This window comes from Tachypleus tridentatus, chromosome 4, assembly GCF_004210375.1.
Source record: "Tachypleus tridentatus isolate NWPU-2018 chromosome 4, ASM421037v1, whole genome shotgun sequence".
Lineage (NCBI taxonomy): Eukaryota > Metazoa > Arthropoda > Merostomata > Xiphosura > Limulidae > Tachypleus > Tachypleus tridentatus.
Window position 1 is genome coordinate 92,284,730 of NC_134828.1, and position 288,358 is coordinate 92,573,087.

The 288,358-nt window shown below is 33.9% G+C and overlaps 1 protein-coding gene across 3 annotated transcripts; it reads right to left on the reverse strand.

The window, feature by feature from the left end:
• Window positions 1-4,838: 4,838 nt before the first annotated feature.
• LOC143249696 (atrial natriuretic peptide receptor 1-like) lies at window positions 4,839-212,924 on the reverse strand. Of its 3 annotated transcripts, none has more exons than XM_076500003.1 (22): window positions 211,640-212,924; window positions 168,795-168,909; window positions 137,124-137,316; window positions 136,187-136,322; window positions 134,512-134,603; window positions 133,421-133,553; window positions 127,888-127,969; window positions 126,727-126,853; window positions 123,967-124,041; window positions 123,337-123,414; window positions 114,694-114,798; window positions 103,412-103,483; window positions 81,272-81,431; window positions 75,055-75,210; window positions 44,635-44,803; window positions 40,186-40,335; window positions 37,105-37,228; window positions 35,757-35,825; window positions 35,251-35,425; window positions 27,590-27,688; window positions 11,731-11,822; window positions 4,839-8,752 (listed from the first exon to the last, which is right to left on the reverse strand). In XM_076500003.1, the coding sequence occupies exons 1-22, from the start codon at window positions 212,421-212,423 to the stop codon at window positions 8,639-8,641; spliced, it is 3,300 nt and encodes a 1,099-aa protein (XP_076356118.1). In that variant the 5' UTR covers window positions 212,424-212,924; the 3' UTR covers window positions 4,839-8,638. The 3 variants fall into 3 exon arrangements, with proteins under 3 accessions (XP_076356118.1, XP_076356120.1, XP_076356119.1); XM_076500005.1 differs by having other exon boundaries at window positions 212,745-212,904; XM_076500004.1 differs by lacking the exon at window positions 35,757-35,825.
• Between the last annotated feature and the right edge of the window lie 75,434 nt (window positions 212,925-288,358).

A 288,358-nucleotide genomic window follows, 5' to 3' on the forward strand; every position in this document is an offset into this window, starting at 1 on the left:
AGAATATCATGATGATGTTTATTCAGCTAGTTTTACTAGACAAGAAACTACTAACATATGTGCTGATGTAACTTGTTTCTCTCTCAGACGTAGCGTAGCTTATAAGATTACTGTTTGCTAAATTAATACTCGATTGCTGTTAAAAAGTTTTATTTACGATCAAGTTAATGGAGTCAGTATGGGATCTAAGCTTCAGCTTCCATGGTTACTATGTTTTAAATAACTTGTTTACAAACACTGCGTTGACGGATATATTTGAAATGTTAGGTTCACCATCGAGTAAGAACACGGTTAAAATGATCATTTTTTACATATATAATGAACAAAATAGTTTCAGAATAAATTATCATCATAAATCACTATTTAATTCATAGTTTCGTGTTTATGACTTTCTAAATTATGATTCATAAGGCTTGTAGAATTACAAGCAACGTTGCTATGTTACACGCAGATAGGAAAGATTCGGGAAGTTTGAAAACTGAATAAATTATTTGTGAACTTTATTGATAAAAAGTGTTTCTCCTTTGTTTGCAGTTTACTTTTGAAAAGAAAAGTTTCTTTAACTTATGCGAGAAAATGTCTTGTGTTTATAAAGAAATGGCTAACTACTATTACTCAGGCAGAACGTATAGGATTTTATTTAGATTTAAAAGTACCTTCCGAACAGTAAGCAATCGTTTGCAGTGTGTCATCTTTTCGTGCTGAGGAATATGTCAGATCCATCACCAGGTTTCTGTCAACGTAATAAGAAACACCCTCCAGTATAGCAGTAAAACATGTAGATTAGTGCACAATGAATGGAACGGTCTTTATTAACAATCTTGCTATACTGTTTGTAACGTGTAGTTTACGTTTCGTGATAGCCTGGAGCTTGTAAATCTGAAATTGGTCTAAAATGTGCAGCATTCGGAGTTCCCTCTGTTTGAGAATTTCAGAACTGAATTTTATTTTTTTTATTTTTTTAAATTATTGATAATTATATTAATTGGGGAACATCGAACAAGATACTTAGGTTCGAGCATCTTGCGATATCTATACTAATAAAGAACAGGCTATTTTCTTACAAAAAGATGGTCTAGTTTGACGCTAGATGGAGCTCTAGTAAAATTGTTAGACGTTGAAAAAGAATTTAGGAACAATACGATACGTACTTTTAATTCAACAATATATTAGTTTGAACTGTCTTAAAAGTTTTAGTGAGTATTAAAATAGCGATGCATTTTGTAATATACTGCTGACTAGAAATAATAATAATATCTTTAGTGGCTCAAACACACGAAATACTGAAACATACATTCTGAACATCTGGTTTTGGATTGAATTCTAAAGTCTTTAAAAATGTAAACTTCTTTTATTTCGGCGTGTTAAAAGTTTTTAAATGCAACAACCTCACCAAATTTAGATTCTGAAGAATTGATGTATTTATAAAACAAATTAGTGATAGTCACCGCGATCAAGACGGATTAAGTTTGGTACTTTTTTGTTACAAAAAAGCGATGGACTAGCGGTAAGCTTAAGAACTACAATGCTAAAATCTGGGATTCGATTATTCGCAGTGGACACAGCAGATTTTAAGCGTGGCTTTGCTCTAAAACGAAATAAATAAACAACAACAAAATCGTCATATTGATACCTGCATAATTAATATTTCAAATTTTAAAAATTAGTTATCCAATATAATATTTTTCACTAATTAAGAAGTATGAAGACGCTTTTATCGGCAGTTATGTTATTCACTCTTCACACAGTAGTATTAGTTGAGACATTTACTTTCAGACATTGTTAATGAAATACATATGGTATATTTATATATATCCTTACTGAAACTTTATAGGCAAAATAGTAACAGCAAAGGATTTTTGAAATTTCTGATTAAGCTACTCCATTCTGGGCAGTCTACCAGCATGATTTTATAGAGTAAACTAAAATTTGTTGTTTAGTGGCAGTATTACTGAGTGTTGTATATTACTGTATATTTTGGGTGTTGTAGTAGTGTTATTTTAGCTAAGTCAATGAGAACAAACGTTTGTGGTATGAATAATCAGAACTTTCATTTTGACGGGTTTCGATGTGCCTTTAATAACTGGATTCTTCCTGTTATGTCTACAAAGCCTTACCATGTCGTAAAGTCCATGTTACGATGTTCGTGCATTTTGACAGTAGTCCTTCAGCATTATTTCTATTGTTGCGAAATATTCTGGCGTAAGACTAATGTCACAAACACACAACTCCTTGTTTGTTTTCCAAATCCATCTAGTGTGCAAGGACGATGGTTCGGTGGTCAGAAATTCATAAACTAAATAAACCAATATGTCTTCGTAGAGAATAGCATGGATGCTTGTTTGATTCTATATTTGTCTGAGATATGCGACAGTTGAACGGGTATTTCGTGGAAACAACTAACGTACACGTGACTTGTGTCGTTTTTCCAGATTCCTTTTGATTATGTTGACTGGAAATACGTGTATGACTTTTCCTTTTTACTTTTGTGTTCACAGATTTTTACTTGTTACAAGACGTCTCACATTCCCTTTCAGGTTTAGGAAACGACTTCTTGCAGGCCTCTTTCTGGATTGCCCTGATTCCTCAAGCTAATCCACTTTCCTTTGTTTTCCAATGCCATGAAATGCAAAGGATATCATCAATATGAACACATCTTTATGATTTAAATGTATGGATGCTTTCCATTAGAAGGGCACTTACGGACCCTTCCAAAAAGCGATCAGTTTTCGGCAGCATCACATTAACTACAAATCACCAAAGAATTTTGAAAAGTAGTTTCTATACAATCTGTTTCAGCTATTCTAAAAATGTAAGAATGAATTTGATATTAACGACTAATGATCCTAATAATAATAATATCCTAATAAGAATAATTCGTTTAAATATTTACACATTTAAATTATTCGCATATTTTTTGCACATAATTACATTTTCATATTGGGTTTTAAATGATCTCTCAAGAAGCTTTGGATCATAACATATCTTTTGTTTGCATTATTGTCTGGTCGATGTTTGTTTTAGGCTTAGGAGTTTGTGGAGAGACTATGGCCTATTTAGGAAGTACTTCCGCTTAGAAAAATTTTCAATAAAAAAAGAATCTATCATTATTTCATACCTTCTCCCCTTCAGTGGCTCAGTCGTTAAATCTGAAGACTTATAGTGCTAAAAATCGGTTTTCTATACCCGTGGTTTGCAGAGCACAGATAAACTATTGTGTAGCTTTATGTTACACAACAAACAAAAATCTATATTAGAAGCAAAGAAGTTGAAACAAAAATCTACTAAGTAAAGTTTGAAGACATTAGACTATTACTAAAATGAGTTTATGAAGTGGTTAGAAACTTTGCCCGTAAATTTAATAGTAGATAGTGTTCAGTTTTAGTAATAAAATATTTTTAGTGTGTCTGGTACCAGCGATAAGTTTGAGGGCTTCTGGTGGGTGAACTACAGATATTTTGTATTTGTAGCTTTAAGGACAGTGTGCCTCTGGATGTATAAAGTGACAGAAAGTACAACACAAGATACTAAAAGTTTAAACGAAAGGTTGTTGTTTGTTTGTTTATTGTTAACCAAAAAAACTACACAATGGGTTATTTGTTCTGACTCCACCGCCAATATCGAAAACCGATTTTTAGAGTTATACGTCTTCAGACTTGCTGCTTAACCACTATTTTTTGTTTTTGAATTTTGCGCAAAGCTACATGAGGGCTATCTGCGTCAGCCGTCCCTAATTTTGTAGTGTAAGACTAGAGGGAAGGCAGCTAGTCATCATCACCCACCGCCAACTCTTTTACCAACGAATAGTGGGATTGACCGTAATATTATGACAGCCCCACGGCTAAAAGGGCAAGCATGTTTGGTGTGACGGGGATTCCAACCCACGACCCTCGGATTGCGAGTCGAGTGCCTTAACCACTTGGTCATGCCAGGGCCTCTTAGCCTCTGAGGGAGGTGGGGAGAGATTAAAAGTTGTCGTTCAATAAAAATACATCAATAAAAAAGCCACTGTTAATTCTAATTACGATGATGTGAAATATTTTGTTGTTAAATTTTTATGTCAGGTAAAAGCAGCTTAATCAATAAGAAATAAGTATTTTTCTTTATGTTGTACAAATAAAACTGCAGGGACTTCTAATGTTTCAGTTTTTACTTGTTTTAAATTGTCTCTTGTATAATAATCTTATTAATGAAGTTTGGAATGATGTTACAAAATTCGTTATGCATTATAACTGAAAATTATAGTTATTCATTATAATTGAAAGTAACAAGCACAAACAAAGAATTATATTTTTTAAAAATATATTTAAGCTGTAACGTAAGTGGGTTGTAAGTTAAGTAAGTAATGGCTTTAGGGAAAATTAGGGATTTCACTTTCTCTTCCGCTACACTTGTGTTCATTTAATCATTATATATTTGTGAACCTTTGAAAAGTGTGCCCTGATAACTAAGAATATTTCACTTACTGGCGCCCTCTAGTGGCACAGCGGCATATATGCGGACGTGCAACGCTAAAAATCGTGTTTCAATACCCATGGAGGTCAGAGCACAGATAGCCCATTGTGTAGCTTTGTGTTTAACTTGAAAACGAACAAACCGCTAAGTATTTAGTATCGTATGTAGCGATTACTGTTGGTAACGTTTAACCCTTACTTGGTCACTTCTTTAAAACTGTACTATATTAAGTAAGATTAAGTTTAATATATTTGATTTATTAAACTAATTAAATTGTGTTTATTCATGATACTTTAAGTTTTGTTAGTTTTAAATAAGTTGTGTTCAAAATTAATTAGTAATATGGATTGAAAGCGTTTCCAATAATATAAAAAATAATATACGTCACAACAATGAGTCGTTTTATTTTGGCAATACCTTGATGTCAACAATACACAAAGCTCTAACGGTTGAAACGTTAAGTCAACAACTTAAGAGATTGAGTGATCAAGGAACATTTAAGGAAACTGTCTTCAAAATAAACTGAACATAAATTAGATTGCATATAACATATACTTTACAAAAATATTAAGACAATTCAAAATTTGCGAATATTTTAAACATTGAGGCAATTTAATATCATACTCAAGGAAAATATATACAAAATTCTGGGTTGACTTCTGTTTATGAATGTAAGTAAACGTGAAAATGCAGTTTTTATGTTGCATATGTTTTTAACAGTTTCGCTTTACATCACGAAGACTATGTGTATGGTGTGAACATAAGTGTATATGTGTGTTTTAATATGCACACGTGCACAAACACTTTGAAGAAAATAAATGTTGGTTTTCAATGAGGAAACTGTAATTTGGGAAGACTGAAAAATAGCTTCCGTTCTATAGATTCAAAGAATTTATTACAATTATTAATTTACATTTATCTAGCTCTCAGAATTATCTCTATAAGAAGCGCAGTTCAAACATGTGTGACATATTTCAATATTTTTTTTTCCATTCAAAATTGTTTAACAATAGCATAATCTCCTGTCCTGAATTTGTGGATAATTCTAAAGTTCGCTCATCTACAATTCTATAAACAATAACTAAGGGAAAATTAATTATTAGAATATGACCAATATCAAATAACAGAGGTATCTGTGTTCAGAATTTCGGTTCTGTAAAAATACCGTTAATAACAAACGTTAACGTGGAGCTTAAAGCATTTCGTAATTGTGTTTGTGCTTTCTTATAGTAAAGCCACATCGGGCTATCTGCTGAGCCCACCGAGGGGAATCGAACCTCTGATTTTGGCGTTATAAATCCGTGGACATACCACTGTACTAGCGGGGGGGGCGTGTCGTACCTACACAAGAAGGTAAGTTGTAGTATCGTTAATATTTACCTACATATAATACGCTCTTCCTTTTTTAAAGTTAACATTTTATAGCTGATTCAGTTATAGTTTCTGGTATATATAAACAGGTTTTTCTTATACCGTTTAATTTCGCCTATCAGCATTGTATATTTAAGAACTAATGCCACAGGAAATAAATTCAATATCTAATTATCTACTTATCGACTCAATAGAACATATATGGAAGGAAAACTGATATACTATATATAATTATCTTCGTTTAGGTCCCCCAGCTAACCAGCAGTACGTTAGATTCGCCGTGTAGACAGATTGCAGGTAACCCATTTTGTAACGTTGCAGAATGTACACACAGACACATTCTTTGTTTTAAGAAAGTACATACGATTGTTCTTCAAATGTGACATTTTCAATAATTAGTTTTGTATTCACTGAGAAGCACTATATGTGAAATAAAGTGTAAATACATTTTCCCACCTATCTTGAATGTTGAAATTAAGATGTCGCATGGACTTGTTTGAATGAGTATATGATCTGAGGTATTTTAAAACAGGATTTTTTTTTTTAATTTGTCTGTTTGATGTACAAAGTTACATAATGGGCTACTGTACTGTCTTACCACAGGAATCGAAACCCGGTTTCTAGAAGTATAAGTCCGCATATTTTCCCATGGCTCGGCATGGCCAAGTTCGACTCGAAATCTGCCCGCCGTCTCAGCCGTAGGGGTGTTATAATGGTACAATCAATCCCACTATTCGTTGGTAAAAGAGTAGCCCAAGAGTAGGCGGTGGGTGGTGATGACTAAGTACATTCCCTCTAGTCTTACACTACTAAATTAGGGACGGCTAGCGCAGATAGCCCTCGAGTAGCTTTGCGCGAAATTAAAAAAACAAACAAACCCGCCACCTTTCCCATTCGACATATTTTATGGACTCCGAATAGCAATACACGATTTATTATAAGATTATATATATGTATCAAAGTCATGAAACTTTAATGAATTTTCGGAAATGATAAGAACATCTTAGACTGCTTTATCAAAATCGTAAAACATATCAATACATTTTCTCTTCAAAATAAAACAAATGCTTTCCTGAACGTTAATTTAAATACTGTAAACTCTATAATTGCAGTAATTACATTGATGCCACGTGTTCCCGAAAGAAATTTGAAAGTTAGTTTTATAGAAATAGATCTTTACAAAAAAAAAAAAGGTCGAATATTTGAATTTTGACGAAAAATGAATTTTATCATGTGTGATTGATATTAGTAAATCCTACAGAAAATAATACCATATGTTGTCATCTTATTTATGTATATGTGTGTGTGTGTATAACAGTTTATGATGAAGATGAACTATTTTATTTGTTGTGGAGTTCCTCACTGGTACTGGGGGGTAAGTTTAGGAGTTTATAATTCTAAGAATAAGGCTTGATCTCCCTCGGTAGAGGCGTAATTAGGTAGGATCTAGAGGGGGCTCAGCCCCAGGTCCCATGGTCTTACTGGGGGTCCATTGATAATTTTATTCTATATATATGTAGAATTACATTGGATGCAGAGCCCAGAAACACTATTAGCCCCTGGGCCCATACAACCTTAAATCCGCCACTGCCCCTCGGTGAAGACAGCGCACAAACTGAACGTATAGCTTTGCGTTTAACAACAAACAAACATTTCAATAATACTTTATATTTATCATTGAAGTAAAATATGATATTATTTGAATATTAATTGTAACGTAAGGGTGTCTTAAAGAGAAAAACATTTCGAATTTATACTTGAGAAATAATACATTTCCTTTAATGTACTAGGCACGCGCATAAAATAGACGATGTTTGAAACATGAAATATTTCTAGATTTTATTTGAATTTTATTACTTAAAAACATGAAAGAACGTCGAGAATATTGACGACATTTTGTTTACTTAAAAATATAACATTCTATAAAGTAAACCAGCTTCTCTGATTTATAACACTATACAGGATAACTTAAGATTTAGTAATCTTCACTAACCACTAACACATACAATTATAAATCAACGAGTTTTAATAAGTACACAGCTTGAAGAAATACCATAATGAATGTATTTCTAGGATCAAATTTAGTAAGATTGTGGTTAATATAATTCTCTGTATCGTTACTTGTACATTATATCATCGAAACAGAAAATATTGATCATTTATACGAAAGCACTTGTAACCTAGTTTCTGAACAATTTGTTTCTACTAACGACTGCATGAAGAAATTGACTGATTCAGTGCCCAGTTAGCACTAACTCGCTGTTAAATAACATGCTGGGTTACTGTTAATCAATAAGATGTCTTTGGTATTAATTTATATTGTTTAGTTCACGCGCAGGTTAACAGCAGACTTGTAGAATCATTGTTTTTTAAAGAAATTATGTATCCGAAACAATTACGTAAACAAAACCTCAGACAAAAAGTCTTACTTTTGTTAAATTGTATTACCGTTATCGAAACAAACAAAAATAAATTAATAATATTATTTTACCAAAACAACTTATTTAGGTAAAAGACGAACATCGCATGTAAATTAATACAACGCTAGTGTTCTTCTGTTTTACCGAAATGTAGTTTTATCGGGCTTTATATGACTACACATGAATGGTATATAAGTTTCCCTTAAAAGTTATTTGATCACACATTTATTAATAATTTAATATTTAACCATAAATAACTAGTTTACGATGTTGTTGTTTTTTTTCTTGTAACTCACTAACGGAATAAAGCTTGTTCAAACGAAGTTTTAAACGTCTGGTTACATATTCAAGTTTAAGTAAAAATATTAAGTTTTAAGTGTGATTTATGAGACTTAAGTTTTAGAATATTGTTTGTTGTCTTTACTGTTTGGCACTGTTGTTTGTTCAGCAGAATTAGCTGTATTTTCTTCTTCTAAAAGCCAGTAAGTGGTAACCTTTCCTTTTCCCTGTTGAGACACGAAATACGTATTACTTAAAACCTAATATATATTAAATAGAATTCAGTGCTTATTTTAAAAAATACATATGACATTGTTCAATATTCACCTTTTCTGAAAATAACTTTAATAATTTGCTAGCCAATTAAAACATTAAGAAAATATAATTTCTTTTAATTGCAAAGTACCTGTAACCAGATCTGTAAAATTAATAGCAAGAAATCATATTGTTTAAGAAACTATGTAATGTGGTTTAACCATTTTAAATCTCTTATCTTTCGAACACAGCGTATTATTAAATAATTAATAATTTTTTTATTTAAAACACGAATTTTTAGCTATTTACATAGTACTTGTTGAAAAATAATTGATTTTGAGGAGTTATTACTCTAGTGATTCTCAACTTCCAATCTTTCGGAGCGAAACCATTAAAAGTTAACCTTACCAAACTCTTATGAAACACAACAACAACAAAAGACACACACAAAGTCTATTCACTTCAAACATTTTATAATAAACGTTATGTTGATGATACTTGTTCTGTTTGTAATTTATTTGTTAATTACACTAATAAAGGACACAAAAGAATTGCATTGCATTGATTGTAGAAAAAAAAATTACCTCAAGATGCATTTTTTAATATTATAATTAACCAAGAACACATAAATATTATAACCACTATATAGAGTAAACCTGAATAAACAATGTTTTATGTAGAGTAAACCTGAATAAACAATGTTTTATACACAGTAAACCTGAATAAACAATGTTTTATACACAGTAAACCTGAATAAACAATGTTTTATACACAGTAAACCTGAATAAACAATGTTTTATGTAGAGTAAACCTGAATAAACAATGTTTTATACACAGTAAACTTGAATAAACAATGTTTTATGTAGAGTAAACCTAAATAAACAATGTTTTATAGACAGTAAACCTGAATAAACAATGTTTTATACACAGTAAGCCTGAATAAACAATGTTTTATACACAGTAAACCTGAATAAACGATATTTTATATGTAGTAAATCTGAATAAACAATGTTTTATGTAGAGTCAATCTGAATAAACGATGTTTTATATGTACTAAACCTGAATAAACAATGTTTTATGTAGAGTCAATCTGGATAAAGAATGTTTTATGTAGAGTCAATCTGAATAAACGATGTTTTATATATAGTAAACCTGAATAAACAATGTTTTATGTGGAGTCAATCTGAATAAACAATGCTTTATGTAGATTCAATCTGAATAAACGATGTTTTATATGTAGTAATCCTGAATAAACAATGCTTTATGTAGAGTCAATCTGAATAAACAATGTTTTATATGTAGTAAACCTGAATAAACAATGGTTTATGTAGAGTCAATCTGAATAAACGATATTTTATGTGTAGTAAACCTGAATAAACAATGTTTTATATGTAGTAATCCTGAATAAACAATGTTTTATGTAGAGTCAATCTGAATAAACGATATTTTATATGTAGTAAACCTGAATAAACAATGTTTTATGTGGAGTCAATCTGAATAAACAATGTTTTATGTAGCGTCAATCTGAATAAACGATGTTTTATGTAGATTCAATCTGAATAAACAATGTTTTATATACACAGTAATCTTGAATAAACAATGCTTTATGTAGAGTCAATCTTAATGAACAATGTTTTATGTAGGGTCAATCTGTAAACAATCTGAATAAACAAAAGTCAATGAATAAACGATGTTTTATATGTAGTAATCCTGAATAAACAATGCTTTATGTAGAGTCAATCTGAATAAACGATGTTTTAAATGTAGTAAACCTGAATAAACAATGCTTTATGTAGAGTCAATCTGAATAAACAATGTTTTATGTAGATTCAATCTGAATAAACGATGTTTTATATGTAGTAAACCTGAATAAACAATGTTTTATATACACAGTATACCTGAATAAACAGTATTTTATATGTTTCAGTGAACTTACAGAAATAAGGTTGTATTGTGAAGGCTGAGTTTTATTATGCAAGCACAAAGAAAAATTTTGACAAGCTGTAGTGTACTTAAAAACTGTCGCAAAATTTTGATAAATTCTAAGCTGAGTTGAAATATATTAAAGGAGTGGTGATGTTCAATGTTTATCCATTGAATGAACTTAACAAACCTACAAGTACAAAATTTGTCACGCAAACATTACTATTTACTGTGATGCTTTAGCGTTCAGAACGTCAATGTTTTCTATCGGGGGTTAAAATGGTAAACCGTGAACGTCTCCAATTCATAAATTCATTATATAATATGTTAAAATTCAAACTTTGAATGAAAAACTGTTTTAAAGTGAAAAATTATATTAATGTGCTACAGGCATCGCATGTAATGTATGAATGCAAGCCTGTTGACATCGTAACAAATCCAAAATCCGTTCAAAAAACTTTGCTTTGAAAACCCTTGATACAAATCAAAATCTAGGATTTCATAGCAAGTAAAAATTTAAGACGAAAAAGAAACTATATTGGATGTGAAAAATTAATAAATTACAGAACTTGTAGATCGCGCTGTGATATAGTAAGTTCAGGAACTGGCAGTAAAAAAGTGAAGCTACGTCATTCGCATCACTCAGTGTCTTCTAACTTTTACAGCACAAACATTTCGACACGAAATTTTTGTCATCTTAAAATAGTGTAAGAAGCTTGTGATATCCAATTAAAATACGATGTTTTTGAAAAACAAAAAATGTTTTAATTAAATATATAAGTCATTAAAATATTATCACGCCAAAATAGCTTCGAAGATAATCGGCTCATAACACAATCCAAAAACTATTATAATGGACAGATCCAAAAAAGCAAAATACTCTAAGCAAGGTTAATTAATTGATGAATGTTAAAAACAAACGAATTAACAAACAAAATATTATAATCGTAGTTTTTTTTTAAAACAATAGAAATAAATATTTGATGTTAATCGACACACCAGGTGGCTCACTATATGCTTAGCATACCTTCATTTCCACTTCTCCACGAAGTTCCAAGCGAAACGATCCAAAGTTATTCAGTATTTCTTTAGTCTGAGAACTCACGTGAATCTTCAAAGCTGAAATGGAGTTTGATACTATATTTTTTTAAAAAAAGAACGTGGTCGTAAAAGCGAAAAGTTATATTTATCTTTTCGTCCAATAGCCTTAACACCTCTTTACAAACAAATTTATACGTTTATAATTTGGGATCCATGGAGCTCAATGATACATTGTAAAATTATCTGAGCACCTTCTAACGGTTCCCTGCTGGTACAGCGGTAAGTTTACGGATATACGACGCTAAAATCAGGGGTTCGATTCCCCACAGTGGACTCAGCAGAAAGCCCAATGTGGCTTTGCTATAAGATTATACACACACACCTTCTAATGCCATTAGCTTTAACTTTCTATTCTCAATACTGATGACAAAAATTACGCTTCACAAACGTAATACAGTTCCAACCACAACAGGTATTCTTCATGCAAATTGACAATAGAAATCGATTCTCAATTTCTAATAAACATATAACATACTAGCTAGCCAGATGTGCCATGGGATTAGGTGGAAAGCCTTGTCAGCTCTGGATATGGTGTGGATGATTCTTCTCTTTCGCTCTTAAATTCTTGGAATATACTATCAAATCAACCATCTTTATACAAAACTCGAGTACATCATATTCAAACAGATTTGTCCATTTTGACAATAATCCTGTAGCATAGTTTTTATTATAAAAGGTTCCGTCGTAAAGATATTATATCCAAAGCACATCACTCTTCCATGCACACTTTCTATGAGACATTTGAGTATTGGAGCACCAGAGATGTATTCGTATGAAAAGAATGAATATCTGTTTTACTGTCTATCTTGTTGAGGTATACAGAAGCTTAACTGATGTGTTATGGAAATTATTTGTGTACATGTGAATTTTGATCACGTTGTATACTGTTGGTGGGACATTTGGATGGATTATATCACTAATTTTTGTGTTCGTAGATCATGTTGTATACTGTTGGTGAGACATTTGAACGAATTACGTCACAAAGTTTTGTGTTCGTAGATTGTCACCTGCAACAAGATTTAAGTGTGATCTACTTCAAGTTTCTTTCTGGATGAACATGGCGTTCCATGTGGATCCATATCCCCTTATTTACTAATGCTACTGAGTATAGGAGATACTCGTGTTTTGGAAATTATAAATTACTAATCTGAACACAGTTTTATCATTTAAGTGTTTGAATATTTTGCGTCAGAAATGTATGTTTCCATTTCCAAAAGCGATCAATGTCTCATAGTATTATAACACTTAAGTTAAGTCAAGTAATATCCAAATGTAGCTTTAATACAAGGACTGTCTTTCGTTTTTGTCACATCAACTGTTATTTTGCATTTGGAAAAAAAAAAAACGTTTTAACCTAACGTACTCTACATGAGTATGTAAAGGATTGTACGGCAGTAACATTATTCAGTGGAAATGTAATAAGTATTTGAGATATGACGATTACATTTTAAAGTTTCCATATCGGAAAAATATCGAACATACGTTACACCTTGAAAAAGTTCCATCAAAACCGTATAAACCCCGGACGTTTTTACGTCCAATCCTTTCGTCTTTTGTTGTGTAACTGGCGGGTCCATTAGGTGAGTGTTGTTCTATGTCTCCTCTCGTTGCTTCTGCTGTTCAATATCTTCAGTAGATACCTCCGGCTGACCGTGAATGAATCTTTGTTACTCTTTGCTATTGTTCTCTCGATTACTTTCATGTGCAAAGTTCCGAGACATTCGAATTGAAACCTGTGCAGCTGCTATATATGACATCGCGATGGAAGTTTTGACAGTTATTTTTTTCAGACAAGTCCATCTGTCAAACTCAAAGATGCACTCAATAATAGGTTTAGTGTTGACAAAAACAGTAGCTTTAGTATGAGTATCCTTCTACCAGATCAGAAAAAAAAATTATGAAAAAGTCTCTAACCTAAAGCACACAATGAAGAAAAATTGCATAGCTTTGTCTGAGAAGAGATAACGAATATGAACCTTCTACTAAGGTGTGAGACACTCTGAGAGTTCACATATCTTGAATAAAATAAGTTATCATTGCATAAACTGCATATTTGAATAGAGCAGGTTTCATAATTTCGTGTAGTTTATGTAAAATATCCACAACGGAATTTCTTATTTCTTGTCCTTCTGCCTCAAAATTAACTTCTCTTTTGATTGAGGAAGAGATTTTCTATTCAAGTCTATATAAATAATGTACTTATGTTTGTCTGTCTGGAACTTTACTTGCAAATTTCTCGATCAAATGCTAAAAATCTCATAACGTTAGAAATGCCTTTGTCCGAACAGTTCGGATTCCATATTGGTTTTTAATATTCAGTATCATCTTAACTGCGACTATGATACATGATGGCACATTGTCGTTGTAATCACTTGACGACTTGCGCCGATTTCAACTTAACCAGCATATTGTTTCCTTAAAAAAAAATTAAAGTTCCTGTATATAGAATTGTTTTGGGCTTCCTCGAGTTATTTGTGTCCAAAATGAGCACGTGCAATTCATTCAAAACCATATGCTTTTCACTTTGTAAACACGCATTTAGACGTTTCCTTATGTACTGCTAAAAATTACAGGAACAAGTACATATTTCAGTATATGTTTGTCATAACTAAATTTATGTATGAAAACACATTCATTCGCCTACAAGTGTATATTTTAAGGTTGCGAGTGAAGTTTGAAGCAACTTAAACGAAACTCACCTCACTCAAGGAGAATACAACTCAAGGTACCCCATATAAGATTGTTACGTGAGAATACAACTCAAGGTACCTATATAAGGTTGTTACGTGAGAATACAACTCAAGGCCCCCTATATAAGGTTGTTACGTGAGAATACAACTCAAGGTACCCTATATAAGGTTGTTACGTGAGAATACAACTCAAGGCCACCTATATAAGGTTGTTACGTGAGAATACAACTCAAGGTACCCTATATAAGGTTGTTACGTAAAACTATGCATTCCTCATTAATTCTCCAAACAAGCACCAACATGGATCTTTTTGTCAGTGTGTACCTTCATCTTGTGTACCCAAGCAGTCAGGCGCCATCTGACAGAGAACGAGGTGGCCAGTGCAGTCCAGATGCTGGAGGATGGTTATATCCAAAGGAGGAAGCACAGCGCGTCGGTGTGTCACCAAACGTCATTAATCGACTTTGGCGATGCTACCAGGAGTCCAGGTCAACAACAGCCAGAGAGGACCGCTATAACATGACTACCGCTCTGTGGGACAGGTTAGCTACGGCTCGGTCACTGCGAAATGACCTTCAGCATTCCACTAGAACCCATGTGTCGACCCAAACAATTCACAATCGTCTACACGAAGGATGCCTTAGGGCCAGACGGCCTGCAAGAGGTGTTACCCTGAGAGAGCAAACTGTGCAGTCAGGTTGAAGTTTGCTCGTCAGTACCTGGACTGGGAATTTCGTCAATGGACCACCATGCTGTAGACAGACGAAAGTAGGTTCACTGTGTCTCGTGATGATAGAAGTATGAAAGTGTGGAGACGCCGAAAAGAGCGATTTTTAGCCTGTAACATTGTGCAACTCGATGCTTATGGAGGAGGTTCTGTAATGCTTGGGTGGCCGCACGGATTTACACATACTCGACAGGGGTGCTCTGAACGCGCGACGATATAGAGACAAAATTCTGAAACCCGTTGTGAGGCGTTTTGCCGGTGCTGTCGGAGATGGGTTCATTCTCATGCAGGTTAATGCGCAAGCCCACGTCGTTAGACTGTGTATGGACTTCCTTGACGAGGAAGGAATAGAGACTTTTGAGTAGCCCGCCAGATCTCCAAATTTAAATCCGATTGAACATTGTTGGGATATGTTGACGCATCGTGTTTGTGAACACCAGCACCCTCCTCAGAATGTACAGGAACTCCGACAAGCCCTGGTAGACGAGTGGGCTGCCATACCCCAAGATAACATCGATAGATTGATTTGAAGTGTGCCAAATAGGTGTGAAGAGAGTGTCAGACCATGGAGGTTACAGTAGATATTGATTGTTTCAAACATTTCTTGAATAAATGCATGTAAGCTGTTTAAAGTATTGTTTCATATGGGATATCAATTTTGGTGATATTGGTCATTTTTAAAAATTTTATTTCTCCAAGTTTTACCGTTCATCAGACATTAAAAAATGGATACAGATGGAACTGAAATGAGGCAAATTACCTAAACAATAAAAATATTATCATATTTGAAACACTGAGGTAAATTATATAAGAAAACGTATTTGTTTCTTTAATTTGTTTGAGCAGTTTATTTAGCTACATTTGTCGTCATTAGAACTTTACAACAACGTAGCTTTGATTCATTTCATAAACTGCTATAGACACTGTTTAGCTATTTTTTTACTACTGCTTTTACTCTTCGGTTTTTTTGTGAGTTTATGTCAACCAGTAAAAACATGTCACACACTGAACACTCATAAATGTTTGATATTCTTTAAATGATTATAAATATCATTACTACGCTTTATTGTTTATATTAAGCGCAATTTTATTGAATAAAGTTACGTCTACGTGAGGTTTTTTTCACACAGACCATGATATATTAATCTAATACATAATGCCTCAACAAAGTGTAGCTTAAATGCCGTGCGTGGAAATGACAGAATAAGGAAACTTGAAGTCAAGAGCATGAAAGCTACCGTGAATGTTTAGCAATTCGCGGTTACTGTTATTACTACAAAGTTAAAATTAGCATTGGAATCCCATTACCATTTTGTTACATATGAACCTAGGCCCGGCATGGTTAAGAGTGTTAAGGCGTGCGATTCGTAATCTGAGGGTCGCGGGTTCGCATCCCCATCACGCCAAACATGCTCACTCTCCCAGCCATGGGGGCGTTATAATGTGACGGTCAATCCCACTATTCGTTGGCAAAAGAGTAGCCCAAGAGTTGGCAGTGGGTGGTGATGACTAGCTGCCTTCCCTCTAGTAGCTTTGTGCGAAATTCAAAACAAACAAACAATTCATATGAACCAGATAAAATTCTGCAAGGATAAAAACAGGTTAGGATTTTACTGAAATTTTCTGAAAGTGATTTTTATTTTAGTTTCAAATGCGAAAGGAACTGAAAAGAGGGACAAGTAATTTCATAAGTTAATTGGAAATAAATCAATAGTTTGTGTTTGGGATATTTAACTACAAGACCTGTTCAATGTTTATAGAAACAACTTAGTTTTGTGCAATTAAAAACCCATTTAAAGACGTTGTGGGCTTCTATAAGATATCAGGAAATGTTTTACGATATTGTGTTTTGGAAATGTGGAATAAATGTATTTCGATTCGACATTCTACAAAGAAGTAAATTATAAGGTTATTTATCGAAAGGTTACAAACAGTTTATCTTTTAAAGATTCTTATAAGTATGAGAGATTATGTGTATCATCGTTTTATGATACGATAGTCGTAAGTTACATAGAAATGATAGCTTAGTTACTTTGATCTCGGTACAATTGAATGAAAATCGTACAGTCTGTTCTCATAATGTTTACAGAACACGAGGAACTGTTTATATGAGCTGTTTATATGATTTGTAGAGCCTGTGCTAAGAAAACACTTTCTGTCTGATCATTAACTTCACGAATAGACTGAAAAGAGTTACTGTGGTGTAGAATTAGTTCAGAAGGGAACTATGTTTTATAGTGAAATAAAGTCAAGGTAAAACGAAATATAAGGAAGAACTAATACGCGTTTTGATGCAGAGTATGCAGAAGTTAACATTAAAGTGTTTGAAAGAAAAAAATACACATGCTCTGTCGTTTAAGATGTAGTGTTTTTGTACACCACTCATTATTTTTACTTTAGTTTTTGTTTGTTTTTGAATTTCGCGCAAAGCTACTCAAGGGCTATCTGCGCTAGCTGTCCTTAATTTAGTAATGTAAAACTAGAGGGAAGGTACGTAGTCATCACCACCAACCGCCAACTCTTGGGCTACTCTTTTACCAACGAATAGTGGGATTGACCGTCACATTATAACGCCTCCACGGAGGGCGAGCACTTTTGGTGTGACGGGGATTTGAACCAGCGACCCTTAGATTGCGAGTCGAACGCCCTAACCCACCTAGCCATGCCGGGCTTTTACCCTAGTAGGCTACTGAATTCTTAAGTACGAATACAACATTAGCTATGAAATAGAATTATCTGTACGTAGAAATAAAACAACACCGAGATTAAACTACATTACATTTTTTTAGAAAGTAAAATGGTAAATATGATAGTACTCTGTTGAATTCAGTTCTCATAAATGTATGAACCACAAACCCAAGCAATATTTGAATTGTGTTTAGGTTCTATGAAGTAATTCAGTTTGACGACTCTTTCACCAACACTTCTGTTAGACCTGTAGAAACTGAAATCGTACATTCAACTTGTAATAGGCTTATCTCACACACATTCTGTTGGTGAAAGGTGTGCTAAATCAGTTAAAATTGTTACTATATTTAGCATTTTCTCCTGCATATTACTTTTAGATAAATGTAAAATTTGACTGAAAGAAATGTAATATATGTATAAAGCACATAAAAATTATTTGTATAACAATCAAAATCAAATAACCTCCTTCCTATTCATCACATAATATCTATTCCTTCTATTTATCACATCATGTCTATCTTCCCTATTCATCACATCATCTCTGTCCTTTCTCTTCATCATATCTATTCCTTATATTCTTCTTATCATGTCTATTTTTTCTCTTCATCATATCTATTACTTCTATTCATCACATCATCTCTGCCCTTTTTTTTCATCATAAGATATCTATCCTCCCTATTCATCACATCATCTCTATCCTTTCTCTTCATCATAACATATCTGTCCTCCCTATTCATCACATCATCTCTATCCTTTTTCTTTTTCATCATATCATTATAATATATTTGTATCCTTTCATTTCATTCTATTATCCTTTTCTTTCATCATTTATTCTTTTTTTTCATTGCATATTTATTTTCATTTAATATATTTGTCTTTTATTTTCATTATAATATATTCTTGTCATCATTCTTTATTTTAATATATCTTATTATTCTTTTCTTTTCATTATAATATATTTGTTCATTATCTTTATTCTTTTCATCTTATTCTTCCTTTCTTTATTATTTTATTTTTCATTATAATATATTTGTTCCTTTCATTACATTTTCTTTTCTTTCATTATAATATATTTGTTCTTTATCTCATATACATTATTTATTCTTTTTCATTATTTATTATATTTGTTTCTTCCTTCATTATTTCATTATGATCATCTTTATTCTTTTCATAATATATTTGTTCTTTTATTTCATTATTACATTATTGTGTTTATTCTTTTTTTTCATTATAATATATTTGTTATTTTATAAGCATTATCTTTATTCTATTCTTTCATTATAATATATTTTTTCTTATTTACATTATTTTATTTCATTATCATTATCCTCTTATTTCATATACATTATTTTATTCTTTTTTTTTCATTATAATATATTTGTATATTTGTTTCTTATTTCATACATTATCTTTATTCTTTTCATTATAATATATTTTCATCCACATTATCATTTTATTTTTTTCATTATAATATATTTGTTCCTTCCTACGATTATCTTTATTCTTTTTAATATTATCCTATTTCATTACATTATTTTATTCTTTTCATTATAATATATTTGTTCCTTCTTATTCATTACATTATTCTTTCTTCTATTCTTTTCATTATAATATATTTGTTCTTCCCTTATTTCCATTACATTATATATTTTTATTTTTTCTTTCATTATAATATATTTGTTCTTCCTTTCTCCTACATTTATCTTTCTTTTCATTATAATATATTTGTTCCTCTTTACATTATTCATGGTATTTTATTCTTTGTTTTTTCATTATAATATATATTGTTCTCTTATTTTATTTTCATTATCATTATATTCCTTCTTTTCATCATAATATATTTGTCTTCTTCCTTTATTTATCATATCTTTATTCATTTTTTTCATTATAATATATTTGTCTTTGTTTCATTACATTATATCTTCTTTTCATTATAATATATTTTATCTTTATTTTCATTTCATTATTTCTTTTTCATTTCTTATTTCACATCATTCTATTCTTTTCTTTCATATTATAATATATTTGTTCTTATTCATCATTATTCTATTTTTCTTTCATTTATAATATATTTGTTCCTTCCTTATTCATCACATCATCTCTATCCTTTCTCTTCATCATAACATATCTGTCCTCCCTATTCATCACATCATCTCTATCCTTTCTCTTCATCATAACATATCTGTCCTCCCTATTCATCACATCATCTCTATCCTTTCTCTTCATCATAACATCTCTATCCTTTCTCTTCATCATAACTGTATGTGTTTTACTTTAGTAGAACTATACTTACTTTCTCTTCATATGTAGTTTTTTTTTAAGACCACATTTCATTCGTACAAGTTTTTACATTTCTAAGAAATGAAAATTTTAAAATATTTGGTGTAAACTATTTATCGTAAACACTTTACTATGTTTACAGGCTTTGTGGAACGTGGTGCGATGTTAATAGTAACACTTTAGTATGTTTACAGGTTATAGTAAACATTTAGAGTGTTTACAGGTACACTGGGAGATGATACGATGTTAATAGTAACACTTTAATATGCTTACAGGTTATAGTAAACATTTAGAGTGTTTACAGGTACACTGGGAGATGATACGATGTTAATAGTAACACTTTAGTATGCTTACAGGTTATAGTAAACATTTAGAGTGTTTACAGGTACACTGGGAGATGATACGATGTTAATAGTAACACTTTAGTATGCTTACAGGTTATAGTAAACATTTAAAATGTTTACAGCTATACTGGGAGATGATACGATGTTAATAGTAACACTTTAGTATGCTTACAGGTTATAGTAAACATTTAGAGTGTTTACAGGTACACTGGGAGATGATACGATGTTAATAGTAACACTTTAGTATGCTTACAGGTTATAGTAAACATTTAGAGTGTTTACAGGTACACTGGGAGATGATACGATGTTAATAGTAACACTTTAGTATGCTTACAGGTTATAGTAAACATTTAGAGTGTTTACAGGTACACTGGGAGATGATACGATGTTAATAGTAACACTTTAGTATGCTTACAGGTTATAGTAAACACTAGGGTTTACAGGTACATGGGAGATGATACGATGTTAATAGTAACATTTTAGTATGCTTACAGGTTATAGTAAACATTTAGAGTGTTTACAGGTACACTGGGAGATGATACGATGTTAATAGTAACACTTTAGTATGCTTACAGGTTATAGTAAACATTTAGAGTGTTTACAGGTATACTCGGGGATGACGATGTTAATAGTAACATTTTAGTATACAGGTTATTACATTTATAGTAACTGGGAGATGATACTTTAGTATGCTTACAGGTTATAGTAAACATTTAGAGTGTTTACAGGTATACTGGGAGATGATACGATGTTAATAGTAACACTTTAGTATGTTTACAGGTTATAGTAAACATTTAGAATGTTTACAGGTATACTGGGAGATGATACGATGTTAATAGTAACACTTTAGTATGCTTTCAGGTTATAGTAAACATTTAGAGTGTTTACAGGTATACTGGGAGATGATACGATGTTAATAGTAACACTTTAGTATGCTTACAGGTTATAGTAAACATTTATAGTGTTTACAGGTATACTGGGAGATGATACGATGTTAATAGTAACACTTTAGTATGCTTTCAGGTTATAGTAAACATTTAGTGTTTACAGGTACACTGGGAGATGATACGATGTTAATAGTAACACTTTAGTATGCTTTCAGGTTATAGTAAACATTTATAATGTTTACAGGTATACTGAGAGATGATACGATGTTAATAGTGGCACATCAATATGTTTAAAGGTTATAGTATGCACTTATATTTAAAGATTTTTCTGAAATATGATCCAATGTTTAAAAGTTTCGTGATTTATTCTGTACTACGGTGCTTTTGTGTTGGCAAATTTTATATGTTGTTTTTAACACTATTTTGGCTTCTAGAGTAGAAGGAAATTTGGCCTAATGTCTTCTTAATGTAGTCTTTATCTGTGATGCATTGTACGCAGTAAATAATGTAAAACGCGTGAATATTGTCTGATATGGAATACGTAATTAATATCCGATATCGTATTGATGTTATAATGTTTACATATTTACAACAAGCTGATATGGAATGTGTAGGTGGTATCAGATATAATATTGATGTTTGAATAATGTTTACGTAAGTGTAACAGTTTTTATCACACGGACGTTCCCGTTAGTCTCGTGAGAAATGTTGTCTTATTGTGCGCCATCTGGCACAATTGAGCCACATTTTAATTTTGGATTGAACTTTGCTATTTTAATTTGTTTAATCGAAGAGCAGTAAAACGATGAAAAACAATAGAATTGATGGCGTATTTTCATTTTTTTTTTATAAAGTTTCGGTCTTATATAGCCATCCTTAATAACAAAAAAGTAGCTTATAGCCAATTAATTTAAAAGTCTGAAATCTGACATACCAACTAAAATTAATCAGAATAGTAAATACTTTAGTTCACTAAGAAATTACATTCATATAATTAAGCGATTTTTTTTCTGATGAGAACTTAAGATAATTCCATTAGTTTAACCAATAGCACAGTTGATTTGTCAAAAATAAACGCAATACCCGTAAACCATAACTGGTAAACAGAAAAAAAAGTTAAATAAATGGAACTTTTCTATTACAAATTTAGAGCACGTATGTACGTGTACAGTTTTTTAATTTCCTGTATTAATACAAGATACTGATTAATAAAGGTATTTTTACTTCAATAATGTAACGATTATTAATTAGGTATTTGTAGCAGAATAAAGTTATCAAATATTTCATGCAATAGAGTATATATTTGAAATGTATTCTCAAGATGGCTAGTATGGGTATTAAAACTTTAATTAAAATTAAGTGGAGAACACCGTTTCGACCTTCTTAGGTCATCTTCAGGTTAATAGACAGAGATTGCAAACTCACTTTGCTAGCCTGAAGATGACCTAAGAAGGTCGAAACGTTGTTATCCATTTTATTTTAATTAAAGTTTTAATACCCATACCAGCCATCTTGAGAATACATTTCTCTTCAAGTGGGTTTGTCGTCATCACGAATATATTTGAAAATGTGTAATAAAACGTTTGTGTGTCACTATTTTACAATTATAACGCAATTAGATAACAGTTAGGGGGTTGTAATGGTGATTTCTTTCGCGGACAAACTCAAAAATAAATTGCACGTACGAGAAAAATGACAACATGTAAAAGGAAGTCTAGAACATGGAAAATGTGATTGAATTACAGTACAATACGAAACATTTTTTCTAATTTCAATTTATTTCACTTACATTTATTATAATTTGTACTTAAGATTTAGACTGTATCCATGGAGGTCCAAGATGGCGTATTGAATACATTGTTTATTTTAGTGCAAGGCTATTCCAAAGCTATCTGTGCTAAAAATCTATTATTTTGAAATGATTGAATAGAGGCAAAGCAGATGGTTAATAACAACACTCATTCGCAACTGGTGAGTTACTGTAATCGTGTAATGGTATTTGATCATCACTGAAGCAATGCGCCCAAGGTCCGAAAGTGCAGAGTACAACTTTTTGATTGTTGCTGGAGCCACGGAACTTTGGATACTCATTGGAGCACAATAAATATTGAATTGCGCTCGGCTCGTAATGAATGTGGCAATAATAACGTGATAATTGTTAATATATTATAATTTCTTAGTATCCTATCTATTACGGTCCTTTTCAAATTGGGAGATATTAATGTGACAAGAGTTCAGTTAGGTTTATTTTTTTTTCTTTTACAGAAAAGTAGGTGGGTAATGTTAATCGTGTCAAAGCTGCCATTTCATTAGCTATATTGTTCAGACCTTAGTCTGTTCTAGTGAGGTAGTGGTTTAAGAAATTCTCTCCTTTAGAGACGATGTTATTTATTTCCAAGGTGGTAAAAAGAATGGTAATCTAAGTAAGATAGCGACCCTGCAGTGCAGTGAGGTTTTACCAAAGTCCTCTATTTGTCGATGTTATTGTAAAGTAAAGAAGAAATATGTCTGAAACATTGTAAGTGTTGTTATTTTGAATTAAGCAAAAAGCCACACGATGGGCTATCTGTGCTCCGCCCATCACGGGTATCGAAACCCTGTTTTTAGCGTTGTAAGTCCGCAGACATACGCTGAGCAACTGGGGGGCCATTTGTAAGCGTATTTGGAAGCTGGGTGAAAATGCTGAATGCAGTCAGTGAGTGTTAAACTTAAAGTTTTGGGCAAAAGTAAAATAAACGCTTTCATCATCGGACATATTAGCAAAAGAAGAAACATTTTTTGTGTCCATTTACTGGCTGTTTATTAACCCAGCACTACTCTAAGGCACGCATAATGTCCACCTGAAACGCTTAAAAATAAAGTGTTTTAATTCAGTCGCGAGTTCCAACATTGATTAGTCATAAGACAAACATTACCTAATCTGAGGGTTGCGGATTCTAATCCCCACCATACCGAGTATACTCGCCATTTCAGCTGTGGAGGCGTTATAATGTGAGGGTTAATCCCACTATTCGTTGGTAAAAGAGTAGCCTAAGAGTTGGCGGTGGATGGTGATGACTAGCTGCCTTCCCTCTAGTCTTACACAACTAAAGTTGGAATGGCTAACGCAAATAACTCTTGTGTAGTTTTGCGCGAAATTCAAAACAAACATTATCTGGCAGGTGAGTAAGTTACTCGTATATATATGGTTAAAATGATAACCCAATTAATTCGGACTATGTAACGACAAATGAATATATTTCAATTACTGTCATTTTGTTTTTGAATTTCGCGCAAAGCTACATGAGGGCAATCTGTACTAGCCGTCCTTAATTTAGTAGTGTAAGACTAGAGGAAAGACAGCTAGCCATCACCACCCACCGCCAACTCTTTTACCAACGAATAGTGGAATTGACCGTGATATTATAACGCCCCAACGGCTGAAAGGGCTAGCATATTTGTGCGACGGGGATTCGAACCCGCGTCTCTCAGATCACGACTCGAACACCTTAACCAACATGGCCATGCCGGGCCACCCACATTTTATCTAACGACAGAAACGAAACAAAAAGATGACGTACTTATTTCATTCCAAATTTTTCACACGGTTTTTATAAGTCGCTTTGATTTCATGAACTGTTTAATAAAATTCACGAAATTTCACAAAACGTTCTTCAAACACTTGCATGAAACGAAAGATCGATTACGAACATCAAACTAAATCATTATTCGAAAGGATACAATATGTCAAAAAAGTAGTTATTAATTTCAATAAAAAAATAATATTATACATTTTGCAACAATAATGTTTACATACACAAAAATATGCCTTTTATTGTACTTTAATTTTGAAGCACGTGTTTTGTGCATTCTTTATTGTCAAATGTTTCACAGAATACTTATAGGTTGCATTTTTAACTCGTTCAGTTATTATTAACAAATAAATGTTCTAATAAAGTGACTATTAATAACAAAAATGTTCAACTAATGCATAAGATAAAAAAACAATGTATTATTATACCATGTATTATGATACGTTTATACACATATACAGCGCTGGCCAAAATCTTAAGGTTAATGAACATAAAGAAAAAATATGTATTTTGCGTTGTTAGACTCAACCACTTATTTGAGTAGAGCTTCGAAAGATGACAATAAGAAAAGGGAAAATAAAAATAAAAAACTTTTTTTAGCATTTAATAGGGAAAATGTGAACACTTTGAAATTAGCCTAAATACTAGCTGGTCAAAAGTTTAAGACCATACTGAAACGAAGCGTTAATCGGTAAACACGTAACGAAATTTTGTCATTTGTGTTCAAACATTAGCGTTGTCAACATCTCCCACTGACATCTCCTGTGTTATATTGGGTGAAAACATGGCAAAGGCTAAAAAGTTGATAGAGTTTGAACGTAGCAAAATTGTCGAGCTGCAAAAGCAAAGTCTCTCAACGTGCCATCGCTGGTGAGATTGGGCGTAGTAAAACTGCTGTTGAAAATTTCTTAAAAGACCATGAGGGGTACGGAACGAGAATTTCAAGTGGTTGGCCCAAGAAAATTTCGCCGGCGTTGAGCAGGAGGATTCGACAGGTCGTCCGGCAAGACACCAGCCGATCGTCGAACCAGGTTAAGACCCTTACGGATGCAGGATACAGCTCAAGAACAATAAGACGGCATCTACGAGAGAAAGGCTTTAAAAACCGTAAACGTCTTCAAAGGTCACGCCTCCTTTCACACCTCGGTTAAAACAGCTCGGTTAAACTTTGCTGAGAAGTACCAAACATGAGACGTAGAAAAGTGGATGAAGATTTTGCTCTCTGATGAGAAAAAATTTAACCTGGATGGTCCAGATGGCTTTCAACGTTACTGGCACGATAAGAATATCCCACCGGAGACATTTTCTACACGACACAGTGGAGGAGGTTCCATCATGATCTGAGGTGCTTTCTCTTTCCATGGAACAATGGCGCTTCAGGTTATACAGGGGAATCAAACAGCAGATGGCTACACTGACATGTTGGAGAGAGCATCTTTATTGACTGAAGTCCCTCGCTTGTGTGGAAATGACTGGATCTTTCAGCAGGACAACGCTGCAATCCACATTGCCTGTAGGACAGGAGTTTTTCATGGCGAATAACGTGATTCTTTTGGACCGTCCGGCGTGTTCGCCCGAACTGAACCCCACTGAAAATTTTGGGAGTGGATGGCAAGGGAAGTCTATAGAAATGGACGTCAGTTCCAAACAGTGCATAATCTTCGTGAAGCCATCTTCACCACTTGGAATAACATTCCAGCCAGCCTTCTGCAAACACTTATATCGACCATGCCAAAGCGAATATCTGAAGTTATTCGCAATGACGGCCGTGCAACTCACTACTGAGACTTCTTGTTGGACACTTCCTATCCTGTTTAGAACTTCTTTTTGGTATGGTATTAAACTTTTGACCAGCTAGTATTTAGGCTAATTTCATAGTGTTCACATTTTCCCTATTAAATGCTAAAAAAAAGTTTTTATTTTTATTTTCCCTTTTCTTATTTTCATCTTTCAAAGCTCTACTCAAATAAGTGGTTGAGTCTAACAACGCAAATGCATATTTTTTCTTTATGTTCATTAGCCTTAAGATTTTGGCAAGCAGTGTATGTAATATACAAAGCAATAGAAACACTATTACTAAAATATATATTAAAAGGGTTCCAAATTTGAAGGAAAACACCATTTTTTCATCTTGTTGAAAGTATCTTGGTCAGAATGTTTTTAAAATATCAATTTATGTGACTAAATAAAACTCTTATATATCTGTTTTGACGGACAGAAAGAACAGTATGAATATTAATAAACAGATGGAGTTTTTTCACAAAACTATTTAAATACTAGTAATAGGTAAATTCTAAATTTTCTAAAGTCTTATTTTAATCTGTTTGAATGTTTCTATTTTTAAGACTTACAGGTCTTATATAATTTCTTTACCTTTCACAGTGGTTCAGGGCAAGTCTGCAGGCTAACAGTACTATAACTTGGGTTTCGATACCCCAGGATAGATAGCCAATCGTGAAGCAGAAAGTTGTGCTTGACAAAAAACAAACCATACTCACAAAATTTTTAAACTATCATAAACAGGTAATTTTAATCAATTTCCACACAATGGGTTTAATGTATGTCTTTCAACATTAACTGATAAATAGTGTACATACGTAGGCCTGTTGATTCCATCCTAGAAGCTGTATTTACCGTGTCTCCAAACAAACAATACCTTGGCATTTTCAGTCCTACTACACCTGCGGCACACGGACCTATAATTGCAAATATTTTATATGCAGTATTTCACTATTATGATTTCTAATTTAATGAAAATTCATATTCAAATATATGTTTCACAGAGTATTATGTTACAAAGTCAAAGTTGTTCATCTGCGAGCTACAACGTGAAGAAGAGCACAGTCGGTTCTCTTAAATATATTTATAATAATTAAAATACAGGTATGCCAATGACATTTATGAAAAAAAGAGGAAAAGATAAAAAGCCTGGCGCCAGAGGCGCCACAGCGCGGCGCAATCGCGCCTGACTAGAGTGGTGCATGCTCCCCCGGGAAATTTTAAAAAATGGATGCTATTTGGTGTGATTTGGTGCAATCTGGGACATAATTTCTTTATGTTTTTGACATTGCAATGTTGGAAAAGTACACAATATATATCATATAAAATAACAAAAGGAAATTAAAAGACTAAATCAAACTAATAAAAACTATAACTTTCATTTACAGTTTTCAGCAGATTGATTTATTCTTTTAATTTGCATTCCATTTTTAGAAGATATATCAAAATATCTAAAATTAACAAATAAAATAAAAAGTAAATAAATGAAATTTAAGATTGTTTATTTGCTATTTATTCAGTTTAATTTTTTCTAAATCAAAATATATTAGTAATATGAGTTAATAAAGCCAAAATAACTCAGTAAATATTTCAAATACAAATCATTTCATTATTATCCTTTTTGTCATCAATAACATCATCATCATCAACTACTGGTATGCTGCCAATTAAATGTTTTACAGTCATTGCCAATAACTACTTCTCTGCTGCATATATTCCATACAATTTTCAAATCACATAAAATTACTCTTTTGACTAATCATGACTACCTACAGTTCAAGTTGTTCATCTATGCAATCTTGTCATTATACTACTGGTACCTTAATGTCAGTGAATTTTCCATTCTTTCACAAATTGACAATACAAACTAAAACAGCATATGAAGGAAAGCTATGACATTGCTTAAAAATTCAACTACTGATATGGTTCAATATTAAACTACTGATATCAGTGATATGCCTCAGAAATTAAATTTTGTACAGTCACTGACATCAACAACTACTGCTCTGCTGCATGTATTTCATTAAAATTTAAAATTACTTAAAATTACTCTACATGACTACCTACAGTAAAACTTGTTCATCTATACAATCTTGTCAGTAAATTACTGGTACCTCAATATCAGTATATTTTTCATTCTTTCACAATACAAACTGAAACAGCAAATCAAGGAAAGCTTTGACATTGCTTCAAAATAAAATTAATGATATTATTTAAAATAAACCACTGGCACTGTATGCTGCAGATAATAATAAAATGTTTTTCAGTCACTGATATCAACTTCTGCTCTGCTGCATAAATTACAGTCAAATTTCAAATTACTTAATTTCCTTTAATCAATCTTGGTTACTTTCCTCTTTTTCGAGACAAGGGTTTCCAGTGCTCTCTTCCGAGCTTTTTTTCTCTCCTTCTCTGAATGGGCAGCTCTCTGTGCCTCTGCGACTTTCTGGACTTTTTCTTTAGCCAAGGTGGCTGGGCCAGATTTCACAGAACCATAGGCCTCAAGCCTTTCTGCCCTTTTCTTCTGATTCTCCCTCAGCTTTGAGGTATACTTTGAAGCTGCTGATCTAATGTCCTTACACATTCTCTTGTCTACAGGATCAAAATGAACATCTTTCCTTTTAAACATTTCAATCGCTGTTGTTTCTTTGGAGCGTAGAGAATATTTTATCGTCTGGTATGCACACGATACCAGACCACGAGACCTGCAACGAGACGAAACGAGACTGCCTCCAAGATGGCGGTCAGATTTTTTTTTCTGCAATAAACATTGAAAAAATACGATATTTCCTCAAAAATCACCTACCCGGCCCCCAAATCGCTCATATTTTCTCCTCGAATTTACACGAATCTCGTGGGTGATCGTTGGCCGTTTGAAAACCGCGGAACTCCGAGTTTCAGCGGAAAAATGGCACGCATGAAAATACCAATGGAAATAATAAGTTGCTTTAACAAACATGTGTCTTTAACATTGTACTGGACCTAGATACGAGCGACTTTTACAAAATTCAGAAAGTGTATTAGGTTGTCCAGAAATAAATGTCGTTTTTGAACTGCGAAGTTTGGAAAAGTATAAACCAGTGTTGTAAAACATGCTTTAATTAAAGTAAGCACCATTTGCTTCAACACACTTCTGCCAACGTATAACAATGCTGTTTATACCCCTGCTGTAGAAATAAAGAGTTTCTGTGGTGAATGAACTCCTGGCTTTTAAAACGTTTATTGTTCAAAAAACTTGTCAAAGTGTTTGAAAAAAATAAAAATCTGTAGGGGAAAGATCTGGGGAATAAGATGGATGAGGTGGAATCTCTGTTCCTAAATATTTCAATTTTTGGAGCGTCATCCTTGACAGGTCTCATAACGCTGATTTTGTTCATCTTCAGTCAGTTCATGCGGAAATCACTTATCCACCTTTTTCGTTTTTCCAATCGCACTCAAATGGTTGGTAATGTTTGATTTGCTTCTGTCTCGCTTTTCTGCGAGCTCACGTACTGTTGTGCGAGGGTCTGTCTCAGCTGCTTCCCTTAATGTGTTTTCATCTAAGAATGGCTTCCTTCCACGACCTTCGTGGTCTCCAAGACTTTCATATCCATGTCAAAACCTTTGGAACCAACGCTGAACTGTACATTCTGCAACAGATCCATGGCCAAATTCCTGGTTGATGTTCCGTGTACTTTCGTTAGCTTTTCCTCCTAGTTTGAAGTCTTAGAGGAAAAGCAGACAAATGTCTTTCTTCTCCATGCTACCTTAGAGGTTGCGAAACTTACTCTGAATAGAGTTAAAACAGCAGACAATTAAGACATCCTGTAAGCGACAAACGTTGGATTAAACCAATTAACTAACGATAAGTTATTCAATTTCAGCTTCTAAATGTCATAGTGAGAATTCCGACATTTATTTCTGGACAACCTAATAGATGATACGAAAGAATTACAGATCTTGTGTTCGACCAGTAGATTAATTATGTTAGAGTAGCCCAAACTTCCACTCACAATCGCTTATGTAGGTCTGAACTGTTCTATTTATGCTTGTAAACATACCATACTGTTGTGTCTTAATCTCTAAACTAAAGTCTTAGACACTTTGTAGAGAAGACGTATATCTGCTCCGAAACTTAAAAGTGTGTAAAACAGATAAAAATAAATAGGGTTTTTAAAAGATGCAAGATGGTTATTGGGCGAAACCCTTAGCGTGCCTTTCGTGCAATTATACCAAATTCAATCTGGCAAACGATGCGATAGCGTACATTTGAATGTTGTGTGTGAAAAACAAAACGCAGTTCAAACTTTGCAATACATTTTCGCTAACAGTAAAACAACAACAACACCGTATAATATAACAACACTGTTAAAATAAGCAAGTTCATTAAGTATACAGAGTTGCGTAAAATATAAAAGTAACATGTTCAGGAAACAATCCTTTTTGATATAACAGAAATAGCAAAGTATGAAGATATGTTTACTCTCTAATGGATACAAACTGTTTTGGACCATCTTCTCCCCAGTGGCACAGCGGTATATTTGAAAACTTAAAATGCTAGAAACCGGGCTTTGATACCCGTGATGGGTAGAGTACAGATAACCCATTGTGTAGTTATTCACTACAAAGAAACAAACGGTTTTATAAAATAACAATAATAAATCATACAATAATTCAACATGCTCATGTAATATAAATTAGGGCATTCAGTCTACTGAAAACGTTGGATAAAGTGAATAATTATGTAACAACTCTGTAGCACATTTCTCTAGCTTATTCAAGTTTACTATTTTTTTGTCTTGATGCTCGAAATGAGCTTTGTGAATTAAAAAGCGAAAACTATCAGTAGAAGACTGGATGAAATTATTTGTTTTATTTCTTCTAGTAAATGAAGATGGGTGAATTTAGATACATGAGTTTTGTTGAATAGACGTCATTTCGAATTACATATCTATTTGAACCTTTATGGCATTTCGCGTCCTTGTTTCTCAGTGACCAATTAATGGTTTTAAATAGAGTGTGGTATCAGCTTTAAGACTTCACTAAGTATAAAATTAAGAAATGGTATACATTGTGCGATTGTAAGGTGACTTTATACGCAGAGGTAGCGGAAAAACTAGTGATGGTAGGCGTGCTTTCTGTTACCAAATTTCAACACCCAGCTCTTAATGTCCTTCCAAACTGTTTCACATTATTAATTAATTGAAGGTTATTAGAAGTGTCTTACAAGAGGTGTGAAGTCATCAAAGTAGGAAGTCCGTATATCTCATAAAACGACTCTTCACATCAGCGTTATGGTGGCTGTTGTAGTATAAACTTCATTTTAGTCTATATATTATTACAATATTGGCAGCCATATTTTTCATTCATTCCTGCATAGCGCTTACGCGTTCTCTAAAATGTATAAGACGTTTTTTTTGCCTTCTCCCTTCACTGTACTTATGTTTATTATAAAAAAATGTAACAGTTTTAGTGTGTAAGGACGTGACGTCATCTATGAACGTAGTTAACGTTAACTTACATCAAAGTTAATAAAAGCAAAATAACATCAATAATAAATGAGGAGAGGGTTGTGTATCTCTATTAACAAATTATCATACCAAAGACTTTGGTTTAGATTGGCAAAGTGATCTAGGAATCGTTAGTTTGTGGACAGACACACTGATGTTTATACTTTTTGCACAAGAATACTCGTTAGGATATTTTTAGATTCTTCAGTATTTCATTGAAAGAGTACATTAAGAGGTGGTAGTGGCTCTCTAAAATGATACAATTCATCTTTACCATAATGATGACACAGTTCTGGCTTTTCATTGGGAAACCTTTCGTGTCGTTCAGAAATTATATTCTATAAATCTTCTTCCAGCTATCCTTTTCTTATCTCGATCTTTTCTCGCAACAATTTCATAAGGAATCTATTGTGCTCTTCTTCCAACTATCCTTTTCTTATCTCGATCTTTTGTTGCAACAATTTCATCAGGAATCTCTTGTACTTCTCTTCCAACTATACTTTTTTTATCTCATTCTTTTCTTGCAACAATTTCATCAGGATTCTCTTGTGCCCTTCTTCTAGCTGTCCTTTTCTTATCTCGATCTCTTCTTGCAACAATTTCATTAGGATTCTCTTGTGCTCTTCTTCCAACTATCTATTCTTATCTCGATCTTTTGTTGCAACAATTTCATCAGGAATCTCTTGTACTTCTCTTCCAGCTATCCTTTTTATATCTCAATCTTTTCTTGCAACAATTTCATCAGAATTCTCTTGTGCCCTTCTTCTAGCTGTCCTTTTCTTATCTCGATCTCTTCTTGCAACAATTTCATCAGGATTCTCTTGTGCTCTTCTTCCAACTATCTATTCTTATCTCGATCTTTTGTTGCAACAATTTCATCAGGAATCTCTTGTACTTCTCTTCCAACTATACTTTTTATATCTCAATCTTTTCTTGCAACAATTTCATCAGGATTCTCTTGTGCTCTTCTTCCAGCTGTCCTTTTCTTATCTCGATCTCTTTTTGCAAAAATTTCATGAGGATTCTCTTGTGCTCTTCTTCCAACTATCTTTTCCTTATCTCGATCTTTTCTTGCAACAATTTCATCAGGATTCATTTGTGCTTTTCTTCCAACTATCCTTTTCTTATCTCGATATTTTTTGCAACAATTTCATCAGGAATCTCCTGTACTCTTTTTCTAACTATCCTTTTCTTATCTCGATATTTTTTGCAACAATTTCATCAGGAATCTCCTGTACTCTTTTTCCAACTATCCTTTTCTAATCTTGAGTTTGTCTTGCAGCAAATGTTTTGTCGTTTCTTTTGATTTACTTTCTTCCATTCTTTTGGCTATCTTTTATTTCTATGAAATTGGGCATTTTGACACATTATGTAGGGTTGTAGTTTTTGTGTGTGCACTTCACAAAGTTGACTGTTTTGGAAATTACAAAGTAACTACTCATATATACGCAGATATATATTATACTATTTACTCACAGTTACTGTTGACACGAGAAGAAACGTGCGACCTCTTAGAGGTTATGGTCAAACACTGTAGAATTAAGGGTACAAGTGCTCACTTTGTCTTTTCGTGATTAATTAATTGACGGTCATTGTTAGTGCTATAGAAAATGTAATAAAGTTTTTGATGTAGGTTCGTGACGCATTCTATGAAGGCAGTTAACGTTAACCTACGTCATGTATAATAAATGCTGAATAACAGTTATAATGGCGGCGTAAAAGTTGTGAACTCCATTAACATGCCACTTGCTTCAAAGTATCACCCAACAAAGTTTGACCGAGATTGGCACTGCGATCTAGCATTAGTTACATCATGGACAAACAGACAGACACGAAGACTTTTTGTGTTTTATATATCTAACTTTAAGTTAGAACACTAACTTAAAATAATTGATATTTTAAATGCTTTATGCCACTGAGTTCTGATTATATATAACGGCAAATAATAATAATAGTTTTATTTGACGTTTTATTCAGGAGCGAGTTTCACCTACAAGAAAGAAAGAAGTGTTATGAAACAGTATGTGCTTGGTATTTGGAAATTACTATCACAAAGTTTCATTTACACTGAAGCACTTTATAAAAGCTTGGTAATAAATCTGAAAAGTTAAAAAACATATAAAACAACGAACAAGAATTTTAAAGAAAACTGTAATACGTTTGAGACATTGTTAAAAGAAGGTTCGTGATACTTTTATTCAGTGGAATAATATCGTTCGTACGTCACGTTGGTTTTTGTGGTAACTTATGTCCAATAAGTCATGACTGAACAGAGGTGATGTTTATTTGATATGATCAGAGATGAAATTACATTTTTTCGTACCACGTATCTCAGGACGATTGGTATGGGTATTAACACTTTTACTAAAAAAACAGAGAACAACGTTTCGGACTTCTAGGTCATATTCAAATTAACAAGTGACCTAACTCTAAAACAACGTTGTATCTCAAACAGAAATATACTTGCTAACTAATATACGTAAGTAAAAATCGTGTTTCACCTCCAATGTGGTTTCTTTGAAATTTCGCACAAAGCTGTTCGAGGGCTATCTGCGCTAGCCGTCCCTAATTTTGCAGTGAAAGACTAGAATGAAGGCAGATAGTGACCACCACCCACCGCTACTCTTTTACCAACAAATAGTGGAATTGACCGTCACATTATAATGCCTCCACAGCTGAAAGGGCGAGCATGTTTGGTGTGAGGGGATTCGAACCCGCGACGCAAGGATTACGAGTCGAGTGCCTTAAACCACCTGGCCATGCCGGGCCTTCTTCAATGTGCACTCGTTTGTAATATTAGATGTATTAGGTTTAAACCATTACTTTACATGAAGTTAGACGACGATATATATAGTACTAGGAAATGACAAAAACATGATATTCAGAAACAACTTAGCAATATCCTCTGTATTATTATGCACTTTGCTTAATTTTCATTTGAAAGATATATACACTTATATTTAAAATTCGCACAAAATATGTCTACTGACCTGAATGAATTCCTATTCTCAGCTTTAGTTGTTCGTTTGTTCTGTGACGTATCGTAAATGACATCACAGTATTTAGCAAAGCTATCGACATCCGGGCTATTTCTCGCGCGTGAAAGGTTCCATTACGAACCGGTAATCCCGATACAACCATGTAGGCGTCTCCAATTGTTTCAACCTACTCATTTACAAGATATATAAGAACGATTTGACAAACAATTCATAAAAGTAAGAATTAAAACTATCCACTATTTAGTAAATACAATGTACAAATAAATAGAGAAAGATATGGCTAAGTATATTAATACTTCTGTAATACGATGTTCTATTAGATAAATAAAAACAGTTGCCTTCTTCACTACGTGCAGAACTATTAAACATTCGTTAAGATTTAACAGAGAATTTGTAGAATTTCCACAATATGTCTCTCTAAATCTATTTTCGTTTACAATACATTTTTATTTTACAAAGTACCTTTATAAACGTTTGATACTGAAAACATAACTTACCTTATACACATCAAAATGTTCTATGATGGAGTCAAAGCACGTGTACAGGTCATTCAGAAGATCTACAACCTATATTTTACCACAAAAAAACAAACAACAAAACAAAACAGAAAGCAAACAATAAAAGTAATTTAATTCCAATACGTCTTTACAGATGTCTTATTCCAAGACATTCGACTGTTTCGAAAATATAACAACAGTAAATCAACGTTGGTAATGTAATTTGTTTTGGTACTGTTTGTATATGAAGAACACAATCTCAGTGCATAAAAAATATTTTCAATACTTTCCTATTTCAGGTGAAAAATAACACAAATTATAAACTATTAAATTCCTTGGAATAACATAAAAAACATTTCAGTTTGTTTCGAAGGGAACGTTAAGTGCAGTGATAAAGTTTACGGTATAGTAAAATCAAATGAAAGGAGTTATTTACACTGAAATCTATTTAGTAAGTAGCTGATTTCAAATTGAATCTGTTTCATATCACAGTTAATAAAAAGTAACTCGCTGTCAAACAAAAGGTTTCTCACGCAAGATTATGAAATGTTGTTAAATGAGCGATAAAAGAAACACCGAACACATTACAAATTGGACGAGAACCTAAATCTGAAATTTTGTGGGATGTTCCTATTTATTCAGTCACCATTACTTTGAGGAAGACCATGTATTATACACACTTAAATTATGTAACGACTTCCATTATTAAAAACAACTAAATATTTATTGTGATGAAATACTCTAATATAATGGAGATTTTTATACCAAGTCAAGACTTTTCAGTGGGCAATCTCAAAGACGTCGAAGCTGAGCAAATATTAATAGAAGACAAGGTCATGTTAGTTTCTACTGACACCAAATCTGACTTTGAGATAACAAGCTTAGACACAGTTTGAGGATGTACTTTAAGTTAACAATATTTGAATGTGTTTTCAGTTGGAGAGTTAATGTAATTCACAGCGGAACGAACAAAGAAGTGTGATTTTTGTTAAGGCTTAGAATTTTAAGCATGTTCGAAGTTGTGAATTGCATTAACTATTATAAAACACAACGGTAGTACTTTGAAAGATCAAATTTTTCACTAGATTTGTCTTGCTTCTGCTAGAATGATATTAAATGATACCATTAGAGAGACTGTTAAATATTTATAACATATAAGACTGTATTTTCTTAGCAAGACTTCCTTTTTTAAAGTATATTTTTAACATTACGAACTTCAGAAATCTTAAGAATGAAGAAAATGTGGAAGTAATTGTGGCTTCCTTCGGTGAAGTACAAATAGATGAAGCTAGTTCTAAGTTGTATATAGGCTTCAAAACTTACATTCCTGATAAAAATGATTACATACCTGCATTGGCGTGCTTTCAGCCGAAAGTTCTGTAAAACCCACAATATCGCTGAAATAAATAGTGACGGTGTCGAAGGCTTCTGCTGTTACTGATTCTCCACGTATAAGTTGACTGGCGACAGATCTGTGGGTGTGAATTATTTGTGTGAAAACACGTGTATAAGTTGACTGGCGACAGATCTGTGGGTATGAATGACTTGTGTGAATATATATTTATCAGTTGACTAGCGACAGATCTATGGGTGTTAATACTTTTGTGAAAACACAAGTATCAGATGACTGACGACAGATCTGTGAGTGTGAATGATTTGTGAAAACACATGTATCAGTTGACTGACGACAGATCTGTGAGTGTGAATGACTTGTGTGAAAACACATGTATCAGTTGACTGGCGACAGATCTGTGAGTGTGAATGTGAAATGCTTTGAAATTTCCAATGTGGTAACTCTAAAGTTTAGCTAATGTTTATTTGATACACGTGTTCAACTGTTTTTAATACGTAAAGATTTCTACAGAACAATGTGTTTTGGGTTTGATCTGAAAACGAGTTGTACTATAATCATTTGTATGCTAACTATTAGAGATGGGAAGAAATAAAAATCCTAAATACCCATACAAACAGTCGCTTCTTTGCTGCCTTAAGTTCCTCATTGATTTATTTGCAGGAAACAAACATGTGGGTGAAAAATTGATCGCCTAAAGGAAGCAGTTCAGTTATTTCCCACTAAAGTCGCAATTTAATTACATTCATCTGAACAGAATAATAGAAAAAACCAACAAAACATAGCACGCAATGACCACAAATATAGTAGAGATGACAGCTTCCATCCAAACAAAGTATTTGTAACACACAAGAACTCGGTATCAACACAAAAGATTGATTAATCTAAAAGAATAAAGTATAAAGATTTAGAAGTTAACATTCTCTAAACACTGCTGAACAGCGCATGTCGAAGAAACTGATGTAATAAGTGAGACAAAACGAACAATTAAACTAACAACACATTCTCATGTTTAAATTCAAATAATCAAAGCAGTACGCAGCAAATATACCATGATTTAATAACATAAAGATTAAACTTTAGTTTCCTACGACAATAAAAAACATGTTCAAATCTATTTGAGGTACTTACAAAATTAGGCTGTTCAGGTTTTCCTCCATTGTTTAAGCGTATCCTTAAAATCTATCAACCATATAGTATCAGACAGTAATTTATAAGCTAGTTTTGTGAATGTCTTTGTGCAACACCCACTATGTGGAATTTCAGCTGTTTCAATGTTATAACCAGAATTCAACGTGAATATTTTAGTGGATATATCCAATTTCACCTGCCACACCTTTCTTACATCAACTAACTAGTGGCAACAATCTACATCTTTCCACAACATCAGGATTTTATAATCAACTATTGATAGTAATCTACATCTTTCTACAACATCAGGGTTTAACAACTAACTAGTGATAGTAATCTACATCTTTCTACAACATCAGGATTTGATAATCAGCTAGTGACAGTAATCTACATCTTTCTACAACATCAGGGTTTAATAACTAACTAGTAATAGTATTTACATCTTTCTAGAACATCAAGGTTTGATAACCAATTTATGATAGTAATATACATCTTTTTACAACATCAGGGTTTGATAACCAACTAGTGATGGTAATCTACATCTTTCTACAACATCAGGGTTTGATAACCAACTAGTGATAGTAATCTACATCTTTCTACAACATCAGGGTTTGATAACCAACTAGTGATAGTAATCTACATCTTTTTACAACATCAGAGTTTGATAACCAACTAGTGATGGTAATCTACATCTTTTTACAACATCAGGGTTTGATAACCAACTAGTGATAGTAATCTACATCTTTTAACAACATCAGGGTTTGATAACCAACTAGTGATAGTAATCTACATCTTTCTACTACATCAGGGTTTGATAACCAACTAGTGATAGTAATCTACATCTTTCCACAACATCAGGGTTTGATAACCAACTAGTGATAGTAATCTACATCTTTCCACAACATCAGGGTTTGATAACCAACTAGTGATAGTAATCTACATCTTTCTGAAACATCATATTATTACCAAGTAATAATAATAATCATATACTAATTATTTCTAAAACATTGATATTCATTAATATAAGTCTGTTTTTTTAACTGGTGTAAAAACACACAGCCTGAAACGGAGTAACAGGCACTGAGAATTCTAAATATAAAGACAATATCTCAAACATTAGAACTGATGTAATGCCCTTCGGACATACATATATACTGCAGTTTTATTACGTAGGATAATATCATACGCAATAAGTTGAAGTTTATCAAATTTATTGAGACTTCTATAAAACTGCTATAAGAAATGTAAAACTATCTATAAAGATAGATTTACATAACACTTTAAAGTGACGACATTAGTCAAGATCTCTTGAAACAGGTTATGTGGAAGCATAGAGTAATGAACCGTCAACATTTGCAAAGTGATACGTGAGGAGATAGTATCTTATACGTTAAAAAAACAACAGAACATTTATAAGAGACAGTCCTTATTTCGAGTTCATTGCTATTAGAGTATCATGAATGTCAAAAATACCCTTTCTATATCAGAATCTCTGTATGCCTTTGATAAGCGAACGTTAATTTAATACTGAATGGATATTAAAATTTGGTTATAAAGATGTTTCTGAGGTCCAAAGCATAATATAGCTATAAAAAGGAAAAATATCATGGATATTTGTTTTGTTTTTTAATTTGTAAATACACATTTTACATCATACGTGTTGTTCGATTACTCGGGTTGTTTTTTGACATCAACGGTTGCATGTCAACATGGTTCCCATTTGTAGTTATTGCTACAAATTTATTCTCTGTGTTCTCTATTGTTACAACTAAACTAGAGCTTAGGTAAAGTCATAAACGTAATGTAATAAGTGTTTTAAATCAGAAGTGTGAACTTACGTGGCGAAAATATTTGCTACTCTTAATATAAGAGATGTTTACATTAGCAGATGAGTATCTACTGTCCATTTAATCTCGAATACCTGACGAATTTACAATGTACACTTACCGAGGTAAAAGCTGATAGAGTAAATCTTCGGCTTTTCTTTTTTCTTCCAGGTAATCTGCTGTCCGCTCTTCGACCAGCGTCTCTAGGTTGTTGGCGTACTGTTCCATTCTCGACAACAAATTGTCCAGAATATTTCCACTTTCGTTGTCTCTTGGTGTTAAAAAGAAAGAGACGTTGAGCGTAGAATCAATAGTCTTGCCAGGAACCGAGTAATAGAGCCGTCTCTAAACATTACTTCTCTCAGCAAAAATATTTTTAAACTAAAACTGAGCAAAAGCAACTGTTATCACTATAATTCACTGGAGTATGGAAATTTACCACAATGGTAAGACTAATTACAATTAACTATTACCATTTAGAATTACTACTTTCAACCAGGTATCTTCAAAGATAAAATTTACTACAGTCGAGTGCTATTACTGAAAACGACCACACTATTCGTTAAAACATACTAGAATCAAAATATTAGTATTATCACTAAATTGAGACACACTACCATTACGTCTTATTGTTTTTATTAATACGCCTTATTTATCTAAGACTCGCCACAGTAAATAGAGATCACGAAACTTTGTAATAATTTGCGATTTCGATACATAACCACTATCAACAAAACTATAACTACAACCGTTATCAAGAAATTCACTAAAATGTTTAATTTACTCGACAAGTCAATGAGTTTAATGGATAGGTTTTTCATTTACAATTATTTCGACAAACAAATGTTACCGAGCTGCAAAGAATTTAATAGAACTAATACAAACATCTCATTATTTAACTCAGTTCGTTCATCATGAAGTCCATTCTCCTTAATAATGTTTGTCTAAGACAACAGAGAGTATCGGAAATTTTAGAGTCTAAAATTTAGACGAAGTATCAACAATTGAAAAATCCATCGGTTGTAATCACAGATATCTTTAAACTTATTTACTGTCGGCCTTTCGCTAAAATACACCTGATGATGACGAAAGCTTGTCCAAACATTATACATTTTTGTGATTATCCATTCAAGCCGTTTCCTAACTTTAAAATATCAAGCTCGCACTGTAAATGAAAACTACATGATTATTCTTAACCCTAACTATAGCGTGTAATACGCTAGTACTCAATATGTAATCATCACGCTTCCTATTAAGGCTTAGTAGAATTGACTCCAAATATTTGCTACAAAACAAATATTAACCATTACGACTCAATATCTGATGAAAAACCGTCTGTTAGATACAAAAGTGTGAAGTAGCCAAATTCTAGACGATCCCTCTCCTATTTATTTTAAAAATGAAACAAGTTAAGATAAAGTGAAATATGAATTAAGAGATGTGACCTTTTAGGCCTAATCAAAGTATACTACTATAGAAAAGGTATATAGGAATTCATTGCAAAAGCAATGTGAGCTCAGTACTTGAGCTTCCTATGTGAGAAGTGAGATGGTACGAGATTAACTAGATCGATCAAATTGCAGTTGAACAAACAACTTAATACAGAATGAGCTTACGGCTAAGGAAACGAATTAGATTAGCTACTGTTTTCGAGTCTTATTTTTCAGACTTAAGTAACTGAAAATTATTTAATTAGTTAGATGAGAGGCTACTTATTAAAAAATAAAGTAAATTTAAAAATCATTGTTTCCCAACAATATAATTATTCTCCAAAGTAAACAAATAAAAGTAATCTACGAATACATAAATCTCACTGACAAGACGTACTAAAATACAATTGGATGGTCATGTTCTAAAAATAAACTATATTATACAATTATAGTTACGATACTAAGGAAAACATATAAAATAAAATAAAAAAACAGCAACAACAGAGAAATCAGAAAAAAATCGCATGATAAACAACAGATTCATTTACGTAACTTTCTTATTTCAAGTAAATAAATTTTATTGGAATGTTAACCGTCAAGTAGTATTTATTTTTAATCTATGAATACCATAACTGTTTAAACATTTAATTAAAACTAAGTTATACCATGCTCGCTCACTTAACTTCAGGAATGAATATAATTATATCAAATACAATGAATTTTAGATGATTATTTAATCATGTTGATTCTCATTAGTGATGTTACTTTAATAATATTAATATTATTTACAGTTTTATGACAACGAATTTTAATAACAAATGTAATTTATTTTAGTCGCAAATTATCTGGTGCATCGGATTTCAGACATGACTGTAAGGCCTACAAAGTTTGTTTAATTTGAAAAAAAACCCTAAAGTGATTCATTAACGATGAACAGAGTTTTAAACTCTTTTAGTTATAATAAACTTGATTAAGAAGTTAAACATTGGGAATGACATTACCTAATAAAAAAAAAAACACTTTTGAAATCTCGCAGTTGATATTGCCTATAATTTATTGATTGGAAACTAGTTATTTACATTATTTTTGCATTGTAAGATAAAACGTTAGGCGTGGGGTAATTATTTGCCTTAGATGAACAGCGTGTTTTGTGTAAAATAACTCACCTCTATAATTATTTTGAGTGACATAATATGACGCTTTTAATTGTTGGTAATGGTCAAGATATGACATCTGACTTATTTATTTGTAATTATTAAGATAAAGCTCTCTGTGTACTTTCTGCCTCTAATTTTGGATGTTCTCGTCTGTAGTCAGTTACCCAAGACACTGGTACATGCATGGCTAATTTCATATTCAAAAGAAAGTAACTTTAGGAACTAAACAATTTCAGCCAGGATTTTAGATTTCAGGATCTAAACATTTTCAGTCAGACTGGTACTCCCCCAGAGCCATAAATAGTAAAATAAACTTTATAATTAATCAACCATAATTATATTATCTTAGCCTTCTCGACTAACTCTTGTTTGCTCAATATCTTAAAAATAAAAACATTTTTAGGGCTGAAAAGAAACTACAATTTCTGAGTCCCTCTGATTGTGTCGCAGGCCTCTTTCGGAACCAGTCAGACTTATAAGTCTAAAAGACTGCCACGCCAGTTAGATAGTTTAGGATCTAAACATTTAACTAAGCAATTCATTACTTTGTTATTTTTTTAATATGACTCTTTTTAACATATCATTAGTACATAAAATATTCATTACGTGATATTTTTATATATTCGGTTTAATAATTCACGCGACAGAACTACATGTGCTCTTCACATATGTGCTATGAATATTAAGCAATGTGTTAAGTTTCCAATTTCAACTTTGTATCTGTCTGTGACACATGCAACCCATCCTGAGCAAGTTGACTAATTCAGACCAAACTTGGCATGCTGAATAGTCCAAAAGTAAACCAAAATTTTATTAAACCTTCCCATATGTTGGAAAATAAACATATTTCATAAACGAACCACTATATTGTTCTTCCAGTAGCTATTGTAAGTAGCTGGTACTGAACAAAACTTACACAACAACAAAATTCTATAAGTCAAAGATTATAAACAAACATTTCATCACGTTAGCTCATTTCTCATAATAACCAAAATATATAGCAACAAAATATTCAGCTATGATGTGTAGAATGAATATATTACCGCTGTTTACAATTCCCGCTCTTTTCTGATTCACACCATTTAACTTCCAATTTATACTAGGGTTAGAATAAGTTCTTAAGCATAGATTAGAGAAAACTTTTATAATTAAAATATTTTTAATATTTTTTGATGTAGAATATAGTTGCCGCAGACGCAAAATTCAATATTAGTATTAAATACAATGTATAAATGTACCAAATTCAGACAGTATAAATCTCGACCACGTCTCTACTGTGAAATGGGTTGCTTTGAACAAAACGTGACGCAACTGCTTTGCTAAGTTCCTCGACTCCGTTTCACTTCCTATGTCTTACAACAATTGTATTGGAGAAGGTACGTTACTGAAAATCTTTTCAGAGATTTTGCTTATTTTTAGCTAATTTGGGAGTGTTTTTTTATATTTTCAAGAGAAAAAAAATATCAAGGTTGTTGTTGTTGTTCTGAATTAAGCACAAAGCTACACAATGGGCCATCTGTGCTCTGCCCACCACGGGTATCGAAACCCGGTTTTTAGCGAGTAAGTCTGCTGCAGATATACCGCTGAGCCACTGGGGGGCAAATACAAAGGAATACATTTATATGCAAAAACGGCTCGTTTGGGCTCTTGTTCGCTCTTCTGAGCCGTTTTGCATATAAATTTCTCAACAAGTGGGTTTCTCGTCATCACTGATTAAAGGAATACAGTCTCCTTAAAATAATCTACAAAGTTTTAAGGTAAGACCCTTAAAGTGCATTACAGGGATTTCAAGAGGAAAGACCATCATGGATCGAGAATTCAATTTTATTTGTAGACTTTTTATATACAATTTGTCACTCAAAACAGTTTGTGAAATTTCATATCTACTTAATTAATTATCTATGTTAAAATTCTAAATCCATAAAACTTTAAACGTTTTATCAAAAAAGTTTAATTTCTTTTGTAAAAATCAAATGCACCTACTTATTTAATTTTCTTATAACAGACTTTAATGCTTGAAAGTCAGGTCGTTCTGTTGGATCTTCTGCCCAACACCTTCGAATCATCTCTTCTATCTCCTTATTGCACATATCTTCTTCCAAGTAAGGGCGAAAAGGTGGCTTCTGTCCATGTTTTACATTTTCAACAATTTCTGAAAATGCGTTTAGATTAATGCAGATATAAAACAAAGTTTCTCTCTCTTCTGAAAACACAGTTTTTGTCAACATAAATTGTGTGTTTAGATTAATTCAAACACTCAATAAGTTTGCACTTTGAAAGTAATCCTAAACAATAACATTTATAAGAATGTGGCTCAAAATCTAGTTAAGTGCAAACATACACCAGCTATATATGTCACGCAATGAAACAAAGTTTACGAAAGAAGACAAATAAAAAAAACAGAAAAAATGAAACCGGAAATTGCAATCATTCTAATAATTGAGGAAGCCAGACAACCTATAATGCTTTGATGGTATCTTTCTTTGATTGACGGTCCTATATTACGAACTGAAATATCTATCAGTTCAAATATATCATATTGTGACAGCTACAGTTAACTATTTCACAGTATTAGTATCTAATGGCACAGTAAAAAGGCCCGGCATGGCCAGGTGGTTAAGTCACTCGACTCGTAATCCGAGAGTTCGAATTCCCGTCACACCAAACGTGATCGCCTTTACAGCTGTAGGAGCGTTATTATGTGACGGTCAATCCCACTATTCGTTTTGTGAAAGAGTAGCCCAAGAGTTGGCGGTGGGTGGCTATCTGCGCTAGCCGTCCATAATTTAACAGTGTGAGACTAGAAGGAAGGCAGTTAGTCGTCACCACCCACCGCCTACTCTTGGGCAACACTTTCGCAAAATGAATAGTGAGATTCAAACTCGCGACCCTCAGATTACGAGTCGAGTGCCTTAACCACCTGAATATGCCGGGCCGAAACAAAAAAGTAATAAAACTTTGGTGTCAAAGTGTTTTGATTGCTCGGAACTGCAGAGAAAGTATTTAGGAAACAAAAACTATACTCTGACACACACACACACACACACACACACACACACACACACACACACACACACATATATATATTTTAGTGAAATTAAATAATTACATCCAAATGAAGCTAAATGAATAAAAAAATTATGAGGAAGGACTGCGTTAAAAACAGCAAATCCTAACCTCTGATAAATTATACTATAACCATAAATTTTTAAGTCATAAACAAAACACATTAACATGAAATAAAATACGCTGCATGTTCTTAAAAAGGATCAGAGCGTGCAAGCTACAACGTATGGTTATAAAATTTATCCTAGGTTTTGGAGGTGACTGCGGAAGTTGGACTCACATTACGGTGGGGATACACTGTCTATCAGTCTTAATCTCTAATTCGCTGGTCTCATATGTGACTGATAGACGGTGTATCCCCACCGTAATGTGGGTCCAATGATTCTTTTTAAAAAATATGCAGCGTATTTTGTTTCATGTTAATATGTTTTGTTTATGGCTTAAAACTTATTATTATAATAATATATATATATATATACATAATATATATAAACACGTATAAGAAAAACTGCTAAAATGTACAAAACACGGAGATTTCAATGGAAACTGCGATAAAACTGTGATAACTAATGACGATGTCCTGTGGAGGTAAATAGTTCATGTGCCCGAATTATTTGAATAAACTAGTCCAATAGTCAACAGGTTCATTGATGGGAACAAAAGACATTTAGTATGCTGATAGATACTGGATATACATGTACGATTCTTTGGTTTGTAGTGGTAATAAAAGCTAGGAAACTGTCTCCAGAGATAAAGGACGAAGATAAACTAATGCAAACAGTGAGGGATAAGAAAGTTCCAATAATAATAAATTTAGAAGTTGTCCTCATTGTGGGATGCTACTTTACACGACATTTTAGAAGAATGTGTCATGGGAATAGACTTCACATGTAAACACGATTTAGGTTAGACTTTTTATCCTAATATTTTTATAAGTTAGTAGGAGAAAAGTCTCCGTACTACACAAAATCAAGATCTCGAAATTGAAGTCACTACAAAAAGTCTCTTTTTGGACAACAGAAACCGTTACGACAATATTTATGTAGTTTGAATAACTATTAAAAAACAGTTATTTTCTATGCTCCTACGTATTCTCAAGAGAGCTGGTATTGGTATTAAAACGTTAATTAAAGTAAAGTACAGAACAACGTTTCGACTTTCTTAGGCCATCTTCAACTGTTGTTTTTTGTTAACCTGAAGATAACTTGAGAAGGTCTAAACGTAGTTCTGTACTTTACTTTAATTAAAGTTTTAATACCAATTTCAGTCGTCTTGAGAATATATTTTTACTTCAAGTGCGTTTCTCGTCATCACGAATTTTTATATACTTGTTTACGAGGAACGATTTGGTTTATTTTGAATTTCGCGCAAAGCTACTCGAGGGCTATCTGCGCTAGCCGTTCATAATTTAGCAGTGTAAGACTATAAGGAGGACAGCTAGTCATTACCACCCACCACCAACTCTTGGGCCACTCTTTCACCAACGAATAGTGAGATTGACCGTGACGTAAAATAACATCCACACGTTATAATCCTTTCGGGCGAACATGTTTGGTGTGACGATTATCGAATATTTATTTTACGTATACTTGTAGCTCTTTTTTCCACTGTGCGTGAAAAGTTTAATAATGTTCATGAAACTACAGTCAAAACAGAGAAAATCTTCATAAAAAATTCCGTAATTAATTTATACATTATTTTGTACAAATCTGCCTTGAAAATCAGAGATCTCTTGTCAGTCGACGTTAACGCCGTCTTCAAGAAATATGTTTAGTAGAAATTAACACCGTTCCGTCACGAATTAAACAAAATTGTTCAAAAGAATGTTCTATAAATCACGGTATTGAGTTTACAATTGTATTTAAACACTTGACTTTAATGTAAATGGTAAGCTTGTGGACAGATCTTAAACTGGAATGCATGAACGAGTGTGTGTTTTTCTTATAGCAAAACCACATTGAAATATCTGCTGAGTCTACCGAGAGGAATCGAACCACTGATTTTAGCGTTGTAAATCCGTAGACTTACCGCTGTACTAGCTAACGGTTGCGTGAATGAACAGACAAATATGAAAACACGTGTACGGAAGAGATAAAACCTTGAAAGCAAAGTATGGATGAAATTATGAAATATCGGTTACGCAAATGAATTAGTGTTAATAGACTTCTAGGACAATTGGAAACAGGATAAACTGCCTTTACGTAAAAGTTACAAACTGTTTTGTAACAGTTGTTTACCAGGAAAATATGCAATTAATTATACAGTGATTCTATTATAGAAATAAAAATAAAGTTCGTTATACAACTATAAATAAACACTGCGTTCAATGATGAAGGTAATGAGGACTTATTCTTTGCTAAATTTGACAATCAGAGTTACGCCCCAGACATAGAACGATCTGATATTAAATTTGTTTCGCTTGACTTGGATCAGGCACCAATTATTAAAATAATTTGTTTGACTCAGGATATTTTATCGATTTTTCCATAAAACTATATGGAATAGTTTTATAAAACATTTGTACAGTTTGATTGTAAATATATTTTGTAACTTTCTCCAATAAAAGCCAAAAACATCGTTTGTATCTTTGTAATTTTAACACAAAGTTACAGAATGAGCTACTCTGTCCACTACGGAGAATCGAATCTAGGAATTTAGTGTCGCAAATTCGTAAACTGACCATCGATCTGCCTAGGGAGACCAAACAACAACAACAAATTCGGAATATATAATATACAGCAAAAGTGGATAGGAAATTTAAAATGTGACGTTGTTTTAGCTAATAGTAAACAAGTGACGTAAAGCCACTTCAGTAAATTTTATAAAGATCGAATAAAACGAGTGTTTTCTTTCTTAAGCCAATAAATCGCAGCTTCATTACGAATTTAAAGTAGTCAGAACTTGATATCACAAGTAAATACAAAGTAGAGATAATGCTTAAACACTGTATAACAAGATTTTACAAATCAAAATATTTTTTATCAAGTATACATGTATAGTGCAATATGTTTAAAGATCACTTGTTTGTTTGTTTTTTGGAATTTCGCACAAAGCTACTCGAGGGCTATCTGCGCTAGCCGTCCCTAATTTAGCAGTGTAAGACTAGAGGGAAGGCAGCTAGTCATCACCACCCACCGCCAACTCTTGGGCTACTCTTTTACCAACGAATAGTGGGATTGACCGTCACATTATAACGCCCCCACGGCTGAAAGGGGGAGCATGTTTAGCGCGACGGGGATGCGAACCCGCGACCCTTAGATTACGAGTCGCACGCCTTAACATGCTTGGCCATGCCGGGCCATAATGTGAAACAGACAAACGGTAATGTGAAATCCACGAATTTATTTAACGCTATACTCGAAATAACTCCCAAACCTTTAGGGCACACGAAATGCATTACAGGGAAGAGTCATATTTCAAAGCTCTGTAACATAAAACTAACGCTTTTATATTTTTCAGTTGTGTTTCTTTGAAATCCGCAAAAAAAAAGTAAACAAGCTTCTCTGGCTTAGCGTGTTTGATCTATATGAAGTACACATATAAAAAATACATTAGCTCAAAGCAGAACTTTATGGAATACCTCATGTCTCACGTAGTCGGCAAAGAGAAGAAAAAAATTTAAATCAATACCTTGGGTAGCGACATGCAAGTCGACAGGAATGGTTCTAACCTATGGATATTTTTGTCACTATACAAGTGATTACGTGCTGGTAATTAAAATCTCTGTAGAAAGACGAAATTATTCTTGTACAAGACGCTTCTCTGAACCTGGTAACAACAAAACTTTTTAGAGTTTTTTTTTAATGTACTAATTCAGAAACGCTACTATATCTGAGGCTTTCAGCAAACATGTAAACAGAAAATAACAAGGATCGTTAGAATGCTTAAAAGTAATGATTTATTACAGTCCTATATACCCCCGATAACCAAGTTTGACGTCGATATTTAGTACAGTTGTGATTTGATGTCAGATAACCAACCAATTTTTATGTAGATATTTAATGCAGTTTTGGTAATACTGTCAGGTGACCATGTTTGATGTAAATATTTAATACAGTCTTCATATGCTGTCACATAACCAAATTTGATGTATATGTTTAATAAAGTCTACAGATACTGTAAAATACTTAAGTTTAATGTTAATATAACGAACTACCATAATGTCTTTCTTTCGAAAAATATTTCCAAGAATACTTAAGCCTAAATTTTTAATTGCTATTAGGATATTTTCAGATTATAAGGAAACATAGCACATTATTAGGATTAAGAAACAATAGGCTGATATTAATATCTAACACAAACTTATATCCAACAGGTTTTATATTACGTATCTTTGTGTGTGTGTTTTTCTTAGAGCAAAACCACATCAGGCTATCTGCTGAGCCCACCAAAGGGAATCCAACCCCTGATTTTAACGTTGTAAATCCGTAGACTTACAGCTGTACTAGTAGGGGGGGGGCTGTATTTTACATTATTCACCCAGTTAGATTAAGCTGGGTTGAATATAAACCTTTCTGTAAGGTGTGATCTTATTCGTTCCAAGGCCCGGTATGGCCAGGTGGTTAAGGCGCTTGACTTGTAATCTGAGGGTCGTGGGTTTGAATCTCCGTCACACCAAACATGTCTGCCCTTTCAGCCGTGGGGGCGTTATAATGTAACTGTCAATCCCACTATTCATTTGTAAAAGAGTAGCCCAAGAGTTAGCGTGGATAGTGATGACTAGCTGCCTTCCTTCTAGCCTTACACTGCTAAATTAGAACGGCTGGCGCAGATAGCCCTCGTGTAGGTTTCCACGAAATTCAAAAAAACAAATATTCGTTCTCTATTTTGAATACACAAATGTTCAAGCTTTGAGTACTGGTCTGTATTACGTGGAGATAGAGAATTATGGGAAAAAAGTACAATTTTTTTAATAATAATTTATTACTCACCTTGGACTTCGTTTTCCAGGGTAGGATGTTTAGTAGAATAGTAGAAATGTTTTTTTGTACGTACCTTACCGTACTTATCTCTTATACGGAAGGGGAATCGTTGCATTAACGTTCTCAATTGGCCCGGCATGGCCAGTTTGTTAGAGCAGTCGACTCGTAATCTAAGGGTCTCGAGTTTGAATCCCCGTCATACCAAACATGAACGTCCTTTCAGCCGTGGGGACGTCGTATTATTACGGTCAATCCCACTATTCGTTGGTAAAAGAGCAGTCCAAGAGTTAGCGGTGGGGGGGATGATGACTAGCTGCCTTCCCTCTAGTCTTAGACTACTAAATTAGGGACGGCTTGCACAGATAGCCCTCGAATAGCTTTGTGTGAAATTGAAAAGAAATAAACCAAACGTTTTCAACAATAGGTGAAGTCATGAAAGAGGTTAAATTAAGGATACTGTATTGACTTGGTGACAATCTTAGTAATTGTTTGCACTTGTTGATACTAACATATGTCCATTTCACTTTGTCGTTTTAACAGTTTCTTAGTACCTTACCAATAAAACTCTTTGTGTGTGTGTTTCTTAGAACAAAGCCACATCGGGCTAGCTGCTGTGTCCACCGAGAGGAATCGAACCGCTGATTTTAGCGTTGTAAATCCGTAGGTTATCACTTTCCCAGCAGGGGACGAATTGTTTTTAACGAAATTGACATCGTTTCCCTGTTCCAAACGTTGATTGTACATTGCAAATTATATTAATTTTTATTTTTAATACTTATAAAGTGTTTGAGTAATTTAAGTTTATTAAGAGCCGTATATTGACCAGACAGATATATAAATTGTCAGTCAACTTCTGAAAAAAATATATTTTGTGGGCAGTTTGTAACAATCTTACTGTCAAACTCATGTTGTAGTGTAAAATATTAAAAAAAATATATATTTACACGAGCCGACTTATTTGTACACATTAAAACCCGAATCCTCTATGTCACTTTAAGGGAGATCCTAATGGCAAATGCCCGCTATGGTGACAATCGCTTCAGCGGCTCGTCGTGAAGAAAGCGAATGTTCGATAATTTAAATAACGATTCGTTTGTTTATGAAAAAAATTTAACCTTATGTTGAATAAATCAATAATTTAGTTTGAATTTGCGATATGTAAAGTGTTGGTTATGCTGGATATTTTAGTTATAAATTTTGAGAAATTCGCGTTTTTAAATAAGTTCAAATCCACAGTGAGGGAACAATAACAAATTTTTGTTTACTATAGGCTTAACTTTTATGTGGTTTTCTTATAGAAAAGCCACATCGGGCTATCTGGTGAGCCCACCGAGCGGAATCGAACTCCTGATATTAGCGTTGTAAATCCGTAGACTTACCGCTGTACTAGCGGAGGGCTTTAACTCCTATATGAGATACATTTACACCGTATGATGTATTTACCAAATGTAATCGCGTTTCTTTAGCGCATAACAATGGAAATCGGTAATATTAATTTGCTGATTTCACTTTTCGCAGTTCCTCGCTGGTACAGCGGTAAGTCTACGGATTTACAACGCTCAAATGAGCGGTTCGATTCCCGTCGGTGAACTCAGCAGATAGCCGATGTGGCTTTGTTAAAAGAAAAAACACACACACCTTTGCGAATTAATGAATTCGTTTGTTTGTTTAAGAGCAAAGCCACATCGAGCTATCGACTGTGTTTACCGCGTGTAATTCAACCTGGGATTTCAGCGTTGTAAGTCCGTAGACTTACCGTTGTCCCACCGGGCGACAACTTAATAAGAGAACGTTGACAAACATTTCAGATATTCAGGATCACTTGTCGAAATTATTATTTCTAATTTCATTTAAAAATATTAGCTTATAAGATTAAAAATAGAACATTTTCAGTTAGCTTAAGGTATTTTATTTTTAACAAATAAAAATGCAGTTGACCATTAAGAAACTCCATAATAGTCGATCTGCTGACCACGTGATCCCCCAGACTTAATACCACTGAGCCAGGGTTAGAAACAATGAGGAAGAAGAAATATGGTTATAGTCTAATCGTATGAGAAAGTATTTGCATCTTAAATAACCTAGTTAAGTGTATTGAATTTAACCAGGCCAGGGGACATCTATAGAGTGAAAACTCACACCCAAGATTCAACACGTTATACACAAGGTTAAAAATGTTACGGTTAAAGATGTCGCTAACGTCTACGGTACCCAAATGATGAACCAAATAATTTCTAAATTAATTATGTAAATAATTAGGTTACCAGTTACTACGTAGACAGCTTGCTTTAATTAGAAATTAATAGTGATAACATTAATCTCCCAAATTGAATTAAAATGGCTGCCCTTGTAGTTCAAACTATTAGCAACAACGTATGATAATACATTTAGTAGGAGATCTCACTTATATTAATAATGAGACTCGTAAAGCTTTCAGAGTGGAAAGTTACTAAAGCTTCCGAGCTTTTAATTAAAGCTCAAAATATTGTTATACATATATAAGGATAGAAGTGTCGGCAACATGATAATTCCTAATTTTGTTTTCTATTCATTATTGAAAGCTCTTTCACTTTACAGCTGAAAAATTTAGTTCACTTCTCGAATTTAAACCTGATTTCACGTCACAGTATTAGAATATTTAGTGTTAGAATTCCCTAGAAGTCTTGTTTTAATTTGTCTTACCAGAGAGAGAGAGAGTTTCTTAGAGCAGGTAAGCATTTTGTCAGTGTGACATATTCTGGTTGTTTTATAGTTTCTAAGCGCTATATTCGAAATCATTCTGTAAACAAAATTAACTGTAAAACATGGAAGCGGTAATGAAGTGTTTGCGTTTCGGCATTTTAAATTTGGAAGTTTAAAAATAGGGGTTTGTGTTCAGTATCGAAGAGCGCCTGATTTAATGACCCCTTAAAACCGATTTACTGAAAACACATTAAAAATTTTAGAAGAGTAAGTAACATTCATTTAGTATGATCCATTAGTCTTAAGTATTTCAGAAAATGAACTTAAGACCTGAGAAAAAAAAAAAAAAGCTGATGTAAGAAAGAAACTTCTAAAGATTTATTCTAAGGGGTAAGACTCATGAAAACTTATTTGTATCCAGAAACAAAGCAGGTAATATTTATAATAATATTTCAACAGAGTAACTCGCTAAAGGTTTTACCACAATTATTTTGTTGTTTAATATATATATATTATACAATTAGACAAGTCGATATAATTGATACAAATATCTTATCTTGTACCGCGCTTAAGGAATACTTAAATAGTTCTAGCTACAATTACAAAACATTTATGGCTTCCTAAACTGTTGAGGAAGTAAATCCTGAAATTAAACGAAGGTTATATGTGCATGTACATGAACATTACGTACATACTAGCTGTAATGTACACTTTAAGAAGTGTTCCTTCAGCCATTGATTTACTCAGATAACGCTTTAGTCATATATTCCATCTGATCCCTGCTGGAATCTAGAATAAAGGTATGTTTTCACCAATCAACATCACCTTTGCTGATGAATTTTAAAACAAGTTCAGCGTATCTACGGTATTCGTACACAATTTTAACATAAGTTACTTCTAAGATGAGATTCCTTTTAGTGAATTGAAAAAGATGTATCATACATGTCTTTGATGTTAAGGTATAAAATATCACTTAGCAAATAAGTCGCTTTTGAAGAAAAGATGAACATTACAAAATTCAGCAATATGTAGTTTAGCGGTATACCGTTTTACGTGCACTAGTAAAAGATTAAAATCTTTACAACGTAGAGATGGAAAAAGGTTAGAATCTAGACAGCATTTGAGATATGATAAAAATATGTATAACCCATTCCTGTATTACAGCATGCATACACTTCTAGAAGATAAAATCGTTTCTTTGATCTCAATAATATAACTAATAGGAGTAAGGCTACTTTTAATTCCAACTCACAAACATATTTTTACATATGTTTAACAGAAGTAACAAAGCTTGAAAAGTCTGATTACAGAAATTCAGTCTTAATAAATACCAATACATATAACTGTAACGGACCAATAGTATGTCTACAGTAAGTGAATAATACCTAAAGGAATCTTAGAATTATCGGGTTGAATGATACTAATCCTACTGGCCCGGCATGGCCAAGCATGCGACTCGTAATCTGAGGGTCGCGGGTTCGCATCCCGGTCGCGCCAAATACGCTCGCCCTTTCAGCCGTGGGGGCGTTATAATGTTACGGTCAATCCCACTATTCGTTGGTAAAAGAGTAGCCCAAGAGTTGGCGGTGGGTGGTGATGACTAGCTGCCTTCCCTCTAGTCTTACACTGCTAAATTAGGGATGGCTAGCTCAGATAGCCCTCGAGTAGCTTTGTGCGAAATTCCAAAACAAACAAACAAAAACTAATTCTATTAATTTTTAAGACATATTTTCTTACTGCTTTTTCTAATTAGATAGAACAATAAAATTCAATAATTCTTCTTAGAGTTATTGTAAAATTTACTTTTAATAACTCTTCATTCAACTAAAGTACAGGGTGTTCGGAAAGTCACTGTGCACTTATATATGTATAAGATTACAAAACTGTACAGTGACCTTCCGAACACCCTGTAGTACAATCTGGTACATATAGATACTTTTGATTATGGTAAACTTTCAAAATGGACAATAATATCCTATACGAACTGAAGTACAGAAGTATGGTAAATATCTCTTCTTTTGACAATAGTAGGGCATTTAGACTGGATAATATCCTCTATTCATTGAAGTACAGAACGTGGTTAATATCTCTTCTTTTGACTATAGTAGAACATTCAGACTGGATAATATCCTCTACTAACTGAAGTACAGAAACATGGTAAATATGTCTTCTTTTGACCACAGTAGAACATTCGGACTGGATAATATCCTCTACTAACTGAAGTACAGAAATATGATAAATATGTCTTCTTTTGACAATAGTAGGGTATCCAGACTGGATAATATCCTCTACTAACTGAAGTACAGAAATATGATAAATATGTCTTCTTTTGACAATAGTAGGGTATCCAGACTGGATAATATCCTCTTTTCATTGAGTTATAGAAATACTATAAATATCGCTATCTTTAATAGTAGTAGAACATTCAGACTAAGTAATACCCTCTTCATATTGAGTTATAGAAATACTATAAATATCGCTATCTTTAATAGCAGTAGAACATTCAGACTAGGTAATACCCTCTTCTTATTGAGTTATAGAAATACTATAAATGTCGCTATCTTTAATATTAGTAGAGCATTCGGACTACATATTACCCTCTTCTAAGTGTAGTAGAAAAATATTTTAGAATATCATTATTTTTAGTAGAGGCAGAACGATTTATTTGTATGTCACTGATTCTAACTGTTGTAGAACGAAGTAAATAGCATTACTTTTAGTTGTGGCTGTCTTAGACAATTTGATTATAACATGCCACTTATAAATGTAATGAAACTAAGTGTCGAAATCATACGATTTACGGCTTTGAATGAATAATCTGAAGTGTAAAATGAAACTAACTCTGAATTTCAGATGAAATTCAAAATTTTATTTGGTGAACTTTCATCAACTGATTTTCTAACTTTCAACTTGCACGTTTCAAAATTTTAGCGCAAAGCAACGCAAAGAGTTATATTCGAACAGTCGAGTATATTTTTTTTGGATAAGCCAGGTAAGATTTAGTGGTTAAAGTTCTAGGAATTGGAGCTGTGTTATTGTTCTTTGGGACTTTGAGAATGAGCGAGGTAAGATTAAGTGGTTAAAGTTGAACTGTGTTGTTATCCTTTGTGACTTTGAGAATCAGCCAGGTAAGATTAAGTGGTTAAAGTTCTAGGAAGTTGAACTCTGTTGTTGTTGTTTGTGACTTTGAAAATCAGTCAGGTAAGATTTATTGGCTAACATTCTAGGAATTTCAATTGTAGAGTCGATGATTTGCGTTCCGTTGTCGCAGTACATACTCCGAACTTTGGGGTCGTGGTTCACGGTAAAAGTAATGGTAAAATCTTACATTTCGGTCATTCAAAAGCACCTTAAGTTATGGCGGATGGTACTATTTACTAATTTTCGATTTTCTAGTGTATTAATCCAAAATTATGCTGTTCCCCTTCTAGTACAGCGGTATGTCTACGGATTTACAACACTAAAATCATGGGTTCTACTCCCATCGGTGGACTCAGCAGATAGCTCGGTGTGGCTTTGCCATAAGAAAACACACACACAAAACAACAGCAATAAAAGTACACCTTAACATAGTATTAATAGCCAACATGAGAACTGTTGGTTCATCTAGGCCGTTCACTAAATGAAACTAAATATTAGAAAAGCAAAACAACTTAAATTTCTCCCTTATCTTTAAAATATTTATTAAGCTTTCACGTTAAGTCACTTCAACTAATTGCATAAACCACTACAAGTCTTTTTTAACTGCTCAAGTAAAATATTGCTAAAAACGTCTAATTTAATTTAATTGAAATTTTGCAAGAGGAATCGCGAATACTTGAATTTAACGAAACAAACAAAGTCATTAAATGAACTCATTAAAATGTTATACACAGATTTAATTTAAGGGTTTTACGTTAACTGGAAAACAGAATAGTTAAAGATAACATTGGCTCTTTAAAAAATCTCAAAGAAGCTTTAATACCAAATTCAATAATATGGTTGAAGCACGAAACTATTTTTAATTATAAGTGTTTTTGCTTTTTACCGACTATTATTTTTGAAGGTAGGATAATATTTTCTTAAATACCATTTCTGTTGTAGAATAGCAAAAAGAGAGAACCAGATAAGTTTGGAAGTAAACTTTAATAAACTGCACAGCTTCCAAAATTATTTTGAAAAAGAGTTCTTAACTCTTGTAATATTGGTAACTCCAATTTTAAAAAGGCCAAAGGCTACGCGAGTAACTGAATCATAGCATAATGGAACTCTTACTTATATGATACCGGAAAAGTCTTTTCATAACACAATGCGAAATCGCGAAATTTGCAAACTTTTTATCCTGTGTGCATGTAGATTTGTAATAGTGGTCAAGATTTTCCCGTTTCGCTTCCGTTTTCCATCATGGAGAATTTTGTTTTTCTCCATTCTCAGGGTGCAACTATGACGTCATAGAAGGATATAATGCTCTGGCGTTATCTGTAAAAATATAATAGTACTGTCTCTTGTATGCCCATGTAAATACTTCACAGGGAGTGGATAATCTTCACCAAAATTGGTATGGAGGTTCGTTAGGTTCATTTTGCATCTTTTTTTACTTGGCTTTTTTTTTACTACTTCGTCCATGTTGATGGATATTTACCAAATTAGGCATGAAGGTATGTGGATCTATGAGGAGATACATTGAAATTTACGGTTTCAGATTTTGTATTTTGCTGTTTTATGAGTGTTTTAGGATTTTTAAAACATGTGTATAAAAGAAACAATTTTTCATGTCCTAAGACAACTTTTCATTAATCGTGAAGTTACATAACTTCCATCCAGGTTAGGGTATCCTCGCTGGTGCATATTAACCTAACTTCCATAGATTTCACACATTTGCAATAAGAAAACACAAGAATGTTTGAAAGGGTCGCATTTAACGGATTCTCTGTATGATTTTACAACTGTTTTATGGTAAAGCTTCGCTTTTGTGTTTTTGGATAAGAATATTTTGATTGATACTGATAATTTAGATTTTGAGAAATTCCTCGAAAATGTGGTTAAAATGCAATTAAATGATAAGTTGGTAGCTTATATAATTAGTGAAAATTGTCATAAAATTGGTCTAGAGGTTAAAAGCAAAATGGTGATAAATAAACATGTTTCTGATTAGTAGAAGTCTCTTTTCTGCCCTTTGTTATTTATTATTTGTCTTTAAAGCAGCAGATAAGTTATTTGATAGTTATAAGTTTGATGATTATTCTAAGATGGGTGATAAACTGGATTCTGTTAGAATTTAATACATGGGTCTGAAAGTAAAAATGTAAAGATGTAAGTGTAATTTAGCACACTTGGGTTAAAGAAATTTGAAAATTACTTACTTCTTTGCAAATAACACCGATATTGTGAGATGAAAATGATCTTTAAGCTTTCCTGTGGAATAAAAGGTTGATAATGTTTTTCATTTCAAGAATGAACGAGTTTTAAACTATCTTTCAAATTACAGTGACGATCACATGAAATAGTGTATGAGGTTTGATCTCCGAGAGTGCTATCAAAAAGGTTTAGACACTTCTGAATGAATACAGATGCACGTTACTTGCGTTATACCTAGTTAACTCAAGAAAAAACGCTGGGCTGTAGATGGTTCTATAGTTTGCGTCTCGCCGCCGCCAAAAACAATTGCACTCTGCAAGTTGAGGCCGTCGGTGAGTCATAAAAGTGACAGTAAATTTCTACCATTTGATGTAACAAGAGTGATTCAGAAGATGGCGGCGGGAGGTATAAGTCTCGCTGCCTTTTTTGTTTCTAGTCGGTCCCTTTATTTTTAAGGACGACTAGCTTATCTAATTGAGTTTATTTTGAATTTTGCGCAAAGCCACACGAAGGCTATCTGCACTAGTCCTCCTTAATTTAACAATTTAAGATTAGAGTGAAGGCAGCTAGTCATCATCAACCACAGCCAACTCTTGGGCTACTCTTTTAGCAACAAACGTAAATTATAACAAAACCTAGGAAGGGCAATGATTCGAACCCATGGCCCTCAGGTATTGAGTTGAGCACCCTAACCACCAGGCCAGTGGAAATATTTCTTCTGTAGTTTTGTATCAAAAAAGTAAACTAAAACTTTGATAAATTTAAGCTATGAGGAGAGGGTGAAATATCAGAATTTGTTCTCTCTCTTTTTGGAGCACATTAAAGGAGTGGATAGGAGTCAGAGTTACACAGTCACACAGTTGACAACCGATTTGTCTCCTTTAACCGAATGAACATCCGGAAGTTCATTTTTACAGAAGATTTTGAAAAACAAGTCAATCTGGGATGATGTAAGGAAACTTTGATGGCAGTAAGTTGAATTAGTCCACATTGAAATAGTTCATTATTAAACAAAATTTGCTCGATTTAAGTTAAGAGAGATCAGTTAAAACATTTATCATTCACAGACATAAGAGAGACATTTCATTGACACCAATAAATTATAAAAGATTGGTTAAATCATGCATCATTAACATCTACCAGCTATAAATGATCGACTCAAACATATTTGATGTACATCCATACAACCCATAAAGGTTGTCCAATAATTGCATAACAGAGGAGATACATATAGTTTTTCTTTTTATGCTAGCTTTGTTTGTTTGAAATCAGGCACAAAGTTATACAATGGGCTATCTGTGCTCTGCCCACCACGTATATTGAAAACCGGCTTCTAGCGTTTTAAGTCTGTAGACATACCGCTGTGCCACTGAGAGTTTTGTGTTTAGGATTAAAATAGAATGTATGGAAACAATATTTTACAATACATTGTTATTAGAACTATATAAACTATATTTTCTTTGTATATTTGCTTCCTGGTGGCTCAGCTCTGGTGGCTCTGAAAGTTTATAACGCAAAACACCGGTTCTGATACTCGTGGTGAGCAAAGCACAGATAGCTTACTGTCTTAGTGTTATATTTAAAAGCAAACAAACACATCTTTGTACATTATACAATGAATAATAAAGGAGACTTTTGTTTTGGCCGTCCTATATATAACCCACAAAGTATGAGTTAAAATACATGTAGTTCACATCAATAGGATACCAGTTTCATCACACAGAATTATTAACAGAAGTACAGCTACGGTATATAACATTCACAGCCAACACCCACAAGATGTTGACTAAGACATACATCATTATAGCTATCATCCAGAAGAGACAAGTTAGGAGATGCATTATGGAATGTTCATCCTTTGCATGAGATAAATTAAGTCGTGTGTTATTTACATCAATCATCCACAAGATATCGGTTAAACCATTATTAACTTGCATTCATCATCTAGTTAACCATCTAGTTATCATCATAATTACGAGCACCGTTTGAAAAATACCTTGTTTGAGTGAGTTAACATGTAACCCATGTATGTTAATACTAGGCCCAGCTAACAGATAGTTTGTTTTAGTAAGCTAACGTGTAAACTATGTATGTTAATTCTAGGCCCAGCTGACAGATAGTTTGTTTTAGTACGCTAACGTGTAAACCATGTATGTTAATACTAGGCCCAGCTGACAGATAGTTTGTTTTAGTAAGTTAACATGTAAACCATGTATGTTAATATTAGCACCATATGACAACTAGTTGCTTTTGTTAGTTAACAAGTAAACAGGATGTGTTAATACTAGACCCAGCTGACGAATACCTTGTTTGAGAGTTAACAAGTTAATACCAACATCGTCAGGAAGACAGCTTGTCAGAACGACGAACAAAACTTCTATCATTGGCAGAAGTCGCAGTAAATCAAGCAATATGTTAAGTCTATATATTAAATATTAAATTTTAAGGTTTACTTTTAATGAAAAAAATGTAAAATAATCATTGTGCAGTTGGTTCATTGGAAAATACTAAATAATATATTGTGTAAAATAATCATTACATTGTTGGTCCACTGTAAAATATTAAATAATAAATTAGGCGCACGATATAATACACAACAGGTATATAATATACATCTCTGACCACTTTCCTAACCATGCTCTCCGTCTAACATTACTATTTCGATCATACTCTGCATACAAATTACCTATTAACGCAATGTTCCCAGTAAGCGTAATTATGTATATTTAGTTACAGCGGTACAAATTCTAATAAGCTAATTTTGTTGATGTAGTAACCGTACTAAACTTTAGCTTCATATGTCTCAAAACTAAAATTAATTATAGTGTTGTTGTTATTGTAAGAGTAACTGTGAAAATTAAAGTTTGATTTATCTATGGTGAAGAATGATTTAAAACACTTGATATAATTGTACTTAGATTTTGTTGTTCTATAAAACAACATGCAATACAGTATTGTTCCAGTAAGCGCATTAAATTATTATTTAATTTAACCTAACGCCCGTTGATACAAAATAACAATGATTAGAAGTTTTTGTAATTATTTTTAAAGTACGTATGAAATATTCGGTTTCGTTTTAACAGCATGACTAGATACAAAACTTCTAAATTCTGCCAAGTGACATGTAATAATGTTATATTCTTTGTCACAGCTACTAAGGCAGTTGGATTATAGACGAACTACGTACTAATGTTATAAGTCTATTATGATATGAGTGTATAATAAAAAGGTGGCGTTTTTTTTGTCGCAGATAGACTGTATAATAACAATACTAGCAGTCGTGATGTTATAATTATTATTAACGCACTTGTGCTACAATATAACTGTATAATAATTCTTCTAGGATCTGTAAGTAGTATGATGTTATAATTATTTACTAGCACACTTGTGCTACAATATACCTGTATAATTATTCTTCTAGGACCTGTAAGTAATATGATGTTATAATTATTTACTAGCACACTTGTGCTACAATATACTTGTATAATAATTCTTCTAGGACCTGTAAGTAATATGATGTTATAATTATTTACTAGCACACTTGTGCTACAATATAACTGTATAATAATTCTTCTAGGATCTGTAAGTAGTATGATGTTATAATTATTTACTAGCACACTTGTGCTACAATATACCTGTATAATTATTCTTCTAGGACCTGTAAGTAATATGATGTTATAATTATTTACTAGCACACTTGTGCTACAATATACTTGTGCTACAGTATGTATAATAATTCTTCTAGGACCTGTAAGTAATATGATGTTATAATTATTTACTAACGCACTTGTGCTACAATATAACTGTATAATAATTCTTCTAGGATCTGTAAGTAGTATGATGTTATAATTATTTACTAGCACACTTGTGCTACAATATAACTGTATAATAATTCTTCTAGGACCTGTAAGTAGTATGATGTTATAATTATTTACTAGCACACTTGTGCTACAATATAACTGTATAATAATTCTTCTAGGACCTGTAAGTAGTATGATGTTATAATTATTTACTAGCACACTTGTGCTACAATATAACTGTATAATAATTCTTCTAGGATCTGTAAGTAGTATGATGTTATAATTATTTACTAGCACACTTGTGCTACAATATAACTGTATAATAATTCTTCTAGGATCTGTAAGTAATATGATGTTATAATTATTTACTAGCACACTTGTGCTACAATATAACTGTATAATAATTCTTCTAGGACCTGTAAGTAGTATGATGTTATAATTATTTACTAGCACACTTGTGCTACAATATAACTGTATAATAATTCTTCTAGGATCTGTAAGTAGTATGATGTTATAATTATTTACTAGCACACTTGTGCTACAATATAACTGTATAATAATTCTTCTAGGACCTGTAAGTAGTATGATGTTATAATTATTTACTAGCACACTTGTGCTACAATATAACTGTATAATAATTCTTCTAGGACCTGTAAGTAGTATGATGTTATAATTATTTACTAGCACACTTGTGCTACAATATAACTGTATAATAATTCTTCTAGGATCTGTAAGTAGTATGATGTTATAATTATTTACTAGCACACTTGTGCTACAATATAACTGTATAATAATTCTTCTAGGACCTGTAAGTAGTATGATGTTATAATTATTTACTAGCACACTTGTGCTACAATATAACTGTATAATAATTCTTCTAGGACCTGTAAGTAGTATGATGTTATAATTATTTACTAGCACACTTGTGCTACAATATAACTGTATAATAATTCTTCTAGGACCTGTAAGTAGTATGATGTTATAATTATTTACTAGCACACTTGTGCTACAATATAACTGTATAATAATTCTTCTAGGACCTGTAAGTAGTATGATGTTATAATTATTTACTAGCACACTTGTGCTACAATATAACTGTTAAATAATGTTTCTTCCACCTTTAGTGTTTCATAAGATAACTAACCGCAACATTTATATCATGGACAATATTGAAACATTCTGAAAGATCACAAAGATCTAGTGCTAACTAAGTTACTGCTTCATTAGTTTTGCTAAAAGAAATAAATCAAGTTTCATTTGATCTTTGTAAGAGTAATAGAAAAGTTGTTTCTAATGGTAACCATAGAATTTAGTTTGTTACAGGTAAAAATGTGGGGGAGTATAGAGTATTAGAGATTTCAAAAAGAATTGCTATAAAATAAAAATATGGCTACTATACGGATACAAAGTTTATCTTTAACAAAGCTTAATAGCTGAGCTACATAATAGTGCTTAGGGCCTATCAAAGCCTAATAAAATATGTAAGAACGTTCTATTCGATGAAAACAGTGAGTTATCGTTATCTAACACATGGGATATAAAATTAGAGTTAATTATCAGAGAATAATATTGTAATAAAAGTCTGAAACTGATTAGGTCATACCATTTTGATATTCGACGCATAACTTGTTTGTTTGTTTTTTGAATTTCGCACAAAGCTACTCGAGGGCTATCTGTGCTAGCCGTCTCTAATTTAGCAGTGTAAGACTAGAGGGAAGGCAGCTAGTCATCACCACCCACCGCCAACTCTTGGGCTACTCTTTTACCAACGAATAGTGGGGTGACCGTCACATTATAACGCCCCCACGGTTGAAAGGGCGAGCATGTTTGGCGCGCCCGGGATGCGAACCCGCGACCCTCAGATTACGAGTCGCACGCCTTAACACGCTTGGCCATGCCGGGCCACGACGCATAACACTGTTAATAGTACTTTGCAGGTATATCATTTCCATAAATACTGTGACTGTAAATAGAAAAATAGTTCGCTGCGTTAAAAGTGCTGGTAATAATGTACAACCAAGCTGTGAGTCCGAGATTTAGTGGTATTGTTATAGAGAAATGTTATAACAAAAGTGTTATCAATACCACACTCCAGTGGTTTGATATAAGTACTAGGAGTAATATTATACATTATTGCATATTTAAAAAGTATAAAGTGATGTTAATATTTAGCACTAAGTACTAGTACCAGTGTTATTAGTGTTGTACTAGTACCAGTGTTATTAGTGTTGTATTAGTACCAGTGTTGTACTAGTACCAGTGTTATTAGTGTTGTATTAGTACCAGTGTTATTAGTGTTGTACTAGTACCAGTGTTATTAGTGTTGTACTAGCATCAGGGTTATTAGTGTTGTACTAGTATCAGTGTTATTAGTGTTGTACTAGTATCAGTGTTATTAGTGTTGTACTAGTACCAGTGTTATTAGTGTTGTATTAGTACCAGTGTTATTAGTGTTGTACTAGTACCAGTGTTATTAGTGTTGTATTAGTACCAGTGTTATTAGTGTTGTACTAGTACCAGTGTTATTAGTGTTGTACTAGCATCAGGGTTATTAGTGTTGTACTAGTATCAGTGTTATTAGTGTTGTACTAGTATCAGTGTTATTAGTGTTGTACTAGTACCAGTGTTATTAGTGTTGTACTAGTATCAGTGTTATTAGTGTTGTACTGGTATCAGTGTCATTAGTGTTGTACTAGTACCAGTGTTATTAGTGTTGTACTAGTACCAGTGTTATCAGTGTTGTACTAGTATCAGTGTTATTAGTGTTGTACTAGTACCAGTGTTATTAGAGTTGTACTAGTACCAGCGTTATTAGCGTTGTACGGTTTAGAGATGAGTCATGACTGCGTTAAGAATGATTTAGTTTACGCATATTTCAAACTCACTCCAGATTCCTTCCTATGAATTATTTGTTCATACTGTTAACACAATAGCAGTAGAAGTTGTAGCTCAAAGGCAGACCCTCTTATGATTAATTTCTCTATTTATAAATGGGTCTTAGACACTTTTGGATATAAACAAAAATCAAGAAAGTATCAAGAGGATTTTAATTTATGTGGCCCCATGGTTATGGATGATGTAATCAAAGTGCAGAATTAGGTAAATCCACTCTGACTTTCCACAGACCTGAAAAGAATGTCTTTGTGGAGTGACGACTCTGGTTTATACTAGTGAGATTGGTTACAGCCTCAGTCAGACTACCAAGATATACTTTCTGAGACATATATATATGTCAATAAAGACTTAGTTATACATATGAATGACTTCTAAGAATAACACATATCAGTCAGTTGAGACTTCGCTTCGAAGAAAAGAAATGATTAGACATAAAAAGAAGTCACAAAGTGTGGGCGATCAGGAAGAAAAGCTTGGATAAAAACAGATGTTACAGAACGTGAGTGATAAGAAAATAAAATTTAAACAGAAACAGAAATTAGAAAATGGGATGATAACAAAGGAAAGCTTGGACAGAAACAGAATTTAGAAAGTGTGGATGATAACAGAAAGCTTGGACAGAAACAGAAATTAGAAAGTATGGATTGTAATGAAGGATAGCTTGGCTAGAAACAGAAGTTACAAAGTGTGGATGATAAGGAAGAATAGCTTGGACAGAAACAGAAGTTACAAAGTGTGGGTTGTAATGAAGGATAGCTTAGCTAGAAACAGAAGTTACAAAGTGTGGGATAAAATGAAGGATAGCTTGGCTAGAAACAGAAGTAACAAAGTGTGGATGATAAGGAAGAATAGCTTGGACAGAAACAGAAGTTACAAAGTTGGATTTAAGGAATGAAAGCTTAGCTATGAACAGAAGATACAAAGTATGGATGATAAGGAGGGAAAGCTTGGACAGAAACAGAAGTTACAAAGTGTGGGATAAAATGAAGGATAGCTTAGCTAGGAACAGAAGTTACAAAGTGTGGATGATAAGCAATGAAAGCTTTGATAGAAATAGAAGTTACAACATGCAGGAGATAAGAACAAAAGCTTGGACAGAAACAGAAGTTACAAAGTGTGGGTTATAATGAAGGATAGCTTAGCTAGGAACAGAAGTTACAAAGTGTGGATGATAAGGAAGAAAAGCTTGAACTGAAACAGAATTTATAACATGCGGGTGATAAGAAGGAAAGCTTAGACAGAAATAGATGATACGAAGTGTGGGCGATAAGGAATGAAAGTGTGGATAGAAATAGAAGTTACAACATGCAGGAGATAAGAACAAAAGCCTGGATAGAAACTGAAATTAAAAAGTGTGGGTGATAACAAAGGAAAGCTTGGACAGAAACAGCTGATACAAAGTGTGGGTGATAAAGAAAGAAAGCTTGGACAGAAACAGAAGTTACAAAGTGTGGGTTCTAATGAAGAATATCTTTGCTAGAAACAGAAGTTACAAAGTATGGATGATAAGGAAAGAAAGCTTGGACAGAAACAGAAGTTACAAAGTGTATGGATGATAAGGAAGGAATGCTTTGACAGAAACAGAAGTTACAAAGTGTGGGTTATAATGACGGACAGCTTAGCTAGGAACAGAAGTTACTAAGTGTGGATGAAAAGGAAAGAAAGCTTGGATAGAAACAGAATTTATAACATGCGGGTGATGAGAACGAATGCTTGGACAGAAACAGAAGTTACAAAGTACGGGTGATAAGAAGGAAAGCTGAGACAGAAACAGATGATACGAAGTGTGGGTGATAAGGAATGAAAGCTTGGATAGAAACTGAAATTAAAAAGTATGTGTGATAACAAAGTAAAGCTTGGACAGAAAGAAATTATACAAAGTGTGGGTGATAAAGAATGAAAGCTTCATTAGAAACAAAAGTTACAAAGTTGGATTTGAGGAATGAAATCTTGGCTAAGAACAGACGTTACAAAGTTGGATTTGAGGAATGAAATCTTGGCTAAGAACAGAAGTTACAAGATGTGGATAATTAGGAAGGACTGCTTGGACTGAAATAGAAGTTACAAAGTGTGGGTGATAAGGGAGGAAAGCTTGGATAGAAACAGAAGTTACAAAATGTGGATGAGAAAGAAAGAAAGATTGGATAGAAACAGAAGTTATAAAGTGTGGGGTGCAATGAAGGATAGGTTGGATAGAAACAGAAGTTACAAAGTGTGGATAATAATGAAGGATAGCTTAGCTAGGAACAGAAGTTATAAAGTGTGAATGATAAGGAATGAAAGCTTGGATAGAAATAGAAGTTACAACATGCAGGAGATAAGAACAAAAAACTTGGACAGAAACAGAAGTTACAAAGTGTGGCGTGTAATGAAGGATAGCTTGGACAGAAACAGAAGTTACAAAGTTGGGTTATAATGAAGGATAGCTTAGCTAGGAACAGAAGTTACAAAGTGTGGATTATAAGGAAGGAAAGCTTGGATAGAAACAGAAGTTACAAAGTGTGGCGTGTAATGAAGGATAGCTTGGACAGAAACAGAAGTTACAAAGTTGGGTTATAATGAAGGATAGCTTAGCTAGGAACAGAAGTTACAAAGTGTGGATTATAAGGAAGGAAAGCTTGGATAGAAACAATATTTATAACATGCGGATGATAAGAAGGAAAGCTTGGATAGAAAAAGAAGTTACAAAGTGTGGATGATAAGAAGGAAAGTTTAGATTGAATCAGAAGTTACAAAGTGTGGATTATAATGAAGGATAGCTTAGCTAGGAACAGAAGTTACAAAGTGTGGATGATAAGGAATGAAAGCTTGGATAGAAATAGAAGTTACAACGTGCAGGAGATAAGAACAAAAAACTTGGACAGAAACAGAAGTTACAAAGTGTGGCGTGTAATGAAGGATAGCTTGGACAGAAACAGAAGTTACAAAGTTGGGTTATAATGAAGGATAGCTTAGCTAGGAACAGAAGTTATAAAGTGTGAATGATAAGGAATGAAAGCTTGGATAGAAATAGAAGTTACAACGTGCAGGAGATAAGAACAAAAAACTTGGACAGAAACAGAAGTTACAAAGTGTGGCGTGTAATGAAGGATAGCTTGGACAGAAACAGAAGTTACAAAGTTGGGTTATAATGAAGGATAGCTTAGCTAGGAACAGAAGTTACAAAGTGTGGATTATAAGGAAGGAAAGCTTGGATAGAAACAGAAGTTACAAAGTGTGGCGTGTAATGAAGGATAGCTTGGACAGAAACAGAAGTTACAAAGTTGGGTTATAATGAAGGATAGCTTAGCTAGGAACAGAAGTTACAAAGTGTGGATTATAAGGAAGGAAAGCTTGGATAGAAACAATATTTATAACATGCGGATGATAAGAAGGAAAGCTTGGATAGAAAAAGAAGTTACAAAGTGTGGATGATAAGAAGGAAAGTTTAGATTGAATCAGAAGTTACAAAGTGTGGATTATAATGAAGGATAGCTTAGCTAGGAACAGAAGTTACAAAGTGTGGATGATAAGGAATGAAAACTTGGATAGAAACGGAAATTAAAAAATGTGGGTGATAACAAAGGAAAGCTTGTACAGAAACAGTTGACACAAAGTGTGGGTGATAAAGAATGAAAACTTGGTTAGAAACAGAAGTTGCAAAATGTGGGTTCTAATGAAGAATATCTTTGCTAGAAACAGAAGTTACAAAGTGTGGATGATAAGGAAGGAAAGCTTGGACAGAAACAGAAGTTACAAAGTGTATATGATAAGGAAGGAAAGCTTGGACAGAAACAGAAGTTACAAAGTGTGGGTTATAATGACGGACAGCTTAGCTAGGAACAGAAGTTACTAAGTGTGGATGATAAGGAAAGAAAGCTTGGACAGAAACAGAATTTATAACATGCGGGTGATGAGAACGAATGCTTGGACAGAAACAGAAGTTACAAAGTACGGATGATAAGGAGGAAAGCTGAGACAGAAACAGACGTTACAAAGTTGGATTTGAGGAATGAAATCTTGGCTAAGAACAGAAGTTACAAGATGTGGATGATTAAGAAGAACTGCTTGGACTGAAATAGAAGTTACAAAGTGTGGGTGATAAGGGAGGAAAGCTTGGATAGAAAAAGAAGTTACAAAATGTGGATGATAAAGAAAGAAAGATTGGATAGAAACAGAAGTTATAAAGTGTGAATTATAAAGAACGAAAACTTGGATAGAAATAGAAGTTACAACGTGCAGGAGATAAGAACAAAAGCTTGGACAGAAAAAGAAGTTACAAAGTGTGGATGATAAGAAGGAAAGTTTAGATTGAATCAGAAGTTACAAAGTGTGGATTATAATGAAGGTTAGCTTAGCTAGGAACAGAAGTTACAAAGTGTAGATGATAGGGAATGAAAGCTTGGATAGAAATAGAAGTTACAACGTGCAGGAGATTAGAACAAAAGCTTGGACAGAAACAGAAGTTACAAAGTGTGGCTTGTAATGAAGGATAGCTTGGACAGAAACAGAAGATACAAAGTGTGGGTTATAATGAAGGATAGCTTGCCTAGGAACAGAAGTTACAAAGTGTGGATGATAAAGAAGGAAAGCTTGGATTGAATCAGAAGTTACGAAGTGTGGGCTATAATGAAGGATAGCTCGGCAAGGAACAGTAGTTACAAAGTATGGATGAAAAGGAAGGAAAGTTTGGACAGAAAAATAATTTATAACATGCGGATGATAAGAACGAAAGCTTGGACAGAAACAGAAGTTACAAAGTACGGATGATAAGAAGGAAAGTTTAGACAGAAACAGATGGTGCGAAGTTTGGTTGATAAGGAATGAAAGCTTGGACAGAAACAGAAGTTACAAAGAGTGTGTTATAATGAAGGATAGCTTAGCTAAGAATACAAGTTACTAAGTGTGGATGATAAAGAAGGAAGGTTTGGACAGAAACAGACGTTAGAAAGTAGGATTTAAGGAATGAAAGATTGGCTAGGAACAGAAGTTACAAGATGTGGATGATCAGGAAGGACTATTTAAACTGAGATAGAAGTTACAAAGTGTGGGTGATAATGAAGAATAGCTTAGCTAGGAACAGAAGTTACAATGTATGGATGATAAGGAAGGAATGCTTTGACAGTAATAAAAGTTACAAAGTGTGGGTTGTAATGAAGGATAGCTTGGACAGAAACAGAAGTTAGAAAGTGTGGGTTATAATGAAGGATAGCTTAGCTAGGAACAGAAGTTACAAAGTGTGGATGATAAGGAATTAAAGCTTGAATAGAAACAGAATTTATAACATGCGGATGATAAGAACGAAAGCTTGGACAGAAACAGAAGTTACAAAGTACGGATGATAAGAAGGAAAGTTTAGACAGAAACAGATGATACGAAGTTTGGTTGATAAGAAATGAAAGCTTAGATAGAAATAGAAATTACAACGTGCAGGAGATAAGAACAAAAGCTTGGATAGAAACTGAAATTAAAAAGTGTGGGTGATAACAAAGAAATGCTTGGACAGAAACAGCTGATACGAAGTGTGGGAGATAAAGAATGAAAGATTGGTTAGAAACAGAAGTTGCATAATGTGGGTTCTAATGAAGAATATCTTTGCTAGAAACAGAAGTTACAAAGTGTGGATGATAAGGAAGGAAAGCTTGGACAGAAACAGAAGTTACAAAGTGTCTGTTATAATGACGGACAGCTTAGCTAGGAACAGAAGTTACTAAGTGTGGATGATAAGAAGGAAAGATTAGACAGAAACAGATGATACGAAGTGTGGGTAATAAGGAATGAAAGCTTGGATAGAAATAGAAGTTACAACATGCAGGAAATAAGATGAAAAGCTTGGATAGAAATTGAAGTTACAAAGTGTGGCTTGTAATGAAGGATAGCTTGGACAGAAACAGAAGATACAAAGTGTGGGTTATAATGAAGGATAGCTTAGCTAGGAACAGAAGTTACAAAGTGTGGATGATATGGAAGGAAAGCTTGGACAGAAACAGAAGTTACAAAGTGACGGGATGATTATAAGTGTGGATGATAAGGAAAGAAAGCTTGGACAGAAACAGAAGTTACAAAGTACGGATGATAAGAAGGAAAGATTAGACAGAAACAGATGATACGAAGTGTGGGTGATAAGGAATGAAAGCTTGGATAGAAATAGAAGTTACAACATGCAGGAAATAAGATGAAAAGCTTGAATAGAACCTGAAATTAAAAAGTGTGGGTCATAACGAAGGAAAGCTTGGACAGAAATAGCTGATAAAAAGTTTGGGTTGTAAAGAATGAAAGCTTGGTTAGAAACAAAAGTTAGAAAGTGTGGGTTCTAATGAAGAATAGCTTAGCTAGGAAGAGAAATTACAAGATGTGGATGATTAGGAAGGAAAGCTCGGATAGAAAGAGAAGTTACAAATTGTGGATAATAATGAAGGATAGCTTGGATAGAAATAAAATTTACAAAGTGTGGGTGATGAGGAAGGAAAGCTCGGATAGAAAGAGAAGTTACAAAGTGTGGGTTGTAATGAAGGATAACTTGGATAGAAACAGAAGTTATAAAGTTTAAATGATAAGGAAGGATAGCTTGGATAGAAACAGAAGTTACAAAGTGTGGATAATAATGAAGGATAGCTTGGATAGAAACAGAAGTTAAAAAGTGTGGGTTGCAATGAAGGATAGCTTGGATAGAAACAGATTTTACAAAGTGTAGATAATAATGAAGGATAGCTTGGATAGAAACAGAAGTTACAAATTGTGTATGATAAGGAAGGAAAGCTTGGACGGAAACAGAAATTACAAAGTTGGATTTAAGTAATGAAAGTTTGGCTAGGAACAGAATTTACAAAGTGTGGGGTTCAATGAAGGATAGCTTGGATAAAACAGAAGTTACAAAGTGTGGATGATATTGAAGGATAGCTTGGATAGAAAACAAGTTAAAAGTGTGGATGATAATGAAGGATAGCTTGGATAGAAACAGAAGTTAAAAAGTGTGGGTTGCAATGAAGGATAGCTTGGATAGAAACAGAATTTATAACATGCGGATGATAAGAACGAAAGCTTGGACAGAAACAGAAGTTACAAAGTACGGATGATAAGAAGGAAAGAGTAGACAGAAACAGATGATACGAAGTTTGGTTGATAAGGAATAAAAGCTTGGCTAGGAACAGAAGTTACTAAGTGTGGATGATAAAGAAGGAATGTTTGGACAGAAACAGATGATACGAAGTTTTGTTGATAAGGAATGAAAGCTTAGATAGAAATAGAAATTAGAACGTGCAGGAGATAAGAACAAAAGCTTGGATAGAAACTGAAATTAAAAAGTGTGGGTGATAACAAAGAAATGCTTGGTCAGAAACAGCTGATACGAAGTGTGGGAGATAAAAAATGTGGGAGATTAGAAAAAAGTTGCAAAAGCTTGGTAATTAGAAACAGAAGTGTGGATGATAAAGAAGGAATGTTTGGACAGAAACAGATGATCTAAGTTTTGTTGAAGGAATGAAAGCTTAGATAGAAATAGAAATTAGAACGTGCAGGAGATAAGAACAAAAGCTTGGATAGAAACTGAAATTAAAAAGTGTGGGTGATAACAAAGATATGCTTGGTCAGAAACAGCTGATACGAAGTGTGGGAGATAAAAAAATGAAAGCTTGATTAGAAACAGAAGTTGCAAAATGTGTGTTGTAATGAAGAATATCTTTGCTAGAAACAGAAGTTACAAAGTGTGGATGATAAGGAAGGAAAGCTTGGACAGAAACAGAAGTTACAAAGTACGGATGATAAGAAGGAAAGTTTAGACAGAAACAGATGATACGAAGTTTGGTTGATAAGGAATGAAAGCTTGGACAGAAACAGAAGTTACAAAGCGTGTGTTATAATGAAGGATAGCTTAGCTAGGAACAGAAGTTACAAAGTGTGGGTTGTTATGAAGGATAGTTTGGCTAGGAAGAGAAGTTACAAGATGTGGATGATTAGGAAGGACCGCTTTAACTGAAATAGAATTTACAAAGTGTGGGTGATAAGGAAGGAAAGTTCGGATAGAAAGAGAAGTTACAAAGTGTGGTTTGTAATGAAGGATAGCTTGGATAGAAACAGAAGTTACAAAGTGTGGATGATATTGAAGGATAGCTTGGCTTGGAACGGAAGGTAGTAAGTGTGGATGATAAAGAAGAAAAGCTTGGACGGAAACAGAAGTTACAAAGTTGGATTTAAGGAATGAAAGCTTGACTGGGAACAGAAGTTACAAAGTGTGGATGATAATGAAGGATAGCTTGGACAGAAAGAGGAGTTACAAAGTGTGGGTGGTAAGGAAGAAAAGATTGGATAGAAATAAAAGTTACAAACTATGGGTACTAAGGAAGTTATTGTGGGTTATAAAATCCAAATCTGTTTGCTGCATATGTTGCCACACACCCTGTCCTTGTTACTGGTGGGATGTTGGTCAATAGCTGGGTCCTGCTACCTTGAAGCAAGCCTACCACTAAGTAATTGATTCTCAAGTTGAAGCAATAAAAGAGTATTTGAGAAAATAAAAATATCCCTTCTTTTAGTCGTAACCATAGCCTGTGAAGTACCACAGTCGTAACCATAGTCTGTGAAGTACCACAGTCGTAACCATACCCTGTGAAGTACAACAGTCGTAACCATACCCTGTGAAGTACAACAGATCGTAACCATACCCTGTGAAGTACAACAGTCGTAACCATACCCTGTGAAGTACAACAGTCGTAACCATACCCTGTGAAGTACAACAGTCGTAACCATACCCTGTGAAGTTTAACAGTCGTAACCATACCCTGTGAAGTACAACAGTCCTAACCATACCCTGTGAAGGTTAACAGTCGTAACCATACCCTGTGAAGTACAACAGATCGTTACCATATCCTGTGAAGTACAACAGATCGTGCTTTGATAACTTTAACCATGAGAGAGCTATTTTATTTATGAATTGCATGTAGAAAGAAATATTACAGTATTGATAAAATGACACCTGACATGTGTCATGAACTGATTGTCAACACCTGTACATAAATAACCGCTGTCCTAGATTAGCAATTTATAAGGTACCACCTTACATAAATGCCACTTTTATCGCTTTCTGTTGATAAAGATAAGGATCTCTGAAGAAATTTCCTCAGAAAAGCTTTGAATTAATCACACAACATTCATTCAGGTTATTCTATGGAAACAATACACATTAGATTATGATTGATGTACAAAGATACTTAAAAATGTATAAATGCGCTTTATTATTTAACTCATCCAATTGTCATTTTATTCTACAGAAAAACAACTAAAGGCATTTTGTACAAAACACCGTTATTAATAGATCTGACTTACTTTGACAATAACTACATTCCAAGGAACATTGCACCATTGTCCATTTGTCATCCGGATTCCTGGACGTGGCCATAATTCCTCTAAACAGAGAGTTTTCTCCTCACCAGGCTTGTATCTCAGACACCAAACACACGCCCAACGGTGCTTCGATGGAAACGCACCACGTGTTTCTATTAGTGGTGTCCCACCTCATGAACTCGTATGCGAGTGTTTTACTTGATTATTTTATCTATCAGAATTCACTATAAAACTCCATTAAAGAAGTTTATTTGAAGTTTCGTATTTAAATAGACGATTCTCTACAAGAATCAGAGTTTCATCTTAATCTTGGTGGGACTATTTGTAATGTTCCATAAAACCCACGTCCATAATTAATCTTATATAAGAATACAGAGTCGTACCTTTCGGAGAGACGTCTGGAATCCCGAGATAAAAGGGGCCTTCTCGAACCACGATCTCATGTGCTATGATAGCAAATGCGTAGATGTCACCTTTCTGTGTTCCTTCATTGAGCTGGTTGGGCATGCGTAGAAGTTCGGGCGCGGTCCATAATTGTTCTGAAAGGTATATAAAGCCACAAAATGTATAAATAACTTACACATTTGAAAACGAATAAACACCAAAAAGATAAAAATTTACTAAGCCTTTATCATTAATATGAAACTTAAAAATGTTATGAAATAATAAACGGTTGTTTATCAAACACACGAAAGCGTTCACATTGAAGACAGTACAAATTGTTGGTTGTATATACTCGTCCAAATATATATTTTGTAATATTACAGTTTTAATATTTAATAGATTATAAGTTATATGGAAGGTGAAAAGTACTTTTTTTTTTTTTAAAGAAAATTGAAAACATCGTAAATATTAATAGGAGGATTGATATGAAGAAATAAGATCGTTAACTTTGCCCTCGCGCATTGCAATGACGTATGACAGTGAAGAATTATTTACAGTAAAAATAACGTTCTTTACTTTACTAGATACGAAAATAAATAATATATTTCAAAACATAAAGTGGTGTTTAATATTGTTTATTCTTCGGTATTATAGAGTGGACTAAGTATTCGATGTTTAACCTACACGTCTGATTTTTTCTCACCATAGGTAAAATTACGAATATAAAACTTTCATTTTTAATTATATCTTGTTATATGGTTTATTGATTATTGTAAAAATTGAATGTCTTAACTGTAAAAAATTAATTCACGCAAGCATAGATCACTAGATGCCAAACAAAACTTATTATTTTCAGCTGTTTTTAACGTATATATAATATTTTTACTAGATATAATACTGATATTTACAACATTACTAAAATCATATAAAGAAGTAAAATAAAAAAGCTTTATGAACTAACTAGCCAACAATTCTCTAAATTAAAGAAGTATTTTCTATTCCGATTATTCGAAGCACCTATAACAGCCTTCCAGGTCTAATTAATTGAAACGTAAATTTTTGTTCATAACGTTGAGTAAACTTTCAATATTCAGTGCTAGAACCAGGCCTACAATCCTAAATTTTATATTTATTAAAAGAGAATTACTCAATTACCAGGAGATAGTTTGTATGATTTGGTTAAAATTAAAGCGTTTAAATCATTCTCTTATAAGAAATGTACTTAAACTACTTGGTTGTAAATAGAGGATTTAGATTTTTAGGTAATAAGAAGATGGTTTACATCACTGGATTAAAAGATGGTCCTATAAATTATTATATTATAAGTAGAGAGTTTAAGTATCTGGTTACAAATAAATTATTTAAATTACTGGGTTCTAAAGGGACACTTTAACTTCCTGAGTTATAAATAGAGGGTTTAAGTTTACGTGTTACAAAAAGATTTAAATTACTTTGTTATAAGAAGAGGGTTTAAACTACTGGGTTAAAACTATTAGGCTTATGTACTGGGTTATAAATAAAGGGTTTAAACTACTGATTTGTAACTATAGGGTTTATATTACTGCGTTATAAATAGAGGCTTAAACTACTGGATTATAAATAAACAGTTTTAAATTTATGATTTATAAGCAGAGGGTTTAAACTACTGCGTTGTAAGTATATGCTACTGGTGGTATAAATAGAGAATTGAAATTACTAGATTATAAATAGCTCTAAATTTGCCTTTATTTCGTGCTAATAAAATATAAACTATTTTAGGTATATATATATACACACACATGTATGGTTTTATTTACTCTAATTGTGTTTCGTACAAACTCTTGTTTAGAGCTCAAACTTCCATAACCTAGTTTCTATTAAAACCGTATTATGAATAATCAATTATATACAATAATATTTTCCGGTAACAAATGAATTATGAAACAGAACATTCGTTGTCAAGCCAGTAGCAAAGTAATATTCCACATCTGGCCATGGCTGTGGAGATTTAAATATTTTTTTTATAATTTTTCCCATCTAAATTTCATATTAAGAGCACACAAGTTAAAAGTGGAAAAACCTAAATATGATAGAAGAAGAAAGCGCCGTATTTTCTTCATCAGTACATTTATTATTATATTCAACCTGTTTTATGAATGTATGTGAAGACAAAGCACCGTAAGCACGAACTAATCATCGAATCTTCAGATTGCTTCTGTTTAGGGCTGCTTATAATTATTGTTTATTTTAATAAAATAGTGAAACGTTGCATGTTTATCATAATAATGTACAGTTGATTAATTAGTGCATTTGAATTTGTGAAAAAACAAAACGATACGCGTGTGCAAAAAGAATTGTGTGAAATTTTCAAATTAGAAAAATTCTACTTTTTATACAAACAGTACTTATTTCTGTCTTTAATGTAGTTTTTAGTCTTAACTTATATTGTTTGTACAAGTTTGTTAATTAGTTTATATTATTATTTACACAAACTCTATCTGACAGTCTTTCGCCTTTTTACCTCATTGGTTTATAATATTATTGCAATACAAATAACATACGTCATAATGTATCCTAATGTTTTATTTTATGTTAATTGAGAGTACTGAAGAATGCACCTAATTAACTCATTGTTACTATGAGTTGTGAAGAATGAATGGAATATTTTAAATGTTAGTGGAAAAAAAAATTATAAGTCCGTTTGGTTCAATATCACAAGTTTAAGACACACGTATAAAAAAAATCATTTGTGTACCATAAAACAACAAATATATCAATTAACCGATTAAACTTTTTAAGTTAACCGCTAGATGAATAAAGAATTCATCATTTAGAACTCAGTCTACAAGATAAGAGAAAGAAACTGAGATAACTTCGACCTGTGTAATCTGAAGATTGTAACAGAAACTCACAGGGGAATTATGACTGACAGAAGAGACAATTGGGAGTAGTTTTAACTGGTTAACTCTTAGAACAAATAGTTTCCACTAACAAAAAAAGTACAGGTGCATTGTATTTCTTCTGAGTTTTTTTTCTTTTGTAAGTGGAAGATTGAATGTCATATTGCGATGGTTCATAAACTGCTACCTAATGATTTATATTTTGACATTACACTCTATATAGATTAGTGTCTCATGCCTGACTTATAAGAATAGCTATTCAGTTAATGTTTTGGGAAGAAATATGTTACTTACGGCGTCTTGTTCACAGAAACCTAAAACAAACTAAATAAAACTGAAATGTTACAGTATTTGTTAAAGAGGAGAGTGCTTCGAAATAATATATTTCCTTCTAATACTAAGGCTTCATAGTACTGATATCCGTATAAGAATATTAGGCTTTATTTCTTACTCTAATAAATAATAAAGGTACAGAAAGTTATATAACTTTAAAGTTCTGTATAGTCTTCATTAGAATAAAACAATTGTATATAAATAAAATTCTGGCGGACAAATGATTGTATATTTGTATTGTAGAGCTAGCTTTTATGGTCATAATTTATGAAGAATTATCTTTAAACACCTTAAACGTGTATTTACATGGATTCAATTGCAATCATTGAATTCACCCAAAGCTCAAAAAGCTATTAAAGAAGTTTGTTTGCTTGTTTTGAATTTCGCACAAAGCTACTCGAGAGCTATCTGTGCTAGCCGTCCCTAATTTAGCAGTGTAAGACTAGAGGGAAGGCAGCTAGTCATCACCACCCACCGCCAACTCTTGGGCTACTCTTTTACTAACGAATAGTGAGATTAACCGTCACATTATAACGCCCCCACGGCTGAAAGGGTGAGCACGTTTGGTGCGACGGGGATTCGAGTCCGCGACTCTCGGATTACCAGTCGAGCGCCTTAACTACTCGACCATGTTAGGCCTATTAAAGAAGTGATTAGAGTATTGGTGTTACTTTTACCCTGTCGCTGTTGTGTTTTGTAATTATTAAAATAGTCTTTTCTTCTTAAAATTGTACAAGCCAAGAATGTTGTTGTTTTAGTCCCGCCATATACAAACGTTTGTCATTATCAGAAATTGAAATCAGATCATGAATTTTTTTGCTCAAAATATAAATTAATTACAATGAGCCAATTCAATTATTTATCATTAAGACAAAATATAAGTGCTGTTTGTTTGTTTGTTTTTTTGAATTTCGCACAAAGCTACTCGAGGGCTATCTGTGCTAGCCGTTCCTAATTTAGCAGTGTAAGATTAGAGAGAAGGCAGCTATTCATCACCACCCACCGCCAACTTTTGGGCTACTCTTTTACTAACGAATAGTGGGATTAACCGTCACATTATAACGCCCCCAAAGCTGAAAGGGCGAGCATGTTTGGCGCGAAGGGGATTACGAGTCGCACGCCTTAACATGCTTGGCCATGCCGGACCCAAAATATAAGTGTCTCGTATAAACTGAAATAAAATAGGGAAATATTCTAATTAATAAACAATATCGGATTTTTGAAATACTAAAATCAGCCAAAAGAAGAATTACCGTCACAACTTCTGAATAAATCTGTATATATGTTCGATCATTCACAAGAATTCGAAAAAGAAAATGCATACGAGAAAATTATATTTCAAACAGATCAGTCTTGGACTTTTCCTCTCAAATAACACATGTAGAAAACTTCTTCAAGTTCTGATATATTTTCTTAAGAGAAGAAAAAAACTCATGATCCGACTAAATGTTTCTAAAATCTGACCTTTGTACGATTGCATTTTGAATTATGAGTTCAAAGTACAGTATTTACAACAAAAAGACAGAGGAGAATAGGTGGAAAAAAATTCTGTGGAACAAGAGGAAATACTATTTTATTACAGTTAACTATCTAAGACAGGATATGTGTGGAATACATTTTTTATAAGGTTACTATTGTGAGATATCAGAACGTATAAGAATTTTGAATCACGTAACAACGTCATTAATCTTATAACACTTCTATGACGTGTGGGAATTATTTGGTTCAGATGGAAGTGCACATTAAACGAGAAATCTTTATTTTCTTCACTTTTAGCAGCACCAATGGGGTCGGAAGGTTCTCAGGTTTTAAACATCATAAACTGAGGTTTCTTTTGTTTGTTAACAGAAGAGTGATGCTTGAAGAATAAATACCGTTTTGTACAGTAAAAGTATTGATACAATAACTGTGATGAATTTATCTTTTTCATTGGATACTTTGGTATTGTAACTTTATTGACAATAATTGAAATCAGTGTTATCACTTATTATATTCGTTAAATCAAAATTATTTCGTAAACATTGAAACTCGTAATTTTTCTTAAGTTCCCCGGTAGGACAACTGTAAGTTTACGAATTTAAGACACTAAAGCCTAGGGTTCGATTCCTCGCACTGAAAACAACAGTTAGGACAGTGTAGATGGCTCTAACACAAATATTACAGTTTAACATTTGTATTATGGTTAACTGTTTGTCACATAAAACCCGTATTATAGCTTTGTTTTTTTTTTTAATTTTGCGCAAAGTTACACTAGGGCTATCTGCGCTAGCCGTCCCTAATTTAGCAGTTTAAAACTAGAGAGAAGGCAGCTAGTCATCACCATCCACCGTCAACTCTTGGGCTACTCTTTTACCAACGAATAGTAGGATTGAACGTAACATTATAACGTCCCCACGGCTCAGAGGGCGAGCATGCTTGGTGTGACGGGGATTCGAACCCGTGACCCTCAGATTACGAGTCCAGTGTTTTAACCACCTGGCCATGCCGGGTCATATTAAAGCTAATAATGTTTTGTTTTCGTTGTATTTTTGTTAAAGTTTGTGTCGAAAAATAGGTAATTGAGTACGTAATTACAGAACAGGTTGTAATGAAGATCTAAGTGAGTTTGTTTGGTTCTAGATGAGTATAATTATGGAACAGGTCTAAGTGAGTTTGTTTGGTTCTAGATGAGTATAATTATGGAACAGGTCTAAGTGAGTTTGTTTGGTTCTAGATGAGTATAATTATGGAACAGGTCTAAGTGAGTTTGTTTGGTTGTAAATGAGTATAATTATGGAACAGGTCTAAGTGAGTTTGTTTGGTTGTAAGTGAGTATAATTATGGAACAGGTCTAAGTGAGTTTGTTTGGTTGTAAGTATAATTATGGAACAGGTCTAAGTGAGTTTGTTTGGTTGTAAGTGAGTATAATTATGGAACAGGTCTAAGTGAGTTTGTTTGGTTGTGAGTATAATTATGGAACAGGTTGTTATGCAGATCTAAGTGAGTTTATTTGGGTTTAACTTACTTCTCCAGTAGTCGTAGAAATCAACGTTTTCCTCATACACCCTTAGACTGTGAAGACCAAAGTCTGTGATTTTCAGTACAAACCTGCTGTCAACCACACAATTGGACGACTTTAGGTTTCCATGGCAACGAACCTCGCTACCATGGAGATAAGCCATACCCTGAATAAGAAAAAAAGAAAGAAAACGTACGTGGTGAGTTAAACGTTGTTCGTGACGTGAAATTGATTAGATTGTTCTTAATAGACATGCAATCAAAATGAATCTAACTAACGGAGTGTTCCAAGCTATCTATAGATACAATGGATAGTTAATCATAAAACGTTAAAGACTCTGCTTAGAACGTAATTCTACAAATATACACACGATAAGTTACACATTGTTTTCTCAACGTGTATTTGAGAGGCAAGCACACCTTCAAGTGACACTTGGAAATATAATATAATTTGCAAACAAATAAGTTAGTTATTCAAACATGAGCTTAAACAAAATATAACCACGAGCTTACATTACAGTAATCGAACTTAGTTGTCTTCGTTGACGTAAAACAGGCGCGTGCAAAGTTTTATCACGCACTCTTTTAATTAACACCAAAACGAATGGTTCAAGCTGAGTGCTTTTCAGGTTTGAACTTCCATAACATTGTTTTAGTAATGTTTTTGTGTGCTTTTTTCTTCTAAATAGATAAAACTAAACATACATATTTTGTATAGCTGTTTTTTAAAAAAAATATTCTCACCACTGGGTCACTACGAGCAAACCTATTATATCTGATAAATAAAGATACGGTTTCCATTCAGTTGTGTCTTGTGTTCGAGTTATTTGAGCGGTATTGGTATGCCTTTCTGGCAATAATTTTTAAAGTAACTGTAGTAGGTATAAACATTATTTGGAGTACAGTTTAAAGGGTGAATAAAATTTTGTCATTAATGCAAACGAATTGTCATTTTTAGTGGAACTAAAAATACTTTCTTATTCGCGATTCAAAAAAAAGAATTCCATCGATGTAAATTAACTGGATATGAAGCATTAGAGCTGGATGGAAGGATAAATTACATATAAAATATCGGTTTATCGTATCAATTAGATTTTCATTGTTTCCATAATTTTAGGCATCACGGCTCGTCATCAGAGTAGATTTATAAACACTTTCGATAAACGCATTTTACATTATAGTTTCCTAATCAGTTAAGATCAGTTAACTAAAGCACGTGACAAAATGAATTTAAATAAACCTACACTATGTGGGTTGAAGTATCAATCAAGAAAGAAAAATGTTGAGATGGAGATAAACAATAAGGTAGATAGAAAAATCCAAGTGTAGACAGATAACTAGAACTTTACATTCATTGAGCTAAACAAATAGGAAAACTCATTGAAAAGTGATGAGAAAACTGACAGACAGCTTCATTGATAAACAGACAGACAACGAAGTGGAATTGTTCATTGAAACAAATGACAGTAGAGAAATAGATTGAAACGTATGTGTAAGGATACAGAGTTTTTGATGAGTGTTGTGTAGCAGATAGAGAGACAAGTTATTTCAAAGTGGTGGCAGACAAATAGGGAGGCAGGTAATTGAAAGTGATGGGTAAAGTGATTCATTATGAAGTAGAGAGCAGGTAGACAGTTAGACAATCATTGAAAAGGGATTAACAGAAATATACGAAAATAGATTTATTTAGTAAGAATGGACAGATAGAAAGGAAAACAATGCCTCTGAAAAGTGGTAGGAAAGACGACAGATAGAGAGGTTTTTGAAAGATTGTTAGTAGACAGATAGTGAGATTTATTGAAACTATATGGACAAAAAGACAGTTAGAGTGATTGAACGGTGACAGGCAGATATATATTCAAAAGTAATAACAACATAATAAACAGTAGAGAGACAAGAAGTTAAAAAAAGATAGTAAGGCAAACTAGTAAAGAGAATCATTAAGACTTGGTTCTCAAGGAAATCTGTAGAACGATTAATTTGAAAGTCGAGAGAACAGAGATAACTAGACAGATTAATTTTAATATGATGAGAAAAAGTAAGTTGACAGATTCATTGTGGAGCGGTGGAGAAACAATTACCTAAATAGTCGCTCATTAGTGGTGATAGACAAATAAGTATAAATATTTATTAAACAATTGGAAATTGACATCTCGTAGCAAAATTCATTGGAGAATGTTAGGCAGGTAATTAGGTAGACATATCCTTTAAATAATGATAGTGAGTAAAAATATTCATGAAACAAGCGGGCAAACAGACACCTGTGGTAGACAGGTATGTAGACAAGTTCATCTAAAATTCAACGATGATGAATGTAAAAAAAAAAGGCATAATGCTAAAATAAATACTAGAGGACACCTGTGGAAGAAAAATATGTAAAAATATTGATTATAAGGTGTTGGTTAAACAGGTAAGTAGAGAGATGCATTGAAAAAAATCACTGGAAGGTAGAGAATCAGAGAAAGTGTTTGAACATTTGTAGACGTGTGCATCAAATACAGGGTAGAATATGTTTTAGTTACTTTCACCTGAAATAGATGAGAAGACAGATTTATGGAAGAGTGACAGGCACACAGATACATAGATAAAACTCACTGTAAAATAATTTCAAAAAACTGGAGCAGGCTGATAAGTAGATATCTTAGATAACAAGGTTTATTTAAAGGTGGGGTAAAATCCATGGTTAGCTAAAACTGCCTACCTACACAGATTTACCGAATAATATTGGACAAAGAGGTTGCTGAGAAATTCATTTAAGAGTATTGGACAGATTGATAGGTAGATAGATTCATCGAAAAGTGGAAGCATACTGATTCATTTAAAAGTCACAAACAGTTATATTTATTGGAACGTGATAGGTTCATTGACTGGTGAGTAACTAGATAAGTAGAGAAGTTGCATGAAAATTGTGGGAATACAAAATGGCAAAGACATTAATATTCAAACAGTTTGTTGGCATATTGGTAAACAAACTAACGTCGAGTTTTTCTAAAACGTGATGAACAGGCAGTTAGATAATTTGCTTGAAACCAAATTACAAACAGATTGGAAGATGGATTCTTTAATACGGTTAACATTTCAAAAGGAACATAACCTAACTGAAAGTGGTTTACATATAGACAGTTAAAGATATTCCTTTTAATCTAGTGAACAGACGAATAGTTTGAGAGATTCGTTTAAAAATGGTGGGTATACATATAACTAGATAGATTTAACGAAAAGTGATGGCAGATAGATTTTTAGTAAATCCACTAAAGAGTAACTAGAGAACAGATGGACAGGTAAATGAATTTGAAAGGGTTGAGCACGCAGATTGGTAGACAGATCCATTGAACAGTGGTGAGCAGACCGTGAAGTAAGAATAAATATTGAATTATAGTGGATAGTAAAGTAGATAATTATTTACATTATAGAGTTGTGGGTAGACAGATTATTGAAAACTGGTGAGCAGGTAGATATAGACATTCTCTTAAAAATCTGAATAGAGAAATGGTAACAGAATTATATACGTAAAAACGGCTGGTATGGTCAGAGAAAGCACTGTGTAGAGGAGCGAACAACGTTGTTGTTCTCTATATATATAATTTATATACATAGCATATATAATTTTCTCTACAAGTGGGTTTGCTTATCATCACGAGATGAAAACACAGCTTCAATAAATATCGAAAGGCTGGCGTTTAAATAAATAGGCTGGACTATTAAGTATGCAGGTGCTTTAGAAAGTGACTAATAGAAAGTTTATTGACAGATTAATTGAAAGCTGATGGATTGATGGAAATATAGCAGATGAATTGAACAGTGATAGTTAAACAGATTTTTTAAAATGAAAACTGATGGTCAAGTAGGTAGTGAGACATTTATTGTACAGATAAGTGAATAGAACCATTAAACAGTTGTTTCAAAATTGACAGGCAGATATATAGGTATATAAATTGCTTGAATAGTAAGTAATTGGTAAACAGATAAGACATAAAAATGTATTACCGCTGAATGTGATGGGAGGCTGTGCTTTAACCTATGTGTTATGTGTTTGACAGCAATATTTCTCAAAAATGGCTAAATAGATTTGGACAAAAAATGATGTATATTTGGACTATGATCCAACTTAGAAGTGATTAATTTCTGGATGGTCAATATCACAGTGAGGGCACGCAAATCCAAAAAAAAAAAAAAATCCTTATCTGTTACCATGAGGAGGGTTTTTTCACACTACGTTTTCTCAAAACAAAAGAATTGGATTTTAATGAAACTAGCTGGACAAATGTAGAATTCATTCCCTGTTGTCCTGCCAAAACTCATCAGTGTCTGTTACGGACGGACGGACAGATTCTCGTATTTGTTTGAGAGCCGGATGTGATCAACGCTGCGTCATAGAGGCATGTGCTTTACTGGGTGCCTGACTAGTTAAAATATGTGTTGGACAGATTGTCAGGTTCCTTGAAAGTAAGTAGCAATGCCCACGACACATGCGTGGTAGGGAGGTAGAGAAACAGTGTGATTAAAAATAATGGTTGGATGATGAATTTTTGCAACTTAGGGTAGATTCATTTGTTGGAAAGTGAGAAGAAATTGTAAGGGTTCGATAGATTAATTGAAGTGGGGAATTTACAGGTAGAATATTTCTTTAAAAATGAATGGGAGAAAGAGAAAGAGAATTTCAGTACAAAGATGTGGAAGATATAAATATTTATTGAAATTGTTTTGGAAGACCTGTGGTTTAAGTTTCATTGACATATTGCTAGACATATTAATAGGTAAGTAAGTATACTAAATGAACACAGATTGACAACTTGGTATAGAGTATTCAGTACAAAAACTAGACCAGACAAATATCTATTGAAATTCATAAAGATTGGCTGACTGATGAATCAGGATAAAGATTCATTGAAAAGAAATAGGCAGAACGAGGCTTGTAAAAGTAATGGGCAAAGAGATATAAATCAAACAGACTAATCCAAAAGATGTGAGCAGATAAAGTGATATAACAGTTTCACGGAGAATGCATAATTACATAAAGAGAGGTAAACTAATATCTAGGTAACGATATTCGATGGGTAGACTGAGATCTAGGTAAGGATATTCCATGGGTAGACTGACATCTAGGTAAGGATATTCAGTGGGTAGACTGACATCTAAGTAAGAATATTCAATGGGTAGACTGACATCTAGGTAATGATATACAATGGGTATACTGACATCTAAGTAATGATATTCAATGGGTAGACTGACATCTAGGTAACGATATTCCATGGGTAGACTAACACCTAGGTAAGGATATTCAGTGGGTAGACTGACATCTAGTTAGCGATATTCAGTGGGCAGACTGACATCTAGGTAACGATATTTAATGGGTAGACTGACATCTAGGTAACGATATTCAGTGGGCAGACTGACATCTAGGTAACGATATTCAGTAAGCAGACTGATATCTAGGTAACGATGTTTAGTGGGTAGACTGACATCTAGGTAATGATATTCAATGGGTAGACTGACATCTAGAAAATGATATTCAATGGCTAGACTGACATCTAGGTAATGATATTTAATGGGTAGACTGACATCTAGGTAACGATATTCAGTGGGCAGACTGACATCTAGGTAACGATATTCAGTAAGCAGACTGATATCTAGGTAATGATGTTTAGTGGGAAGATTGACATCTAGGTAATGATATTCAATGGGTAGACTGACATCTAGGAAATGATATTCAATGGGTAGACTCACATCTAGGTAATGATACTCAATGGGTAGACTGACATCTAGGTAATGATATTCAATGGGAAGACTGACATCTAGGTAAGGATATTCCGTGGGAAGATCTAGGCAACGATATTCAGTGGGCAGACTGATATCTAGGTAATGATGTTTAGTGGGTAGACTGACATCTAGGTAACGATATTCAGTGGGCAGACTGACATCTAGGTAATGATGTTTAGTGGGTAGACTGACATCTAGGTAACGATATTCAGTGGGTAGACTGAGATCTAAGTAACGATATTCAGTGAGCAGACTGATATCTAGGTAATGATGTTTAGTGGGTAGACTGACATCTAGGTAATGATATTCAATGGGTAGACTGACATCTAGGTAAGGATATTCAATGGGTACACTGACATCTAGGTAATGATATTCAATGGGTAGACTGACATCTAGGTAACGATATTCCATGGGTAGACTGACATCTAGGTAATGATATTCAATGGGTAGACCGACATCTAGGTAACGATATTCAGTGACTAGACTGACATCTAGGTAACGATATTCAGTGGGCAGACTGATATCTAGGTAATGATGTTTAGTGGGTACACTGACATCTAGGTAATGATATTCAATGGGTAGACTGACATCTAGGTAAGGATATTCAATGGGTAGACTGACATCTAGGAAATGATATTCAATGGGTAGACTGACATCTAGGTAAGGATATTCTGTGGGTAGATCTAGGTAACAATATTCAGTGGGCAGACTGATATCTAGGTAATGATGTTTAGTGGGTAGACTGACATCTAGGTAATGATGTTTAGTGGGTAGACTGACATCTAGGTAACGATATTCAGTGGGCAGACTGACATCTAGGTAATGATATTCAGTGGGTAGACTGAGATCTAGGTAACGATATCCAGTGGGCAGACTGATATCTAGGTAATGATGTTTAGTGGGTAGACTGACATCTAGGTAATGATATTCAATGGGTAGACTGACATCTAGGTAAGGATATTCAATGGGTAGACTGACATCTAGGTAATGATATTCAATGGGTAGACTGACATCTAGGTAACGATATTCCATGGGTAGACTGACATCTAGGTAATGATATTCAATGAGTAGACTGACATCTAGGTAATGATATTCAATGGGAAGACTGACATCTAGGTAAGGATATTCTGTGGGTAGATCTAGGTAACGATATTCAGTAGGCAGACTGACATCTAGGTAATGATATTCAATGGGTAGACTGACATCTAGGTAAGGATATTCAATGGGTAGACTGACATCTAGGTAATGATATTCAATAGGTAGACTGACATCTAGGTAAGGATATTCCATGGGTAGACTGACATCTAGGTAATGATATTCAATGAGTAGACTGACATCTAGGTAATGATATTCCATGGGAAGACTGACATCTAGGTAAGGATATTCTGTGGGTAGATCTAGGTAACGATATTCAGTGGGCAGACTGACATCTAGGTAATGATAATGAATGGGTAGACTGACATCTAGGTAAGGATATTCAATGGGTAGACTGACATCTAGGTAATGATATTCAATGGGTAGACTGACATCTAGGTAACGATATTCCATGGGTAGACTGACATCTAGGTAATGATATTCAATGAGTAGACTGACATCTAGGTAATGATATTCAATGGGAAGACTGACATCTAGGTAAGGATATTCTGTGGGTAGATCTAGGTAACGATATTCAGTGGGCAGACTGACATCTAGGTAATGATAATGAATGGGTAGACTGACATCTAGGTAAGGATATTCAATGGGTAGACTGACATCTAGGTAATGATATTCAATGGGTAGATTGACATCTAGGTAACGATATTCCATGGGTAGACTGACATCTAGGTAATGATATTCAATGAGTAGACTGACATCTAGGTAATGATATTCAATGGGAAGACTGACATCTAGGTAAGGATATTCTGTGGGTAGATCTAGGTAACGATATTCAGTGGGCAGACTGATATCTAGGTAATGATGTTTAGTGGGTAGACTGACATCTAGGTAATGATGTTTAGTGGGTAGACTGACATCTAGGTAACGATATTCAGTGGGCAGACTGACATCTAGGTAATGATGTTTAGTGGGTAGACTGATATCTAGGTAACGATATTCAGTGGGTAGACTGAGATCTAGGTAACGATATTCATTGTGCAGGCTGATATCTAGGTAATGATGTTTAATGGGTAGACTGACATCTAGGTAATGATATTCAATGGGTAGACTGACATCTAGGTAATGATATTCAATGGGTAGACTGATATCTAGGTAAGGATATTCAATGGATATACTGACATGTAGGTAATGATATTCAATGGGTAGACTGGCATCTAGGTAAGGATATTCAATGGGTTGACTGACATCTAGGTAATGATATTCAATGGGAGACTGACATCTAGGTAACGATATTCAGTTGGCAGACTGATATCATGGTAATGATATTTAGTGGGTACACTGACATCTAGGTAATGATATTCAATGGGTAGACTGACATCTAGGTAAGGATATTCTGTGGGTAGATCTAGGTAACAATATTCAGTGGGCAGACTGATATCTAGGTAATGATGTTTAGTGGGTAGACTGACATTTAGGTAATGATGTTTTGTGGGTAGACTGACATCTGGGTAACGATATTCAGTGGGCAGACTGACATCTAGGTAATGATGTTTAGTGGGTAGACTGAGATCTAGGTAACGATATTCAGTGGGCAGACTGACATCTAGGTAATGATGTTTAGTGGGTAGACTGACATCTAGGTAACGATATTCAGTGGGTAGACTGAGATCTAGGTAACGATATTCAGTGGGCAGACTGATATCTAGGTAATGATGTTTAGTGGGTAGACTGACATCTAGGTAATGATATTCAATGGGTAGACTGACATCTAGGTAAGGATATTCAATGGGTAGACTGACATCTAGGTAATGATATTCAATGGGTAGACTGACATCTAGGTAACGATATTCCATAGGTAGACTGACATCTAGGTAATGATATTCAATGAGTAGACTGACATCTAGGTAATGATATTCAATGGGAAGACTGACATCTAGGTAAGGATATTCTGTGGGTAGATCTAGGTAACGATATTCAGTGGGCAGACTGACATCTAGGTAATGATAATGAATGGGTAGACTGACATCTAGGTAATGAAAATGAATGGGTAGACTGACATCTAGGTAAGGATATTCAATGGGTAGACTGACATCTAGGTAATGATATTCAATGGGTAGATTGACATCTAGGTAACGATATTCCATGGGTAGACTGACATCTAGGTAATGATATTCAATGAGTAGACTGACATCTAGGTAATGATATTCAATGGGAAGACTGACATCTAGGTAAAGATATTTTGTGGGTAGATCTAGGTAACGATATTCAGTGGGCAGACTGATATCTAGGTAATGATGTTTAGTGGGTAGACTGACATCTAGGTAATGATGTTTAGTGGGTAGACTGACATCTAGGTAACGATATTCAGTGGGCAGACTGACATCTAGGTAATGATGTTTAGTGGGTAGACTGACATCTAGGTAACGATATTCAGTGGGTAGACTGAGATCTAGGTAACGATATTCATTGTGCAGGCTGATATCTAGGTAATGATGTTTAGTGGGTAGACTGACATGTAGGTAATGATATTCAATGGGTAGACTGGCATCTAGGTAAGGATATTCAATGGGTTGACTGACATCTAGGTAATGATATTCAATGGGAGACTGACATCTAGGTAACGATATTCAGTGACTAGACTGACATCTAGGTAACGATATTCAGTTGGCAGACTAATATCATGGTAATGATATTTAGTGGGTATACTGACATCTAGGTAATGATATTCAATGGGTAGACTGACATCTAGGTAAGGATATTCTGTGGGTAGATCTAGGTAACAATATTCAGTGGGCAGACTGATATCTAGGTAATGATGTTTAGTGGGTAGACTGACATTTAGGTAATGATGTTTTGTGGGTAGACTGACATCTGGGTAACGATATTCAGTGGGCAGACTGACATCTAGGTAATGATGTTTAGTGGGCAGACTGACATCTAGGTAACGATATTCAGTGGGTAGACTGAGATCTAGGTAACGATATTCAGTGGGCAGACTGATATCTAGGTAATGATGTTTAGTGGGTAGACTGACATCTAGGTAATGATATTCAATGGGTAGACTGACATCTAGGTAAGGATATTCAATGGGTAGACTGACATCTAGGTAATGATATTCAATGGGTAGACTGACATCTAGGTAACGATATTCCATGGGTAGACTGACATCTAGGTAATGATATTCAATGAGTAGACTGACATCTAGGTAATGATATTCAATGGGAAGACTGACATCTAGGTAAGGATATTCTGTGGGAAGATCTAGGTAACGATATTCAGTGGGCAGACTGATATCTAGGTAATGATGTTTAGTGGGTAGACTGACATCTAGGTAATGATGTTTAGTGGGTAGACTGACATCTAGGTAACGATATTCAATGGGCAGACTGACATCTAGGTAATGATGTTTAGTGGGTAGACTGACATCTAGGTAACGATATTCAGTTGGCAGACTGATATCATGGTAATGATGTTTAGTGGGTACACTGACATCTAGGTAATGATATTCAATGAGTAGACTGACATCTAGGTAATGATATTCAATGGGAAGACTGACATCTAGGTAAGGATATTCTGTGGGAAGATCTAGGTAACGATATTCAGTGGGCAGACTGATATCTAGGTAATGATGTTTAGTGGGTAGACTGACATCTAGGTAATGATGTTTAGTGGGTAGACTGACATCTAGGTAACGATATTCAATGGGCAGACTGACATCTAGGTAATGATGTTTAGTGGGTAGACTGACATCTAGGTAACGATATTCAGTTGGCAGACTGATATCATGGTAATGATGTTTAGTGGGTACACTGACATCTAGGTAATGATATTCAATGGGTAGACTGACATCTAGGTAAGGATATTCAATGGGTAGACTGACATCTAGGTAATGATATTCAATGGGTAGACTGACATCTAGGTAAGGATATTCTGTGGGTAGATCTAGGTAACAATATTCAGTGGGCAGACTGATATCTAGGTAATGATGTTTAGTGGGTAGACTGACATCTAGGTAATGATGTTTAGTGGGTAGACTGACATCTAGGTAACGATATTCCGTGGGCAGACTGACATCTAGGTAATGATGTTTAGTGGGTAGATTGACATCTAGGTAACGATATTCAGTGGGTAGACTGAGATCTAGGTAACGATATTCAGTGGGCAGACTGATATCTAGGTAATGATGTTTAGTGGGTAGACTGACATCTAGGTAACGATATTCAATTGGTAGACTGACATCTACGAAAGGGTATTCAATGAGTAAACTGACATCTAGGTAATGATATTCAATGGGTAGACTGACATCTAGGTAAGGGTATTCAACGGGTTGACTGACATCTAGTAAGAGTATTTAATGGGTAGACTGACATCTAGGTAACGATATTCAGTGGGCAGACTGATATCTAGGTAATGATGTTTAGTGGGTAGACTGACATCTAGGTAACGATATTCAATTGGTAGACTGACATCTACGAAAGGTATTCAATGAGTAAACTGACATCTAGGTAATGATATTCAATGGGTAGACTGACATCTAGGTAAGGGTATTCAACGGGTTGACTGACATCTAGTAAGAGTATTTAATGGGTAGACTGACATCTAGGTAAGAGTATTCAATAGGTAAACTGAAAAGTAGATAACGATATTCAATTTTTTGTTTTATTTATTTTTCTTCCATCCGCACGAGGCACAGTCATAAATATTTTAGCAAGTTTCTGGCCCCAAGAGAGCACAGCGGTAAGTCTTCAGATTTAAAACGCTAAAATCTATATGTATATGTACAATGACTAGATAAATTATATCCATTATTGTTATGTCTATAGAGGCTGTGTCTAGAAATATTTCAGCCATTTCTTTCCATCCATATGGTCTATGGCAGAGGCATATTACCCATATTTATTCAGTTATGTGAGTAACGGTCAGAAATACTGTTTTCAAGCTTTTTGATTTCTCAATATAGATTGTGACTAGAAATATTTTACCCATAGACTATAATCACACTGTTCTATCCACATTAGATACGGTCAGAAATATTTTTGTTTTCATCACTAAGTTACACTGACTTTATGATGATGAATAGCCAATGAAATAGCTGGAGTTATGGTTGCCTCTTTATCTCTTATTTCATCACGTATTTGATACATATATCTTGTTTGTACACAAGTTTACTAACGCAGAATAAAATTTGAGAAACTAATATCAAAGATTTTTGATTTATAGTAAGATTACTAAAACGTAAAAAAATAATTGGACTCTTTTATTTCCATCGAGAAAGAAAAATTATATAGTGTGATTTTCCTCAAAATTAGTTTATATTAGAACACATGGGTTACAACACAGCTTTACATGTTTATCCTTTGATATATTCACTTGGTTAAAAATAACAGAAACTTTCAATTTGATATTTTGTAATGGTAAAAATTAATTCTGAAAATTCCAAGAAAGAGAAGATACTAGACCATTGCGTCACAGCGTTTGCTAAAATTGTTCTAACTCCAAGCAACAGCTAGATATTTGACAAGGACAGTTTGAGAAATATTTAATGGAGGACAGGTTTTGTTTCCTACTCAATGAAGCGCAATATTTGACTTTACTTTTTCCAATGGAGTGTCTGATGCTCCACTGACGCGAACAAGAAGCTTGAAATTATTTTCAGTCAGCGAAAGTGAACTATAAAAGTCACATCTTCGTATGATAATTCTAATTTAGATCCTTTCTTACTAAGCATTTTGAAAATTATAATTCTATTTAAATAAGTTGATGATTTAAAACAGATTATGTTGATGGTACCAGCAACTATAGTACATTTAAACCGTAGCGGGTTGTAAATGTATTAACCAATTCGGTACAAAGTGAAATTTTGCAAAAAAAATGAATATAGAATGTAAAAATTACAAACACGTTTGAAAATCAATTTAGGCCCGGCATGGCCAGGTGGGTTAAGGCGTTCGACTCGTAATTGAAGGGTCGCGGGTTAGAATCTCGGTCGCACCAAACATGCTCGCTCTTTCAGCCGTGATGGCGATATAATGTAACGGTTAATCCCACTATTCGTTGGTAAAAGAGTAGCCCAAGAGTTGGCGGTGGGTGGTGATGACTAGCTGTCTTCTCTCTAGTCTTACACTGATAAATTAGGGATGGTTAGCTCAGATAGCCCTTGAGTAGTTTTGCGCGAAATTCAAAATAACAAATAAAATCAATTTCACGCAGATTATAATTTAGAAACACAGGAAAGCCAGGATACTAAACGTAATTATAAGTATACAAAAATATAGTGTTGAGAACTAAACTTGTGGAGAATTGAAAAAGGTTTGGTGTCACAATTGACTAGTAGATCCTAAACTCATTAAGTTAAAGTTACCAGGAATTGATTGCATGTTTAAGTACTTCGAATATAGATTACAACAAGTGTTGTACAATGATCCTTTTCTTGTAACGTAAGAAACTTGTTGGTAGCCGAGAACTAGCAAAGCAATCACAACAAGGTGCCCAATATTCGCAAAAAAAATTACCCAAGATTCCAGATATTTTGTTTGTTTTATTTCACAATCCTTTTAATTAATCCACTTATCCAGCTTTCTGGACTCAACACTGTTACACATATAGTAGCATGTTACACAGCTGAAGAGTATTGATATTGACCGAAAGGCCTCCCGGGTGGCGATAAAAGGTCGATAAAACATGAACTTGAAATGTTATTTTACACGCTTCTGACTTGGAATTCTCAAAGGAAGTATCCAACAGGAATAAGAAATTTTCCTTGTATAGCCTACACACACACACACACACTTACATATACATACAACTATTAGGATATATATATATATATCTAAGACTATTGGAATGTATATATACATAAAACATCTAATACTATTGGGACACATATACATCTATGTATATCCCACACCATTGGATGAAATATCAGCTGCTACTTTGATATAATTTAAATAAACGATCACAACATACAAGGTATGACAGTCGTTATTTTAGAACTACGGTGACAATAACATTAATCTACTAGAACTCGCTGGGAGAGTCTGACTAAACAAGATGTAAAAATCGTACAGTATAACTTACATTCAATTCACAGAAGACAGAAAGAGGCAAGCTATTGTAATATTTATAAATATTTAGTTTTTGAACAAGACATGCATCAAAGTGTGCTAAAGAAAACTTAACTGAAAACTAGAACGTTTTGTTGTTTCTGATCAGAAATGTATCATCCGATTCTTACTTAACTACAAATTTGTGAAAATAACACGAAAAATATATAGCCACCGGGAAAAACATCCACGGAAAATTTCAACTGTTTTTTTTTATTTAAACCAGACATGGGAAACCAGGTTTTTATTTCCAGTTTGCGACATTAGGGGATTCAACAATAGTAATTACATAAAAAGTGGTAAGGAAAATATAAAACTAAAAATAGTAGTGGCAACCTTTGTGGTGAATAACTCGTTGACAGCTGACTAGCACGAGAACCTCTTCGTAAACTAAATCAAAACCAAAACCAAGCTAGCAAACTGCACAGTTGTCAAAAGTTTTTATTCATTGCAATTACTTATCTGAGCAAAGAGTTTTTCGTGTTTAATTTTGTGATTAATATATTGCTAATTGTTAATTGTTTGAATTATCGGAATTATTACGAGTATTATAAATTTAAATGAAATTAGCTTGTGAAGTTGTCAGTTTTAATAATTACGAACAAGACGGTAATAATGAATGGTTATATTATGAAGTGTTAAAACGACAATACTTGCCCTCATGATATTTTGTTGTCATCACATTCTATTAATATTTTATATATTTTTCACGCTCATTTACAGCTATAAAAAAACAGTTTGCGAAACTTAATCGCACTATCTGCCAGCCCGGCATGGTCAGGTGGTTATTGTACTCGACTAGTAATCCGAGGGTCGCAGGTTCGAATCCCCGTCACACCAAACATACTTGCCCTTTCAGCCGCGAGGGTGTTATAATGTGTTTCGTTCATTCCCATTATCCGTTGGTAAAAGAGTAGCCCAAGAGTTGGCGGTGAGTGGTGATGACTAGCTGCCTTCCCTCTAGTCTTTCACTGCAAAATTAAGGACGGCTAGTGCAAATCCTTCTAGCGTAGATTTGCGCAAAATTCAAAAAGCAAAACAAACGAACAAACACTGTCTGCCATGCCCACAACGGGTAAACAAACACAGGATTTATCGATTGTAAATCCATATACCTATAGCTGTCCCCTCATGAGACTGCTGAAACAGTCTTTCAATCAATTAACTGAAACAATGAAAATAAATAGGATTGTTTGTTTGGAATTAAGCACAATGGGCTATTTGTGCTCTGATCACCACGGGTATCGAAACCCAGTTTCTAGCTTGGTGAATTCGCAGACATACTGCTGGGCCAATGGGGTGCAATAAATAGGAAAAGCTTGTTTGTTTTTATAGTTTCGTGCAAAGCTACACGAGGGCTATCTTCGCTAGCTGTCCCTAATTTAGCAGTGTAAGTCTAGAGGGAAGGCAACTAGTTATCAACACCCACCGCCAACTCTTGAGCTACTCTTTCACCAAAAAATAGTGGGATTGACCATCACTTTATAACACCCCCACCGCAGAAAGGGCGGGAATGTTTGTTGTGACGTGGATTCTAACCCGCGACCTTCAAATTAAAATAGGAAGAGAAACAAATTAAAATAGGAAGAGAAACAGATATGTTATGAAGTTACTAAGCATTATTTGAAACTTGTATATCGTTAGAATTTATGAAATGTTATAATTTTATTTATTTGTTATATTTTATTTTGAGAACTTTATAAAATAACGGGTAATTATTTGAAAACAAAAATAACCAGAAGATAAATTATTATGACATTTAACTTTAAATAATCTATAATAAAAATCACGCTTCAAAGAACGAAAAAACTGCTGTAGATAAAATATAGAAGTATATTATAGAGAACAAATTAAACGCATGTTTGACTACAGAAAATAAAAATAAAAATCAACCAAGAACAGTCTTAAAAAAAAGGTACGTATAACATACCAGTTAAGACGAGATAAACTTGCGCATCTCAGGAATACACGGAGATTTAGAGACAAATCTCAAGAAGTTTACATGAATTAAACAAAGAGCTGATGTACAATCAAAGAAGGAACAACAAAAAGAGGACAAGCAGTGGTAACACGTGACAGTCGGATAAGAATGTAAAGTAGACATTAAAAGAGATAACAGGACAAAGTAAGTTTGTTATTGAGCACAAAGCTTCACAATTAGCTATCTGTTCTATTTTCGCCACGGGTATCTAAACCCAGTTTCTAGCGTTGTAAGTCCGCAGACTTTGAATTTCGCGCAAAGCTACTCGAGGGCTATCTGCACTAGCCCTCCCTAATTTAGCGGTGTAAGACTAGAGGGAAGGCAGCTAGTCATCACCACCCACCGCTAACTCTTGGGCTACTCTTTTACCAACGAATAGTGGGATTGGCTGTAATATTATAACGCCCCCACAGCTGAAAAGGTGAGCATATTTGGGGGGAGAAAGAAAGATTATAAAAAGATTATTGTTAAAAAATTGTATAATTGTTTATAAGCTATGAATAAAACGAAATACGGAGTGAAAAAGGCAAAAGAGAAGGTGGAAAATATGAAAAAATAATTAATGTAATACGATGTTAGGAGAATAAAAGATGAGCAAAACATTGAAAATACCTGATTAAATATAAATTAAATGTTTCACACATATAATAGAAGTTCCAGATATATATATATATATATATTAGAAAATAAAAGACCATCCTAAGGACGTTAATTGAACACGACAAAGCTGCAGGAAGCCATTGTTATAGTAAAGAACATGTAGAGATCGAATTAATACCATTACTTCAACTACAAAAGAGGAAATCAACTAACATTATTGTTGTCTTATTAGGTAAGTAATCCAATGAATCTTTGTAACTACCATCCAAGACCCCCCAGCAATTACATACAACAGCAGTTTAGTATTTATTAACACTAACCAACTATTGATCAAATAAACAGCATAATTAGAATCACCTGCAGTTATAGATCAAAGACACAGTAGCTATTAAAAACTAACAAATTACACACTAATTCGAATAGTACATGTGGTTATAACTTGTATTCGGCGACAGTCAAAATCAAAATATATATTATTACACCACTTAACTGAAGATCAAATCAGACTTTAGTTATTACCTACATCTCCAAACGGAATAAATCAGATTGTAGTTACTGTTGTCATCCAACTTCGGAATAAATCAGATAGTAGATATTACTAAAAACTGGCTATCAACCACATTAAAATAGCAGTTATTACCCATGCTTGATTACATGAACGTAACAAATTGAGCTATTACCGCCAAAACATTGCAGACAAACTTGAATAGTCAGTATCTATATTACAAATGCAACATAAATCGATATAGAAATTATTACATCACCTACCAAAGATCATATCAGACTTCAGCTATTAGCAACAATCAACTATAGACTTATTGAATTGTAAGTATTACTACCACTCAACTATCTCTCAGATCACGATATTAATTACTAAAACCACTAAACTACAGAGCAAAATCAGCTAATGGTTATTACCATGAACTTACGATACTTCCAAATTAGAATAATAATTATTACCACCACTAAAACAAGAGATTTAAATAGACTGTAGATAGAATTTCCATTTAACTGCCTACCAGATCAGGGTAGTAGTTATTACAAACAACTAACTAGGTATGAAATTCATAGTAGTTATCATCATTGAATCACAAAATAAATCAGATTGTAGTTTTGTTATCATCCAACTACGGAATACAGCAGATTGTAGTTCTGTTATCATCCAACTACGGAATAAATCAGATTGTAGTTCTGTTATCATCCAAGTACGGAATAAATCAGATTGTAGTTACTGTTATCATCCAACTACGGAATAAATCAGATTGTAGTTCTGTTATCATCCAAGTACGGAATAAATCAGATTGTAGTTACTGTTATCATCCAACTACGGAATAAATCAGATTGTAGTTCTGTTATCATCCAAATACGGAATAAATCAGATTGTAGTTCTGTTACCATCCAAGTACGGAATAAATCAGATTGTAGTTCTGTTATCATTCAAATACGGAATAAATCAGATTGTAGTTACTGTTATCATCCAACTACGGAATAAATCAGATTGTAGTTCTGTTATCATCCAAATACGGAATAAATCAGATTGTAGTTACCGTTATCATCCAAGTACGGAATAAATCAGATTGTAGTTACTGTTATCATTCAAATACGGAATAAATCAGATTGTAGTTACTGTTATCATCCAAGTACGGAATAAATCAGATTGTAGTTCTGTTATCATTCAAATACTGAATAAATCAGATTGTAGTTACTGTTATCATCCAACTACGGAATAAATCAGATTGTAGTTCTGTTATCATCCAAATACGGAATAAATCAGATTGTAGTTCTGTTATCATCCAAGTACGGAATAAATCAGATTGTAGTTCTGTTATCATTCAAATACGGAATAAATCAGATTGTAGTTACTGTTATCATCCAACTACGGAATAAATCAGATTGTAGTTCTGTTATCATCCAAATACGGAATAAATCAGATTGTAGTTACTGTTATCATCCAAGTACGGAATAAATCAGATTGTAGTTACTGTTATCATCCAACTACAGAACAAATCAGATTGTAGTTACTGTTATCATTCAAATACGGAATAAATCAGATTGTAGTTACTGTTATCATCCAAGTACGGAATAAATCAGATTGTAGTTACTGTTATCATCCAAGTACGGAATAAATCAGATTGTAGTTACTGTTATCATTCAAATACGGAATAAATCAGATTGTAGTTACTGTTATCATCCAAGTACGGAATAAATCAGATTGTAGTTACTGTTATCATCCAACTACGGAATAAATCAGATTGTAGTTACTGTTATCATTCAAATACGGAATAAATCAGATTGTAGTTACTGTTATCATCCAACTACGGAATAAATCAGATTGTAGTTACTGTTATCATTCAAATACGGAATAAATCAGATTGTAGTTACTGTTATCATCCAACTACGGAATAAATCAGATTGTAGTTCTGTTATCATCCAAATACGGAATAAATCAGATTGTAGTTACTGTAATCATCCAACTACGGAATAAATTAGATTGTAGTTACTGTTATCATCCAAGTACGGAATAAATCAGATTGTAGTTACTGTTATCATTCAAATACGGAATAAATCAGATTGTAGTTACTGTTATCATCCAAGTACGGAATAAATCAGATTGTAGTTACTGTTATCATTCAAATACGGAATACAGCAGATTGTAGTTACTGTTGTCATCCAAATACGGAATAAATCAGAATGTAGTTACTGTTATTATTCAAATACGGAATAAATTAGATTGTAGTTACTGTTATCATCCAAGTACGGAATAAATCAGATTGTAGTTACTGTTATCATCCAAGTTCGGAATAAATCAGATTGTAGTTACTGTTATCATCCAAGTATGGAATAAATCAGATTGTAGTTACTGTTATCATTCAAATACGGAATAAATCAGATTGTAGGTACTGTTATCATCCAAGTACGGAATAAATCAGATTGTAGTTTCTGTTATCATCCAAATACGAAATAAATCAGATTGTAGTTACTGTTATCATTCAAATACGGAATAAATCAGATTGTAGTTACTGTTATCATCCAAGTACGGAATAAATCAGATTGTAGTTACTGTTATCATTCAAATACGGAATAAATCAGATTGTAGGTACTGTTATCATCCAAGTACGGAATAAATCAGATTGTAGTTTCTGTTATCATCCAAGTACGGAATAAATCAGATTATAGTTACTGTTATCATCCAACTACGGAATAAATCAGATTGTAGTTCTGTTATCATCCAAATACGGAATAAATCAGATTGTAGTTACCGTTATCATCCAAGTACGGAATAAATCAGATTGTAGTTACTATTATCATCCAAGTACGGAATAAATCAGATTGTAGTTACTGTTATCATCCAACTACGGAACAAGTCAGATTGTAGTTACTGTTATCATCCAGCTACGGAATAAATCATTTTATAGTTGGTTTAAACAGAGAACAGAGCAACAATAACAATCTGTGTTACTGTCACCACTTTCCAACCACGCATGAAATTTTGTGAACTGGTTTTAACAGTGTACAGAGTAAGATAAACAGTCAGTGTTACTGTTAAAACCTTCCAGACACATATGAAATCCTTTGAGTTAGTTTAAACAGTATATAGAGTAAGGATAATGATCTGTGCCTATTGTTACCACTTTCCAGCCACACATGAAATCGGGTGAGTTGGTTTAAACACAGATCAGAGTAAGGATAACAATTAGTGGTTATTATTATCACATTCCAGCCACACATGGAATCCTGTGAGTTGGTTTAAACACAGTTCAGAGTAAGGATAACAATTAGTGGATATTATTATCACTTTCCAGCCACACATGAAATCCTGTGAGTTGGTTTAAAGACAGTTCAGAGTAAGGATAACAATTAGTGGTTATTATTATTACTTTCCAGCCACACATGAAATCCTGTGAGTTGGTTTAAAGACTATTCAGAGTAAGGATAACAATTAGTGGTTATTATTATTATTTTCCAGCCACACATGAAATCCTGTGAGTTGGTTTAAGCACAGTTCAGAGTAAGGATAACATTAGTGGTTATTATTATCACATTCCAGCCACACATGAAATCGTGTGAGTTGGATTAACCAGCGTACAGAGAAGGACAACAATCTGTGTTACTATTTACACTTTCCAAACACAAATAACTTCAATGTGTTATTATTAAACAGATGAATTATTGTAAGCTGTCTTCTCTACTCCTTAGTTAAGTGTTATTCCACAATTCCTCATAATTATTCCAAACTACAGACGAAACTTAATTATGATTAGAATCGTTCAAATATAGATTACACTCATTTAATTGTACTGTTTTTGAGACCTTAGTAAGCTACGAAACTGCAAATAAAGTAAGGTAGTTTTATAATATCTTATTTCAAATTCAGAAGAAACTGAACACGTATTTATAATTACGTGTATATTACGTGTATTCTCGTTCGATATGCGATGTTGCTGTGAATTTAATAAAACAAGACAGTCAGTTGGATCTTTTCAATTACGGACTCGCGGGCAAAAGTATAAATGTTCATTTTACTGTCTGATTTATTGTCTTTGTCCAGTCAAATTTTGAGAAATTCCTTTCACAAACAGAAACTGAATACGAATATTATGTTTTATATAAACGAGAAGGAGAGAGATAACACGAACCAGGAACAGCTGAGATTCATTGCCTGAAGGACCGGTTGTGTGATTCTCTCGTGTAGGTGTCGTGATATTTGCATGTAGGAGTTATGTATGGCTTTGATATTCTTATGAAACGTGAAGAGGATGCGATCGTTGTTTACTTAGGAACTCATAACTACCTACAATGTACCGTGATTTATCAATGGAGAAATATGTTTATGTAATACTCGGGGGATCTAACTGTAGGTCTTGTGTGATCATAAGATATAAAAAAAATTGAGTAAGCTTTTATTAGGATATTCATCTCTTTAATGTTTTAAATCTAAAAAATACAATTAGGTATCCTTGAAATAAATGAAAGACTTATTGACAAGAAAAACTATGTAGCCTGCATGAATTCGTTTAATGTGAAACAATATTACAAATTTTATAGCTGTTTATAAATGATTATTCTTTATCTTCATAAACAGGAATACTGGTGCAAATGTTAATGTTTGGTTTGTGTTGAATTTCGCGAAAGCTACACAAGGACTATCTGCGCTAGCCGTCCATAATTTTACAGTGTAAGACTAGAGGGAAGGCAACTAGTCATCACCACCCACCACCAACTCTTGGGCTACTCTTTTACCAACGAATAGTGGGATTGACCGTCACATTATAACGCCCCCACGGCTGAAAGGGCGAGCATGTTTGGTGCGACCGGGATTCGAACCCGCGACCCTCTTATTACGAGTCGAGTGCCTTAAACATCTGGCCATGCCAGGCCTCATTTTAAAGAGTGCCAGTTTGAATTAATGAAAAATATTCTTATAAACCTCACGTGCAAGTTGACAGATCATTTGAAAATATCACAGTACATTATATTGCATTCTCACTCTGAAACTGTGTATTTATTATTGGTAAACTATAGATATACTTTGTATCGTAGCTTGTACTTGAACTTAAGATGAACTACTTGATGGGTCTACATCTATCTTGACTACATATAATCCTACCTTTATTATGTCGTGTGTTAAAGAGTACCGAAACATCCAGTCCAAAGCTATCTGGTCGTTCTCTAATATGTCCTGCGAAAATAAGACGTTTATCTTACGTACATCAATAACGGTTTAAATGTACAAAATAAAGTGACAGGAAAACAGAGAGCACAACCATTGTGTCTAAAATCAAGTACTTGTTAATAATATATATCGTATGACATATATAGTTTTATGTCATGTAAAAAAATCTAATAAAAAACAGATGAGGTTAATCTATCATATTGAAGCAACAAAATCTTATAAAATGAAGCAACCAGTGCGTCTGAAATTGAGTAATTGTTTGTTTTATAAAGTATTCACGTGAACAATGGTTATATATTATATAATATATATATATATATAGAACATTAATACTGGAGAGTTAAGTAGAATGAAACAAATAAAAAAGAACAACTGCATTAAAAACGTCAAATCCAAACCTCTGACTATTGACAGTTTGTTATGCACAAAAACAAGACGAAACAAAAATAAATTAAACAAAAACCGCTGCACTAATTGAAAATATCTCAGGTTACAGGTTGTAGTATGGGATTATAAAATATATTCTAGGTTTTGGAGGTGACTGTGGAAGTAGTACCAACATTACGGTGGGGGCACACTGTTTATAAGTCTTAACCTCCATTCGCCAGAATCACATGAGAAATAAAAGAGTGTATTGTGTATGTATAATTCACATAACTTACTATAAACAAGAACAAGCTGAAAAAAAAAAAAAAAACGCTGAACCAAATGAAAGAATCCCCAGGGTACAGGGTATATGTATAATGTAGGATATAAAATGAGCCCTAGGTTTTGGAGGTGACTGCGGAATTAGTTCCAACTTTGCGGCGGGGATACACCGTCTATAAGTCTTAACCTCCATTCGCTAGTCTCACATAAGAAATAGAAGAGTAGCAACTGATATAGAAATAGAAATTTGGAGAGTTGAATGTAGGTGTGTGTATATATATATATATACTTTTACGTAATATAAAACATCTCAAGGCCTAACAGATGGGGTTAACCTGTAATCTCAATCCATCCAGAGGGTTGTAACAACATTCTCGTTCACTTGTACCACAAAACAGGTTTTAAACACTGCTCTAACGTGTTGTTGGAATATGGAAAGTTTTTAACTGCAGGTTGATTATTAAGTCTTTAAGCAACTCCAGATTATCTCCAAAGGGTAGAAAATCTAATTCTGGAGTAGCGTAAATTAGTTATGAATATTTTATCATAAAGTGTTGTGGGAAAATCAGATAGAGGAAAGTTATTTAAGTTAACGTGGCTTGCGAGATTTTACTAACACTTCATTATGATCATAGTGAAACACATCTTGAGTTTCAATATATTTTATTACATTTAGAGTGCTTGTAATGGGATTTAGGCTAATAATACGATTTCGAGAAGAAGTAGTGAGAAGTATCATTAGTGTTACGTAAAGTTTCTTACAGTATTTGTATTTTCTGTTGATTAATAAAGACAAAACTGGGCCATCAGTAGGTAAGTGGCTTACAGTGAAATAAACGAAAACTGTTACTTGTGTAAGGAAGCACATCGTGCTATTATAATAATATGTAGGAAAACAACGAATAAGATATTTGTTTTAACATATCATATCACTTGTTTGAATCAGGTTACAAAATACTTTGGGTTGAAATTATTTCTCCTATACCAACCTAAGCCTAAAAAACAAAGATACAGTTTAGAAACTATAGAAATCATGAAAGCAAAGGGTCTCTCACAATCATGATAATGACCCTACTAGGTAAGGTCTATCCACAGTTCATACACTTAACTTTACTTGTAATACTATCACCTCCTCACGTCATTTCCACCACATTGAATGTCTGTCTTTTGTCTTTGTGACTATAAATAAACCCTATGTTGCTTATTAATGACCATAATTTACCTGAAGAGTACAGATCAACGTTCTTTCGAAGTTTAGCAAAGCTTGTTTAAAGTTAAGCACAAGGCTACACAATGGACTATCTGTGCTCTGCCAATCTCGTGTATCAAAACCCGGCTTCTAGTGTTGTAAGTCCGCAGACATACCGCTGTGCCACTGATGGAGGCGTTCGGTAGAAAGATGTATATGTTACACTATAAATAGGACTCTTCCTTGTGCTTATTAATTGTTTGTATGACTACCTGTTAATTAAAACTGTTCTCATAGGCATAAGCTGTTCTTCTATACTTTAGTGCCTATGTTTTGACGTACTAAAGTTGTCTTATTTCGAGTAGATTCAACTTAAAAACAACAAAAATATATTGATGTAGTTTGTATAATATTAACTTTAAAAGAAATAAGAGGGAATATTCTATGGCCGTGACATTTAAAATTGTTTTACGTAGGATTAAAAGTAAATTAATCTATGAACCTTGGGCGTAGTGAAATACAACAGCCAAAAGGATTTGGCCTCATAAGTCTACAAAACAAATCGGTTAAGAGATGACGAAGTTATGAGCTAATAGACTGTACTTGAAAAAACAAAACAAAAAACTCAGAGCCGTTTTACGAGCCTTTATGTCGCGGCTAAAAATAACGCTTTATAAAATATAAGAATTTTGTGATTATTTTCATAAACAATAAGACGTCATTGAAATAGATAAAACAGAAATTAATTTAATGTTATTTAGAGTAAAGTAAAATATAAAATACCTCTGAGGAGAAAAAATAGGGAAAGTGTTTGTATCGAGCGCTTCTTATTGGTTAATTTAAGAAACCCTGTCTTACAAAACGAAACAGATTTGCTATTTTCTATTTATTTATTTATATTTATAATCGTGAATGCAAAGAGTCATCTTACGTTTAGGCCGTTTTACAATGATACTAGTTAGTTATCTGGGTTTTGGGACTAAATAGTTTTTGATGTTACATTAACTTTAGATATCATTCTTTTTATATCAACAGCTGTGATTGGAACATGATGCTCTAAATGTGGGCGTGAGCCGCTCTTTCTCTGACAGTACTTTGAGCCGTACCATATGACACATTCATCTAATGGAAAGATATCAGTGCTAGGCATGTTATTAAATTTTGCTGTCACTTGGTGTCAGCTTCAAATATTTCGCTACTGACTTATTCGCTCAATTGAACTCACTTTCTTGCATTAAGACGATGAAATTAAATGAGTCTTAACCTCAAACCGTTCGCCGGGTTGCTATTCGACTTAAACCCAACCATTAACTGACATCCATGTGAGTGTATTTACCAAATTCAACACAATTTGTGATATTACACAGATAGACACGAAGAAAACTGTACTTCATATATACGTTTCTATATAATGAATAAAACTCCATAACAACCCGAGCGCTTTGGACAGGTATAATAGTGCTACTTTAGAAGCAATTACCACAGTTGTTTTTTTTTCTATTTTTAGTGTACTCAACGTTGTTACTGTCCTCAGGAGTTAACTGATTAGACTAACAAGGCTTCTCAAGCGAAGACGATAGAAACGAGTCATCAGAAAGGAGAAACAGCTTCTATCATGTTTCTGTCAGAATGTGACACGACAGTGCTGGGTTTTTGTGATAAAAGAAACTTAAATGTGGGCATAACTGTTTCTAGAAAATTTCTGTAACTTAAGATTTGAGTTTAACCCAATTAAAATAGAGGGCGATCGTTTTTCATTTTCTATTGATACCAGTTTAGAGTACAATATATTTGTTTGTTTGTTTGTTTGTTGTTAAACACAATCAGCTATAGCTGGGGTGCTCGCCAGGAATATTAAAACAATTTTTAGTGATTTATCACGGAGCCACTAGGGCGAGAGTATATTCTGTTTTATTCACGTTGTTTATAATCAATGACAAATTATATTTTAAAAATACAAAATGTAATAATTTAAGTACGTAGTTAAGGAAGCTAAAAACATTTACAATAAAGGAAACTGAAAATTTGTAAACTTATCACGTCAGTGTGAACTCTGTAAACACTGCACCGTTGTAAAGAAAGGTTTACATGAACCCACGTTCATAAGTACCGTCTTAATGCAAGGCCGAAAAATACAAAACCACACCTAGAATGCTGTTACGTTTAAACACTTTGTCATAAAACAGTCGAACGTTTTGAAATTTCTCAAAATTCTGGTAATAAAGCCGAATGTTTACTCACTTTACGGGATGATACTGATATTTCAGAAATCGAGGCGTGTTTGGTAACAATTTGTTGAAAGTTTTAAGACATATATTATTCTTTAATAACATTTATTAACACCCATTTTTTTATTTATACGACGTTAATACTTCACTGGATTAAAGAAAAAAATACTATTTCTAGATCTGATAATTTTATTCAGCTTTGTTATCTTTATACACAACAGATAAGAACTTTCATTTTAACTTAATACACTTATCAACCTTGTAGTGGCTAAGACGCAAGTGTGAAGCTTTAAAACGCTAAAACTTGGGATTTGATATCCGTGATTGTCACAGAACAAATAGCCCTATGTGTAGATTTGTGCTTAGGTACAGACAAATAAAGAAACAAAAACATAGTGCATCTGATATTCCGTTATCTGGATTATCGAAATTTCCCCTGGTGAAACAGCAGTAAGTCTTCAGATTTACAGCACAGAACATAACGATAAGAAACACACACACACATATCAGATTTACAGCACAGAACATAACGATAAGAACACACACACACACATATCAGATTTACAGCACAGAACATAGCGATAAGAACACACACATCAGATTTACAGCACAGAACATAGCGATAAGAACACAAGAATCAGATTTACAGCACAGAATATAGCGATAAGAACACACATATCAGATTTACAGCACAGAACATAGCGATAAGAACACACATATCAGATTTACAGCACAGAACATAGCGATAAGAACACACATATCAGATTTACAGCACAGAACATAGCGATAAGAACACACACACACACATATCAGATTTACAGCACAGAACATAGCGATAAGAACACACACACACATATCAGATTTACAGCACAGAATATAGCGATAAGAACACACATATCAGATTTACAGCACAGAACATAGCGATAAGAACACACATATCAGATTTACAGCACAGAACATAGCGATAAGAACACACACACACATATCAGATTTACAGCACGGAACATAGCGATAAGAACACACACACACACATATCAGATTTACAGCACAGAACATAGCGATAAGAACACACACACACATATCAGATTTACAGCACAGAACATAGCGATAAGAACACACACACACACATATATCAGATTTACAGCACAGAACATAACTATAAGAACACACACATACACATATATCAGAATTACAGCACAGAACCTAGCGATAAGAACACACACACACATATATCAGATTTACAGCACAGAACATAGCGATAAGAATACACACACACACATATTTCTCAAATTATTAAAGACAGAATATTTAAATAAAGCCCCTGAATCCGTCTATTTGTAATTATTTCTACACTTTCTCCATTCATCTCCATCCCTCTAGAACACATAATCCACTACCTTATCATCTACATCATCCAAAAATACCTGTCTTATTATATAAACCTTGACAGTTTGTCCATGTATAAACTATTACTATATCATCTACACCAACTAAAAGTACTGATACCTGTCTTATTATATAAACCTTGACAGTTTGTCCATGTATAAACTATTACTATATCATCTACACCAACTAAAAGTGCTGATACCTGTCTTATTATATAAACCTTGACACATGTATAAACTATTTGTCCTGATACCTGCTTATTATAAACAGTTTGTATATACTATACCATCTACACCAACTAAAAGTGCTGATACCTGTCATGTATAAACTATTACTATATCATCTAAACCTTGACAGTTTGTCCATGTATAAACTATTACTATACCATCTACACCAACTAAAAGTGCTGATGATACCTGTATAAACTATTACTATACCATCTACACCAACTTATTATATAAACCTTGACAGTTTGTCCATGTATAAACTATTACTATATCATCTACACCAACTAAAAGTGCTGATACCTGTCTTATTATATAAACCTTGACAGTTTGTCCATGTATAAACTATTACTATATCATCTACCTGGCTTATTATATAAACCAACTAAAAGTGCTGATACCTGTCTTATTATATAAACCTTGACAGTTTGTCCATGTATAAACTATTACTATATCATCTATACCAACTACACCAAAAAGTGCTGATACCTGTCTTATTATATAAACCTTGACAGTTTGTCCATGTATAAACTATTAGTATATCATCTACACCAACTAAAAGTGCTGATACCTGTCTTATTATATAAACCTTGACAGTTTGTCCATGTATAAACTATTACTATATCATCTACACCAACTAAAAGTGCTGATACCTGTCTTATTATATAAACCTTGACAGTTTGTCCATGTATAAACTATTACTATATCATCTACACCAACTAAAAAGTGCTGATACCTGTCTTATTATATAAACCTTGACAGTTTGTCCATGTATAAACTATTACTATATCATCTACACCAACTGAAAGTGCTGATACCTGTCTTATTATATAAACCTTGACAGTTTGTCCATGTATAAACTATTACTATATCATCTACACCAACTAAAAGTGCTGATACCTGTCTTATTATATAAACCTTGACAGTTTGTCCATGTATAAACTATTACTATATCATCTACACCAACTAAAAGTGCTGATACCTGTCTTATTATATAAACATTGACGGTTTGTCCATGTATAGACTATTACTATATCATCTACACCAACTAAAAGTACTGATACCTGTCTTATTATATAAACCTTGACAGTTTGTCCATGTATAAACTATTACTATACCATCTACACCAACTAAAAAAGTGCTGATACCTGTCTTATTATATAAACCTTGACAGTTTGTCCATGTATAAACTATTACTATACCATCTACACCAACTAAAAGTGCTGATACCTGTCTTATTATATAAACCTTGACAGTTTGTCCATGTATAAACTATTACTATATCATCTACACCAACTAAAAGTGCTGATACCTGTCTTATTATATAAACCTTGACAGTTTGTCCATGTATAAACTATTAGTATATCATCTACACCAACTAAAAGTGCTGATACCTGTCTTATTATATAAACCTTGACAGTTTGTCCATGTATAAACTATTACTATATCATCTACACCAACTAAAAGTGCTGATACCTGTCTTATTATATAAACCTTGACAGTTTGTCCATGTATAAACTATTACTATATCATCTACACCAACTAAAAAAGTGCTGATACCTGTCTTATTATATAAACCTTGACAGTTTGTCCATGTATAAACTATTACTATACCATCTACACCAACTAAAAGTGCTGATACCTGTCTTATTATATAAACCTTGACAGTTTGTCCATGTATAAACTATTACTATATCATCTACACCAACTAAAAGTGCTGATACCTGTCTTATTATATAAACCTTGACAGTTTGTCCATGTATAAACTATTACTATACCATCTACACCAACTAAAAGTGCTGATACCTGGCTTATTATATAAACCTTGACAGTTTGTCCATGTATAAACTATTACTATATCATCTACTGATACTTGTCTTATTATATAAACCTTGACAGTTTGTCCATGTATAAACTATTACTATATCATATACACCAACTAAAGTGCTGATATCTTATTATATAAATATTGACACCAACTACACCAACTAAAAGTGCTGATACCTGTCTTATTATATAAACCTTGACAGTTTGTCCATGTATAAACTATTACTATATCATCTACACCAACTAAAAGTGCTGATACCTGTCTTATTATATAAACCTTGACAGTTTGTCCATGTATAAACTATTACTATATCATCTACACCAACTAAAAGTGCTGATACCTAGCTTATTATATAAACATTGACAGTTTGTCCATGTATAAACTATTACTATACCATCTACACCAACTAAAAGTGCTGATACCTGTCTTATTATATAAACCTTGACAGTTTGTCCATGTATAAACTATTACTATATCATCTACACCAACTAAAAGTGCTGATACCTGTCTTATTATATAAACCTTGACAGTTTGTCCATGTATAAACTATTACTATACCATCTACACCAACTAAAAGTGCTGATACCTGTCTTATTATATAAACCTTGACAGTTTGTCCATGTATAAACTATTACTATATCATCTACACCAACTAAAAGTGCTGATACCTGTCTTATTATATAAACCTTGACAGTTTGTCCATGTATAAACTATTACTATATCATCTACACCAACTAAAAGTGCTGATACCTGTCTTATTATATAAACCTTGACAGTTTGTCCATGTATAAACTATTACTATATCATCTACACCAACTAAAAGTGCTGATACCTGTCTTATTATATAAACCTTGACAGTTTGTCCATGTATAAACTATTACTATACCATCTACACCAACTAAAAGTGCTGATACCTGTCTTATTATATAAACATTGACAGTTTGTCCATGTATAAACTATTACTGTATCACCTACCCCAAGTGAAAATGCTGATACCTGCTGGTTATTACATAAACCTTGACAGTTTTTAGATATATAAATTATTACTATATGATCTACACCAATTGAAAGTGCTGATACCTGGCTTATTGCTGTTCCAAGACTTCGTATCATACGATAAAAAAACAGAATTCGAGGGTGTAGTTGTTAAAGAAATGAAAAACAATTTTACTTTTAATATTTCGTCAAATTTAGTCACAAAAATACTTCTCTGCATAAATATTTTAAACTGAAGAACAAACTATACCTCGGTGTCACATGTCTATTTTCCGTAAAATTCGACATAGCTTTAGAACATTTTGAAAGATTGTTGAAAGCGACCAAAGATTCGTCTCTGGGAACGATCCAATTTCAGAAATTGTCTAATTTGAACCATTTGTCTGATGAGTATTTTATCTCATTCAATACGTTCTTTGGTATTTGCTAGTGTCTTTCAAAAGGCTACAAATTACAACAACCGTTTGGTGTTTTATCTGTCATTTATCAATGTTTAGTTTATTTTTCACAATATTTCCATTTTCTTTAATCTTTTATATTGATAAAGAAACGTGAAAATAATCGATAAATAAGACCTCAAACCGTTTTGAAAAACTGTTTTTTTTTTTTGTGGCAAAATCGCATTGAAAAATCAAATGGCACGAAAACTTTAAATGTGAGATCTGTTTGTTACGCGTACTCAGGCTGAACGACAAGTTATAAAGGCCTTTGCATTTTGGTATAGTCGTCAATAATATTGAACTACTGATCGCATGGAGACAAACAGCCAGCAGCATCGTTATCCACAATACTTTTGTTTGGCTCTTCCGATCGAATAATTGGCTTGACTGTTACTTTTATAACGCGTACATAGCTGAAATTGCAAAGCGTGTTCAGCGGCGTCACACACGCGACTCTCAGATTATGATTCGAGCGCTTTAACCACCAGGCCGTGGCAGGCCAGAACTAAAATGTTTATGTTTTGTTTATTGTCACTATCATATATTTCAATATGCAATTGTTAAAAAAAAGGCACATAAAAACTGCAAAACGTAAAACGTAAAACCGCAATTTTGTATGTGTTTTTGCATGAACTCAACAAACCCCCATACCAATACTGGTGAAGATCCGTCCATACCTTGCAAAGTAGTTACACGAACGTATGACAGACCGTACTATTGTATTTATATAGACTATTGTTCTTTTAGTATAAAAACTTTTACTTTGTTAATTTAATAAATGTATTTACTATTAATATAAAAAACTACTATCGGGTTTACGGCCGAAAACAACATTAACTACAAATATCTGATTACATTATGCATTCTAATATCTGTAAGGACAACAAAGAAGGTATATTTTATTAGATATAACTATTATCTGGTTGATTTTATCTACGTAGGTAGGTTTGTTTGTTTGTTATTAAATTTCACGCAAAGCTACACTTGCATATCTGCTCTAACCGTTCCTAATTTAGCAGTGTAAGATTAGAGGGAGGGCAGCTGGTCATCGCCACCCACCGCTAACTGTTGGAGTATTCTTCTACCAACAAATAGTGGGATTGACCGTCACAGCTGAAACCGCGAGCATGTTTGGTGCGATGGGTTAGAACCTGTGACTTTGAGATTAGGATTCGAGGGCCTTAACCACCTGGCCATGCCGAGCCAGTAGGTAGGTAACTCTGATGGGAAATTAATATTAAACATTAATTAATAAATTGCTTATGTTTATAAACGTGTCATTTGTTTAGATATGTATAAAAACAACCGTTGCTGAATCAAGCATTCAGATTTTGAAATAAAAAACATATAAAAAGGAAAGTAAAAACAAGATTTTGTATTTTTCATAACATATCGACATAAAGTTTATTATAAAAATTTTACCTTAAAAGTTGCTCTATATTAAAGTTAGTCAGAACAACAATCATATTGGTAGATTGTACCTAGAAAACAGCAATAAGCGATTACTATACATTTTTTCACTCTGCTTGGTCTCATTAGCTTGCACAGACTACCCAAGAATTTTTGTTTCACCTCACAATGTCACCAAGACGCTCGACACACGTTGAAGCCGAGCATGCGCCGTACAGACTTAATAAGGCTAATTCCTCTTTATCGATCAGAAAAATGTTGGCGGTAGGTGTTGTTGACTAGCTGCCTTACCTCTAATCAATGAGTTCAAAATTAAGGACAGCTGTGTGCACACAGCTTTGTAAGAAATTCTGAGGCAAGCCACTAATACTATTAATTTGAGAAAAAAGTGAAACAATAATGAAAACATTTAACATTTGGTTTTATAGTTAAAGTTGGTTATTTTCAACCATCGATTGTATTAATTATATTAGTTGTGAATTGTGAGATTAATTTGTTTCAATACTACGTAGAAGAGTTAAAGTGAATGAAATATTATAGGACATAGAATAATTTAGTTCAAACTAAAATTTTATTAGAAGGAACTTTCAAATCTACGTGAGTTTATCTACTCCGCTTAAAAGTACAACTGGAAGTCACTGGGTTTTGAAATATTGTTATGATAGATTACATGTTATAATTAAAATAGAATAATCTTTATTCATTATTTTTTTAACTACGATAACTGGATCTTCTTTTTTGATAAAAGATTTAGTTTTGAATAGGAAATATTAAAAAATAAAAACTCAAAAGAATATAATAAATATTCACTTATAATTTTTAATCACTGTTAAACTCATAACAAAACCACTAAATACGTGAACTTACTAGTAAACTTCCCTTTGGACAGTATTCAGTTATCAAAAAGGGGACAGGTGAATCAACGCATGCGCCAATAAATCTTGCAATGTGATGATGCTGTAAGCTTTTCACCTAAAAATAACAAAGATATATTATTAATGTAACTCTAGAAAAAAAAAACAGAAGATTAAAATATTCTGTTTCAACTTAACTTAGATTAAAAGCTCATAGAGTTAAAAATATTGCAGCTATTTTAAACTAGTAAACAGAAAGAAGAGATAGAGAGAAAAGATTTTTAATACAAACGAAATCTCTTTGAAGATAATTATCTTGTTATAGTACGCATATTTGCTGATGTAGCATATTATGGTAATCTAATTTACTTTGTATATGCTTACTTGGGAATTTTTTTCGCGTGATCTGACGTAAACAGCTTATGCATTTGAAATGTGTATTAGTTGTTGTTTGATGCAGAGTACCTAAGAAAAACATCAGTACGTTATGTTTTCCATTTATATAAGCTGTTTTATTTATATCTTTATTCTATATTATAAAATTAATCGTTTCTTACGAAGTGGTTTATTACTGGTTTTAGTTTATATGAATAAGTTCTTATCAGTGAAAAGACTTTTAATAAAAAAAGTAAGATGGGTTAAGTCGTTTGTCTCGTAATTTGAGGGTCGCAGGTTCGAATCCTCGTCGCACCAAACATGTTCGCCCTTTTACCCGTGGGGGCGTTATAATGTGACGGTCAATCCCACTATTCGTTGATAAAAGAGATGGCGGTGGGTGGTGATGACTAGCTGCCTTCCCTCTAGTCTTACAGTACTAGATTAGGGACAGCTAGCGCAGATAGCCCTCATGTAGCTTTGCGCGAAATTCCAAACATACTATAATTTTAAGATATTCATGATTTTCCTGCCATCTAGTGACAAGTATCTTGAAGTATCTAATCACGGTACTTAGTAAAAATAAATTACGTATCAATTCTTGAAATTTTGTCTGAAAAAGAAGAAAACATGAGAGAGAGAAGGAAAATCGAAATATAAATGTCTTAAGCTTTTTATTAGATAAATGTTATTATTAGAAAAAGCACGTATACTGTTCTTTGATTATCTTGTTTGGTATAGTGATAATAGAACTGAACACTTCAGAGTAAAATTACTAACAGTAATTCCTTTTAGTCTGTGAAATAAATTTTTGGTTAAGGTTATTGTATGTTTTTAGAACAAACATTTAATTATGTAATTTATAGTACTAATTAAATGTTAGAGGTGGAAAACCTTTTCAGCCTGCTTATTCATGTGAATCAATTTCGCTTCGTAACAATCGAATAAAGTGATTTGAAAGCCAACAATCGAATGAGGCATCCGTGAACAGTGCTAACCACATACATTTACGTGTCTGATGTCTTGATAATATAGATAATTAAAATAATTCTGTGATTCATTTTAAAGAGGAAAAAATGGTATCGAATGAATTATTTAATTCACAGACATATAATGAATATGTGATGAATTGTATAGTTCATCTGAACAATGCATTGTTCAGGAAAATCAGATTTTGTTTGGTAAAAAAAAGAACTTAGAGCTACAATGATTACGAGGTTTGATAAAAGACAACAACAAAAACTTTTAATGTGAATAAAAACCCAAACTGAACAAAAATGATCAACTCTCTTCCTATTGCTTTATTGAAATGAATATTCAAAGAACACAAAAAAAAACACACCTTCAAACGTTCCTGAACACTGTAAATCAAATAAATACCGCATAACCATAGAACACACTCAGATATTAAGTAGAGAAACAACTATAAACAAACACAAAATCAAAGAAGTCCAACTTATACAGCAACTAAAACCAAAACTAAACCAATATAAAGGAACACCTATGTACCCATACTAATTTTGTTTTGAATTCCGCGCAAAACTAAACAAGGGCTATCTACGCTAGCCGTCCCTAATTTAACAGTGTAAGACTAGGGGAAAAGCAGCTAGTCATCACCACCCACTGCCAACTCTTGGGCTACTTTTTACCAACGAATAGCAGGATTGACCGTAACATTATAACGCCCCCACGACTGAAAGGGCGAGCGTGTTTAGTGTGATGGGGGATTCGAACCCGCGCCACTCGGATTACTAGTCGAGTGCCTTAACAACCTGGCCATCACAGGTTAACAACTAGTTAACAGCTTATTTTATTACTGGTAGTTTCTGACAGTTAATGTGTTCCGGATCAACTTTTAAATGATCAGTTATGTGTTTTCGCTTTCTGTTTGCTTTTCAAACACAAAATCACACAATAGGCTATTTGTACCGTGCCTCCCACAGGTATCGAAATTCAATTTTTAATGTGATGAACTTTCAAATTCACCGCTGAGCCACTGGGAAAAGCGTGATATTTTTGTATTAATAACTTGAAGTAGTTTTACACCATTCCGTGTTTAACAGCCTTGTCAGCTGTTGTGAATTTTCACTTAATTAGTTTATTGTAACAGTGTATGTTAACCTAGAGGGAGCTGTAACAATTACTTGATTTATGTGTAAAATGAATAAATAAGTACGCACGATTTTTTACACGTGTTTATTGCTCGGAAGAGATAATGAAATGAGCGATACATGGTGTGAACAGTAGAATCTATTAGATACAAATAGTGAGTACGAAAGAAAAGCCTTCGAGAAGTAGTCTTTTAACTCACCGAATGACCCTGGAAAGTTACGTAACTACTGCAGTGTAAATTACATAAAATGTGTGTTTGTTTTGAATTTTGTGCAAAGCTACAGGAGGGCTATCTGCGCTAGCCGTCCCTAATTTAGCAGTGTAAGACTAGATTGAAGGCAGTTAGTCATCCCTACCCACCGCCACCTTTTGGGCTACACTTTTACCAACGAATAGTGGGATTGACTGTTACATTATAACGCCCCCACGACTGAAAGGGCGAACATGTTTGGTGTGACAAGGATTCGAGCCCGCGAACCTGGGATTACGAATCGAGTGCCCTAACCACCTGGCCATGCCGAGCCGTAAAATGAAAATCACGAGATTTCACACACAAGCAAATGTGTAATTTATGACATGTAAACTTACAGTATGAAACATTTGAATCATATTATGTTTCAAAGAAATCATATTATTCTGCAGGAACTGTTTGTATATGTCAATGGAGGAAAATATCGCCACAAATGCAAGCTATAGCATCACGTGCAACATGTTCAACACCTAGACGGTCGTGAGATGGTGAATTCTAGAATATTTGGAAGTACAATATTTCCAGGAGGGACTGGGAGAAGTAGGGAACTGCCACATATACTCATGTCTTGGTTTTCCTTGCTTTAAGTATACTACAACATTACTCATGTCTTGGTTTTCCTTGCTTTAAGTATAGTACAACATTACTCATGTCTTGGTTTTCCTTGCTTTAAGTATAGTGCAACATTACTCATGTCTTGGTTTCCTTGCTTTAAGTATAGTGCAACATTACTCATGTCTTGGTTTCCTTGCTTTAAGTATAGTACAACATTACTCATGTCTTGGTTTCCTTGCTTTAAGTATAGTACAACATTACTCATGTCTTGGTTTCCTTGCTTTAAGTATAGTACAACATTACTCATGTCTTGGTTTTCCTTGCTTTAAGTATAGTACAACATTACTCATGTCTTGGTTTCCTTGCTTTAAGTATAGTACAACATTACTCATGTCTTGGTTTCCTTGCTTTAAGTATAGTACAACATTACTCATGTCTTGGTTTTCTTCTCTTTAGGGACAGTATGATATTACGTGTTGTATGTCTCTACTCAGGTGGTGTATAATGTTACTCTTTTGGCATGAGGCATAATATAACTTCTCTTCACTTTAAGTATTGTATCACATTACTTATGTTTTGTCTCCTCTTTAAGTGTGATATTAGTGATGTCTTGTCTTTTTCACTTTATGTAATATATAACATTATTTGTGTTGTCTCTCTTCACTTTAAGTATTGTATCACATTACTTATGTTTTGTCTCCTCTTTAAGTATGATATTAGTGATGTCTTGTCTTTTTCATTTTATGTAAAATATAATATTATTCGTGTGTTGTCTCTCTTCACTTTAGGTACAGTCTAATCTAACGTGTTTTTTTTTTTTCTTCAAGTGCAGCATAACACAACTCACTTAATCTATTTTCTCTATGTATACTGTATAGAGAGTTAATAGCATTTTAGAAGGAAAATATATATGATTGTGGAATAATGTTTCATCGGAGATACGAGCCATGATATCGCTGGCGACATGTTTAACCGTCTATATACGGTATTTATTGAGACAGTGAATAAAGTGGGCTATAAATGAAAATATTATGGGATTGCGTCCCTTGTTTGTACGAAAATGAATGGCACAATATAATAGTAACGTGTTCAAGCCTATAATAGTACATAGAACCGTACTCTTTTTAGAAGCAGGATGGTAAATGTACTTTCCCAGATGAAAAATGTCATATAGTAAACGTGTACAAATGAAAGTTTTAGCCAAAGGCTGATTCATGAGAAACTAAAGCATAACTATGTATTTTAGTAGAAGTTGTATGGAAACAGTGATGATATAATACACGATAAACGGGAAGAGATCGTCCCAAAATAGATGTAAAGGTTACCGCCAGAACAATAAGATACGAAGTGACCTTAATGGATGCGTATGCTGCCCCAAAACATTGGTGAAAGAAATCAACGATGGTCTATTATACAGAGTACAAGAACCAACAAATATACACAATTGTGAGCGTCAGGATACACTTGTATCCTACATGTCAGTCATTGGTGTAAATCTGTACAAAATTTCTCGCACCTCGCCTGTTGACGGTTACAAAGAATTCCATTATGGCATCTGTCAATAACTACACTAGATGGCAGAGTTTCATCTTCTGGTAAGACAGTGGTCTCAAGCATGTAGCGAATGTTGAGGAAGACAAAAACGGAAAAGAAATAGAGAGAGAGGCCGATATAACAGTCATAACTGTGGCTTGGATTGCAAAGTCCTGATACGAATATTACTAAAAATGTTGAGGAATTTACACGGGAAATGAGGTCATCAAACGACAAACAAATACCTTGGCTAAATGATGCGAAGTATACAAAAAATTTACCATGATGTTTCACAAGCATACGTTGAAAAACATATTACAAAAATATGTATAGACGCTAGTACACTTTGTAAATTTTTAGCATAGAACATTTAGAAGAAAAAAGGCCTAGTTATTGTTCACAGAAGTGAAAATACAAGCACAGCAGAGCGTTTACGATAGTAGTAGTGTCGTCCTTGTCAGGATTAGAAGTTAAAAACTTTCGACCCAACTGGATATTTCAACAACTTTAAGAATTTCGTCTAGTATCATAAACAAGATAAGAAGCATCGATTTTCAGTTGACAAAACCCTATAAATAAAAACAAAATCACAAAGTTCCGGAATCATCTGCAACTCAACAAAAGATGGCCAACATCCTATTGAACCATTGTTAAGAAGCCCTCTAATGCATCTTCGATAGACTTTCAGCCTTGGTTTCTTTAAATATGATATTGATACCTAATGTCTACGTATAACGTAGGATGTATGAAAGGCTTATCACGATAAATCTAGTCTAAGAATAAACTCGCCGTGTATTTGTGAAGACTCCCTGGGAATTATGGAGTCAGGCAGTTAAGAATGGAGGTAGTAAGCCTAAAGAGAGCACGAGACGAGAAAAATTGTTTTTCATAAAATTCGATTAAACCTTAATAGGTTTATTCTTTTGTTCTCTCATTATTGAATACAGAATGTCAGCTAATAGGATTTGTTTAAATTTTATTATATATATTATAATTTACTACATTTACCCTCTATTTTTGGTTTGGTTTGTTTTGAATTTCGCTCAAAGCTACACGAGGGCTATCTGCGCTAGCCGTCCCTAATTTAGCAGTGCAAGACTAGAGGGAAGGAAGCTAGTCATCACCACCCATCTCCAACTGTTGGGCTACACTTTTACCAACGAATAGTGGAATTGATCGTAACGTTATAACGCCCCCACAACTGGTAGGGTGAGCATGTTTAGTGTGACGGGGATTCGAACCCGCGATCCCCAGATCACGAGTCTAGTGCCTTAACCACCTGGCCGTGCCAAGCCTTATTTTTGGTACATTATTGTGTACTTCAATATTTTCGTTTTGTACAGCATAATCTAACTTATTTATTTTTCTTCTATATTTCATTTGATTATAAATTGTAAATAAAAGATGTAGAACACCTTGCACAGATAGCATATAAGTTAACGAAAACTATTACATTCATCCATCTCATACTTTCTAGAAAATCCGTTTTTGTATTTATATAAGTAGAAATATATTTCCCTTTTCTTGACAACCCACTAGTTTCGTGCAGTGTAACGAAACAGACGTGCACGTATCCATCATTTCTACGTTTTCTCCCCTCATTTACGAAGAGGGAAATACTGGTCTATTTCACGCACATGGAAATGGAAACATATAGTAAAAATTTAGAAAAAAACGTAATTGCACCAGAAACATCCATAAAGACAGACTCAAACAGATGTGTGTAACGAAAAAAAAAATCTGAACTTCTTAAGCAATCTTTTGTATAAAAGAACATTTCTTGGACTTTTACAAACCGAGAACACGTGATTCATGTAGGTTTTGTTAGATGCAACTTTTTTACACGCAATAGTAGCACATTCATCATTCATCTCTACTTCAAGGTAAACAGTGATTTATTTTCACATCTTTAGTAAGTTTTTACTTTCCGAACATCATGTGTTGTACATACTAATATAAGTCATTTGCGACTAGAATTAAATTACCTTACAGCCATTGTAGTTTGTAGCATTTGAACCAAACTTTCCATTTTCGAATATTTATAGAACGAAGGTTTCACTTTTATAAATTTACCATAAAAAGTTGATAAACATTAATAAGTACATTTTGTCTGGATCAAGAGTAGTGTAAGATAATGCATTTTCATCATCACACCAAACATGCTCGGCTTTTCAGCCGTGGGGGCGTTATAATGCTTCGATCAATCCCACTGTTTGTTGGTGTGTGTTTACTTATAGCAAAGATACATTGAGCTATCTGCTAAGTCCATCAAAGGGAATCGAAGCCCTGATTTTAGCGTTATAAATTCGTGGACTTACCGCTGTATTAGCGGGGGGATATTCGTTGTTAAAAGAGTAGCCCAAGAGTTGGCAGTGGGTGGTGATGACTAGCTGCCTTCCCTCTAGTCTTACACTGCTAAATTAGGGACGGCTCGCGTATATAGCCCTCGTGTAGTTTTCAAACCAAATTCACCGAGTTCATTACATTTTGAAGTTTCCTCCTGTAGTTAAATATTTTATTCGTCAGTTTTCTTTGATTGCTAGAGTGCGTTTTTCTTATAGCAAAGCCACATCAAGCTATCTGCTGAGTTTACCGAGGGGAATTGAACCCTTGATTTTAGCATTGTAAATTCATAGACTTACAGGGTGGACGATTGTTAGAGACTTATCTATTAAAATATTTTCTCTCTCTTTTGTATTGATTTCGAAGGTACTTTTAAAATCGACCCGGCATGGCCAAGCGCGTTAAGGCGTGTGACTCGTAATTTTAGGATCGCGGGTTCGCATCCCCGTCGCGCCAAACACGCTCGCCCTTTCAGCCATGGGGGCGTTATATAGTGACGGTCAATCCCATTATTCGTTGGTAAAAGAGTAGCCCAGGAGTTGGCGGTGGGTGGTGATGACTAGTTGCCTTCCCTCTAGTCTTACACTCCCTAAATTAGGAACGGCTAGCACAGATAGCCCTCGAGTAGCTTTGTGCAAAATTCACAAAACAAACAAACAAACTTTTAAAATCTTTGATTCTTATTTTCTGTTTCTCTTGTCTCCGTATAAAGTTTCTCACAAGCTTTGGTCACTTCACTCGTTACCATAGGTGCCTAATTATGGGGAGATTTGGAGAGAGGTAGAAGATGTTCTGAAGACGGGAGGTATAGGTTTTAAAACTTTACTTAAAATAAAGTACACAACAACTTTTCGACTTTCTGAGGTCATCTTTAGGTGTATTTTTGTTGTTAACCTACAAACCGTCACGTTATAACATCCCCACGGCTGAAAGGACGAGCATGTTTGGTGTGATGGGGATTCGAACCCTCGACTCTCGGGTTACGAGTCGAGTCCCTTATCCACCTGGCCATGTTAGGCCAATATATATATATCTTATATATATCTTGATATATCTTATCAAAATACAAGGTTAATTTATGACTAGTCCTTACAGTTATATGTTTTAAAGATAAGGTTTATTATCAACTATAATGACTCGTGAATTTTGAGGTGATGTTTATCACATAATCTATTAAGAACTCGCGACCCTCAGATCAGGAGTCCAGTGCCTTAACGACCTGACCATGCTTGGCCTATTGTATTGATACTGAATATTAATATTTTGGCAACTGAACGATTTAAGTTGTATCGATTTAGGAAGAATCAGTTGTTTAACTTATTGCTCAGAATAAGAATTTCAATTTTAATTTACTAATAAATGTTACTATGGTAACTACTTTGTATTACAAAATGAAAAAATTACATATAGATGGGGTAATATACGATAATTAGTGCTATAACTTTATATAGAAATACGACAAAATAATGTTCGATAAGCTACACCTACCTTTTTGATTTCTAACATAAACTGCCTGTTAATTTCGATCTTGGATTTTTTCACTGGTTTAATCGCAACCAAAGTAGACTAAATAAAAATATAGTACATAACATTACATTGATTATATTACAAACATTATATTACAATTCCCAAACATTGTACTAAAAGTGAATTAAAAGCCGAAGTAAAAGACGCCCCCTGGAATAATTTTATTTCAGATATATTCACGAAAAATGTTTTTAATTTCAAGAGTTTATTTAAACACAACTTACATCATAATATCTTTGATATTGATATATCAATTGAATAATTGATTGCTTGAATAATTTTATTTCAGATATATTCACGAAAAATGTTTTTAATTTCAAGAGTTTATTTAAACACAACTTACATCATAATATCTTTGATCAGGTACACGCAGTACAATAAATGCTAGTTTATTCCAGTTATCTAAGCCATGATTTAAAATTTACGAAAAAGAATAAATAGTTAATAAAACAGTAAAAGTAATATTGCTAATTATTTTCACTGTAGAAAAGCAAACTTAAACCAATTGTAAACTGGATCGTGCTTTTACTTCCATGAAATCATTGTTGTTGAGTAATATATATCACTTAAAAACAATAAACTGTTTGTTACCTTGTAGTAAGCTGTTTTTGTGAAAATCTGTCGACTTTGGTCTCCTAAGGTTAAGGATCCACAGGAGAGAGAGTTCTGAAAAGTCATTAAAAGTTTAGTAGTCCTCAAATTGCCCTCCTGTTATCATACCATTCATTATCGACTAGGTCCATATCATGTATCGTATTGAGTAATTTTTATGTTCTATGCCTGTTAGAACATCAGTTTAAAATACTAACAAAATAAACCGCGTTGTTAATTTTGAGTTAAGCACAAAGCTACACAATGGACTATCTGTGCTCTGCCCACCACAGGTATCGAAACTCGGTTTTTAGAGTTGTAAGTCCGTAGACATACCGCTGAGCCACTGGGGGGCAAATAAACTGGGAAAAAATAATTCATTATCAAAGTTAAATACACAGACAGGGCCCAGCAGTAATTAACTGGAATAATTGCATTGTACTGGTAAAAATATTCATGAATCCATAAACAATTTATATAATTATTGTGTAAATAGTTCAGGCGAAAATGTGTTTATAAGAATGGTAAGGATATAGACCCTGATAAGTAATGCTAGGATAAAGGTACGTTTTAAAGGTATTAATATTTGTTGGATTTATTTTAAAACTTTTTATTGTTATAAGCAAACAAGGTATAATTAACAATAATGATTCTTCGTCTGTATAGGGCCCCGGCATGGCCAGGTGGGTTAAGGCATTCGACTCGTAATCTGGGGGTCGCGGGTTTGAATCCCCGTCGCGCCAAACATGCTCGCCCCTTTCAGCCTTGGGGGCGTTATAATGTGACGGTTAATCTCACTATTCGTTGGTAAAAGAGTAGTCCAAGAGTTGGCGGTGGTTGGTGATGACTAGCTGCCTTCCCTCCAGTCTTACACTGCTAAATTAGGGACGGTAGCACAGATAGCCCTCGAGTAGCTTTGTGCGAAATTAAAAAAAAAAAACAAAAATTATATGCGAAAACTATTGGCAAGATTTTGAAAAGAAAACGTAATACGTACGATTTTCTGCTTTTGCAATTTTATCGAAATCTATGCAGAAAATAATTCTTAAACCTTCCTTGTTTATTTCATTCCAAACATGAGAAGTTAGACGGACAGTATTTTACTGAGTTCATTCCAACACGTTCACATAAGGATATATTAGATTGCAATTTTATAGCAGTTTTAAGTATTAACTCAACGTATTGAAACGTTATTACAGTCAGTAACATGACGTCCATGGGAGGGCGAGGATGTTTGGCACGACCGAAATTCGAACCCGCGACCCTCAGATTAGGAGTCGAACGTCTTAACACACTTGGCCATGCCGGGCCCCTCGCATATAACTAAATGATTACTCAAATCTTTAAAATAATACTTTTCCAGTGACGTTTCTCTTGCTTGATTTTTAAGATTAATGTAAACGTTGATTCGTGTCTCATCGCCTGTTTTTCTCCGAAACCAGAAGTACAGGGAGTTAAAAGGATTGCTAATGGTATTGATAAACGAATATTTGCACCATATACTGTTAAGCGTATCTTGTAAACAACTACATGCATTTTTTATCATATTTATTTACGTGTATTACTTATCGTAATAACATAAGCATTTGCATTTTTGATATAATTTTTATGGACAAATATAGACGGCAAATTTACTCAAGGGCACAAGAAGTCTTATAATTGATTTCTCACTTGGCAAAGATAGGAAAAAACAATCCAAAACAAACCTGTAGTTTTAACAAGCTTTATAATAGAGTAGGAGATAAATTATACATTGTTTATTCCTCATAATAACCGTTTGATATCAGTCTTACGGTGAAAAGATTAGGGTGAGCATCTAGAAAAAAATATACTGTTTATATAAAGGAAACCACACAGAGAGTAGGTGTATATAATTGTTTGTTTGTTTGTTTTGGAATTTTGCACAAAGCTACTCGAGGGCTATCTGTGCTAGCCGTCCCTAATTTAGCAGTGTGAGACTAGAGGGAAGGCAGCTAGTCACCACCAACCACCACCAACTCTTGGGCTACTCTTTTACGAATAGTGGGATTGACCGTCACATTATAACGCCCCGACGGCTGAAAGGGCAATCATGTTTGGCGCGACAGGGATGCGAACCCGCGACCCTCAGATTACGAGTCGCACGCTTCAACACGCTTGGCCATGCCGGGCCAGGATGTATATAAACAGGAGAATGTTCACTCTCTTTGACCTACCCTCTAAAGAAATCCTTTGTTATAATTCGACATTCTACAGAAAGGTCGAAGTCTCAAGTGGGTAAAGAACAAAACTTTTCTTTCATGAAGTGCCCCGGCACGGCCAGGTGGTTAAGGCACTCGAGTCGTAATCTGAGGGATGCGGGTTTCAATCCCCCTCCCACCAAACATGCTCGATTTTTCAGCCATGGGGGCGTTATAATGTGACGGTTAATCCTACTATTTGTTGGTTAAAGAGTTTGGTGGTGATGACTAGCTGCCTTCAATCTAGTCTTACACTGCTAAATTATGGACGGCTAGCGCAAACAGCGCTTGTGTAGTTTTGCGCGAAATTCAAAACAAACTTTTATGAAGCCATTTAAAAAAAAATTCATTTGAAAAGTAGAAAAAAAAAGTAAAGTGCTCTTGAAAAACCTGTTAATAATAATAAAACAACCAAGTTTTAGCTAACCACAGCATTCAATATTTTCCCTAGATGTGGTCGTTTTGATTTAAACATAAATAAACTATCAAGTGCCACATTCTGAGAAATCCGTCTGTCACGAGAGAAATGGTATGTACTTACAGAGCCACTGATCTTTGTAAAGCTCATTTTAGAATCAAAATGGCGCTTGAAAGATGGGTTCAGGACAATCTCTTCCTGTTTTATTCTCCAACTCATTGAAGCAATCTCGGCTTCGAACTTGTAGTGTCTTTAGAAATAAAACAAACAAAAACAACGCATTTCTTACGTTATTGTTTCTTCAGATATAAGAATTGTAAAAGACAACAACAAATTGTTAAATAATTAGCCTAGTGTGTAAAAGGAATGAGCTAATTATTGTATTTTCTACTAAGATTGTTTCTTCTCCTAAACTCGAACAATATTAGTGTTAAAATACATGCAATTAAACTAACAATATTAATGTTAAAACATACTATTAAACAAACAATATTAATGTTAATATACAATGTACAATGAAACTAACAATATTAATGTTAATTTATGTACAATGAAACTAACAATATTAATGTTAAAATACATGCAATTAAACTAACAATATTAATGTTAAAACATACTATTAAACAAACAATATTAATGTTCATATATGTACAATGAAACTAACAATATTAATATTAAAATACATGCAATTAAACTAACAATATTAATGTTAATATATGTACAATGAAACTAACAATATTAATGTTAAAATACATGCAATTAAACTAACAATATTAATGTTGATATATGTACAATGAAATTAACAATATTAATGTTAAAATACATGCAATTAAACTAACTATATTAATGTTAAAACAAACTATTAAACAAACAATATTAATGTTAAAATACATACACTTAAATTCAGGTTTTTAAATGAATGACAATTTATTTATTTTAGGTAAGGTGTCACGATCTTTAAAAAATAACATTAATAAATCAAAACATTTATTCACAATTAAAACATCTTTAATGTATTGCTAAAGTTTTATTTATGTAACGTTGATGCTAAATGTTTAATTTTATATATAATTAAATATCTTAAAATACTATTATATCTTCTTAATACACAGTTGAAAAATATGAAGTTAGGGTAATTTTTCATGTCCAGACAAAATTATGTTAAAGTTAACATTAACTTACCTTTCATTATATAACATTAATATTTATACAGAGAAATCATGAATATGTAGTTATTATAAATAAGTAGGTAGAATAGCAGTTCTCGAGTTCTTTGTTTCTTACCTGTAGATGAATAAAGATATTATAGTAAGTACAATCAATAGAGCAGTCAGTATTCCAGTGAAAATGGCATACCTAGGAGTCTCTGAAAAAAACAACACAAAATCTGTAATATATTGCTTTACTGGTACATTTTGTTTGTCCCATTCGTTTGGATCATTTGGTATAAAGAAAAATGCGAATGACATTTCACTCCACAATAGATAAAAAAAAGGTTTTATTTCCTCACGTTCGAATTTCTCGCCCAGCTTAACCATTGTCCACTGACAGACCCAGCTTCACCAATAAAACACGTCTTACTGAAATTGCATTTCTTTGCTAATTTAGCATTCCTATCTATTCTTTAAAACACAAGCATAATATTCACAGCACTGAGTTAGCTAACTGACAAGAAGCAACAGACAACTTAATTAATCGTATTTTGGTTGTTCGTTAACTGACGCACAAACTCAGTTATCTAACAATCTTCTCTAACATGCTCATTAATTCAATAACTATCTCACTATATAACTGATTGTTTAACTTTAGCCTAACTCACTTTTCGGTATGGCGGAAAAATTTCTTAAACTTTCAAGAAAGTTTTAGACATGTGTGTGTGTTTTTGAGTTTCGCACAAAGCTACTCGAGGGCTATCTGTGCTAGCCGTCCCTAATTTAGCAGTGTAAGACTAGAGGGAAGGCAGCTAGTCATCACTACCCACCGCCAACTCTTGGGCTAATTCTTTTACCAACGAATAGTGGGATTGACCGTCAAATTATAACGCCCCCACGGCTGAAAGGGCGAGCATGTTTGGCGCAACGGGAATGTGAACCCGCGACCCTCAGATTACGAGTCGCACGCCTCAACACGCTTGGCCATACCGGGCCAGTTTTAGACATTTAACATTTGTTTGGTTTGGGCTGCTTCTTTGTTTTTATCTAAATTGTTATTCGCTTTGAGGCTCGGCATGGTAAGTTGGGTTAAGTGGTTCGACTCGTAATCTGAGGGTCGCGGATTCGAATTCCCGTCGCATCAAACATGCTCGCCCTTTCAGCCGTGAGGGCGTTATAATGTACGATGAATCCCACTCTTCATTGGTAAAACAGTAGCTTAAAAGCTGGTGGTGAATGGTGATGACTAGTTGCCTTCCCTCTAGTCTTACACTACTAAATTAGGGACGTCTAGCGCAGATAGCCTTCAGGTAGCTTTGCGCGAAATTCAAAAACAAACAAACAGTTATTTGCTTTACTTTAGGTCCTTCTAGCTAATAATCATTACAGATTTTCAGAAACTTACAGATTTCAAACGTAGGCTATAACACTGCCCCAAAGCCTTAGAAAATATCGTTTGTTGAAAAGTCTTACTAAACTCAGACTAATCTTCCATAGTTACAATAGTGCAAATTTTGGCCTTTAACAACATTAATATTTGTAAATATATAAATATGAGAGTCAATAAATGATTAATTAGTTATGTGAAACAAAATGTATTCAAAATGTCGATTAATAAGAACGCTTTTTTTCATTATTCATTCATCTTAAACGGATCAGTCATTCTGTCTCTTTAGTGGGTTTCTTTTCTTTTATCATCTCGTTTCTTGGAGAGAAGGTTCCTTACACTAGATGATGGAAGAAACTAGCTCGAGGATACATCTTCGATGATACAGTAGAATGATCTGTACAGGAAACCGGGGTTCCCTAATAGGTTGACTCACCAATGGCGAAGTCTTCTAGTTAACTAATTGACTGTCTCCAACCAACGTATTTTAAAAGGCGATCACGGTGGATAATTTTGGTTAAGACACCATAACTTGGGTTCTACTCTATTTCACTTCAGGTTCGTTGTCTTTATTATTTTGTGCTACCATTTTTGTTATTGTTAGAGTTCAACAACTACTCTTGTATTTTTTCACGCAGTGAACAGGAATTTCGTTTTCTTAAGCTGTGAAAATGTCAGCTATAAATTTTTAGGCAGAACAGTGCAGTTTTTATAAGAAAAAACAAGAATCATACTTACAAATTTGCCAAATGCTTATCAGACATAACACATACAAAAATGAATCTATCAAACCAGATTCGTAATCCTATCATTTTTCTTCAATAGATCTAATTAAGATCAACCTGTAGGATATGCCATCAACCTGCAACATATCCATCAACTTGAATCTTTAAGATTTGTTCAACTTATTTTATTTTCCATTCTCAGAATATATTTGTTCATAAAATACCAGGCCCGGCATGGCCAAGCGCGTAAGGCGCGCGACTCGTAATCCGAGGGTCGCGGGTTCGCGCCAAACATGCTCGCCCTCCCAGCTGTGGGGGCGTTATAATGTTACGGTCAATCCCACTATTCGTTGGTAAAAGAGTAGCCCAAGAGTTGGCGGTGGGTGGTGATGACTAGCTGCCTTCCCTCTAGTCTTACACTGCTAAATTAGGGACGGCTAGCACAGATAGCCCTCGAGTAGCTTTGTGCGAAATTCCAAAAAAACAAAACAAATCATAAAATACTATTGTATGGTGAATATTCTGAGAACTTGATTGTGACCTTAACTAGGATATTTCTGAAAAAAATATTTAAAACTCCAGTAAAAAAAAAACCCAAAAAGAAAAACAAATGTTTAGAGTTCATGAATACACAGTTTCGTAGACCATCACCTACTTAGGACAGTATATTATCATATTTTCTAGCCCCTAGTTGGACAGCAGTATATGTGCAGAGCTACAACTCTAAAAACTGGGTTGCGATACCCATGTAGGACAGAACATATACAACCCATTGCGTAGCTTTGGCTGAACTTTAAGCAAACTAACAACTTATACTTTCCAAATAACGTAGTTTTGACAAGAAAGTTTTCGAACAGAGCATCATTTTCAAAATGTCCTTTAAAACACAACTTTGTTTTTTCAAAATGAAGGATTATCGATCTATCTTTCTTAGATCTTTGGTTGCTCATAAATACACGTGCTGTGTATTGTTACTGCAAGACCAATTATAAAGAATCACTAAATGACATTTTTGTCTCTGCATCCACGAGCACACGGAAGCATCACTTTTGTCAGGTGAATAAAGATACGAAACTTGACAACCGATAATTCATTCAGGATACACCATTACACGTAATGGTAATTCTGACCTTAAACTCTTATTGAAAAAGATTCTATTGTTTGATTTCAGTTATACGTTTCATAATATATTAGTACTAAGCTATTTAAAGTTTCAAACAAGACAATCTCTAAAACGATCCTTATAGATTTTCAAAAGCTATAAGTTTATAACAAGAGTATTTCAACCACATTACATCTACTGTATTCATTACACACGACACATTTCGTTCAATCTGGAGTTTTTTTATACCTGTGAAATACAACAACTCAGCAGTGGTCGGAACATTATTTATATAATCCACTTGAAACAAAAGGAATAAGTCGAATATTAATGTCGTATGCCATGTGAAATTAGTATTATTCCTGATGCTGCTGCAGTTCATATAAGTAATGTTACGACCATTACTGTGTTTATTTTATCCTAGTCGGTTTGTTTGTTTTGAATTTCGCACAAAGCTACTCGAGGGCTATCTACGCTAGCCGTCCCTAATTTAGCAATGTAAGACTAGAGGGAAGGCAGCTAGTCATCACTACCCACCGCCAACTCTTGGGCTATTCTTTTTACCAACGAATAGTGGGATTGACCGTCACATTATAACGCCCACACGGCTGGGAGGGCGAGCATGTTTGGCGCGACGGGGATGCGAACCCGGGACCCTCAGATTACGAGTCGCACGCCTTAACACGCTTGGCCATGCCGGGCCCTATCCTAGTCGGCCTGAAGAACTTTGGATTGAGCGAAACACGCCGTCAGTAATGACATATAGTGTGATTGAAATACTGTTATTATATACTTCAAGCTTTTTAAAAACCTTTAAAGAACTGGATAGCGAATGTTGTGTTTAAACATGTAATAGGCCTAATACTATATTATAAAGCGTATAATTAGAATTATTTTCGGCCGACGTACAAATCATAAAATTCTTTTTTATTCTGAATTTTTATTGATTTTTATTATTATCGTCCTTGATGATAACTTAAATAAAGATTGTACGTTGTACGGCCGTATTTATACATGAGTAGTAGGGCCGTATTTATACATGTGTAGTACGGCCGTATTTATACATGTGTATATATATTTATTTATAATAAACAAACGAGTTGCAATGTTGCCCTAGCAATTACCATATTTCTCTTCTTATAAAACTGTGAGAACGTACTTGAGCACTTCTAATATCGCATCTTTGCTTCTTACATACAGTTTATTACCAGGATGTTCTCTTCCTTGATGCCAATTACCATATATCAGGCGACACAGACAAGTTTTCCAAAGAGAATATAACTTCCAGCTTTATGCCTACTTGCTGTTGGCATCAATACATCAGTGTTCTAGGAACAATTTATGAGCTTTCATTACAAGTTCAGGTCACACAATTGTAATTCAAGTCTACGACTTTAAGTTGAGTTCTAGTTCCATATGTTGCAGGCTTAGTAGTTATTGAGGATGCAATTCTTGGACAAACGCAGAAAGAAGTGTTGCTGTATGTTTGCTTTTTGAATTTCGCACAGAGTTACACGAAGATTCTAACATGACAAGAATAACATAAAATAATTATATGAAAAATATCACGATTTACATGTATAGCGGTAAGTCTACGGATTTACAACGCTAAAATCAGGGGTTCGATTCCCCACGGTGGGCTCAGCAGATAACCCTATGTGATTTTGCTATAAGAAAACACACATATACTTCATACAGAAAATAGATGATTTCATAGAATTCTTGTTGCTGTTCTAACACCAAGTCTTATAATAGGCAAAAACATAGCACTACTAAATATGACGCAATATACTGGCCAACCTGATAGTGAATGGTATTAAAAAAATCCTATTTTCAGTTTGTTAGTTTTTATTCTGCGCAAAGCTACACGAGGGCTATCTGCGCTAGCCGCCAATAATTTAGCAGTGTAAGACCAGAGGGAAGGCAGCTAGTCATCACTACCCACCAAAGCCAACTCTTTGGTTACTCTTTTACTAACGAATAGTTGGATTGAACGTCATATTATAACCCCCCACAGCTGAAAGGATGAACATATTTGGTGTGACAGGGATTCAAACTTCCGACCCTCAGATTATGAGTAGAGTGCCTTTACCTAGAACCAAAACATAATGACAAGAAACTTGTGGTAAACCAAATAATAATTTGATGTAAGTGAGTTTTCTTTCCTTCCCGATTTTTCAAACAATCTTTACGTGACATATTCTTTTCGAAAAGCTGAATTATGAAAAAGCTATTATTAAAATCAAAACAACTTTTATGAGGTTGAAATTTACATGTGCTTGTCTCAACAATAGCTATTTTCATATTATGATCTGGCATTTTAAAGTTTTTTTAACTCACCACATTGCAGTTATTAAAGCTCAATAAATATCTTGATTTATTAATCACCACAATTTGACATAAATGCTATTAGCTTAGAGAAGTTGTAGCTTACATTAATTTTAAAAAATACCTGGGCATTCTGATCCATCAAAACCACACGAAGGCGTATCTGGTGGCGGCCCCTGGTGGCCACCAGGCCAATGAATTTCCTTTCCTTCTATGTCTACAAATTGCTTTGTGGCCCCGTAATACATTGCAACAATCTACAAATTAACAGGATAAAGAATAATATTTTTTTAAACAATATTAACTTTCAAAATAGAAATTGTTTTAAGAGTTCCGAAACAAATAAATCAAAGTTATGAATTATTAGAAAAAATAATTGTTGCACCTATCTAAATGTTTATTTTTAACACAATCTTATTTAACAAAGCTCTTAATGTGGCTGTTTAAAAAATAACAATAATTGAAACAAAATACAAATAACAACGCGATATGTCGTCCGATCTCAAAGAAGTAAGAATGTAAACTGAAACAATGTTCTCAATTGATTCGTTTTTAGCTCTGCTATCAATGATACGTGATTTTATATTTCATTTGTAATGACCTTTCTCTTTAATTAAACAATGGATCTCCGGCTTTGCAGTTGAAAATGACTTGCGCAGTTTTAATAATAAAGAATTTCACACGCTCTGTTGGAAGTGGAAACTATACAAAGTTAACACCTCAGCTTTAAATACGAAAATTAAAAATAATCAAGACCAACTTTTAAATCGGGAATGAAACGGATTTTCTCGAATATATTTCTACAAGGAAAAAAAATAAAACACTGGTTACGTATACTTAATACTGTCAGAGCAAACAATCTGTGATGTTCGGATGTTTAATTTGTAAAAAAAAAAAAAAACGAAAGAAACTAAGAAACCAAACCAAAAACCAGATATTCTATAGGCTAAAGTAAGCTCTACAAGTTATACTGAAAAGTAACCTATTTGTTCTGTCTAGAAAATAAATAGACTGCGCGATTAATCCTTTCAAAAATTCGTAGCAATTTCTCAAATAACTTTGGGTATTACATTTACTAATATTTCTGACAGATGTTTATAAATCAGTTTCAAAACAACCTGGTGAATTACGGTTTCATTATATCTCTCTCTCGAACAGAGTTAACTGATGTCCTTCGCGTGTTATTTGTTATGGGTTTGCACCTTGATCTCTTACCTCAAAAATTCCTGTATCCGGATTCATATCCATTAGTGCATAATCAGCATCTCTGTCTCCATTACTGTTAATACTGACGTTTCCAGTTATCCCTGGCGGGTAAAAGTATAATGAATCATCTCTGTCTTAAAAACAACAACAACATCATATTATCACTTACTGTAGCTCTACTCTTACAGTGCTAAATTAGGGACGGCTAACGCAGACATCCCTTGTGTTTATGCGTGTAAAATAAAAAAAAACACCAAATAAATAAACAACTTAAATAAGTTTTTTTTATTTTTTAAATTTCGCGCAAAGCTACCCGAAGGCTATCTGCGCTAGCCGTCCCTAATTTAGCAGTGTAAGACAGCTAGTTATTACTACCCGCCGCCAACTTTTCGGGTACTCTTTCACCAACGAATAGTGAGATTGACCGTCACTTTATAAAGACCCCACGGCTGAAGTGACGAGCATGTTTGGTACGTCGGGGATTCTTATCCGTGACCTTCAAAATACGAGTCGAACGCCTTAACTCACCTGGCCAATGCAGGGCCCGAATAAGAAGTAATGAGGAAATAAAGAATATTTTGAAACTAAATTGAGACCGATGTCACCAGAGACAGCAGAACAGCTGTATGACGTTTGTCAGATGTGATCGTGCAAGATTCAAAATTTACGTCAGGTTTATTGGGACTGAGCATATCGAAGACATCAAAAAACCTTAGCTGTTTATTTGTCTATTATGAATGATATTACCCGGAATATCAGGAGTAGTATATTAAATTTACACTTTTAATACTATCCAAGACAATGAAGCTAGTATATTAGGTATAAAATATGTGTATAAAGTTTATTTAGAATGATATTATTGAATACATCGGGGATAATATTTTATGATTATTTGAACTAATGATTGGCAATATGTACGAAACGTTGGCTGGCTTGCTTGCAATTGTGTTACTCAGTAGATTTAAAATATCCGACACTTCTAGAACCACAAGAAGAGGAAGAACAGTACCCTCAGACTTCTGCTTCGTAACGACATTAATTCCAGCCTGTTTGATTTCATTCGGGAAGTTGTGAAAGCCAAGAATTCTTACACTCTAGTGGCCTGTCCAGTATGCAGCCACATAGGGTGTGCATGTTCGGCGACAGGGATTCGAACTTGCAACTCTCAGATTGCAAGACGAGAATCCTAACCGTTAGAGATACTATGTGATGTTAACTACAAGTGACATTACCTAGTCAACTTAGCCTATTGTATGTATTCTGATTAAAACTTCTTAAAACATAAGGGTTACTGTGTTATATATATACACTTGGCTCATACTATTAACAACTGGATAAGTAATGTGTTAGGTTTATAGAAACCAATATTAGTTGTAAGTTACGTTTATGTGGACCGATATTTCAAAATACATCAGGGATGCCACATCCAGCTGGTACTATAAAGACAACACAAGTGATATGTTATGTGTATTCGGCATTATAGAATACACAACTTCAAAAGTTATGTGTGTGGTTTCTTTCAGTTGATGCTATCGACAACATGAGTGAAGGCTCATCCAGACTGATTCGTCCTACAACATCATGGATCCTAAATCACACTTATTGAGACTGATCCAATCCGAAACTTATTCAATGATGTTATGTTAAACCTGCGATGAGTCCAGTTGTTAATTTGTAAACTCACCTTCAAATGTTCTGTTCCACATTTTGTGTGTGATGGCTGTACCGTTGGTAATATTTTTACCTTCTTTCAAGATTTCACTTGCAGCTAACACATAAAGAAGAACAGCTTCGTAGATGGACGTGACAAACGTGTTGACCTGTCAAAACAGAAAATAAAAAGTGTCGCTTTTGACAGTTAAAAAAAACAGGCTAAATCTTACTTATTTCGAGATACAAAATTTAAATTGGAGATTTTTCAGTTTCAAGTAAATGACTTTATTATTATTATTATATTATTATTATTATTATTATATTATTATTATTATATGATTATTATTATTGTTATTATTATATTATTATTATTATATGATTATTATTATTGTTATTATTATATTATTAATTATTATATTATTATTATTATTATTATTATATTATTATATTATTATTATTGTTATTGTATTATTATTATTATTATATATTATTATTATTATTATATTATTATTATTATTATTATATTATTATTATTATTATTGTATTATTATTATTATTATTATTATTATTATTATTATTATTATATTATTATTATTGTTATTATTATATTATCATTATCATTATTATATTATTGTATTATTATTATTATATTATTATTATTGTTATTATTATATTATCATTATCATTATTATATTATTGTATTATTATTATTATATTATTATTATTGTTATTATTATATTATCATTATCATTATTATATTATTGTATTATTATTATTATATTATTATTATTGTTATTATTATATTATCATTATCATTATTATATTATTGTATTATTATTATTATATTATTATTATTGTTATTATTATATTATCATTATCATTATTATATTATTGTATTATTATTATTATCATTATCATATTATTATGCATCTTGGTTTATTAGTTTCTATTTTCCAGAACTTCATTACCTCTTCCGTTCCGTAGTCAAAACCAAATTTTTTCTTGGCAATATTTTGTACTTGTTTGGAAAATTCAGAAAATTCTTGACTATTCGGAATGGGAGCTGTGACGGTCAGTAGGGAATCGAATGCTTTTCGAGCACGATCATTTATTTCTGGTAAATCTTCTTCACGAAACCAAGGCTTCTGAGTTTTGTTCTTACTGAAATACATAGAGTACTTCATCAGTGATGTCGAGAAACCCACTTGTTGAGAAATATATATGCAAAAACGGCTCGTTTGGGTTGAGAAAATATTTTACATAGAAGAGCGAACAACGTTTCGACCTTCTTCGGTCATCGTCAGGTTCACAACCCAAACGAGGCGTTTTAGCACATATAAAGTACTTCATGTTTATATCTTGGGTTTCTTTACACGGGGTTTTACCCCCTCATCCTCCCAAAATACACACACACACACATACAAAAAGTGTTGAAAACCACAGTTTGTCGTTGAATAACATATTCAAGTATAAACTGTAAAATAGCTTTCACATTCAAATATAAGGAAGAAAAGGCTTGTTTTGATAAGTGGAATTTCTCAACTTACTGAGAATAATTCTCATTTATCATTTCTTTCAGTTAAATAACGCATATATATAGATATAACAGTTCTGTCTGGTGTATATCAATGTGGATCTGGATCCAGAGCCCATATGGTTTGTTTTGTTTGTTTGAATTTCGCGCAAAGCTACAGAGGGCTATCTGCGCTAGCCGTCCCTAATTTAGCAGTGTAAGACTAGAGGGAAAGTTGCTCGTCATCATCACCCACCGCCAACTCTTGGGCTACTCTTTTACCAATGAATAGTTGGATTAACTATCACATTATAACGCTCCACGGCTAAAAATGGGGCAAATGAATGTTTGTTGTGATGGGATTCGACCCCGTGACCCTCGGATTACGAGTCAACTGTCCTAACCTCCTGGCCATGCCGGGCTCAAGAGTGTAGATGGATCTTCACTGGAATTGGTAAGGAGGTTCATTAGGTTCATGCAAGGATATATACAAAATTTCAGTTTTGCATTTTGCGTTTTACAGTTTTGATGGGTGATCTTGTGGTTTACATCGTTACTTCATCTGACTTAGCCCCTCTGGTATGGAGTTTTATTTCACCCACACGCATTTTCAGTTTTGCCTTTTGCGGTTTTTATTGTTGTTTTTCATCACTACTTCGCTACCTGTTGAATAGATCTTCACCAAATTTGCCATGAAAGTTTATTTTTTTCGGTCCATGAGGAAATACTTACCAACTTGGGGTTTCGTATTTTTGTTTTGCAGTTTTTATGAACGTTTTCGGAGAAATGTTAAATATAGGAACGTATAATTAATTTTTTAACAACAACGACAAACCCCAAAACTCGGGACTTTCGATTAGTTGAATGTTTTTTTTTTTCTTCAGAAGTTTGTTTGTTTGTTTTTGAATTTCGCACAAAGCTACTCGAGAGCTATCTGCGCTAGCCGTCCCTAATTTAGCAGTGTAAGACTAGAGGGAAGGCAGCTAGTCATCACCAGCCACCGCCAACTCTTGGGCTACACTTTTACCAACGAATAGTGGGATTGACCGTCACATTATAACACCCCCACGGTTGAAAGGGCGAGCATGTTTGATGCGACGGGGATTCGAACCCGCGACCCTTGGATTACGAGTCGAACGTCTTAACACGCTTGGTCATGCCGGGACCCAGAAGAATGTTAAACAGTTTGAGAGTGCTTGAGTCTTTGGGTCATTTTAAAGTCACTTCACATTGTGTGAGTGATCCAGCAATTTAACTCTTTTTATCAAAATTAAGTAGGTGTAACTCACTGCATAAGACACTTTGTACATATATATATATGCGTAGCTCTGTTTGTTTTTGGAATTAAGCACAAAGATGAACAGCAGGGAGAGTCGACAGACATGTCGTTGTTCTTCAAGAGGGGGGTCCTGGTTCTGCAGAAGTCGTCGTGCATAAGAGTTTGTTTGTTTGTTTTCTTTTAGCAAAGCCACAAAGGCTATCTGCTCAGCCCACTGAGGGGAGTCGAACCCCTGATTTTAGCGTTGTAAATCCGGAGACATACCGCTGTACTAGCGGGGGGCCGTGCATAAGACTCTTTTCACAACTGATTTTTGTATATATATATAATGCTTTATATATATTTACCCTCGGTGGACTCAGCAGATATGGCTTTGCTATAAGAAAACACATACACACAAACACACATACTTATAAATAAATTGCTGTATTTGATTTTGCACATTTTGCTGGAATCTAAAAATATTGTTTTGATGTGTTTGCACATATTTGTTTCTTTTTACTGTAAGAAAATGTAGGTAAGACATACATATTTTTTGAAGGCACTGGAGGAGATATCGTAAATAAAAGAATAATTCAGGAAATAAACGATTTCTATTTTGTAACAATATTTTCAGAAACAACTACTGAATGAAACCTGGCCATGCCGGGCCTGAATCTCATGTTGAACAGTGAGACTGACAGAAAGGCAAATAAAGATAAAGATAGGAAGACTAATAGCAAATAATAGAGAATAAAACTGTCAGAGATGGAAATAACTCGGTCCATGTAGAGACGAACAATTAGATCTATCGAGAGACAAATAAAATCGACAAAAAATAGTAGACATCAAACCTGACAGAAAGGATTAATCAGAAAGATAAATTCGATCTAATAAAAAATAGGAATATTGATCTCGAATACATAGATTCATGAAATAAAATATATATGTATATACATTTAAGGCTTTGGTGGTGTTTCGAAGGAGCGTCGATACAGTTCGTATATCTACAATGTAACGTAATTTACAGTGTGATAAGAGGAACATAGAGAGAATTACGCAGTCTGGGTAAGTTTGCTCATGTGCTGTTTCTACAATATTTCCTTATGAATAATGCATGAATACATTGTAGAATATAGATAAAGAACCATTACTATCGAAAATGGTTATGTTTTTCCGAGCCAAGGTATTGATTGAACAACGCGTCAGAAAAATCTGTTCTTAAAGTATTTTTTTTATGTAAATTAGTTAGAAGATATTCACGGCAAAAAATTACATGAATAATGAAAAGGCTTAAGATATCTTTCTATTCGAGCCCGGCATAGCCAGGTGGTTAAGGCACTCGACTCGTAATCTGAGGGTCGCAGGTTTGAATCCCCGTCACACCAAAAAATGCTCGCCCTTTCAGCCGTGGGGGCGCTATAATGTGACGGTCAGTTCCACTACTCGTTGGTAGAAGAGTAGCCCACGAGTTGGCGGTTGGTGGTGATGACTAGCTGCCTTCCCTCTAGTCTTACACTACAAAATTAGTGACGGCTAGCGCAGATAGCCCTCATGTAGCTTTGCATGAAATTCAAAACAAACAAACAAATGTACTTTCACTTCGACATATCCTAGCAACTGACAACATGAAAAAAGACAACTGGAGAATTATATGGTTAAGTGCTAGGTATTCACATCTTATCTTTAATATTTCTTAGGCCTATATTTATTCTGCCATGTTCGAATGAAAACGTTTTCCAGCTCAAACTACGAACTTAGAACTATTTGAATTTTTTTTCACAGTTATTAGACAAGGCCGTAGAACTGTGAGTGTATTTAGGAGTTTATGTTATTTACTAGTTTGTTTGATATTGGATCTGTAAAATTATGCAAAATTTTGCATAAAAAATGCGCGTAAACAAGAAATATAAGTGAAATAGCACGTTCAACTATAAGACACTGTATTCAGCTCACAAGTTTGGTTGGTTTTATTTTATATCTGTTTTTCATAATAAATAATTAAAGTTAACAGTCAGTATTATTCTTTTTATTATCCTAATTTTATAATATTCTACGATATGTGTTATCAAACTGTGGGTTGTGACCCCCAAGTTTAAGGACATCTGTTTACAGGTGTTATTGATAGTAGAGGATGACAAATCAGGTTTTTTTTTTAAAACCAAATTCACTTAATTAACTGAAACTGTTTATGTTAATGTAAGTTAACTACAATAATGTAGCATATTGAAACTAGGATAATATGCTACACAGTTAATTACTAAATGCTGTTATTTTAAAACCTTTACAAGAAAATAGCGATCAGTAACTGAAGTGTAAGTGTTCGTGTTTAGTATTCAATGTTTCAGCGATACTTGTCACAACCAAAATGTTCACTAAGGTGGAAACTGTTGCTTCACACTTACATCGTTTGAAGTGTTGTTTGTTTATTTATTTTGAATTTCGCGCAAAAGTACATGAGGGCTATCTGCGCTAGTTGTTCATAATGTATTAGTGAAAAACTAGAGGGAAGGCATCTAATCATCACCAACTACCGCCAACTCTTAGAATACTATTTTACCAACGATAGTGAAATTGACCATATCAATATAACACTTCCACAGCTGAAAGGGCGAACATGTTTGGTGTGACGGAGATTCGAACCCACGACTTTGAGATTGTAAGTTGAGTGCCCTAACCACCTGGGCTCTCGTGACATTAAGAGACGTCGAAACCCTGCAGCAGCGTTCTATTATAGTTCTTTTACACACTGACCAATAAGAAACAAAGCCAATGATGCTTCTGAAACTAAAAAATATCTAAGCTTTACGTTGGGATTCTGTATATCAAATCTACTAATAAGTAAAGGATTGTTTGTTTGTTTGTTTCTTTGGTTTTGAATTTTGCGCGAAACTACTCGAGGGCTATCTGCGCTAGCCGTCCCTAATTTAGCAGTGTAAGACTAGGGGAAGGCAGCTAGTCATCACCACACACCGCTAACTCTTGGGCGATTCTTTAACCAACGAATAGTGGGATTGACCGTCACATTATAATGCCCCCATGACTGAAAGGGCGAGCATGTTTTATGCGACGGGGATTCGAATCCGCAACCCTCAAGGGCCATTTCTGAAAAATAGTCGATTACTTGTATTCTGTGTTCTTTAGTTACGGGTTTTTCTGCAAGTTGAGTAATTGGAAAGGTTTGCTTTGTTCTCAAAGCTGTGTTTATTCACTTATTCGTATGCTGTGAAACTGTATGAGATTGTTATTCAGTTTTTATAAAAACATAAATCAGATCACGTGAAACACTGCCCCGTCCCATAACAACTCTGATTTAGAAAGTTTGTCATTCTTCAAGATTTCCTGGAATCTGCTTTTCAAAATATGATTGAGTTTTTAAAAATACTGCATACAAGTCTTGTGTTTTGTGTTTTCTCAAAGAACATGCCAAACTTTTGATTCATTTTTGTCAAAAAATAATTTCAAATATTTTGCGACTGGTTTAGTTAGATAAGGAATATTAGATTCATGGTTTAAAGAAACTTCGTGATTTGTTATATTTCGTTCAAACTTACTCTAGAACCAGATGTGCTTGTTGTCCATAATTTTGAACTGATGAACCAGAAGGAAGACAGCTAGACAAAAACATCCACAGCCAATTCTTGGATTACACCTTTTATATTAGTTAAATTTTAAAATTGTGTTTATATCAGTTATAATATCAAAACTTGATTCTGTACTGAAATAATGAAGTTGATAACATTATCAGGGTTATTTATCTGAGAAACAGACCTCAAACACTTTTACATGCAAAATAGGCTAACTATCCAACATACTAAGTAACTGTTTGTCTCTCAGCAATGCACCAAAGTCAGTCTGAAAGCCAATGGACAAGAGCATCGATTTGTCAGAATTAAAGAGAGTCATGATAGTGGGTGTTTACAAGGAAAAATGTCTTTATTAAATACCATTACTGTAAACGATTAATCAGTGATGACGAGAAACCCACTTGTTGAGAAATTTATATGCAAAAACGGCTCGTTTGGGCTGAGAAAACACTTTATATACGCATACAACGCAACATCAATCATCTCAATAGTAAAAACGACAAGAAAAAGAAGGTCCACCACAACAAGAAACTAGATAAACTAAGGTGTCAACAACAAGAAACTAGATAAACTAAGGTGTCAACAACAAGAAACTAGATAAACTAAGGTGTCAACAACAAGAAACTAGATAAACTAAGGTGTCAACAACAAGAAACTAGATAAACTAAGGTGTCAACAACAAGAAACTAGATAAACTAAGGTGTCAACAACAAGAAACTAGATAAACTAAGGTGTCAACAACAAGAAACTAGGTAAACTAAGGTGTCAACAACAAGAAACTAGATAAACTAAGGTGTCAACAACAAGAAACTAGATAAACTAAGGTGTCAACAACAAGAAACTAGATAAACTAAGGTGTCAACAAGAAACTAGATAAACTAAGGTGTCAACAACAAGAAACTAGATAAACTAAGGTGTCAACAACAAGAAACTAGATAAACTAAGGTGTCAACAACAAGAAACTAGATAAACTAAGGTGTCAACAACAAGAAACTAGATAAACTAAGGTGTCAACAACAAGAAACTAGATAAACTAAGGTGTCAACAACAAGAAACTAGATAAACTAAGGTGTCAACAAAGAAAAAAACGTCTACTCGATGAACCAACAACAAACCTCGTAATTAACAGATCCGACCGAAAATTAAGCAATGAATAAATAATTCTACTCAACAAATGACTGAACTTCACAGTAACACCTAGAAATATTCCATCCATCGATATGAAAGCCTGCCTGGAAGACCCAGCTAGAAGACTGATGGTCCACTCTACACAAACTGAAAACACCAACTAAACGGAAAACAACCATTAGAAAGAAGACAACTTCAACAACAATTCCACCGACAACCAACAACCTATCTTTCCAGGTGGAAATAAAACATCTATTTCTCTGAAACACCTCAAAACAGTTTCTAAAATAACTTTTTCAAAGAATTTTTACACAAAACTATCAACATACTTTCACAGGAAAGAAACTTAAAAAATAACCACACTAAAGAAGACATTAATTCTATAAACAACTTAAAATAAGACAACAACATCAAAAATCTAAAAAAAGCAGATAAAGGCAATGCTATAATTACAATGAACACAAATGAATACATTCAAAAAATGAACAAAATCTTATCAGATACAAACAAATTTTAACTACTACATAAATACTAATCCAACAAAATCACATGAAAACCAGTTAAACAAAATACTACTACAAATGAAAAAACACAACTTTAGAAAACATTTATTCTTACCTACGAAAGACCGACTCACGCATACCACAACTATATGGTACCCCAATCCTCAGAAACCTGATTGCCCACTAGGACCCATAATGTCGACCTAAGTATCAATTAACTACAAACTCGGTAAATATATAGCGTGGATATTTTCTAAATATGTAACATCATCCGGCTCCTTTTTCAAAGACTCTTTTAACTTTGAAAACGTCTGTTACAACATTTCATCAGTGAGGTTCTCTTAAATGGAAGGTTGAGCAAAAGATCACTATTACTCCTGTGTGGGAACGTGAAAATGTGTCTATATTGGCGGCTATGACAATGAACAACTGAAACTCTATGAAGTGGTCCAATGAAAAAATTTAAAGTTCCACATAACGATTCTATTAAGGTAAATTTCATGAAACACCTGATCATAATTGTGGTTTTCCAACAAGATATTTAGGGTGTTGTAGTAACCCAGAGTTGATCCCTTTTGAAACTTAATGTTAAGTAACATGCATAATACTTGTTTTAACATTGATGAAGAAGAAAACTGGTTCTACGAACGCTATATTATTGTAATCTATAAGATCTGATTCAATGTTTTCCGAACATGATATTGTTGCAGTCTAAAAGATCTGAATTGTTCAATGTTTCTCCAACATGATATTGTTGCAGTCTAAAAGATCTGAATTGTTCAATATTTCTCCAACATGATATTGTTGCAGTCTAACAGATCTGAACTGTTGAATGTTTTTCCAACATGATATTGTTGCAGTCTAACAGATCTGATTTGTTCAATGGTTTTTCTAAGAATACGTGGGTTACCCCAACCGTTTTATTTAGCCAATAGAGACAATAATATAAGTCCGATTGAGCAACAACTTCGCGATGAATTTGATCATATTCATTGATCTGTATTCCTTTTTTGGCATTTTCGGATCAATTTACGACCACGTTCTCGGACGAGTGGGCAACAGTCAAAAATGGTACCACCGAGCGTCTCGTTAATGTTAAGCCACGCTGAGTTCAGAATGTTATTGTGACGAAAGGTGGTTCATGTACAAATCATTTAGTAGTTCTAACAAAACGGTGAAGATTTTGAAATGTGATGTAACCGATATTTAGATTTTGAATAAGTCGCGTAACAGTAACTAACTTTCTTTTTCATATTCGTTTTGAAACCTATTTGATGTGAAAAATGTATTTCTGATTGATTTGCCTCTTAAGTGTTTGAGCCACAGTAAAGCCTATTCAATTTGGGCAAAATGAAGAGAAGGTGACGGATAAAGTGGTTTATTTATGGTGTGGAGATAACATTAAATTTTGTTGAATAATTAAGATAAACACATTTTGTTGCATTTAACAGTTTCTTTAACAAAAAGAAAGTTACATAATGTCATAAGCCTTTTTTAAACGTGTTTAAAAACATTATTATGTAGAAAGTTAAACTTGTTGTACAACATTAATGTAAACGTTTGCTGCTTATTCGTTAATTAATGTGTTTTTCAGAGCACATTGAACGAGAATTGTGTAGAAAAATGTTGGATATATATACGTGTATGTGTGTGTGTGTATTAGTGTGTAATTTGTAACATTGAAGATTCGACGGGGCAGGATTTAGCACCTCTTAACACAGTAAAATGTTTAGAAAATGAGATACTATTCAAACATTCTGAATTAGACTACTAATTAGGTCAGAGACCAAATCATCACTGTTACTTAAGGCATAACCTTAATACTGTTTATTAATCTAAAAACTTAATGAAAGGCCCCCAAATTGGTTAGCGGTAATTCTGAAGGGTTACGAAGCTGAAACCCTGGTTTTGATATCCGTGGTGAGAGCAGTACATGTAGCTGATTGTTAGTTTTGTGCTTAGCTACAAACAGATAAACAAATTTATAAAAAAAAACAACCAAATAAACTTCAAATAAGATACTTTAAGAAACTGTGGGAATTACTGTACATTAGTTGTTGCACTTTAGTTAAATGAATTACTCTAAGAATTTGACACCGCTTACTATTTCAAAAGGTCATCTATCAATTTCAAAGTAATAATGTTAAAAATGCAGATCAAAATAGTGTAAAAGTATCTATCTACGCATAATTGTCCCTAACTACAAACTGATAGGCTAGCAAAAACACTTTCCCACATCTTTCGAATTTCTGTAGTCGAATAGTTGGGTTTGATCATCCATCTTATAATACACCTGTGGCCACAAAGAACGTAACGAAGTTGTGAGCAACGGACTGAAAAACATGAACTCTAGGATTCACAGCCTAATACGCCAATGAAGGTCCTGGGCCCGGCATGGCCAAGCGCGTTAAGGCGTGTACTTCGTAATCCGAGGGTCGCGGGTTCGCGCCCGAGTCGCGCCAAACATGCTTGCCCTCCCAGCCGTGGGGGCGTTATAATGTGACGGTCAATCCCACTATTCGTTGGTAAAAGAGTAGCCCAAGAGTTGGCGGTGGGTGGTGATGACTAGCTGCCTTCCCTCTAGTCTTACACTGCTAAATTAGGGACGGCTAGCACAGATAGCCCTCGAGTAGCTTTGTGCGAAATTCAAAAACAAACAAACAAACAAATGAAGGTCCTGCCTAACGTCTGTTTATATGAAACAACATTAGCATGTTGATGTGACCAACACACAGATGGCGCCACAAAATAATAATGACAAAGACCGTAAACGATACTTGTTTGTCTTCGAGCTGCACAATGGCTATCTTCACTTTGGCTACTGTGGGTATTGAACAACAATTTCTACTATTGTAAACTCTTGAGCTTACCACTAGTCACCAGGGGGACCAAGGTGACATAGGTGGGGGTACTTAGCATCGTTATATACGGAAAATACAAAGGAACTGTTGCCTGGGCAATAGAGTAAAATAAAACTTGTAACAATTGTTTTTTTTTTACTTCCAAATATATGTAACGGGGGGGTGGAAGTGGATCAAAGACTAGAACATATTTTTGGTGGATGTAAAATCTGCAGTAATTACCCCTGTATACCACCTATCACTCCATACACTCACAGAGTGAATGCGTATATACCTTATGTGACGGAACATGCTGGAATGTGAACTGTAGATTTTCCTTTCATATTAAATGCCTTCAAGTTTCTGATCTGCTTTTCCACCCTTGCATCCCAAAAACTGAAATAAGATAAGTCATGGCTGTGATATTGCGTAGCGCTGGTGAAATATAAGGTAGATTATACATTCCCATATAACACACACAATGGTTACCGTCCGTGATTAGTACTTTGGGTTGTAATTAGTCTACTTCTACAGAGGGCTCGCTGCCGCTCTCCCTGATTAAAGTCTAATTACATTTAATAAAGTCTGTCTTAATAACATTGGTGGTGGGATGTAATATTACGAGAGTGTAAACGTATTTTATTACTTCATTCTCAGTTAGATTTTTTTATTTCATATCACAGTTAGGTTTTACTTCTAAATTGCTATTAGTTATTGTAGAGCGATTTTTGTTGTTTGTTTACCATTTGACTTCAATAGTTCTGTCTTATAATCAAAAATGGCTTTGCCTCTTTCTTTAATTGTGTTACGAACATGTGCAACATGCTTAGAAACTGAAGGCTTTAATTAGAGCCAGAGTGATAAAGCGCTATTAAGTACTTGTTAAATAAGTGAATTGTATTTGCTCTTTTAACACTTTGTCACGATCATATCTTAAAGACTGCTCTTTATTCTCTAGCATGTGATGGTCAACATTACATCTTAAGTGGTTGTTTGTTTTTGAATTTCGCGCAAATCTACACGAGGGCTGTCTAGGCTAGCCATCCCTAATGTAGCAGTGTAAGACTAGAGGGAAGGCAGCTAGTCATCACCACCCACCGCCAACTCTTGGGCTACTCTTTTACCCACGAATAGTGGGATTGACCGTAACTTTATAACGCTCCCACGGCTGAAAGGACGAGCGTGTTTGGCGCGACCGGGATGCGAACCCGCAACCCTCAGATTACAAGTCGCACGCCTTAACACGCTTGGCCATGCCGGACCGTGAAACATGGTACTGAGTGTGTAACTTACATACAAAACAGAAACAACTACTTGTTTTATTATACGTATTTTTCATCGATTCTTTCACTAGTATAATTTTGACACAGTTATTAGTTTTGTTTTTACACATCCATAAAACACCGATCAGTTCGAATAAGTAGAAATGTTTCTCACGGGAATAACAGGACACCGTTTCCTCGTCCTTTTGTAACCGATACTGTTTCACATTCACTATAAGAAAGCTGCTTTCCTGCTATAAAGAACAGAATAACAAGTAAGTTAATGGGTTTTTGTTTTCAAGAATTAGATTTCGATTCAAACGTAGGGCTGAATATTAACATTACCAACTGAGTATACAAGGGAATGACGGTAACTTTGCTTACGCAATGCCTGAAGCAAGAAATCAGTCTTGGAACACAAGTATCACAAAACGAATAATTAATATTTAAATCTCGAAATAATCTTTCAGCGTGCTTCACAAATCATAAAAAAGTTCCTTTCTTGAATTGCATTCTTGTTTTGCTTATATCAAATAGATATCTTTACTTTCGGGCTAAATAAGCGAATAAAATGTTAGCAGAAACCATTACATTAAATATACACGGTTTGAAAATAATATGAAGCGTGGGGCACACAAAGAACATTTTACTATTACTTTAAAACTAAAATGAAACAGAAGTATATGTTTTGTTTCTTACAAGGGTATTATATTTATAAAAACAACACAAATTCGTTATTCGTTCTTCCTACAGACGAATAGCTTTAGGACATGAAAATATATAGAGAGTGGAATTGAAATTGTGAGAAAAACAAAATTCAACATATTATATATAGCGTCTATGTTAGAAAAGCAGAACAGTTTTGAAAGAGACAATACGGTAGATATATTTTAGAAGTTCCGTCTTGATTTCTTTTTGTCAGGTTTGTGTCATAACAGGTAAAAATATATTTAAAACCATTTAGCGACTAGTTGGAATTTTTATGTTATTGGGTACCAAGAAATGTTTGGGTGACTTCAAATGTTATCTGTTTTTTCTTTTTATACTTATAGAAGAAGAGATGAAAAATGAAAAGGGCTTATTTTATCAAAGAAAAGTGGGATTGACCGTCACATTATAACGCCTTCACGGCTGAAAGGACGAGCAAGTTTGGTGTGACGGGGATTCGAACCCATAACTCTCGGATTACATTGTTTGTTTGTTTGTTTTTGAATTTCGCACAAAGCTACTCGAGGGCTATCTGTGCTATCAGTCCCTCATTTAGCAGTATAAGACTAGAGGGAAGGCAGCTAGTCATCACCACCCACCGCCAACTCTTGGGCTACTTTTTTACCAACGAATAGTGGGATTGACCGTCACATTATAACGCCCCCACGGCTGGGAGGGCGAGCATGTCGTACGCCTTAACTTCCCTAGCCATGTTGGGCCAGATACTGTTTAAAAAGCTATAACAAAATAACTATTGAAAATCGTTTTTTTTAATAGAGATGTAGACAATGAGTTTATGGAAAGAACAGTTGACTGATCACATGTCAACAACGTCAACATGAACAACGTCAAAATTTCCCATCATTATTCATAAAGTAACATTAAAAGCATAAATTGTTATTAAAGAAAAAACAGGTTCGTAAATTAACTTTGCTTGATATATTCAAATATAACTAATAAAAAGTTGAAATATTCCAATTAAGTATGATATATGTATAAGAAACAATATAATTTAAACCACATTTGAGGCTGCATTTCTTTAAAATTCAATACTTGCTGATAGAATAGTTAATAACTGGCCTATTTGAATGCATGTTTAAAATTTTTCTTCCTTAAAAAGTTTGTTCTAAATGCCACATTTGAGAACTCGTCAGAGGTTTCGCGTTCAGCCTTGGAAACAACCATCTAGAGGGCGCATTGAGCAGTGATTAAAATAATTCATGGCTTTATTTCAAATGTACAGCACTTATGACTTTGGTTATTAGCGCTAAATACTTAAAGATCTATTGTTCTAATCAGAATTTTTAAATCTTATTTAAATGTAATGACTCAACATGATCAGAACACCTTCCTCTGATTCAGCATTGTACTTCTATAAATGGCCTAGCATGGCCAGGTGGGTATGGCGCTCGACTCGTAATCTGAGGGTATCGTGTTTTAATCTCCATCACACTAAACATGCTCGCTCTTTCAGCCATGGGGACATTATAATGTGATAGGCAATCTTACTATTCGTCCCTAAAAGAGTCGTCCAAGAGTTGGCGGTATTGGTGATGACTAGCTTCCTTCCCTCTAGTTTTACACTGGTAAATTAGGAACGGCTAGCGCAGATAACCCACGTGTAGCTTTGCGAGAAATTCAAAAACAAACTTCTATAAAAGGTTATCACTACATTGCAAGAGTTAGTTCGTAAGATACAGGCTTAACGTTTTATCCATTTGTTTGCGTTGTGAGAGATTTTAGCTGCTTGTTTGTAAGGAAGCCACATTCTGCTACCTCCGGTGTAAACAACCTGGAATCGAACCCCGAATTTTGGTGTATAAGTCCGTAAACGTATCGCTATCCCACGGGGGCACTTTAAACTATTTCGTTTCAGATATACGAGTATATGTATACATATAGAGGTTGAATTCGTCAGGTTACAACGATTTTGGGACTTCGTTATAGACCATGTAGTCACGATCTATCATACTCTATCTGTCAACCATGAGTATTTAATACAACCCTGCAACGTACTTTCCATTTCATAAAGCACTTTGTTGGGTTGTCATGCCCGACTCACACCATTCTTCCCGTTTACTTGTCATAAGCTCGTACCTATAGTTTCCCAATATCCATTTCAATAGTTCTATCACACAAATATCCACAGGTGCTGCATACAATGACCCGACCAGTATGGGTTTGTATAAAAAAAGCTTGAAAAAATTCCTTTCCCCTTTGCTTAAGGTATGGAACAGTTGAATTGGAGCTATGACTAAAAGACTTTTCATGGTGAGGATCCCTGAGCTGTTAAGAGATTGAAATAGTTTTTAATTATGTTGCATATTATTGCCGGGGACATGTGGACAGTTTTTGTCTTTGAACTTTAAGTATGTTGATTATCACGTCTGAAGTATGGCTTGTTGCTAGTCTCTTTCTGAATGGTTCTTACTGTCTACACGAAGTATGGCTTGTTGCTACTCTCTTTCTGAATGGTTCTTACTGTCCAAATGAAGTATGGCTTGTTGCTACTCTCTTTTTGAATGGTTCTTACTGTCTACATGAAGTATGGCTTGTTGCTACTCTCTTTCTGAATGGTTCTTACTGTCCAAATGAAGTATGGCTTGTTGCTACTCTCTTTTTGAATGGTTCTGACTGTCCACATGAAGCATGGTTTGTTGCTACTCTCTTTCTGAATGGTTCTTACTGTCTACGTGAAGTATGGCTTGTTGCTACTCTCTTTCTGAATGGTTTTTACTGTCTACGTGAAGTATGGCTTGTTGCTACTCTCTTTCTGAATGGTTCTTACTGTCTACATGAAGTACGGCTTGTTGCTACTCTCTTTCTGAATGGTTCTTACTGTCTACATGAAGTATGGCTTGTTGCTACTCTCTTTCTGAATGGTTCTTACTGTCTACATGAAGTATGGCTTGTTGCTACTCTCTTTCTGAATGGTTCTTACTGTCTATATGAAGTATGGCTTGTTGCTACTCTCTTTCTGAATGGTTCTTACTGTCTGCACGAAGTGTGGCTTGTTGCTACTCTCTTTCTGAATGGTTCTTACTGTCCAAATGAGTATGGCTTGTTGCTACTCTCTTTTTGAATGGTTCTGACTGTCCACATGAAGCATGGTTTGTTGCTACTCTCTTTCTGAATGGTTCTTACTGTCTACATGAAGTACGGCTTGTTGCTACTCTCTTTCTGAATGGTTCTTACTGTCTACATGAAGTATGGCTTGTTGCTACTCTCTTTCTGAATGGTTCTTACTGTCTACATGAAGTATGGCTTGTTGCTACTCTCTTTCTGAATGGTTCTTACTGTCTACATGAAGTATGGCTTGTTGCTACTCTCTTTCTGAATGGTTCTTACAGTCTACATGAAGTATGGCTTGTTGCTACTCTCTTTCTGAATGGTTCTTACTGTCCAAATGAAGTATGGCTTGTTGCTACTCTCTTTTTGAATGGTTCTGACTGTCCACATGAAGCATGGTTTGTTGCTACTCTCTTTCTGAATGGTTCTTACTGTCTACATGAAGTATGGCTTGTTGCTACTCTCTTTCTGAATGGTTCTTACTGTCTACATGAAGTATGGCTTGTTGCTACTCTCTTTCTGAATGGTTCTTACTGTCTACATGAAGTATGGCTTGTTGCTACTCTCTTTCTGAATGGTTCTTACTGTCTGCATGAAGTATGGCTTGTTGCTACTCTCTTTCTGAATGGTTCTTACTGTCCAAATGAAGTATGGCTTGTTGCTACTCTCTTTCTGAATGGTTCTTACTGTCCAAATGAAGTATGGCTTGTTGCTACTCTCTTTTGAATGGTTCTGACTGTCCACATGAAGCATGGTTTGTTGCTACTCTCTTTCTGAATGGTTCTTACTGTCTACATGAAGTGGCTTGTTGCTACTCTCTTTCTGAATGGTTCTTACTGTCTACATGAAGTATGGCTTGTTGCTACTCTCTTTCTGAATGGTTCTTACTGTCTACATGAAGTATGGCTTGTTGCTACTCTCTTTCTGAATGGTTCTTACTGTCTACATGAAGTATGGCTTGTTGCTACTCTCTTTCTGAATGGTTCTTACTGTCTACATGAAGTATGGCTTGTTGCTACTCTCTTTCTGAATGGTTCTTACTGTCTACATGAAGTATGGCTTGTTGCTACTCTCTTTCTGAATGGTTCTTACTGTCCAAATGAAGTATGGCTTGTTGCTACTCTCTTTCTGAATGGTTCTTACTGTCCACATGAAGTATGGCTTGTTGCTACTCTCTTTTTGAATGGTTCTTACTGTCCACATGAAGCATGGTTTGTTGCTACTCTCTTTCTGAATGGTTCTTACTGTCCACATGAAGTATGGTTTGTTGCTACTCTCTTTCTGAATGGTTCTTACTGTCCAAATGAAGTATGGCTTGTTGCTACTCTCTTTCTGAATGGTTCTTACTGTCCACATGAAGCATGGTTTGTTGCTACTCTCTTTCTGAATGGTTCTTACTGTCCCAATTAATCATTATTCCTATTCCTTTGTTTTCCAATGCCAATCAGGACAAAGCACATCCTTGTTTTGACAATTCTAAGTCCTCGATCTGAACACATTTTTATGAGTCGAGCGTAAGCTTACGTCGTGGTCGCATCACAATATTAACAAACTCTTAGACTATGACAAAACGTAGTTCCTTCACATTCTGTTTCATCGCCATTTGGAATCGGTTGTGGTTGTCACATGACTTGCTGATTTGCATATACAAAATCGCTTCAATATAACGTACCCATTCTTGTGAATAAATGAACGTAAAGAGTTCGCTATTTTGTATAATTTGTCTCTTTTAATAATACTACATGTTTATATAACTTATCCCTTGTTTTGTAGTTTTATTGTATTCGAACAAGCAAAATGTTTTGATCAGATACAACACCAACCGACGAAACGAACTGATTTGGTCAGGAAGGATACTTACCAAGGGAAACAAAATGTTTTCATGAAACAGAATACTAACCAATGGAAATAAAATGTTTCATGAAAGAGAATACTAACCAATGGAAATAAAATGTTTCATGAAACAGAATACCAACCAATGGAAATAAAATGTTTTCATGAAACAGAATACCAACCAATGGAAATAAAATGTTTTCATGAAACAGAATACCAACCAATGGAAATAAAATGTTTTCATGAAACAGAATACTAACCAATGGAAATAAAATGTTTTCATGAAACAGAATACTAACCAATGGAAATAAAATGTTTCATGAAACAGAATACCAACCAATGGAAATAAAATGTTTTCATGAAACAGAATACCAACCAATGGAAATAAAATGTTTTCATGAAACAGAATACCAACCAATGGAAATAAAATGTTTTCATGAAACAGAATACCAACCAATGGAAATAAAATGTTTTCATGAAACAGAATACCAACCAATGGAAATAAAATGTTTTCATGAAACAGAATACTAACCAATGGAAATAAAATGTTTTCATGAAACAGAATACTAACCAATGGAAATAAAATGTTTTCATGAAACAGAATACTAACCAATGGAAATAAAATGTTTTCATGAAACAGAATACTAACCAATGGAAATAAAATGTTTTCATGAAACAGAATACTAACCAATAAAAATAAAATGTTTTCTCCAGATAGAATACTAACCAATGGAAATAAAATGTTTTCTCCAAATAGAATACAAACCAAGGAAAACAAAATTGTTTTGAACAGATATGATGCAAACCAGAGGAAATAAAATATTCCAGATTTAATGCTTGTTACTAGGTTGGAAAACACTTTCTACTGTCAGTTTCATAAAGGTTTATAATAATTCCTGCCAGTGGTGTATTTTCAGAAAAATATGTTCCTAGAAGCGCTGACTCACCGAGATAAAATGAGCTCAACTTGTCCACTCTGGCTGAGGAAGAAACGAGTGTATTTGTGTTGTCTAACTGTATCTTAACGGCGCAAACAAAGATGTGCAAGATTCACAAATCTGCAAATGGCCCAGATAAATATTTACTCTGTGCAGCATCCTCTGTAAGTTTACACAACACATTGAAGATCAGTATTTTATATTTTTTACTTATCAATTATTCATAAGAGAAACCTTAAAAAGTATCAAGTCGGGTTCAGTTTCACAAAAAGAAAACACGGACTGGACTTTATTTGTGGCTTTTCTATTATTTTGCCTCCTGAATGTTCGAAGCTGATGCAAGCGAAAAGAAAAACGAAAAAAAAAATACAAGCATTTGTAAGGTACCTGTAAGAGATCGCTGATCTGTTGCTAGCGCATGGCTAATACCTGTTATCGATACATAAAATGTTTTTGTTATTACGATACGTTTGAATTTAGAACGGACTATTGGGAAAAATGACGCCATTTTCACTTGTTTACTTACTTCCTACATTCAATATAGTGGTAAAACATTTGCACCTCTTAAAGCAACCAAAGTAAAAGAAAACTTTTACTAAGCCCAGTAATTTTATTTTGTTTGTTTGTTGCTAAGCTGCACAATGGGTTATTTAAGCTCTGCTCATTACGAGTATTAAAACCTAAATTTTAGCATTTACAACCTCCATACTTACTGTTTAGCCACTGGACGCAAACTAAAAAAAGTCTTGGAAACAAATATGCAGATATTACTAATACATGAATATAAGAACGTTATTCCTTTAAATAGAGCCCGGCATAGCCAGGTGGGTATAGCGCTCGACTCGTAATCTGGGGATCTCGGGTTCGAATCTCTATCACACAAAACATGCTCGCTCTTTCAGCCATGGGGACAATATAATGTGATAGGCAATCCCACTATTCGTTGCTAAAAGAGTCGTCCAAGAGTTGGCGGTATTGGTGATGACTAGCTGCCTTCTCTCTAGTTTTACACTGGTAAATTAGGGACTGCTAGCGCAGATAGCCCTCGTGTAAGTTTGCGCGAAATTCAAACCAATCAAAACAATTACATAGAAGGGAGCAGCTCATACCTGTAGATATATAATTCTTACTTTTATTTCATATCCCTCACAAAAATAACTTTTTAATATGTACAACCCTAATCTGCCTAACCGTTATCGAAATAAAATATTTTCATTCTTTCCTTTAACCTAAAAAGATAACTTTGGCATGCGTGTCCATTTGTTCTCGACACGGTTGATAGTTGATGCTAAAACAACGTTCAGTAGCAAAATAATCATAATGTTCACCACAGAGATTCGAACACTGAAATTTATCGCTTTGAGTTTGTAAATTCACCACTGACCCATTAGGAAGTTGGGAGAAAAGGATTATAATACTATGCATCTTGTAATAAAAAGATAAGTGTAATAAATTTTGTGGGCTATCTGTGCTCTGTCACCCCAGAAATCGAAACTCAGTTTTTAGCAGTAGAAGCCCGCAGACGTACCACTGTAGCATTGGTACACCTCTAGTAAAATGTTGACAGGTAACAGATATGGGGACAAATTATCACTGGTACATATATATATATGTTCAATACCGTGCAAAGGTGTTAGATCAAAGAAATTAAATTTCAGGCTACTTTCAAAGAACAATGGAAAGGTCACAGGTCAAACATCATAATATTCTTATTTAGTACAACAGAAACTCAGAGATAGTGTTCGAGTTCAGTTAACAGTTAATATTTTTAACATATTTAATCGAAACGTTCTTTAGAAATTTGCTCCAAGTGTCTCTAATACACTCCCATAAAGAATCTTCGGAAGTAACTTTTGGTTTCTCAAGTGTTTGATTTGTCAAATCCTTAACTAAGTAACTTCTGCATTAGTTGGAGCCATTATCCTCATGGTAGTAGAATCATTTACCAATAATACGCATATCCTTGGGTATCCATTGAAGGATCAGTATCTAATGATCCTTGTGCTGGTCTGTTATTTCATCTATTTTGCAAATTTCGCCTGTGGCTTAAGTATAAAATCCCCATCAAACCACCACACTGCCTCACCCATGTTTTATAGTAGGTGCTATGCGTTGATGTAAGTGCCTTTCACCTTTCTTCTTCCGGACATACACCCTACGCTTGGAACCAAACATTTCAAACTTGGACTCATCTGTTCATATCATCAACAGTACAGTTTTTGTACTTTGCAACAAACTACAGTCTTTAAACAATATTTGGAGATCGAAGCAGAGGTTTTTTTTTTATTGCTACTCGACCAAGTATTTCATTCTTATTGAGTACTCTTGTTACTATAGATTTAGAAACTTTTTATCATTTGGTACATGGTCGTTTATCTCATGCTTGAGATCAGTAGCAGTCTTTCTTTTGTTCTATATGCTACGTGAATACTTAACATCAGTATAATTAAGTTCAAATATTCTTTCATTTTTTGCTATTTTTAAATACACTTGTCTTCGTCTCACAATCTAGAGTGTACTTCACAGTGTTTGGGATGCATTTCAAGTCTACAATACTTTGTCAGAGAGCCTAACCAGCATGACGTAAAGTTTTACATGGGCTCTCTGTTCTACTGGTAATTCTGTACGTTTTTTGGGCCGTGACATAATAACAAAACTTAATATATAATGTTAAACACTGTTTTTATAAAGGTTTATTTGTGTAATGCTATTAGTTTTATTTTTCTGGCATATACCAGTTTCATATGCTAGCTCCTTTCTAAATAGTTAAGACACAGCATGGGGTACAATGATAGTTATTTCAGACCCCAAATTTCATTAGTGTTCATTCAAGCAGAGCGCTTACGACATGCCCTGGGTACAAGTGTATGGAATTTCTAAAGAAAAATAAGTACTGTTCAATTGGTTCATTCAGTTGTCAACGTGGATCAGTGAGGCTTTACCATAGTGTTGAAATTACATTCTGTGATGACAAGAAGAATTAAACCCATAATACGGAAAGAATGACGAAATATTTACTTGTCCTAAAACCTTTGAACAGTACTGTATGTGTGTGTGATTTGACAATTATTAGTGTTAAGCTAAAAAAAATGATTTATCCTTTTTTATAATTGGATGAGCGACCACACACAAGGAGTGCGTTATGATTCTCCTGAACCAAATGTAGAGAAAACCAAAGGGCAATTAGTGATCTGGTTATCATATAATAACCAACGCGAACACTGTTAGCCAATGACCATAAACTTACTGTAAGTATTAGTTTTTACATTAACTGTAAGTAGTTCTGGAACGAATTTTGCTTCTCGCTGTTTAATGTAAACATTTTGAAACATAATGAATGTAAACATTTGGAAACATAATGAAAATTTTGAACTGACGTAACCAATACATAAAACTGAAATATACACTGATAAGTCAATTTAACGTTTTAGAAGTTTTCTCCATCCTATCTCAGTATCTTGTTTGTAATAGCTGTTGTTAGACGTAGAGTAGTTAAAAAATTCTTTAAGTTTTTTTTTTATTTTCTATGTTTGTATGCTTTTCTTATATCAAAGCCACATGTGGCTATTGTTTTGTGTCCAGCGAGGGGAATCGAGCCCCTGATTTTAGGGTTGTGAATCTGTAGACTTTCCTCTATCCCAGAGAGGGACTTGGTAACTCAATTGTGTCTGGAACTGACGTCTGGAATTGATTCTTGAATGTAAACAGACTTTCAGTTTATTCTGAAGATGTTCAATAAGATTGAATATGATCGGTTGAGCTGTTGAAGAAGGGTGAATCAACTGACTACCAGTTCCTCAAACCAAATCTGAGAAACATGAGAGAGGCAGGTTGTAGCGTTGAAAACGTCCTTCTATATAAGGATGGTAAGAAACAATACTTACGCATGTTCTGAATGTTATTAGCCATTTAAAAAAAAACAAAAGGTTAGACTCTGCGTGACCTTCTCCACAACATTACATTATCTCCACTATTGTCCAATAAAGCAATACAAGCAGGTATAAGTGATTCGTGTAATTTTTTTTCTACAAAAATCTATTCTACCTTAACATAAAAATAGAGTAAAATACGATTCATCAGACAAAGCAATACGTTTCCAGTCTCTTAATACCAGCACTAAAACTAAGCTTTATTGCTTCATATGTGATAAATACGTTTGGGACTGACTGCTAGTCCTCCTATATAATGTTATGTAACGTATCAGGTCATCCCGTAAGTAATGTCCGAAAATTTAATACAGAAAGTGCATCATCATTTCTGTCTTTGTAGAAGGCTTTAATAACTAAAATATGTAGTAGTACGTGCATAAAAATGTTCAGACAAAGAAAATAAACTAACCAAACTCCACTTTGTCATATCATTAATCAAATAAACCCTTATGAAGATGGATGTGTCTGAGGAACACATTAGGAATATAATGTTTTATGAGTTTAAAAAAGGCAATAGTGTAGCAGAAACTACACTAAACATTCAAGGTGTTTATGATGTGGAGTCTCTCAGTGAAATAAAACGTCAAAGGTGGTTTCAGAAGTTTAGATCAGGTGACTACAGCTTGAGTGATGCGCCACGTTCAGGTCTTCTTGTTGAGTTTGATGATGACTTGCTGCTGGGTGCAATTGATGAAGTAACAATTTGTTACTTTGTGCTGTAACAATTGAAGAACTAGCACAGAAGCTTAATTCAACCCATTCAACAGTTCACCGTTCATCTGCAACAGCTTTGAAAGGTGTCAAAACTTAAAAAATGGGTTTCCCACTATATGACAGACGCTAACCTTAAAGCAAGAGTGGACATTTGCACTTCACTGTCCTCTCGTGAACGTAACTCATCTTACTTGGGCAGGTTAGTGACTGAAGATGAAAAGCGGATATATTATAAAAATGTTAAGCTCCGCAAATAATGGCTCAGTGCAAGTAAACTGGCTAAAGCACAGCCCAAAATGGATCTCAACCCTAGAAAAATCTCGCTAAGAGTTTGTTGGGATATTGTTGGTGTGATCCAATTTGAGTTGCTGCCACTCAATGTAACGATTACATCAGAGTTTTGTTGTCAACAGTTAGAGCGGTTGAATGTTGTACTTAAAGAAAAGAGGCCTGTTCTGATCAATCGTAAAGGTGTTGTGTTACACCAGGATAATACACATCCTCCTTATTCTCCAGACTTTGCCTCATCTGCAAAACTATCTTGATGGAAAAGAGCTTGGAACACATGAAGATGTCAAAACTACCCTCTACATTCTTATCATCCAAACTCCAAGAATTTTATAGAAGTGACATTCAGAAGCTTGTGAATTGTTGGCAGGAAGTAATTTTGTAATAAAGAAACATACATTATTGTTTAAATAACAATAAAAGCGTTTGAAATCCTTTCTCTTTTTCAGAACCTAAAATCAGACATTACTTAAGAGATGACCTGATATTTACTATAATATATTTAGATATGGTAAGGGTCTGACCCCTTTTTAAATAAAGTGTAAATGATTTGACCAACTGCTTCATCCATATGTCATCCAGTCATCAATGGTTGACTGCCACAGGATTTTTAGCGGTAGAAATACACCCAAATAAATTGAAGTGTTTTTAAATAAGGGGTTAAATAGTGACCATTCAATTTACTATCAACTTGCTGTGCGTTACAAAATAACACTCATATTTTAACTTCCAAACTACGAATGTTTTGGTACAAATGAGGTTCATATGTACCTTAGGAATCGTTAGTGGGATTATCATAACTTTCATGGTATATTAATTCATATTTCTTGTGCCACTCATGTTACCAGAGGAACCTATTAACAATCGAAACCCACAGTTTTAAGTACAAACCTTAAAAGAATATTAATGGCAGAAACTAATCACGTATACAATAATTATACGGAAGAATAATTGCAAGTGTGTACTTACAGAAGGATTAACAAAAAATGTGCAATTTGAAACTTGTTTATAAAAGATACATTTCAGCAGTCAAAACGCAGTATTAGTGATATCACAAAGAACCTCATAATATAACTTTTTGCATGAAACAAATAATAAGGAGTAATTTAAGTTGTAGAGATGTAATATTACAACTTTATATACCACACAAACTAGAAGACCTTTATATCTAGTTTAGGTTGTAAAGATGTAATATTACAACATTATATACCACACACGTGTGTGTACGTGTACGTCTATATATTATTAGTTTAAGTTGTAGAAATAATATTACAATAACGTGTATATATAATTAGTTTGTTATGTAATATATATATATATATATAATTAGTTTAGGTTGTAACGATGTAATATTACAACTTTAGATACCACACACGTACACGTGTGTGTGCATATATATCTATAATTAGTTACGTATTTATTGTTTTTATGAATTTCTTTCAGAGAACTGTTGAATGAACAAACCTAGCTTATAAGAGGACTATTATATATAATTACTTCCATAAATCTAATGTTTATACAGAGCCAGAAGAAAATAAAGACAGATAAACCTGCATCTTACTCAAGATGCTGAAATAATGTCACTATGGGAAGATAAATCATTTTGATGACCTACTATTTTGATAACTCTCTCTAGTAATGCTTGTAGTAAATAAAAGTTGAGATGAAAACATTAAATGTTTTTTTTTTTTTTCAAATGGAGAATGGAAAGAGACGTTATATATAGAAGTCTTTAGTTTATTTGGACATATATATACATCACTTATATTTTCTGTTTTACTTGAAACGGCATAAAAATCATAAACGTATCATAAATGTATTTATAATGAGTCGAAAGTTTTGGAATGCACTCGTTCCATTATCAGTAAAGTTTGAAAACAGTTTGTGTGTGTAAATTAGTAATACACCAATTATACTTTAAAAGATTAATAAAGCATTGAGGAGGAATGAAATGTATAATAAGTACATGTATATAGAGTGTGAGTACGCCATATTGAAATTAATTTCAAACCTGACCACATAGCCTTGTCGCCACGTCCGGTCGTGCTCTGTCTGACGACAGTGCATCTTGACAATAGTCATGCAGTGTAGTTTATGCTGAAAAAGAACAATTGTAATAATCATCTATTTAAACATTACGATCGCACATAAATCACATGCCTTTGTATACCATAGCATGTGTTATTGTTTCATTCTCTAACTGCTTATAAGTTTATAAAACTTTTGTACATGTATTACTTTTAATAAAGTTTCTTTCATGACCTGTTGAAGCTGTCTCCAAACTTTACATGCTAAACAAAGTTGGGTGAAGGACTTGTTGCAAGTCTCTTTGTAAATGGTCCTGGGTTTCCAAGTGGATCAGTATTTCTTTATTTAGTAATACAATAGAAAATAATGTATACTTCATCCTGGAAATTATAAATCCTCTAACTGAACTCGTCTTAAAGATCTTGATGAATATTTGACGTTAAAAAGGGCTGTTACTTGCCCTTACTAAAAGCAATCAACCATCAGTGACATCACACTACTTATTAAACGCTCAACAATATCAAAATATAGTTCTGATACAATCTGTTCCATCCCAACTTTATGCTAGTTACTTTTATTACGTGATTTGCTCATTTGCATATTAAACATCCTTTTTAATATAGGATACTCAACCTTATGCGTAAATACAATTTTTATTCGTAGTTTAAAGAAAAAGAAATTACAAGTTATACGAAACTTACAAATCTAATTTGAAAACAATAAACGAAAGAAAAATGTTTTTTTTACTGTAAAATATCGTGAAAACATAAGACTGTCGATTTTAAAGAAGAACAATCCTCTATTATATCGAAATTTATTTTATTGTTTGTTTGGTTTGTTTTAAATTTCACGTAAAGCTACACTCGAGCTATCTGCGCTAGCCGTCCGAATTTAGCAGTGTAACACTAGAGGGAAGACAGCTAGTCATCACCACCCACTGCTAACTATTGGGATACTCGTTAATCAACGAATAGTGAGATTGATCATTACATTATATCGCCCTCACGCCTAAAAGGGCGAGCATTTATTATATAAGAAACTCCTGAAAAAATAGTTATGGTGGAAATTGTTTTACCTCTCATAGAAATATTATAGGATATACACGTGTTTTATAATAATCTGGCTAAACTCCAGTATCCTTCTTTTTTCCATGTCTATTGAATCTTAGGTAGGTTTGGTTTAGCTTAAGGAAAATTTTAAAAACTTACATCAGTTTTTTTAACGCGAGCGTAATCTTCAAACAGTTTCAATGTCTTTTATGTTATTTATTATAATGAGATGTGATAAAAGCGACAGGATATGATATAATAAAACCAGTGACTTTGCTGAAGTGTTAAGATATATTTACCGCAATATTGGTAAATATAATTTCTACACTAACCTTAATTGTACCAAAATGGAAATCAATCAATCTTTCGGTAAGGAACCTATAATATTTTGCTTACTGAGTGGTTTTATAAGTGTGACAATGAAGTAAGGTTAACGAGTTATTCAGTCGTTATGATTTGATGTAAGCGTGGGACAGTTGGGATGGTGTGGACTTGGTAATGTGCTGCATTGGGCTTGTACATAAGTGGTGCGCTGAATTTCGACCAAAAAACTCAAAACCTTCTGCTACATGTCCGCAGTCATTTACATGCTTTCTCGTAACTCCATACGAGATTTAAAATGATTATCTTTCAGTAATGGCTTTTTTCTTAACATATCAGCTTTGTGTGAGGTCCGGGATATTGTCGCTGTATGGAGATTGACTCCAATCTCAGACGTGAAACTTCGCAAATCGTTTAAAGTAACTGTTTGATTCATTAGCCATTTCTGACCGGTTTTCTTCTTGCCCGGCTGCTTGGTTTGGAAGGATGGTCTGATGTACTCACAGGGATAATCAGCGACTTTTAAATTTTCTTGCAATCTTTTCCTGATATGTACTTCTTTATCACTTTATCAGTAACTTGTTTGGAAAACAACATGGTATTCCTAATTGTTTGTTGTGTCACTATGTGAGTTGTTGTTTTAACACATGTATTTACCCTGAAGTCAAGTTAAAACATTCATTACACTAATTTTGTTAAAACGTTGATTACACATAGACAGGGCCCATTACACTAATTGTTAAAACATTGATTGTCACTACATTACATTTGTTGTTTTAACACATGTATTTACCCTGAAGTCAAGTTAAAACATTAATTACACTAATTTTGTTAAAACATTGATTACACATAGACAGGGCCCATTACACTAATTTTGTTAAAACATTGATTACACATAGACAGGGCCCATTACACTAATTTTGTTAAAACATTGATTACACATAGACAGGGCCCATTACACTAATTTTGTTAAAACATTGATTACACATAGACAGGGCCCATTACACTAATTTTGTTAAAACATTGATTACACATAGATAGGGCCCATTACACTAATTTTGATAAACCATTGATTACACATAGACAGGGCCCATTACACTAATTTTCTTAAAACATTGATTACACATAGACAGGGCCCATTACACTAGTTCTGTGAACTTCCAACTAATCCTTTGAACCTGAATTGATTTATGATTGCCGTTGCAAAGGAGCTAAAAATTATGCGATTGAAAATATTCTAATTTTCTTCAAAATCTAATTTATGTAAAAATATATTAGCGTTTTTTCAGCTTTCTCAGTTTGGAATACATTGTATAGATTTTAAATATAAAGCCCCATTTGAAAGTTTCATGATTGCAAGCTCAGATGGTAAAAACTCATGGAAACTTTGCAGTGGGTGAGTACTTTTACAAAGCTCTGTAAATGTTTGTAAATACTTTAATCTGTTTGAACTGACTAGGTCTTCATTAGATTCTAAACAAGTAACATTACTGTAAAGCTGTTGGGATATTCTTGCTACGTTACTTATAAGTTTATCACATACATTTGTATTTACAACTCTAGGTATTAAACATTTTTCTTGTAATGAGATCAGTATGCAAGATTCGCTCTGCTTTGATGATTTATTTTGTTCACCTTTAATTTGGACTTGGGCATGTCAGCTATCGAGAATCGATACCTAGTTACACCTGTCTCTTGAGGAAGAAGGGAACATTACTCATGTTACCTTAGTTTTAGAAAGCATATAAAAGTAGATACATAAACGTACAAGTTACGTGTTTCAGAGGTGAAGTCATTTGTTAAACCAATGACAGCTGTATCTATTGAGGAATTACTTGTACTGGTCTGTGGTCCATATTTTGTTGATGCGCAAAACATTAATGCAAAACTTGGTTATCGCAACGAAATTATTTTTTTGAACAATCACTCCTGAATACAAACAACATACCATGTTGTATGTAGAAACAGTGAATGGTCTCATGTAATAATGGAAACTAAGTTATAAGCCATGTCGTTTAGTAAACTATAGATTCCTTTCATAAGTGGTAATGTGAAAATCCTCGTTGTTAATTACATATGATACCAGTTCTGTTTTCATACAAATAGCAGAAACTAATTCTACTTTGACTCTATGCGTGTTAATACTGTAGAAACAACTAGCACAGTTCACCAGATGATGTGATAATGGTTAAGGATGAAGCTTTAAACTTTACAACGTTGTCTGAAAAACGACTGTGACCTCTGATCCGCTATATATCAGTTGAAGCTTACTGGTATTATATACACAACAATATGGACTTTATGAAATGTGAGTCAGTAATGAAAATTCCGTTATTCTGACTGTGTAATCCTGTTACACAGTTGTATACTTGACACAAAAAGAGTCAGTAATTTACTTCCAGCAACTGAAATGTCACTTGAAATACTGACTTATAAAACCTCTTCAATATATGTAGGTTTGTTTGTTTGTTTTTGAATTTCGCACAAAGCTACTCGAGGGCTATATGTGCTAGCCGTCCCTAATTTAGCAGTGTACGGTTAGAGGGAAGGCAGCTAGATATCACCACCCACCGCCAACTCTTGGGCTACTCTTTTACCAACGAATAGTGGGATTGACCGTCACATTATAACGCCTCCACGGCTGAAAGGGCGAGCATGTTTGGCGCGATGGGGTTGCGAACCCGCGACACTCAGATTACGGGTCGCACGCCTTAAGACACTTGGCCATGCCGGGCCTAACGTTAGTTCAATAATGGTAATATGGACAGTTTGTTGATGGGCCGTGCCGGGCCCATTAAAAGGAAATTGAGTCCGACTATGTCGGATGGGCTGCTCCATGCTGCCTGTTCACAGGCGCGATCCCACTACCTCACGACGCGGGAACTTTTGCCTGCTGCGTTTCCGAACTGGGCCGGTTCGCTCCTCATTAGTCAACTTGGTGACCCTCGGCTTCCCGAAGATCACCATATCGACGCCGAGCTTAGTGAGGACGCCCGATCAACATAGGTCAGTATACAGCAGAACTCCCAACCTCAAACCGTGCACCAACTCCGGCCTCCAAGTAGTTGGATTACAGGAGAACGCCACAACTCCCAGCCACATATGCTGTAACAATCATCACTGACAATCCCAGTGAAATGAGAAAAAAGAATGAACGCAAATTTTGAATATTTAATATGCGCAGTATTTGAAATATATAAATATTTTACTGGTGAGCTGTTCTCAACACTGAAGTGAATATCTGTCCGATTTAATGCTTCTAAACGTTTATGGAATAAACTGAGTTTATTATATATATGCAACGACACAAAGTCGCGTTAGGAAAATTGTTCATTTTACAAATCGTATCCTTCTATGAATATGATAAGTTTGGCGCTTTTATAGCTAAGACAAACTGAGATATATTTAAGCAAAGACCGATAGTGATGAATGTAGTTTAACTTTAACGATCTTCGTGTTTTACGTGTTTGCCTCAAATTACGTTATTTAATAATTTTTTTAGCTGTTGCAAAAAATTCAAAATTTGTAAATTCGCGTAGATATAAGATCAAAACATAAAGAAACCGATACAGTTTTTAGAAATATACTGCTAATTGTTAGTATAAGAAAATTAAAATATTGTTTTGCTTTAGCGTTCGGTATGGATAATTGGATACCATGATGATTATTCGAACTGCGCATTTTCAGTTGTAAAAGTGTTATAGCCTTGACAGTTAAACCCTCTGTTCACTTAAGATTTCTCGTCTAGCTGTCAATTATAGATGACTTCGAAATTAGGGATGCCCAGTATAGATAGATCTGTCGTAGATTTGCTTTAAAATCCAACAGTCAATCAATTTCTTGAACTTGAAATTCAACAGCCTGAGTGACAAATGTTTAATGACAGGCCTCACATAACGAATAAATCTTGTCTAGCGGATATGTTCTCTTCTGGTTTAGCAATATGTTCTCTGATTCACAATGTTAAAATCCAAGCTTCAGTTCCTAACAAATAAACCAGTGTGGAATTGTTTTAAAACAAACATTTCACTTATTTGTTGATTTTGTATCACTATTTCTTTTTCAAGAATAAAGTCACTATTTATATTACTGAACTAATTAGTTCACAATAATAACCAAAAACTGGTTGAGAATAATAAACAAAACTGGTTGATATTAGTACAAACAATCTAGTTGATACGAGTAAACAAAACTCATTCAGATTGAAAAAAAGCAAACTAGTTGATGTTAATAACAGAAAATAGTGAAAATAAATAAACAAAAGCTGTTTGACATGAATACACAAAAACCGGTTAACAGTAATTTTGCATCAAATGCGACATAAATGGTTTGGTTTTATTTGTTCTGAATTTCGTACAAAACTACACAAGGGCTATCTGCGCTAACCTTTCCTAATTTAGCAGTGTAACACTAGAGGGAAGGCAGCTAGTCATCACCACCCACCGCCAACTCTTTGGCTACTCTTTTACCAACGAACAGTGAGACTGACCATGACATTATAACGTCCCCACGGCTGAAAGGGGAGCATGTTTGGTGTGACTGGGATTTGAACCCGCGACCCTCGGATTACGCCCTAAATGACAAACGTTGTCGCTTATTCAATAAACTATTAGTATATTAACTGTTTGGATAACTACTTCTGCAGTTGTTGATTATCATTGTTTTTATAAATGGCTAAAATTACTACCTGAAATGCCCCCTAGTGGCACAACGTAATTTTGACTGCTTAAAATGCTATAAAGCGGGTATTGGTATCCATGATGGGAACATTGGAGACAGTCTCTTGTATGGCTTTGTCTTTATCAAGAAACAAGCTTCCTGAAGCTTATAGAAAGTTCTAGAAATTAAAGCTACGTCCATTAGATTATTTAAAACATCCTTGGAGCTAAGCAAGAATGAAAGTCTTTATTAACAACTGGAAGATAAAACAGAGATTAAAATAATATATATATATATGTATGTGCCATTCATTGTCTAAAAACGAATCCACGTTAAAAGTAGAAAAATGCGATACTTTTTATATGCTATCTCAACATTTTCAGGTTAAGACAAGTTAAAACCATTTGTCCGAAAATGAAGAGGTAAATATAGTAGATGATAAATCTAAATTTATAGTTATGAATAAAAAAATACCTTCTAATTTCTGTACGTTATCTTGGGCTTATGTAAGTGTATAAATAAACAAAATTAAATCATAGGTTTCGCATAAATTATAAGGGCTCCTAACGTACAGGTTATAATAAGAGATATAAGATAGGCCCTAGCTGTGGAGGTGGCTTGTGTAGTACAAACATTGCGGTGGGAATACGCCGTGTATCAAACTTAATATCTTTTATTCGTGAGAGTGGCGAACGGAAGTAATAACTTATGTTGCGTATTTAATTTAATTCTGTTTTTTATTTGTTTGGGCATGTTGTTGTTCACTTAAAGATCTTTTATCACATGTTTGGATTTGCAGTTTTTAACGCATTATTTTACCGTGATTTTAATTTGTTAAGTATTAATTTTCTGTGTATAGATAATAGTAATTCTACATATTTAGCTATAGATACGAAAGGACTGAAATATTTATCCCAAGAAATATATCAAAACATGCAGCTTATAATTTGAGTGTCTAACTATTGTACAAGGTACAAAGAAAGATAATATATTAGATTTTGTAGTTGCTTACCTAGTAAAAAGCTCAATGCTGAAAAAAACATAATCTCCGTTCTGGACCATATGCAGATCTTCGGCTGCTAAGAGGATTTCTCGAACGGTATCCGGCGATCCGCACACCAGAATTACTGAAACATATATAGTAATAAATTCTATACAATACCGTGTAATATACATTTCTAAGTATATTTATAGGATATAGAACAATCTAATAACCTTATATATAATGGGAACTGTGGTGCCTGTCGGAGCGTTCATAGAGCTGCGTTTTAAAAACTGGTCACGCAGACATAACTCAACATTCACTTTAAAAATAACCGGAGAACATGCAGGAATCAAGTTAATGCCACGTTTTATTTTGTAAGCAGGATATTTTACACTAAGCTGTTAGGAATATATCTCATCATCATTCACATTTCAAAATATGATATAACGAATAAAATACAGATCTACCGTATGTGTAACTCTTAGCATGACTGAAATACTCAACACTTACTGTTCACGGTGTGACGGTATAAGTAGTTCAGATATTTGACTCTGACTGAAATACAGTCAACTTTTCCAAGTCCATGAAATAATTTAAATTGGTAGATTAACTTAAGCTTTTCTCGCGACTGGAGACGAGTACTTTTAGCGTTAGTTCGTTTTGAATTTGTTTTATGTTTTTGAATTTCGCGCAAAGCTACTCGAGGGCTATCTGCGCTAGCCGTCCCTAATTTAGCAGTGTAAGACTAGAGGGAAGGCAGCTAGTCATCACCACCCACAACCAACTCTTGGGCTACTCTGCTACCAACAAATAGTGGGATTGACCGTAACATTATAACGCCCCGACGGCTGAAAGGGCAAGTATGTTTGGTGCGACCGGGATTCGAACCTGCGACCCTCAGATTACGAGTCGCACGCCTTAAGACACTTGGCCATGCCGGGCCTAACGTTAGTTTAATAATGGTAATAAGGACAGTTTGTTGATGTTCATTCAAGTGGGCTGTTATCACTGATAGCTTGAGACGATTGGTCTGTTAATTGTTGGTGAGTTTCTTATAGATGAAGTTCTGTCTTTCAAACGATAGATTCGATTTTCTTTTATCGTCTTGTTTTGTCACAATGTCGTCATAACAACGAATATTATGTATAGCTGTTTCCTCGTTATACGCTCCCAGGTCACAAAAGCAAAGTTTGAAGAGACAAATATGTCTTTTCGATATACTTTACGCATAAGCAATTGGGAAATAACACTTTCTGTCCAGGAACAAGAAAAAGCAAAAATTTTGTTACACGGAGAATTATCGTGTAAATCGTTTAAATGAGATTATATTTGACAGATTAATCTAGAATCAATATGCTTGCGTTTAGTTTTCTTTGTTTGAAAAATGATTGATATGTGTGTTTGTATATCTAAGGAAAATAGTTTGTTGGACCTTGTTTAGTTGTTTATGCATAAATTGATTGTTGAACATTTTACAGAACGATGTTTACTGAATACGTCATAACAGTAATCATTATCGTACATACACTCTTGCTGAAAAAGGTTGTTACATGTTCGAAAAATGTGATTTTTGGTCACTTATATCATTTTAAAACTAAACTAAATTCACTTTCCGTGATGACGAGAAAACCCACTTGTAGCGAAAATTATTTATTAAATATATTTAAAAACTGCTGGTATGAGTAGAGAAAGCATTAATAGAGGAGCGAACAACTTGACCTTCTTCGGTCATCGTTAGGTTCACAAAGAAAGAAATGGTTACTGACCGGTTGCTTACCAATACAAAGGACAACCTTATTTCTATTTTAATAAATATATCCAACATCTACGCACGCCCTCTACGTTCCTATACTCGATTACACAACCGCCTTTAAACATTTGGTCAGCTACCGGTCAGTAACCCTTTCTTTCTTTTTAACTTGACGATGACCGAAGAAGGTCGAAACATTGTTCGCTCCTCTATTAGTGTTTTCTCTATCCATACCAGCCGTTTTTCAATGTATAAATTCATTTTGTGTGTTGCCCTTAAACTTTCAAGTTTTACTTCTCCACTCTGCATTACCTGAGTTCATTTTGAGTTGGTTTAATCCCTTGAACATGGAAGTGTTTTGAGACGTGTCCCAAACGCAGTGTCTGGGGTGAAGCATGAAAGCATGGGATTTTGGTGTTACTTTTGTACGTTACCCGTTGGCGACGCGTTTTCAACTCTGTAAATATTTTAGACATATGCCAGGTCCTACTAACGTAGGTTTGAGAAATCAGATGGTTGTCTACGACAACGCTGGGTTGAAACAAGGTGATATTGCAAGGCGACTTTGTGTATCCATGCAGGCCGTCAACAGAGTCCTCAGAAAAAGAGCTGCAACCGGACGTGTGAGTCCCAGAAGACCTTCGGGCTGTCCACGTGCCATACAGCACGCGATGATCGCCAGATCCTCATCATTGCTCGTCGAAACCGTACGATGTCTTCCAGGTCGATTACGTCTGAGGTACATGCGCAACAACTGATCCAGATTTCACGCGAGACGATTAATCGAAGGTTGGTGCAAGTCAAATACAGAACAGGACGGATGGTCAAGAATCGTAAACTGACAGCTAGACATCGCAACACCAGGCTGCAGTGGGCTAAGCAATACAGTAATATGACGATCGCACACTGGAATCATGTTGTTTTTGTTGACGAATCCAGATTTCTGCTGTGCCCTACTGATTGACGGATACGAGTGCGCAAGCTTCCTGGAGAACGGCTGAATGATGAAAATGTTCAACCCAAAGTCGCAAGAGGCGGAGATTCATTGCACGTCTGGGGTACATTCTGTTCTGCAGCTGTCAGCCAGTTGGTCATTCTGGATCAAAACGTCACTGGTGTTGTGTATTAGGATATCCTGGATCGCCACTTACTGCCATTTGCCCAGGGTATTTTCTAAGACAATTTCCGGCTGCAGCAGGACAATGCACTGGTTCATAATGCTCCCAATGTGCAACATTTCTTGCAACAACGTGATGTGCTGGTTCTTGAGCAGCCACCTGTAAGCCCAGATATCAACCAAACAGACCATCTCTGGGATGAACTTGGCTGTGCAGTCAGGAATAGAAACACTTCTCTACAACCTTACAGCAGTTACGCCAAGCACTGGCTGAAGTGTGGGGAAGAGTTCCAAATCAAAGACTCATAAAATTAGTGAAGAGTATGCCACGCCGCCTAACGGACATTATTGCAGCACGTGGGGGACATACACGTTATTGAGTTAACAATTATGAAGTGAATGTAATTGTTGCACATTTACTGAAGGTTTCAGGTTGATATCAAATATTCTCACAAAATGACGGTCTTATTTGTTTCGACTTAAAAGTGGAGAAAAAAGTCCATTTCTGGTGGTACAGATCTTAAGTTCAACATAAATTTTCATAAAAATGACATAATCATGAAATATTATACGAATATTCATGTTATAAACACACCAATAATTAACAAAGGAAAGACATTGGACACATTAAAAACGCAAGAAAAATAACAAGTAAGGGACCAACAAGTTCAAAATATCACATGGAACAACCTTTTTGAGCAAGAGTGTATAGGTTCTCAAATTAACCAATTAAATCCCCTTTAACTCGTACTAACCAATAGAAAATAGGTATAAACTGAAAATATGCTGTCATGTCCTTATGATAGTACAGGCAGCGTTAGAACACAACAGAAAGAAGAGAAAATATAGAATGACTCAGTAAATAACATAAGTCGAATATTCAAAAAAGTTAGACACTGTGCCTTATTCAATGACTTCATAGCGAGTGGGTGAGTGAGTGGTTTAAAAATAGCATCATGACACGCCAAAAATGAAATTCTTTTTTAGAAAGTTTGAAACTGAACTACATTTGTTGTTTCTTTTTAAATGTTTTATGAATTTATTTTGAACAAACTTCGCAACTATCTTTTGACATGTCGATTATGTTTGTCACAAGATTTCTGGAATTCTGTGCTACTAAAATCGAATACTTCAACTAATTTCGTATTCGAACAGTTGGAGAAGCTTTTTGAACAGTTGAGTCGACATTTTGTGTAAACTCACGTCTCAACGTTATGTGACTTTATCAAAGGAACATATCACAAAACATGGAGTATGTTACTTTATCCATCTCGTCTTTCTTAACATTTTTATGTTTTGACACGTTTGTGATCATTTATTCTCTGCAATGTTTTTTATTTTATTCAAGCAAGTACGATAGCAAATCATTTATGACATAATTTGTGTAATTTCTAACGTTCTACTGGGATAATAGCAAATGTTAGCAAAACTTAGGATGATTTTTTGCATCACGCGAGCAGTGCTGTGTTCAGTACTGGTATCAAGGTTTCTCAATTCTAAAGGCATCTTATGAGCTCAATGATTTGATTAATTGACAAAGGTAGAGACTCTTAGACTGACTGCCATTTCTATAATGCGGAAAGTGTGTAATGAAATACGTTCACAGCAGCTAATTATAATCAGTATGCTGGTATAGTCTATTTTCACTTTGGCAGGTTTAACATAAGATTAACAACAATGATATTGTATTACAATTGTTCTTGCCAAAACAAACGCCCTAACCCACGCTAACAGCTCTCAGTCAAAATTTTTTTTTAATATCTGAAGAGAAGTTTTTTATTTCGGAAAGTTAAGACTGGTTTCCCATGATGACGGCAAGTGTTATTTGATTCACTAGTTCATTCAAAAACAGTCTACTTATTTTTAAAAGAAGTTAGTAAAATGTATACAATTGAAATTCTTCAAAATGGTAGAAATAAAATCAGTTCATTGTTACTGATATCTAAAAACAAGGGTTTGATAAAAATATTTTGATTTATTCTATGAATTCCTTTATGCTGGAAGAGCCACAGCAGTGGGTTATATATGACTCAGCTGGAATAGCCACTGCTGTAGGTTACAAATGACTCAGCTGGAAGAGCCACTGTAGTGGGTTATATATGACTCAGCTGGAATAGCCACTGCTGTAGGTTACAAATGACTCAGCTGGAAGAGCCACTGTAGTGGGTTATATATGACTCAGCTGGAATAGCCACTGCTGTAGGTTACAAATGACTCAGCTGGAAGAGCCACCGTAGTGGGTTATATATGACTCAGCTGGAATAGCCACTGCTGTAGGTTACAAATGACTCAGCTGGAAGAGCCACCGTAGTGGTTATATATGACTCGGCTGGAAGAGCCATCGCAGTTGGTTATAAATGACTCAGCTGGAAGAGCCATCGCAGTAGGTTATATATGACTCAGCTGGAATAGACACTGCTGTAGGTTACAAATGACTCAGCTGGAAGAGCCACTGTAGTGGGTTATATATGACTCGGCTGGAAGAGCCATCGCAGTTGGTTATAAATGACTCAGCTGGAAGAGCCATCGCAGTAGGTTATATATGACTCAGCTGGAATAGACACTGCTGTAGGTTACATATGACTCAGCTGGAAGAGCCATCGCAGTAGGTTATAAATGACTCAACTGGAAGAGCCATGGCAGCAGGTTACAAATAACTCAGCTGGAAGAGCCACCGCAGTAGGTTACAAATGACTCAGCTGGAAGAGCCATCGCAGTAGTTTATAAATGATTCAGCTGGAAGAGCCATCGCAGTATGTTATAAATGACTCATGATTGCTAATTAATTTTTCCTAAGTCATTGTCAGAGTTGAAACAATTATACTGAGTGAGTTTCTTGGTTAAGGAACGATGGCACCTCCGGTTTATAAGAACTTCTCCATTAAAATAAGTCATTTAATTGCTCATTACAATTATATAATTGTCTTTGTGTGGCGACACCTGTGATATGATAACTTCATTACAATGTACCCAGGTTTTTGTTTTCACGGAGATCATGATATAATAATAACTCCAGTGTAATGTAGTCAGCCGTTAATAATGTTTTGTCACATTTTTAGTTATTACATTAGGTTAGAAGCCAGTACTGTGATATCAGTACAAAAGTCCATAATAGAAAGGAGAGGTAACAAAGAAGTATTCTTAAAAATCCAGTTTCTCAGAACAAGATAGTTGTATGCTATTTCAAATCACACAGGTATATTCTCGGTGTTTGTTTTCTATAAAAAATATTTAAGATCCGAGTCCTAAATGTCAACATACAACCATATGTCAACTCATAAAGGCATCTGAATACTTAGAAATTTTATATGATTCATAACACATAGACTTGGAAGCATGGCCTGTTGTTTGGCCCATTAGTAATTATGAATATGCGATAAACACAAAAGAGTGTATTTTGAAGTTGTGAATCTGTCTTGATATAAACACTCTCACACGATTTTTTCTAGATTAATTTAGTTGTTTGTTGACTCTTTGTTTTATATTTGGGCTGGCAACTCTTGTAGTTGTAAATCTTCTGATTATTGCTTTGGAAGACATCCAGATGCACGAGACTAAAGTAAACGTTGGCTACAATAGAACAAACATACTTAATGTAAGTCAACCATAAACGATAAAGAAGGCAAAGCTAGGAAGTGAAATCTCTTGTGAAGAAAAGATTGGAGTACTGAAGTAAACTGAACGTGTTTATTTTTGGATATTTCATAGTTAATCTAACTTTTATACGACACGTCTACACTATTTGACTACATAAATTTGCTACTAAAACTTTGCTGTCCGAGAAGATAAACCATAACAATTTTCTTATGATTTAGAAAGTTCCCTGGTGTTCAATATAAGACTGTTAAATTGTTTGTTTGTTTTGGAATTTCGCACAAAGCTACTCGAGGGCTATCTGTACTAGCCGTCCCTAATTTAGCAGTGTAAGACTAGAGGGAAGGCAGCTAGTCATCACCACCCACCCCCAACTCTTGGGCTACTCTTTTACCAACGAATAGTGGGATTGACCGTAAACATTATAACGCCCCCACGGCTGGGAGGGCGAGCATGTTTGGCGCGACTCGGGCGCGAACCCGCGACCCTCAGATTACGAAGCGCACGCCTTAACGCGCTAGACAATGCCAGGCCCAAGACTGTTAAAAATGTTATGAAGGTATATAAAAATCTAATATGAACCATACTTCTGGTGAAAGATAAATTTTAAAAATATTCTTAAAATATTTTGTCGAACTTATATACTAATACTGCGTTACGTTTTTAGTTGATTAGTTGTAAAAGAAATTTGAGAATTGTTTGTTACTGGTTAGAAATAGATTGGTCTACATTTCGCGCAATGTTAGTTGAGGGTTATTTGGGATAACCGTCCCTAATTTAGCAGTGATAGAGTTAACAGAGAGTCAACACCAGAAAATTTACCAAAGAATAAAGGTATTGAACTTTATATCATAACGCCTTCTACAGCTGAAAAGTAGAGCACGTTTAGTGAAAAGGATTTGAACCCCCTGACCCACATATTATGCGTCGAGCGCTCTAACCATCAGCCCATGTCACGTCGGGTTAGAAATATATTACTATTCATGTGATTACAAGGTGAAGAAAAAAACATGAAACTTCAGTTTGAAATAATAAAGGCACTAGTAGTAATTAATACCTTTTATTTTGCCTTAGTGACATTTCTGGTCCTTGTAATTTTGTTGGTTTAAAAAAATTTTGCACAATCCCAAACCAAGACTTTCTGTGCCTTTAAACTGGTATGAAAGGCAATTATGCGACAACAACCACTGAATATTCTTGGATCACTGTTATTTATACGATAGTGCAATATGGCCGCCATCCTTAAAGAACTTTCTGTATCAAATTGTGGAGGCCTAGCAGAACAAGGCGGTTAGGGCACTCGACTCACAATATATGGATTGAGTGTTCGAATTTCCGTCATATCAAATATGCTCTCCATTTCAGCCGTGGAGGCATTTATATATATATATAGTTTACAAGATATTTCGAGTTAACTATGAATTTATTTCGTTAAATGTACAAAGACTTATTTGCTGGAGATAGCTATTTTGTAGTAATATTTAACGGAGGTCCCCTCTGTGGGACATGGGTAAGTCTGTAGACTTACAAAGTTAAATTATGTTAATATGATTAGTAAATGTCACCAAATAATATTTATCAAATTCAAGTTTCAGTTCGGGTTCGAAATATTATTGAATATACTTTCCTCAGTAGAAAAATTAAAATATGAATAATAAAAAATTGGTTGTCTTTGAATGTCATAAGAAGAGTATTACAGGTGAACATAATGTGTATTTTTTATTGTTTTTCATCATTACTTTTAGGTTTCGTACGATATATATTTAGTTTAGTAGAAGACCAAATAGTTACTTTGACCTAGGAACACAGCTGCGAAAATCCTAATTCGGAATTATTTATCATCCGTGGTTTATGGAGCTTGACTCTAGTTGCTGCAAAAGTATTTGTTTCTCGTTTCCTACGTGAGTAAAACGTTGTTTCGAAGATAGTCTTTCGTGTGTATGTTAATATAGAATCAAGTACTGTGTATAAACTAATATAGAAATAAGAACTATGCATCAAGTTAAGGCAAACTATCTTCAAATAGCCAACGATTATTATATACATAATTTCAACAGGTTCATTTTACTACTTAACAAACTACAGTTACAATAAACAAACCGAGCAGTGAATATTACGCTTCCTTCCGTTTATCCTTTTCTAACGCAGTAGCTGATATAAAACCATTCTACCTTACAAAATCGACTTAAGCCTTGGACAAGTAGATGTTGGTCGTCTCTTGAACAAGAGGATCTCAGGGAAGTCAATAGTTAATAAGATTAGTTTGGGTTGTCATTGTAGACTTTATTTTATGAATAGGTTTTTTACAGTGTTTTTTTAATGAATTTACAGTTATGTAACTGTAGATAGGCGTGTAAGTTTACTGTAGAATGATTTTACAAGACTACTTTGGGCTGTCATTGTAAGCTTTATTTTATAAAGGTACTTAATTGTACACAGATTGTCCATTTCGGATTTTAAACTGGAATTGGGAAAAATATTATTTCAGATTGATCCTGTAAACATATAAATAGCATTTCAGGTTTATTGCTCATATATTTACATATAAACAGTATTTTACAATTATCTTGCTTATATTTATGAATAAATATTATTTTACTTTCATCCTACGTGTATATAAATACTATTTCAGCTTTATTCTGTTCATGTATATATAGTATTTCTGTTAACGTTTTGTCTTTAAATGTCTAAGCCAGCTGTCTTATTCTTATTTTAAACAAAAGCCTGTTTTCTCGTTCTGCTCACGTGTGTCATACAAAGGAGCAGAATCAAATAATATTAATATTTTACTACACTTCTAGTTTGAAATACGAAATCGACAAATTATAAGACATGAGAGAAAAAAACATATTGTACGTGATTTTTGTTACAAATGTTAGGCTTGCTAATTAACTTAATATGTTTGCAGTTAACATACACAGCGTGATGGAGTAGACATGTTAATTGAATTAAATGACTGCTGCTCATTATATTGAATACACTTTTCTATCTACCAAGCACTTCAAAGAAATAATAATTTGAAAACCTTAATATCGTAAACTCTTATTACTCTGTTAGGAATCCACGTGATGAAAAGTCTTGAATTTATTGAATTATGACAAGAACAGAACAACATCAAATACAATTACAACAAGGAAGAACGTGTTCACGTTCAGACTGTGCTGTGACCAGTTCAACAGTCCAACGTGTCACTTTGTGGTCAAGTTTGATTTGTTTTGATTTGGCGCAAAGCTGCACGAGGGCTATCTACGCTAACCGTTCTTAATTTAGTAATGTAAGACTAGACTGAAGGCAGCTGGTCATCACCATCCACCGCCAACTTTTGGGCTACTCTTTTATAAACGAACAGTGGGATTGACCGTGATATTATAACGCTAACACACATGTAAAGATTAGCTCGTTTGATGGGCCTGTGATTCGAACCCGCGAATTACCAGTCGAGTGCCTTAACCACCTGCCCATGCCAGGTCTTGTGGTTAAAAATAAACAAGTAATTTTAGCTTATGGCCTTGTGACTACTATATGTGTGCAAACATAAGATTTATTTAAATCTTTAGATACTATTGAAAGTGCCACTTTCTGTTTATGAGATTTTAAAGTGATTTTGAACTCGCTACTTATTAATTGGAGATAATTTACGTCTGTGAATCATATAATGTAGTTAACAACATAAAGTGCAACAAATCAAGGAATGCATTAAACTTTTACTTCACAAATTATATTTGTAATTTTAATTTTGGTGTAATGAAAACTGTAACGTTCTTTATACACTTACACCAGTTTAGGTTACTACTTGGAGAGACAAAAAAAATATTCTTATTCTGCCTATGTATTTAATTTCTTGGTGGTTCAGCTGTAAAACCAAGGGTTGAAAAAAAAAGTTAGATTAATGCTTCTACAAAACAAACATAGAAAAAATTTCTGTATCTGTCTGTTTACATCAGTATGCATACCCTTGTTTATAAGTCTAATAGATATGCTCTATTTTTTCCCTTACAAATTATTCAAATTATACTAATTTGGGTGAATGTTTGACTTTGGTTAACTTTTACCCCACTCCGAAGTTTACATCACAATGAAATAGAGGAAAAGCAGCCCAATCATCGTCACCCACCGCCAATTCATGGGCTACTCTTTTATCGGCCAATAGTGGGATTGACCGCACATTATGTTGGCCTCAGAGCGGAAAGTGCGAAGAAGCTTGATGCGACAGGGATTCGAACCCGTGACTCTCAGATTGCGAGTCGAATTCCCTAATCACCTGGCTGTGTCGGGCTGACTAAGAAATGGTGAGTACAATATTCTCCACAAACACGTGGGTGTCAGCTATCAAAAGGGTGATTAAATACAAAAATCTCCATTCGAGGTGCATGAAGGACAAATATAATATTGACCAAAATGGTTCCAGTTTCGCTGGTCATCGTATGCTTGAAAACAGTTGTAAATTTCGAAAGTGGCTGGGAAAAAAAGAGTTACTTCAAGTCCTTGTTTGTTATCTTGTTAAATGTATTAGGAGATATGTCTAGCCTCATTATGGGTCGTTGTTGTTCTCTTTTTAGTGATTACAGCTCTCACTTTGTTGATAAGAGATACCTCTTCTCATTGTCTTGGGGTGTAGTTTAAATACCTAGTGCTTTTCTAGATCCTCTGCTGCGTGAGTCTTCCTACTTAAAAAAAAAACTTTGAAGGCTTTTGTCTTCTTTTAAAGTATGTAGACTCCAAACTTTTACTTAGAGAAAGTCCCCGCACCCCGGAAAAAAACAAACAATTATTAGTATTATGAACGAATCGTGTAAGCTTAGTTTGTGTGAGTGACAAGAAAAAAACTAGAATGAGATATATTAATTATTTATATTTAAAACTGATCACTAACATAAAATTTGTTAAATTGAATATTCTATGAACTATTTAATATATTTTTTTTGATTTTTGTGCTTGCATCGTGATATATATGAATCTAACGTTGTTTACAAAACATTGAATAATATTCTAGTATTTTGTAAATACTGACGGTAAGCAACGTTATTCACCTCACATCTAATAAGCGTGTAGTTTAATTATCGATAGGTCTGTTTAAAACATCAAATAAGGTTATCACTATGACGTTCCATCAGTTAAGAATTTAACTAATATCATATAAACTTAAACATCCGGTGACGTTGTAGACGTTAGAGAACATTAGTAACTTAAAATTTCACGAATTAATGGACTTATTAATGACACTCATGTATTGCACATCAGATACAAATACCTATATTTGACATGCAATGAATCAAGAGCTTAATGAAAAACACTCAAATGTATGAGATAAGCTTTTTTTATTATTATTGGACAAGATTATTTTGAATAAATGAATAATGAAACACCTTAACTTGAACGGAGTGTTTAACTGTCTTATCCTTGTTGGTTTCTCAGTGGCTTTCCAGTTCTAAAGGGCCTGACATGGCCAGGTGGTTAAGGCACTGGACTCGTAATCCGAGGATTATGGGTTCGATCCCCGTGACACCAAACATGCTCGCTCTTCAGTCGTGGAGGCGTTATAATTTTACAGTCAATCCCACAACTAGTTATGAAAGAGTAGCCTAAGAGTTGGCGGTGGATGGTGATGACTAGCTGCCTTCTCTTTTGTCTTACACTGCTAAATTAGGGATGTCTAAGCGCAGGTAGCCCACATGTAACTTTGCGCGAATTTCGAAAACAAACAAATAAGTTCTAACGTGTTGAAGCACTCCAAGAAGCTTCAAATACTGTCTCATTGTTTCCTTTATTATTGAAACCTGCTCGACGTATAGTCAGTAACAAAAACGTATTTGCATCTTGCATAATTGTCACCAAACTGAACGAGTGTTAAAAGCAAGAAATTTAGTTGATAGAACATGGAACAAACATTTTCGAACGTCTGCAAAACTTAAATAATGCAAATAAATATTTGTGAATATTTCAAAGTCTGACGATAACCACTTTGCTGTTTATTTTTGATTTAATTATTATAGGTGAGAAAATGTATACGGAACTAAAATTGGTAGTGTAACTCTTTCCAAAATTGGAACCAGATAGAAAGAGGTTGTTATTTACTACAAAGGCAACTGGAAAGTAACGTTCATTACATAAAGTTTAGGCCATTCTACCTCTATCTCTCTGAAATTCTAAAATCTCTCTGTGAAAGAAAATATAAGCGACCGTATTTAATCCCATCAAACATAAATATCTTTGGCCACATATTAATTAATTTTTAGTGCTCAATTAAAAAGAGGAATTAGAAACATGCATTGTTTTTTACAAAGAAAGGAGAAAAAGGAAGAAAAGATTGCAAGATTCTGCAAACCAAAGAAAAAAACCAATGTATAGTAAATGTCAGAGAAATATATAACAATAGAAATGGTATTGCTAAAACGATCAAATTATGAAGCCTTTGTAAGTTAAGTGCCTTACGGAGATCTTCCATCAAATATATGGCATTGTAGTGGTAGATTTAGAGACGTAACCTGTTCGATCGAGGAGACTTCTTTAAGTGTAGAGTGAAAGCTAATAGAGACAAACAAATGCAGCTACTATCCTAACAACTTGTCCGCTTCCCTAAAATATTTCAATGATATTCGGGGGGTGGGGTTCTTTGATCTTTCTAGGAAATCTGAGCAAGAACTCAGAACGTTTAAAAGTTTCTTCACTTTAGGAGAAACGAATAAAACAGGCTATCTGCTCTCTGTCGGTCTCTGATATTCGAACACTGAATGTTAGCTTGAAAGTTCATAAAAGTGTCCATGAACCACCTAGTGACACGTTTGAAACATACTCTGTTTGAGTGTGTGTTTTCTTATCGCAAAGCCACATCGGGCTATCTGCTCAGCTCACAGAGGGGAATCAAACCCCTGATTGTAGCGTTGTAAATTCGAAGACATACCGCTGTACTAGCGGGAGGCTGCTCTGTTTGATAAACAATCACAATTTTCAGTTTTATGGAACAAAAAGCAACTTAAAAATTGAACAAGAAAATTAATCCTACTTTAGAAGAATTTCCTAATTTATCTTCCACAACTTTCTTCCAAACCCAAGTGTCAGTCCCTTTCGATCCCAGTTCAGAATCCTGGAGTTGCACTGCAACTGATCTATGAAGGGGGTGGGGTTCGCAGTCGTTAAATGATTTACTGGCTTTCTCGGACAGAGGTCACATGTTAAGGGCAAATAATGGGTTCACTGTCATATTATTCTGTATTGCGTCTTCAGTAAAAGAAACATTATTAAGAGTTGAAGTACAATAATGTATTAAATATTGAAGCAGACAGGAGAAGGGGGCACACAAGCAGGTTATGTTAAATTGATCAGTAAGTTTTTGGGCACAGAGATAGGTACAGTTTCAACAAATGCTATATTGAACTTTTAAATAAGATACGTCATTAACTGTTGTAGCAGGTTGGATAGTTTATATTGGGTTTTGATTTACATGTTCTCAGCATAAGTTAAAGAAATGTGCCTCTGTTTAAATTTGTTACTTTACGATAGAGATAGGATATTAAGATATAATCATGTTGCACATGGAATGCTGTATTAATCCTGCAGTTAACATAGAAAGACAGTTTCTAATGTTAGGCGTCTAATTTTTGGTTATGATAACTGGATGAACACGGGTAACTCGTTCAAAGTCTAACATGACTGTCGCTGAGGTTAGACACAGGTAAGTATACGTTTCGCTTGAAGTTATAAACGCCTTAAGAACGACTGCATATGGCAGTTAATCATCATACCAGAACTTAAGTTAGGCTTAGCGGAATCCGTTTTGGGGGATTTATTAGAGCATCCCAACAGGTTTTTATCTCGTTATCGGAGAAAACGTCATTCGCAGTCGAGAAGACTTACTTTCCTAGATAATATATGTTGTACTTGTGTCATTCGAAATGACTTTGTTGTTATTCGAGAAAAAAGCCTAAATGGGTGTAGCGAATAGAGAAGCTGTTTCTGACCATATTTATTTCTCGAAGTTTACACCAATGTACATATGAACTGTTCATCGACGTTAAACATGGCTTAAGAGATAGAACTAAAACTGAAAATAAACATTACGAAGTTTTATTTTACACAGGCAAGGCTTTAGCTTTTCTCCGTTAGTGGGCGATAACAGAGCTTTTGTTAATTCTGCTTAGTAATTTAAAAGAATTGTACTTAAAAAATAATTATTATATGATTTTCAAATAACTAGGAAGAATGATCTTCGGTGGGCTAGAGTAAAATTGAGGTGCAGGGCCTGCGCCAGCACCACCTAGCGTAGGCCTTGGATTGGTATGTACTAAAGTTTCATATGACAAAAGCATTTTACGTTAACAAGAACAAAAAAAACTGTTACAACTAAAGTTGTGGTTATGTGAAGGAAAAATGACAGAATAGAATAGAATTGTCAGCAGCGCAGATAGCCCTCTAGTAGCTTTTCGCGAAATTAAAAATAAAAGAATTATCGGTCATTCTTTCGTACTCTTTGTTAGCTGTATCTACTTTAAAGCACTTGAGGCTGAATAAACATATTAATTATTAATTTCGAGAAGAAGTAATTGAGGCTTTGTTTTTTACAGTGGTAATATGTCAATGTCTACTTATGTATTGGAGCTTACTTGATGTGTACGCACCACAATAGAAGAGACAGAAATATAATTCTCTGGCTATACACATTAATATATGTATATACATAGGGCTTACTAGTTATTTCAACGCAACTATGAATTTATTTCGACAAATGTACAAAGACATGTAGGCCGAAAATAGTCATTTTGCAATAATATTTAACGGAGGTCCCCTCTGTGGGACATCGGTAAGTCTGTAGGCTTACAAAGTTAAATTATGTTAATATGATTAGTAAATGTCATCAAATAATATTTATCAAATTCAAGTTTCAGTTCGGGTTCGAAATATTATTGAATATACTTTCCTCAGTAGAAAAATTAAAATATGAATAATAAAAGATTGGTTGTCTTTGAATGTCATAAGAAGAGTATTACAGGTGAACATAATGTGTATTTTTTATTGTTTTTCATCAATACTTTTAGGTTTCGTACGATATACATTTAGTTTAGTAGAAGACCAAATAGTTACTTTGACCTAGGAACACAGCTGCGAAAATCCTAATTCGGAATTATTTATCATCCGTGGTTTATGGAGCTTGACTCTAGTCGCTGCTAAAGTATTTGTTTCTCGTTTCCTACGTGAGTAAAACGTTGTTTCGAAGATAGTCGTTCGTATGTATGGTTAGTATAGAAATAAGTACTATGCATCAAGTTAAGGCAAACTATCTTCAAATAGCCAACGATTATTATATATATAATTTCAACAGGTTCATTTGATTACTTAACAAAATACAGTTACAATAAACAAACCGAGCAGTGAATGCTACATTTCCTTCCGTCTATCCTTTTCCAACGCAGTAGCTGATATAAAGCCATTCTACCTTACAAAATTGACTTAAGCCTTGTACAAGTAGAAGTTGGTCGTCTCTTTAACAAGAGGATCTCAGGGAAGTCAATAGTTAATAAGACTAGTTTGGGTTGTCATTGTAGACTTTATTTTATGAAGGTACATAACTGTAGATAGGCGTGTAAGTTTACTGTAGAATTATTTTACAAGACTTCTTTGGGATGTCATTGTAAGCTTTATTTTATGAAGGTACTTAATTGACAGACTGTTGTAAGTTTATTGTAGAATGATTTTACACGACTTTCAAAATCGAGTGCTCTCTTATAATGCACTGTTCTTCTCTTTAGAGTGGAGTATTCTTTTTTACATATAATAAAGTGCACAGTTTTATTATTCCTGGAGATGGATTGTTTGTGAGTTGTTTGAAATGCGTCTGATTTTTTTTGCGAAATTTTGTGTCTCTTCTATTACCACTAGAATCTACCATGATCATATATTATCTTTTTTCAACTTAAACTTTCATAATTGCCTGAGGATAAAAGAAACGAATGGTCATGGTCTGAAAATGAACTCACCGGAAACCTTTATGCCTGTTACTGTCTAACGTAACCACAGAAAGCATAATCAGATCGAAACGTTTTCATTACCATAGGAAGTGGTATAATAAAAACATGGAATTAACTGAAATTTTGTGGGCTTATTGTAATACAGTAGCAATACTTTTACGAAGAGCTAAAGGTAAGAAATTAAAGTTATAAATGCTGCTAGAAAAACAGTATAATTATTATATTGTATTGTTTTTCAGCATTCAGCGGCCTGTTCCACATCATTGTTGTTATGTCCAGGGTCAGTATAAATATGAAAAAAGAGAGAAACAAGCAGAGGGAAAGAGTGCTTTGTCTACGTTCTGATGTAAAGACAGAAAAAAGTAAACCTATACGGAAGAACTTGGTAATAAACATTTACCTTAACAGAGTTACTAGAGAAACACAAGTGCACACGGGTCGAATACATAAAATGCATTTTTCTTTTTATAAAGTCATTTATGTTTTTTCTCATCAGAAGGAGAAATCCATAAATATCCTCAATGAAAAAACAAAACAACGTATACCTTTGGACCCCCAATCCCAGTGGCACAGCGGTTTGTCTGCGAACCTAACAACGCTTTATAACCTGAAGATGACCTAAGAAGGTCAAACCTTTGTTTTCTACTTTATTTTAATTCACAATTTAATACCCATACCAGCCGTCTCGCGATACATTCTTACAACGCTTAAAACTTGGTTTCGATACCCTGATGAGCAGAGCATAAATATTCCATTATGTAAGTTTATGCTAAATTACAAACACCAATTATTCCTTAATTACATAATTACATTTTCTCCACATTCTTGTTAGGTTGTCGTTTTCGGATTTTAAACTATAGTCTTGTAAAATAGTATTTCAGGTTTTTCCTGCATATATTTATATATTATTTCAGGTTTATCGTGCATATCTATAAAAACAGTGCTTTACAATTATAATACATAAACACATAAATTGCATTTCAAGTTTAACCTACATATATATAAATACTATTTCAGCTTTATCCTGCACGTGTATATATAGCATTTCTGTTAACGTTTTGTCTTTAAATGTCTAAGCCAGCTGTCTTATTTTAATATTAAACAAAAGCCTGTTTCCTCGTTCCGCTCACGTGTGTGATACAAAGGAGCAGAATCAAATAATATTAATATTTTACTACACTTCTAGTTTGAAATACAAAATCGACAAATTATGAGACATGAGAGAAAAAAAAAACATATTGTACGTGATTTTTGTTACAAATGTTAGGCTTACTAATTAACTTAATATGTTTGCAGTTAACATACACAGCGTGATGGAGTAGACATGTTAATTGAATTAAATGACTGCTGCTCATTATATTGAATACACTTTTTATCTACCAAGCACTTCAAAGAAATAATAATTTAAAAACCTTAATATCGTAAACTCTTATCATTTTGTTTGGAATCCACATAATGAAAAGTCTTGAATTTATTGAATTATGACAAGAACAAAACAACATCAAATACAATTACAACAAGGAAGAACGTGTTCACGTTTAGACTGTGCTGTGTCCAGTTCAACAGTCCAACGTGTCACTTTGTGGTCAAGTTTGATTTGGCGCAAAGCTGCACGAGGGCTATCTACGCTAACCGTCCTTAATTTAGATGTGTAAGATAGAGGGAAGGCAACTAGTCATCATCACACACCGCTAACTCTTGGGCTACTCTTTTTACCAACGAATAGTGAGATTGACCGTTACATTATAACGCTCACACAGCTGAAAGGAATAGCTCATTTGATGGGACTGTTATTCGAACCCGCGAATTACCAGTCGAGTGCCTTAACCACCTGCTCATGCCAGGTCGTGTGGTTAAAAATAAACAAGTAATTTTAGCTTATGACCTTATGAGTACTATATGTGTGCAAACATAACATTTATTTAAATCTATTCTAGGCTTCCGCTAGTCATTAGCCACATTGCTATTGGCGAAAAGAAACAGCATGTTGCTAAAAAATCTAGTGTTGGTTTCATTACAGTGATGAAAGATAATAATTTTTCGGTCTTGGATGGTTTTCCTTGATTTATTCTGCTCAAGTTTCGGTCTTAACAGCTTTCGTGGTTTTTATTGCCATCCACGCCATTACTGATGACAAATGACCAGAGACGCCCCCTAGCGAGTTGAAAAAACAAGAAACGTCTTTAAAAACTACCACTGACTGACTGTAATCTATATTTTCTTTATATTTGTGTTTTTATAAATTCAGGGATATGACAACTAACAAATTAAATTTTAAAAGAATTATAACTCAGCTGTGCTAATGATTTCATTTATTTTCATTTCTTATTCTCATTTATTTTCATTTGATTCTGTCCGTGGTACACAAACAGTAATTAAAGAAAACCTGACTTTCGTCAAACCAACATATGGTCTGTATCAAAGTGGAAATCCCAAGTTTCGTTTGACATGTGTTTGATTTGAGATCATGACAACTCCTAGATCAGGTAAAAAGACGTCTAAACAGTTAGATATATCAAGTTTTTTTCAAAAGAAGGTCAAAGCAACAACATCAACTGATGGAGGAAAATCCATTTCCAAAAGAAAAGACAGCTCTGAAGAAACTGAAGCTTGCAGCAATGATCAGACTGTCGGTGCAAAAAAAAAATATACCCGCGATTTTCACATAGTTGTTAAAGAAACTTGGTTTTCACAGTTTCCTTGACTGGAACATGTTTCCCAACAAAATACATTTCATTGCTAATTATGCAGGGACAACAAGAAGACAAATATTTATGCACCCACTGGGAAAACTGCTACTAAGCCCAATAAAGACGACTTGGCGAAGCACGCACGGTCAGAAGGTCATCGCAGTGCAGTAGCATCACAAGTTTTGAAGAAGGACATGTCAACTGCTGCTGTGAATGTGTATGTGGGGGGTAAAGGTGGCATTCAGGCACAGATGGCCAAATTACTTGTACAAACAAAGGGAGTCATCCCAACTGTGAAGTTTCATTCCCTCCTTTCAATGTAAGAATATTCTTCATTCTAGTATTAATAAGACACTTTCTGTTTTCTACAGTATTTTCTTAAAACAAAAGGCAATTTGACAATTTTCTAAAAGTGAAACATTTTGAAAATATCTATCAAAAATTAAGCTTTGTCATGATGACACATTTTTTGGCTGATGCTGTTGGCATTCTTGGACCTTTGTCAAGATCTCTACAGAGAGCTGATTTATCTTATGATCAGGCTAAAGCAATTATTGATGGGTCAATTCTGTCAATTGAGTCGCTGGTACACATCCCTGGTCCTTATACACAGACTGCACTGAAGGAACTCCCACAAGCTCCTGATGTCAGTGGTTACACTTCTCACAGAGGCCATGACATCAAAGATATTGATAAACAACGTGAAAAGTACAGATCAGCTGCTGAGTCATTTGTTAAAGAGGTGGTCACAAGACTACAAGTGGCATTCCCAGACACTAACATCATGTCATTTTTTTCGATATTTAACCCATGTCACAGCAGAGCAGTATCTGATGAGAATGATCTGAAGAAACTCATCCAGCACTTCTCTCCTCCCGTCGGTGAGGATGAGGCACTGACTGAATGGCTGCTACTAAGAAACATAATGGAACAGGATGCTCACAAAAACAGAAATATGAAGAGCTTCTACAAGGAATAGATCAACTAGACCTGTCAAACCTTTCCAAATCTGTCTCTGCTTGCAGCAATTGGATTAATAATTCCAGTTACATCTGTTGACTGTGAGCAGGGAATTAGCAGGTACAACAGCATCAAAACAGGTGCCAGGAGCAGTCTGTCTGTGGCCAAGACAGAAATGTTACTAAACTTATCCATGGAGTCCAAACCTTTAGATCATTTTAACTTCGACTCTGCATTAAGATACTGGGTCACTCACAAAGACAGATGTGGGTACCATTCCCTGTTGAAGAAATGTGCTTCGGAACCTCAGGTGTCAACTTCTACCACATCTTCTGTTGAGAATGATTTGGCTGAAGAGCTGCCATTGGATTTATCTACTTATTAATCATGCTACCGTATTCTAGTTTTAAGTCATTTTCTTTTGTTTCTGTGTTATTTTGATAAATGTATCTCTTTATTTTCCTCTTTATCATGTTTATTTTGTTTTTTTTTACGGAAAGATTGCTGGGGAATAAAAAAATAGTACAAAACTTAATGTCTTGTAGGTTTTCACATAATTACAACTATTTTTTACTGGATGGAATTGATGCATATTTAAAGTCACGCACCACACTGTTTTTGGAGACCTAAAGTTGTGGCTAAACAACTGTCATTGTGGCTAAAAGAAAATTACTTTGTTTAGCCACAGTGGCTAAGAGAGTTTTTTTTTTTGAATTTCGCACAAAGCTACTCGAGGGTTATCTGTGCTAGTCGTCCCTAATTTAGCAGTGTAAGACCAGAGGTAAGGCAGCTAGTCATCACCACCCACCGCCAACTCTTGGGCTACTCTTTTACCAACGAATAGCGGGATTGACCATCACATTATAACGCCTCACGGCTTAAAGGGCAAGCATGTTTGGCGCGACCGGGATGCGAAACCGCGACCCTCAAATTACGAGTCACACGTCTTAACACGCTTGGCCATGCCTGGCTATGCGAGTTATTTTTCTAGTGGAAGCCCAGCTATAGATAATATTAAAAGCATCACTTTTTGTTTATGAGATTTTAAAGCGAATTTGAGCTCGCTACTTATTAATTGGAGATAATTTAAATCTGTGAATCATATAATGTAGTTCACAACAGAAAATGTAATAAATGAAGAAATGCATTAGACTTTTAATTATTCACAAGTTAATTTGTAATTTTATTTTTGGTGAAATTAAAACTGTAATATAACCAATAAACAGCTGGTACGCTTTGTAATGTCTAATATTAAATTAGACGCAGTTCCATAATATTCTCTATACACGTATACCAATTTAGAGGAAAATTACCAATTGAAGAGGAAAAAATGAAATAAATTTAGTCTTTCTATTTTTTTTTTTTTGGAGGCTCAGCAGTGAAATTGTTGGTTGAAACAACAACAACAAAAAATTCGTACCTCAATCCTACAGGGGTGTGTGTTGTGTTTCTTATAGCAAAGCCACATCGGGCCAACTGCTCAGCCCACCGAGGGGAATCGAACCCCTGAGTTTAGCATTGTAAATCCGGAGATATACCGCGTTAATAGCGGGGGGTTCTACAGGGGTAGACATCGCTTTTAGCCCATTAAGGAGCTTTAAGTTTAAACAAAACAAGCAGAGAAAAATTCTCTATCTGTCTATTTACGTCAATATGCATACACTTGTTCATAAGTTTAACAGATATGCTTGTTTGTTTTTGGAATTTCGCACAAAGCTACTCGAGGGCTATCTGTGCTAGCCGTCCCTAATTTAGCAGTGTAAGACTAGAGGGAAGGCAGCTAGTCATCACCACCCACCGCCAACTCTTGGGCTACTCTTTTACCAACGAATAGTGGGATTGACCGTAACATTATAACGCCCCCACGGCTGGGAGGGCGAGCATGTTTGGCGCAACTCGGGCGCGAACCCGCGACCCTCAGATTACGAAGTGCACGCCTTAACGCGCTAGGCCATGCCGGGCCTAACAGATATGCTACGTTTGTTTTCATTACAGTTTATTAAAATTATGCTCCGAAGTTTTCATCAAAACATCTAGATTTCCAATATTGTTCAGAAGTTTTCATTCTTGACTGAATTGCAAAAAAATAAGAAGAAAAAACTTACATTTTCTGAATGCATATTAAAACTTCATCGAAATCAATTCGTGACTTCCACAGACTCATCCACATTTCTGATCAAGAATTCACATTTTTTTTAAAATTTTAAATTAATCTTAAGGGGAAGTTAATCTTACGGGGAAGTAAATTTATGACTAAATCTAGTGAGTTCAAAATTACGTAAAAAGACTTAATATATGAAATCTGATTCACAGAGTTTTTATAATAATACGTTTTATTTATGAAGAAAGGATGTTATAAACAGTCAGGCACTGTCACAATTAATGGAATACAATGCAAGTTATTGTTTTATTTCGAATGGATGGTCTACTTAATAGTTTAGAGTCATTGTAAAACATTCTGGTTTCCTTACAATAAATACATTTATTTTTCTTCTTTAGAAATTGAAAATTTCGAGTTTTACCTGCTTTTCATTAAATCGAAACTGTTCACAATAGTTAAGGGTTATTCGATCATTTCTTGAATCTCCATCTCTTTGGAACATCCAGTTAAATGGTTTGCACAGTCAACCCCATGATACGCTCTTGAGACGTGGACGATCTCAGACAGGTTTTAATTTATTTAAACTTTGCAAAGCTTGTATCAGCACACGTGCTGACCACTGTAGAGATAAGTAGGAGTCTGAGAGCAGTGCACATATTGGGATGTATGGCTGCCAGATGACTTTTAAATTAAACCTTATCGTATTCCAAGGACGTTAAATGGCTGTGGAACAGTTGAAAACAGGCCTTGAAGTTTAATCATTATTGTGTCAACTGTTTTGGTAAACAAGTACTAACTTTGGCATCTGTATGAATACCATAAATCAATATTTCTTTAGATAAGTTGTTGATGTAAGTTTGTCAGAAATACTACTCTGTGAATCATTCTGTTTAAAAATAACAGCTTATTACTAAGACAACTCCTTTCAAATCAGTGATGTAACTCACCCAAACAGAAATATAATATTTATCAAATGTTTGATACTATAACAACAAGTCTCTTCAAGCTAGTTTTAGAAATCCTTTAAAACAGAATCATAATATAAAAGGCTAAACATTTTACAGTTAAAAATATTAAAAACTGATGATATATCTTTGATATTATGTAGACAGTTATACTGTTTCGAGTAAACGCACTTTTTGTACTGATATTTTAAATACACAAACGAATGCTGGTTATTATGTGATAACTGTGAAGAAAAGGTTACATTTGTAAGCCTTTATAATTTATCTCAATCGTAAACAACACACTTTTGTTTTTGTTGTTTAAGGTTGTATCTATATACTAAGAAAAATTCAAAATTATATTAAATACAAAAGTTGTTGTTATTAAGACTGCATTAATACATCAATAATAAAAACATTTATAAAAGAGACATGAATATATAAGTTAAATTTGTCTGTTTGTTTTGAATTTACACAAAGCAACACGAGGACTATCTGCGGTAGCCGTCCCTACTTTTGCAGTATAAGACTAGAGGGAAGGCAGCTAGTCATCACCGCCCATTGCCAACTCTTTGGTTACTCTTTTACGAACGAATAGTGGGAGTTACCGTCAAATTATAACGCCTTCACGACTGAAAGAGCGAGCATGTTTGTTGTCTCGGGGATCGAACCAATAACCCTAGGATTACGAGTCCAGTGCCTTAACGACCTGGCCATACCGAGCTCTACAGTTAAGTTATCATACGGTATCAATAACTCCGGTATCATCACAGGTGAAAAACCTATTGTGATGCAGGAAGACAATAGAAACAGAAGTTTTCGTATACCTTTGTGTTCAAGGTCATAAAAACCAAAACATTTTCCTTAAACTACAAAATGTTTTACCATTTAGTTCCAGTAATCATGAATAAATCTTTGTTGAGCTAACATACTTGTCAAACCAGAGATACGAAACAACACATATACAATATAGCAGAAGCTTCTCTTTACTACATCAGTGCCATAGTGGTCTCACTTTCGACCATTACAGTACTATTTCATGAAAACATTTCAACAACAAATGATAATTATTAAACAACCATGTTGACCAGCTAATTCTTCTTTTCTTTCAAGAGTATGTTTTGTTTGTTTGTTTTTTTTTAATTTCGCGCAAAGCTACTCCAGAACTATCTGCGTAGGTCGTCCCTAATTTACCAGTGTAAGATTAGAGGGAAGAAGAACAGTTGGAACAAAACGATCAGTTTTGTTTGTTTTGGAATTTCGCACAAAGCTACTCGAGAGCTATCTGCGCTAACCGTCCCTAATTTAACAGTGAAAGACTAGAGAAAAGGCAGCTAGTCATCACCACTCACCACCAACTTTTGGGCTACTCTTTTACCAACGAATAGTGGGATTGACCTTCACATTATTATGTCCCCACAACTGAAAGGGTGAGCATGTTTGGTGCGACCGGGATTCAAAACCGTGACCCTCGGATTACGAGTCGAACGCCTTAACACACTTGGCCATGCCGGGCCCCTTTCAAGAGTAGTTGCAATGTAGCTAAATATTAAGTTTAAAGATTAGAACGTCTGTTCTTATTTTGAGTTACCTTGGAAAAAATGTTTTATTTATATATTGTATTGTTTTCCAATTGTTCAATACCTCCCAGAACATTCACCTTTTATTGTCGTCTCTCTTTATATACAAAAATTTGGAAAAATACTGTGTTTGCAAACAGAGAAGAAAAATACTTTATTGATACGTACATGGAGTACCATTACTTAGTTTCTTGATATATGCAATTATATGTAACACTTTATTGTATATGCAGTATCACAAACACTTTCTTGATATTTCCAGTACCATTAAATACTTTTTATATATCCAGTATTACTAAAGACTTTCTTGATGTATCCAGTATCACTAAAGACTTTCTTTATATTTACAGTACCATTAAATACTTTATTTATATATCCAATATCATTAAAGATTCGTGACACATCCAGTACCATTAATTTGTTTTATATAAATCAGTGCCATTAAATACTTTCTTTATATATCCAATATCATTAAATACTTTCTTTATATATCCAGTATCATTAAAGACTTTCTTAATAGATACACTACCATTAATTATTTTATTTATATATCCAGTATCATTAAAGACTCTCTTGATGTATCCAGTATCATTAAAGACTCTCTTGATGTATCCAGTATCATTAAAGACTCTCTTGATGTATCCAGTATCACTAAAGACTCTCTTGATGTATCCAGTATCATTAAAGACTCTCTTGATGTATCCAGTATCATTAAAGACTCTCTTGATGTATCCAGTATCAGTAAAGACTTTCTTGACATATTTAGTACCACTAAAGACTTTCTCAATATTTCCAGTACCATTAAATATTTTGTTTATATATTAAGTATCATTAAATAAATTCTTGATATATCGAGTACAATTAAACACTATGGTGATAGATGCAGTATCATTACATTATTTTGTGATATATAAAGTTTAATTATGTAATTTGGTGATAGATGCAGTATCATTACATTATTTTGTGATATATAAAGTTTAATTATGTAATTTGGTGATAGATGCAGTATTATTACATTATTTTGTGATATATAAAGCTTAATTATATAATTTGCTGGTACATGTAGTACCAGCAATCATATGACCTTCTATATGAATTTTTCTACATATATAAATGTGGTCATGCGAACTTATCTTGTAGTGAAGAAAGAAAATACCTGTCAGCTCCGTATATATTACTGTTTGGGCTACATTTTCTATGGTTTTAACTTAGTATTGTATGTAATGTTTTGTTCTCTCCATTCTCATGTTATTGGTTCACCACAATAACTAGAGTTACATTGTATATTTCATGAAAATGCCATTTAAAAGCTTCATTTTCTGCTAAAACTAAAATTAGATGGAAATATAACTATAATTCATAAGCATAAACGATAACTGACTTCTTTTGTCGATTCCTTTTGACTCTGACATTTAAAGTTTATAACTGTTGAATGTCTAGCAATTTCATTAAGTTAATAGTCGCAGTCATAGTTACACGTCTGTAACTGTAACTTTAATTTCAGAGTTTCTGAGGATGCACATCGATCCCTGTTGAGCACAAGACAAGTGGTTGTAAGTTCTTGCTTGACTAACTGTAGTTAATGATGTAAGAGACAGCTAGTCGTAGGTTGACGACAGAATCGTGCAATGATTTACACTAGAGGTGGCTGCACCAAGCTATTGATTGCAGGAACACGTCTTTTCTGCTTTACCCGAAGATTCTCTGTCTCAGTGTGTAAAATCATCAACTCCAGAAGGAATTTAAGGCTAAGAATTCTACGAAGTAACAATGAGCATACAACACTAGGCTAAAATTAGAATGTTTTTAATATTATTATGTCAGTAGGACTACAGTAAACATGATAGCTTATGTTGTAAAATTCGGGATTATGTGATGGGCACAACATAAATAACCCATTATTTAACTTTACGCTTATAAAAAAAACACAGAAAGTCTTTAATATCATTTACGAATTGGTTCCTAAAACCTTAAAGTATTTCAGAGTAATTTAGAGACTATTAGCCATGTGCTATTATGTCTGAATTACTGTTTCACTATTGAGGAATGTATTTGTTAAACTAATTCACAATGAAACAGTTTTGATCTTTATTAGCAAGTTATTAACTGTTGGCTGACACAATGTTGACTGACGAACGCAATGCCAAATGTGACGCAGTTCTTCAAATAAAAACAAAACAGAGAGAAGAGAGACAATAAACTAACTTTAGCTAATAATGTGTACGATTTGGTTTCCTCTAACAAAAACAGAGAGAAGAGAGACAATAAACTAACTTTAGCTAATAATGTGTACGATTTGGTTTCCTCTAACAAAAACAGAGAGAAGAGAGACAATAAACTAACTTTAGCTAATAATGTGTATGATTTGGTTTCCTGTAACAAAAACAGAGAGAAGAGAGACAATAAACTAACTTTAGCTAACAATGTGTATGATTTGGATTCCTGTATATATATCCTTGTCTAGTTTTCACTTGTCTTTTTTGTTACCAGAATATTAAGGAGAGATATTTCAATTTTTTCATTCTTTTAGCTGTGAATTGAATGGACGGAAGCTGGTCGTTTAGCGTTTCCTAAAACACTCTTATAGTTACAAATCGTAGCCCTAAAGTGTGTTTCAGAAGGTCATTATTATAAATCTTTATCTATAGATACGTGGTCAAACAACAAAAGAAAGATAAGATCTCATTGGCTTGCTGTCCAACATGTTGTAAAACTGATATTTCCAAGAAAATAAAGAAGAAAACGGCCCAGCCGGGCCAAGCTTGTTACGGCGTTCGACTCGTAATCCGAGATTCGTGGGTTCGAATCCCGGTCGCACCAAACATGCTCACCCTTTCAGCCGTGGGGGCGTTATAATGTTACGGTCAACCCCACTATTCGTTGGTAAAAGAGTAGCCCAAGAGTTGGCGGTGGGTGGTGATGACTAGCTGCCTTCCCTCTAGCCTTACACTGCTAAGTTAAGGACGGCTAGCACAGATAGCCCTCGTGAAGCTTTGTGCAAACCTCAAAACAAACAAACAAAAGAAGAAAAAACATAAACATGTCTAGAAGTTTCAAATAGAACTTGTAGACAGGACTGTTCATGGTATAGTATTCTGTTAAATAACTGGGACAGTGTCACGGACTGAGATCTGGATAAGAAGTACTGGACATATGTAGCTGAAATATCACATCAATAATATTAATATGAAGAAGATTTGTATAAGATGAGAATAATAATTAAGATAGTAGTCCATAGGGTAAACCATTATAGTCAGAAAGTTGGCATTGTTAAGATAGTAGTCGGTGTTGTAAACCATTATAGTGAGTAAGTTGACATTGTTAAGATGACAGTATATATGGTAAATAATTGTAGTGAGTAAGTTGGCATTGTTAAGATAGTAGTTTATCTGGTAAACCATTATAGTGAGTAAGTCGGAATTGTTAAGTTAGTAGTCTGTGTGATAAACCACTGTACTGAGTAAGTTGGCATTCTTAAAATAGTAGGCTGTGAGGTAAACCATTATACTGAGTAAGTTGGCATTGTTAAGATAACAGTCTGTGTGGTAAATCATTGAAGTGAATAAGTAGACATTGTTAAGATATCAGTCTATATGGTAAACCTTTATAGTGAGTAAGTTGACATTGTTATGAAAGTAGTTTTGTGGTAAATCATTGTAGTGAGTAAGTTGACATTGTTAAAATAGTAGTCTATATGGTAAACCATTATAATGAGTAAGTTGTGATTGTTATGAAAGTAGTCTGGGTGGTAAACCATTATAGTGAGTATGTTACACTGTTAAGATACATGTCAGTGTGGTAAATTATTGTTGTCAGTAAGTTGGCATTGTTAAGATAGTAGTCTATATGGAAAACCACTGAAGTGAAAGGTTGGCATTGTTAAGATAGCAGTCTGTGTGGTAAATCATTATATTGAGTAAGTTGGCATTGTTAAGATAGCAGTCTATATGGTAAATCATTATATTGAGTACGTCGGAATTGTTAAGATAGAAGTTTATATGATAAACCATTATAGTGAGTAAGTTAACATTGTTAAGATATTAGTCTATATGGTATAGACTAACCATATGACTAACTATACTCAATTATAGTGAGTAAGTTAACATTGTAAAGATAGTAATCTGTGTAGTGAACCATTGTAGTGAATAAGTTGGCATTGTTAAGATAGTAGTCTGTGTGGAAAACCATTGTAGTGAGTATTTTGACATTGTGAAGATTGCAGTCTATATGGTAAACCATTATATTGAGTAATTTGACTTTGTTAAGATCGTAGTCTATATGGCAAATCATTGTTGTGAGTAAGTTCGCATTATTATGATAGTAGTCTGTGTGGTAAACCATTATAGTGAGTAAGTTGGCATTGTTAAGATTGTAGTATATATGGTAAACCATTGTAGTGAGTAAGTTGGCATTATTATGATAGTAGTCTATGTGGTAAACCACTGTAGTGAGTACGTTGGCATTGTTAAGATTGTAGACTATATGGCAAATCATTGTTGTGAGTAAGTTGGCATTATTATGATAGTTGTCTGTGTGGAAAACCATTATAGTGAGTAAGTTAGCTTTGTTAAGATAGTAGTCTATATTGTAAACGATTATAGTGTGTATGTTGAAATTTTTATGATTGTTGTTTTTGTGGTAAACCATTATAGTGAGTAAGTTGATATTGTTAAGATAGCAGTGTATATAGTAAACCATTATAATGAGTAATTTGAAATTGTTGAGAAAGTATTCTGTGTGGTAAACCATTGTAGTGAGTTAGTTGACATTGGTAAGATAGTAGTCTCTGTGATGAACCATTATAGTGATTAGCTGGCATTATTAAATAGGTAGTTATATTCAGGATTGTTGATAAAAGCTACCAGTTTGTCTAACTGGTACATTCAGGTTTCTATATACACACAGTTTAAGTGATATATCATTGTTAAAGCATAGCTTACAATGATTATTTTCAGTAAATTCTTTGTTTATGTTCATATGAACTCTCTTCATTTTTTTAATGGATTAATATTATCATCTGCTTCTAACAATAAACTAAAAGACAGTATGTTTGTCTGCTTTAGCCCTATCGAAAATAGTTGTACCTCCATTATTTTTAAGTTTGGTTTCTTGTTGTACGTATATGTTGTCGTTTACTCTTTACTGGACCCTAGTATTATGATTGAAAGTTCACGTTTTATAAATGAACTGTGGAGTTAAAGAATCGTTTATTTATTTCAGTATTTTCCCGAAATTAAATGTAATTCCCAGAACTCTACAGTTAATAACTAGTTTTGGAATTATTACAGTTTATAAAAGAAACCAGATAATATACTAATTCAGGAGAAGCCTGTCATAATTAAACGATATACTGTGAATAATTAGGTGTTACTGTTCGGGCATCCGTGAACTATCACCAGATGTCTAAGAATAGATCTACGTACCGTACTATATTAAGCGGCAAGTTAACGGTTTAGTTTTAACATTCAAGAATCTTCAGTGAAGGGAAACTTCGAGAAACGTTTTTCATTAACCCTAGGTGAAAACGAAAGACGCTATAGAACTTGTTACAAGTTTATTTATAAACGAAATCAGCAGTTGATTGTAAATTCAACTATGTTTCAACATAGAACTGCAGAAACCATCAAAATAGGGACTATTTCTTTGTTTATAAAAGAGTAAGAGAATAAGCGTAGGATGACAGTATTCACCATATGAAAAGAAAAAAATGTAATATTAAAGTACCAACTGCTATGTCCATAAAAATAATAAAAAAAAGAAAACCTTAGTTGCATAACAATGGTTCATGGTTCCTCTACGAAACGTATCAATAAAATCCGGCTCAGATGTCATTAGTTACTATTAGATGTTATTAGATGTTACATTAATATTTTGGTGTGGCATGGCCAGATGGTTAAGGCTCTCGACTCGTAATCTGAGGGTAGGGGGTTCGAATCCCCCGTCACACCAAACATGCTCTCCCTTTCAGCCGTGAGGGTGTTATAATGTGACGATCAATCCCACTATTTGTTGGTAAAAGAGTTGCCCAAGAGTTGGCGATTGATGATGATGACCAGCTGCCTTCCCTCTAGTCTTACACTGCTAATTTAGGGACGGGTAGCTCAGATAGCCCTCGTGTAGCTTTGCGTGAAATTCACAAAAACAGACAAATAAATCTTTTATCGAAATTGACAAAGATAATATGAACAAGTATTACGTTGAAATTTTGAGGCTTTCAATAACGATTTACATTCTGTAATTAAACCTAAGCAGAAATCGTTTATTTTTTTAATTTGGAAAATGAAAGTACGTGACGTGCTTGACTGATATATATTTTTTAAAAATATAGTGTAGGACTAACTTCGAGTCTCTTTACAACTCGATTTAAGGTACATCAGTAATTTCCGGTTGTTTTATGTCAGAGTTTCTGGATGTAACTTAGATCCGAATTCTGACTATGAATAGTTGTCAGTAGAGACACTTCTTCATTAAAATGCCTACAACAAGAAGTGTGTGAAGCTCAAAGTATAATGACTTTATTTATTTTATAGTAATTTTTGAAAAGAAAGACCAAACTATATCCTCACGTATGTTGTAAATAAAGCGCGTTGTCAAGGTAATAAACGCAAGACGAAGATAAAAATTTGCTTAAGATTGTTGAAACGGTATAATTCACACTCGAGGTTTTGTAATTTCTGAACTTAAAAGTGTCCCATCACTAGTACAGCGATATGTCTACGGATTTACAACGCTAAAATCAGGGGATCGATTACCCTCGGTTGGCTCAGCAGATAGCCCCATGTGGCTTTGCTATAAGAAAACACAAACACACTTAAAGTAGCGCGTTTTGAAAATACGGCGTTTTTTTGCGCACAGTACAATGAAAGCTTCATCACTGTGTACATTATTAAAGTATAATATGATTAAAATGTGAAAGCGGAAGAAGTTCAGATGCTATGAAGAAGCAAAATATTTCAACTAAATATTTGTTTACTCTGAATTTCACGCAAAGTTACTCTAGAGCTATCTGCGCTAGTCATCCTTAATTTACCAGTGTATGACCAGAAGGTGTGTGTGTGTTTTTTTTTATAACAAAACTACATCGGGCTATCTGCTGAACCCACCGAGGGGAATCGAACTACTGATTTTAGCGTTGTAAATCCGTAGACATAGCTCTGTGCTAGCGGGGGGCAAGACTAAAGGGAAGGCAGCTACTCATCACCACCCACCGCCAACTCTTGGGCTACTCTTCTACTAACGAATAGTGGGATTGACCGTCACATTAGAACGCCTCCACGGCTGAAAGGGCGAGCATGTTTGGTGTGACGGGATTCGAAACAGCGACCCTCAGGTTACGAGTTGAGTGCCTTAACCACTAGGTCATGCCGAACTCAAATATTTGTCTCAGTAACCTATCGGAAATAAGAATGTATGTTTATGTGTTATTTACTTATTATAATTTTTCGCTGGCAAATGTCTGATTTATTGTGTTATGTGCGTTACTGGGAACTGGAGTTTTAATTTAAAAGTTAATTGAATGTTGATATGTATCATATTTATTATATTTGTCAACAAGATGGATAAACACAGTATTCTTTCTTAACACAAATATATTGTGATATAAACACAATAATAAAATTTATAATAACGGTTTTTACAAATAATGATTTATATAGAACAGTTTTACAAAGTTACAAACAATATTGAGTCTTATATTTGGTCTATAACTGAATAGTTTATCGACGATTCAGGCTCACGACAAGCGAATTAATTTTGAGTTGATAGTGCTAAACTTCGCTTAAGTCACTAGGTGTCTCTTCTTGGCTGACCTCTTGACGCTTACAAGCTGAATATTTACCGACGAAGATATTTATCGTCCTCATAGAAATATAATGTCTGAAGTTAATTCACTGAAATTAAATGGTATGTAATGTTCGAAATCTACAAACGTTCCTGATCAAATATGTATAGTTTTCTATTAATGACCGCTTATCGCAATTATATTTTTCAAGATTTATAGTATGCTAAATATAGCGTGTTTGTGTTTTTTGTATAGCAAAGCCACAAAGGGCTATCTGCTCAGCCCACCGAGGGAAATTGAACCCCTGATTTTAGCGTTGTAAATTCGGAGACATACCGCTGTACTAGCGGGAGGCACTAACTGTAGCAAAATAACAATATTAAATTGTCTCCCCGCGTATTACGATGATAACCTCTTATACTCATTATGTGAAATTTTCGAAAGTTCAGTTGACACAACAATACTGGTATTTACGTACGTATAATTGTTGATTATTACGCTCGAGAATCTTCTATAAATTTAGAGAACAGGAGGAACTTTTGCAATACACATTTAACAATATACGTTGCATGCATTCCTAAATATAAACTGCTCAAAAAATTAAAAGAACAAGTACGTTTTCTTACATAATTTCTCTCAGTTTTCCAAATGTAATAATATTTTTATTTTTTAGGTAATTTGTCTCATTTCAGTTCCATCTGTATCCATTTTTTATTGTGTGATGAACGTAAAAGATGGAGAAATAAAATTTTTAAAAATGACCAATATCATCAAAACTGATATCCCATATGAAACAATACTTTAAACAGTTTACATGTACTTGTTCAAGAAATGTTTGAAACATTCAATATTTAGTGTGACCTCCACGGGCTGTGACACACTCCTGACACTGATTTGGCACACTTCAAATCAGTCTATCGATGTTAACTTGGGGTATGGCAGCCCACTCGTCTACCAGGGCTTGTCGGAGTTCCTGTACATTCTGAGGAGGGTGCTAGCGTTCACTAACACCACTCGTCAACATATCCAACAATGTTCAATCGGATTTAAATCTGGAGATCTGGCGGACTACTCAAAAGTCTCTATCCCTTCCTCGTAAAGTCCACACACAGTCTGGCGACGTGTGCTCGTGCGTTAACGTGCATGAAAATAAACCCATCGCCGACAGCACCGGTGAGAGGCCTCACAATGGGTTCCAGAATTTCGTCTTTATATCGTCGTGCGTTCAGAGCACCCATGTCGAGTATGAGTAAGTCTGTGAGGCCCCCCAAGCATGTGCCTGTCCAGACCATTACAGAACCTTCTCCATAAGCGTTGACTTGCACAATGTTACAGACAAAAAATCGCTCTCATCAACGTCTTCATACTCTCGCACGTCTATCATCACGAGACACAGTGAACTTTTTCTCGTCTGTCTACAGCACGGCGGCCCATTGACGAAATTCCCAGCCCAAGTGCTGACGGGCAAACTTCCAATCTGGCTGCACAGTAGCGCGCTGTCACGATAATACCTCTTGCAGGCCGCCTGGCCCTAAAGCGTCCTATGTGTAAACGATTTCTAATTGTTTGGGTCGACAAACTGGTTCCAATGGAATGGTGAAGAGCATTTCGCAGTGACCGAGCCGTAGTTAATTTGTTACGCAGAGCTGTAGTCACGATGTAGGGGTCCTCTTTGGCTGTTGTGCAGCGATAACAGACTTGATCTGCTCTCCTGCCATAAGAGTTTGTCTCCTAGTAGCGTCGCCAAAGGCGATTGATGACGCTTGGTGACACACCGACGCGCTGTGCCACACTCCTTTGTGTCTTGCCATCCTCCAGCATCTGGACCGCACTTGCCACCTCGTTCTCTATCAGATGGCGCCTGACTGCTTGGGTACACAAGATGAAGGTACACATTGACAAAACGAGCCGCGAAAGATCCATATTGGTGTTTGTTTCGAGAATGTATGCGGAATGCACAGTTTCACGTAACAACCTTATATAAGGTACCTTGAGTTGTATTCTTCTCGAGTGAGATGAGTTTCATTTGAGTTGCTTCAAACTTCACTTGCAAGCTTCAAAATACACTTGTAGACGAACGGATATGTTTTTCATACATAAATTTAGTTATGACAAAAATATACTGAAATCTGTACTTGTTCCTTTAATTTTTTTGAGCAGTATATATTAAACTGTAACAAACATATATATTAAAAGAAATATAAAATGTTAGTCTGTTACAGCTATAAGCTTGCATGAAAAGTATAAAGAGAGAACGAAAGGAAAAATGAAGATGAATAACGTGTCTGGCGCTAAACCTTTCTTCATGTAAAATTGCAGAATTTTCTACTATATGTCGAGGTGATTACTGCTTGTGTTCTTTATTTAGTTTGTCAAGATAATTTACGATGTATAATGCTTAGTGATTCTATATTATTCCCTAGAGATATAGACTTAAAAATTGGATAAAATTGTGCTGTTTCGTATAAGATAATGTTATACTAATATAACATTTACAAAGTAACACTACTACAAACACACAAAGTGATTGAGTGTGAGTTGTTTATCTAAAAGAGGTCCTAAAAAGTGATTAATATTCAGTTTAAGATACAGATAGCGATTATAAAGAAAATAATGTAAATGAAATTAATGAATTTTGAAAAGGGTTGTTCTTGTGAAAATAAAACGGAGGCGGAACAGTAAGTTCGTGACCCCAATTGCAAATCTATGTACACACAGGAAAAAAATCTCGCGAAAGTGGTGGTTGCACATCACGTAATAAAAAGCTTTTTCCAGTATCATATAAGCAAGAGTTCCATTATTGTATGATAATCGCAAAATCGTTCAATGTAAAGGATGCCTAGTTTTTGTCAGTGTACATTATATCTCGTAATACCTTTCATGGACAAAGTATCATCCGAACCGCTATCTCTGTTTAACATTTTTTAACAGAAGCTTGTTATGTTTCAAAAGCAGAGTGGATAAGTAGGTTTGTAAGATAAAATCCAGGTTTTGAACTAATCAAATGCTTATTCCTGATTTTATGGTAGCCCTTATTTCGGAGTCAGAGAGAGCCATTGTAATCTGCATAGCTGTAGTAACCCAACTGATACATTGCATGGATTCAAAGAGACAGATTGTTATCCGTGTAAGGTGTAGTTGGCAATTAAACATTGAGTAAGGTGGAAGCGATTTTATGGTAGATGATTTAAAATGACTTCCAGCTGTGAGTCTACATTTAAGAAATTAAGCTCTAATGACGTTTAAATGTTAATGTATCGATTTGTATTAACAGTATACCTACGAGTTGCTGTGGTAACGTGTATGATAAAGCTACAGACTTAGCAGTCACTTCATCAATACATTCTTATGTTGATAATGTAATGCTCTTGAAAAAGTTACCTGTTTAGCAGCAACTTTAACAATATATTTTTATATTGTTGATGTAACGCTATTGATAACAGCAAATTTAACAATATATTCGTATGGTAATAACTTAACCTCTTGATTACGTTAGCTGTTTAATAACCGCTTTAAGAATGCGTTATTAGGCTGACAGAACGTGAACTGTAGTCGGGAACGTACAAATAGATACCGTATATTCACATTCACATGCAACTCAAGGACCCTAGCGCGCTTCGTTTAACACGTCTTCCAACAAATTAATGTTTACTTAAATCAGACGGTCTAAAGGGACAAGAATATTACTCTTATGTAGAGATAACACTGCAATTGTAATCTTATTAAATAAAAGCTGTATACTGAAGTATATAACAGCGATAGATACAACACACATTATATACACGTGATTAATTAGCAGTGTTGCCAAGTTACCAAAACTCATCAACATCACAGATGTAGTTTTCATAACCATAAACGTAGAACATTGTTCACTGTTCTCCCTGCTTACTGTTCTCCATGTTTCAAGAGACGTTTGAACCATAGTTCTGTTTGAGTCTATACCTTCACTGTGTCGTACGATACAGGAACTGTAATTTATAATGTAACGCCCCCCAGTGGCACAGCAGTATGTCTTTTGACATACTAAGCTAGAAACACGTGTTTCGATACACGTGACTGGAAGAACACAGATAGCTCCTTGTGTAACTCTATTTAACTATAAACAAAAACAACGTGACTTTTCCAATCTGTATTGGCCAATGTTTCTACGAATAATATAATTTGACATAGAAACAAATGTTCTACAAATACTAGCCCGGCATGGCCAAGCGTGTTAAGGCGTTCGACTCGTATTTCGCGGGTTCGAATCCCGGTCGTACCAAACATGCTCGCTCTTTCAGCCGTGGGAGCGTTATAATGTGACAGTCACTCCCACTTTTCGTTGGTAAAAGAGTAGCCCAAGAGTTGGCGGTGGGTGGTGATGACTATCTGCCTTCCCTCTAGTCTTACACTGCTAAATTAGGTACAGCTTGCGCAGATAGCCCTCGTGTATCTTTGCGCAAAATTCAAAAACAAACTATCTAACAAATGGAAAAATAAACATGCTATAAAAATATCGTTTTAATAAAATTAGTATATGTCACAACTATAACATTACCAATTATATATATATTATAACAGTGTTATAACGCTGTAAGTGTTATATAACACTTGGACATAGAAGAATATTCTCGAACTTTCTGTTGTTATTTCATGTACTAGGAATTGCCGACATAAATATGAAATTTTTATTGTTGTGTCTTCAACAGACTCTGCAAAGACATTTGAGTCCATAATGACGTAATAGCATGTTTAGAATGTGAATTTGAGGGCTGATGATTCTCGGTCTGTCGACTAGTCATTACCTTTAAGATTATGGAAGGATGTGCTATTAGGTACATCTGTAGGTTTGCACGAACATTTTGAAATAAACAAAGAAGCCACACGTGCTGAGGAATCCTTCACAGTATCTTCTGTGTCATCTAAATAACGACAGAAAGTACCTAGAGAAGATATTAAAGGTGTGCGTGTGTGCCTTCTTATAGCAAAGCCACATCGGGCTATCTGTTGAGTCTACCGAGGGGATATGAACCCCTGAGTTTAGCGTTGTAAGTCCGTAGACTTACCCCTGTAAGAGAGAGGGATTGAAATAGACAAACCAGCATTGGTTGTCACATTTCATTTTTATCTTATTGAGCCTTCTTTACACGAAATGTCACTTCTAAAGGATCGGAAATTCATTGATCAAACTTGCTGAACTGGCGAATGGAAAAAACTAAGTGGACAACACAATTTATTGTTCAAATGATAATACAAACATAAAGAATAATCGGGTGAATATTATTAACTGTTAAATTTATGAGTGAAAAAACACATTAAAAACGTTAGCCATAAGAAATTCAAGATATCCATCACAATTCTATGTAATTTTCAATGTTCACACAGAAAATTATAGAGCTGTTCGAGTTGTGTGAACGTAGTGTTAACTCTATGAATTTCACAATGTTAAAATCTATTTCCGTTAGTGTTAAATATTTCTATTGTTTCTATGACGTCGTATGAGAAAGACATGATGTCAACGAGTCCTACCATGACAACAGACCAGTCCACTGCTAACGGTTCCTGATTATATTTTACGGGCATATTTGTTTGTTTGTTTTGGAATTTCGCACAAAGCTACTCGAGGGCTATCTGTGCTAGCCGTCCCTAATTTAGCAGTGTAAGACTAGAGGGAAGGCAGCTAGTCATCACCACCCACCGCCAACTCTTGGGCTACTCTTTTACCAACGAATAGTGGGATTGACCGTAACATTATAACGCACCCACGGCTGGGAGGGCGAGCATGTTTGGCGCGACGCGGACGCGAACCCGCGACCCTTGGATTACGAGTCGCACGCCTTACGCGCTAGGCCATGCCAGGCCTTACGGGTATATTAAAGCTATCTCTATCTTATAATGTTTCCTATTCTATTTTACCTAATGTGGATTGTTATTGTAGATAACGTACCATAGATTACAGTTTTATCTAATCCTGGTATCTACAACTACATCGGGTTTCGAATTGAGTCAGCAACAACAAAACTTGCATCTACGGTTGTACCCTGTCTTGCAGCCACAGTTTTTGAGTTTCTGGCGATTTGTTGCAATTGGCTGAAGTGTTCCAAATTTAATCCTGTTTAGTCTATTCTCAGACAAACTGTTGCTTTCCACATATATATATATATTACACATGATAGGCGAGTTGCTCTGGATGTTACATCAAAGCTGATTGGGTTTGTGGCATAGAATCATAATGTATCTGCCAACAAGATCTAGACTTACAGTTTTGACATATTTAGCTGTTCTGGACCCATCAAGCATGGTCATTACAAACTTCCAAAATACAGCTAAATCTTAATCATCAACCGTTAGCGAGAATTGGTTAACTTTAATAAATCTGCCTCTTGCTTCATCATATACTTTCCAGGTTTTCCATGCCGTTTCTTACCTCTGCCACGGAACACATATCCTAGAGAAGTGACATAGCAGTTATAACTGTGACTACAGCACCTGTGCCATTGGCATCAATCATGGCAACTCTGTTGCTTTACAGTGTGGCATGTTACGCTTGCACCAAAATATGGGTGTCCCACTTTGCTATATTGATTGTGTTTTATGCCACTTCTAGTTTGTTTGCGTTTTGTTGGTTGGGATCACTCAGTTTCAGATCCACATTACCCGCATGGAATTTGCTTTAGACTTGAGGCTAGATCCGGTACACATTATATAAACGCATTGCTCATTTTCTTGTACCTGGCTCAAAAGGACTTTACTTTGAAAAGGATATCCTCTCTAACATAGTTTTATATATCATGGATGCACTTGGTGACAATTTAAAATCTCTGCTGAACTCGTTATGATTATGGAATGTGGATCATTGTTTGGCATTGTGACATCAGTCTTGAGTATAGATAAACTATGTTTACAGATTTAATATAACCAATAGATGCAGTTCGTAACTGTAATCAGATAATCATATACAATTCGTTAATATAATCTCATCCTAATATGATTGGACTGAAAAAATAGGGACATTTGAAGACAACAGAATTAGTTTCAGCGTAGTCAGAAGAATAGATATGACAATACTAGCACTCAAGCCAGTGCAGTTTGGTAACACTACTTTCCAACAATGGTTTTTATAGTATGTTGCTTAGCAACAAAAGTATAACCTACTGTTGTTATTAGTCTGTATACTGAAAGTATAAGGTGAAATGTATAGACAAGAAAACTGGAAAAAAATATTTTTGTTGATAAATTTCTTTCTATGAAAAATGTTCGTGGTATAAAAGAAAATAGCTCAGTTCAGAACGGATTCAACTTTAAAATGGAATCTATATTTTCAGTTTCATCTATTTCTTTATGTACTTGGCTTTAGGTTATGTTATCCATCCATCTGTGTTGCCGAAGTGGAGAAAACGGTTGACTTAAGAAATAAAACCAAAATTCTTCAAATAAGCATGTTATTTAAGTTAGCTTTTAAAGCCAATTGGTGTTCTTTTCTTATTTAATCTTTTTCTACTAGTTTTATTATTATTAATTTGTGTTCGTTAGTTTCTTTATGATTATGGTTTGCAATGGTATTTGGTAACAATGTTACCCGTAAATTTATAACAGTAATACTACAGAGTAGAGAACAAAGTTTGTTACTTTTTGAAATTCGCGCAAAGCTACACGAGGGCTATCAGTGCTAGTCGCCCCTCATTTAGCAGTATAAGACAAGAAGAAAGGCGGTTAGTCATCACCATACACCGCCAATTCTTGGACTACTCTTTTATCAATGAAGTCTAGGATTGACCGTAACATATAACGGTATATGTTTTCGGTATTTGCTCATTCTGGTGTTTGGCAAGCCTGCATGGCTTTGACGTTACTGGGTTGTTAATCAAATACGTTTCAAAATATGATGCCCCTGAGCACTCTTTGTCTTTTCAGGTACAGGTGCATTATAACAGTGCCTGTCAACCTCGTCATTCGAATGAAATAGTCGAACACTTTTATTATTTACCTTTTCTTTTGGTAGCTAAAAATTAGTAACAGCTCCATGCGAAACCTAGAAGACTCCAATATGGCCGTTTAGACGAAGTGCACATAAGTTCTACTGAAATTGGTGTTTGATAGTAATGATATGTTATTAGCGAACAGTGGAGACGTTATTTTATTATTGTTTGAGTAAAGTAACCACAGTATTGTACTGCTAATTATACTATTAGAAATCCTCATCGTTCATCTTCTGAAACTTAAAGAAACACATCAGTTCGGTTTTTATAGAGCAAAATAAAACCTGTTAGCCACATTTCTTCTTAAAACAGGTAACTGAACATCAATTGTATAAAAGTGTTTCGTTTCACTTGCTTAACAAGGGATACCTGTACTTTTCAACACACTATACGAACAGCATTGATATAAAAATGTCGGCCCGGCATGGCCAGGTGGGTTAAGGCTTCGACTCGTAACCTGTGGGTCGCGGGTTCGAATTCCCATCGCACCAAACATGCTCGCCATTTCAATCGTGGGGGCGTTATAAAGTAACGGTCAATCCCATTAATCGTTGGTAAAATAGTAGCCCAAGAGCTGGCGGTGGGTGGTACTAACTAGCTGTTTTCTCTCTAGTCTTACACTGCTAAATTAGGGACGGCTAACGCAGATAGCCCTTGTGTAGCTTTGCCCGAAATTCAAACCAAACCTTTTAGTATAAGAGACACAAGCTGGCGTCCCTCAAGGAGGAGTGGTTAGTCCTATTCTCTTCATCATGTATGTAAATAATATGCCACTCAAAGATCCAAACCATGGATACGCGTCACAGTTCGTTGATGATGTAGCAATTTGGAAAAGTGCACCTACACCACAAATAGCAGCCCCTACCTTACAACCACAACTAAACAGATTATGTGAATATTGTGAAAAATATAGAATTAAAATAAATACAGCGAAGACACAATTTGTAATATTTTTAAAATCAACGAAACATCAAAAAGTTCAACCTCAGATCTACATGAACGGAGAGCTTCTCCAAGCTGCTACTTCTGCAAAATTTTTAGGGTTAACATATGATTCGAAACTTACATGGATAAAACATGTAAATAACATAAAAACTAAAATTTGGGAAAAATAAACTATGCTAGGAGTCTAACTGGTAAAAGCTACGGAACAACACCAGAAAACATCATTAAAATATACAAGTCATACATTAGACCTGTAATAGACTATGCAGCTCCTGCACGGATCAATGTAAGTGTAAAATAAATACAAACCAAACTCCAAACATTACAGAATACACTAATTACATCAGCATACAGAGTACCTAAAACCACTTCATTGAAGTTCATGCATAATTACTCAAACACACAAACAATACCAGATAGACTTCTACATAGTAGAATAAAATATTTTGATAAAAATTGGCGAAAAAAATGAGTTGTTATGCGAACTAGACAGGTATTGCATATATGATGAAGAGAGACCTGAACACATCTCCCCGAGACGTTCTAGACTTATTTAATAAATAAATAAAAAATGAAAGAAGAATATAAATGGACATTGTCCTGAAAAGGACCAGATTTAAAGTTATGCTATTACTTCAGCCATTTTGTATTTACTCTAAATATATTAATTAGTCAATTCCAACTAAGTAATGGAAGGAGGAAGAGGTCTAATGCACCTGACCCTCCTGGATATACAAATATATATACCCAAATATCAGAGAAAGAGACAAAATCGATGCTTAAAAGTAAATGTTCAAAATTATAATTTTTGAATATTTGGTGTCTAAAGTTTCTGGAAACGATATCAAGTACCACCAAAGAAACCAGATTTGAAAAAGCGTCAGTGTATAATTAACTAGGCCTAACATTTGATGACGAGGAACCTATATTTTAGAAAATAAAAGTTTTGAGAAAGCGTAAATGAGTAACGAAAAATATATTATTATAAATGTACGAGAAAACTGGAAGAAAACTGAAAACCAGATTGATCAACAAAAAAAACAAAACCCTCCTAGATTTACCACTATAACAACTAAGAAAATCTTAGTACATCTATATAATACATTATAATTTTCTATAAAAAATCTCACAAGAATAACAGCACATTAAAGAAGTTATTGTCTTAAATGAAGAGAACAACCTAACTTCAAATCAATATCCTAGAATACCAGGGTACCTATAGTGGACTGTGAAGGAATATTCGATCGTGTGGCCTCTTTGTTGTATATATGTATATATACGTAATTCTGTAAACGGCATGTGTTTGAGAATTACATAATCTTATTAAAACGTTGTACATTTATAATAAAGGTTTTCTGTAGTCACTGAAGTCGTATCGAAACGTTTATAAGCCTAATATTGTATATTTTAGGGTACTTATGTACAACCCAGTTAAAGTAACTGTTTGTGAGCGATTGTCATCTGTGAGAAATATTAAATAAAACAACTTACTGCGAGCTTTTGTTGAGATGTCCCAAAGAAGTCTGTAAAAGTCTCTTTCTTCCGGTTTTGTTTCATCAAAGGCTACATGGAAGGACTGACGTCCTAGAGCTGTGAACACAGCTCCTAAGGTGAAGAAACAGTTCGAATGACCAAGTGACTGGTCTCGGAAGTCATGGAACAACAGAGCTACCGTTTTCCAGTGGAACTTCCGCAACAACTTCAGGAAGAGTTCTCCTATCTGTGAGAAGGACCCGTTCATGCGGGTCATGAGTCGATAATGGGGATTTTTGGCATCAAAGTTGTTGTTCTGACCTCCGACCGTTAGAAGAGGCAGGTTCCACGCAGCTGAATACCGAGCCACTGGAGCCAGGGCGTAAGTACAGAGAGGGCCAAGAAAGACATCAACCACTCCAGAAACGTAGAAATCGAAAGCTGCGAGGGGTCCTTCGGTGGAAGAGCATAGCGTGTCTTTGTAAATCGGTTGAATTAAACGACCTTCGATACTATCTAAACCTTGTGCCTTCAAGGTCTGGATAGCGTACAAGACACCTGGAACGACTTTATGTAGTGAATACGGTAAAGTATCGTTATTTGGAGCTAGGACTACAATATTTACAGTAGGTGGATTTTTCTGCCTTTCATGGATAGACTCGTGCCGTATGAATGCGGCATGTTTATTTCGAATTATTGAAATTGGTCCGTCGACGTTATTTTCTGAAGAAATCCCTTGTAAAACAAAAATAACGAAGTAATTCAAAATGTTAGTAAATAAGAAAGTGATGAACCGCACCATAGCTATACGAGACGGTAGTTCGTAATTAGGCTTTAATAATTGTTATTTTGTTTCCAAAAGTAACATAATAATAGTGTAGTTCCGTATTCTATAGTACGTAAAAACTGTGTGTATAACAATGCAAAAGTACACGATTTCAGAATCACTTTCAAGTTAGTTTCGCTAAAGTCCCAGTTCTGTAAATAACCCTTTCAAAATCTTCTGAATATATAACGACTTATTCACATACCTAAAATATCCACGGCCGTAATAACGTGTCAGTTCGCTAAGGGTTTATTAGATATTTATGTTATAAAAGTTATTTCCGCTAAATATGCTTACCTTTCCAAAACACTTTTAACGTAACAAGCTTCTTAGCATATGTTACTTGATATAGTGTACGTTTACTTCATGGAAAGTGTAATTTAGAACAGCAAAACAACTTCCTTGAATACTCTCCAAATACGTAAAAAAGGAGGCCCCAGTGAGGAACTGCTCCACAGATCTCACCACACCGAGTGCAGTAGAAGTAGCTCGTGCAGTGATTATACATTACCTGAAAGTATCCGGGGAGAAGCTCGAGAGATTTGACGTCATTCAACTCGTCACAAGCCACACCTACATTCTATTCCAAGTAAAAAAAACAAACAACAAACAGATGTTTTATGAGTCTTTGTTGTTTTTCGCTTTCGGAAGAAACAAAATAAGCTTTGAGACCAACGCAATTGAATTTATTGAATGGAAGACACCAACACAGCACCAAGCTCATTCATGAGTTTTTCGTTAAGCGGAAGGCAGTATGGATAAAAAATTCATTCTCGTCTGACGATTGGTTTAGTTTGTTTTGAAATTCGCGCAAAGCTACACGAAGTTTATCTGCGTTAGCCGTCCTTAGTTTAGCTGTGTAAGATCAGAGGGAAGGCAGCTAGTCATCACCACCCATATCCACCTCTTGGGCTACTCTTTTACCAACGAATAGTGGGATTAACCGTCAATTTATAACGCTCCCAAGGTTAAAAGGGCTAGCATGTTTGGTGTGACGAGATTCGAATCTGTGGCTTTCGGATTACGAGTCGAGTGTCTTAACCATCTGGTTATTCCGAGCCCTCGTCTGACGACGAATTTATAAATGGATTTGGTACATCGCTTTTGCTAAATATACACTGGAGCTGGTATAAAGTTTATTTTAGGGAAAGGAAGATAAACGATTTTATCCAGTTATAATATTCAAACTAATATAATTACGATTAAATCTGTGTTATGAGTTATTAAACAATTTCTATTGATTGCATTCCCAATAAAGTAAGGAAAATGAAAATCATCATTTTATTAAACATCTAAAGAAGAAAAGTGAAGCGACATCTGAAGTTTATAAATTTAGTTACAGTTGTCTGAAGTTCATGTCTCTCTTTTATTTATATTCATTTAAAGTTGATAGTAGCAACATTTAAATAATTTATAAACTTTGACTCTTAGGAACAAATCATATATATGTTATAAACTTTGACTCCAAGGATCTATTCATATATTTTCCCAATTTGAGCTACAATTCTCGACTCCAAGGATCTAATAATATATTTTGCCAATATGTTATAAACTTTAACTCCAAGGAACTAATCATATATTTTGCCAATATGTTATAAACTTTGACTCTAGGGATTTAATCATATATTTTACCAATATGTGCTACAACACTCGTCTTCAAGGAACTAATCATATAATTTCCCAATATATGTTATACACCTTGACTCCAATAAACTAATCATACATTTTCCCATAACGCGCTTTAATTCTCGACTCTAAGGAACTAATAATATATTTTCCCAATATATGTTATAAATTTTGGCTCCAAAACTAATCATATATTTTTCCAATATGCGCTTCAATTCTCGACTCCAAGGAACCAATCATCTATTTTCTCAGTATGTGTTTTAAACCTTGATTCCAAAGAACTAATAGTATATTTTCCCAATAAACTGACTACAAAACCCAGAAGTGCCACCCATGTTTAGAAGAAAAATAGATTTTTTCGTAATCACATCTTGTTAAGAAAACAAGAAAAAAAAATGTAGAAGCGTAATTAGCTTACGATGGCACTGATTAATAATCGTTTATATACATATTTATATGGTAGAAAAAAAACGAAAAACATGTTTTATATGTATGTTAAACATGATAATCAATATTGATCATGAACCTTGAAAAACGAAACAATGATCTTGAATTTCCTCCTAAGTGACTAGAAGTGGATTCAAAGACAACCAGCTTTCACAAAGTTACATAAGAGTCTTGAACCTTTAGGTTAGGATAAAGTTACTAACGTAATACATTGTACAGGTATTTGTTCCAGACTCTCATTCTTTCTCTGCCATAAATTACCATCTAGTCACCACTCTTCAGTTTGTTGTTGAATATTTAGTAATGTTGAACTGCGCAGAAATGTTGTAGAAATTCTAATGATTTTTGAATTACTAGACGATATACTGAATAGGCAACTTAAATTAACTGACCCACGAACTGGTTCAACTAACTTAATGTTGTTTTTATAAGATAATTGGACCTAGTGTTGCTTTTCACAGTTTTTGTGCAGGACAGTGCAAAACAAAAAACAGTTATAGAAGTGATGTTATAATAAACAGCAAAATGCACTATGTTTCGGTAGAAAAAAAATCACCGTCCGTTTTCTACACAGCTATTGTATGATTTTTAACTTAGCGTAGGCAATATTTACTGTTGTATTTTGTGATTGATATAAACCTTGTCACCCCTCTAGCGGTACTGATACGCAAGTTACCCTTCTGACAATTAACAAAACAGTGATCTAACTCATACGTGACAATAAAAACACAGTTTAAAACTAAAACTGGATGTTAAAACGGTGGATCTGAGAGGCTACGTATATTCTCTGTGAGCCATTTTCGTAAGATGTGTTGTATCTTTGAATTACATTGTTTGTACCTTTACTGTGAGGATGGATTGATAAAGTATAAAAAAAAAGAGTCATATTAATCGTCGATTAGAAAACAATTTTAAAAAACTATTAAACAGATTTGCTACATTTGATTACAGTGTCTGATCACCTAAGCAGATTGGCTATGTTTGATTACAGTGCTGCGCTCAATACGCAGTCAGAGACTCAGGGTGCTCTTCCCGCCTTATCTCAATTTTCAGCCACTTTGAATATGAGTAAAATGGACTGCCTCTTAGATAATGGATTTCTGTAAAGGTACAGGCCCGGCATGGCCTAGCGCGTAAGGCGTGCGACTCGTAATCCGAGGCTCGCGGGTTCGCGACCGCGTCGCGCTAAACATGCTCGCCCTCCCAGCCGTGGGGGTGTATAATGTGACGGTCAATCCCACTATTCGTTGGTAAAAGAGTAGCCCAAGAGTTGGCGGTGGGTGGTGATGACTAGCTGCCTTCCCTCTAGTCTTACACTGCTAAATTAGGGACGGCTAGCACAGATAGCCCTCGAGTAGCTTTGTGCGAAATTCCCAAACAAACTGTAAAGGTTCATTGCTTAATAAATATAAATGTATTTTCACAAGTTGTTATTATTTTGTAAAATAAAAATGCCTTCTTGGCAATATAAAATAAAAATGTAATTAGCATAAAGATGTTATTAAAAAAATGAACACGTTTTTGTATACAACACAATATCTTTTCGTAAATCACTTTAATTGTTTAATAGTTCAACATAATGCCGGTATTGGAAACAATGTGAAATTATGTTGATAGTTTTGTGTGAAAATTCTTTGAAAAAGGTTTGTTTAGCGGTGTTTATAGTAAATAGACGTTTTCATTTCTATCTGGAAAGAAAAGTTGTTAGTTGTCGGTGGAATTGTTGTTGAAGTTGTCTTCTTTCTGGTGATTGTTTTCCGTTGTCTTGTTGGTGTTTTTAGTTTGTGTAGAGTGAATCACCAGTCTTCTTGCGAGGTCTTCCAGGAAGGCTTTCATTTCGATGGACGGAATATTTCTAGGTGTTACTGTGAAGTTGAGTCCTTTGTTGAGAAGATGTATTTCTTCACTGCTTAATTTTCGGTCGGATCTGTTAATTACGAGATTTGTTGGTGGTTCGAGGTGTTGGCGTCTTTTTTGTTGTTGGCACCTTAGTTTATTTAGTTTCTTATTGTTGGCACCTTAATTTATCTAGTTTCTTATTGTTGGCACCTTAGTTTATCTAGTTTCTTGTTGTTGACACCTTAGTTTATCTAGTTTCTTGTTGTTGGCACCTTAGTTTATCTAGTTTCTTGTTGTTGGGACCTTAGTTTATCTAGTTTCTTGTTGTTGGCACCTTAGTTTATCTAGTTTCTTGTTGTTGACACCTTAGTTTATCTAGTTTCTTGTTGTTGACACCTTAGTTTATCTAGTTTCTTGTTGTTGGCACCTTAGTTTACCTAGTTTCTTGTTGTTGACACCTTAGTTTATCTAGTTTCTTGTTGTTGACACCTTAGTTTATCTAGTTTCTTGTTGTTGACACCTTAGTTTATCTAGTTTCTTGTTGTTGGCACCTTAGTTTATCTAGTTTCTTGTTGTTGACACCTTAGTTTATCTAGTTTCTTGTTGTTGGCACCTTAGTTTACCTAGTTTCTTGTTGTTGACACCTTAGTTTATCTAGTTTCTTGTTGTTGACACCTTAGTTTATCTAGTTTCTTGTTGTTGGCACCTTAGTTTACCTAGTTTCTTGTTGTTGACACCTTAGTTTATCTAGTTTCTTGTTGTTGACACCTTAGTTTATCTAGTTTCTTGTTGTTGGCACCTTAGTTTACCTAGTTTCTTGTTGTTGACACCTTAGTTTACCTAGTTTCTTGTTGTTGACACCTTAGTTTATCTAGTTTCTTGTTGTTGACACCTTAGTTTACCTAGTTTCTTGTTGTTGGCACCTTAGTTTACCTAGTTTCTTGTTGTTGACACCTTAGTTTACCTAGTTTCTTGTTGTTGGCACCTTAGTTTACCTAGTTTCTTGTTGTTGACACCTTAGTTTACCTAGTTTCTTGTTGTTGACACCTTAGTTTATCTAGTTTCTTGTTGTTGACACCTTAGTTTACCTAGTTTCTTGTTGTTGACACCTTAGTTTACCTAGTTTCTTGTTGTTGACACCTTAGTTTATCTAGTTTCTTGTTGTTGACACCTTAGTTTATCTAGTTTTTTGTTGTTGACACCTTAGTTTATCTAGTTTCTTGTTGTTGACACCTTAGTTTATCTAGTTTCTTGTTGTTGACACCTTAGTTTATCTAGTTTCTTGTTGTTGACACCTTAGTTTATCTAGTTTCTTGTTGTTGACACCTTAGTTTATCTAGTTTCTTGTTGTTGACACCTTAGTTTACCTAGTTTCTTGTTGTGGTGGACCTTCTTTTTCTTGTCGTTCTTACTATTAAGTTGATTGATGTTGCGTTGTACGAGTCCATAAATGTCCGGTTGAATGCAGCAGGCCAGTTGATAGTCAAGATAAATTTCTTTTTTCTGTAGGTCATTTAGTTTTTTATATTTTGATTTTAAACTTGGCTTTTAGTAATTTTTTCTGTAAATTATGGATAATGTTTGTACACAGGTTAAAATTATTCGATAGTTTTATCTCACAAAATTAGAGATTATATTTTCCTTTCTGCATTGTTGAATGAAATAAATGTCATTTCTTCTACTGATGATTTTTTTTATTTAAGTTTCTTAGTTTCGTTAGGATCGCACGAGCGTATACGGTTAACAATGGCGTAATGTGGGTAAGTTCAGGCATAATGGAGTTTAAACAGATAACGCACTATCAATATAATTTCTCGGAAAAGAAATCTAACAAAACAACCTCACACAGAAAGATATTGATTCTATAAACAACTTAACACAAGACTACAACATCAAAATTCTAAAAGCATATAAGGGAAATGCTGTCGTTATAATGAACATAAATGAATACATTCAAAAAATGAACAACATTTTATCAGATACAAACAAATTTAAAGCACTAAACACAGCTCCAACAAAAACACATGAAAACCACTTAAACAAAATATTACTACTACAAATGAAAAAAATCAAACAACAACACAATCTCAGACCGACTCACGCACTCCACAATTATACGGTACCCCAGACCTCACAAACCTGATTGTCCACTTCAACCCATAATGTCTACCTATGACGTTTAACTACAACCTTGTTAAACACATAACGTGGACATTTTCTCATTATCACATTAACTCGATAAACCCCAACATTAAGTTCACCCGTGAACAGGAAAAAATTAACCAAATAACATTTCTTAGCCTCAATATCACTAGAACTGATACATACTTCAAAACAGAAATACATAGAAAAATCACCCATACTGGACTATACATTCCTTAGGACTCAGCATACGAAACAAAACAAAAACTCAACATACTAAGAAACCAAATAAACACAGCCATAAAACTATGTTCACCAGATAAAATTAATGACGAATTAGACAAAATAAAACAATACTTCATTAACATCAATAAGTTTTCTCCACAAACGATAGAAAACATTATACGCACACACCTAGACAGAAAGCAAAAATCAACCAACAAAAGTAAATATATCCCACGATTTAAAAAAATCACGAAACCATATACTGCTGCATATCATATATTCCCGACATCAGCAGAAAAATAACCAACATTTGGCAAAAACTAGTAACAAAATATGACATTCCACTTAATACCAAATTTATTCAAAAACCAGGCACAAAACTAAGGTCTATATTATGTAAAAACTACACTGACAAACACAACACCAACATTATGTATAAAATACAATGCAACAACTCTCATGACTTCTGTATTGGAGAAACAAGTAGAAAAATGGAAACTAGATTCAAAGAACACACACAAAAAAAAACAATACCTTCACACGTTTTTGAACACTGCAAATCAAATAAACACAACATTACCATATAAAATACCTAGATACTAAGTTGGGAAACAAATACAAACAAAATACAGAAGCCTTACTTATGCAGCAACCAAAACGAAAATTAAACCAATGTAAAAGAATGTAAGACATTCCGTCCGGCAACGATCAGTTGCAAACTTTCTTTGTTAACCCGAAGATGATCTAAGAAGGTCGAAACGTTGTTCTCTGCTTGTCAATAAAAGTACTAATACCCATATCAGCCGCGTTGAGTTACAATGTCAAGGATTAATGGATATTTATGCTTCGAAATAGAGTTGGTCAAAGGATTTTGTATAGAGTGAGTGTGCCTTTTATAGCAAAGCCACATGGGGCTACCCGCTGAGCCCATAGAGGGGATTCGAACCCCTGATTTTAGCGTTGTAAATTCATGGACATACCGTTGTACTAGCGGTTTTTTTGTTTTTTTTGTAGAAACCTGTTAATAATACGCATGGGAAATACACACACTTAAATGTGGTTTTGTTTCACATTCAACCATAATATCACATGAACGTGACTATTCTGTATTGTAATGATTCGTCATTAGGTATTAACTTCACTTTATCTTTACACAGAATATTGATTCAGTTTCCTTTATGAAAGTACGCAATTCAACAGTTTATTATCGAAAACGAAAGACGGGAGAATTCCTTCATAGGCTTTACTATCAGGTTAAACTTGGCAATGTTTTGTTACTAACAGATAATGTTAAACTGGGGATAACTGTTCTTTACTTTATGCGATAATGTTCTACAGCATGAATGTTTTTCAAACCAATAAATGGAGTTTTGTATATTAAATGTTTTACCTAATCCGTGAGGCAACATAACATGTCTCGAGTTGTTCAAAATTACGATTTAAAGAACTCATTTGAAAGTTTTAAAATACTTATGAATGTATAATAAACTCCAAGAAAACGTTAAAAACATATAATAATCACGTAACTATGGTGTGAAATCTGTGTTAATTAACACACGATTCACAGCTATAAAAATGAATAAACTGGGTGGTTGTTTATTACTTTGTAAATCAGAGATTATTTTAAACCGTTAGTAATGAAGATATATTAAGTTTCTTCTAGAAAATTTAATATAAGAATGATTATTTAGTTCATTTTAGGCATACGTAAATAGTATCCTAACAACGAATTGTTTCCAACCAATCAGCAATAATAATTTTGAGAAGTGATAAGCACTAAAATTCAAAATTAATGATCCTTTTGGAAGATACTTTTCGTTTCGTATAACAAATACATGTAAGAATACATGTGCTCGTTTAACCAAAATCAATAAGAGATCACAGTTTGTTTTAACAGTGTCCTACCTCGTCCATCAATTAATCATTTCTTCCTTCAAGTTTCTACTTTATGTTGTGCCACCATACCTCTTTCCACTGTGTCTACGAAATGTGGTTATTGTTTTTCTAGTTTTTACATTATTCTTTAAAAAGAATATGTTCAATAGCTTTTAATTTTAACGATTTTCAGAAATTTTTGTTTATTTGTTTGTTTGTCTTGGATTTCGCGCTAAGCTATTCGAGAGCTATCTGCGCTAGCCGTCCCTAACTTTGCAATATAAGACAAGAGCTAAGGCAGTTAGTCATCACCACCCACCGCCAACTCTTGGGCTACTCTTTTACCAACGAATAGTGTGATTGACCGTCACATTATAACGCCCCCACGGCTGAAAGGGCGAGCATGTTTGGTGCAACGAGGATTCCAAACTGCGATCCTCAGATTACGAGTCGAACGTCTTAACCCACCTGGCCATGCCGGGCCTTTTAGAAATTGTTTATTAATAAAGAAACACCAGTTTCTAGTGATATGTTATTCCAACAAAGGCCCGGCATGGTCAGGTGGGTTAAGAGAGTAGCCAAGAGTTGACGGTGGGTGATGATGACTAGCTTCCTTCCCTCTAGTTTTACACTGCTAAATTAAAAGGACGGCTAGCGCAGATAGCCCTCGAGTAGCTTTCTTAACTCATAGAACAGTCTTATAATAAAATATTTTAAACCTCCGTTGACCGCGAAGCTTCATCTTAGGCTTTTTTCTATAAACTGGCGTAATTACCTAATACTTGCCAAGCACTCCGTTCAAAAAAAGTATTTCGATAATCTAGGTAACAAAATCTAGGTGATTAATGTACACTTTGCAAAATTATAGGGTGTCACCAAGTGATTTTAAATTAAAATTCTAATTCAAAGTTAACATGTTGGTATAGTAAGAAAATTAGCTAATGTTATCTAAAGGCAAAAATTCTCATTGGTTACTCTGCAAATACATGCAATAAATAACATGTATTTATAAAAGAAAAGTAAGAACAGTCTAAAAGATGCGTGTGAGTTTGAATATTCTGAAACATATACCATAAATCTTGCTTATAACGAACGTTTATGTTAATACCTACATAACAAGCTCTAAAGTGCGTTCATTAAGTTTTTAATTTGTGTAATATATATGTTAAATATCCTATGTCGGAATATTTGTTTGATTGTTTGTTTTTGAATTTCGCACAAAGGTACTCGAGGGCTATCTGCGCTAGCCGTCCCTAATTTAGCAGTGTCAGATTAGAGGAAAGGCAGCTAGTCATCATCACCCACCGTCAACTCTTGGGCTACTCTTTTACCAACGAATAGTGGGATTGACCGTCACATTATAACGCCCTCACGGCTGAAAGGGCGAGCATGTTTGGTGCGACCGTGATTCGAATCCGCGACCCTCAGATTGCGAGTCGAGTGCCTTAACCACCTGGTCATGTCGGGGCGTTTCGTGAAAGGGACAGGACAGGTAAGGCCCCTTAACCACCTGGTCATGTCGGGGCGTTTCGTGAAAGGGACAGGACAGGTAAGGCAGATCAACTTATACTTGTTATCTGCGATTCCTTTTAAATTCTTATTGTTCCATAGTTCGACCAGGATTAGACCAGATTTCTGTGTTGTAATACAATATCCGCTTCTACTATATGATGTTGAGGTCCAAGTAAAATATCACTTTGGATTAAAATAAATGGCGCTCGTGTCATTGTATAGCATTTTATGTAATTGTATACGTTATGGAGGCCTTAATTTTCACTAAGTGACCGAGTAACCTATTAGTTAGATAGAGACAACCAGAAGCCCAAAGCATAGTTTCTGGTGTTCGAAAATATCACTGACGATTCTGAAATGGCTGTACATATGATAATAGGTTCGAAGAATAGTATGGATACTCTGAATTAATAGGGTAAACACAAATTCCTAAAAGAACTGTAGTGTTCACAGATATAAAACAAAGTTTCTTCTAACAACTAGCGATCGGATATGATTATTTAAGCCACATTTTAAAACATTAACTAACTTTGTTTATTAGTTAATAATTACCAATTATGCTTCAGGTGCTAATTTTCTGCAGTCTTCGAAAAATTTTGAGGTGGAGAGTACGTTGTGGCAGGAGGTGGGATTTGATTCTGGGTCTTGTTAATAACCACATGTCTGCTGTTTACTCATGTGATAGTCTTAGCACACGACATTTCCTAACAAGAACATTCCAGTTCCAATCTCAACTACTTCCATCATACGAAGTTCCTATTAAGGCATTCTTGAAGATTTCAATATATTACATTACAAAACGCTGAATATAAACTAAATAATCAGTATAACGTAGTAATTAGTTAGTAATTAAACTTAGGTTAGCGAACACTCAAAATAAGAACTAGTCAAGGCGACGACTTTTGAATAGTAAATCAGGTAGTCAAGCGGTGCCAAAAAAAAAAAAAGACTCTCCAAGTAGTCGCTAAAATCGATGACTACCTAATATGACTATTAAATATTACTCATTTTTTACTATTGTGTAGTCGGAAAATAGTCAGGTGATGGCGGCAGGGATACCTGGCAGGTAATAAATTTGACTGCTCTATGATAGTCGTTATGACTTTCGTTAGGTAATCATTCTGACCAATGCTGACTACCTGACAATATCCTCATTGCCTACCTGCAAACCACTAAAAAGTAGTCATGACATAGTCAGTGTGATCCTATTCGTCCAAGGAGCGGTTATCATTATGACCATCCATTAACAACGGACTGTTGTCATTATGACTATCCAACGACCATGGAAGATAAGTCATGTTGACCCGGTCAGGACCACCTCTGCAATGTCACTGTTAGGCAAAGAGACCATCTTCAGTCAGTTGTGGTCAGCAGAGCCATCACTGAGCAGTCAACTCCGCAGCCATCTGATGATTCAACCTAAGTCCTAGTAACCTGCCACCATCCTGAAAAATATAAAATGCATTTTAGCAGCACCATTTTTATTCTAAACTGAACACAAGTGTACATCAATATACATGTACAAAAATAAAATTCAAAATGCAACAACAATTTGAAAATAAACAACCGAACTTTACACTTGGTTTTTGAAAATTCACCCTGGATCAAATACACATGACAAGTTACTATTACCAAATCTTATATAACTTTATGGCTTTGAACACTTTCCTCTTCCTTTACCTTTTGACGTTTTGACAGATTTCCCGCTGCTATGTTTTTTGACATTCAAGAGATCAAGCAACTGAAGAACACATCTTTCTGCATCTTTATCAGATTTGGTAATTTTCCTGGACTCATTATAGAGCTTCAGAACAACTCTTTCAACAAAGTTGAAAGTTTTCTTGAGTTTTGTTGGAAATGCAAAGGTGAAGATATAAAAACTCCCTACATACAAAATGAATGCTTGCACAAAATCTTCAGTGGCACAAATATCAAAGCCATCAACATATAGGTTGAATTCCTGATCACAAAACTGAGAAATTGAACCACATTGAATGTATATACCACTCTCAGCAGGTTCCCTAACTTCAGTACCCACCATGATACTTTCACTTTCTTTTAGAAGAAAAGGGATACCAAGAATGGCAATACTAGATGTAACATCAGGCATGTGTGAGGACTGTTTCATAAGAAATACTAACAATGGATTATTTCCTGGTGATATGTTTCTGTCCTGCAGGTGAGCATGTACTGAGTCCTTACATTGAGAAAGTTGGACACTCCTTCTTCTGCATCATTTCCTAGCCGCTTGAATTCATTTAATAGTTGTGCTGGTGATACCATAAGGAAAGGATAATGCTCTATAAATTCATTGACAGGAGTGTTGTCAATGACCAGTTTCCTACGACCATGCAGAGTTTTGTCCATAAGCAAGTCCACTTTACAAAGATCACCCTTTTTTTCTGCAATGCAGACGAGTTTTTATCCATTCTTTGTGTTTTTCGGTGGAAGTTTCATCCTTCCCAACTGGCTTTTCATACAAGTATTGCTTTAACCCATATAGCCTTTGTTCTGAGATGTGGTTTGGAGATGGGGTTTCATCTGATGCAGTTTTCGTCTTTTTCTTTCTTTCTTGGACTATAAGCAATGATGAATCCTTCCGCTTTCTATTATTCTGGAATTAATAACGAAGTCTCATCCTCCACAGCTCCTGCAATTAGAATTGACAGAATTGGTTCTATTGATAATGAATAACAAAACTGCCCTGGTATAACTATAATTATTTTAAACAGTATTTCTTTTAAACCACTTTTGGCATTTTCAGGTTTAATCTGCGAAACTGAAAGTCATGCACAAACTGGTTAATAAATCAGTTGTGCAAGTTCATCTTGACAATGTATTCTCTTTAGCGTCAAATTAGTTGAGTTTCATTAGTTGAGTCACGTTACATCGTATACAAACAAAACAAATGTTTCAAAGTATCATAATAGTATTTTCCACAGTTCCTTCTTGGTAGATATATGTACTTGTGTGTATTTTAAAAAATATAACTTCCCACAAAATTTTCACTTGTTTCTTCACTAATATTATGCAATACAAAAATGTCATTTAACTTATTTTGTAACTAATGAACATATTTCTTGCAGAATACATTTACACCCTTACAAGTGATGATATGGTCATTCATGTTATGCACTTTAGGACGAATTTTATTGTCTCATTGGCTATTGGGCTCATAAAGCCAAATATATAGATAAAAGAATATATTTGTGATGAAAATATATTTCACAACAAACATAACATAATGCACATCTGGATAGTACTTACACGAACACCTTGGGGTGTTAAATTTGGGGCATCTGACAGCTAAGGGTAGCGCATAAATGTTTCATCCACTACTTGGTAATACTGCCTTGAAGTGGGATATCTGGAAAATAGAGGTTGGGCAGGCTATCATGTGTAAATGAAGACGTCTAAAAGAGATATAATTACACGCTTGTAATCAGAAATGGCACACAAGGTATTCACTGCACAGCACTTACAAGGTATAGTTGGAAACCTCAGTGTAGACTGCATTCAGTAAATGGAAGCGACATTCTTTCTCAACAGGCTTCCCTTGCGACAACAGCAAAGCAGTAGATCTAGGTAGACTTGACAAATTTTCCGGCTTAAAGGGTACTGGCCAAGGCTTGAAAGCTTAGATGCTGACCAAAGAAAATATCAAATAGTTCAAAACACTTACAAATTGGGGTTGACTGATTGCAATGAAATACTAACTGAGGCCTAATTGTCTCAAGTGAAAGATGAAACTATTTCTCCAACAGATTGAAAGATCTGTTTGACATTTAATAGGACATATCCTACCATGATGATATGGGATGAATTTGTTCAGTACTGGGACCAGGTGAAGATGCACTCTGCTTGCTTGAAGGCACTTCATGGTTCGGTAGATTCTAGTCAAAAATACATTTTTAACGGGTATAAATTTGTAATAAAAAATTAACAACAGTAATTGTGCTGTGCTGAATAATGTATATTGAACAATTTTACTTCTTTTCTTCAGAATAAAGTTTCCGCAGTGTGATTTCCAGTGACTACATAAATGATTATAATCACTCAAATTTAAATTGGTTGCGCATTCTTACAAACGACTCACCACAAAAGCTATCTCTCCGTCAGAGGCCCCAGCATTAGAAATCAAAGAAATGCGCAACTTTTCTTGTGGTTTTGGAATGTCAGACCATTGAACATCCATCTAGTCCTGCCAGTCTTCTATGTACACTTGAGCTGACAAGTTGGTAGCATCTACATTCAGATTCAGGTTGTCAGAAATCATACTGGGCAATAATCCCAGATCATCCACTGACATCTCAATTTTTTTTTTCATTGTAGGTAATGTGGAAAGATAAAACCATCTCTCTGGAATTTAAAAGTATGGTACTGATCAAAAATGAGTTATATGCATACACATGCAGAACAGTTGTCATTGAAGAACAACTACAAAAAGATATATTAAATTTCCATAAATGTAACATCAGCAGAACTGGTATAAATCAGCTAAATAGGTAATTTGTTTTTTTCCCTAACACATAGTAGCCTTTAAAAGGTGAAAGGAAATATAAGTAGTCTGACCTCAATAGATGGTGATGATAGTGGTGATTTTGGTGCAAATATGCATGATACATATTAATATGACATAAGTTCTCTCTGAAAATTTTGATGAAATTCGTCACAAAAAGGCAGAAACAAATTTACATAAAATATGTCAAATCTTTTCATGAAATTTGTCACTGGAAGGTACACATCAAGTTACATAAAATAGGTTAAAATTTACCACTGATTACAGTTTGGCAATGTCAATACCAATGTTTTCAAGAACAGATAGTTTTTCAATCAATGGTCTCATCACTGTATTTAACCCATGTTTTTTTTACATTTTGGCTTTTCACCAAGATTGCTAAGAATATACAATGAAGCTGAGATCTCAAAGCAGATTCAATATTGCCTAACTGATAGTAAAAAGCAGCATATTTGTAAGCAGAAGCTCGTATTCCAGCCTGGTTCACAGCTGTAAGCTCATCAAAATGGAGAATGATTTGAAGGGCAAGGGGAGTTTCTTGCCAGAATGGATGGTTTTCAAAATGTTCACTATCAACGACATCTCTAAGACAATCATCCGATGACTGGCGAGGATAAAAAACCCAGCTAAAATGTCATCATGTTTAAGCAAACACTTCAGAGTATCTAATAAAGAAACATACTGCATTGTGTCATGTTTTCCATCACCAGCAATTCCCAGGTCATACTCAGCAGGTTTTACGAATGTCAAATTATCTTCAGTGTAAGACTAGGAATTATTGTGGTCAGTGAAATTTTCAATCATGGAATGAAAGTCAAGACTTTCTTTCTTGCAAGCTTCCATCACTGCAACTATACTATTTCTATGAACCCCCTCACTGATCAATTTTTTTTTTAATGGCTTGGAATAAATGTTGATCTTTCGCAGCCATAATAGAACAGAACAAATTAAAAAAAATTACTTGTAGTTTGTAAGTAATTTTCATTTTCACGCAGCTGCAGAATTGTTTCAGCTAAGGTTGTCTGTGACAACCATCTTCTTATTACCATCAACTGCCTCATCACTGTCAGAGTTTTTATAAGAAACACCAAGACTGTCAGCTCATGAGTTAATGCTGGCTATGGTGTTGGTCTTCCTGACCACGAAGTAGTCCTTAAGACCAGCATAGCAGTGCTGCTATGAAGTAGTCAAACAGACTGGGACATGGTCATTCTGACTGGGAAGTAGTCAAACTGACTAATTGCTTAAATTGACTAAGAGTTACTCAAATTGACTAAGAGTCAATCAAACTGACTAGTAATAGATCATCGTTACTACTTAATAGTCAATTTCATATCCACGACTACAAAATGATAGTCATCTTGCTTATTGATACATTTTAGATAGTCAATTTGACAGCGACCACGATATCTCTGAAGCAGAAAATAGACGTAACTATGCCTTGGTAGTCGAAATAAACAACTTTTATTTAGAGTGAATAGTCTACTAATCGTGACGATATAAATTTCTTTTTATGAATGAGGCTTTGATTTTGTAATATTCATAGGTTTAGGAAAAACGGTTTACTAAACACAGAGACAGGGGGCGTTTCTTTAACTGTCGAATTTCAATGTACCCAAGACGCTGCTTTCCATTAGGATTAATATATAACGATTCTGATATGTTTTTTTTTTTTGTATTGAAAAGATTATAAGAGAAATTGATGACACGCAGGAACTCCTAATTGGAAGTATAGCAACAATAACCTAAAGAGGCACTGAGGAAAGAAAGAACAATCAAATATATGATAACAATAATTAGAAGAGGTCACGTAATGAGAAAAGACAAGATAGAAAATGTAGCTGTAACAGGAAGAATTGAAGACAATTGGGAAAGTTGGAAGTAGTTCGAGACTGACTTACATTAGTAGTAAATAGATGAACGTGACCGACGGATAAATGGTGAAAATATCATTACCAGAAGAACGGTACTAAGAGAACATGTTGGAACATGCCAGGGTTCGGATTTACAAAGTTAAATTGAGTTAAGCTATTTTGGGAGGATCAAGATATAAAATATTTTAAAAGGTATTATTATTAATATTTTCAACTTGATTCAAGCCATTCATACATTAGAATAGCTGACACGTGTTTTGCCTGTCTCTTTTAACAGGATAACAGGGTTCACTGTAACCTTTATAAAATGTTTACAGATAAAATGCGCAGAGAGAGTAGAGTATTGGCTTTTCTGAAACCGTTGGCTATGCGACCTGCAGCCCTGTACGCTAATTCCTAAGTCATGGCTGGCCCTAAACAACAGTAAAATGTTAGGTTATAACTGAAGGCTGATATACTAAGATTCCATGAAAACTAATTTATTAATATCTTCTTGTATTTTGCACCAAGAAAAGAAGATTTGTAATTGAAGTTGATCTGAAATATTCGATCATCATCATAGTATAATGGAAAATCTCTTATATGATACTGAAAAATCATTTTTATTGCGCGATGTGCAACTTTCGACTTTGCAAAATTTGTATTCTGTTCGCATGTAGAGTTGCACTAGGGGTTACAATTTTCCTGTTTTTCCTCCATTTCTCGTCACAGAAAACTTTATTTTTTTCCATTTTCAGAGTGTATATTTCACTTTATGAATACGTCACACGCGAAACTAATGCGTTGTGCCACGTGTGATTAAAAGTAATATTTCTACTATTTCTAATCTTCAAAAAGTATAAACCTGTACTTATCAAGTATAATCTTAATCTAAGTTATTTGTTAGCATTATACTAAGTTTTAGTACATAAGGTACAGAAGCTGACATTAAAATTGTTATAAACTGTTTAGATGTGTAGAATTTCATACATGTCTGTTTGATATGTATATTTATACATATAAACAGAAAAGATTGGTAATGTTACATTGTGGTCTTGGGTGGATTTTACAGCCACATTCTACTATATCTGAGAGGTGATATCTTTATTAGTTTCAGAATTTTGCATAATGTTACTACCTAAACACAGATAATCAACAGCAACTATGGTTGCTGGTTTATGGGAACATGCAAATGTTTTGAATCTTATATTTATCATACAAATGGTCATTCATGAGATCTATATATAGTCATCTGATTCCCTGGTCAGTGTTAAGTTTTCAAACTTAAAACGTTTAACTTCGGAGCTCGATTTCCTGCGGTGGACAGAGCGCAGATAACCCGTAGTGTAGCTTTACGAGAGTAAATAAACACTAAGTCAGTAGATGAATGGTACATGTCATGTCAGTTCGGTAGTCAGTAAAAGGACATACAGAATAAAGGTCAATGATTATTGAACATGTGTGACAATGTTTTGCGTTACGTGTAGTTTGATTTTAATGTTTCTTATTATTGCAGCTTGTATATTTGTGGTTGACAATAACATAACTTACGGAAGTAATACATTAGGGTTAAAAATAAGCACTAATTATCAGGCTGTTGCATATGAAATGTCGGATTTTTCAAGGAAAATGTGAAAGAAGTTCGTGTTTTTATTGTTTAATATATTTAATCAAATTTAGCTCCTTTATACTCAATATTCATCTGCCAACGATTTATAAGTTTATATATACCATATTTAACAAATTGGAAGTCATTTGATACAACAAAGTTTCCAAAGGCATTTTCAAGTGACCTTTGATTTGCAAACTTCTTTTATTTTGAAAATGTCCAAATGTTTTACAAAAGTGATAATTTGCAGGGAAAGATGTGGTGAATATGGTATATGAGGTAATGTTTCATACTGAAGGTCCTTTGTTTTTGGACAGTAGCTCTTGAACCGTGAGGTCCACTGTGTTTGTCTATTGATGGAAGTTTTAATGACAACTTTTGATGCAATAATTCAAGTTCACAGCAATATTTCTTTGCGGTTGTTGTTTCTTTTGAGCTTAAGAATGACTACTGGATCACACCTGCTTACGCCCTCCAAACACTGACCATAAACTTCTTAGGGTGAAAAACTGGTTTTGGTATTTCTTCATAGTAAAGCCACTGTCCGAATCGTCGTCATATGTCATGAAGAATTCATTTTTCGTCACAGGTAACAATTCTATGAAAAAATGGGTCATTTTTGTTGCGAGTAAAGAGTGAGGAACAAATTTAAACTCGTCTTGTTTGATTTTTTTAAGGACAATTCGTGAGATATCCATTTATCGAACTTTTCATCTTATCAATTGCTTTAAGATACCGGGAAACTGTCAAATAATGAAACATACATTTGGCGGGTATCTAACTCAAACACGGCTTTCAATCTTTCTCATTAATAGCCGTGTGAGGACAGCCTCGAGGCTGATTTTGAAGGCTTGTGTCACCACAGGAGAAATCACATAAACCAACGCTGTACAGTGCGATCACTAGCTGTGCCTATCATCAATTGCATGATTGATGTTACAACTTGCTGTCACTGCATTGTGACCAAGCTTGAACTCATACAAAAAAAATTACACGAACATTAAATTTATCCATGGTGACAAACATCAACATAAATATGATTTAGTTTCTAAAATAACAAAAATAAAGTGAGCTTGAAAGGAACCAGACAACATACTATATTATTCTGACACATTCACGTTAATGCCTTTCTTTTACACGTTAAAAATCGAGTTTCATATTTGCACGTGAAAATCCAACATAGGCCCAGTATGGCCAGGTGATTAAGGCGTTTGATTCGTAATCTGAGGGTCACGGGTTCGAATTCCCGTTGCACCAAACATGCTCACCCCTTCATCCGTGAGGACGTTATAATGTGACGGTCAATCCTACTATTCTTTGGTAAAAGAGTAGCCCAAGAGTTGGCGGTGAGTGGTGATGACTAGCTGCCTTCCCTCTAATCTTACACTGCTAAATTTAGGACGGCTAGCGGAGATAGCCATCGAGTAGCTTTGCGTGAAAATCAAAAACAAACAAACAAATCCGACATTTTATATGCAACAACCTCGTATTAAGAGAACATTACAGTAGTAAGTCTACACATTTACAACGCTAAAGTCAATGGTTCTGTTCCCCTTGGTGATCTGAGTAGATAGTTCGATGTGGCTATGCTATAAGAAAACGTGTGTGTGTGTGTGTTTTTCGTATAGCAAAGCCACAAAGGGCTATCTGCTCAGCCCACCGAGGAGAATCGAACCCCTAATTTTAGTGTTGTAAATCCGAAGACATATATATATATTTTATTTTGCAATATTTTAGTGAAACTATGTATAAACCTCAAGTTTAAGTGACAAAACACCAGATGTCCAACTTTAGTTTAGTAAGAAAGTATTGTAGTGTTTGTTTGTTTGTTTTTGAATTTCGTGCAGAGCTACTCGAGAGCTATCTACGCTAGCCGTCCCTAATTTATAAGTTTAATACTAAAAGGAAGGCAGCTAGTCATCACCACCAACACCTGGGCTACTAATTTACCAACTTATAGTGGGATTGACCATCAGATTATAACGCCCTCACGGATTAAAGGGCGAGCACGTTTGTTGCGACCGGGATTCAAACCAGCGACTCTTGGATTACGAGTAGAACGCCTTAATCCACTTGGCCATGCCGGGCCGTATTGAAGTGAAAAGCGCCTATTTGATAACAATTATTATCAATATATACAAACATTCAGTTAATATATTTTTAATTTTAAAAAGAATAGGAGAGATAGGTGATTAAATTTGTTTTTAGTATAGAATTAACTTAAGAAATGTTTAAAGTTCGAATAACTGTTTTAATTGACACTTCCGTATGATCTCGTTTGTTTGTTTTTGAATTTCGCGCAAAGCAATTCGAGGGCTATCTGCGCTAGCCGCTCCTAATTTTGCAGTGTAAGACTAGAGGGAAGGCAGCTAATCATCATCATCCACCGTCAACTCTTGGGCTACTCTTTTACCAACTAATAGTGGGATTGACTGTCACCTTATAACGCCCCCACGGCTTAAAGGGCGGGCATATCAGTTACGACGGTGATTCGAACTTGGGACTCTCAGATTGCAAATCGAGCGCCCTAACCACCTGGCCTTACCGGGCCTGTTTTGCTTTTTCAAAATTTACCTTACATAAACTTGATCAGAATAATTTACAGCAATACGCCGTTTTAATAACTTATTTATGTGACGATTTGAATGATGGATACGAACGAACTTTATATACTATACTTGAATTATAATTTTGTTTCTTTAAGTAATTGATTAGACGGCCAATATGCCCGACATAGAAATCTGCGACTGACGAAAACAAAACTGATATATAAATCTGAGAGATAAATGTTAATAGTTGTATTTAAAATATAATAGCTGATGACCGACGTTTCTCGGTGTCCTCATCAATGTGAAAGAGATCTTCTATAACCGTGTTATATCGATGATACTTATTAAGAACCTTTTACACATAATTTTTTTTGTGTTTGGTACTATATGTTTATTTGTGAATTATACTTATAGCAGAAATTCAATAATGCAGATTGAATCTTTGATTGTCAAATAATGTACAACAACTAGAACAGATCAGGATATTTAAAATTAATCCATACAAGAAATGAAGTGTACTAAATATTGTATTTTCAATTTTCATTGTTGGAGTATGAAAATGATACGTAAGTAGTTGTGACGCGTAAAACATTTTCAGTAGTTTTCCTGCTATTCTTTTATTTTTATTTTTTCTATCGTTTTCACGCACGACATTAAACCTTGGTTTCCTTACATGTAGTAAATGTTAGGTCGATAAATCCTGGTCTATTTGAAACAGTTTACACGGTCTGTGAAACAACCTCACGTAGACGTAATTTATTTAATAAAACTACACGCACATTACTTTATTTTATAAAACTAGACATAATGTAAAAGATAGAGTAATGGTATTTACAATTGCGTGCAGAAAATGAAACAATGTATTTTCAAGACCTGACGTCTAGGTGTAAAAACTTTAATTAAAATAAGGTACAGAACAACGTTTCGACCTTCTTAGGTCATTTTCAGGTTTATAAAGAGAGTTGCAAAACACATTTTACTTAGAATGGGTTTCTCATCATCCCGAGATTATGAAATACTTATGAGCGTTTAGTGTATGAAAAAGTTTTAGAAGTTGAAACAAAGAACAAAGAATAAAACCAGCAGTAAAGAGAAACGTAGCTGAAATGTGTTTACAGCAGTTTATTAAACGAACAAAAGCAAGATTATCACAAATTAAAGTAAATGTACTGATGTAGTGAAGGCAAACTTAGCTGTTATGCAGAAACGTCTGAATACATGTTCACAAAATGATAAGCATATGCTTTTGAAAGAATTTTGAATACATACTTTAGACTTAAATGTGTTGGTGCAATGTTATCTACTTCCTGGTCTTTCCATGCAAAAAAGTCCAATCTGACTTCATTTGCATGACATCTAGAACTTGTTTCACAATATTGCAGAAGGACAAGTCTCCCCAGTGTGCCTATAGCAGCTTCGACATCTAACAATAACTTAAGGATAAATGCTCCAGGTATCTCATGCAGTTTTGTTTACCAGTTAGGGTGTAAATTATTGGAAACATAAGGCGATTGTCTTGACTAATTGCAACGCAGATCTTATGTGCAAAAATCAGTTAAAAATGTTTGTCTGCTCCAAAGGCAATCCACAATGTAGTAAGTGAAGTATTCAATTGTGCAAACGCTTACACGGCCAAAACAACAACGTTGCTATCCACCATATAGATGCGAGTAGTCTTTTTCTGCTTTGCCACGTCGGCAACCTAAGGCGCCACGTGAGTGTCTGCTTTCTAATGTGAACAAGGGGTTAGCTCTACTGTGTTTCTTGCCTGAATACAAACACCACCCACATGCACTGTGGTAATTACTTGTTTGTCTGTCGGTATGGTGACAAGTACCATGCTCAAAAATGCAAATATCTCTTTTTTTTTTTGGTAATTAACAAGAACACCTTTCAACAAGAACAATTATGGAACTACATTTTTTGGCTAAACTCTACAACAGACACGTTTCCTTTTCTTTCTAGTGTTTGATTCTTAACACTATCTGCCCTGTAGTCAACTCACACGATGTCTATTCTTCATAATTTGTCCAACTGTGATTTTAAGTATTTAAGAAAGACATTTTAGGCATATTCAATGAACGTTTTGGCTAATGCAGGCTTCAACACTGCATAACAGCTTGTCCATCTAACACAATGACCTCGGCATCTTGATTTATCTCCTCTTGCTCGGTCATTGGATCTTCTATACAACATGAGGTACCAAAAGTGGTGCCAAGTCTGAGTTATTCCCTGTTTGACAATAATGGGAAGATATGGCTGATTTTTGTGAGAGAAAATCTCCTCATGATTGCTGTCGTGAACTTGGTATGCAATGTACTCTCCAGAAGTTTTGTCTTTTGACTTGTCGGTGGTGTTTTAAAGAAACAGAGATTGTTCTGTTTTAATGGCTTTGTTCTTTCTAGAAGACATTCTCTCATAAAGGTATTGTAGTATTGACAACTCAACTCTTTGATCTGATACATACTGCCCACAACAGACTGATCTGCGATGTTCCGTGTTTTCAGTACAACCAGTTAGTCACTTGTTCCAAGGAATGGATTATTCTACACGTCGATAGTAGATTTTAATGGTCTTGCAGGAAGACCTTCTGAACCACTGGCAGTTACCGCTCGTAATGGTGCACGTCAGGTGTGCATGATCGACTGACGTTTCGAAGTCGTTAATGAGACTTGCCATCTCTTGTTCATTGACCATCCACCTCTGAAGAGCATCTGGGGACATGATGAGACCCACATCTCCACCATCATCCTTCACCAGAGTATTAATTATTTTCTTCATGTACTTGATATATAGTCAGCTTTCAAATAGCAAGACTGGTTGTTTTTTTTTATTATAAACTTTCCCTATAAGAACTCTGCATAGATAAGGAGATGCAACTGAGAAAGGGTCACCATGTCACGGAGTTGAAAAATACTCACCATACACAATTGAAGGGATAGATACAAAAAAAAAAACAGTCCACAAGCTTGGTTAGCGAGCGAACTTTAATGTGGAAGCTTTACAAACATAAGTGAGTTGTACAATGAATCAAAACTTGACATTGGAAAATTTTTCTGTTGTAGTATGCACCAGTCTTCCAAACTTTGTGTTTCAACGTCTGGTTGCTAATATTTTATGTATTCTTCGAATGCCTCTGTCAAGGCTAGGAACAAGCTATCACCTGGTTGGTACGCTGTGTGCAGTTGGTGTGAAATGCTTTTAGGTACGAGTCTACTCTGTCGATTGTTGTAACTCTTACTTACACCAGTGTTACTGCCCACACACTGATTTCCAGACTATTCCCAAATGCCTTCAAGGTGGCTAACTCAACATGAAGTCCTCCATACTGATAACAAACTTTAACTTTCAACATAGAGAGTGCCATTACACAAAATGTCACAAAACAGAACACATACTGTGTCAACTTTATATCGTAATAATAGGACATTGTCTTCACAAATGATGGATACAGTGGTCTGGCACATTCAAAAATGCTTTTTTTCGTAATTTAACAAACCCAAGAAAATCCATGTTTACACACTTAAATCAAGGTCCTAGGCCTCTTACTCCTAGTTTTTTTGATATGGTGTGCTAGTCTGAGAAAGTTTTCTATAAAAAAAAAGCCAAGATTACCACAGACAAAATCCGGGATGACACTATATCTAAATCCGAGATGACACTATATCTAAATTTACGTTTCTTTAACACGATGTACGTCTGTATCAAGTTCTATGTTTTTACTACAAAGTGTGCAATTTTTTCCTTATCTACTGCACTGTTTCTAATGATGTGAGATTTGAAGCGTTTGATCGAGAAACTTTACGAGACAAGTTTCGAACAAACAAACCAAAGCGTATTACTTACATATGCATTTTTTAATGCTGTACACATGCGCAACCCATAATGTATTCATGAAACGTTACTTAGAACTAAGTCAGTAAAACCTGTCATTGATATTACCTTACCTTGCCTCATTCCCTCAGACTGGTATGAATGGCAACTGCTTGTTTTAGTAGTTTAAGCCCTGTATGAACAACTATACACATATTAATTCCTGTTAGAATGTGAAGTTGATCATAATGGAAATACGATAATTTCGGTTCAGTCACGAATCTCGTTTTAAAATTGGATTTTTCTGGAGTACCCTTACAAGACAGAATAATATAAAGTTTATACAAACACAGTAGTTTATGTGTAATATAAAGTTTATACAAACACAGTAGTTTATGTGTAATATAAAGTTTATACAAACACAGTAGTTTATGTATAATATAAAGTTTATACAAACACAGTAGTTTATGTGTAATATAAAGTTTATACAAACACAGTAGTTTATGTATAATATAAAGTTTATACAAACACAGTAGTTTACATATAATATAAAGTTTATACAAACACAGTAGTTTACATATCATATAAAGTTTATACAAACACAGTAGTTTATGTATAATATAAAGTTTATACAAACACAGTAGTTTATGTATAATATAAAGTTTATACAAACACAGTAGTTTATGTATAATATAAAGTTTATACAAACACAGTAGTTTATGTATAATATAAAGTTTATACAAACACAGTAGTATGTATAATATAAAGTTTATACAAACACAGTAGTTTATGTATAATATTATACAAACACAGTAGTTTACATATCATATAAAGTTTATACAAACACAGTAGTTTACATATAATATAAAGTTTATTCAAACACAGTAGTTTATGTATAATATAAAGTTTATACAAACACAGTAGTTTATGTATAATATAAAGTTTATACAAACACAGTAGTGTATGTATAATATAAAGTTTATACAAACACAGTAGTTTATAATATAATATAAAGTTTATATATAATATAAAGTTTATACAAACACAGTAGTTTACATATAATATAAAGTTTATACAAACACAGTAGTTTATGTATAATATAAAGTTTATACAAACACAGTAGTTTATGTATAATATAAAGTTTATACAAACACAGTAGTTTATGTATAATATAAAGTTTATACAAACACAGTAGTTTATGTATAATATAAAGTTTATACAAACACAGTAGTTTACATATCATATAAAGTTTATACAAACACAGTAGTTTACATATAATATAAAGTTTATACAAACACAGTAGTTTATGTATAATATAAAGTTTATACAAACACAGTAGTTTATGTATAATATAAAGTTTATACAAACACAGTAGTTTACATATCATATAAAGTTTATACAAACACAGTAGTTTACATATAATATAAAGTTTATACAAACACAGTAGTTTATGTATAATATAAAGTTTATACAAACACAGTAGTTTATGTATAATATAAAGTTTATACAAACACAGTAGTTTATGTATAATATAAAGTTTATACAAACACAGTAGTTTATGTGTAATATAAAGTTTATACAAACACAGTAGTTTATGTATAATATAAAGTTTATACAAACACAGTAGTTTACATATAATATAAAGTTCATACAAACCCAGTAGTTTACATATAATATAAAGTTCATACAAACATAGTAGTTTACATATAATATAAAGTTCATACAAACATAGTACTTTAGATATAGTATCTGTATAATATTTGTGAAAACATTTATCAAATAAATGCTTGTTAAAGTATTAATTCAGCATTAAGCTGTAATTAATTATTCGTTATTAAATGTTTGTATTTGTCATATTCACCAAACTATTTACTTTTTAAACATTTCTGTTGCAATATAAACTTATACACTTCACAGTGTCTCTGATTTAGTCCAATAATAACTCGCAGGTTCCAATTCTTTGGTGGCCCGACATGGATAGGTGATTAGGACGCTCGACTCGCAATCTGTGGGTCGCGGGTTCGAATTCCCGTTGCACCAAACATGCTTGTCCTTTCAGCTGTGGGAGCGTTGTAACTTTACGGTCAATCCCTCTTTTCATTGATAAAATAGTAGCCCAAGAGTTGGCGGTGGGTGGTGATGACTAGCTGCCTGCCCTCTAGTCTTACACTGCTAGATTAGGGACGGCTAGCGCAGACAGCTCTAGAGTAACTTTGCGCGAAATTCCAAAAACAAACAAGCAGTTCCGCAAACATACTGCTGTGTCAGTAGGGGGCCTAAATTGTGTGTAGCATTTTATACGAAATTTGTAAAATTAATGCTAATTTTGACAAGGTAACACGATTGTTTGAAAGATGGATTATCAAATTACCTGACTTTCAAATTTACTTTTGTCTTTATTTAAGCTTTTTAGGCGAGTATTACAATATGATTTTAAATATTAGTTCCTAGATAATGTTCGTTTCCATTCGCTGCGTAGATGAATTTCACAACTGAGCTCTCGAGTTAAAGATAGATTTAATAACAACTGAAAAATCGATAACAAAAACACTGTGAGACATGCAGTTATTTAAATATAGCAGATCCCTGGCTCAAAATATTGTTAAGTTTAGAAGCAAATCATATAAATATAACAGAAGAGATATCAGATTATAGTTTTACTTTTCGTATATTATTATTTAAGAAGAAAATAAAAATGTATTTTAAACGTTAAAATAAAAATTTGATATAATCATTAGTTATGGATCACAAAGAGTTTTCTTTATTTGCTTGTAATGAAACTTTTGGAGAAAATGCCTGAGTTAGAATATATAATTTAATTCTCTAACTCTGTGTGTGTGTGTTTTCTTATAGCAAAGTCACATCGGGCTATCTGCTGAGCTCACAGAAGGGAATCGAACCCTTCATTTTAGCGTTGTAAACTTACCGCTGTACTAGCGGGGAATCCTTTAACCGTGAGATAAATAATTAGTCAGCATTATTGGGAAGATGTTGTATTATTTATTGTTTCGTTTGTTTTTTTTTCTGACGATGTTTCATTTTGGGTGATTAAGTAATTAGTTACATGTATATATTAGGTTTTGTTTATTTGTGTTAAGAACATAGCTACATAATGGGATATATGTGAGATATAAGTCCGATTTCTATCCGATTTCTAGCGTTATAAGCATTTAAATTTACCTGCAGGTCACTGGGAACAGGGCTTGTATGTTAGATATGGAAAAATATATATCACTAATTTAAAACAGTAAACCATCTAATTTAAAAATTTGGCCTAAAATGTTTTAAAACTAGCATTGTTATGCGGCTCATCTTGGGAATTCTTAAGACCATTTTCTAAATGTACCTTTCTCTGATTATTTTGATGTTGTCAATCACTGTTGATCTATAGTCATGGTCATGTGTAAATCAATTTCTATCGTCGTTTACAGCTTTTAAATTTATTGGTTGGATTTATAACCAAGAGATTCAGACTACGAAAGCCATGGTTGTAATTTCAATACATCTAATGTTTGAAGACAAAATATTACTAACAGATAAAAATGTGCTTAAGATTGGAATGGAACACCACTTTTGATGATGAATTCACATTTTACTCGCTACGTAATATTATCTAGCCACAAATCTATATTGGATAATAGTCACAATTTAGTTGTATAAGGAAAATTTCACGTTCACAAAAGTTATTCAACATAACAACGACATTAAAGAATAAAATAAAATAACTCAAATAAAGAAAAATATTATAAAAATTGAAACCTTGTTAACATTGTCTCTTGGGTAATAAATCATTAGGCTTGTTTTAAGTTAAGTGTAACGTCTAAGATTTCAGAACATTTGTTAGTTACCATTATCAAAACAATTATAATAGTTGGAACATAATTAATTGTTGTACTTACTAGAAAGTACTAACATAGTGGACCAGTTCAGGATGAGCTAAGGAACTTTGACGTCTAAGACTCCAGAACATTTGTTAGTTACCATTATCAAAACAATTATAATAGTTGGAACATAATTAATTGTTGTACTTACTAGAAAGTACTAACATAGTGGACTAGTTCAGGATGAGCTAAGGAACTTTGACGTCTAAGACTCCAGAACATTTGTTAGTTACCTTTATCAAAACAATTATAATAACTAAAAAAAACCAAAAAAAACAGATTCATTATTTATTACTGCAGAAATTAGTATCTCAGCCACAAACATTTTATGCAGTCTGAAGAAGTCAACAATGTCGTTAAAACTGCAAAAAAAACTCAGCTGATATAATATTGATAAAAGTTCGGTTTTTATTTTACACAGATATAGCATCCAACAGAGGAACTTCAGAAACGTTTCTTGTACTCCGTAAAGTTGATTAAGAAGAGGATTCAACGAAAACAGATTTCTGTATTTACTTAAAGTCATAACCTACAGTTTTCATCTGTAGAAAATGTCAAGTGGTGACCCGAACAGTGATAAACATTCAGTTCCAGTTTTAGTCATTGTTTCTTGTGTGTGTGTGTGTGGGGTGATTGCAGAGATTTTTTCTAATTATTTTCTTATTTTCTTGAAATATCACACCAGATGTTTTACTCTTGTTAATTGTGTACATTTACTATCCTGATGTTGGTGGACATACTTACAGCGATTGTTTGGTGTTATAACTTCTTCAATAGCATTTCAGAGATGACTAATTAGGATTCCAGTTAAGGTCCTAGTTCATGAATACGGAGAATCTTTGTGTTTACCAAAATACAGTACACTAAATGATACCTCACTTGATGTTTCCTCACACTGACCATCGAGGTAGGTGTTAGTAGATGCTTCACGAATTAGACAAACTTGGTTGTTAACGTTATTCCTATCTCGGTAATAAGGGGTTCTTCCTATCTGGGTAATAAGGGTATCACAATAAAATCTTTATAACGACGACGACAGACAAACAGGTGTGCCCTAAATGAAGGTTGTAATTTAGCAGTTCGATCGGTTATATATATAATCCTGCAAATACTCATTGCAGCTTAGTTAAAACTAGGTGACAGTTTCAATTACATTGCTATTTTACCTATGATCACAAATTTCACTACTGAACATAGAATGCGATTTCATGATTGCAGACTTCTTTAATTAAATAAATGTAATTTAATACATTTTGAAGAAATTCATAATTTCTAAATAGTAATTCGCAGTTAACTGAAATACTCCGTGTAGTTGTATATTAGTTTGGTTTGTTTTGAATTTCCCGCAATGTTACACGAGGGCTATCTGCGCTAACCCTCCCTAATTTAGTAGCGTATGACTAGAGGGAAGGCAGGTAGTCATCAACACTCACTGACAACTCTTGGGATACTCTTTTACCAAGAAATAGTGGTACTGACCGTCACATTATAACGCTCCATCGGCTGAAAGAGTAAGCATGTTTTGTGTGATGGGTATTCTAACCCTCGACTCTCAGATTATGAGTCGAGTTGTATAATAGTAAACTCAGACTGTACGTTGAAACTAGCACTACATATTGTATATTACGGTGTTTTTTTTTACTGAAAAATACTTTAAAATACGTACTTAAAACAACTAATATGCGTTTGAAAGTTCCAATATCAGAAATTATAAGCCTCATAAGACAACCATTCCTGTGTATTTTGGTAAACCTTATGAAATTCCATCAGTGACTTGGCTAACTTAATTACAAATTATATTATTATTGATACCTTATTTGTTTAACTTTAAGTTAGTGGTTAATAAAAACAGATAGATGGTAACTCTATGACTTACTAAAGCACTGTACAGGTAGTAAAAGACAGAATGAAAGTAAAGCTTATATTGAAAGGCAACACGTAGCTGAAATTAAAGTATTTTTAACACGCATGGGTTGATGAGGGAAATGATAACAATCCAACTCTGCCATTAAATTCTATTGTCAATGAATCTACATCTACAAATATTTAACCCAACAGTATTTCTTAAAGATGAACAACTGTCTGTAAAGAAACACATGGATTGGCAAGCTGTCTTTACGAAAAAGGAATGTGTCAAAGGAAATCAGACTCGCTGTTAGAGTTTTAGCATTTTGTGTATGCAATAGAACTGCAAGAGTTGTGCAATCATATAGTAGATTTCAGGAAGAAATAGAATTGTTGGGACAATTTTCAAATTTTATTACTATCTAGTGGTTTCCAAACTGTGTGTTGTGGTAAGTTGCTTGGGGTGTTGCGAGAGATTCACCAAGTGACTACTAATTAATAATATAAAACAAACTATGCAAATTTATATATGTATATATTGTATGTGACAGCAAGTCAAGGTAAGTGGGTTAAGGTGTCACCAGTGAAAATGAGTTTGAGAATCACTATGGTACATCAGTGTACCAAATATTTATAAAAATGAAGTTTAACACAAACAGAGCCTACTAAACCTTATTAGAGGTTATAATGATATTGGCTAATGATGACAACTAAATGATTTGAACTTGTTATGTAATCCAAATAGCACATTAACAACTGAATTCAACACTGAGAGAATAATGAATTATATTTGTAAGAGCAGATATTAAAAAAGAAAGTATTGTTATTGGGAACTGTTAAGAAAGAAAAATTGTGTTGATATGTTTTCTTGATTACAAGTTGATTGCCAATCAAATGACTATAGCTGTGACGCCATCTTGGAAGAAGTATCTGGAGAACATGTTCGTCTGCTAAATGTTTTTTTTTTTTTTTTTTATGGCATAAATACAGAGTATTAAATTAATTGTATTTTATCTGAACGATTTTGAAACATAATAAAAATTTTCCCAAACAGAAACGACTGTCAGGTGAAAAGATGCTTAAAGGATATATTGTAGAATGGTGATAATTGTTAGTCTTTATTTTTCACTATCATAAACAACAGCAAGTAAGTTTCTCTCGGTTTCTAGACAATTAAAAATAGTAATATCTAATAATGGTAATTGTTCTTCAATGGTTACAAAAGAGGAAAGAGCCTAGAAGACTAACACTTATTTAAGTTATACGTTTTTTTTTAAATTAAGCTATCTGTGCTCTGCCCACCACGGGCATCGAAACTCGGTTTTTAGTGTGTAAGTCCACAGACATACCACTGTACCACTGGGGGACCTTTTAAGTTATACACCTCTAAAAGTGTTGGAAGGTGTTATGTTTTTGTCTTTTAATATAAAGGTTGTTTATTGCACTTTTAAACGACTTATATATGCAATGATCAACATGCTATAATTATGGCTGATGGTATGTTTCCAAATAATTTATTACTGGGGGAGAATATCAGCATAAATAGATTGTAAAATTACATAGGGCTAAATAACACAATATTTGGAACCTTTAATATTCCGTAATATCGTAGCATATTTTTGCTTAAATTGAACTACCAAATGAAAACCAATTATCACGAAGGTTAGTTTATCTTCTGATACTTTAAGTAAGGTAATAAATTAGGATTTTAAACTTTCTAACGTTTCAAGTGAAAAAATTATAATCGTCCAGCCACACCTCAAAAATCCAATTTGAGAACGTATTCGTTAGGGTTCATAGCGTAATTCTATACTATTTTTATTATTATAGTTTGTCCCGAACAAGATCTTGGATATCGACGTGTAAATTTCTGGAAAGTTTATCACTATCAATCTCACTATCAAGATATTTGATCTAGAACCAATCTTGCCATCAAAGTGTATCTCAGAACGGCTGGTATGGGTATTAACACTTTTACTGATAAAGCAGAGAACAACGTTTCGACCTCCTTAGGTCATCTTCAGGTTAACATTTCTATTTCAAGTTCGTTTTTCGTCATTAAAAAGAAATACTTTACCATCAAAGTGTATGATCTAGGACCAATTTCACCATCAAGATATTTGGTCTAAAAGCTAATCTCACCATCCTTCCAGAAGTAGTTTAATAATGAAAGTTTTAAGCTGGTGAAGATTGTGTAATTATAGACATCAGACTTGGGACGATCGATGATGGAGAAAATTGTTCTGAGAGAGGCACAGAACCTGAAAGCAAAACGATTACTTTCAATGTTAATTAATGAGTGTTTAACTATGTGATATAAGTTTAATTTATCAGAGTGGCCGCACGTACCATTTTTGAATACGAATCTTTCATCCTGTTAGCCAGTTTGAAACATAAGATGTTCATAAATATTTCTTACTGTTACCATTAAGAGTTCATAATTTATTAACGTAACTTTATAACTTAGAATTCAAAGAAGCTTAATATGGAATTATAATTATGTTTTAGTGGAGTACCTAGACAGTTTCATAACAGACAAGAAGTGAAGTTGAAGATATTTATGGACTATTAAATCAGGAAGTAAGTTTTGACAGTTGGAAGTTTGATTTTCATTTTCTATTTAATGAATAAAGTGTATCTTAAAGAAAAAGACGTGAATGTTCTCTCAAGTCCGACACAAAACTTGTTTATTTTACTTCTTATAAAATAATCCAATAAATTACTTTCAATATTGTGTTTTATTTATAAGAAGAAACTGATTTTAAATCATAAAATGTAGAAAATACAAATACATCTGAGATTTAATATTAGTTAGAGAGAGTTTATTAGCCAACATTTCAAGATTACAGTGAGAGAAAGAACATTATAAGTCAACTTTCGTCCTTTTAGAACATTTGTAAGAACAAATTCACTTTAAGACGCGGGGGCGTTATAATGTCACGGTCAATCTCACTATTCGTTCGTAAAAGAGTAGCCCAATAGTTGGCGGTGGGTGGTGATGACTAGTTGCCTTCCCTCTAGTCTTATACTGTTAAATCGGGGACGTCTAGCGTAGATAGCCCTCGTGTAGCTTTGCGCGAAATTCAAAACAAACTACTTTAAGACTCGCCCTATTATTGTGTTCTGACAAAATATTGCAGCGAGAGCCTTTACTAAAAGACACCTTCTGTCTTTTATAAACTAACAAAATGAAGAAGCAACACTTCCTGAATAACTTCGAAACGTATGTTTATCACCAGGATTGAAAATGAAGCGTGAATAACGTCGTGTCACATATCGGTAACGTTATTTATTGTATATCTTTCTCTTCCGATGCTTCAAGGACAAACTTTTATTTCGGATCTTTCACGATGACATGTCAGACAACTAAATGACGTCGTCAAATACTGAATCCTAGATTAATTTTCTTCAAACTAATTTATCGTATTCAATAACATTCAGTTATTATTTAGATAAAAAAAATGTAGACACGTTATAATATATTTGAAGTAAAAACATTAGAGGTTTCTTATCTATAGGTTTGATTTCACGGATATAGATGCGCATAATTAATTTCTCACAAATCGTAGACTCAGTCTGAAATACTAAATAACATGATTTAATTATCAAACGTACTATCATGTTTTATCGGTACAAAAGCAAATCAGCTATTTTTCATGTATTAAAGTATGGCTCGTTATAACGTGACGGTCAATCCCATTATTCGTTGGTAAATTTGAAAGTAGCTCAAGAGTTGGCGGTGGGTGATGCCTCCCCTCTAGTTTGTCACTGTTGAATTAGGGACGGTTAACGCAGATAGTCCTGTGTAGCTTTGCCTGAAATTAAAGAAAAAAACACAACTTTGTAACTAGCTTAGCAAAGTTTATCGTTGTGTAATCAAATTATTTTTACCATTTGAATTTCAAAAGGAACACTACATCTTATGGGTTAAAATATGAAACAAATGTTTAACACACGCACAAAATAAAGAAAAGAAATAAATATACTTTTGGAACTAATTATGGAAACGAATAAAAGAAAGGATAAAAACATGCAAACTCTACGAAAATGTTATTTTTTATCACTTGACAAAGAATCACGACAGAATGAGAACATATTTTGATGTTTTCTACCATGGATCCCCAGTGACACAGCGGTATGTCTGCGGACTCATACCACTAGAATTTTGGTTTTGTTACCAGTGGTAGGCAGAGCACACATAGTTCATTGTGTAACTTTGTGTTTGATTTCAAACACAAATAAATCTTCCACCAAGACTGGTTGTGATTCAACCAATCAAGAAATACTGCACTAACATGAAGGTCCCCCAACGGACTTACAACGCTAGAAATCAGGTTTCGATACTCGTGTCGTCAGAGTACAGATGACCAACTTTTTTAGCCCTCAAGACTGAAATACCGCATGGCAAGGGGCTGATGAAGAGTCCTCCGTGCGAAAAATTTCAATGTTTTATTAGGAATTTCAGGCAAGAATCTGAAAAAAGGTACATGAAGCCAAACCTTTGCAGAAGTGTCAGAGTTTGGTTCTTTATGACGTAGGCGACGGTCAAATATAGACCCTTTGCAGAAGTGTCAGAGTTTGGTCTTTATGACATAGGCGACGGTCAAATATAGACCCTTTGCAGAAGTGTCAGAGTTTGGTTCTTTATGACATAGGCGACGGTCAAATATAGACCCTTTGCAGAAGTGTCAGAGTTTGGTTCTTTATGACATAGGCGACGGTCAAATATAGACCCTTTGCAGAAGTGTCAGAGTTTGGTTCTTTATGACATAGGCGACAGTCAAATATAGACCCTTTGCAGAAGTGTCAGAGTTTGTTCTTTATGACATAGGCGACGGTCAAATATAAACCCTTGCAGAAGTGTCAGAGTTTGGTTCTTTATGACATAGGCGACGGTCAAATATAGACCCTTTGCAGAAGTGTCAGAGTTTGGTTCTTTATGACATAGGCGACGGTCAAATATAGACCCTTTGCAGAAGTGTCAGAGTTTGGTTCTTTATGACATAGGCGACGGTCAAATATAGACCCTTTGCAGAAGTGTCAGAGTTTGGTTCTTTATGACATAGGCGACGGTCAAATATAGACCCTTTGCAGAAGTGTCAGAGTTTGGTTCTTTATGACATAGGCGACAGTCAAATATAGACCCTTTGCAGAAGTGTCAGAGTTTGGTTCTTTATGACATAGGCGACAGTCAAATATAGACCCTTTGCAGAAGTGTCAGAGTTTGGTTCTTTATGACGTAGGCGACGGTCAAATATAGACCCTTTGCAGAAGTGTCAGAGTTTGGTTCTTTATGACGTAGGCGACGGTTAAATATAGACCCTTTGCAGAAGTGTCAGAGTTTGGTTCTTTATGACATAGGCGACGGTCAAATATAGACCCTTTGCAGAAGTGTCAGAGTTTGGTTCTTTATGACATAGGCGACGGTTAAATATAGACCCTTTGCAGAAGTGTCAGAGTTTGGTTCTTTATGACATAGGCGACGGTTAAATATAGACCCTGTAAACCACTAAACATGATAACATCAATAGACGGTTCGCTACTCGAAAACTGCCGTTTTAAAATAGTGATGAAACAATAAATGTTTGAAACGAACATCAGGATATAAACAGAAAACGAGCAAAAGTGAAGGCTTACGCACCTTCCAGGTGAATCCACTTTAGAATTGTATGGCAACAATCAATGATATTTGGAGACCTATTATGAGGAGAACAATATTGTAGTCAATGTATAACGTCTACAGAATAAATACACACAAATATATGGCTGAGTCTCAGCCATTGGTACTTGCTAATTTTGGTCCATCTTACTGTTCCCTCAGCTGGAGGTTTATCTTTCAGTAGTACGTATGTCAAGTGCTATGAAACGATATATTGAAGTAAAAAAGGCTTCAAGGTGTTCGAAACGATTATTTTTTTTCACAGAAGGCGTGAGAAGACACACTGACCAGGTATACTATTCTCCTATCTTGAAGGTATGGGTCACTAAATTGGATGTTAAAATAAGTATGACATTCTAAACTAGATATTCTGGCTGGTCTACCTCCTTTGCAATAATAGGATGATGGGCATCCTAGTCAACACAATACATCTATACTGGTCCATCTCCTTTCTTGACGTGTTATCAGCTTATCAGCTAATGTAGAAACTGAGACGTTGAAAGGTGACCAAATAACTTATTTGAGCTTTCAGTGATGTCGAGAAATCCACTTGTTGAGAAATTTATATGCAAAAACGGCTCGTTTGGGTTGAGAAAATATTTTACATAGAAGAGCGAACAAGGTCGAAACGTTGTTCGCTCTTCTATGTAAAATATTTTCTCAACCTAAACGAGCCGTTTTTGCTTATAAATTATTTGAGCTTTGGGAAGTGAGAGTTTTGGAAACCGTCTGTAAGAATGACAACACTCTGTATTGTAAAGTATAGAGTGCACTTGTAAAACATCAGAGCAGTATACAGTTTATTTGCTGCTCTCTGGTACATTTGGGGATAATGTCTTGTATCATTTAAATAACAGCTTGCCACCACTCGATGTTTTCTTTTCCAGTACGTAAGTTTCTATAAGAATCCCCATTACTTGTATCATTTAAAGAACAGCTTGCCACCACTCGATGTTTTCTTTTCCAGTACGTATGTTTCTATAAGAATCCCCATTACTTGTATCATTTAAAGAACAGCTTGCCACCACTCGATGTTTTCTTTTCCAGTACGTAAGTTTCTATAAGAATCCCCATTACTTGTATCATTTAAAGAACAGCTTGCCACCACTCGATGTTTTCTTTTCCAGTACGTAAGTTTCTATAAGAATCCCCATTACTTGTATCATTTAAAGAACAGCTTGCCACCACTCGATGTTTTCTTTTCCAGTACGTATGTTTCTATAAGAATCCCCATTACTTATATCATTTAAAGAACAGCTTGCCACCACTCGATGTTTTCTTTTCCAGTACGTAAGTTTCTATAAGAATCCCCATTACTTGTCTCATTTAAAGAACAGCTTGCCACCACTCGATGTTTTCTTTTCCAGTACGTAAGTTTCTATAAGAATCCCCATTACTGAACGATTATTTCTGAGTTGTTTTTCTCTGGATAATAAAAAAAGAAGTTTCATCATTCAGTTTTTGTTTGTTTTTTTTTTACAAAATCAAACAAACTTCCACTTTCTTTCACTTAGCTGTTAGCAATTGAGTTTAAGAGTGTTTATTGTTGGTTTAGTTTTTGTGATTTAGGTTATGTAACTCCTATCTTACTGCACTTTCTAATAAGAAACCGAAAAGAAGTATTCCCACTGGACTGAGTTCAAACTCTTTATAAACAAACGTTAGAACTACGCAAGCATTTTACTCGTTACAGCCATCGAAAATATCATAACCGAAGTATCCTTTCTACATCAATTATTATCAGTTCTTTGAAATGGTACAAAAGCTTTGCTTTCAAATAAGTACTTCAAGATTAACAATCAAAAACAGTTTTCATATTTTAAATTGTTTCAAAATGGGTTTGACGAAAGTTTCTTAAAAACTGGTCGAATTTAGTCTTCAAGATAATATGTAATGTCCTTGTCAAAGACAAATATATGTGTCTGTGTGTTTTTTTAATCATGCTCCAAGTAAGACTACTTTGTTATTTCACTAAGTGTTGTATAAGTTTTTCATCACACCACGAGAAACGTGCTATTGAATTAAAACATTCACCAAAATAAGACAACCAATCATCCTTATGGGATGATATATCATTTTCGAGATTCACTAGACATTACCTTGACAGGTTTTTAAACTAACTTAAAATGAAATTGTATCTACATGGAGATAATGGATAGTTTGTTCAAAGAGAAATGGACTGAATCGCTGTTTTATCGAATGATTTCTATTGAATACATTGTACTGTCTAAATCCCAGTAAAAATTCACTGTAGTAGATGATCTAAGATAATGGCATGAAAATAAAAGCAAAATCTTTATTTTCCGTTTAATCCATAACGGAGTTGGTCTTTTTAGCAGAAACAGTCTGAAGTTGTTTTGGATATCGCATATATAAAGTAAATACGTAAAATTGGTTGATGCTCTGATACGTTCATAGCATTGTTTACTAATGAAACTATTTATGTTTTCATATAACAGAAACATAAAAACTTTATTATTTAAACTAATTAAAGAGTATTTTGTTCCGGATAGCAGGCGGAAAATCTTTTTGATAAACTTTATTCTTACCTAATTTCTAAAAAAAAAAAAAGTTAGAGGGAAGGTAACCAATCATTACCACCCACCGCCAACTCTTGGGCTACTTTTTTTTACCAACGAATAATGGGATTGACCGTAACGTTAAAACGTTATCTTGTTTTAGTAGACCTTTGTCAAGCTTCGGTTTGTACAATGATATATTAGTCAAAATGCTATGAATGTGCTGGAATGTCATGCCATTCAGCTGTAAGATACGAACAAGGAGCAGGCCAAAACAGTTACCTTTTATTGTCAAGGTACCAAATACAAGTTCTAAAAATCTATACAATTTATAACAAAGCTTTAGGTCCTAAACACTGCAGTATAAACCATGTGTATCATGACTGTTTAATCATTATGAATGTGTAAGTTATTAACGAAAGATACTTGAAAAAATTTGGATTGAACTGAATGAAGTTATATAGATAGAAATATAACAATTTTTTGATCTGGAACTTTGTATTTGTATTTGTATTTCTTTAATAAGCTTTTAGAAGTCATTTTTCTTAGAGTAAAGTGCAGAAAGTCCCAGCATCTTATTTACATGAATTACTTTTATATTCCGTGTCATTTAAATATTTTCTTCCCAAGTTCTATTGCTTAGCCCCCCGCTAGTACAGCGGTATGTCTCCGGATTTACAACGCTAAAATCAGGGGTTCGATTCCTCTCGGTGGGCTGAGCAGATAGCCCTTTGTGGTTTTGCTATAAGAAAAACACACAAACACACACTCTATTGCTTATTTAAAAAAATAAAATAAAGAGATAAAAGTTTTCCCTTGGAAGGTGTTTGCACCTCAATAGTAGAATGTAAATTTCTTTAATAAGTTAATATAATCAGGAAAATGTTTTAGTAGGTATTTGATAATTATTTCGTATGTTGTCATCTAAAGGACTTACTAAGTTATAAAGGATTCCTTTTTATGAACCAAAATACTAGAATTTCATTTCAACCTTTACGTGTCTTTCATAATGTTACAAAAACGGGTAAGTTCAAGAAGTCCAGATAGAAATTAAATGAAAACCCTTTAACCCGGGCGCTTTCAAAAGGTGAACCTTTCTTCTTCAGGAGCAAACTGTTTGTGTCCTTCTTGTTTGATTGATGGAAAATTGCAAAGTAAATCTTCTAATTTGTTTCATGCCCGTGAATACTTCTGTATTCTTTATTTGAAAAACAAAAACTCTTAACGGTTCTAAATTGGATTTTAAGTTTATATTCAAACATTAGTATCATAAGAATGTTTTCCTGAAACATATATATCAGTAGCAAAACTTGACATGGCCAGATCGGTTAAGGCGTTCGACTCGTAATCTGAGGGTCGCAGGTTCGAATCCCGGTCGCACCAAACATGATCGCCCTTTCAGCCGTGGGGGCGTTATAATGGTACGATCAATCACACTATTCGTTGGTAAAGGCGAAATTCAAAACAAACAAACAAAACCTGAATTACTCAATTCTTTCTTATGGCTTGCTTTTACGTGATTTCGTCTGAGACAAGCGTAATGCTTTAGTGCAAAATCGTGAGGGTTTTGAGTGAAAACACGAACCAGTTGAGACTGTACGAGTCTGAAACGGCTCTTCTGTGTCATGTAATCCTTCTTTCTTGATTGTTTGTTTATTTATATACAAGTGGTTTGAGATTTCATAACGTTTATGAACATGTATATGTCTCAAACTGATGTTTGTTCCCTTCTGTAATTTCGTGTAATAAAACAGTATAGAGACAAAAACATTTTAAAATTATATGTAACTACGGCTGGTTTGGACGTTTCGACCTTCTTCGGTCATCATCAGGTTCACAAGGAAAGAAAGAGGTAACTGACCGATAGCTGACCACATGTTTGAAGGGGGTTGTGTAATTGAGTGGAGGATTGTAGAGGGTGTGCTTGATGTTTGATTATATTTATTAATATAGGTATAAAGGTGTTCCTTTGTATCGGTTTATTTTAGGTTGACTTGTTGTACAAGTAAGGCTTCTTTAATTTTGCGTTTGTTTATGTTTGTTTCTTTATTGAGTATTTGAGTGTTTTCTATGGTTATGTTGTGTTTATTCGATTTACAGTGTTCAAAAACGTGTGAAGGTGACTTTTTATGTTCTTTAAATCTGATTTCCATTTTTCTACTTGTTTCTCCAATATAGAAGTCGTGGCAGTTATCACATTGTATTTTATAGATAATGTTGGTGTGGTGTTTGTCAGTGTAGTTTTTACATAGTATAGACCTTAGTTTTGTGCCTGGTTTTTGAATAAATTTGGTATTAACTGGAATGTCAAATTTTGTTACTAGTTTTTGTCAAATGTTGGTTATTTTTCTGCTGATGTCGGGAATATATGGTATGCAGCAGTATATGGTTTAGTGATTTTTTAAATCGTGGGATATATTTACTTTTGTTATTTGATTTTGCTTTCTGTCTAGGTGTGTGCGTATAATGTTTTATACGGTTTGTGGAGGAAACTTATTGATGTTGATAAAGTATTGTTTTATTTTGTATAATTCGTCGTTAATTTTATCTGGTGAGCATAGTTTTTTGGCTGTGTTTATTTGGTTTCTTAGTATGTTGAGTTTTTGTTTTGTTTCATGTGCTGAGTCCCAAGGAGTGTACAGTCATGTGAAAACGTTAGGACACCCTATGAAAGCCTGTGTATTTTTGTAACATTTTTGGATATATAGATATTTAATCTCAATTCTAACAATACTGAGAGATTATAGGAATACAACTAAACAATTAAAACTGAAGAAAAGACTTTTCAAGTCCTCGAGTAGCTATGCGCGAAATTCAAAACAAACAAAAAAACAATACACTGCTAAATTAAGGACGACTGCTGACCCTCACGAAATAGAAACAAAGGAGAAATATTTCAAAATATAATAAAATAAAATAAAAGCAAAATAGGTATCATGCTTCTAAGAAATCAATCCACATTAACAGTTAGAATTATAAATTGTAAATTATAATTGAGAAATATGTATTTATATATAAAATTATTAGGTGTTTATAATAAGACTTTAATTGGAGGTTTTTCTCAGAAACCATCGGGACTGGCTGTTAAATATAATTTAAAATTAGAAACGTATTGTGAATATTAACCGTACTAACAAAGCCTGTTGAATGTTGGATCTTTCTCATAACATTTCACCGATAATCCAAGATAACGAGAAACCCACTTGAAGTAAAAATGTATCTCAAGATGGCTGATATGGGTCTTACTAAAGAGCAGAGAATAACGTTTCAACCATCTTAGGTCATATCAGGATAATTTACTTGTTACATTTGTATAAATTTATTTAAAGTATATCAAAAGTATTATAATAATCGAAATGGATCTACTAATAAAAGAGGTCTTCAGAGAGGGGGAGCAGTAATCTTAGAGACTATTAAAATATAGGGTTCGATTCCCTGCGGTATGCACAGCAAATATATCAATGTAGCATTGTTCTAACACAACAGAGTAAAATACACTGAAAAAATTGAGTGCTACATAGTATATCCTGCGTAAGTTATTTAAATCGTGTTTATAGCGACCACAAAAAAGTTTTAATTTTCTTTTTAGAGTTATAACCATTAAAACTAAAAATTTTCATTTGTAAGGTCCGTGGGTATTAAGCCTGAATTTCAGGGCTGGCAAAGATATTCTTGTTTGCACTGCATCCCAAACCAGGGATTTAGTGATACTAATTCATAAATATCCAAGTCTACATTATTATTCTATGTTAATGTTATGTTGAAGGGAAGATATCTCCCGCTGGGTCAATGGTATGCTTATGAGTTAAAACCTGAGATTAGACAGATCGTAAATACACTATTGAGTAGTTTTACAGTTAAATGAAAAAAAAGAGATGAACATACTCGCCAGTTTACTGAAAGTTTGCTCAAAGATCTTTGAAGATAATCCAATAATAGATAAACGCGAGCACACCTCTAAGATTACTGGATATGCTTTTTGTAAAATATTGTGCACTGACTCTTTATCATTACATGTGAATACTTAAATAACAAAGAGAAAAAAAAAACACGACAAAGTTATTAGTTTATTTACATTCCTAGAAATGTTAAAGAAAACACTGTAAATTTCCCTTGCGTTTTCTCTCTCTCTCTCTCTCTGTGTTTGGATATGATATGTTCATACCCTGGAGGGTCAGGTTCTCTTTGACCATTGCATTCGAAGGATTGGTTTGGTTTGTTTTCAATTTCGCGTAACGCTACACGAAGGATATCTGCACTAATCGTCCCTAATTTAGCAGTGAAAGACTACAGGGAAGACAATTAGTTGTCACCACCCACCGCCAACTCTTGAAAAACATATACTCTTTTACCAACGAATAGTGGGATTAGCCGTCACATTATAACTCCCCGACGGCTGAGAGGACGAACATGTTTGGTGTGACGAAGGCATTCGAACGAACATACAGAGTTCTATTTAGTTGATTTAATAAAACTATTTAACAATAAAATACTGATTATTTCAATCTTATGTGTTTTCATCTCTGACTTTTCTACTTAAGGGAAGTATTGTACAGGTGCGACTGGTGTTGAAAGTTTAGACTGTTATTTTAATTAAACTGGTTTTCAACTATAATTTGATTATATGAAAACATTATTCTTTAATAAAACTGTGATATTTAACAACCGTTTTAAACCTTTCCTGCAGTTTGTTTGTTTGTCTTTTGATTTTCGCGCAAAGCTACAAGAGGGCTATCTGCACTAGCCGTCCCTAATTTTACAGTGCAATACTAGAAGGAACAGAGCTAATCATCACCATCCACTGCCAACTCTTGGGCTACGTTTTACTAACGAATAGTGGGATTGACTGTCACATTATAACGCCCCCATGGCTGGGAGGGCAAACATATTTGGTGTGACAGAGATTCAGGCCCTCGACTCTCAGATTACGAGTCGATTGCCTTATCCACCTGGCCATGCAGGGACCCATTCTTTACAGATCAAATCTGAAGACATTTTATTTAAAAAATGTTTTTTAATCTTTTCATGAAATATATTTTATGAATATTTTGTTTGTTTAGGATTAAACACAAATCTACACAACTGATTATCTGCGTCTGCTCACCACAGGTATCGAAACCCGGTTTTTAGAGGTGTGAGTCCAAAGACATGCTGATGTGTCACAGGGAGGGGGCATTTTCTGAGTAAGTTTTCTTTTAAAGGAAAATCAGATCCCGTATTATCCTGTGTCCTCCACATGGAATCGAACCTTTAATTTTAGCGTTGTAAGTTCACAAACTTTTTAAAAAAAAATCAGCACAAAATGACAAGTGAAAGTGTTTCTTAAAGTCGCTCTCCGTACGCTTGCCATTACAGTCTATAAAATGGCTTGTTTGTTGTTGAATTTCGCACCAACCTCGACGACGGCCATTGCTGATAGGCGTCCCTAACTTAGGATTGAAAACCTATAGAGAAGAAAGCTTGTCATCACCACTCACCGCCAACTTGGTCTGCTCTTTTATCGCCAGGTCCGGAATGGCCAGATGGTTAAGGCACTCGACTCGTAATCTGAGGGTCGCGGGTTTGAATCTCCGTCACACCAAATATGCTCGCCTTTTCAGCCTTGTGACGGTCAATCCCACTATTCCTTGGTTAAAGAGTAGAACAAAAGTTGGCGGTGGATAGTGATGACTAACTGCCTTCCCTCTAGTCTTACACTGCTAAATTAAGGACGACTAGCAAAGATAGCCCTCGAGTAGTTTTGTGCGAAACTCAAAACAAACCAGTCTTTTACCGCCAGATAGCGAGATTGACTATCACATTATAACACCACTCGGCTAAAAGGGCGAGCATGTTGGTAGCAACGAGGATTCGAACCCGCGATCATTAGACTGTGAGTAGAGTACCCCTAACCACCTATCCATGCCGGACCCTAGATGATGGCTAATATAGCAAGAATAATAATGTTCGAGCACACAAGAAAGTAAAAGAGTTCTAATAATTAATTGTCGTCACTGCATTATAAACATTTATTTGCTTTATAATTCTAGATTCATAGCTGTTCGTAATTATAAAACAAAAGACTAGAAGGATAACAGCAAGAAAACAAGAATAACATTAAACCAGAGAAAGGTAGAATGAACTTAATGTGTTCCTTGCATGTTTCTGTTACTGAAGTAATTTTCTTTCAAGTTGATATTAGGCCCTCGAATAATGAGTCTGAACAAACTCACGTCTAACTCTTGTTACACGCGTATAACTTCAAGAATAACCTTATTACTGAAATAGGTTAATCATATACGCTGTTCATACAAGAAGTTTTTTATCTAAAAATGTAGTTAATATTAAATCCTAGGCTACAGTCCTGGTAACATCACGGTTCCTTATTTTTCTGCCATCAAACTGACTCTTGCAAATTATTGAACAACTATCTTTTCCTATTCTGTTGTTTTCTAGGAAAGAAGGCTTGGCATGGCCAGGTGGTTAGATCAAATTCTGTTTTCCTTTCAGCTGTGGGAACGTTATAACGTTTCGATCACTCCCTCTATTCGTTGGTAAAGAGTAGCCCGATAGATGGCATTCATGGTTAGATGACTTTCCGCTAGTCTTTAAATGTTAAATTGATTGATTGTTTGAAATAAAACACAAAGCTACTCAATGGGCTATCTGCACTCTGCCCACCACAGGTATAAAAACCCAGTTTCTAGCGGTGTGATCCAAAAACATACCGCTGTGTCACTGGGGAATCTTTCACTGTTAAATTAGGGACAGCTAGCGCGGATAACCGTTGTGTAGCTTTGTGCAAAGTTCAAAAGAACCCAAACCTGGAAAAGAAGAAATGAAAACTCTGAAATAATATTTCTTTCGAGGAATTAGTTTTCAGTACATTTGTGATATTAAGAACTGCAAGTGATAAACAAATATATTGTAGTGTGGAAATTATAATAAAAATTAGTTCTGTTTTTATAGTGTGTATTTGGATTATATTATATCGAAGTATTACATTTACTACAACGTATACGTTCTAATGACAAAAGAAACGTTTGTCTGAAATCTGTGTTCAGGCATTTCTGTAATTACTTGTTGAGTCTAACATACAATTACATTAAGAATTTCGTTTTTTATAACTTTGAAACTGAAAGATTGGTGACCACTTTTAAAGATAGGTGTTTTTTTCTTTACTTTTATAAAACCTTTTAAAAGCAGTTGGTATTCATCAAAGAACAGTGAATAACCTAACTTTATGTATTTATACAGTTTCATTACTTTGTATAGACCCTATAAAATATTTTAATATTTATGAAATGCATATATCAGATATAATGACGTAGAATACAATAAATAATACATATATAGATTATTTTCGTTGATGTACTTTACAAAACATAGGATTTTAACAGTTGTGACAAACATTGTTATTTCTTATAACGATACTTTTATGCAGATATGGAAATTGAGAGAAACAATAACTCAGTTCGAGAGAAAACTATTTGATTGAAATGTTTTTTTGTTTTTTTTTACAGTTGGTAAACTACAGAAACAGAATGAATCTCTATATACATTTCCAATGCTTACACGATACATCATAACGTGGCATATTTATTACCAAAAAGAACACCCTGGCGGACAGAAACGGAGATCTCTAAAACACATTATGTATCAATCACGAGAAAGCCAATATTAAAGTTTGTTTATTTTGAATTTCGTGCAAAGCTACACGAAGGCTATCTGTGATAGCCGTTCCTAATTTTGCAGTGTAAGACTAGAGAGAAGGCAGCTAGTTATCACCACCCACCGTCAACTCTTGAGCTACTCTTTCACCAACGAATAGTGGGATTGACCGTCACATTATAACGCCCCCAAAACTGAAAGGTCGAGCATGTTTGGTGCGACGGGGATTCGAACCAGCGACCCTCAGATTACTAGTCGAGTGCCTTAACCACCTGTCCTCGGCGGGCCACCAACATTTAATAAAACATGTTACACGCAAATAAACCTTTGATATCTTAAAACAGAAAATAAAAATGATTAGCACTTGATGTGGTAAATATTACTACCGTACATATTATTACCGTAGAATATTTAATCATGCATGCTTTGAGAGATAGTAAACATATATGGGAAAAATGGTTAATGAAGCATGCTGTACTACATAATATACATACGCTAATACATATTTGTGTGTTTATGTGTATATATACACACAATCAAAATATTTAATTACTCTACATCATACCTGGCGCTTACGCTGTATTTTTCCTTAGCTTTACTACTTACTCCTTGGATCGTGCCTTGTTAGTTTTTTTTTTTATCGGTTTACTCAAACGAAAACAACGGCTTGGTGAGCTAAATGTAACAACAAACCAGAATTCACTCGCTGAACAACCATTTTTACCTGCTACTGCCATTGTTACAAAACAAACTAGAAAGAGGGTTTAGGGACCATTGTGTTTGTGTCTTTGACACAGCTTTTAACCACATAGTATCAATGCAACTATTTTCAAACGATGCCCATAACGGTATTGTTTTTAATTTAAGTACTTCATGATTATGTGTGTTTATAGATTTTTTATTGACGAATTAAAAATAGACACACCCTCTTTTTTGGGCACCGTACATAGACCAGGTTGGGTAGTCCACCCATTTTTTTTTTATCTAGCTATCATTTTCCTAATACATTGGATAAATTCGTGCTTTGCGGACATAGTAAGTACTAAAATTGTTTGATTACTGTAACATTGTTTACAAGAAAAACACTGAACACAAAAAAATAAACGATTGTATATGGAAAAAACAAACAAACAAACTAGCTCTTCCACCAACCCTAGCTTGTGTTCTGCCGTATGCAGTTAAGCCTACAAGCTCCTGTTGTACCATATGCAGTTAAGCCTACAAGCTCCTGTTGTACCATATGCAGTTAAGCCTATAAGCTCGTGTTGTACCATATGAACTAAAACATACAAGCTTGTGTTGTACCATACGAACTAAATCATACAAGCTCGTGTTGTACCATATAAACTAAATCCTACAAGCTTATGTTGTGCCATATGGACTAAAACATACAACCTTATGTTGTGCCCATACAAAGCAAAGACGTAAAGACTACAAGCTTGTGTAGTGCCATATAAACCAAATCACACAAGCTTGTGTTGTGCCACATGAACTAAAGCACAAATATTCATCTAGATATATAGAAGCAGTAAAGTGAGTACTATATATACATTTGTGTGTGTGTAAGAGAGAGAGAAGGTTTTATGCGTTTTTAAGTAAATAAATCCTTTAAATAATGCTGTTGTATTACGTAAATGGACATGAACAAATAAAAAATTTAGTAAGCCTACTGAGCAGAACATGAAGCGGTTCTACTTAGATTTAATGTCAAAAAAATAAAACGGATGGCTATAAACCTAATACCCAGTATTTGGTAAATAAACACTATGTATTTGTGAATTATTGTTATCTTTCATATCGGTCTTGCGACAATTCTTGAATGAACTATTAACAAAGCGATGTTTTAAGGTAGTTACAAAATACCGAATTTTTAAAATTATTGTACCAGAAAGAGCAACAATCGATTGTCTTCGTTTGTCGTCAGTTCACTTAACTTTATTTTTCCTTTCATAACCGTATAATTTTTTTATTCTTTCTCTCTGAAATATTAGCAAAGCATCGGGTCCATTGCTACCAATAACGTTAGGCCTTATTATGGATTTTTAGGTGCTGTCAACGAGATATTGTATTCATATAATAGTTATGAAATAGTGAACGCTTGAAATTATACTGCCAAGAACAGTAGTTCTAAACAAACGTCGTGTTTTCTCGTATTTGAATATCATCTGTAACCTGTAACATTTTTTTTGTGGACTCTGTTAGCTGTATAGCATCTAAAATGAATAAACTTGTGGCAGTAACTATTAAGACTAAGTGACATATGTCTTATAGTCTGTAATCTCGTACTTCGTGTAAGAAACGTATATAATGTAGGAATTGTAATTCTAACTCAATCTTTGTTCAATGGTTATCAAATAATGATAAAAATCTATAATGCTTTCACATAGGTTGAGGTTTAGATATGACAATATATCAGTCTTCCTATGTTAACTGTTTGTTTAGAATTAACCGCAAAGCTACACAATGGGTTATTTGTGCTCTGGTATCGAAACACGGATTCTGGCAGTGTGAGTCCAGACATACCGTTGTGCAACTGGGAGACGTTAATTTTAAGCTGTAATAAGAAAACAAAAACATTGAAAAATTCACGTGACTTGCCAAGCATTTAAACAACGCGACAAATCACGCTAATCTAATATTCAAGCGCTCAGCGACAACAACCTCAAAAATATAAAGAGTTCTGCGTGCTCTAATAGATACCATTTGGATTTAGAGAGCGAACTGCTGCTTTGTGACGGATCTACTTTTATATTATGTGAATTTTAATATGGATGTTTGTGTAGGTTAAATATATATTTAGAAATGTACGTAACTTATACTGTTAAATCTATATTACGAAATTTCCGCCTGTTCACTAAAGCTGTCGAATATTCTCGAGTGTAAAAATCGATAATATACGTGCGTACTAAACGCTAGTGTATCGTCAGTATTGTCGTACAGGTTGTAGTTTTTAGACTTTTCCCTTATGAATATAAATATAACCAATGTTACGCACCAAGAGATAGTATATATTATTGGTTTGTTACAGTTGGTGCACTGTAAACCTCAGATGCTATAAAGTGTATTCATCTGGAATTACAGATATATTGACTGGAAACGTTTATAGATTGTGAACATTACAATCTTCAGTGGATTAGCATTGGACATTAATATTTTTATGAGTGTGTGTGCGTGTGTGTTTTCATATAAAAAAGCCACATCAGGCTATCTGCTGTGTCCACAGAGTGGAATCGAACCCCTGATTGTAAGCCCGAAGACTTACCACTGTTCCACCGGAGGACTATTTTTAAAAATACATTACATGACTTCGTCGGTGGAAAACTATACTTGTGATCGTCGTGTAACCGGCAAAGACCACAGAGCTTGCTAGTTCCTATTAAGTGATTTGCATCTACATCAGCTCGAAATTAACTCGCTCATCGCGAACCTTCAATAAGATATAAAGGAAGCTTCAGACCAGAAAGAAGACTCAATATTCTTTGTAAGTTTGTAATAAAATTTGTACATAGATCGTTGTGTGTGATAACCGTCATTGCAAGTAATGTTGTTGTTTGTAAATTAATATATATTTGTATTAAAAAAGAGAAACTTTGCGTATCCATTTTGTTGGCAAATATAATACATTTAATACATATAAATATTGAATTAACTTCTAAATATAAATTATAACTCCATGTTAGTCTGTTTAAAATTGCAATACGTAACAATAAATTCGAGAATCGTCAGAGATAAATAATAATTCTTAACAGGCGTATAAATAATTCTTTATTCAACTTTTAGTTGGGCTTGCTTATTTATGAGATACTTACAGACCTTAAAATTTTTTATATTAATACAAAATATAATAACGAATACAACAAAATAACGTACACAATAACAAAATTAAAAGGTAAAAGGTCGTAGATATGGTGTATAATGCTTAAGCTATACAAGTGTATTTACAATTTTAGGGTAATTGTCCGAGGTGTATTAAAACGTCGTAATAAGACTCGTAATATGTTTAGTTGCACAACTTTTGTTTTGGTTTGAATTTAGCGTGATGCTTACTAAGTTTATAATTATAATTATTGATTCTAAGTTTATTTATTTTAATTTCTTTTTCTTTCCTGATATGTCAGGAAATGTAATCTCTTACGTTATAACTATGGCGGTAGATTTGGGAAAGGTCTTTATTATTATTACGCTAATGAACAGGAATACATTGTATAAAACCTGGCTGCTAACCTTTCCATAGTTTCTTCAATACAAAAAGTCCAGTTAGGGCTCACCAGATGTACTGAGAGACGTAATTAACTAAAGAGTTGTTGCACGTTAATTTAAGTAACATCTGGAATGATTCACATCTTATCTTCTCATATTTTTTTATATACTTGTACTTTTTTACAATAGTAACAACAACAACTTTACATAAAATTTAATACCAGAAATCTATTACTAGACAATGTTGTTGTTTTTAAAGCAGAAGTCACGTAAAGTGCTAAGTTCACACCACTTATTAATATTTAATGTATTATAAACGAAGAACAAGAAGGCTATTATAGAAAAACTCAGTATCTGAAACGATTACTTCTTGTTCCATAATAACTGAATTTCATCAGAGAAACGTTTGAAAATGGCAAATGTGTTTAAAAATCATTTTACGCAACACGTCTAAACCTAACATTACTGTTGACGTCTAAACCTAACATTACTGTTGACGTCTAAACCTAACATTACTGTTGTTTTTTCTTATTCCTCTTTGTTCTCACATTTTTATGGATCTTTAGAATGAAATAATTGTTGGTATGCAAGGTGTTGTGAGCATTAACCCTGAAACAACAGTTATTATCCATAGATGTTACTACCTACAACATCCCGCTTTTTAAGGGTTAAGGAATAAATAATGTTTACAGTAACTTCACAGGCTTGGTGTGGTTATAATAGTGATAGAAATAATACTTCTGTAACTGTTTTCAAACCTTCCTAAATTATGCCCTGAATGTGACCCTGGGGAAACTGGTTTTTCTGCCAGAAACACTTCCTAAGATAACATCGATTTACATATTACTATAATCACCCTGATGTTGAACTACAAGCTCTCAAACTTTAACAAAGTCTACAATTTTAATAACTTTCAAGTGAGGCCAGATTTACTTACATAAATATTCTTGCTGGTATCCACAATACAGCCTGAAAAGTAGAAAAACTACATTCAAAACTAAGATATAAGATCTGATATACTCTTCAAAGTTCTGATTATTTCAGTAATTAATTCATCCACTATTCTCGTATTTTTTAAAAAAAGTTATGAAGTGTTTCAGAGTCACGATTATTTATTTTTAGGATTCAAGTAATCCAGTAGATATAATAAAGACCCCTATATTTAGATAATAATTAATTGACAAGTAAAAATTATCATTAATCAACATATTAGCTCCGTAGTTTACAAGGTCGTCTAATTAAAATGAACGATAATGAATTTGTTTCTAATTTTTTTTAAGTTTATGCATATTTATAACAGTACGTGTAATTTATGAGCTTTGAAGCCACACTCCATCATAAAATTAAAAAGAACGAGCTGAAAAATATTATCTACACAAAAGATACAGTAAATGATGGAGCAATCAGACCTTTCTACCACAAAGGGGTTTGAAGATGTGGTATTTTCAGGTTCAATTATTCACTTTTCAATCAGTATCAGAAGCATCATGAACCTGACTTTTCTGACTCTGATTGAATACACAGAAAAACACCAAACACAATCAAACAATAAACAATACAAACACAAAAGGCCCAGCATGGCCATGTGGTTAAGGTATTCGGCTTGTAATACGAGGGTGGCGGGTTCGAATCCCCGTTACACCAAACATGCTCGCCCTTTCAGCTGTGAGGGCGTTATAATGTGACGGTCAATCCCACTATTCGTTGGTAAAAGAGTAGCTCAAGAGTTGCTGATGACTAGTTGTCTTCCCTCTAGTCTTACACTGCAAAACTGGGGACGGCGAGCACACGTAGCCCTCGAGTAGCTTTGCGCGAATTTCAAAAACAAACAAACAAACATAAAAATGAGGAATAACATGTATTGATTGAAAGTTTCGGAGCATACACATTCCACCTTTACGAATGTCGTCAGTAAATATAAAACTATGATTACAAATAACTATCTTTTTGCTCAGTGGAAACTTATACGTATTAAGATAAACATTTGTAAGGATAAAGTTAAAGTGGAAATAGATAGTCAAAAAACAATAAGCGAACTTGGATATTACATCGACCCACACTGAATGAATTACTAAAAATAATTATATAGCCAGTAAGAAATAATAAAAAAGAATCTTACTATATAATTAGTTTGTTATTTTAACTGAGGAGTCCTCCTTGTTTGGTTAGTAGGTATATTTAATGATACGTTCTAAGTCTGTTTTAATGATACGTTCTAAGTCTGTTTTAATGATACGTTCTAAGTCTGTTTTAATGATACGTTCTAAGTCTGTTTAGGCAGTTGCTAAGTTCTTAAAGTCAGTTAAGCAGGCTTATTATTCAGTTGTTTAACCATCTGAATGAATTGAGGTGCAGATAAACGATAAAGGGTTACCGATTCTATAGGAAATCTCCACGTGTTTTCGTATAAGTGCAGTTAAATGGTATTTGGTTTTGCCAATATCGGTAACTTCGAATTTACCATACGTTTGGTTTTGGTTTGTTTTGAATTTCGCAGCAAGCTACACGAGGGCTATCTGCGCTAGCCGTCCCTAATTTTGCAGTGTAAGACTGGAGGGAAGGGAGTTAGTCATCATCACCCACCGCCAATATTTAAGCAACTCTTTCACCAATGAATAGCGGGATTGGCCATCACATTATAACGTTTTCAGGGCTGAAAGGTCGGTCATGTTTGGTGTGAAGGGGATTCGACACCGCGATTCTCAGATTACAAGTCGAGTGCCTTAACCACCTGGCCACGCCGAACCCTTATTACCACCCGTATACGAATAAATGCTTCATGATCCAAGTTGGGTATAAATGCAGTCTTTTACATTGAAAGAAATGTTTTATTTGATGTGTTGACTTAAAGACAATTCTTGGTTTAATCTGTGTGCTTTAATTTTGTAACAGTTTAATGAGTTTAATTTTTAATAATTAACATCTGCTTATATAAATCAGAACTTTAATTATTGAAGAACTAATTCAAATTTTCTTCTGTCACCTACTGGTGAAAGTAGCAGTGGTTAAATCTAATAAGTACACCTTCTGGTTACAGCCTTTATTGGGACTTCATTAATGATATTTCTAGGACAATGTTTCGATGATCTTTTTGATGAAAATGGTCTCTTGTGGATTGGGTTAAGGGTTTAATAAAAACATTAGTCCATATTTCGTGGACGTACCTGTTACGTCCATTAATACTTCAAAATTAAATCAATAGCTTGGCTTCTTTACGCTTCTTAAAAGTAAATATTCTTACATCCTCTGGACGTGTAACTGCGTTTACAAATGTATTTATGGCTTTTTGTATGTCGTACAACATAAAAATGGTCTCCGTATCTGCATATAAAAGGAGCTTGGGTAAGAAATGTTGTATCTTAAGTCTCTCCGTATCTGCATATAATAGGAGCTTGGGTAAGAAATGTTGTATCTTAAGTCTCTGTTACACGTTATCGTATTCATATTAGTTAATGTGCATATGCACAGAGGCTTTTCCTTGGTCTTTACCTGTATTTATAAGTTCCTAATAAGAAGTTTAGAAATGTACTAAAAGAGTACAAGTTAGAAGCGTCCAGTTAGCTGTGTTGTATCTACATGACACGAACTGCCTTAGAACTAAGTAACAGTACACAATATAAATTGACTTCAATGAGGTATTACTTTACATTTAGTATCGAAGACAGTTATTTGCTCTATCATTTTATGTCCATGACACAGGAGTGTACTTACATGACTAGACGAGCAGTTTATGAACTACTTTTTAATTGGAAATTATTACCTGTAACATAGGAGTCTTAAGCTAAACGAACCATCATTTTAAAACAATCACTTGCTGGTTTTGAAATTAGATAATGTAACTTGCATACACATTAGTTTTATAATGTAAACTACTTTATTCTATAGTTTTGTACTTTATATGCATGTACGATAAGGAACACATCTTTATATTTTAGAGTGTACAGTTGGTTTTTACTTTAGCTTTAAACCTACTGTAAACAAATTTATATTAATCATCGAACCGTTATTTTGTTATATATTGAATACAAAAATGTATTCCAGAGATATCATGTTCTTAGTTGTTCTTAGAGAAAGTACAGAAACTATTCAAGTGACAGAGTAGACGTAAAAACTTAGGAATTTTTTGTGTCAGGAAAAGTCAAAACATTTGTTTCAAGATAATTAATTTAGAAGCATAAATTTTATATAAAAGTACGGGTTGGTCGTATTACTCTTTCTGTAGTTTAAAAAAAACACACACACAGTTATAAACCTTCGGAAATATTGAAAAAACAAAACCATTAATATCAATGATGTATAAAATTTAAATCATTTAATTAAAAAAGTTTGATTTAATTTGTAAGATCGATATGTACATATACAGTCATGTGAAAAAGTTAGGACACCCTATAAGAGTCTGTGTATTTTTGTAACATTTCTGGATATATAGATATTTAATCTCAATTTCAACAATACCGAGAGATTATAGGAATATAACTAAACAATTAAAACTGAAGAAAAGACCTTTCAAGATCTTCTGTAAATGTAATTCTACAAAAATGCATATTCTAACTGAGGAAAAGGTTAGGACACCCTACCCCCTAATAGCTAGTGTTACCCCCTTTGGCTGAAATAACTGCAGTGAGACACTTCTTGTAGCCATCTACAAGTCTCTGACATCGGTCTGAAGAAAGTTTGTTCCACTCCTCAATGCAGAATTCTTTCATCTGTAAGATGTTTGAGGGGTTTCTTTCATGTACAGCCCGTTTCAAGTCATCCCACAGCATCTCAATGGGATTAAGATCTGGGCTTTGACTCGGCCATTCCAGGACTCTCCAGTTCTTAGTTTTGAGTCAGTCCTTTGTGGATTTACTGGTATGTTTTGGGTCATTGTCATGTTGCAGGGTCCAGTTCTGCTTCAGCTTTAATTTTCTTGCAGATGGTCTCACATGTTTCTCAAACACCCTCTGATACACAGTAGAATTCATGGTGGATTCTATGATTGTGAGCTGTCCAGGTCCTGCTGCAGCAAATCAGCCCCAAACCATGACACTTCCACCTCCATGCTTCACAGTTGGTATGAGGTTCTTTTCCTGGAATGTTTTATTTGGTTTACGCCAAACATGTCCTCTGTTCTTGTGTCCAGATAATTCAATTTTGGACTCATCTGTCCAAAGAACATTATTCCAGAAGTCCTGGTCTTTGTCTACATTCTCTCTAGCAAACTTTAGTCTGGCCTTGATGTTTCTCTTAGAGAGCAAAGGTTTCCTTCTTGCACACCTCCCATGCAAGTTAAACTTGTGGTGCAGTCTCTTTCTGATTGTAGAGGCATGCACTTTCACATCAACAGTAGCCAGAGCCTGCTGTAGGTCCCATGATGACATCTTTGGGTGTTGGAGACCTCTTTTAGCACATTGCAGTTTGCTCTAGGGGTGAACTTGCTTGAAGGACCAGACCTGGGCATGTTGGCATATGTTTTGAAAGCCTTCCACTTGTTGACTATTTTCCGGACAGTGGAATGGCTGATTTCAAAATCTTTTGGGATCTTTTTGAATATCTTACCAGACTCATAAGGTACTACAATTTTCTTTCTGAAGGCCTCAGACAGCTCTTTTGCTCCCACCATGGTGCTCACTCTCACTTCAACAGTCAGAAGCACACCAAACTAAATGTCTGAGGTTTAAATAGGGCAAGCCTCATTCAAAATGCTGAGTAACGATCTTCTAATCATGTGCACCTGGTGTGATACATCTATGTGTGAGTTGAGCCATTTTAAGTGGGAATAAATGTGGGGGTGTCCTAACTTTTTTCCTCAGTTAGAATATGCATTTTTGTAGAATTACATTTACAGAAGATCTTGAAATGTCTTTTTTCAGTTTTAATTGTTTATAGTTATATTCATATAATCTCTCAGTATTGTTGAAATTGAGATTAAATATCTATATATCCAGAAATGTTACAAAAATACACAGGCTTTCATAGGGTGTTCTAACTTTTTCACATGACTGTATGCGTAAGCAACACACATGCATAAGTTTGCACCTGTAAACACAAATATAAAAACACCACAAACTTTAGCTCTTTAATTTCTTCTTTATTGTTTGTGTTTTTCTTATAGCAAAGCCAAATAGGCTATCTGCTGAGCCCACCGAAGGGAATCGAACCCTTGATTTTAGCGTTGTAAATCCGTAGACTTACCGCTGTACTAGCGGGGGGCATTCTTCTTTATTACTGCCTGACTTTTTATGACTTTAAAAGTCACTCTACAAGATTTAATTTTTGCAGAGAATCTACAAACTAACCTTAAGGTGCGATATGTCAAGTAAAAATGTATAACATATTTTTTTAAAATATACATACACATAAAATAGAATCTTATATATGTTAAATAAATTAGAAAATGAATTCTGAAATAATCACTTAATATTTTATTAGATTGGAATTATTTCTAAGTAGTACTTCCTTCTGCTAGCGCCCCCCAGTGGCTCAGCGGTGTGTCTGCGGCCTTACAACGCTAAAATCGGGGTTTCGATACCCGTGGTGGGCAGAGCACAGATAGCCCATTGTGTAGCTTTGTGCTAAATTCAAAACAATCTTTAATAAAAATACCTTTTACTTAATTTTTACTCGTTTGTGACCTTACAAAAAATTGTTTCATAGGTTTAACTACTCTCTAGTTTAGAAGCATTAACATTTCAAAGTCAAATTAAGATAATAAAAAACAATTTAATAAAACTTAAATATATGGAATAATTTACAGTTCAGTCGTTGAAAAACATATGTCTTTAAAATAATTTAAAATAACAATTTGAAATGAAAAACTTGCTGCACATTGAGACGTTTCCTTGAACAACGTAAAACATTTTACTTTATTAAAGTTTCCTATGGTTTATTGTTAACTGTTATTCAAAAAAGGCTTTAAATGCTTTAACAAAATGCTTTTACTTTTCTAATAGGGTCCGGCATGGCCAAGCGTGTTAAGGCGTGCGACTCGTAATCTGAGGGTCGCGGTTTCGCATCCCGGTCGCGCTAAACATGCTCGCCCTTTCAGCCGTGGGGGCGTTATATAGTGACGATCAATCCCACTATTCGTTAGTAAAAGAGTAGCCCAAGAGTTGGCGGTGGGTGGTGATGACTAGCTGCCTTTCCTCTAGTCTTACACTGCTAAATTAAGGACGGCTAGCACAGATAGCCCTCGAGTAGCTTTGTACGAAATTCAAAAACAAACAAACGAAACTACTCTAATATATTTAGATTTTATTATTATTTGACTAAAGAGAGTAAACTTTAAAATATATTTTTTTTTTAGATTTTAATATATATTTTTTAAGCTAAGAAGCGAAATAAGTCCCAACTGGTATGGACTTAAATGTGTGTTCCTATATATATATGTAGATCTATCCTAATTCTTAAGTTCTCCGTTTCTCACATGTCTTCTACAAACTAATGCTTGGATAATACAACTGAAGTCACAATCGATAGTGGAAGTTATTTAAAATAAAATATCCCGGGTGTAATCTACGATACACGTACGTTTTTTATATCCTTCTTTTAACTTCCATTTACATTTCTTGGCAGTTAAAAGCTGACGCTTTAGTTTCTTTCCCTGATGAATTGTTTTAAAAAGCTCTTCAATTCCTTCAGTTGGTTATTTTATTTTTATTTTCCATACTACTATAATTTCCTTTTGCTATATTGTATATCCTTTCAATTACTCTGGGTGAATAAATGTCATTCTTCTGAAAAACAGCTTTTAATTTCTTAAGTCTTAAATCTTTATCGTATTTTCCTCAACCAAAGTATACAGTCTTTAGGCTACACATGCTTATGTAACTTACAACGTGAAGAATGATGGCTGATAAACGTTTAAATAATTGTGTGAACTTGTAGATTTTAAAATCAATATCTCTAATGAATTTGCTCTATTTTTTCTCACCATATCTAAGCCTATGGAAAAGTTAAATTTTCCTCAGTAATCTCAATCGTGAATTATATAGTTTATTTTGCAGTATTTTAAACTTTATTAAGTTTTCTACTTTAAACTGATAATTCCATGTTACAAAAGAGCAATAATCGAAATACATCCTCCATGATAGGTTATAATAAATACCGTTATTAAAAAATAAGATAACATTAGTTAAGCGTTGAAACCGAATCTTTAAGGTCTCACACACCTTTTTCAGTCTAGATTTAAAACATAAACATGAAATCAAAGCGTTCTATTACTTTCAAACCGCATTCAAGATCAATATTAGGATACAATGATTTTAGAGTCATAACACTACGTAACGAAATTTATAGTTTTTCTTGTTCCTGGACAGAAAGTGTTGTTTCCCAATTGTTCATGCCTAAAGTAAATGGAAAAGACCTATTTTTCTCTTCAAACTTTGCTTTTGTGACCTGGAAACGTATAACGAATACATGATGGGAGACTATATGTGAAGGCTGATACATGAAAGTAATTTACATTACTATCGTAAATCTCGAAAAACTACTCACTTCTAAACATTTTTGTGTAACTTTAGTATAAATACATGTAAATCTATATACATATAGATTATATAAATATATATACGTATATTATTTATTATTATTATTTATATATATACGTATATTATTTATTATTATTATTTATATATATACGTATATTATTTATTATTATTATTTATATATATACGTATATTATTTATTATTATTATTTATATATATACGTATCTTATTTATTATTATTATTTATATATATACGTATATTATTTATTATTATTATTTATATATATACGTATCTTATTTATTATTATTATTTATATATATACGTATATTATTTATTATTATTCTTCCCCTTTCAGGATTTTTTTTTGTTGATTGTTTGGTGGTTTTGATTTCGAGCAAAGCTCCATGAGAGATATCTGCGCTAGCCGTCCCTAATGTAGCAGTGCAAGACTAGAAGAAAGGCAGCTACTCATTACCACCCACCGCCAACTCTTTGGCTACTCCTTAACCAATGAATAGTGGGATTGATGGTTACATTATCACGCCCCCACTGCTGAAAGGGTGAGCATGTTTGGTGCGACGGGGATTCGATGCCGCGACCCTCAGATTTCGAGTAGAACGCCGTAACTCACCTGGCCATACCGCGCACAGAAATAGGAAAGTAAAGAGAAGAATAAAGTACGTGATAAGTTAAATAAAAAGTGTGAATAAAGGACGTGATAAGTTAAATAAAAAGTGTGAATAAAAAACGTGATAAGTTAAATAAAAGTGTCAATAAAGAACGTGATAAGTTAAATAAAAAGTGTCAATAAAGTACGTGATAAGTTAAATAAAAAGTGTGAATAAAGGACGTGATAAGCTAAATAAAAAGTGTGAATAAAGAACGTGATAAGTTAAATAAAAAGTGTCAATAAAGAACGTGATAAGTTAAATAAAAAGTGTCAATAAAGTACGTGATAAGTTAAATAAAAAGTGTGAATAAAGGACGTGATACGCTAAATAAAAAGTGTCAATAAAGAACGTGATAAGCTAAATAAAAAGTGTGAATAATTGACGTGATAAGTTAAATAAAAAGCGTCAATAAAGAACGTGATAAGTTAAATAAAAAGTGTGAACAAAGGACGTGATAAGTTAAATAAATAGTGTGAATAAAGTAAGTGATAATTTAAATAAAAAGTGTGAATAAAGGACGTGATAAGTTAAATAAAAGTGTGAATAAAGAACGTGATAAGTTAAATAAAAAGTGTCAATAAAGAACGTGATAAGTTAAATAAAAAGTGTGAATAAAGTACGTGATAAGTTAAATAAAAAGTGTGAATAAAGGACGTGATAAGCTAAATAAAAAGTGTCAATAAAGAACGTGATAAGCTAAATAAAAAGTGTGAATAATTGACGTGATAAGTTAAATAAAAAGCGTCAATAAAGAACGTGATAAGTTAAATAAAAAGTGTGAATAAAGGACGTGATAAGTTAAATAAAAAGTGTGAATAAAGTAAGTGATAATTTAAATAGAAAGTGTCAATAAAGAACATGATAAGTTAAATAAAAAGTGTCAATAAAGAACGTGATAAGATAAATAAAAGGTGTGAATAAAGTGCGTGATAAGTTAAAAAAAAAGTGTGAATAAAGAACGTGATAAGATAAATAAAAAGTGTGAATAAAGTACGTGATAAGTTAAATAAAAAGTGTGAATAAAGAACGTGATAAGATAAATAAAAAGTGTGAATAAAGGACGTGATAAGCTAAATAAAAAGTGTCAATAAAGAACGTGATAAGATAAATAAAAAGTGTGAACAAAGGACGTGATAAGTTAAATAAAAAGTGTGAATAAAGTACGTGATAAGTTAAATAAAAAGTGTGAATAAAGGACGTGATAAGCTAAATAAAAAGTGTGAATAAAGGACGTGATAAGCTAAATAAAAAGTGTCAATAAAGAACGTGATAAGCTAAATAAAAAGTGTCAATAAAGAACGTGATAAGTTAAATAAAAAGTGTGAATAAAGAACGTGATAAGTTAAATAAAAAGTATGAATAAAGGACGTGATAAGTTAAATAAAAAGTGTGAATAAAGTACGTGATAAGTTAAATAAAAAGTGTGAATAAAGTACGTGATAAGTTAAATAAAAAGTGTGAATAAAGTACGTGATAAGTTAAATAAAATGTGTAAATAAACATGGTGATAAGTTAAATAAAAAGTGTTGAACAAATGTGGCGGCGATATAATTTAAAACGATTTTTTAAAATCATAGTATAAACACAAATAATATAAATTGAACCGAAATAACTTTGTTTGAATTGTTCCGAGTGTTGCTTGTCTTTTCACTCTGTTTACGAACTTTCTCACAAAGAAAATTTGCGACAATGCCATTAAACCCAACGCTGTTTTCTGAGAGACACTTCGGCATGGCATTCTTTGGTAAACTTAGATTTTATTTCTGCCTCTCTCTTCACACATGTCAGTTTAATGTTCGATGAATACGTTGCACTGTGATTAACAGGTCAAGTTATCTTGTGGAAAATATGCGAAGGAAACCAAATGGTGACAGCTATGACATTTTTGGCTGTATGGTATCTCTATGTGATTTCATTTTCTTCAGCGATATAATTTGCGAGATATGACACACATATATCACGATATAACGCACTGAACCGCGACACATTCTTTATTGTTCGTTTGTTTATATTTTCCCGCATAGCTACCCGAGGGCTATCTGCACTAGCCGTCCCTAATTTAGCAGTGTAAGACATTACCACGCTCTGCCAGTTCTTGGACTACTCTTTTACCAATGAATAATGGGATTGACCGTCAAATTATAACGCTCCCACGGCTGAGGAAGTAACTCGTTCATGTATTTGATTTTAATGAAACTAATTCACATTAGGCCATCGTATACATACGAAAATCTAGTGTTTGGAAATGTGTCTTATAAAAACCATATGACCATTATGTTGGCGCCTCAAACTTTTACTATAACAAGAAAGACATTTGTAAAAGGTTGTATAAATAATGTTTAGAAGCAAGCCAATTAATCTATTTTAATGTACGTGTAAACATGCCTCGACTTTTTGAAAGAAGAAAAACTGTATCCTCATACTTGGACGTATATCTTACGTTACATTTTAGAAAAATACAAAAATATTTAAGAACTTATGAGCTAATTCTAGATGAATAAATACGAACTTTCAAAAAGCTGCTGGGAGTTACCATGTCTGTGATAAATAATAAGCACGTTGTACATTCTAGGTAAGGATTAATATTATTATTTCCTTAAACTTATTATAATAAACATTTAGAATGGTTGAGATTGTGTTTTAATAACAAGCCATATTGTTCAGCGGGGAGAACTGAACCCCAAATTATAGTGTTGTAAGTCATCAGATTTACTGCTGTTCTATCAGACAACGATTTTTAATAAAAACATTCTTATTTTATGATATTTTTATGAAACATCTGTTATTAACTGGGAAACATTTTATAAATCCTAAGTAAAAACACACTAAATTAAATGTCAAGTGACATGTAATGTTCATGTGATAGCTTTAGATGGTGTGTAATTTATAAATGAAAGCTAATACACTTTTTGATATCTGAAGGAGTTCAGATAAAATTGAATATCACATGCTCTTGTGATTTGATTAGAGAGAATTATTGAATGGAGAAGTGGACTTTAGATTATTAAAACTGTATAATAAATTGTTACACAAATCGTAAGGTTTAAAATTAAATAATTCATGTTTGAAATGTATGTATTTTTAAAAAATATTCAAGAGTTAAATTGCTCCAAAAGCGGGCTGAAGGCAGTTTTGATAGGTCACTGTTTTAACCACTTACATCCCTGTACAGTAGCGTATTATCTGTCAGTCAGTCAGAAAACGCTAAAAAGACGTCTCATAAAGGACACTTAACGTTGTAATCTCTACCGTGGGACTTCAGTAAAACGAACTCATGGTATGAATCAGGAGAAAAATACTGTTCTCTGTAAGCTACGATACACCATGACTTTGTAAGCTGCAGTACATCATGACTCTGTAAGCTACGATACACCATGACTTTGTAAGCTACAGTACATCATGACTCTGTAAGCTGAAGTACATCATGACTCTGTAAGCTACAGTACATCATGACTCTGTAAGCTACAGTACATCATGATTCTGTAAGCTACAGTACATCATGACTCTGTAAGCTGCAGTACATCATGACTCTGTAAGCTACAGTACATCATGACACTGTAAGCTACAGTACACCATGACTCTGTAAGCTGAAGTACATCATGACTCTGTAAGCTACAGTACATCATGACTCTGTAAGCTGAAGTACATCATGACTCTGTAAGCTACAGTACACCATGACTCTGTAAGCTACAGTACATCATGACTCTGTAAGCTGAAGTACATCATGACTCTGTAAGCTACAGTACACCATGACTTTGTAAGCTACAGTACATCATGACTCTGTAAGCTGAAGTACATCATGACTCTGTAAGCTACAGTACATCATGACACTGTAAGCTACAGTACACCATGACTTTGTAAGCTACAGTACATCATGACTCTGTAAGCTGCAGTACATCATGACTCTGTAAGCTGCAATACATCATGACTCTGTAAGCTACAGTACATCATGACTCTGTAAGCTGCAGTATATCATGACTCTGTAAGCTACAGTATATTATGACTCTGTAAGCTACAGTACATCATGACTCTGTAAGCTACAGTATATTATGACCCTGTAAGCTACAGTACATCATGACTTTGTAAGCTACAGTACATCATGACTCTGTAAGCTGCAGTACATCATGACTCTGTAAGCTGAAGTACATCATGACTCTGTAAGCTACAGTACACCATGACTTTGTAAGCTACAGTACATCATGACTCTGTAAGCTGAAGTACATCATGACTCTGTAAGCTACAGTACATCATGACTCTGTAAGCTGCAGTACGTCATGACACTGTAAGCTACAGTACATCATGACTCTGTAAGCTACAGTACATCATGACTCTGTAAGCTGCAGTACATCATGACTCTGTAAGCTGCAATACATCATGACTCTGTAAGCTACAGTACATCATGACTCTGTAAGCTGCAGTACATCATGACTCTGTAAGCTACAGTATATTATGACTCTGTAAGCTACAGTACATCATGACTCTGTAAGCTACAGTATATTATGACCCTGTAAGCTACAGTACATCATGACTCTGTAAGCTACAGTACATCATGATTCTGTAAGCTGCAATACATCACGACTCTGTAAGCTGCAGTACGTCATGACTCTGTAAGCTGCAGTACGTCATGACTCTGTCAGGTACAGTACATCATGACTCTGTAAGCTACAGTATATCATGACTCTGTAAGCTATAGTACATCATACGTATGAACTTTAAAAGAAAGAAACAAAAATATTTGTTACTCTTAATTTGGTTTTATTTACTTTTGAAATAAAACATGTTCAGGCACTCTGCATAAATACATCTAGTAATGTAACACATACATTACCAACTTAACCAAAGAGTTTGGCTTTGTAATATTGCAATATAATAGTGCACAATGTAACACATACAATACCAACTTAACCGATGAGTTTGGCTTTGTAATATTGCAATATAATAGTGCACAATGTAACACATACATTACCAACTTAACCAAAGAGTTCGGCTTTGTAATATTGCAATATAATAGTGCACAATGTAACACATACATTACCAACTTAACCGATGAGTTTGGCTTTGTAATATTGAAATATAATAGTACACAATGTAACACATACATTACCAACTTAACCAAGGAGTTTGGCTTCGTAATATTGAAATATAATAGTGCACAATGTAACACATACATTACCAACTTAAACGAGGAGTTTGGTTTTGTAATATTAAAATATAATAGTGCACAATGTAACACATACATTACTAACTTAACCAAGGAGTTTGGTTTTGTAATATTGAAATATAATAGTGCACAATGTTACACATACATTACCAACTTAAACGAGGAGTTTGGTTTTGTAATATTGAAATATAATTATGCACAATGTAACACATATATTACCAACTTAAACGAGGAGTTTGGTTTTGTAATATTGAAGTATAATAGTGCACAATGTAACACATACATTACCAACTTAACCAAAGAGTTTGGTTTTGTAATATTGAAATATAATAGTGCACAATGCAACACATACATTACCAACTTAAACGAGGAGTTTGGTTTTGTAATATTGAAATATAATAGAGCACAATGTAACACATACATTACCAACTTAAACGAGGAGTTTGGTTTTGTAATATTGAAATATAATAGTGCACAATGTAACACATACATTACCAACTTAAACGAGGAGTTTGGTTTTGTAATATTGAAATATAATAGTGCACAATGTAACACATACATTACCAACTTAACCGATGAGTTTGGCTTTGTAATATTGCAATATAATAGTGCACAATGTAACACATACATTACCAACTTAACCAAGGAGTTTGGCTTTGTAATATTGCAATATAATAGTGCACAATGTAACACATACATTACCAACTTAACCGATGTGTTTGGCTTTGTAATATTGCAATATAATAGTACACAATGTAACACATACATTACCAACTTAACCAAAGAGTTTGGCTTTGTAATATTGCAATATAATAGTGCACAATGTAACACATACATTACCAACTTAACCAAAGAGTTTGGTTTTGTAATATTGAAATATAATAGTACACAATGTAACACATACATTACCAACTTAACCAAGGAGTTTGGCTTCGTAATATTGAAATATAATAGTGCACAATGTAACACATACATTACCAACTTAACCAAAGAGTTTGGCTTCGTAATATTGAAATATAATAGTGCACAATGTAACACATACATTACCAACTTAAACGAGGAGTTTGGTTTTGCAATATTGAAATATTATAGTGCACAATGTAACACATACATTACTAACTTAACCAAGGAGTTTGGTTTTGTAATATTGAAATATAATGGTGCACAATGTTACACATACATTACCAACTTAAACGAGGAGTTTGGCTTTGTAATATTGAAACATAATAGTGCATAATGTAACACATACATTACCAACTTAAACGAGGAGTTTTGTTTTGTAATATTGAAATATAATAGTGCACAATGTAACACATACATTACCAACTTAACCAAGGAGTTTGGTTTTGTAATATTGAAATATAATAGTGCACAATGTAACACATACATTACCAACTATAACGAGAAGTTTGGTTTTGTAATATTGAAATATAATAGTGCACAATGTAACACATACATTACCAACTTAAACGAAAAGTTTGGTTTTGTAATATTGAAATATAATAGTGCACAATGTAACACATACATTACCAACTTAAACGAAGAGTTTGGTTTTGTAATATTGAAATATAATAGTGCACAATGTAACACATACATTACCAACTTAACCAGGGAGTTTGGCTTTGTAATATTGAAATATAATAGTGCACAATGTAACACATACATTACCAACTTAACCGATGAGTTTGGCTTTGTAATATTGCAATATAATAGTGCACAATGTAACACATACATTACCAACTTAACCAAGGAGTTTGGCTTTGTAATATTGCAATATAATAGTGCACAATGTAACACATACATTACCAACTTAACCAAGGAGTTTGGCTTCGTAATATTGAAATATAATAGTGCACAATGTAACACATACATTACCAACTTAACCAAAGAGTTTGGCTTCGTAATATTGAAATATAATAGTGCACAATGTAACACATACATTACCAACTTAAACGAGGAGTTTGGCTTTGTAATATTGAAATATAATAGTGCACAATGTAACACATACATTACCAACTTAAACGAGGAGTTTGGTTTTGTAATATTGAAATATAATAGTACACAATGTAACACACACATTACCAACTTAACCAAGGAGTTTGGCTTTGTAATATTGAAATATAATAGTGCACAATGTAACACATACATTACCAACTTAACCAAGGAGTTTGGCTTTGTAATATTGAAATATAATAGTGCACAATGTAACACATACATTACCAACTTAAACGAGGAGTTTGGTTTTGTAATATTGAAATATAATAGTACACAATGTAACACATACATTACCAACTTAACCAAGGAGTTTGGTTTTGTAATATTGAAATATAATAGTGCACAATGTAACACATACATTACCAACTTAACCAAGGAGTTTGGCTTTGTAATATTGAAATATAATAGTGCACAATGTAACACATACATTACCAACTTAACCAAGGAGTTTGGCTTTGTAATATTGGAATATAATAGTGCACAATGTAACACATACATTACCAATTTAACCAAGGAGTTTGGTTTTGTAATACTGAAATATAATAGTGCACAATGTAACACATACATTACCAATTTAACCAAGGAGTTTAGTTTTGTAATATTGAAATATAATAGTGCACAATGTAACACATACATTACCAACTTAAACGAGGAGTTTGGTTTTGTAATATTGAAATATAATAGTGCACAATGTAACACATACATTACCAACTTAACCAAGGAGTTTGGTTTTGTAATATTGAAATATAATAGTGCACAATGTAACACATACATTACCAACTTAAACGAGGAGTTTGGTTTTGTAATATTGAAATATAATAGTGCACAATGTAACACATACATTACCAACTTAATCAAGGAGTTTGGCTTTGTAATATTGAAATATAATAGTGCTCAATGTAACACACACATTACCAACTTAATCAAGGAGTTTGGCTTTGTAATATTGAAATATAATAGTGCACAATGTAACACATACATTACCAACTATAACGAGAAGTTTGGTTTTGTAATATTGAAATATAATAGTGCACAATGTAACACATACATTACCAACTTAAACGAGGAGTTTGGTTTTGTAATATTGAAATATAATAGTGCACAATGTAACACATACATTACCAACTTAACCAAGGAGTTTGGCTTTGTAATATTGAAATATAATAGTGCACAATGTAACACATACATTACCAACTTAACCGATGAGTTTGGCTTTGTAATATTGCAATATAATAGTGCAGAATGTAACACATACATTACCAACTTAACCAAGGAGTTTGGCTTTGTAATATTGCAATATAATAGTGCACAATGTAACACATACATTACCAACTTAACCGATGAGTTTGGCTTTGTAATATTGCAATATAATAGTACACAATGTAACACATACATTACCAACTTAACCAATGACTTTGGCTTTGTAATATTGCAATATAATAGTGCACAATGTAACACATACATTACCAACTTAACCAAAGAGTTTGGTTTTGTAATATTGAAATATAATAGTACACAATGTAACACATACATTACCAACTTAACCAAGGAGTTTGGCTTCGTAATATTGAAATATAATAGTGCACAATGTAACACATACATTACCAACTTAACCAAAGAGTTTGGCTTCGTAATATTGAAATATAATAGTGCACAATGTAACACATACATTACCAACTTAAACGAGTAGTTTGGTTTTGTAATATTGAAATATAATAGTGCACAATGTTACACATACATTACCAACTTAAACGAGGAGTTTGGCTTTGTAATATTGAAATATAATAGTGCATAATGTAACACATACATTACCAACTTAAACGAGGAGTTTGGTTTTGTAATATTGAAATATAATAGTGCACAATGTAACACATACATTACCAACTTAACCAAGGAGTTTTGTTTTGTAATATTGAAATATAATAGTGCACAATGTAACACATACATTACCAACTATAACGAGAAGTTTGGTTTTGTAATATTGAAATATAATAGTGCACAATGTAACACATACATTACCAACTTAAACGAGGAGTTTGGTTTTGTAATATTGAAATATAATAGTGCACAATGTAACACATACATTACCAACTTAAAAGAAGAGTTTGGTTTTGTAATATTGAAATATAATAGTGCACAATGTAACACATACATTACCAACTTAACCAAGGAGTTTGGCTTTGTAATATTGAAATATAATAGTGCACAATGTAACACATACATTACCAACTTAACCGATGAGTTTGGCTTTGTAATATTGCAATATAATAGTGCACAATGTAACACATACATTACCAACTTAACCAAGGAGTTTGGCTTTGTAATATTGCAATATAATAGTGCACAATGTAACACATACATTACCAACTTAACCGATGAGTTTGGCTTTGTAATATTGCAATATAATAGTACACAATGTAACACATACATTACCAACTTAACCAATGAGTTTGGCTTTGTAATATTGCAATATAATAGTGCACAATGTAACACATACATTACCAACTTAACCAAAGAGTTTGGTTTTGTAATATTGAAATATAATAGTACACAATGTAACACATACATTACCAACTTAACCAAGGAGATTGGCTTCGTAATATTGAAATATAATAGTGCACAATGTAACACATACATTACCAACTTAACCAAAGAGTTTGGCTTCGTAATATTGAAATATAATAGTGCACAATGTAACACATACATTACCAACTTAAACGAGTAGTTTGGTTTTGTAATATTGAAATATAATAGTGCACAATGTTACACATACATTACCAACTTAAACGAGGAGTTTGGCTTTGTAATATTGAAATATAATAGTGCATAATGTAACACATACATTACCAACTTAAACGAGGAGTTTGGTTTTGTAATATTGAAATATAATAGTGCACAATGTAACACATACATTACCAACTTAACCAAGGAGTTTGGTTTTGTAATATTGAAATATAATAGTGCAAAATGTAACACATACATTACCAACTATAACGAGAAGTTTGGTTTTGTAACATTGAAATATAATAGTGCACAATGTAACACATACATTACCAACTTAAACGAGGAGTTTGGTTTTGTAATATTGAAATATAATAGTGCACAATGTAACACATACATTACGAACTTAAACGAGGAGTTTGGTTTTGTAATATTGAAATATAATAGTGCACAATGTAACACATACATTACCAACTTAACCAAGGAGTTTGGCTTTGTAATATTGAAATATAATAGTGCTCAATGTAACACACACATTACCAACTTAACCAAGGAGTTTGGCGTTGTAATATTGAAATATAATAGTGCACAATGTAACACATACATTACCAACTTAACCAAGGAGTTTGGCTTTGTAATATTGAAATATAATAGTGCACAATGTAACACATACATTACCAACTTAAACGAGGAGTTTGGTTTTGTAATATTGAAATATAATAGTACACAATGTAACACACACATTACCAACTTAACCAAGGAGTTTGGCTTTGTAATATTGAAATATAATAGTGCACAATGTAACACATACATTACCAACTTAACCAAGGAGTTTGGCTTTGTAATATTGAAATATAATAGTGCACAATGTAACACATACATTACCAACTTAAACGAGGAGTTTGGTTCTGTAATATTGAAATATAATAGTACACAATGTAACACATACATTACCAACTTAACCAAGGAGTTTGGTTTTGTAATATTAAAATATAATAGTGCACAATGTAACACATACATTACCAACTTAACCAAGGAGTTTGGCTTTGTAATATTGAAATATAATAGTGCACAATGTAACACATACATTACCAACTTAACGAAGGAGTTTGGCTTTGTAATATTGGAATATAATAGTGCACAATGTAACACATACATTACCAATTTAACCAAGGAGTTTGGTTTTGTAATATTGAAATATAATAGTGCACAATGTAACACATACATTACCAATTTAATCAAGGAGTTTAGTTTTGTAATATTGAAATATAATAGTGCACAATGTAACACATACATTACCAACTTAAACGAGGAGTTTGGTTTTGTAATATTGAAATATAATAGTGCACAATGTAACACATACATTACCAACTTAACCAAGGAGTTTGGTTTTGTAATATTGAAATATAATAGTGCACAATGTAACACATACATTACCAACTATAACGAGAAGTTTGGTTTTGTAATATTGAAATATAATAGTGCACAATGTAACACATACATTACCAACTTAAACGAGGAGTTTGGTTTTGTAATATTGAAATATAATAGTGCACAATGTAACACATACATTACCAACTTAAACGAGGAGTTTGGTTTTGTAATATTGAAATATAATAGTGCACAATGTAACACATACATTACCAACTTAACCAAGGAGTTTGGCTTTGTAATATTGAAATATAATAGTGCACAATGTAACACACACATTACCAACTTAACCAAGGAGTTTGGCTTTGTAATATTGAAATATAATAGTGCACAATGTAACACATACATTACCAACTTAATCAAGGAGTTTGGTTTTGTAATATTGAAATATAATGGTGCACAATGTAACACATACATTACCAACTTAACCAGGAGTTTGGCTTTGTAGTATTGAAATATAATAGTGCACAATGTAACACATACATTACCAACTATAACGAGAAGTTTGGTTTTGTAATATTGAAATATAATAGTGCACAATGTAACACATACATTACCAACTTAACCGATGAGTTTGGCTTTGTAATATTGCAATATAATAGTGCAGAATGTAACACATACATTACCAACTTAACCAAGGAGTTTGGCTTTGTAATATTGCAATATAATAGTGCAAAATGTAACACATACATTACCAACTTAACCGATGAGTTTGGCTTTGTAATATTGCAATATAATAGTACACAATGTAACACATACATTACCAACTTAACCAATGAGTTTGGCTTTGTAATATTGCAATATAATAGTGCACAATGTAACACATACATTACCAACTTAACCAAAGAGTTTGGTTTTGTAATATTGAAATATAATAGTGCACAATGTAACACATACATTACCAACTTAACCAAAGAGTTTGGTTTTGTAATATTGAAATATAATAGTACACAATGTAACACATACATTACCAACTTAACCAAGGAGTTTGGCTTCGTAATATTGAAATATAATAGTGCACAATGTAACACATACATTACCAACTATAACGAGAAGTTTGGTTTTGTAATATTGAAATATAATAGTGCACAATGTAACACATACATTACCAACTTAAACGAGGAGTTTGGTTTTGTAATATTGAAATATAATAGTGCACAATGTAACACATACATTACCAACTTAAAAGAAGAGTTTGGTTTTGTAATATTGAAATATAATAGTGCACAATGTAACACATACATTACCAACTTAACCAAGGAGTTTGGCTTTGTAATATTGAAATATAATAGTGCACAATGTAACACATACATTACCAACTTAACCGATGAGTTTGGCTTTGTAATATTGAAATATAATAGTGCAGAATGTAACACATACATTACCAACTTAACCAAGGAGTTTGGCTTTGTAATATTGAAATATAATAGTGCAAAATGTAACACATACATTACCAACTTAACCGATGAGTTTGGCTTTGTAATATTGAAATATAATAGTACACAATGTAACACATACATTACCAACTTAACCAATGAGTTTGGCTTTGTAATATTGAAATATAATAGTGCACAATGTAACACATACATTACCAACTTAACCAAAGAGTTTGGTTTTGTAATATTGAAATATAATAGTACACAATGTAACACATACATTACCAACTTAACCAAGGAGTTTGGCTTTGTAATATTGAAATATAATAGTGCACAATGTAACACATACATTACCAACTTAACCAAGGAGTTTGGCTTTGTAATATTGAAATATAATAGTGCACAATGTAACACATACATTACCAACTTAACCGATGAGTTTGGCTTTGTAATATTGCAATATAATAGTACACAATGTAACACATACATTACCAACTTAACCAATGAGTTTGGCTTTGTAATATTGCAATATAATAGTGCACAATGTAACACATACATTACCAACTTAACCAAAGAGTTTGGTTTTGTAATATTGAAATATAATAGTACACAATGTAACACATACATTACCAACTTAACCAAGGAGTTTGGCTTCGTAATATTGAAATATAATAGTGCACAATGTAACACATACATTACCAACTTAACCAAAGAGTTTGGCTTCGTAATATTGAAATATAATAGTGCACAATGTAACACATACATTACCAACTTAAACGAGTAGTTTGGTTTTGTAATATTGAAATATAATAGTGCACAATGTAACACATACATTACCAACTTAAACGAGGAGTTTGGCTTTGTAATATTGAAATATAATAGTGCACAATGTAACACATACATTACCAACTTAAACGAGGAGTTTGGTTTTGTAATATTGAAATATAATAGTGCACAATGTAACACATACATTACCAACTTAACCAAGGAGTTTGGTTTTGTAATATTGAAATATAATAGTGCAAAATGTAACACATACATTACCAACTATAACGAGAAGTTTGGTTTTGTAATATTGAAATATAATAGTGCACAATGTAACACATACATTACCAACTTAAACGAGGAGTTTGGTTTTGTAATATTGAAATATAATAGTGCACAATGTAACACATACATTACCAACTTAAACGAGGAGTTTGGTTTTGTAATATTGAAATATAATAGTGCACAATGTAACACATACATTACCAACTTAACCAAGGAGTTTGGCTTTGTAATATTGAAATATAATAGTGCTCAATGTAACACACACATTACCAACTTAACCAAGGAGTTTGGCTTTGTAATATTGAAATATAATAGTGCACAATGTAACACATACATTACCAACTTAACCAAGGAGTTTGGCTTTGTAATATTGAAATATAATAGTGCACAATGTAACACATACATTACCAACTTAAACGAGGAGTTTGGTTTTGTAATATTGAAATATAATAGTGCACAATGTAACACATACATTACCAACTTAACCAAGGAGTTTGGCTTTGTAATATTGAAATATAATAGTGCACAATGTAACACATACATTACCAACTTAACCAAGGAGTTTGGCTTTGTAATATTGAAATATAATAGTGCACAATGTAACACATACATTACCAACTTAAACGAGGAGTTTGGTTCTGTAATATTGAAATATAATAGTACACAATGTAACACATACATTACCAACTTAACCAAGGAGTTTGGTTTTGTAATATTAAAATATAATAGTGCACAATGTAACACATACATTACCAACTTAACCAAGGAGTTTGGCTTTGTAATATTGAAATATAATAGTGCACAATGTAACACATACATTACCAACTTAACGAAGGAGTTTGGCTTTGTAATATTGAAATATAATAGTGCACAATGTAACACATACATTACCAATTTAACCAAGGAGTTTGGTTTTGTAATACTGAAATATAATAGTGCACAATGTAACACATACATTACCAACTTAATCAAGGAGTTTGGTTTTGTAATATTGAAATATAATAGTGCACAATGTAACACATACATTACCAACTTAAACGAGGAGTTTGGTTTTGTAATATTGAAATATAATAGTGCACAATGTAACACATACATTACCAACTTAACCAAGGAGTTTGGTTTTGTAATATTGAAATATAATAGTGCACAATGTAACACATACATTACCAACTATAACGAGAAGTTTGGTTTTGTAATATTGAAATATAATAGTGCACAATGTAACACATACATTACCAACTTAAACGAGGAGTTTGGTTTTGTAATATTGAAATATAATAGTGCACAATGTAACACATACATTACCAACTTAAACGAGGAGTTTGGTTTTGTAATATTGAAATATAATAGTGCACAATGTAACACATACATTACCAACTTAACCAAGGAGTTTGGCTTTGTAATATTGAAATATAATAGTGCTCAATGTAACACACACATTACCAACTTAACCAAGGAGTTTGGCTTTGTAATATTGAAATATAATAGTGCACAATGTAACACATACATTACCAACTTAATCAAGGAGTTTGGTTTTGTAATATTGAAATATAATAGTGCACAATGTAACACATACATTACCAACTTAACCAGGGAGTTTGGCTTTGTAATATTGAAATATAATAGTGCACAATGTAACACATACATTACCAACTATAACGAGAAGTTTGGTTTTGTAATATTGAAATATAATAGTGCACAATGTAACACATACATTACCAACTTAACCGAGGAGTTTGGCTTTGTAATATTGAAATATAATAGTGCACAATGTAACACATACATTACCAACTTAACCAAGGAGTTTGGCTTTGTAATATTGAAATATAATAGTGCAAAATGTAACACATACATTACCAACTTAACCGATGAGTTTGGCTTTGTAATATTGAAATATAATAGTACACAATGTAACACATACATTACCAACTTAACCAATGAGTTTGGCTTTGTAATATTGCAATATAATAGTGCACAATGTAACACATACATTACCAACTTAACCAAAGAGTTTGGTTTTGTAATATTGAAATATAATAGTGCACAATGTAACACATACATTACCAACTTAACCAAAGAGTTTGGTTTTGTAATATTGAAATATAATAGTACACAATGTAACACATACATTACCAACTTAACCAAGGAGTTTGGCTTTGTAATATTGAAATATAATAGTGCACAATGTAACACATACATTACCAACTATAACGAGGAGTTTGGTTTTGTAATATTGAAATATAATAGTGCACAATGTAACACATACATTACCAACTTAAACGAGGAGTTTGGTTTTGTAATATTGAAATATAATAGTGCACAATGTAACACATACATTACCAACTTAAAGAAGAGTTTGGTTTTGTAATATTGAAATATAATAGTGCACAATGTAACACATACATTACCAACTTAACCAAGGAGTTTGGTTTTTTGTAATATTGAAATATAATAGTGCACAATGTAACACATACATTACCAACTTAACCGATGAGTTTGGCTTTGTAATATTGAAATATAATAGTGCAGAATGTAACACATACATTACCAACTTAACCAAGGAGTTTGGCTTTGTAATATTGAAATATAATAGTGCAAAATGTAACACATACATTACCAACTTAACCGATGAGTTTGGCTTTGTAATATTGAAATATAATAGTGCACAATGTAACACATACATTACCAACTTAACCAAGGAGTTTGGCTTTGTAATATTGAAATATAATAGTGCACAATGTAACACATACATTACCAATTTAACCAAAGAGTTTGGTTTTGTAATATTGAAATATAATAGTGCACAATGTAACACATACATTACCAACTTAACCAAGGAGTTTGGCTTTGTAATATTGAAATATAATAGTGCACAATGTAACACATACATTACCAACTTAACCAAAGAGTTTGGTTTTGTAATATTGAAATATAATAGTGCACAATGTTACACATACATTACCAACTTAAACGAGGAGTTTGGCTTTGTAATATTGAAATATAATAGTGCATAATGTAACACATACATTACCAACTTAAACGAGGAGTTTGGTTTTGTAATATTGAAATATAATAGTGCACAATGTAACACATACATTACCAACTTAACCAAGGAGTTTGGTTTTGTAATATTGAAATATAATAGTGCACAATGTAACACATACATTACCAACTATAACGAGAAGTTTGGTTTTGTAATATTGAAATATAATAGTGCACAATGTAACACATACATTACCAACTTAAACGAGGAGTTTGGTTTTGTAATATTGA

Coding starts and splice junctions, on each gene's coding strand:
- LOC143249696 (XM_076500003.1), bottom strand. CDS start 212,423: ATGGTGCGGTTCATCACTTTCTTATTTACTAACATTTTGAATTACTTC. Junction 123,415..123,966: donor CAAAAACAGCTTACTACAAG/GTAACAAACAGT, acceptor ATTTTTATTTAG/TCTACTTTGGTTGCGATTAA. Junction 44,804..75,054: donor TCCAGACGTCTCTCCGAAAG/GTACGACTCTGT, acceptor ACGCATTTTCAG/AAATTGTTGAAAATGTAAAA.